The following is a 221,200-nucleotide window of genomic DNA, read 5'->3' as shown; positions in this document are numbered from 1 at the left end:
TTATCCTAAGGATCATCGAATTCCTTTACGCACATTCCTCGCGCGTGAAAATCCAGTTTTAATTCGATGTTACGCCTCGCCTAGCTATTAAGTCTATTAGCATCCGAAGAAACAATTAAGAAGCTGCCACGGCATTAAACGTAATTAGACTGGATTCTTCGCGGTAATTTCGTAACGCTTAATTGTGCTCTCGGTGAAATCGTTGCGTTGCATATTTCGGCCATAGTGCTCCTCTTTACGTGTACATAACGCGTGCGCGTCTCTTATGTACACACGTGTTCGATGCGAAGTAATATGCCAGAGAGAGAGAACATCCTCAGCAGAGATTCTTTAGATTAATGACGATTATTGCTATCGTTAATTACATAAATTCAATGGATATTACACAATTGTTATATACCACAATATTCGTAATTATTAATAGCTGAAGTTGATCCGTAGATAGCGAGAACCAACGTTGCGATTAGCGTGAAGGTGTAAATCGAGGGAAGATACTAGAATAGAATAGAAAAAGCAGAATGAAGTTGCTTATTCGAAGCGATAATGAAGATATTAAGGATAGTAGAGGAGAGTGGATAATTAAGGCAACGGCCGAAGCAATGGGCGTTCTTGCAATCGGATCGTGGAGAGTTTTTGAAATCAAGGACTTTCCGACGTGGGCACATTCTCGCAACTGGTAATTGTAGCGCGTTCGGTGAAATCCACCGCTCGACTCGTGCTCCTCACTTTCAGCAAGCTCCTTTCGATCCTGAGGTCATCCATGACGATGCGTGATCCCACCCTATATTTCCTTCCTATTCTCATCACAGCAGCTTTCTTTGCATAATTTTACCAAAACTTTTGAGTTTCTACAATTTTCATATTTTATCTTTTGTTTGTTTATCCTTGATTCTAAGTAACAAGATCGTCCGCTTTTTACTGCAGTGATTTCAGGTCAGTGACGATTATGATCCCTGCTCGACTCATTCCTGACTAACGAATCGCTCTTACACGGATAGCTTATTAATTCCCGTTGTTCCCAATTAATTCATTAATGATGCACGTGCCAACGTTGCTCAACTATACACACGCTCATTCCCTGTGTCTCTCTTTCCCGTGTTTTTATTTATGAACGCAGCAAGTACAAATTATAAGCCGATGCGTTCGAAAATGCCAGATTCCGCTTACTCGCGAGTTGTTTGCTCAACCTGACCAATGAGAACCATTAACTATTAAACGTTTCTCTTCCCTCTCATTTTTTCCAATTCGCTTCGACATTCCTCGATGAAAAATTAACTCTCCCATACGTTTAATTAAGATTAAATGTCTTACATCCAATATCAGGGATATAACGTGTACTTACCAAACTTTTGCTTCTTCATTATTTACTTTTTCCTGTTTCTTTCTTTTAATTTTTTTTTCAATATTGATGATTAGTAGACGTTCTATCCCGAAAAGTGATCAACGTTACTAATTTTTAAAAATATTATATTTCTTTATGTAGAGAGGAATGATCTTTGTAATTTCTGTGATTAAACCTACGATTAATCAGCACTAGCTGCGGTAATATTTCTCAAGTGAAAAAAATATTCTGTAATCCACTGTCTATTACAACTGTGGGAGTATAAAGAGATACGAATGTGATTATGTATATTCTCGGAAAGTTTTTGAGAAATTCCTGCGATTGCCATTTGACAAATTAACATTTTGCCTACTTTTAGCGCTGATTACTCCGATAGTAGAAATTTAGTGACGAAAGGGGCTTTTAGGATAGAGACGTGGAAAACTCTAATAATTGACTGTTGATTCTTATCGAATTCGAAAGTTTGACGCGTATCGGTAGACGAGGCTTTGGATTAGAATAAATTAGAATAAACAACTTAAAAATAAGTTTTATGATGAAGAAAAGAAGTTTTAATATCCAACGTGAGAACTTCAAGTCTTTATAAGTATTCCTCTGTAAAACTTGCCAATTTGACTTTTAAGTAAAACTTAAGAAAATCGTGTGAGAAAACTGGGCAATGGATAAAGTTGGTATCTCAACGAAATAGAAACTCGAATAATTGATTTAATGTAAAAGCTTTATTGATGTATTTACATCTTGTAGTAATTCAATAACAAAGTAGGCCAATTTTATGACTTTTACCACAGTCAAATGGCCAATCAGGAATGATTCGACGGTTAGTAGAGATGAGCTATTTATGACTTTCTGCGTTGGCCATTTAACCTTGGTCTAGAGACGTACAGGCTCGTTAAAGCGCGCGGAAAGTGAAGAGAAAAAGGAGGCGAAGGAGGAGGAAGAGGAATTGCAAAAGCTAGGGGGGTCTGGAATGATCGTTTGATCTTGAATTGCGTTCCGCTATTACGCAAATAAACGATGACGCTACAGTTGTTGACATTTCTGGCGAAAGGCTGACATCCCGAAGAAGAGTCAATTAATTTTACGAAACTCGACGATAAATTAGCAGCCTCCTTCCCCTCGTAATTCTATTCACATAAATATACAATTCTAGCACCTATCATCCGAAACGAGCGCAGCGTCCATTTTGGAGGCGATTATGCAAAGCAAAATGGCTACTTGAATCGCTACTTTATTTTCGTGTAATTTCTCGCCTCGCGTGTCTCTTACACCATTCAAAAATTCCTCTACCACTACGCGCTCGCTAGAGTTAATCGAGAACACAAATTTTTCAGTAGTAATGTTTTCAAATTTCGATATAATATTCCTATTTCCAAAAGGCGGCTGCTCACGAGTCCGACATAAGCTCATTTCGGATGTAGTTGTAGGATTTTCGGTAGAAATCAATCCCTATCGGTGTTGGATCTTTCGATTTTGGGATTGTTGGGTCGCCACTGGCGAACTCTCGAATAGCCTCGGTAAATTTCACGCTGCAAATTATCTCGGCTTGCTTTTCTTGCAATTACGCGGTTTACCTCTGCCTCGTGACTACTCTCCCCCCTCACTGCTGACGCCTTTTTATCTTCAACAGCACCGTGCTGCTGACTCTCGTCCACTTTTCCCGCGCTGGAATCCACGGGAACCTCCGGGGATTTTTCAGTCAGCCAGTTGGATGACTTTATGTAATGATCTGGTCTACTTCCGGTATAGCCGTTTCCGCTATTGCCCATAGAGAGCCCGCTGATTAGTCTCGAAAAGTTTGGATGATACAGGAATCGATAGTCTCGGTTCCCTTTCGGTCCCATTTCATAAATATCCGAAGACACCGGAACAGCCTGACTAAGCTTCACCACGGATTTGCTCAATTTTCCCAAATTTTCTTCCTTACCCTTCCCCTTCTCTATCTTCAAATCTTCGCCATTCGTTCCTTTTAAACTCGTTTCTTGGCTCGAGGATGAACTTGCATCCGGAGATTCCACATTATTCTCCACTTTCACATCTTTTTCACGAAGCTCGCTTTCTACGTTAGTCAATTTTTCTCCCGTTGCAAGGTTGGGGGGAGATCGCAGACTCGAATTCTCTTCTCCCTCCGATGATCGATGACTGACCGGAATCACTCCATCATCCCTGATCTTTGTATTAACTTCTTTCACTGCAGCTAAAACCAAGTCGTTCACTATGTTTGTCTTTCTCACGTTGTCCAAATTTTCATTATCGTTCTCGAAGGATTCTTCATGATTTTTGAAAGTTTTATCAATATTAATTTCATATGGATTAGTTTCAATCGGGACACTGAATTTTGTAATTGGAGTAGGGAATTCTTGCAAATTTTTCGTTTCCATCTGAGTTTTCTGGGCAAATTTCAGGATTTCACTTTTGATCGGTAGGTCGTCATTAAAATTGGTTCGTTCGTTTCTAGTGGTTTTCCCGTTTGTCTTTTGGTTTGTTTCTTGATTGGTTATTTCAGTAGATAATTTTTGCTTTGCTTCCAGATTATTCGGTTTCGCATTAGATTCTTTGGCATCATTTACTATTCCTAGACTTCCATTTTTGCTGTCCTCGTTTGGATTTTCTCTATGTGGAGAAATTAGATCATTTCCATCCTCTCTTATGTCCGTGATGTAATCACTCGAAGACATAGCATTTGGTAAATTATCATTACTCAACTCAGTGGCTTCTGTACTTTTATCTTCTTTAGACTCCTCATTATCATCCTTTGCTAATGGATGATTATCTGCATCTTTTTTCGTTTCATTGTTTTTCTCTTCAACTATTTTAACTCCTTTATTTTCATCATTAATTGACAACGTTTGCTCTTCCCTCTTTTCACCTGTAAGCTCATCTTTCATTTCGTTGTCTCGCTCTATGTCAGACGCAGATTTAACATTAGTCCCAATCAAACCACTAGCTCCTTCAACTTTCAATGCCGAATTTTCATCCTCTTCATCCGTAGTTTTCTCTAATCCTTGTAATCCATCGATCGGTGATGTTTCTGTAATTACGTCATGATCATTTTTCTTATTCCCTTCATGAGATGTTTTGCTCTTAGCATGATGAGAATTTTCCAGGCGGGTTACCTGATAATCTACTCCTCCTATATTAACTATAAATATTTCGGGAACAAATGTAATGGGAAAATTTTCCTTAATTTTTCCTAATGGAAGAGCTTCTTCCTCTTTTTTATTCTCAAGTATCTCACTAGAATACATCTCTTTCGGACCGTCCGTAATATTTTCATCACTAACAGAGTTCTCTAGTCTTACGGTAGAATCTTCGGGTTTGTCCGTAGAGTCTTCCAAATTTTCGGGATCAGGTTGAAGCGTGCTGGAAAATTCGTACTCGGAATCTTCATTCCTTTCTTCTCTGGATGTACTACTCTCAACTTGATCTTCGGATACTTCGGATATACTGCTGACTTCAGTCGTCGAAGCATCAGAATCGTGATTAGTAGAGTTAACTTTCATGTTTACATTCTCTGAATTAGCTGTTTCATGAAGATCTTTATCCTCGGACGATTGAGTCATTACTACTACCGAGTGAAAATCGGCAGGCTCGTGTACAGGGAGATCAGGATCAACGAAAACAATGTTTGGTTCTTGGGGAAAACTAAAAGTATTCGTGAAGTTTTCCGATGTTTTCATATTGGAATCATGGAAATTCTCTTCCTTCTGTGGTAATCTAATATTTTCCGGATTCTGCGTTGTCAAACTCACTGGACTTTGGATCTTGACATCCTCCCTCTTTTCCTCATTTCCAGGTTTAAGTACAGGAATTTCGTGTTGCTCGGGAACAGCTGGTGGTCCGAAACTTGGTTGGAATCCGCTCTCCACTTCGGTTTCAGCAGGTACCTTTGAAAATCATTCATCATTTGTCATTCGAGAAAATAGAAAAGAAAAACAATTTTTCTTTGAAAATAAATTATTACTGATCTGTTATACTTTGTAAATGCGGAAACTAATTTTGAAGAACTAACCTTGGCGGTCGAGTGGGGTCTATTCGGTTTGGGTGAATAAACGCTGAGATTCTGGGCAGGAATGCGGGGTTCCACGGTAGGCTGAGCTTCCTCGTTTCTGTTAAATCCAAAGATGGAGCTGAAGAGAGAGGATTTTGCGGATTTGTGACTTTTGAATTTCTCCACGATTGATTCGAAAAATCCTGGTGCCTCCGTAGTGGGTTTCTCGGTTTCTGGTGGAAAGAATGGTGGATTTGTTGGGATTGGTTTCGGATGGATTGGATGATGATGATGATGTGAATTGTGTGAAAATGGGGAATATTCTTCGTGATATTTGTATTGAGGTTCTGGCAGGAAATAGGCTAATCCTCCAAGGTCATCAAGGAAACTTAAATCTTTAGGTGCCAAATGGTCTTCATCGATTGGACGTGAACCTTCATCTGCGGTTTCTCCCAGATTCTGTGTTCTCTCAGCATTTTGCATTCCTTCCATCTGTGAAAAATTACCAAATTCCATATAATTAATAAACTAGACGAAGAGAAATATTAGCTAATAATAATCGATAAAGCTTCTAAATTAATCAAACGAAAAGAATGATTTAGTATTAATTAAAATATTTGATTACAAATAGGGTAAGTATTGATGAATTGAATTAGTTCATCTAATTAAAAAACATTTAAGATTAAATTAAGATTGTAATTACTGCTTCGATAAGATAAAGATGGAATTCTATTTTTAGCAGAGAATGATTTTCCTAATAACAGCTGAATAATTATTTTCGTGTAGACGATATAATGAGATGGAAACTCTCACCTGAGAATGGATGGTCGATGAGTCTGCATTTTTACTCGGAGAAAATTCAACGGGTCTGACGTTGATCCCATGGTACTTGTGGATTTTCCAGGTAGGATTTTTCTCGACCCTAGTTCTGTCCAAAACATTAGTTCCATCTCCCACAAACAAATTCGCTCCAGGTTTGATCGGAGATGTACTAGGGGCATCCGTGGATGATCTGAAGAATGGCCAGATACTTCTTGACAATCTTTTACTATTTGACGATTTTTCCACGATTACCGTTGCGCAGCAATTTTGCAGAATTCCTATTGCCAGCAACAACAGTGTTGCTTCCTGCAATATAACGAAATTATAGGAGAAACGATAAAAAAAATAAACTATCTAAGATAATGAGAGAATAGAAGCTGGAATTTTCGGTTAGCTCTTCGGCATGTGAAAATTCCATTAGGATATTCCGGCTATTAAGTTTTCAACTGAACGATTGATTTTTCGTTCGAAGCATATTAAGCGTGCTTTTAATATAATTATGGAGGGAAAGCTATCTATGCCAGCTGCAAGCAGGTACAATTGGCAAGACGAATGAAAAATCACGAGGTTTGCGAATGAGGGACGACCAATGAGTTTTTAATGTCCGCTGTAATTACTTTCTTATCCGGTTCATATTATGCGATAGCGTTGCTTTGAAATTAATAGAACCGTTTGGTTGGGTTTTTCGTATTGTTCAAGATTAAAATCAACTCGGCGTTATTTTTTTGTTGGAAAAACCGTGTGTTGGGTGCAATGCAGAGTGAATGAAGCGAGTGAAATATTATATTTTTGTAGTACTGTTAAACTGGAGAGAGTGTGATAAACCGGTTCACCGTTCCACGCTGCATATCTTTTCTTTAAATGCAATTAAGGAATTTTCTTGGCAAGCGTGAGTCGTCAATTTTCCTTACGTAACAGAAACTTAATATGCGAATCCTCGAATCTTATATCAAACAGACCCAGTTTCAACGCTGTGGAAAACTCGCGATACGAGTGGCTCATCATGAGTGATACGTGAAAACTGAAAAAAAAATTGTTCATCGAAAAAGGTAAAAATAAGCAAGGGTCAATAATTAGATTCGTGTTGTGTAAATAACGCGGATAAATATTATGTTTTTAAAGGAATCCAATTTCAACTTAACGACAATCGTAATTTACGTTTCGCTATGAAGAAAATGATGTTGAGCTTCGGCCATTGTGGCAAATCCTGTTTTCTATATGCCGCTCCTCAGAGTGATGAGCGAAGATCAAACGAAGAAAAAACTGTTGAAGATGTTAATCCAACTATGCCAACAACCTCAGTGGCAGAAACAGTCTTGATTAACAAATTTTACTTTCTAATTGATAAACGGTGGATGTTATACATGTATAATCATTTTACTACAAAGTACCAAGTAGTGATGATTATTATCAAGAGACTCGATGAGATTTTCTTCCTTTAGAAATTTCTCGTTTAAATTACCACGTTGATTCGTTAATTTATGTAATAATGGTCTTAAACAATCTTTGCTTAAATCAATTTCTTAGATTTTGTGTCGAATATTTCTTTATTGATCGATTTTTTTATTTAATATATCGAAGAGTCTAAATATATATGGATTTCTAAACTATTTTTGGCGAATGTATATAAAAATATAAATTACCACGTATTCCAGGTTGGTTCGTTAATTTACGTAGTAATGGTCTTGAGGAATCTTCATTCAGATCAATTTCCTAAATTTTGTTGTATCGATCTTGTTTGATCAATTTTTTTAATTTACCTAAGAGTCTAAATATAGATTTCTAAGCTATTTTTAGCGAACGTGTATAAAAAAAATTGTAATTGCTGTTCGATGAGAACTGCTGTATTATAGGATTTTCCAAATCAACAGCTGTTCGAGAAGAGTGATGATTAAGGGGAATGATATTGCGATTATTTTTAAGCGGTATTGCTTGAATGGCGTAATTCTAGACTGCTGAGGATCCTGTGGCTTCGGGAAGTCAATCTTCTCCATTTAACACTAGCGAGAGACTAGCGTGAAAGCCATTTGCCAATGGGGGTAATTTACGATACGGCGTGGTCGGCTAAATTTCAAAATTAGTCTCTGAATGAGAATTGGTACGGGTGTCAACCACAAAAGAAAAAATCGCAAGAATTATATATACATGTATATATATCTGCAATTATATATACGTGCCACCCGCAAAAATTAGCAAACTCATAACGAATTCCGCGAGTCTTCCATAAATTCCGACCGATGCAATAATTTCATCCTCGCCAAAAATTCGTCGCTTCTCTCGTTAAATTGACAAAAACGCCTTTTTTTAGGAAAGGAAAAAAAATCCGAATTTTTTGTTGAAATTATCGTGAAACTACGAGAAAGTAGGTTAATTGTAAAATAATTGTAATCGATAATTTGCTATTTTTTGGAGCTATTATTGAATGCGATTAGCAATAACGCGTGTTCGTTGAAACTCTTTTCGTTAGATTGCTTAATTGGAGGAATTTCGAATTTTTCAAAAATTTTGAAACTTCGTTGGGCCTAAAAAAAAAACAAATAAAATAAAAATTTAAGGATTAACCGTACCTTGCCCAGCATCTCTTTAAAAAAGTGTTATTTTTTCGTGGAAAGAAAAAACTTGCACACACGATTGATTCAAGGAGTCATGAATATTTTTCACTTTTTTGGTATTCAAAGAAACATGGAAAAAAAGCAAAGGAAAATAGTGCGTAGGTTTCGGCTTTCCCGCGTGAACTGGCAGTTTTCACTCGCTGACGCCCTTAAATAGCCTAAAATTCGGGAAAATCACTGGAAAAATTTGACCGTTAGCCGAATTCTTCCTTTAATTGCTTTTCAGTCAAAGATTGTTTCCCTTGCGGCTTTCCGAAGGGATTCCACCAAATGCTCATAGAATTTCTTGCACTTTCATCCTTGTTGTATATATATATAAGATTTTTCCTTTGTCATATTATCATATATTTTTTTAATTTTTTAAAACGTGGAGGTTAGCGGCATAAAAATCCTAAAAACATTCCAAGAATACCCAGACCTCCTGTTATGCATACATACAATGTCCTTTGGATATCGCGCATTATAGATAATTCGTAAGCTATGAAATTTTCAAGGTCAAACATCGCGAACAATGATTCAATAAGAAAACGAGATCTTGCACGGTGCGAATTCATGACCCTCTTGCACTCTCGGAAATGGGTTTGAGAGGAAAGCGGCAGTTTGAAAGTGACAAATTCAAAATGAAATTGTGGCCAAGTAGAACGAGACGTCACCGAAGAAGAATTTTTTCCTACCAATTGCAATGATCGAGATTCGCTTTAATATTATTCGTCGCTTTCGCAAGCAATCCTATTAAATCGACTATAACATTTCGCAATATTACGACTCGTATCTTCGTATTTTATTTTTTCAATTTTCCTATTTTTCCATTTCATAGTTTTTTAATGTATAATAATAATAATAACAAGTTTCAAACGCCACGAGCAAACGGACTGTGCACCTGTCGAACGTCGAAGAATCTTTTACGAGTTGACCAAAGATAAAATAAAAAGCGAATTAACTGGGAAAATTCCTCGTGAATTGCACAAGAATTTCGGGCCCGAAATTTGAAGAGAGTTTGCCCGGCTATTGGGACTTTCACCTCCTCGGACTTAAATAAAGGGGCCGCTGCCAATTTGATCGAGATAAAAAATGTCCTGCCGTATTATGACGAAAGATCATTCAAGATTCGAAAGCGAGACAATTCGCTTCTTTTCTCATTGTATCAATGATCCATGGATCTGTCGATAATCAAGATCCCTGCATTGCCAATTGTATCATCGTGTCTGCTTTACTACCCGTCGGCCATTTTGGAAATTAACTTCCATATTTCTTCGCCAGGTGTCCGCTCTCTCTTCGGTCAAAGTGCTCTATATTGTTAACTTAATACAATTTTTAAATTGAAATTTTAAAAATAGCAGTTTTAACTGATTTAATCGTTCATCGAAGAATCTGCAGAAAGAATTTTGTTATTAAAGTTTAAGAGGAAGAAAGGATATTTTTATTATGTGCCTATATATAGAGCATAATAAATATTTTGTATAACATTTATGGCTGAATTTTAAGAGGTTTCGTTTGCAAGAGAAGGATAAGAAAATATGTAATATATATAGACAAAAATTGAGTAAAAGGTAAAATCGAGCTGTTGTATTGGTTCGTTGCGAGTGTTAATCGTGTTAGAACGTGCTGGATGACCTTTGGGATGACCCGTGCTTTCACCCGGTAGCGTCTTCTAGTTTTCTTTTTTCTTTCCCCAAAGCTTTACTTCAGTTCAATAATATTTTGTCGTCTCCTTTGTCTATTTCCTTTTTCTCTATATTAGCATCTTCACATTTTCCTATCCTGGTTTCACAATATTTTCGAGGACGCGTCCTTCCAAGTGACGTAATATATACCAAAAGACCATACAAGAATTCCAAACTGCATCGAGTAATTTTCTTTCGGGCTCAACGAGATATAACGGATCTCTCCTTTCATTTTCTTCCCCTCCCACCCTTTTAAATTTCCGAATCCTCCACTGAGGTAAGGGAAAGAAAAGGTAAGGAGGAAAACCACATTTTTGCTGGGTGTCAACGAAAGAGAAAAAGAAGAGAAACTTTCAATTTCTCTAACGGGTCTCGACTTCATTTTTAACGCCCCCTCTCGTATATACAAGGTGTTTATTTCAATTAGGACAAGAGTCTTTTTATAATAATGCAAATTTTCCTCTGTAGCTGTACTATTATGTTAAGAATAGAAGTCTTATCAAAAATTTTTCATAATTTCAGTACTTTCCACTTGTATCTTTATCTCTACTATGATACTCCTGACATTTCAATATATCATCTAACTTTTTTAGCAATTAATATCATTTTTATATTTCTTAAATCATTCACATGCAGTAGTACTTGAATTTGTAAACATTCAATTATTACGTAATATCATAATATCACTTACAACTTCTATTCTTGACGCTACAGTACAGTGAACGTAAATTTTTTCTTAATATTTTTTGTAGATGTAAATCGAAAGAACGTTCTAAAAAACTTCGCGAAAAATATCAATATCCCTTATAGTTTCGCAGAGAGACAATGAATTTTAGCATCCATCTCACGTGCGATTTAAAACAAACACTGTATATAACATGCCAAATCTTCCGAATAGAATTTAAGCTAGATTTTTGGATTTCTTTGAAAGCCACGCAATTCAATTAGTCAGGAACGCGATGCATGAATCCCTTCCTCTAGATTTATTACGTGCTATTGCACAATCGACTAAGAGTCTTCTGCTCTACTCCGCGGTAATTACAAACGCTTAATGAAGCCTAAGAAAGTAAATTACTTAATATAAAGTACCGAGGAATCGAGACAATTATCGTTACCCCACGCGATACATACGTGGTCGGGAGATAATCGCGTCCTAATTATCCTTAAGTTAATTACAAATGACACCTACACAAGACCTTTTCGCAATATTTTTTTGGCTTACGCAGCGTCGCGAGAAATTATTAAGAGCCACGTGTTAATATATGTATAAATATATATTCTACCCAAACCGAGTAGACTCGTAAACTGGACAAATTCAAGTTGATCCAGTTTTTAAAATTAATAAATTCTGTTACAGTCTGGCTTCTAGATGAACGATACGAAAAAAATAATGAAACTGGCGGGAATCTTCGATTCTTCGTCACACTTCCGGTCCTGCGAGATAACGATCGATCATCTGTGATCGTCGGGCTTTCACGGTCCTTATCACGATCGAGTTTAGTCGCAGAGCGGAACGGGGGCGTTCCGGTTTTTGAAGGAGGTCGCCTGGTGACCTTTCGAAAGTGTTTTTTCCTTTTTTTCGTGTTCTCTGGTCTCCCGCCACGAGTAAAAAAAGAGACGCGCATCCCGTGAAAGTTGCCTCCTGGCTACCATGCGACGTCCCCACCTGTCTTGCGAATCATCCTTTGAACGACGGTTGTCCTTTTTGAACATCGCGAGCCCTTAAATGCTTTGACCAGATATTCAAAATTCCTTTACCTTTTAATCGCCTTCTTTTTTTGGAAAATAAATACTACTATTTTTATTCAGATTTTGTCTGTATTCATCGTGGAAAAATGGTGGATTGAATATATGATTTTTAAACTTTTAGAAACTGTATGATATTATTAGTTTGTATTTATTTATAAAAAATTGACTTTATCAGGAAAAATTCTATATAAAATCATAGACTCGTGCAGTTCATTATAGTGTAACTTATTGATTTTTAATGATTTGTAGCGTTTTTAACAATCACTTAATTTTTCGTACTAAAAAATGTATTATCATTTATGAGATCCTTTGAATTTTTCTTTAACAAGATCCAAAGTTTAAAGTATCAATTTTTCACTTGGTACAGCAATCCTCTTTATTGTATTGATATACGGTCACCTTGCAACTTTCCACTTCCGGTCAAACACTGCTTTTTTAATTACGCTTTTCTCCATTTGAAAAACTGCGAGAATTTTAAAAATATGGCGAATAATTGTTTGATTAAAATTCGATTGAGGATGAGCTGGATGTTAAAAAGAGTGTGTGCCACTTACACGAATACTTGCACGAATTTCTACCGACATTGGAGAAGCTTCGAGAAAGAGAGAAATAATGGAGAGAGAGAGAGAGAGAGAAAGAGCGAGAGAGAGAGAGAGAGAGAGAGAGATGAAATAACGACTACTCTTTTCAACTTTGATCGGTAGCTGTTTAAGAACAGTGAAAGTTACATCGTTCAGACTCCTCTCCGTTTTCATCTCTGGTCATTTTTCCAATTCCTTATTCTTTAATCGTCCAATCTCTCTTTTTATCCATTTCATCTTCACGCCCCCTCCCTTTCTCTTCCCTCACAGAAACGCTTCCTCAGAATCTCAACTGTGATCAATCTACTCGAAAAATTTCTCTCTCGAGAGTTTCTCCTGAAAAATCCTCCTAAATATCGAAGAACACCGATGAATCTTGATTAAATCGTGACATAAAAAACATTTCGAATTCGAAGACGAGACACGTGATAGGATAGAGAAACTATGATTCCTCGGGGAGAGGGACAAAGCGTGATAATTCGGGAGGGTGGAAAATGATTGAATTGAGTTTTATGTAAAAATACATAAAAAAAGCTTTATTTCGCCACCGTTTTCTTGCAAAAAATAAGTAAAAAAAGTACTCCGCTTCATAGTCGTCATCATCATCATCGTTGTAATCTCCAAGGTCATCGCGGTCTTGGCGATAATCATCATCGTCATCGTCTCGATCGTCATCACAGCGAGAAACTGGGTCTCGCACATCGCAAAATTATAATACAGTGATTGGATATGATGGGCATCGTCGATTGTTATGTTACAAGTGTGTGGGAGTTGTGTGCTTGTGTGTTGGTGATTCGGGGGAGGTTGGGCCGGGCTTGGGGTGAATTGACTAGTAGGGCCCGGAACCGCCACTGGGTGGTCCGTAATTCGAGCTGGGTCCGGTGCCTCCTCCAATTCCACCCCCGATTCCGCCGCCGCCACCTCCGATTCCGTCACCGATTCCTCCTCCAATTCCGCCACCGATTCCTCCTCCGATTCCTCCTCCGATTCCACCTCCGATTCCTCCGCCACCTCCGCCCGAAGCGTCCTTCTGCAATTAAAAAAAAACTCGCATTAATACTCGAACAGAGAAATCATAATTAGAAAAGGACAATGAATAGAGAAAACGTATAAACGTAATTATAATGATCTAAATTCTAAGGAAAAACATCGCAGAAATGCGTAAAGAAAGATATGACTAGTGAGCCGGAAGGAAATCAGTATTTCTTCGTTTGATTAAAATTAATTAAAGTTCACTGCATAGAAAACTGTTCCGTGTACTAAAACCGGAAGTAAGTAGACGAGATAAATGAGGAAAAGGATATAACTGTATAATTGCGTTTATGGATTAATATATCGGTTAAGAAATCACGATAAATCGGTAATTGGCTAATTCTGAAATAGTCAGTAATGTAATTAATGGATGTAGTAATCACACAATCGGTCCTATAGCATATTCCGTGATAAATATACACGGTTGATTCGGATCAATTACGCATAATACTGGGTCCTAACGTGATTCTAGTTTCTAACATAAATAAAAGAAAAGTGTGCAAAATAATTTAAGAATGTATATAGAAAATATTATAGCAATGTTATAATATTAGACATCTACTTTCCTGTTATATTTAATAAGCCATCGAATGCAATAAACAATCCATAAAATAACGGGCAATAAAATTTTTCGATCCGCGAGAAATCTGAATCGATCTTACCTGGGTCTTGTACTTGATGAAGTAGACTTCTGGTTTGCTAGGTTGAGTAGGAGCAATAGTGGGTAGGCTGATTTCAGGTGCGTCTTCTGGTTTCTTTACAAGGACGTAGATCAAGGTCTTCTCCTCGTCTTGCTGAGGAAGGGCAGGGATAATAGGGGCAGTTGGGGTTGGTGGAGTTGGGGCCTTGATGAAGATGATTTTGTAGTGTTTCTGGGCGGGTGCAGATGGGGCAATGGGCCTCACGGGTCTGTCTTCGGGTGCTTCCGGTGGTGGCACATGGACGTAGATGTGTTTCTGAATCAGAGATCCACCTCCGAAGCCACCTCCGAATCCTCCACCGGAGCCGCCTCCGAATCCTCCGCCGGATCCTCCTCCGAATCCTCCACCGGAAATTCCGCTGAATCCGCCTCCACCGAATCCGCCGCCGGAACCACCACCGAAGCCACCACCGAATCCGCCGCCGGAACCACCACCTCCGCCAAATCCTCCACCCGAGCCTCCCCCGAAACCTCCCCCGAGGCCTCCACCGCCTCCTGGTGCACCGTAACTTCCGCTTGGCTGCTGAGGCTGGCTGTAGGAGTAGCCAGCTTCCGGTCGCGCCATTGCCACCGCGGCCAGCGCCACGATCTGAAATTAAAAATATTTTGTATTATATTTTCTAATTCTCTCCGTGTTTTTAATATATTCCTAAACTCTACAACGTAATAAATGTGTGTATAAGAAAACGTTAATTTGTTATATTCAATGGAAATTTTAAATTTCGAGTGACAAATTTTTCTATTAAAATGGTGAAGTATGTATATAGTAGTTATGTATATAACGTCTTCTTCTTGGATATATACGTCAGTGCGTTTCAAATGCGAAACCCTATACAATGTAGCTTCCGGTAGATTCACTGATGGACTTTCCTTGAAGCTTAAAATCGAGCCACGCTTTAAACGTAACTCGATTGATCGATTGTCCTGCAGGTTTTCTCTTTTTGTAACACAAAGATCACTGAACCGGTTTCGAGATCACCAACGAGAACATTGACACCGTTCACAGTCATAATCTAACCCGAATTCTTTTTTTTTGCTTTTTCTTGTTCTCTTTCCTGCAAAAATCTCTACCTCTGTGCCTCATAATCCGTTTGTTTTTCGATATTCTCGTACAAGTCACATTTTCTCTGATTTTTGTCTTTGATACCGTGTGGAGACTCGAGTTTACGAGTCTGAAGATATGGAGAGTGTTGAGAAAAGTCTGGGGAAATGGGGAAAGCTTGGGAATGAAAATAGAGAGATTTACGGAGAGAAGAGAGGAGAGATTCTGTGGGGAATATTTGGGAGAAAGGAGAGTTGTGATCGTGGTGGAGTTTGAAGGACGTTTACTCACCATGAATGCCCTCATGTTTGCTGCTGTTCCTTGATTTGAGGACTGATGCTTCGTGGTTGTCTTGAGGCCCCCTTTTATACGGACCAGCATGGGCCCCACTCGGGGCCCCTCAGACCCATCACCTACGAGATACGACTGAGCTATTGCAAATCTTTCTCTCCCTCTTTCTCCCGGTCAGCTTTTACAACAGTGCGGGACAAACTGTCTCTTCTTCTTCTTCTTCGACACCTCTACATCCTTTGACTTCCCTGCATCAATATTATCTCTCATCTGACTCGACCTCTCGCAGCCAACAACCGATAAGGCCAAACTTCCCTCCTCCACCTTCTTTTCTTCTCTTTTTCTCCACACACAAACCTTTCTATAATATAATATCACTCCTCATTTTATCTCATTAAAATCCATGGGTTTTGCAAGACCCTTTATTTTCTAACGCCTCTATCGCTTAATAGCATTTGTATAGTATAAAAGTTTTTGTTTCTTCTGATTTACGCGAAACCGCTCGATTGCATATGAATAGGAATTTTCTCGGGACTTTCTTTTGTTTTCCACAATTTGTTTGAGCATATCGAATTAATTTTTATTAATTATGGTATAGTTTTTTTCTTATAATCAAGTAAATATTTAACTAGCAACTGTTTTATTAAGCAATTATTTGAATTAACTTTTTTGTACGGTATAAAATTGTAATTAATGAATAATTTTTTAATTATCGCAAAGAAATTCAACTAGTTAATTCCGACATTTTTCTGATAGTTGTCGTGAAGCAGTTTCGACCGCGAGTAAATACAACTTTTCGGCGGGAACTGTATAAAGAAACGTGGGGCCGGATTAAAACATTGTGCAATGAGAAGCGAAAACAGAAAGAATTGGAAGGAAGAGTGACGAGAGAGAAGCAAACAGTACTTTTTCACGTTCAACGAGAATGATTCGACGCCGGACATGCATTTCACCTGGTTCAAGAATCAGATTTCGAGAGTTCGAGTCTCGAATAATAAAATTATTTTTTCTCCACAAGAAATTCACGACACGAAGCTCGTAAACCACCGGGTATGGTCCGTTATTTGTTATAAGAGACTTTTACGAATGACGATGATTCTTTATACAAATCGATACTTCCATTTTTCAGGATCTCTCATTTGCTAAATGACACTAGCCCCCTCCCCCCTTATCCATGTTTTTTTTCTTCGAATATATAAATTCGTTTAAATTCGTCAAATAAATCATGGAAAGAGTTTCGTATAAAGTTAGAGCTACGAGAATATCGATAAAAATAAAATTTCTTCTCGAGAATAATATATGGAAACCAGAAAAAAAACTTGATTCGTTCCGTTGAAGAAAATCGTAATGCAAAATTGAGTCGAATATTGAGAAATTGCGGTGGAAAATGGTTGGATCGATTTTTTGTGGTTTTGCAACAATAAACTTTTAGCCGGATATTATTAGCAGTCTGGACGAGGCAAATATAATTTATAATCCACACAGTGCCGGTTCATCGTACAAATTGCAAGATTTCATACGCCTAAATCATATATGATTATCGTGCATTAACTAATTCCGCACGATTTTCATTTTATGCAAATTATGGTTTAGGGAAATCCACTTAACGTTTAAACAGATTCCGCAGTGGCCGTTACGTTTTCTGTGCCGAGCTTGTAGAACCTTAGGATTGGAGCGTCACGAACATCAGCCAAACACACGCGTATACTTGGAAATGAATTCATTTCGCACGAAACAATGAAATTTCACATAACTTGTATATGTCAAATTCATTAATGCCCTCCCTCCGTTCTCTTCTATTCTACACAAAATACAAAGTATAAACAAATCTATATTTTCAATGGGCTCTCTTGCACAAAAACTAGTGCTGATAACATAAGACATCCGGAGAATATCCCTGGTACATCCTGGGGATGTTCGAAAAATTTTTCCACGTTATCCAAGAATTTCCCACTCGAAGTTGTTTGAGGTTTGCAAAGTTCAAGAGGAACATCTTGGAACGAGCATGGAGCGAGTCAATTCGATAACAACCACTGGTTAACACCTGGTGAAATCTACATAAGGTTATTACCAGGATTTACATAATTTCTATATCATTGTTACCGTCTATAATTGTCATTGTTGTTGTTGAGTTTAGTAGCAGCCATTTCCCCACGCTTATTCAAATCTATATTAATGTAGATGATGTGTACATTTTAGAATCACTGATAAATCCATTACACCGATGAAAGAGAGAGAGAGATTCGTTACAGAGACCGAATAATAACATACATCTCCATACAAAACATCATTAGCATAATAATGGCCGATTTCCATGAATAATACTATCACCGGGCGTACACCGTGAAACTTGAATTAATCTGTCGCATTTTGCGAATATTTTGTTGAGGGGAGGGGAGGGGGGCATTTACGAATACAAATATTACATATTATTCCTCGTTATTATTATTATTATTCAACCTGATTTCTTGTCAAACACGAGACTTGGATGCGGTAACTTGGCAATGTTTTGTTTTTGCTAGAAGAAAGTTGGGAGGTTTAGTGTCAAGGATAGGATTGGGAAGGTATTAATTTGCATCAAGAGCACTATTACGTCGCGCCGATGGGGAAGTTACGTCAGACACGCGGTCATCAGGGCGAATTGGAGCGGCTCGGAAAGAAAAAAGCAACAAAAACACGTGACTCACTCAAGATTCCTCACATCGGAAACTTCCGAGTGCATTGAACCGTTTTTAAACTCTTCTTGAAAACCTTTCCCCTACCCTTTTCTCCTTACCGGTTTCTCAAAACTTCAGAGACTTCGATGCCTGGAGTTCACAGGTTCTCTGGATTCCCTCCACGTGATCATCCAGGGAAACGTGCGTGAATGACTATTTTGGAAAGGATCGATTTAAGTGAACAAAATTTCAGTATCTTGGTCCATTGTTAAAAAAATACTTTATCGTTTTTGTTGGATTACTCAAAATTTGGTCATTTCTTCATCGTTCCATTAAATTTTTTTATCGAAGATCTCTCGTTATGGATCCAAATAGCAACTGATTTATAGAATAAGATAAGCCGTTAATTATTAGAATTGCATAAGAAATAAAGAGAGGTACCAATAAATCACAAGAGAATGGAAAGGACAACGAAGGAAGCTCAAAAATTCATTTATCGCACTCTGGCCTTCCTATAAAAAAGATTTCTTTCCTTATTCATCCAGAATGGCAGCAAATTTACGGAAAAAATATGTCGTTACTTATTAGAATTGCACAAGAAACAAAGAGAGAAGGAGAGACTAATCAACCACAAGAGAATGGAAAAAACAACGAATGAAGCTCGAAAATCCGTTTATCGCATTCTCGCCTCGCATTTTAGACGACTGGAACGCGAGAAATGTCTATAATAACGCACCAGAAAAGTCCCCCGTGAATTCCTAACCTAACTTTTTATGTAAAAAGGCGCGATAAATGTAAATCCGCCATATTGGTGTGAAATTCTTTTCGAATCTAACCAATAAGGATCGTGCGTATTCTTCTGGGTCAACCCGCTGGAAAATGGCTACCAAGTGACGTTGCATAACGTAAAATGCAAGTATCTTTAGTCGCGATATGCCGGAAAAAGCGTGCAAACGCGAGGAGGCTACAGCTTCTTGAAAGGGACACACGTGGATGATGAGAGATAGGGGAGACTCCATTTCTATCGAGTCACCTTTCTTCCTCGCTTATATATATATACATATATATACTCTCGATACACGCGCGAAAACGTTGAAGCATGAATTAAATTTTTGATTGGAAGCAATCGCGCGCACTCGACTCGTTACGCAAAATGCAAATATCCTTAGTCGCGATATGCCGGAAAATGCGTTCAAACGCAAAGAAGGATCTAGCTTCTTGAAAGGGACGCGCGGATGGTGAGAGACAGGGGAGACTCCGTTTCTATCGAGTTACCTTTCTTCCTCGCATGTATATATATGCACATTGTATATGTATGTAACTATATCTACTCTTGATACACGTTGAAATATGAATTAAACTTTTGACTGGAAGCCATCGCACTCGACTCGTTACGTAAAATGGCTGACTTGAATTTTCTAACGAGACGATTGATATTTACAATGTACCCTCGGCTAAACGTCGAGGTTATGCTAAGGAATTGCAAAACCAGCAGAAAAGCCACGGCGTCAATGTTTGTCAAATTCAGAGGCAATTATTTATATGCCCGATGCAAAGAAACCTAAACTGTGATTTTGCAAACGTAAATGTGTAAAATGCATATAAACGTTTACCGAGAATCGTATAGGATAATAGGGAATAATTGTGGAGGAAATGGATCAGACGCCATATTGAATTTGTCGAAAAATCAAATTGAATTTTCAAAATCTCGTTTTTCACAAAGTATTATCTTGGATTTTTGGTGGAAAATCTGAATCGAGTTTAAAAATCTTGCATTTTGTTGATTTTGTATAAATAAGAATAAATATTACAATTTATTTAAAGCAACAATGTTATTTTGAATTTTTCGGAAAACCGCGGTGAGTTTTTAAAATCTCGTGTTTTATTGATTTCATGAAAAAGAACGGATATAGGAATTATTTAAAATAGAGGTATTATTGCGAGATAGATTTTATTACGTAAGAGGCATTACACGTTCACACGCATAAACGGCTGAGCGTGAAATAATGTGCGTCGCCATTAAGCTTTGAGGTTAGGTTCGCTATATGGAAATGGACGGAGGCAAATCGTAAAAGTAATATTTTCCACGTGAATCATTAAAGCGATATACGAATAAGCAACGCCTGGACGAATTTTTCTCGGTACTGACGCAATGCGAACGGAACAAAATCTCAACCGATTTCTGCCCTATTTTCCATAATTGCGATTGTTCTTTTTTGTGCATTGCGAGAACAATCCCGCGAAGACGAGCGGTTCATTATATCTTTTTTTTTACTCGATCCATTAACGCTTGATAGTAATTCGTCCAATCGTAATCGACCGATTTCTCTCATGAGTTTCAATTATAAGCCGATGTTTATAGCGAATTTCGTGCAAAGTTTTATCACCGGAACGCTGGAAATCCTCCACTTCCTGTTTGTTATTTTTTTCGGCTCGTTCTAAATTTTATCAATTTTAACGATTCATAGGTTGCTGTCTTGTATATTTGGTTTTGTTTTTTTTAATTTTTATATTTTATATTTATTATTTATTAAAATTTCTATTTTTTAATCATTATTTCAATAAAGAAGTTCTGGGAAATTTCAGACATTTTTTGCTGATGATTCGCGTCTTGTAAGAATTCTAGCTCTGCGATAAGAAAGCGACTTTAATATGGCGAGGAAAGTGATTTAGTTTATTGTCGCAATTACAGAGCAGGAATGAAGGAAGCAAATTTAAATGAATGACCACTTCTTGCTATCACGCTTACTCGTTAAGGATTCTTATATAGTATATCGTCCTTAAAATATCAAGAGAAATAAAGTATCGAGAAAAATGTTGAAATCAATTTTAAGAAACTGGAGATTGTTAAAACTGATGACAGGGTTTTTCTTGTATTGAGTAAAAAAGAGTAGAAAGAGAATGAAAAATAGATGATATTATTATTATTATTATTACTATATACACAAGTGGTGTGTTCTATATTTGTGGAGTACAATCAGATAAATCTATTATAATGACTCAGATTACCAATGAAAAATGTTGTCTATCATAAAGTGATATTTAAATAAATACTGATGGATGCATTTTATAAAGCTTTGTCACAATATATCAAATAATGAATTACGTTTTTTTTTTTGGGTCAACTTTCATACGAATTATACAAAGAAATTGAAAAGAGTTATCTTGTGCTACTTGATTCAAAATGGACTGATTTAATTTTGTTCGATTGCTCCAGAATTTTGCAAGCAGAATAAATATATTTTTATTTAGCTAAGCAAAAAAATCAGGGGGATATTTGTGATACATATATATATGGTTATTTTTTTCAATTTGTGGACATTCTCTTATGTTGCTGAAACAAGGCGCATAGTGGTTTTCTTATAAATAATTTTGCATAATCGCAAGAATTTTTCAATCGACCATTGGTATTTTTATTTATTTGTATTCATACTCGCTGGTTGATTACGAGATCGTCGTATTCTACCAGAGAAGAATCCACGTTGCCTTTCTGCCCTGCGGCAGCCTCCACCTCGTTGGGACGTCCGGGCTTCACGCGACAAATCCAACCAGAGTTTTCCCATGCATTCACCAATAACCTTACGAGGTAAAGTCATCGTAATTTTTATTCTCGTGTGTCCAAACTGCCTTTTTCTTCTTTAATTAATTGCTCTCTTCTCATCGTCCCATCAACGTCCTCGCTGCTTTGGCTCGATTTAAACACATTGAAAATTAATTACAAAATAACAGATAGTCGTTTAAGTTTAAATCAACCATTTGTTCTGGGAAATAAAACGCTGCTATATTTGCATGTAAATGTTTATAACACCTTTCACGAAAAAATCTATCGTAAAAAATATTGGAGTTTTTATAAATATTCTGTACATAAGAATTTATATAAAAAAATTAATTTCTAGTTATTTATTATTGGTAAACTACATGAAGAAAAATGTTGTAAACAAATAACCGAATTTTGCAATTTACTAAAGCACTGCTGATGCATTTTTAAAAATTGTAACAATTTTTATAAATATTCCTTTTTGCAGTAAAAGGTTTATTCAAATTTTTGAAAATTGCTTGAGTTTTTCTTTGCAAGTGTGTAAAACTGCCTACAATTTCAAAAATTTTATATCGCATTAAGAGTAAGAAAGTTAATTACACAAAATTTCAATCTTTCCTTAAGTTTTTAAACTGTCCTTAATCAGGAAATTCGGTATAGTCTTGAGTCAAGTGGTAAAAGTATCCACAGAACGTTTTGTCTTCTATAATTTTTCATGTTCAATGATTATATTTATCCAATTCGTTGATTTTCAAGCACTGCACAACGAACCCTTCATCTACGTCATTTCCTATACGATATCCTCTTCTTCATTCGTTCAAACAATCGTTCGATCCACGCGCTTTCGCGGTATGTTACACACTCCATTATGACGCACAAATCAACGGAGACACTTACGATAATCGCTAAAGCACCTTTCTCCCAACCAACTTTTCTCTCCACTTATTATTATACAGTGTACAGCTCGACACACCACGTATTTCGTCCTCTTTGATCTTCTCTCGTTATATAGCGTTGCATTATTTCTATATAATATAAACTGAGAAAAAAAATCAATTCGAATTGTCGCTAATCACACATACTCTTGATTTATATCCAAAGTCCACTAAATTCTCCCTGAACGATCCTTAAAGAAATATTGTAACGATGATTTAATAATTTATATGTGAATATAGATACAAATAAAAAATCAATCCAGCACGAAGAATTTATTATTGCATAAAAATAAATATTAATCAGGAAAGCAGGGAGAATTGGATGCAGAAGTGTCGAGGAACAAAATATTCGGTAGAGATAATTTGTGATTGAATATTAATGAGAAAAGGATGAGTCTAGAAAGGTGGAAAGACGAGAAAGTGATTGGATTTGCAGCTGTGAGCACCGAGGGCACCGTCTAATTCGCTGTTTCCACGATTCCTCCTTTCGTCTTGCGTGTGGCCATCGACCTTTCACACGAACATCGGCCAATAACGAAAGTCACCCATCGCGATCTACGAAACTCGCCTGATTTTAAACGGAGCCAGAAGTATCAGCCTTAGACCAAAACCCACTAACACAAGCACAGAAATATTATGTATCTAATATTAATCTAAAAGATGTCTAAACGAATCAAATCAAGAAATCGTTTAGTACTAAGTAAATATTTGATGGAAGCGGTAAATATTGATTAATCTAATCATAATTTATTTGAATTAAAATCATTTAAGAATAATTTAAGAAGACATTGATTAAATTAATCATAATTTATTTGAATTAAAAGCAACTAAGAGTAATTTAAGAAGACATTGATAGTTTCATGAAAATGTAGAATAAATTCAATCTTTTAATATCGAGAACAAATTTTCTTTATAATTTACTTATGAATTCTCTTCCCGAATAAGGTACACTTAAAAACGCCTTATTAATTATTTGCATAAATAATTAAAGACGAACACGAAAGTATTTAACCTACATAAATAAAAATTATGAAAATCGACATATTTGCTTCGCTAATTAATTAAGGAAGAACTGTGTTATTCGAATTGCAAAAATTAGCGAGAATCGTCACATTTGCTCCAACACGAATCGTCACGAGAGATTCTATATTACATTTGGTTAATTAATTGAACTGGAGATCTCGGTGGAGTCGCTTTATTCGTGCGAGAATGAAGTAAAATGTGATCGGAGTGATATTTTATTCGCGACCGAGGCGTTCGCAAATGTGTAGTTTCGAAATTTGAGCCAAATGGAGTTACGTCATAGTAAAATCGTTATCGAATGAGCTAAATTAAAAAAACTAAAATGTTCCTCCAATCTTTGAACCATAGACTCGTCCTTCCCAAAGAATCCTGCAATTGCTCTGATGCAAAGTCTATCCTATTCGACTCTTGGAGCAAAATTAGCTATGATGGCCATGACACGAAATTTCGAAAGTCCTCATCTGGCCTGAAAAAGAAATAATCACACCAATATATTTTTTCTTCGTCAAATTAACGAAAGACTTGATTGACGAGGCTGGAAATAGTTTCCTTTTGTATTGTACATCCTTTGGATTATTATTGAACATAAGCTTAAAAAATCATAATCGTCGTTGGCTAGTGCTAAAATTGTCCCAATGAGACAAACGATAGAAATAGCTCGAGGCTTTTTTCCTTTCTCTAATTAGAAATCCTAATCATCCTTGCGGTGGAACGATACTCACAATGACCCCTCTTTTAGTTTTTTTTAGCAATCGCTAATCCTTGCTTTTCAGTCTCAATGTGTTTGTGTTTGTGATGGCTTGTGGGTCAAGGTGAAAGCACAGTCCACAGGAGTCTTTTGCTGCTTCATTTTTCATTTAGGGTGTTTCAAAATTGGATTAAGAATTTTAAACAAAAATTTGTATTAATATATCGTTGCATCTCGAAGATTGCATTTTGAGGATCGACTCAGGTAGCTACAGGGTCAAATATTTACAAATTAGCGGAAGGTAATAGCGGAAAGGTATTTCCGTATTCAAATATTGTCAGAGGCTATTACTTAAGAGGACGGGCGTGTATAGTATGTATTTATACGAGTGACGCGTGCGTGCACGTGCTGAGAGCAAATTTTAACTGGACAGCCGAGAAGGATTGGCACACTGGCACTTGCCACGCTTCCAGTAGACAAGGAAGTCAAGAAAAATGGTCTCTCATGAATATACATTTGGTTACGTGGGCAGAACCAACGAACCAGAACAAAGAACGTCCTAAACAGCCAGCGACCTTCTGATCGATGAGCCAAAAAATCTACTGATCCATCAATATTATTTCGTAATAAAAAATAATAATGAAGCGAGTCAAGTTAAAAAAGTAAAAATTGAGGCAGGAGCGTCAGAAGGGACAAAGACTGTGCAGTAGATGAGTTTTCATGGATAAAAAATAATTTCAAACGCGTGCTCCGAATGTGAATTGAAACGTGAGAGATGAACGAAAAGGGATAAAAGTTTATCAATTGTTGCAGCTGCGAGCAAGATTTGACCCAGATTGCTCCAACGATGCCTAAAATAGACACACCTCGATTCCATCATAGCGAAACGTAATTAAGTTTTGCGAATCAAACGTAATGACTATGTAACTTTGTGGATTCTTCCAAAAAATTTTATTGAAGGAAATTTTGGTTCCAAAAGTATCGATGAAATGCGCGACCTTTTGATCGATGAGCCAAAAAACTATACTGATCCATCAATATAATTCGTAATAAGAAAATAATTAATCGTGATGCGAGATAAGCTAAACAAGCAAAATTTGAAGTATGAGGATCAGGGAGGACCAAGATGATACAATAGACGAGTTTACATGGGGAAAATTGCCAACACGCGTGGTCTGAATGTGAAGTGAATCATGAGAGATTAACGAAAAGGGACACAAGCTTATCAATTGTTGTAGCTGCAAGATTTGGTCCAGATTACCCCAATGTTCTCTAAAATAGGCACACCTCGATTCTATCATAGGGAAACCTAATTAACTTTTGTAAATCAAACTCGAAGACCTTGTAACTTTATATAAATACTTTAAAAACGTTCTGTCCACACTGAGAATACAAAAATTTCATTGAAAAGAATATTTACTTTTCGAGCAAAAAATTTCTTTGTCAATTTAAATTTATTTCCAATGTTTTGCTGCTACCAAGATAGTGCTTCGTTAATAATTGACCAGCTTGTATGCATGGTACACATACATTGTTTTCTCCCAAACTATAAATTTTAACCGCCAATTTGTGGGTTTGAATCTCTTAAACTTCTCGTACTTTTTTTATATTACGTTCGACCTGAAATAAAGGGAAAGGAAGAATTTTGAAAAGAGTGGGAGATGTTGGCACGTGTAACGAGAGTTTCGTTAATGTGGCTTTATACCACCAATTAACGTAGCCGTTAAAGGACCAAGCCAACTCGGATGAAGTTACGTCATAGGTGAATTACGAGATGCCAGATGAATCCAGGCCCTAACTGGAGCTCCACCTCGACTCTAACTTGGCGCAAACTCCAGGAAATACTCGGGATTATCCAGCAAAAAGCAATATAATGCTAAATTGCTTCCACCCTGTATGGCTTCGAAGAAAACCCTCGTTTATCATCTCATTCACGATAATCCACAATCTCCGATCGTCTCTTTACCCTAAAATATGGTCCATAACTCTATACAAATTTCACATTTCACCTTATTGCACAAAATAGTGCAAAACTGACTCTGCGATTAATGGGAATATTTCCGGTTCGTGAAAAATGCTTTTAAATGACGCGAGCTCATTTCGAGGGGAGACCGTGTAATTTTAGGTGTTGACTTTGACAGGCGACAGTGATTCATTCTTAGAAATTTGTTGAACAGCGTCGTATATTATTTTTTAAACTTTCAAAGCACGCGAAATGACGGTGTACGTTGGATTATTAAGTTTAAAGACAGTGGGGCCTTTTTATTCTTGAATTATTAGCCTATATAGATCGAATGTGTCGATAGCAGAAAAATAAAGCAATGGCGAGGATGGAATTGTTTGTGTACGTGTGTACTAATAAACGAGTCGAAGGCCGAGGCAAAGGACATTCCACGTGGCATAATGTATACAAGTTATGTGTTTTGCTTTCTCTAAGAGGTGAAAATTCTTAACTTTCTTCGGTCATAGAAACGCTTCTTCGATAATGCTCGTTTCGTTTTCAACCCGTGCGCTTACACGATTCCGCTCGATTCACTCTTAAATCGTTATTTTGTCAAAGCTTCGCCTATCAGATTCAGTACTTGTTCCAGAAGTAATTTCAGATTCAGTCATAGTAATTTTAACAATCGGACATTCATGAATAAATTCAATTAGCAAAACGAAACAAAATCGAATGCAAATAACGAAAAAACTTATTTATTATTTTTTATTTTAAAGTGAAAATATTTTTTTTTTAATAATTAAATTCGAGTTTAAAATGTAAAATTAGAAAGATATGCGAGGAAAACAACAAAATTGCAGTAAAATGAAGGGAATAGGGGAGTAAAAAATTGAAATAAAAAAAAATTACAAGAATATGAAAATGAAGTATTCGGAGCAGGATTAAAAAGGACCGAGAATATTTTCTCTAGTTTGAGATAGTCGCGCAGCCTCCTTTCTTCTTCCACACTTCCTGGAGAGCATAGAGGTTAAAGATCGAGTCTGTATTCATCGTCCCGTGAGATCAGCGGAATTGCCGAAGAAGCCTGAAGTGAGAGTCTAGGAAATCTGCTGCTCGGTGAAGTGGCCGTGTATTCTAGTTAATAAAACAGAGACGAGAATATCACCGGTCGTTTATAACCGATAGAGGACACGTATAACCCCGAAAGCCCCTTCGCAACTCAGCACCGAGAGTTTTCTTGGAACTTTTACCAATAACAACAATAACCCAGTCTTGATGTTTGTTTTTTTATTCTGTCGTTTCTATAGACCTCTCGTTAGCGATACAAACAATCACCAACCTAGTCCCCCCCCCCCCTCCCCTACCCCCACTTCAGCAATAAGCACCTTCTAGGAATAACAACAACATACTGTGTAGATCCGTTCTTTTCTTTTTTACACTTCTTACACGCTTACAAAAAAAATGTTTTGCTCTAGAGATTATAGGAATAGATAGAGAGAGAGGGAGAGAGATTATATTGACTAAAACATCCGGATTAACAATTTGATAAAATTGTATCCATACAAAGTAGTATATCAAATTGTTTTTTTGGGCTTGTTATTGTTATTTCGTAAATATAATACTGTTTTATTTACTAACATTTCGTAAATTTTTTATAGATGAATTATTTTTATATCTATTGTACATTATTGTAAAGGAATTGATTTTGTAACACTATTTTTTGCTAAGATAATATTTCTGCTGGGGTTTCTGTGTACTTGCTGACTTTTTTACAGGCAATATCTGTTTTTTTTTTTTATTATATCATTAAACGCTTGTTTGTCGCGTTTTGACGAATCTACCGGAATTAGCGAGATGTAACTGAGCTTGCGTTGGTAAAAAGAAACGAAACGTGATCGAAGCAATGATGAATATACGTAGCACTAATCGCAGAGTATAGGTTAGGATCGTAACGAGGATTAACGAGATTGAACGAGCGCTAATACAAATCACGATGCTTATTTTCGGGGTCAGTATTATATATATATATATATATATATATATACATAGCAATTTGAGAATGGACGATGCATAAAGAATCTTATATAACCAAAATGCCGTGAGTTTTGCGCGTTACAAAATTTTTGCAGCGCTGCTGAATTCCTTGTGAAACCTTCTCTCATCGCCTCGACTCTTATGAAATTTCGCCTTTAATTCTATCCCCCTGCTGACGATTCGACGTTACTTCATTTTGTGCCTCTCCGCCGATTCAATGGGCATTTCATCGCGAGAAAGCAAATCCACGGTTCTTCGCAAATCGAACAATCGAAAAGCATCTATTTTGAGATAATCGTCGGCTAGAAGGACGATCGATTTTGGAACAATGCAACTTCGTAATTGATTACAGGCCACTCATTAATCGAGATGCGAAAGGTTAAGATTTATATCTCAGGCTTCGCGTGCAAACACTTATACATCCATAAAGCTTGATAAATCATCTCTACTTGAAATTTATTCGCGTTGAATTATCTAATCTGATACAGCATTCGATGTTCTTTTTTCTTGTTTTATTGGTTTCCACCTTATTTGGTGATTTTCACTAGGTTATAAATGATTTATTATATTTTACTAGATGAAAATAATATATCACTTACATCTTCTGCGAAAGTTATTTCAATTTTAGCGAACGCGTTCAATGTTCTTTTTTCTTGTTTTATTGGATTCCATCTTATATTTGGTGATTTTCACTTGTTTTGTGCAATTGTTTATTATATTTTACAAGATAAAGATAATATATTACTTGTATTTTCTATGATGATTATTTCAATTTTAGCGAACGTTCAATGCTCTTTTTTCTTGTTTTATTTTATTCTACCTTATTTGGTGATTTTCACTTGTTTTGCAATTGTTTATTATATTTTACAAGATGAAGATAATATATTACTTGTGCTTTCTACAATAATTATTTCAATTTTATCAAGCGTTCGATGTTCTTTTTCCCGTTTTATTGGATTCTACCTTATTTGGTGATTTTCATTTGTTTTGCAATGATTTATTATATTTTACAAGATGAAAATAATATATCACATGTACATTCTGCAAGAATTATTTCAATTTATCAAGCGTTCGATGTTCGATATAATAGCAAATGATCGAAAGTTGAAAATATCGATAGAGGAAATGGATGTATAGTGTAACCGGAAGTGAGACGCGTTATGAAACGTTGGATGTTTTCGAACGGTTCGTCCGAATTGCCGAAGATGTCGCTGGTAAGATTTTCCGAATACCAATGAGAAATACCGGTTGTAATTACGCAGGTGAGATTAACATAATGCACAGGGAGACTGTGCAGACTAAGGTGAGCCAAAGTTGTTGGTGACTTATCGCGAATGCTGGCATCGGTCAGATTCACTTTCCCTGTTGCTTTTTCCACTTCCGAGTTGTCGAGTGCGCGTCCTAACCTCAAACTCTAAAAGTTACCTCTTCGCTTCTCTGATCATTTCACTCTCGCGATTAATTCAGACTTCCTTATCTCCCTTCAACTTCATTCGGTATAATACTCCATCACACTCCCATTGTTCTGATAAGCAAACATGATTTTTCTTATTTTACGCGAAAACTTCATTCCGTACTTTCCCTTTCTTCGTTTGTTGCGCAACACTGCACAATTTTAGCATCACCAATCGGACTCGGTATTAATTAGCAATGGAAATTAGTAAATTATTGTAAACAGCTGATATGTTTATCGCTAATAAGAAGATTAAACGATGGAAGTGACGATTTGTGCGAAAGAGTTGTAAGATTCGCAATGCGCGAGTAAAAACTTGCTTTTCACGCAACATTAACGTTGCTCACGCGTACTTTATTGAGAATGGGCATTCGCAGACATGTAAATCTCTATTACGTACGCAGATGTAAATCATGACAGCTACTACTGTATTCATCCCAAACGCGAATCTGCCAAATTTGCCAGATCAAGATGTGTCGCAATACGAAGCTTGCATAAACGAGCAAAGTTTTCCAAAAGCATTATCATAAACAATGTCCAGCTGCAGTCATTTAAGATAAAATTCATCCATTTTGACCTATCTTATCGTGTTTTGTAGGATTAATACAGCAAAGCTGATGATTATCAAGATTGATGCCGGTATTTTATAGAGATCATAATTTTCATCATGGCTACCGACATCAACCTTATCTAACCTATAACTCTTTTTGTACGGTCTAATTAAATCTTCTAATCTCGATCCTTCATTATAAATATTTATGGACTAGAGGAATTTGTTCAAAAGTTTTTTTTTGTAGTCCTTATATTCGTAGCTAGGGATTCGCTTGATACCTTTCACTCGCTGCTCGAGTTTATCTACGGTGATCGCAAATTGCCAGATCGAACACAAAGTTAAACGCAAATTCACGCGTCCCGATCACGGACCTCGACTATCTGATATCTTAATTAAACGGAACGCTAATAGTCGCGGGAAAACTTTCCAAGAATAAGCACCAACCATTATGGAGAACACACCGTGCAAAAAGGTTAAGCATCTCCCTTAGGAATTACACGATCAGAACGATTCTCCGCGTGTAAATACATGAATTTGTACAAATTTTCATTGAAAAACATTGCCGTATCTCGAGAACTTTGACACGTTTCCCGTTGATGCTGTAAATACCAGAATTTTTAAATATATATATTAAGGAATAATCAGCCTATTCTAGACCTCGGACACAATTAATTGATACAATTTAAGCATGCCCCAATTAGTAATCCATCTACATCTCAGCCATCCTGTGCAATGTATCCCATTGAAACTCGGCCACAATATTCTCAAAATTATGGTAATAAATAAAAACCATATATTTAAATGTTTTACGTAAGACTGGTGGCATATATTTACTCTTCCACCTTCGGCTGAGATAAAAAGCGAGCGCTCAACCCTGTGATCCGCGTTCATCCTTTCAAAAATTATTTAAGCCGAAGGTAATTTTAAGCGAACTTTAACCTGTTTATATTCGTTCGGTCATACTTTTATGTGCTCGTGCAAGCAAGTTGCATCAGCTAACTTATCGGTTTTATGGAATTTTCTTCCATAACCGACTGCATTATGGGTTCAGGTGGTTTATATCAGCCATTGTACATTTATGCCATGCACATAGAGTACCGCATGCATAATGCATCGCATTGAAGATGCAGTGCCAATCGATAAACGCGTTATTCGTTAAATCGGGAACCTTTGAGCCAAACGTGCTAAGTGAGACAGGCTCGAAAATTGAGGGAAACTGTGTGAAAATTCGAAGGGATCGAGCATCGTAGAATGTCTTTTGAACGGTTGTTTATTTAAGACGAGAGAGATTTACAAGGGGCATATAAAATTTCACAACGAGAGAGCGAGAGAGATATGAAGCAAAGATGACTATCGTTTATACGTGCAAAATGTCGAAATTATTTATGACATTGTTTCACGCGTTTATTGCATAACAGAGCTTTTCCATAAAACATACATCGAGAGCCCGGTTAGATCTTATTCTGTTTTAGTCGGGCGTTATCCGCGGGTTACGTCCAAGTTGAGCAAATGGCATAACAATGGCGGAAGTTTGGAGGGGGAAACGTTAAGATTGTAGAGCTGTAATCGTTCAGTGGGAGGATTCCCATAATTTCTCTTCCTAGGCGACGAGAAGCGTGCTGAAATGTCCCTCCCGGACAGTTGCTAAGCAAAATTACACCTAATTCCGATCTTTAAGCTCGCAAGCAGGATAAAAAGTAAGGTTAAGTTGGCTAAAATGACGCCATCTTGGTACGCGGTGCATTCCTCCAACGTATTTTCGACAATTCCATAATAGATACCGTATCTCCGTACGAATTATGGTAGCCTCTCTTTAACCAACTCCGTTTTACTTTCTAAATGGAAGAAGATGCCCACTTTCCTCCGCAAAATGTCTCTCCCGGACCATATAGCCTCTATCAAGCATCAATTATTTATATGTATATCAATTAAAATGATTTATATTTTAAAAAATCTCTTCTAACTTATTCCCACGATGATCTCGTACACATTTTGCATTTAAAGATTTATAATCTAGTTAAAATTATCCATAAACAAATTATCGTTATTTGCGAAATAAACTGAGGAACTTTGGAACAAATCTGAATAAATTTCTTTTTACGCGCGCACGAAAATATGATTTAGTTTCGGTTATTCGTTACTTCTATAAAGTACATTACATAAGTAGCAGTTTTCTAATCAAATTACAAAATGAAATTTGAATTATTGGAATGTTTTCTTAAATTTCGCGTAGTTTATAGTGCCATAAGTGCACCATATACACTTATAGGTATGATCGTGTTTTTGACTATAATAATGTCAATTTTATAGCATCACTTTATTCAAGGTCAATGGTCCATTTGTTTTTTCACATTGACCAGTATAGTTGTACGTGTATCGATGCTGTTTATCTGTGGTAATTGGTAGTAATAATAATAATTAAAACAAAAATAGTCTAGAACGTTTAAGGATCTCGCGAGTCAGTCGCTTTAATTGCTCGTGAAGCACCTAATTTCAGCAAAGACACACTTTTACCAGCTAAAGGTCGCAGAGGAAAAAGTTCCATTCGTGGTTGATCTCACGTCACGTCGCTTCACAATACAATGTTATTTCTTACTGGAAAAAAAATCCACGTTAAAATCACAATTAAAATTATTTAAGTAATTTTTTATTAACTGATTTGCACTGATAATTCTTGCAGTTTTACCTTTAAATAAACGATTAAATAATAACATTCTATTAATCTAATTGCCTGCATTAAACTAAATTAAAGAGTTTTTAGGTAGTACGGTTTATACTTATAGAAATAAATTAATTTCAATCATACATTAAAATAGCTATTGAACCACAAAAAATAGAAACATTAATAAAATGTATGTCAGAAGTTTTTTTGTTTTTTATAATTATGACAAAAAGATAAAATTAAGGAATAAATTTGTTCGATCCATAGTGTAGGGACAGTGTAACATATATAGACGAAGGGTTATTAAATCGGTAGAGCACTCGATGATGCACTTATCCTTTCAGATGCGGTGGGTGGAATATGTTCTTCCTCTTTCGTTTGAAATCTTTCTACATTTCTAATTATCTTTGACATTTACTACGAACATGAATTACTTTTCAAACTCCAATGCACCAAAGTTATACAACTTTTGCATAAAATATTTATTTTTTCTTTTTTACCTCTCTTTCTCTCTCCCTTTACTCATCCAGCAAAACTGGTCGAGTTTTGCAATGAACTAGAAATCGTTTCAATTCCAGTATAATATCAGATCCAATGCAATATCGTTTTTATGGCAATAATCCAATTGCATCGGCTACATTTTATCATCCCATTCTCGCTGCTCTCATTTTCCACTGCCTGAGAAGTCTTTTTTTAGCTTAGACATACCATCGTAATTAATGTTCATCGCTCGAGTGAAGAAACGAGATAATCAAAGATCATCAATAATGTTAAGTTTTCTCGTTACGTTTTTTTCACTTGGGACCAAACACTGAACAAATTTCCTAATCTCCGCAATTATTCACCTGAAAATTCCTAAGGAATCAGTGGTGGGATGGCGCGATATATTTCAATTCCTTTACCGAAAATATTTATTCTTTAATCAAATTATATAGTCGAGCGATTAAATAACAAGGATGAAGAAATTGTAAGGCTTTCTTGATTAGGTTAGGAATCGTCTTTTATTATGCCTGATGAATAGATTAAGCGGCTATTCGTTTGTTTAAGGTACCCAGTCGTAAAAGGCACAGTGGTATAATATCAGTAAGGAAGTTTATGAAGTAATTATTCATTCATCTAACTGGCAAGCAAACTTGTTATTAAGAAAAGCTTTATGCAACAACCTAGCATTTTGGATCCAGGTTACAGAGGAGTGAGAGATTGATCAATCTACTGGATAAGCGTATTAAAAGAATTTTCATCTATTCGAGATATCCGATTAATCTGTAAGGTCGAGATATCATTTTTCATTGACTTCTCCCATAACAAATATCTCCACAAGAAGCTAATTAATCTCCCAAAGACGTTCGTTATTCAATAATCGAGAAACCAACGTTCCTACGACGTCCTAATTCTTCTTCTGGTGCAAAGGCATTGTTTTCTTAATCGATTCGATTTAATTGCAAAAACTTAGTAATAAGAGCATTCGTCCAAGAAAAATTATCTCATCCGATAAGAATTTATCAAGCTGTACAATGCTCGAGCACACGATGAGATTTTTTCTTACGTTCCATTCACGAATTAGGAGCGAAAAAATCTGATTCGAAGATTAGATAAATGCAAAACAAAAGTTTTTATTGTTCTCGATCGTAGCTCGGGTTGCCTACCGAAAGGAAAAAAGGCAGAAGATGAAGGAACAGGAAAGCGAAGAAAATTGTGCAATGGACGAATGGGAGAGACAGGCTAACGATAAGATAATAGTTCAGTGAAACTGACTATATAGGGTGCTTGCTTCAATTTGTTTCAGATAGTTGATGTAAAAATTTGTTTCTGTAAATGTAAGAGGCATTAGATTATTACAAGAGGCCCTCAAGGATCTTTTCTTCAGTTTTTGTTTAAAAGGGTATTAAGGTAAAATGCTAATTTTACGATGTCCTATAATGTTTAACGAGCTATAGCCTATTTATTAAACGCGTATGCTGATATAGCAATTTGTTATTAGTATATCAGACAATTGTATAAATATAAATAAAAATTATTTACTTTGATTCTAACTGTAAAAATTCAAAACTTTTCAATATTGTCTACAATTGTTAAAATTCATAAGAATAAATTCATTTTCTAAATTATTTCTTATATAGTAAAATATTTTTTATATTATACTTTAACAAAATATTTACCAACAGATACCTTTACCTCAATTAAATGTTTATATTTTTAATAGTTATATACCGAGTTAAAATAAACACCCTTTATGAAGGACGTCAATGTTTGTTTTTAAGTTGGAATATTTTCTGGAACAACTGGTGCCCAATAGTCTGCTTATCCCTACAATCCACATTTAGCCTGATCGTAAAGCTGACGTAATCGGAAGAATCGAGTCTTACAAGTTGCAGATCGAGCTGATAATAAAGAAATCATGATCATCCTTCGTGTATTTCCAGTTTGTCTATCCAACCAGTTTGTTTTGCAAAGTTATATTGATCGTTGGATAGGTATTACACCCTATTAGTCACTTTTTATCTCTTCATTATTTTCTTCAAATGGAATGGTAAGAGTTTATTTAAATCGTTCATCTACTAAACATTCATTTTATTATTATTATAACTCTTTATATAATAATTATTCTTCCAAGAAATTACTATTTCTTTATCGTTATTGTAATTTTTATTCTATATTCGTTATCTCCCTTCGATCGACCTTCTTTTATTAATTAATTTATGTATTCGGTAAAGACTTTCAATTATAACTGCACACACGCAAACACAAAATTTATTTATATCTCTCGGTAAAATCTTCCACATTGATCCTCTCCTTTACTTCGTTCATACTCGTGCAACGATTGCATTTATTTTGTAATTGCAATTTTCATTAACTAATCGTGCTTCGAACTAAATCCGAGTTGTGGTAGTGGAGAAAAGTGGCCTGTTCTCTTCCTGCAAGGAAATAATTACGATGTATTTTCAGATAGAAGCGAAACGCATCATTAAATAATACTTTGCGGACGTAATGCTCGTTCACGCTCGGCATAATCAATAAATAACAACGAAATTACATATTTGCCCTTTGCCAGGCTCCATTCCATAATTCCATGCCATAGTGGCATCTAATTTTCATTCTACTAAGCACATACACACAAAATACTATAACCAATTATAATGTTTCCTTCGATCCATTTCCGTTGTAATTTTATTTTGCAATTTTTCTATCTTTTCTTCGTTTCCTTCACCGTTCATCAATATATTGATAAAAACTGATCGTTTTTGTCAACAATTTTTCAACATTGTATTCCTCTTCTTTCCTTTAAAATGGTTATACAAAAAAGACGCGCAGGTTTGGTTTACTTGCAAGAATTTTGCGGCTTTGAAATTACACTAGTATAGAAGAAGGGGGGGGGTATAAAAGTGAATGGGTTTTAATGTGGAAAGTATAAATAGTGACGCATAAAAGGGTAGTATATTGCTGCTTTTACCAACCGTCCGGACGATGGGCTTCGTCCTCCTTCGTAAAAAAAATTATCTCCCTCCCCCCCATTCCTCACTAACTCCCCTTTTCTCGAAGATCGTGTGGGCAACAGAATGTGAAAGTCGCCGGTCATCTGGTCATCCGTATTATGTATATAGTTATAGACTCTCGAGATTGGATGCGTGGATACAGTGTGAATGTCGTGGATTTTTTTTTCCACCACGCAGTGCCGTATACAGCTCGAAAAAAATATGATCAAGCTCCCAAGTCTTTTTTTGGTCACACTCAAATTGGATCACTTTTTTATAAACACTTGCATTTGTATCTCGATATTCATAATTCGAATCGTTTGCATTTATATATTTATCAATTATTTGGCTCATTCGATTCTGAACTTTCGATTCTTGGCGAAGAAAAAAATTATGTAACACTCGTAATGTGTAATTGAGTAGGTTCGTTGTTTTCGTTAATTGCAGCAAGTGTGCCATTGTTGCGAGGACAGTACTTTTTCACTCATCCTTACGAGTCGATTGAATGGCAAGTGAAACTTTTCTGTGTAAGGAAGCAAACGAAAAAAAAAGGAGAAGAATTGGGTATGATTTGCATGGAGAAAGCACGTGGCTGGTGGGTAGAAAAATGGGAGATCCGCCCCTGGCAAATCGTGTACACGCCGATACTCATTTTCTCATCGGTACTGACGGAAGACGGAAGAGATTCAAGCACCTTTCGTTTTTCGTTCTCCCCACTCCTTCCAAACACGCACACGCAAACTCACGTATAGAAATAATCGTAATCTTCTCTCATCAATTCCTTTCCCTCTCGAAACATTCGCATCAGCGTGTCCGCTTTTACACTTATCGATGACATCTATCGACGAATCCCATAAACGCCTGCAGCCATTATCGTCACCTCGGGTACATTTTCCCTCCTAAACTTTCGTGTTCCTCGCCAAACCGAAAATATCCTTTCACAACTCGGTTACCAAAAATGACAAGAGCCTAAATAGCGATGTTTAATCTCGTAAATACAACATTTAAGTTCCAAACTTCTAATTAACCTAACCTAACCTCACTTTGTTCCAAGACTAACATGGCAATCATTCCAGATCGACGAAGTAACAAGGCTTACAGATTGTTTCGATTAACTATTATTTAATTTCCATTACTTATATGTATCGGTTGAATTTCGTTTCTTGATGTAAACATTTTAACGTTCACCTTTTAATAGGTTGACTTGAAAAGTCTTGATTAAGTATGGCTCGTAATGAATTAATAAGAGCCAGGGGCGTACATACCTTACGCTGTGTATATGATATTAGTTAACTGACAATTATTGTGATTATTCGGTGTTGTTGCGCTGATAATTATAATAGACGTTATAAAACGTAACATTTATGTACCTCTCATGAGCGTATGAGTATGTACTTTAACGTTTGGTGTTCAATTTGTATGTATGTGTACTTTGCTTGAATGTACGTAAAACATTAATGTGTATCCCATGTGATCAGTCGAGACTCGCGTGACGTAGCAGAGACTGAAGACGATATCGTGGGAAGTGATTCTGGTAAGCGAACGGTGAAAGTTCAGTGCTAAACTTCATCGTGCTAGGTCGGTAGATATTTTGATTCAATCTACTTCCGTTTCCTGTTAACATCATCTTCCTGCTTTTGTTAAGTAGCGATATAGTAAACAAAATCATCTTTGATGAATCCGCCCAAATGCTACATAGGTTCACAAATTTACCAGGAATTGAAAAAAATCATAACTCAGTTCTTTTTTTTTATATAATTGTATTAATTATATTTTTAAATATTTGTTTCTCCATAAATTATTTATCCAATCGCGCTGGTGTAAGTCCCAAACGTTCTATTATATATTCTGGCATACAGTAGGTGGGGTTGATAGATTTCAAAGGGTATTCAGTGTTTAGCAAGGATAAAGCTGTCAAGCCGAATAAAGTATGGAATGGATCGGACACATCGCCAGGACGATCACTGAATCCGCCTGATTCTACGTCCTGACAAGCCAGGACGAAATTTACCTAGAAGTAAAAAAGAGTTTTTGAATTTTTTCACTCACAGGTTTAATTTAGTTCTAAAGTTCAATCTTTTAACTGCGATGGTGTGAACGTACTAGGCTCTTTTTATCAATCCAATGAAGACGCCCTAAAATCGTAAGAGCCGATAAGACCCACCAAGAATAGCAGACATCCGGTAGTTTTTCCGGTCTACCATTCAAACCTCCCGAAGGCAATTGTCTCTCGCACAGCCACCAGCCTAATCGATCAGCGTCAACCAAATGTAAATGGTCTATGGAAAGATATTCAAATTAGTATCCACCTATAAATTTTGTACTTTTATCATTTTTAAATTTACCTGTAATAGAAAGAACACCTAAACAGCAATAAGTAAGACCGGAATGACTCTCGGATCCTGGCTTAGAGCCAAATCCTCCATCAAAGTTCTTGCACTTTATTACAAAGCTCACAGCTTTGTCTACATCTATCGAGTCTAATCGACCCTGTTAACCATCAAAATCTTGAGTAAATTTATAGATTAGTACTGAAAAGCTTGATAAGGTTCGACACTTACCAATAATGATAGAGTGGCTACTGCACAAAATGAAAATCTGGCATCAACTTCTCCCCAAATGTCACCAGTAAAACTACCATCGGGTTGTTGCCTTTCTTTTACATATTTTACCACCTTCTCAATATCAATTATATCTAAGGCATCATACATACATAATATTTGGACAGCGCTTAATGTGTATAATAAGTGTGGATCATGTTGTAAACTAGCACTAATTCCACCACTATCGCTTTGGCATTGAGCAATAAATTGTAAAACTTCATCTCTGTTTGTACGTTCTAAATGTCCCATCAAATCTAATGCAGTAAGGCCCCAATACATGCCTGACATACGCATGTGTTCTGTCATACAGTATGTCTAAAAAGAATTATTAATCATCAAATTATAGTTAAGTAAATAAATTATTATAGTAATCTAATACTTACAAATTCATCCTTATCTGTAGCATAAGAAATTAAATAATCTGCATGTTTTTGCAATTGCAATTCTGGAATAGGACTTGGCAATTGAATATCGTGCATTGGCATTGACTAAAAATTTAATAACTTCTTGTTATAGGTTATATTTACGGCCGTATTCGTATTGAAGTATCTCCACCCAAAGGATATTGATAATTATTGATTACTCACCATTTTTTCTAATTTATTAAGTCCTTAATTATAAGCTTAACATATTCAAAATATTCCTCTACTCGAACCCAATATACAAAATTTATTTTTTATGCATTTCTTTAAATGTTTATATATCTTTATTTATAACCTCAAAATTGAATGTTTAGCCGTGAATCGTGATGTGATCGTGTAATCTAACTTAACCCGTGAAACCTGTGATTCAACGTCTTTTAGGGCAGGTGCAAGTGCGCACTGCGCAAAGCTCCCTTCAAAGAATTTACGAAATGTTAAAATTATAATTAAAGAAAATTCGGCAAATATCTTATTCAAGGATGTTGAGCTACAGAGTTGATTATAAAAAGTATTGTATTGAATTAATATTGACTGTATTATGTCTTTTTTTCTATTGCGAATATTTAATTTACTATGTTGTTTTGATTCAAGTAAGTAAAATCAAACTCCTAATGTTAAGAAACAAATCTCTTTGATTATAATTAAATACCATTTTAGATTTTTATATTCCAATTTCATTTAGTGTGGGTGGCCAAATATAAATCTAGAAAAAGCAGATCCTTTAGTCAGTGGTGCAGTACCTGAGGAAAAGCCAGTCCATGCAATGTTTATCGCTGATACACATTTGTTAGGTGCGAAAAAAGGCCACTGGTTTGATAAATTAAGAAGGTATAATTTTGTTTAAAAATAATATAATGAAAAATTACTGATTGAATGAATTTTTGTATTAGAGAATGGCAGATGCACAGAACCTTTCAAACAATGATGACTTTACGTAAACCTGATCTGGTATTTATATTAGGTAAGAAAATATTCCTTTATTTCTTTATAATTATTATAAATTATTTATAATGATAAATTACTTTCAGGTGATATATTTGATGAGGGTCTTTGGAGCAGTTCTGGAGAATTTGAAAACTACATAAAGAGATTTCATTCTTTGTTTTCAGTACCAGAAAATACTTATCTCTATGTGGTAGCAGGAAATCATGACATGGGATTTCATTATGGTATGCCTGGTTATTAAAGATATTTATTTTAAAAATTGTAATGATGATAATTTTATCCAGCAATCACACCATACTTAAACCAAAGGTTTATAAATAGTATGAAAACACCAAGTGTTAGAAGAATCAGCTTAAGAGGCAATCATTTTGTACTAATAAATAGCATGGCATTAGAGGGAGATGGCTGTTTCCTTTGTAGGCCGACAGAAATTGCATTGAATAAAATTGCCAGTAAGTTGATATAATATTTTCGTAAATTTATTATAAAACTTTTAAAAGAATAATTGTATTTTATTAGAACATTTGAAATGTGCAAAGAATATGTTAAGTCAAGATTGCGACAAAGCAAATACAATTACAAGATATAGCAGACCTATTATCTTACAACATTATCCAATGTATAGAAAATCAGATGAAATTTGTACAGAACAAGATGAAGCACCAGAAGATATAAAGAATGTTGAATTTCGTGAAAGATGGGAATGCTTATCGAAAGAGGCATCTGAACAAGTATTTTTAATCAAATTTTGATTCCATTAATAATATAATCAACAAATCTTAATTTACATCAGTAAATTAAAAAAGCTTTTAGATATCTTGAACCCAAGACTGATAGTTGATGGACATACTCATCATGGCTGTAGAAGGATGCATAGAAATGACATTTGGGAATTTACAGTACCATCTTTCAGTTGGAGAAATAAAAACAATCCTTCATTACTTTTGGTAAGTTTCTATTTATAATTACAATGTTTGAGAAACTTGTTTCAATCTTATTTATGGTATTAATGAAATTCTTATTTTAGGGTGTTTTTGCACCAGATAATTTTGCTGTTTCAAAATGTTACATGCCACAAGAGTCTACAGTATACAGTATTTACATAATAGGTATAATATGCATTCTCATACACTTTATTGTGAGATGTACTAGGCATAGATATTGCTTATCTATACGCCATCCTTACTCTAAAACGCTATAATAATACATAATTAATCAGTATGGTAGGTACAATCCTTAGAATAATAATGAAACTGAAGATTAACCGATTAACCATACAGCTATGTATTACACACTATTTACACCGGTTGTAGTATAAAATACTCGTCATTCTACTATCCTGTATTTTTAAACTATAATTTTCTTTGGAAAAAGAAGAAACAAATTTGATTGATTTTAATGACACAAAAATTCAAAGATATCCTTAACACTTCCTGTATGGGCAAATTCGGATAGCATTGAAGATAAGCCTAATAATAAGCTTCCCATACATAAATGTTAACTTTTTTCCTGCTACATATAATTAAATAATGTATTTGCTTTTTAAATAAACAAATTTAATCTTAATTTACAACTATAGTATCTTATGTACGGTACCTAAACACAGAATATCGTGATAAAAAGGACGCTTTTCAGTTTCTTCAAATAGTTTTGTACAACTATTACAAATTTGCTGAGAACCTCGACTGTTTCATACAACTATTATCATCAGATAACTACAGAAATTTGATCTTCCAGTTTACTATATATTTTATACATTCAACACAATCTTCAATAGGGGTCTCATACGAAAAGAAAAGTACCAATATTAATTTTACCTGGTCATATGTATCACAAAAAGCTATAAATAAATTTGTATGGCAGAGATGTAAAATCTATAATAGTTAATGAACGTGCTCGTACAATTTTTATACTCATCAACAATTAAGATGATTCATTGTAAGTTTAAGTGCTTACATAATGTCGAATGTAAAGTGTTGGAGTTTATAATGAGCTATATATATATATATATATGTTAAACTATCAAAAATAACTTGTCGCTCTTTTCTTCAGCATTAAAATTCTAAATAGGGTAAAATGCCCAATAGATGGACAATGACCAATAAATGGACAAAGGTAGTAATCATCATATAAATTTTGTTAAAATGAAAATTGTCAGTTTTTTTTATATTTTAAAAAAGTATTTTTAGAGTTTTTAATACACAATGATTACTTTTCATAAATTTAATCTGAATCTTAATATTTACTATGTCCATTTATTGGTGTTTTTGGTTATTTGACCATTTTCTTTCTTATAATCTATATCAAATTGTTTCTATTAAGATGAATTATTTTTTATTCAATTTCGTCATTTGTCTTAAAAAAAAGATATTATATTTTTTAAATATACAGCTCTGATATACAACAAAGTACTAAACTCTTCATCTATTGGGCAAGTGATTCTATATCAGAAAAAAAAACAAAATCGATAAGCCATATTTAAAAAACTTGAATGTATTAAATATTCGATTTTCCTAACATCATGGTGAAAAATACACTTAGAGACGGAGAGCTGGCTACATGTCGAGCAACATGCCTCGCTCCATATAATATTTTACATGGAAAAGGTTCGATCCACATCCAAAAAGCAAAAGCCTGATCGTCAGAAGGCGCGCAGGAAGATGTATGCGTGGGCCGGCGTTCAATTATGTAAATTTTCCGACATTTTTCGCAACTTTTGCAGCTTCTGACAACCCTTTATCTTCCACTTAGCCTTCTGACAATTTTTTCCTTGCTTTTCCACGTGTTCCTCAATATTTCTGTAAATTTTCAGTCTTGCCAATCGTCAGTTTTTTTTGTCGGAAAATTTACTTGATTGAACGCCCGCCCACGCATACATCTTCCTGTGCGCCTTCTGACGGTCGGGCTTTTGCTTTTTGGATGTCGATCGAACCTTTTCCATGTAAAATATTCCATGGACCGAGGCATGTTGCTCGACATGTAGCCAGCTCTTAGACTATTAATCCGAATCTTAGCTTGATAATACTTGTTTTTGCTAAGCAAATGTTTGCACTATTTCTCAGCAATAATGTCTAAATTTCAAATCATTCATACAGATTGTATATACAACTTTTTGTCTTCTCGCATTATACAATTAGACGAAAAATCTAAATGAAATTTGCACGTGAATTATTAAAACTTCACATTCTTATTTTCCACAGATAGAAAAAGAAAATCGCTTACACCACTTGTTAAATTTTCAATTTGACTAGTCTATTTTCACGGCCGCATAGATCTTCCTAATGAACGCATACGCAGCGAAAAATCCAATTGTACCGGTTAATAGCCAAAAAGTAAGGACCATTAATGCTGTGTAACCAAAATACATTAACGTAGGAACTAATTCTGTTATTTCTAATTTGGTTATAAAATAGAAAACTGAATAAGCTAAAACGTAAATAGCTGATCCTCCACTGACAACAAAACTCCTCCACCACCACCTGTAATCCTGTACAAAACAAGTTAAAATATCAGTTTACTCAATTTAAGGTAATTTTTCATTATTAATGAATTCACTTACTTCTCCACACAACTGGAAGTATACCATAACTATTGATATCTGTGAACAAGATATCACTAGAATGCAAAACACTAGAAATAGGAAACCAAATAAATAATAGAACTGATTCTCCCATAGAGCAGTTAGTATGAAAAATAGTTCTATGAAAACTGCTCCAAATGGCAAAATTCCAGCCATTAAAGTACTGAAATCATACAGTTTTAATGAATTTTTGCTATTATCAATATTATATTCAATAAATTTTTAAAACTTACCATAAGGCTGGATTCATGTACCAAAGCTGATCTGGTACTTGTCTTGGAATTTGATTAGTTCTAACAGGATGTGTAAAGGGTTGTTTACGATAGCCAAAGAAGTATCCAAGATATACCAATGGTAGTGAAATTCCAAACCATAGGCAAAGTAGTGCTAGCATAGTTGTGAATGGAACTGCTCCAGAACTGTGCTTTCCCCAAATAAAGAAATTTAAGAAAAAACAAGTAGTGAAAACCACCCCAGGGTAAAGCATTGCAGTCTGCAATTGCAAAATTTTTACATAAATATATCTAATGTAAATATAATTTTGATATTTGTAACTTCTGTAAATTTTACCAGCAACGCCGCTTTCTTCCATTCGCGTCCTCTCATAGTTTTATATAAGCGAGCAGAGAAATAGCCCGCTACTAATCCGGAAAATACATATAAAAATATCGCACAAGTACCAAGAGCCCCTCTACTGGCTGGTGAAAGCATTCCAAGCATAGCAAAGACTATAAAATAATTCTTATGTCATAATTTAAATTATCTAAATTTCCTTGTATAAATTATGAGGTAGTCTTACAGATTGTAATCAAGGCCATGAAGAAAATTTGTATTCCACTACCAATCACTGCTGCAAATAAACGAGAATTTATTGGCGGCCTAAAGACATCACCATGAACCAATTTCCACCCAGTCTCTTCAATTGTTTCGTCTAGACTCGCGAGGCTATCACTTTCACCTGCGTTATACCTTGCTATATCTCTCCTCAGAGTCCTGACCATTATCATTGTTAAAATACCTTGCAAGAAAATTAAATAGTCAAATATTTAAATGTTACCACTTTCAAAATGGTTATACATCTACTTACCAGAGAGGAAAAATACAACAATGAGCGAATTTATGATGGAGAACCAATGAATTTCTACATCACCCATTCCTAAATAAATGTCCCATCTACTTGCCCAACTAACATCAGATTCTTTCCATTCAACAGAATATAAGAAATACAGGCTTGTTCCCTTTGGATTTACAATTTGAGGTGAAATCTCAGATTGAATAATACAAGTTTTATCATTATTAAATGTTAATTGATTTATATCTACTGATTTGGCTTCTACTTCGAATCCTACTACTCTAAACTCATTTCTGTAAATAATAATGTAAGTTATGTAGAACAAAATAAAATTATTTATTTACAATTTTACGATACTAACTCTCCATGTTTGTGATAGCTCAGCTTTAAATTCAGATAATTGTTTATATAAACTTGATTATTTGCAATAACTCCTCCTAATTTATATCCAAGATAAACAATGAAATTATTTGAATCTTTATGTACTTTTCTTGTTGCTGCTGGTAAGTTATCTATTAACCTAAAAATTATATTATTTAAAGCAACCAATATCTATAAATTGCAATTATTTTCAAGTGCTCTTACAAGTGTACAGAATAATCATGCTGAATGCGCTCTATGACCATCTGAGCTGCTGTATCATCCCAGGTGATTGGTTCTGAAGCGGTATTACACAATAATCTACAATTTATGTCTTCTCCCATAAAGACATCATACGGGGTATTTACAATTCTAAAACAATGTTATTGAAGACATTATATAAACAGCAAGAATATATTCATTTTTCATATAGCTTAACGAAAAGAATATACCTGTCCCCGCGCAGAATCTCTCCTAAATTTTCAGACTTATAATTAAATGTTCCATATTTCGGGATGCAAAATTGAAGAGAATAATACTCGTAAGGTAATTGCGTGTGGGTACTGGTCATTTTAACAGCCTTTACGTCTATCTTTTGACCTTTCTTGAATTCAACCGGTGCCACGCCAGGCACGTAAAACCCATTCACCTCTATTAAAAGACATATCAATACAAATGGAATACTTTTTCTTCTCAACTTATCCTACAAAGAAATAATAGTTAAAGATCGACGCTCTCACACACTTGTAAACACACAATTAATTACCATTCTAAGACGTGATTATCTTGAAAGCGCGCCACGCCGAACTTAAATTATAACTTTTATTATTTGTTACGTCAAGCCTCTCGTTTTTCTAGTCTCTCTGTCCTCAAAAATGAAATTCTGTATAAACCGAAGTTAACCTCGAAACGAAAACTGACTGATCAGCCTCCAGCCCCAGCCAGACTCTTAAGCCGTAATCCCTGAGCGCCCTGAGTGAGCCCTGAGGCTGAGCTGTGGCCTCGGCCTGTGCTGACGATTTGCCCCTCCCTCGCCCTTCGCCCTTCCCCAACCAACCCATTCTCCACCCATATAACTCTTTAAACATAGAAATACGTCAAAAATTCCCTAGCTCTAGTGTAAAACTCCTAAAGAAAGCTAAGAGATGAAAAAAAAGTAGGCCTTCCAAAATCCTTTTTCTAACAATCGGATTATTTAATAAAGGACTCTTTCTGGTTTTACAGTTTAAAAAAATTTTTTTTTTTCCTGCAGTTTTTGATTTAAAATTATAATCCAATTAGCACGAAAAGAAAAGTTAGCGTGACTCCCACGACGACGAGTTCATTGGCAACAAAAAGTCGCCCGGTCACTCATACAGTTTACCTCTGAAAAATCTGAATTTTCCAAGCTATCGGTAAAAGTTAACAAGCATTTCCATAACCTAGAAAGGCACGATGAAAATTGCCTAGCTTAGTTGCTAGAAAAGCAGAAAAAAACAGAATATTTTTCATGTTGAGCCTTGTAATTGTTTAAACTTCCCGCATTTTTTTAATCCGCTTGATCGGAAAAGGAAGTAAAGCCCGAATTTTTATAAAAAAAATCTTGTTAATCTTTTGGAAAAATTTAACAGTTGCTTTTGGAAAATTTGTAGTGCAAATAATGATCGATTTTCTGATAGTCGGCATGGATTTTTTGGAGATTACAAGCAAAAGTGAAATGAGAACGAGTTGGTGTTTTGACCAGGCTTTTCCAAGCGAAAAAATATACCCTCGAAAAGGAAAATATCGTCCCACGTGGGGACTCGTTTAATTACAAGTTTACGTTATTTAGATATGCGTATATTCGGTTAATTTTCATTTTAAAACAATGGTACAGGTGAGTGGAAAGTTTTTATAATATTTTTTTCAAGCGGCGCCTTGCTGCCCATGAAAAATCAGCCGACTATTCTCTCGGGTCTATTGGGAATTTTTCATTGTTTTTTTTTCCGCTGTCATCCATTAGTAAATAGGAAAGATGGCAGCAGATTATTGCACTTTTTTACCCCGTAACACTCTCGGGGGCGGACATTTTTCTACGTGAAAATCATTTGCCCGATTTTACAATGGAAATTCCCGGGAAAAATCATCGATCTATGAATGAATTTTCACGCGCTTTTTATTGACAGCCGTGAAAAATCGTATAAATCCCTTCTAATATATGAAAAAAATTCGTACCTCTTAATCCCGCTTTGGAAAAAATGGTTTATCTTTCCAACAATACTTTTTAGACGACTTGTGATATAAGAACAATATTTTCATTAATTATTATTAAAATAAAAATTTAATAGATAAACCTCAAGCAAATCTTTTAAAAAAATTAATAAATTCTATTTGAAAAGAAGATTATTTCCTTATATTTAAAATCTAATCTGATTCCATGCTTTACTTATTAAGTATTTTTTTCAGGCAATTGATGAAATGGAACAAAGAGATCTCCCCCAGGCTTTTCGTCTGCTGGGGGAGATGAATGCCAATGTCTTGCAAGTAAATCAGCTTGTGGACAACATGCTCGTAAGAGTTAAGAATGGAGAAATCTCTACAGACAAGGGTCTCAGTTTTCTAGAGATGAAGTATCATATGTTACTTTCTTATCTTATTAATTTAACTTATGTTGTATTAAGAAAATGCTCTGGTGAGCGTATAGAGGGTGATCCATCGATAGACCGTTTGATTGAGATTAGAACGGTCCTAGAAAAAATCCGACCAATAGATCACAAACTTAAGTACCAAATAGATAAGCTTGTGAAGACTGCGGTTACTGGTACAGCCAATAGCGATGATCCTAGTAATTTTAAGGCTAATCCTGATGCTCTGATTGCCAAACTTGACAGCTTTGATGAGGATTCAGACAGTGAGCAAGAGTGTGACACAGAAGGCTTTAAGTCTGCTGCCAAATCTAGAAAATCAAATATTTACGTACCTCCAAAATTGGCAGCTATGCATTATGGTGAGAGTCATTAATCAAGTGATAAAATTTATTGAAATATACTTATGTTTTTATTATCTTTAAAAAATGTTTGAATGATTCATAATTTTTATCTTATATTTAGATGGCGATGAAACGGTAGCGGACAAAATACGTAAAGCAGGCGAAAGAGCTCGTAGACGTGCAGTATCGGGTGCAGTGTTGAGGGAGTTGAAAGAGGAGTATTTAGATGCTCCTGTAGAAGATATGCAAGATTTGAGTGAGAAGCAGGCAAGTATGGGACGTGAGAACAAACGGAAAATTGAATACGAAGAAAATTATATGATTCGCTTGCCAGTCACAAAACAAGAAAAGCATAGGCACCGTCAAATGACAACTTTGGGTACACTTGGTGATGAAATCACTACTTTTGGAGAATCGTCATCCATGAGTGTTAAGAAAAGAAAGGCTCAAAAAGGCAAAGCTAAAAAAAAAAGTAAGCTGTTTGATATCTATTGATTCATAGTAGTTCCATTTAAATTAACTATACCAACAAATATAGCTATATTTAAGAGCGAAAGTATGAACAGTTAAATGGTGTAATTTTAGTGTTAACCTATATTAATCCATAAATATTTTTCAGGTTTCAAAAAAAAGAGACATCATTAAATTCGAACCGGGGTAGTTTACGGGGCTAAGACTTTCGTACATCATTAACTTTAAGATAAAAGCGTAAAAAGAGCATACACAAATCTAAACGCAAACACTTTTCTTGAACTCTTCTTGAACTAAAAAAAATCACTAAAAAAAAGATAAAAATGCAGGCGCCACTAATACTCGTTAACTAAGTTACGCTAACTAAACTAATAAGATCTAGGAAAAAAAAATTAAAGCAACTGTCAACGGTGAAATAAAATAGCACGATGGTAATTTATTACTGTATAAGACATACTAATGGTCGTGTAATTGATACTTATAGTTAATAATGATTTTAATCTTTAACTGTTGTCTAAAAAAATCAATTTTTATCTATGGAGTTGAAGCAGTCCATTAGAGATGTGCGGGAGAAAAAAAGAGAGAGAAAGAGGGGGAGAAACGGAAAGGGGGTCTAATACTAATTATATCAAGGTACACACGAGCTTATTTAATTTAACAACGTAATGCGCGATCGTTTTAAACTGATCGACGATTGATGGGAGGTAATGGTTTTCGGCTCCAAGATCTAAAATTGTAAATTAACGCGTACAAGTTGAGAAAGTGGAGAGCTCTCTCTCTCTGCTTTATTTTGAGATATTCTCCGGCTATTGGAAAACGGGATGAAAGGCTGGTTTAGCAGGAGGTACGATATTGAATTAATTGTTACTGAAGCGTAAAAATCACAAGACATTCACAAAACATTTAGATCAACAGAAAAAGAAAAAGATTTTTTGAATGCAAGAAAAATTTTAGATGTAACAACAGATGAAATTCTAAGAATACTCATAATGCGATATCACATGTCTTAGGATTTTCTCGCTATATTAGAGTAGTGATGTAGCTGATAGTTTTACTCTTATATGTAAATTTTGTTTGTGTTTTTCCCCTGGTGAACTGTTGAGGCTATTACATCTTGACGTGAGTCGTAATTTGTGTTAAGTTTCTTATGTTTGAAATGAACATTGTAATTGTTATGTTCTCTTGTAAGCTAAAGAAATGCAAGGAAAATTACTCTTAAGTTGTTAAACTTATATTGCTCATGATATAAGGATAACTTGAAATAATATGTCAAAATTCAAAATTGTTGTCGATTATCAATTAACTTTTTGTTTATGGTGTTTGGTTTTTTAGAGAGAGGAAACGTGCGACTTCTGAGCTATTGAATAAATACTAGAGCGATAATTACTTCTGAGATAAGGTATATCTATTGCAGAGTTTCTGGGTGTCGATTATGGCCTCCAGTGTTGAAATAGATTTCAATTTTTTATGACTAATCTTTGATAAGCCCAGGATGCTTTTCTCTGACTGGGTATGGGCACGAAGATAATTTTACACAAATAGTCCTAATAGGATTTTACTACTACTACTATTGCTACTATACAATACTATTACTACTATTTATTAATATCCAATTCTTGTTCCTCCAGAAGTGATCCGCATCAACTTAAAGCATACTAATTTATTGTGTGTATGCTGACCAAGGGCTCAACCATCCATAGATATTATATTTTTTACAGAAGTGTTCATAGATTGAGCCGTCTTGGTATGATTTGACGTTGCACGCATCCTCTCTTTTGCAATCTGTGAAAATGATTAAAATGTGATAAACTATTCATGGAATAATAGTTAATGAAAGAAAGGAGAAAATAATAATAACAGAATAGCACAATTGCTGGGCATTATTTACAAGTGCTAGCAAGCCTAATGTCAGCAGCCTTGTCGTATTTGGTAATGAAGTTGAAATGTTAAATAATAGGATAGTTTTGAGACCTTATACTAGCTGCTTCTGCAAATTAGTAAAACAAGGAAAGTAGAGTCGTGAAAACTAAGAAAATAATAAAATCGTCTCAAGACTTGCCTGGTATTTACTTTTCTTATACTCCATTTATGAACAACTATTTTTTAACACCCTTATACAGGTATTAACTATGGTCCAAAATACTGTTATATTTCTTTGTTTTGTGTTGTTCATCTGGTTGTATTACATACAACTTTGCAATGCAATAAATTTCAAAAGCTCAATAATTAAACTAATTCAATCTTACCTAAAATTAAGAATCCAAATATCTGGTAAATGCTAAAATTAAATGATATATTAATTTTGTGTTTTGGATAGCTTCCAGTATGTCAATTACTGGAGTATGCAAAAAATGTAGATTTACATTTAAAATAATCTAAGTGACTATCATATGTTCTTCACTATACTCCCAAGATCAAATCAATAAAGCCATCTGATTGATTTTCAAAAGTGTTAAAACTATATATGTGAATTAGTTTTTTCATAACATTCCTAATTTTCGGGATATTGAGCGTATCTGGACCTTCTGTATTTTCTCTATATATTTTTTTAATATTTTGGACAAGTAGTTTAGAATATGGGTGTTAGAAATATTCATACGAGACACATATCCGCACACAGCATAGAAAAACAAGATAATAGGATTACATTTAATACACTACCTCAAATCAATAGAAATATGGATTTACTATAGCAAACTTGATCCAGTTATGTTTACATTATTCAGTTGCTTTTTATTTATAATAACTGCAAATACTGAAATATTGTTATGAGATTTAGCCTTGACTTGTTGATATTTTACTAAGATATATAGGATTTGTTCCTAATGAAAGCAAAGCATTTTTAACTTCTGTATACCTGATTGCTGATTAAAGGTAATTTACAATTGTACAAACCAAAGCACGATAAATGTAAACATAACTGTTACTGAAATATAACGTAGTCCTTCAAATTCAACAATGCTGCCGAATACCACTGAAGACTAACGATAACATTGCAGCAAATGACAAGCTAAGGATTATTTATTGAGATACAATGAGAAAGGGTCTGAGGTATGAGCTGTTTTGTGTGCTTATTGGTAAATTTACTATTATTTATGTATTATAATTGAAGGTACGAGAGAGTTTACCTCTGTATATTATAAACAGTTATTATGAATGAATTATTATTCTTATCATAATTCATTATAATTATCATCATGTAGAACGCTTCTTACTGACTGAATAAAATGTTTTCAATGTCACATATTTCCTACCTACATTTTGTTTTATGAGTAAATTTCTTGAGTTTTTATTCTATAAAGAAAAAATAATTTTCGAATAAAATAATTATGTAAAGCATGCTCATAATTGTTCATGATTTTCCCTTTTTAATAAATATTATTGATCAGTGGAGAATTTTTTTTTTTTTATTTTCTTAAGTATAAAAAGGAAGATAAAAATGTGCTGCATCAATAAGTTGAAATCTGTGAAAATAGAGACTTTTCAGGGAACTTCACATTCTCTAATCTCTACTAAGCTGTTTTTTATTAGTGAAAATAAATTTTTTATTCTAATTCAAATTATTTAATTTTTAATCGATTAGAAGAAATAATGAAATCATCAGTATTGAAATATATAAGTTACATATAAATGGATATTTTGGTACGGCGACAATTTGCCGAACGGTCTAGTAATTTTTGTGCTAAGAGGTTGGCAACAAACATGATATCACGAAAAATTCATAGATTGGAAACTAGAAGCTGAAGGTGCCATATTGTTTTATGTATGTATTAGTAATATGTGTAAATGAAGTGGGTTATGAGAGTGAACATAAATTTTTGGAGTAAAATGATTCATTGCAAATCACAACAATTATAGATAAACAAAAATGGATCAGATAAGTTATTTTATGTTACAGTTTATGTATCTATTATCATATAAATTGTAAGATTTAGGGCAAAATTCTTTGTTAAAATATTTATGAATTTTATAGGTACTCTGGTTGAGGATCATATAAAATAATTCTTCAGCTTAAAGGAACGATATATAAGCCTATAAAATTAAATTCTGTATTAATTTTTTAGGTGAGTAGACAGATATTATCCTTTTAGTGCTCCTTTTGAATGTATATCATTATTGCATGATAATTTGCTTTCTTCTTCATATTTTCAGATAATTGGGCATTGCAAAAAAGAATTTGATGCTTGATGAAACAATATAGTGTCCTCAATAGAAAGAACAAGAATAAAATAATTAAATATATGAAAGTATTAAGAGGTCTAGTTGAAAAATATTAGGACATTTTTAATATAAAAGTCCTAATTTTCTCATAAAAGAGTTATTTTAAATAACACATTCTGTCTAGTATGCAGCGGTGCACTCAGTACCTACAAAGAATATGGAAATTTTTTATGTCGAGATATCAATTGAATATCCTAAGTATTTATAGGTATTTTTTTGTGTATAAAGTTTATGCCTTTACAATTTTTGTGTTTAACACATACTATATTTTGCAATACTTTTATTATAATTTCTTTATCAAAATAGACATGTGTTTCCTCAATCTTCTCTGAATTATCTATGGGCCACGCAAGAGTTTTCAATTGATGAAAGGATATTACTTCATATATATGAAATTAAAGCCAGTCTACGAAAAGGTAAATAAAACAGTGTCAAAAGGTAAAGCTTACGCATGCCCCATTTCAAACCAAAAGTTATATAACATTCAAACTATATTAATAGGTATACAGATTCTGAAAAGCAACTGTGCAGTGTAATTCAACAGATTTATGGATTTGTAAGTATATATTAAAAATAACAAACCAATTTATTTATTTCATTATTTTTTATCTGTTTTTACTATTTTCAGCTCAGTGATGTGCCAGAATATGAAAGCAAAACATGAAATATAGAAAGGCGATGGGATAAAAAGAAGTAATTTATTTGCTAGAGGAATAATGAATTTTTATTATAAATGATAATGAGACATACCAAAGCAAAAACACGTTTTTGGAAGCAAATATGATTCACTGCAAATCAATGGCAACTACCTTTATAAGTGATAGTACCAAAAACATATTAGATAAGTTATTTTCTATTACTATATTAATGTGTCAATTATTAGTAAGATTGTTAAAATGTAGAACGAATGTCTTTGTTCAAAATACTCCTATATTTCACAGATTGTCTGAGGATAATTCAAAATAATTCCAGTTCTAACATGGAAGAGAGGAAATCTGACTATTAAAATGTTACTAAGGAAAATAAGGAAATAGTGGTCTGGCTACTTCCCTTTCTTTAAATTGTAATATAATTGGACAGAGAAAGAGATGACAATAGTGTTATAATGAAGCAGTAGTCGCACAAAAATACATAAATAAGATATTGAAAGATACAGTTAGAGGAATGGGTCAATAAACTAAAATGGAATTTCGATTAAAATATGGTATAATTTAGCTTTTTATTTTATACATAAACAATTTTTAATCTCTTTAGTAAATACGTTTTTGGATGCTCAATTATATTTTATTGATTATTATTAATGACTAGAAATGTTAATTCATTGCTATAATTTAAATATCTGTTTTTTAGTGAAATAAGTTCGTTTAAAATATCTGTTTCACTAACTGTATTTATTGTAATATACGGTATTGTATGATTTGCTTTTTCAATTGCTTCTGTATTAACAATATTTGTGGCATTTATATTTAATATAGCTTGTCTTACTTTATTTTCTTCAATCTCCTTCAAATATTTTATTTCATTCATTTGTTCAAATATTTGAATAATATATTTTTCTTTGGGAATTTTATTAGTATCCTCTAAAATATTTTCTAATTCTTTATAAAATTTTATAATTTCTTCGTCTCTTACTTTTGTTTTTTTGTTCGTCTCTCTGCTTTTATATGTTTTATTTTGTATAGAATCTGTGATAATTCTATTTTCTTTTAGTAATAATTTTAATTGGTCTGTAAAGTGTGAAAAAAGGAACGATATTATTTAAAGGAAATATAATCCACTGAATACATATATTCTACTTAATAGCAAGAAGGCCTGAAACTATATACATAAGTACATGCAAGAAGTCATCGAGTTATAGGCTGGAATCTACAAACAAAACTAAATTCGAATTTCAACTTAGCAACTATTTACATCGAATATCAAGTTGAACATTGTATTAGAAGTTAAAGTGAGCTAAGCCATTGAACTTAGTTAAGATATAGTATTCAGCTTCAGTACTGTTCATTGATACCACCTATAGTAAGTATAAGCATGCAAATTTCTTGTATTTTAAATATTATTAAAAATCTGAAGAAATGAATGTATACTTAGGAAGAGGGTAGGATGAGGAGATTTCCCTAAATTTTTGCTTAATTTGCTATGGTAATTTTCGCATTTGTTGTTAGTCCTATTTCTTAATTTATAGACTGAAAAATTTTCTGGTCCTATCTTCTTCAACCAAAATTTTTCAATATATTGAAAATATAAATTAAAAAAACCCCCAAACTCTCTATTAACCTCAGCTCTTAATGAATTGAAAACATTAACTATTTGGTTAGCTGGTAATAAAGCTAAATATATTAATTTTTTTAAAACAATATAATACTCTGGATAAGTTAACTTATTTTTTTGTCGATTAACTATATTTAATGCTTGCGCTTTTTTCACTAAAGCCTATAAAACATAAGAATTTAAATATAATTAAAATTACAAAATTATATAAATACATTCTAAATATATAATGACAGTGTTAATTGTGTGGTGAAGGAACCATAAAATTGAAATATTACTTAAAACATTGCGAACCTGAGCGAAATGGAAGAAACAATGTGTAGTTATTATATGTGGAAATACTGTTTTCAAGGCATTCCTGAAACCTATCTCGAAGTCAGTCATTGCCACTTTTGGCTTCAAATTTGGAAACGTGGATTTGACAAACTGAAAAATTTCTATATAATTTTCCTGTAGTTTGTTATTCATGAGTACCCAAATACATGGTAAAGCCTGTAAAATTATTAAAAATTTATATATATATATATATATATAAGAAATAATGTCATAGTGTATATATATATAAGTAAATTATGTACGAACTTTATCAGAATCATTGTCAACCTTTAGCAACACAGTTATTAACTGCATGTTTTTATCTTTTAGTTGAGGAACGCATTTAAACGTTCCATCAACGAACAAGATATCACCATTCATATTATTTATGAAATTTTTATCATAAAAAATCAGACTGTAATTATTTAATTTTTCAATAATTTTAACGCTTATTTCATAATTTTTATTATTATTCGTATACTGTAATATTTCCTTATTTTTAATTAAACTCTCTGCTAGTTCCTTCAATGTCTTATCTTTTAGTTTAATATTATGTATATTTTGTGATTGTTTCACGTATCGTTGAATCGTTCGTCGACTGGAGGGAAAACTAATAATATTTTGAATTTCTGGCTGACTGTTGAATATAAAGAAAAGGAATATTAATTATAAAACTTAACTCGACTACATAAATACCAGTTATACAAATAACATATATTATTACTTCATTATTGCTGCATTGTATATATCTTTCGGTTTTGTTCCTCTTGTTTTTGCAATTGTTAACATATTTTTATAAAATGATAATTTTTCATTTTTCTCTCTTTCTGGCTCATGATTATGTTGTTCTTTTGAACTTCTAAACTCATTATTATAATATATACCATGAGCTCTGCAACCTAGTTGTGCATATTTTATGCACCTTAGATATCTTAAGGTGAAAAATAAATTTCTATTTAATATACTTATAAACTTTGATTTTGTTGAAGAATAATAAAACTTTACCTTCTTCCATTTTTCGTCTTGGTTATGTGATATCGATATCCATTAAATAACCATAATTTTCTTTCACATATCTTTTTCTTCGAATGATCCATCTTTTTACAATTATTAAATATATTAATAAAAAATTTCAAATGAATATGTAATCAATGTATGTATGCTTTTAAAGAAGAGTAGAGGTGAAAAATAATAGTTATATACTACTTTGTGTGTGTGTGAACATTGATAATCACGGTGTACCAATTCAAATGATGCACTGGATGTAAACAAGCCGTGTATTTATTTATCTCTGTAACTATAACAAATATTAATTTTTTCCAGATAAGAGCTCTAAAATGTAATAAAAGAAGAATTTCAAAGAGGTTTACTGAATAAAATGATAACTCTTACAATTGGAAGATAAACATTACATCTGGTTTTGTTTTAAGCAGTACACCCTGTATAATAACCGCGGTTTATTTAAATTAATATCTAAATATTATTTTCCTTTTATTTTCGAAAGGTTGATTTTTCTGTCTTTTAATTTTACTTTTTTACTATATTATATGTAAATGTAAATATTATTTCATAATTATGAAATAAATTAATAATGCACATGAATATTTTCCACATTTTCAGTTGTAATAGTTTTAAATTCTTTTTTTAATTAACACCCTTTGAAAGCAAAAATTTTAATTATAAGAAAATACAATTCTATCTGATAATCAAACGTTTAATTTCTAATGTGACTTTTTTCAGAAACTTGTTTTGATACAGTTAGACAATTCATTTGCATAGCTAACTTTTTTTAAAGCAAATTATTCAATTAAATTCTAACAAATACAGTCATGAATAATATATGTATATACAGGGTGAATCACCGAAGATGCACCACAGGGAAACTTTAAAATTCATTTATTTCTGTACCTATACAAATTTTTAATTTTTGTTATAAGCCCTTTTTGATTGCAAATACAAAGGAGCTTCAAAAACATCATGTATAACAATTTAATGTCTCTTATATTATTTACGAAGATAAATGAATTTTTGTTTCATCTCTGGTGCGGCTTTGGTGATATAACCTGTACTTATATATAATATAATAGGCCAAGAGCTAATGAAAGCAAGTTCTAAAAATAAAAAAATTAATTATAGAAACTTTAATTACCTCATTCAGAAACTTCTTGCCATTTCGTAAAAAACAATAGAAGAAAAATAAATAAATAAGTTTCTAAAGTGATACAATATAAAAAATATATATTACTGTGGAAGCATATATTAGTATTCTTTTACCGTATATTTTGCTATCTCACTTAATTTGATAACCAATTGTATTTTTAACATTCTCTTTTCCTTCTACATGCAACTTTTGAAGCCACATCAGTTGCATTTATTTTATATTGTTAAGTTTGCATATACTCATACGTTCCTGTTATTCAGTTTTATTTATGAACCACTTTATCCAAAATGAATTGCAATACCTATAAATTAACATTTCAAACGAATAAACAGTATTTCTTCAAACACTTTAAATTACTAATTATTATTTATTACCCCTCAGTATTTCTCCAATATCCAGTTTCACTAAAGATAATAATTATTTTAATTTTATGTAAAGCATCAATTATTCTCCATTTTATTTCATGCCTTCTATTTCTATTCCATCTGTTGCTTTATTTTTGTAAATCGTATGTTATGATTTATTTTAAACTTCTGAAATTGCACAAATTCAACTTCTTCAGACAATCTGTGAAATATAGGAGTATTTTGAACAAAGATATTCGTTCTACATTTTAACAATCTTACTAATAATTGACACATTAATATAGTAATAGAAAATAACTTATCTAATATGTTTTTGGTACTATCACTTATAAAGGTAGTTGCCATTGATTTGCAGTGAATCATATTTGCTTCCAAAAACGTGTTTTTGCTTTGGTATGTCTCATTATCATTTATAATAAAAATTCATTATTCCTCTAGCAAATAAATTACTTCTTTTTATCCCATCGCCTTTCTATATTTCATGTTTTGCTTTCATATTCTGGCACATCACTGAGCTGAAAATAGTAAAAACAGATAAAAAATAATGAAATAAATAAATTGGTTTGTTATTTTTAATATATACTTACAAATCCATAAATCTGTTGAATTACACTGCACAGTTGCTTTTCAGAATCTGTATACCTATTAATATAGTTTGAATGTTATATAACTTTTGGTTTGAAATGGGGCATGCGTAAGCTTTACCTTTTGACACTGTTTTATTTACCTTTTCGTAGACTGGCTTTAATTTCATATATATGAAGTAATATCCTTTCATCAATTGAAAACTCTTGCGTGGCCCATAGATAATTCAGAGAAGATTGAGGAAACACATGTCTATTTTGATAAAGAAATTATAATAAAAGTATTGCAAAATATAGTATGTGTTAAACACAAAAATTGTAAAGGCATAAACTTTATACACAAAAAAATACCTATAAATACTTAGGATATTCAATTGATATCTCGACATAAAAAATTTCCATATTCTTTGTAGGTACTGAGTGCACCGCTGCATACTAGACAGAATGTGTTATTTAAAATAACTCTTTTATGAGAAAATTAGGACTTTTATATTAAAAATGTCCTAATATTTTTCAACTAGACCTCTTAATACTTTCATATATTTAATTATTTTATTCTTGTTCTTTCTATTGAGGACACTATATTGTTTCATCAAGCATCAAATTCTTTTTTGCAATGCCCAATTATCTGAAAATATGAAGAAGAAAGCAAATTATCATGCAATAATGATATACATTCAAAAGGAGCACTAAAAGGATAATATCTGTCTACTCACCTAAAAAATTAATACAGAATTTAATTTTATAGGCTTATATATCGTTCCTTTAAGCTGAAGAATTATTTTATATGATCCTCAACCAGAGTACCTATAAAATTCATAAATATTTTAACAAAGAATTTTGCCCTAAATCTTACAATTTATATGATAATAGATACATAAACTGTAACATAAAATAACTTATCTGATCCATTTTTGTTTATCTATAATTGTTGTGATTTGCAATGAATCATTTTACTCCAAAAATTTATGTTCACTCTCATAACCCACTTCATTTACACATATTACTAATACATACATAAAACAATATGGCACCTTCAGCTTCTAGTTTCCAATCTATGAATTTTTCGTGATATCATGTTTGTTGCCAACCTCTTAGCACAAAAATTACTAGACCGTTCGGCAAATTGTCGCCGTACCGATATTTTTATAAGAGAAAAAGCCATGAATATACTACATATATGTATAAAGGTAGCTTTCAGTAGAGACAAATGTCGAGGGAGCGGTGTATGTTATTGGCTATTACTCTTAGATCCTATAATTTTATCCAATAGAAGTAGAAGTTTAAAAAGACATCTGGTAACGTTACTGAGCTGCTACCTCTCCTGAATGCTACCAAAGATAAAAGCTAGGGAGTGTTTAAACTCAATGGTTGGCAGCAGTTAGATTAACGGAGATGTCAACTTCAGGGCTGAGGAAAGGGATTGTTTGCTGAAAGGGGGGAGGGGGTTTAGAATGACGGACACACCAATCACACAATTCACACCATCCTTGTGATCCTTGTGAAAGTGACGATCAGTGACGTCAGTGACGATTTTCACCGCACGATCCGCCTGTTGTTGTTCTGCTGTCGGTCCTTCAATTTAGGTAAGATAATTTTATCAAAAATAATAAAGAATTGCTATTAGATCTTTCCTTTTGTCAATTGGGTCATTATTTCTAGCAATTTTTCTCTTTCCACTCCTTAGCTAGATTTTTCTGCGGGTAGAATTTTTTTCTTCAGCTCGTGTCCCTGTTATATTCATTAATTCCTGCCCTATAAGGCTACAACACTGCTCAATTTACATTTCACGTAAATTTACTTACCATAATTTTTACCAAACGCCAAATCTTACTTTTTCATTGCTATGCTACATAAATTTGATCTTTCCCTTGTTCTCTATCTGTATATCTTTTTTTTTATCCCATTTTCCTACATTGGCCTCAACAATAAGCCAATGAGAGAAAGTCACTACAGCCAGTATCATTTCACAGTACTTATTCTTTGTTCAAAATGATTTTGTTTTATGTTAGCTGATGCTTAACATTAAAATAAAACTTCATGTCAATGTCAAAATGTGTAGAAGAAATATTATTTTCTTCAACCATTATATTCTTTTGCAAGCCATATTTTAACCTCATGTTGTAAATATGTTCGATATTAATGCGTTAAAAATGTAATAACTGCCTTTCAAATTTGTTTTAAATTGGAATATACCTGTTTTTATCTTTGCTCAATTTCAAGCTGTGCCCATTCAGATGCTTAGCAATTGAGTAAACATTTATTATTTATTTTCAGGTTATAAGCAATGGCCGCTGCACAACTAAACAGGGCACGAACAATCAAGAAACTCGAAAAACCACGACCGCTTAAACTAAATCAGCGGCATGCAACCGTTGATGGGCGGATCACGACTGGTTAGTAGAAATTATTTAAATTTTTGAAGAATTTTTATTAATATTTGATTTATGTTATTCTTTTAGTGGAGGATATAGTGTCCTTAATCGATAATGTTGCAATGTTACTAACTAATGGTATTAATGATCAAATGCTTCAAATGAATGTTATTACAATGTGCAACCATTTAAAATTATATGCACCTCAATTGGAATCTGTTTACAAAGGTAACAAATAGTATAATTTTGTTTAGTTTCAGTTAAAGTTGTAATGTCTTTTCAATTCATTAACAGATCAGCTGGACAGAGCTTTTGTAGCGATTAGGAATGGTAGTCAGAATGAAGCATTAGATCTTACGACCAGGGTTCACTTACTGGAACTGATAGAATTAAGGGCTAAGCATTGGCGTCATAATGATTCTATGGATGATTATTACTTCCAGAAATTGTCAAATCTGGATACAGTAAGTGTAACTCATGAAATAATACTCATTATTTTGCATATTAAAAAATAATACTTTTTTACAGGTGGACAATACAGCTCTTGATTTGTCAGGTGGTATGTTGACATCACCTTTGTTAAGCACTTCACCTACTACGACTCCCATACTTAGCCCAGGAGAAGTAATTAAAAACAGTGGTAAATTTGCTAAACCTACTCGTATTCCTGGAAAAAATTACTGCAAAGATGAAGTTGTCATACGCAACAGTGATTCTGGCAAAGGTATATGTCATTCTATTTATTATCTCTAAAATGCATAAGAACACTGTAAATTACACAGCAGTTGAGTAATTTCTGATCTTCTCTTTATTGTAAATGAATCAGTAGATTGATTATTCAGTAATTTATGAAAAAAACTTTTCCATACCTCAAATTTAATTACATTATCAAAAAAGTTAAAACAGTTTGCATGATAATACAGTGATGGGAATAAAGGGACGGCGGGTTCATATGATTGAAGAACTTAGCCAGACGATCATCTCTTTCCAGCGAGGTAAAAAAATCTTGAAAAAGTGTCTTGCTAGCATTGTGATAAGTGCATCATGACCACTTTTCAACCAATTATCACATCTAATGTGCTTTGTTACTTACAGAACTTTCGTAACTCATTAGGCCCTAACTTAAAAGTCAGAAAAGGTCAATAAAATCTGTATAAAAGAAATAACAAAAAGTTCCAAAGTGAGCTTTGTACTAATTTTGCATGTGCATTGTTGAAATGTTTAAGATGCGAATAACCAATAGAACTAAATAGGAATCTAATAGAATTGAAGATATTAACTGTGATGTTATCGAACATGTGAACTCACAAGAAAACAGAAATGACTGAGGGATGGTTCGAAAGATATGTATTGTACATTTTTCTTGACAGTAAACCCTGGAGCCAAAGAACGACTTGTCCAAATAACGGGTACATCCGAGGACAAGATACAGTGCGTCTCTAAATTATTATGCAGAAACTATTAGAATTTTTTATCCTATTAATAAATTATTTTTTCTTTTTAGTTACGCTAAGAGCCTGATAAAAGATACGATTCAACGAAATGCGTCACCCGTAAGACTGGATCCACCAGAAGTCGAGAAGGGGGCGATGGGAGGATCCAGCTCATCCTTGAATAGCAGTGCATCAGATGAGAGTAATCGTCTCCAGCAGCAGAACTCACGCTCAAAATCCTCGCAACTGCTTCACAGCTTTTCCACCAACGATGTCAGCATTGGGGAATACAAATACACGGTCACTGTGGGTAACCGATCCCTAAAGATCACTGGAAGTGACCTCAATCTCGTCAGAGTAAATATAAAGCTTTATAGATCAATGTAGTTTAAAGATTAACGCCAACAAATCCGTTATTAGCTTTGGTATTTGAACTAAATATCGAGAACTTTATAAATTACTGTACCTTGTTCTAGATTGCCAAGTTAGTTCTGGATAAGTACTTCTTAGGAGATTCGGATTGTTTTGGGGGTGATGTAGAGAATTTTGGTTTTAATGAAACAGAGTTTTTTGGAACATCCAATATACCAAAAACGCCCACAACACCAACTACAAGAGACTTTAGTATTGAAAAAACGAAGCTGATTGAGACTGAGGATTCTTACGTAACTCGATCATTTTTCGATAGTGAAAGTTACAAAACTAGCTCGTTTGTGCATGGTGAAACTTCTGCACAAAAAGGTGATCAATTGATGATCTTTAAAATTTGCCCAACCAATAGTAATTATTATCTATTTTCATTCTAGTTATTCGCAAAAATAATATAAATTAAAACTACTTTTTGTTATCATTTTGATTTCTAGTTTCATGCATATCATAGATATCACTCCCTGTTTTAAACTTTTTCAACTCATATTATATGCATTTTAACGATTTTGGATTCTAATGTTTCAGTTTCCTCGTTTATTTATAATATCAGTATCCTTATTTTGTATTGTTTATTTAAAAATTTTGTGATATACATTTCAGAAGTCCGAGAGCTGACATACGAGTTTTTATTGCTTTGTTCAACTGGACCTTACGCAAAACGGGCTCCAGCCGATTGGGCTCGTATACAGAAGGAATGCCCCAACATTATTCGTAAGGTAAACCACTGTGAAACCAATCCTAATCGCGTAAATTGCGAATTTATGAATGCTAATGTGGCTTTTCCTATACGATCAGCGTGAATTACATAATTTCTACTAATACCTAATAATTATACGCGTGCTTACCAACTTGCGTATTTTTTTTTTTTTTTTCAACTCTTTTTCTTGTCATACAAACAATGAAAAAGAGATAATAATTGGAACTATAATTTATTATTACATGAGTGTTTGGGCTCTATTGTTCATCTAAAAATGTGATTTTTAAGATTTTAATGAAAAGTTGACATTTCATAAGTTATCATCAAAATGTAATACCAAAGAAAAAAGTTTTTAGAATTAATTGATTGAATTGTGTGATATTAGAAATGATACAGAGTAAAATTCTGGAGTAGTAAAGTATTAAAAGCGTGTAATTTATTTGCTGTTGAACACAGCATAATGTTCGCTTGCAATAATTAAGTAACTGTTTTGAGGAAAATTATATTGTCTCGTTACTTAAATAATTTAAGGTTTCAAATGTGAAATCTATATTCTGTTGTATGAATTTGAAGAGGCTACCTTAAAAATATGATATATATCACTATTAAAATTATTTTTAATTCTAAGAAGGTTGCATGATACAAATCTAGTATTCATTTAATTACGTAAAGAGCTCTATCAAAATGATTAATTAAAGGCTAAACTAGAAGCGAATCTTTAAGTTGTATAATCTTTAAGTCAAGGTATACTTGATTGAATTTATTATTCATAAGAAACTGATTATTCAAATTTATTATTATTTCATTTATTAACAATGTTAAATTTTGATTTTTTTTATAATATATATTTATTTTGTACGAATATTACAATTTATTTACAAAGCACATGGAATCGATATTCGATCATCGAAATTCGTTTAATGTTATTGCTTTATTTTTTTGTAATATTATAAATAAAAACTAGATATAATTTGTATTTCTTTATGATTAACCTGTTTTAATATTATGTTAGTCATAACTGTAATTCAGTCTCCTTTTTACTTGCAAAATGTGGTAACACGAGTGCTAGAAATTTTACGAAGTTGTTGATTAATTTTGGTTATTCATAGAAAAATAGGATAAATGCCACAATTGTGGATTTAATTGCTTTTATCATTCAACAAAATGACTTCAATTAATTTTATTATTTACGATTCGGTTATTGAGTTATAGTTTTCTACAGTCTAAGAAATGCATGCATTATTGAAACATTGATATTGAAAATAACACTTGCTCTATCATTTAAAGCATGCTGCTTATAACAAACCAACCAGGTAAGAAAATCTGTATACCTAAGAGAAATAAGAAGATATGTATTAATGAATTAATTTTTTTCAGGTACCGATTCGCTGGTTCGAACCGGAAGCGTATAAAGCAAAGGTAGCAGCTGCTGGTCTAGTGACAATTTTGCCAGCCGAGTTGGATGAGCCAGACACAGATGTCGAAAATGATCAAATCTACAAATTGTGTTTGGGGTGAATCAAGAATCTTCTTCAAATCAAAATTATCAAGTTCAAAGTCAAAATTTCTTTCATATCTCTCAGTTACCTTAGAGTTGTTCATACATTGCGATAATTTTTAACAATGCGCTGCACGTGAATTTCTTCAAATTTTTATCGCCCGCATTTCAATTAATCATTTTTCAAATTACATAAACAAGTGTTCATGACGGTAAGTAATTCAAAGATACGAAAATCTTACACAAACACTATTTACATTTATATTAATCATTTTCTCACAGATTAATCATGAAAAGCCCATAGTTTCTTCTAATAATTCGTTATTTCAATAAATCTTAGGTACTCTAGATTTCACAAATTAGCTTTATTAGCTACTACGCTGTTAAGGACGCGATATCGCTGATACCAGTTACGTTCAACAGACTCAATAATTGTATCAATTTTAATTAATTCTAATTGTAATATAAATGTCATTTATTTAAATGGTTGAATCTGGAATCAAAAGCTTACAATCATTTAATAGCTGAATCTGTTGAACGCAACAATTGTTTACTATGAGATCACAGACATGTTATGATGCGATACTGCTATTGTTTGTATACGGTCACAGATGTATTGCGTAGTGCGAATCAGTTAGAGTAATGATGTGATGAAAATTGCGTCCCTCGTATGACTCTCAAACGATATGCTGACGAACGCCTTAATGTCTTAGTGGGGGACCATATTCTTGAGGCATCGCAATTCTGAATTCAGTTATCAGACGCCGCTCACGCGAGACACACGTTTGCAATCGAGACCGTAAACAAAACAAACAGTATCGTCGCAAATGAGACTGTTGCACACCCGTGAGAGTGTTGTGATTAACGTGTCGTCGTGACTTAAAAAGAAAATAAGTTAAAACTTTTTTAAAGCAAATGAAAATTTTTGTAACTTCTGTAATATAGTGCGGTAAAAGTGGTTTCTTATGTTATATACTGGGATTAGCCGCGTGATTTGAATCAAAACTAGAAAAAGGTAACTATCTTTTTATTTACGAATTAACAAAGTTTATTTAACCTGATTATGAAGGTTTCATTATGCGCGGTATAATTTAGAATAGTTTAGTCTATCAACTTAATTTTAAGTATTACCTTTTTGGTAATTATTCTGCTGTGGTACAATAATACAAAAAAGTCATAATTTTAATGTTTTATACTTTATACGATTACAATTACAATTAAAGTACCAAGCGCGTTACCTAAAAGCTTAGATTATTAATTAAATACATTTATTTTCTTTTCTTTTTCTGTTTATATATAAATAATTTATTTTTATTTATATTGCGAGGGTCACACGTTGGAAACTGTTTTAATATAGAAATTTAAATTTGTTTTAATTATGTTTTGAAAATTTTTGTTTATTTAAAGATTTTACTATGTAAATACGAGAAATTTATGATAGCAGTACAATAGAAAAGAACGATTTGATCTATTGATTAGGAAATAATTGAAAAATTGATTATAAAAGTACAATTTTGTATCAAAGCTTATCACTTTCAATTCTAGTTATTATACATATGCTATGGTAAAGGAGTTATGTATTAAGGGTGTTTTCTTTAACTCATTCTGATGCATACGCGTAAAAATTCATTTCGTAACTATAAAAGATATAGTTTTTTCACATCATATTTTGAAGCATCTAAATAAAACGTAGGTTCAAAACGGTTTCAAACAAAAAGTTTAAATCTTCTGTAGTTACGGAGATAAATGAATTTTGACGTCTATACTCCATAGCAGATGAAAGCAAACACCATGTATGTACAAGGTGTCCGGTTAACACGTATGCTGAATCGATAAATTCATATAGAGCGAATAATTTTTAGAATCAAATTCTTATACCATCTTTTATACACGCTTTAATTAAAAACTGATTAAAAATTAAAAATTCTTTTGAAACTTTTTATTATTGCCCGGATCTCTCAATCGATGTCTAACAAATAGATGAAAATCAACAGATAACTCCAGCAAAAGGAGTTTTCACACACACATATTAACGATTTTTTAAAACTCAATAACTTCGACTAAGGACTGGATAAAAAATGTGTGAAGAATTGCACTCTTAAAATAATTTATTTTGTATAAAATTTAGACTTAGCATAAGTTAATCAGACACTTTGTACATAAAGTCAATTTTTTACTAACTGTTATTTTTATGTTATTCTAATATTGTACTTTCCCAATGAATAATAAACCAATGCAAGTAAAGCTGAAATGTGAATTACAGCAATTGTTTAATTAGTCAATCTTTAAGGATAGGAAATTAAAAATGCAGGTGTTTTGTTGTATCCTGTACGAAACTATTTATTATTTCAGTACGTACAGAAGTGAATATTTAAACATACATATGTCTTCGTTTTGTGCAGGCCCAATTGTATTACAAAGTACACCAATTGCATTATTCATACATTTTTTTTTATTCCTTTTTTCCAGAAAAAAAAAATAATTATCGCATACATGTACAATACATTTAAATTCCATGAGCTCTGCACTCATCGCATTCTATTTAAATTTTTACTAATAAGGAATAGATCTCTTTAATTTTATATTGCAAAAAGTATCAACGTTTACATGTTCAAAACTAGATGTTTTCATTCAAGTCTGTTCTCCTTATTGCCTTGTAAAAATTAATTAAACTCCTAAACACCCAATAACCAGTTTTGCTTTAACAATCATCGATTTAGCTTTAAAGGGTATTTGTATAAATTATAATAAAAATTACTAAGAGTAATACGTCGAGTATAATAGTTCAATAAATAGCCAGTTAATGTTAGTCATTCATAATCAATTGTGTGGTCAATGACAAAAATATTTTCTAAAATTCTAAATACACTTGTACGATCGAGAAACAGGTCTGTAATAATTAACAATTCGGTCGTAGTAAGAGTTGGCAGTTTTGTCCAGAAGAAGCTCTAATCTGTACATTATTCTATTTATGGAATTATACTTCGAAAATTGAAATGAATAATTAAACAAATTGCTCAAAGCGGTTTTCCTCTACGAAGATTAATATGCGATACAAAACAAATATTGTATCGATTATTAGACGGTTTTTCATTTATATAGAAAGAGATTCGATGAATATATAAATGATCATTTCTACCTATGCATATATAAAGTGAAAGTGGTTCAGAATAGTTAAAATTCTGCGATAAATAGTATATAGCACAGTTCATTCAAGTTCCTTACGCATAAATTAAAAATTAACATAATTCTATCAGCTCAACTTCTCACAGCTAGTTCAGCGTTGATTTAGAAGACCTAATTAATTTTATTTTCTTAGCTTGTGTGTGTGTGTGGTAACCCAGAAACAGGCATTGAAATTTCAAATATGCAATTTCCTTTTTATAAAAAACTTTTTCTCTCATTGGCACTACTATTACACAGTGTGCTCCTACTTTGACAGACCCATCATTGCTCATTGAACATAATGGTGTTGTCTGTTACATAAACACAAAAAATATATAATATAAAATTTTAATACATAAGTGTCTGATTTACCTAACAAGCCATTTATATGTTAAGGTGTACGAGTGTCATTCGAGAAATTGAAAGCACGCATTGTTTTTACATTTATTATTTAAATCTAGACAGTGTCTTATAAAACATAAATCGAAAATGATTATTTTACTTAAGTAATCATTGTTACACATAGTCATAATTGATGAAATTAGTTCTAGTCAAGTTTGCTAGCTACCATTCATTTGATAGTGCGTATACCCAATAACGTGATATACAGTACAGCAGAAATACATTAATAGAATGATTGTGGATGAGTGAATTATGATACATTAATGAAAACAATTTAAAGGGACTAAGAAAGTTTCCACGTAATAAAACCAAATGCACGACCAGCCATCTTTAAACTGGTTGGTTTTCATCAATGACTTAAGAACGAAGCATGATACATTAGTGAATACAATTTTCAGAGAAAACGAAAAAAATCAAATTTTTCGCTTAAGGGCTCACTGACACGATAGAGAGGCCAGCATTCGCCATTATCCTATATACAATTCTTCGATCGAATCTCGATCAATTCAAACATGAAAGCATCAGTTTTATAATTTTTTACATTAGTTTATACCTTCCAAGTTTGTGGATCGCGCAGACTCGACGTTTTTTTTATTTAATATGAAACCAAGCTACCTAAATGATTCAATAAATCGCAAAAATATTAATACACAAATGAATTTTTCTTGCTTTTCTTTAGGGCTACCTATTTTCGATCGATGCATCCATTTCATTCCCTTTTTGTTCACATAAAAATCACGAAGCGAATGCACGCCTCTTTTTGCTCTAATAACGTTCAAAATATACAGCTCTTCTCACTAAAATTTAATGCATCACTCTGTATAAAATATGTACCCATCTCGAACAGTTCTCTTTCTCTTTCTTTTTCTCTTCCCTCTCCCCCTCTCCCTCACCCTACTTTTCTTGAAAATGTAGAAAATTATATAGTTACTCTACCTCACGATGTTAAAATAAAAATTCACTAAAATACAAATCACGGCTGTTATCTCCTTAGTTTCATTAACTCTTTGAAGGTTAAAATACATAGTCAGGTCCAGCCATGTCTATCGCCCACCTAAATTTATCCCTTTGAGTCTTATTGTAGATTTTCTCTATGGGAACATCATATTTTTTACACCTGTAAAAAAATAATGTTTTTGAACCTTAATCTGAGAGAGGAATAACCATATACTCTTAAAATATAAAAAAAACAATGATAACTTACCATGCAACAGAAATTCTAGGGTCCAAGTAGTTCAATTTGGAGGTACCTAAAGCAATTTCCTTGTTTTCTTCTCTATCCGTTGCTTGGACTTCCAGTTTTGTTAATTGCTCCTTCAATCTTTCCAATTGTTTCTTCTTCTTCTCATATTGACTATAAACAATTACATACTCATAAATATAATGAAAAAGAAAATTATGACAGGTACTATTTTCTCAAATTTAAAAACTTACACTTTCTCTTTAACAGAACCATGCTTTGCATCCCGTTTAGCATCCTTAACTTGAAGTTCAGCCTCGGAAATGGCTTCTCTTTTAGCATCAATTTTGGCCTTTAGGTTTTCCATAGATTTTGCATGAGTCTTTGGCACCGATCGCTGATGGTTACACAGAATAGCAACTGCCCTATTAGCTCTGTTGTAAGACAAAATTTTTTCCGCTACTGTGTCATCTGGATTTGTTAATTTGTCTAATTGCTGCTGCAGTGTCCAGGAAGCATTATATGTCCTGAATACCTTAGCAGTAAGACCTTCCATTAATTCGTTCAAATGTTTGTTCATTACCGCTGTGTTTAGTCGGTCAAATAAATCATCGGAAGGAGATTTATTTTCCATGAAAAGCTGAAGACTCTTGAATACCCTCTTTTCCACAGGTACCTCATTATAGTATCTGATAGAGTCCTTACCTAAGAAATCAAAAACCACTACATATTCTTTGCCATCTTTTTGCTCATGCAAACTGATATGTTCCACTCGAAGCGAACAACAGCCTACTGTGTCCGCTTGATCCTCATCCTTTTCATTACCAGCCCTAAGAGCTAACTTATCTATGAAGTACAGGGCCACAGCTCGTTGCCTGATACGCATTTCTTTGCTCTTCCAGTCTGCTCGATATTCAGCACGAATTTTATCAATAGACTTTGCTAATTTTCTTGCAGTTTCGTATTTTTGCCAATCTTTTTCACCCTTAAGTTTGCTCGAAGGATTTAGCATGACATACTTGGCTTGACCTTGAATATTTTCAGTCCAAGAAGCTAACCAAGTAACACCAGGATCATGCCTAACTTCTTTCCACTTGTGACCACTTGGAGGTTTCGGTATATTCGAGTTTTTTGAGCAATTTATCATAACATCCTCGGGCATTACTCTCTTTTTAAGCTTTCCCATTTTAGGATGCTCCCCACGCCCTCTGAACAATCCCGGTGGTTCAATCTTGAAATTACCTATCTTTTCTTTGTGTCCATCGATGGTACAGAACCCGTATTGCTTTTGGATCTCATCGTTCTGTTCTTTGATCTTCTTTTTTTCTTCCTTCGTCATATTCTTCCTCTCTTCACTTTTTTGCAAAAAATATGCATGCATTTCTTTAAAATTACATTTGTTTAAATCTGTAATTTTGGTCCTTTCGGAATCCGTCATGACTTCTCTCCAATCGTGGAAAAAATTATTGTTAAAAGCTTCCTTTGTTGTGTAGTCGTGATCTAACATTCTTGCATAAAACGTAGCAACTTCTTCTGTGTCCTGGCTCAGCTTTAACTCTTTACCATTATAATAAAATTTTACCGTTGGTGGAAGAGGCTCATAAGCAGGAGCAAATACTGGCCCTTTATGTTCTAAAAATGTCCATTTCACTCCGTCTGATTTTTTTTCCTCTTCCCACCTGAAATTTAATTTGAAAATTTGTTAATCATATAAGTAGAATTCCGCTTTATATTATTAAAGCTTTCACTATGTCGTGGGGTTGTAACAGCGATGGTTATACTGTTTGTGTCCCACGGCTATTTCCGTGGATTAAATAAGAACTATTTAATTTCAATATTGCGATCTAATAAGAGTTTTGTACTGCCACTATGACTCCCAATGGATACATCAGAAAACGCATGGAAAAACCCATCAGATCGTAACACTGTTTAATTCTTATCACTTTATTGACGTATAATGTTCCTCCTTAATAAAGAAATAAGTAAAAACTTAAACTATCAGAATTAATACTGCATAATTAATTTCGCATAGAATATATATGAAGATTGTAATTAATTACTATTTTGTTGAAAATATGATAATACTTTTTTGGTTTTATTAGGCTCGTTTTTGATTATTTCTTGCAATATTAAAGGAAGCTTAGTAAACTAGTTAATCATATCTTAGTAAAATTATTTTCAAAATAGGTTAAAAAATCTTGGAATACGTTTGGAGTCACGCAGAAGTGCGCGCAAATTCTGGATGAATTTCGAGTTGCGTACGGATCACATAGAATCTTCCATAGAATTTAAATACGGTACACATGAATATGCATAAACCGTATGCATTATATAAACGTAACATAATATCTTTACCTTAAGCACTATATGCGCGACTCGGAACAGATATACATATATAAAAATATTACCATTTCCAGACTTCCTGCTGTTCTTCTTCCTGTTTTTTCTTTCTAGGACTCGGATTTTCTCCTTTCGCAGCTTTTGAGACTTTCTTTTTTGGTTTTTGCTATGAAAAAAAATAAAAAATTAACCAGTAGAATCAATTTTAGACAAAAAAGTAATTCGAAGAAAAACTACCTCTTTTGATTCATCATACTCGTCCTCACTGTCGTCGTGTTTTCTTTTCTTTTTCTTAGCCTTTACAGTTTCCTTTTTGGCCTTTTTACGTGCAGACAATGGGACATCATCATCTTCATCAGAATCTATTTTTCTCTTTGCAGTTGTGAAGGATAGAGATCTATTATTCTATAAAATTTAAGGACAAAAATGAAGTTACGTATGAGACTATTTACAGCTTATTTAAAAAAACAAACCTCTAAGGGATAAAATATATCTAATAACATTTGTACTGGTTTTTGTAGAAATTTAAAATTGGACTAGAAATTTAAAACTTCATTCAGTATTGTATCAACTTTGTTTAAATACAATAATTTCAGGGTTAATAGAACCATGACAGAAAAAAAAAACAAATGAAGATTATAAAAGCTATCTTACCAATGGAGTGTCTTCGTCAGAATCCTCCTCCGTCTTCAGGGTAGTGTTATGCATTTCGGAAAGCCTTGTGTCATTTCCATCAGTAGAGTCCATGCTAGCTTCTTCCTCCTTCATCTCATCTTCATCCTCATATCCAGTGATACAAAGCCGTTGCTCACCACCACTATCATCTTCATCATCCATATCCATCTGCGAAATAGGTTCCTAGAATTTTACATTATTTTAGAATTGACAAGTAATTACTAAAACCAAGTTGACTCTTGTTCAACTAAATAATAAATAACCTACTTCTTTCATTTCTCTCTTCAAATTATGAATGCTATTATATTTATTAGAAAGATGCTCAGTTTTCACCTCTGCTTCCTCTTTCACTTTAACTTCTTCCTTAATTTTCTCCTTCTTATCTTTGTCCTCTTTTTGTTTTGCTACAAAAAAAAAAAAAATATCACTGTATCTGATTTTACCAAAACTTTTACATTCTAATATGAACATCTCATAATTTATATCAAATATTATATTATACATTTTTCTTTGTCATGACGATGGCGATCCTTATCCTTTTCATGTCTATGCTTGTCTTTGCTAGATGAACTGTGTCTTTCCTTTTCTGAACGGTGCTTGTCCTTGTCATTTGTATGAGAAGTGGAGTGTTTATCTTTGTCTTTTTCTGAGCTATGCTTTTTGTCTTTTTCTTTATCCTTGGAGGATACATTTTTGTCCTTGTCTTTATCCCGAGAACTGGAACTTGAGCTGTGCTTATGCCTGTCTTTTTCTCTATCTTTACTCTTTGAACTCTCCTTGTCCTTGCTAGTGCTGCTATGATGTCTGAAAGAAATTTGTATTGAAATTTGTTGATGATATTAAGAATTGGAACAAGCTGAAAATAAAAACCTAATTATCTATTCCAAATTGTTTAATAGCTGACCTCTCTTTATCTTTCGAGCTAGAATTTGAGCTGGATTTATGATGATGTTCCTTATCTTTGCCTTTATCTTTGTCTTTGCTGGATGAGCTGCTACTGCTTTTATGGTCTTTCTCTTTGGTGGACGAAGAACTACTTTTCTTGTCCTTGCTGCTACTGTCATGCCTGTCCTTATCTTTCGAGGAACTAGAGCTGTGTTTGTGTTTATCCTTGTCTCTGTGTTCACTTTTGTGACTCTTTTCTTTGTCCTTGCTTCTATCCTTTTCCTTATGCTCGGACTTATGGGATCGATCCTTTTCTCTATCTCTGTGTTCTGATTTGTGCTCCCTCTTTTTGTCAAAGCCATTGGACATCCCATTCAAGTGAGCATCTAAAAAATGGCATATTTTTATGATAAGTAATCCAGGAAAGAAACTAATTCAATTCAATCTAAAAGCAAATGTAAAATTGAATTAAGTTTTTATTAACTTTGATGCTTAAAAAACATTGAAAAAATGAACTTGTAAAAACTTTATAATATCTGACATGTAGATTTGTGATTAAACAGGAAGTTTAAAAAAAAACATTGAAAACACTATAATAACCTGTTAATCCTTGAGTAATTTTGGATGATAGAGATTTTACAAACAAGAGGAGGGAGGAGAGGCGACGTTATACGTAAGCTGAATGAATAACAGGATTATAAGAACAGTAATTAATTGTACTTAAAAAAGAAACTAGAACAATAGAGTAAAATTTAGAAATAGGAGGGGGAAATGGAAATGAAGTCTCGTTATTGGCAGGTCGATTACTCTGGATGCGATTTATAATTCATCAATGAGATCAATCGTGGCGTAGTCGGCGGGGTATTGGTCGTCGGTTTTGTATTTTGCGGAATTGACGAGGGAACCGCGGGGATGACAAAGAGGTAGGAGAGGTAAAGTTAACACGTGTAGCGTAGTTTGCCATCGCGGCACAATTTTTTACTAAAGAACGAGACGCAAAGAAAAAATTTGCAAATAAAGAAGCTTTTTGGATTGGAATCATGTAAAAGGTAAAGAGGGGGAAGCAGAGAAAGAATAAGAGAGTAACAGAGATAAAGGAAAGATTGTAATAAAGAAAGAAGCGAGAGACAGCAAAAGAGATAAAAAGACATAATAATGTTAGATATAAAAATTTTACCGGAATGGTTGCCTGCTGCACTGCTGTTCTCTTTGGCCTTGGTCTCCTGCAAATGTATAAGAGAGAGACAATGAGAAAAAAAGGTAGAATCAGAGAAAGACGCCTCGAGATGGGTCGAGAGAGCGTCCGTACGCTGGCAACTTCGTTGCCTGGCAGGACTTAGCCGCAGACGCCATTTTGGGACTTAGAAAAATTTCGCGTCCGTGCCAAGAGGAAAGCCGTCTCGTAAGGCGAGATCGCCGGAAAACGAGCACGCAGACCTTTTTCATTTTCCGAGACTCGACAGATTTTCATACTTACGTGATCGAGACTTGGCTGGGAAGGCGGTTGTTCCACTTCCATTTCCTGCCTGCTTTACGAGACTCCGATCCGATGGTTCTGGCAGTGCTCGAGTTAGCGAAGAACGTAGAGAAACAGTCGTGCGATTCCTGCTACGGCTTTAGAGTCCCCCAGCTCCTACCGGGAACGCGTCTAAGTATCAGAAATACCTTATCGCGCATGCACCGACAAGTCCCGCCCTCTTCCACTCGTACTATACCGCGAAAGAATCGCTTTCGCTTTTGGGCAGGGGTTATATTATATCTATCTAGTGTTCCCTGTTTTCTAGAAAATTTAGCTAAATCTTTTCTATCCATAGTCCAATAATGTCTAAATCTACATTGGAAAAATGATGCTTCTTAATGGAAAAATACATCCGTTTGAATGTACTGATGCTTATTTATATGTATGCAAAATTTTATGTTTAGCTCCTCCTACTTTTTAGATGGAAAAATTTATTTTGTGCTACTGTACAGGAATTTAACTCAACTTTAACACGTTGGGAATTTGGAACATGTAATTGCTTTTTGTCTTTTTCAAATAGCAGTGAATAGTAAAAGATTGAAATATTTTAATGCAGAGTACTTTTTGAAAGAATGACTATATATGTTCAAACTTTATTGACCTTTCAGATTATTAAAATTAATCTAATGGTTTTAGTCTACAGGTTTCAGTTATATTTAAGATGGTATACTTTGCTGTAGACCTACCTTTATTCGATTTTTTTAGACTCTGATTGCTCTAAGAAAATGACAGTACAAATTACTTGTTTTCTTTTATGGCACGAAAATTACAGTCGGTCATTGTATGTCAGGTAAAAAAATTGTAATACTAATTCCACTAAATAGATAGTATCCAAATTTTTTATAAGTTAAATAAATAATAGAATAATGAGAAACCAACCATGAATTATAATTATTAATTAGTTTAATATCAGGTAAGGGAAATTTTGAAATAAATAAAGAATATTTGAAAATGAATTAACTTTAAATTGAATAACATACAGGAGTATATGTTTCTTTAGCATGCTACAATATAACAGAGTCTTGATTTTTCTTTTCTAATGTACACGTTAATCATATCCATGATTAAATTTCAATAGTATTATAACATTTTTCATGCAAGCATTAAGTCAACTTATTCATATACATATATGGTACAAATTGATTGTAATTGTATAGTTTCATTGATAAAAATATTTATACAAATAAATTGTGAATTCTAGAACTACTCATGATTGATTAGTCAGTAAAACTTTGGTACTGCCAAAAGCTTTACAATGTTTAAATTAATTTCTTCCAGCCTTCCATTATTGAGCTACCACCTTTTGGAAAGCAAATACTGAGTATAGAGCTGAAAAAAAAGTTCATAATTATTATTAAATTTGATACAAAATCACTGAAAATTATTTATTTTTTATACTTACAAATGACATCCCACTCTGATTGAGAGAGAGTTCCAATTTTTCGATGACCATTAGTATTTTGCATATATTGTTCAGCGTGTCGGTAATCATTTCTTTGACCAAGCAAAGGGGATTCGTAATAAGGAGGGAATGTTTCAAAAACTTGTATCTTTCCTAACAAGTTTCTTCCCTCATCCTTTTGGTTTTTATAGAAATCTTCGAATCTGTTGAAAATCATTTACAATAGCATTAAATTTCTAGAAGGCCTTATTTATTATGTAAATCAATTACCTTTCAAATTTTACTAATTTCAAATTAAATTTTTCTGCTAATTTAACTAATGTAGGTAAGTGAACCAAGAATTCTGGACAGTCGACAACTCCTTCAAGATGAAAATTGTATTTTGCTCCAAAAAGTGGTGGCTTTTCTTTATCACATAAAAATTCAATATTATACACATCATTCCCAAATTTATTAGAGTCTGATTGTTGCCACCTAGAACTAAAGGAAAAGCAAATCTTCACAAAAGAATCATAATATTTCAATAACATTCGAAGAGAGCAAATACAATGTAAAATTAGTAGTTAAAATAGAAAGTTTTACTTACACTAGGTCGTATGCATCTAGGACTGTACCAATAAAGTAACCACCAGGTTTTAGGGTTTCACTAGCATTTTGAAGCATGCATTCTGCTTGTGGAAGAGATTCAAAACTGTAATGGAATGCAAATTGACAGCTAACAAGATCAAACTGTATGCTAGGATCCTTATATTTTGTTCTCAAACGTACCTAAAATTTTATGTATTAATAAAAGTTTTAACTATAGTGTCCAGTCCAAATTTCTACCTTTGTACAGTCAGCTGCTATAAACTCTGCTTTAAATACAGGTAAAAAGCCTCTATTATTTGAATTTCTCTTTGCTATATCCTTATATCGTTGCTCACATTGCTCTACTGAGATATCTGCTATGTCAGCACATACTAGATGTGTTATATTTCCTTTTAACCATTTATTCAAATCTCCACCTTTTCCACAGCACATATCCAAGACTAAAAAGGGTGATCCATGCGGTATATTTTGTCTTACTTTCCTTACATATTCGCCTAATGGAAAAAAATGTTAATATAATAATCAAATCACTTTTAAACGAAACAACCTTTAACACATCAACTATACCAATAAGCATGCTCTTGATCCAATTGTTGAAATTCCTCATATACACAATACGGCTTTTATTTCTTTGATCAAGCCCTTCCTCCTTTAAAGCATTATAGTGCTCTGCAACCAAGGAAGTATTGTCTTCTATTTTCTCAGTGTTTACTTCTGTCTTATTGCCAGTTGATAGGTCTGAAGGAACACTGCTGCACTGTTATAAATCACAAATGTTAAATAATATTCATTAACAAGAAACTATAAACAAAAATGTTTACCGCCTCCTCCTCTCTGAATGTTTTGTTTTTTGGTTCTGAAGTATTAATAGGCCAATCTTCTTTTTCTTCACTTGACTAAGAGAAAAGTAGTTTCTAAATTATAAATCTTACATTTTTCAGAAACAAGCTAAAGTATAATTAATAGGAGAGCTACTCACTAATTTTCTTTTTCTTGGATTGTGATTACTAGTATCCTCAACACTTTTTGAAGGATGCTCCTTTTTTTCTACCTCACCTTTCTCCTCGAAACTCTCGCTTTTCTTTTCCGGTGGTTCAGGCATTTCCAGTTTTTCCTGATATAAACAGAATATAAATAACCTCAATAAAGTAACTTTTTGTTTATCACTTTTTAAATTTAAATATGTGCAATATAAATTTTTTATAATATAGAGTCACAAAATTCTCTACAACAAATACCAGATATGACGTTCAAAAATTTTGGTTTTTATTTAAGAACATTGTTTTTGATTACCATCGTCTCTAGGCCATTTAATTTACCAACCTACATACACCAAATCAAACGCTTCTCTATACAACCACATATACAACTTCGCGTAGTACGCACGCAGTGTTTGCACTTGACTCATTCCAGGCCTTTGTGTATGTGCGTATTTTTGTTGGATGTCCTGTTGCAGCGCTCAACCAATCAGGTATTCGAGAGCCGAGGCGGCGTCATCCGCGTCATACGGCGTCATAGCTTCACACGTTGATTGGGTCTTGGTTAAGCCAATGAAAATAAATCAACTTGAAATATGACGTCAAAACTCTATACTTACATACAATGTGGGAAATTGAATTTGATTAAATCGTCTCCTTCCTGCTATAGTTTAGTATGTATCGGTATGGGAATTATCAGTACTTGTGTGTGTGATGCTAGATTGCAGACGCTCAGACCTCCCACTATGGCTCCCTTACGCTTGCTTGTCAGGTATATCAAAAAGGAGTCGTGGTGGGGGGTCCAAGCGTCTGCGATCTAGCATCACCAGCGTCCAGCATCACTGTGGGAATTTTCTTTTTAATTTCAATCGCTCGTATGAAAAGTTTGACCTTTGCTTTATTGCTCTGGCTTAAGCAATTTTTAAACAAAAGCATTAAAAGTTTCGATTTATTTATAAAATTTGTATTGGTATCTTACGAATGATAATTGGAAAAAATATAAGGTAAGAGAATAAGTGAAATTCAGTAAAGTAAATATGTTTAATATCTACCAATATTTTCTTCTAAGTTTTGCCTATCATTTTAAACTTTGTACCCATGATGTAGTATAATCATGCACATAATGCAATCTTTCGTGTACTGTGGTAAAATTAATATTTTTTGAATAATTTAACACTTTTGTAAAATTCATCTAGGCGATATTTGTCATACTGGGGATGTTTAAGAACCAAATACTTCCAATGTAATATCTCTGTGATAAATGCCAAGAAACTTATAAAATATCCAATTCCAAGTGCAACGAGGGCTCCATGAAGTTTATGCAAGTTAATCAGTGCTTTTTCTGGTGCAGACTCCTGACGAATTTCAGTAATTTTTGACCACTCCATTACATCGCTCAACCATTTTTGTACCAAACCAGCTTCTATCATTCTTCTCACCTTAAACATCAAATCATTACCAAAAATACAAAAAGAGCTTTTATATTTGAGATAAATATAAAAAATAAATACCCATATATCAACATAGGGTTTAAGAGGAGAATTTTTTTCCATTCCAATTGAAACTGGCATTGTAACAACACATTCTTCCATAATGTGCAAATTTCTCCTGGATAAATAATCAAGCTCTTCTGTATTATTTTTTTCCTGCTCCTGCTCAAGCACTTGTCTTTTCACTCTAGCATTTCTCAATAAATAAACATTTTCATAATAGCACAATGTGCCATTTGCTACTCTCTCAATAGCATCTTCTTCATTCTGAGTAATTTCAAATTTTTTACCAATCTTTTGACTATCCGAATCAGAGGAAGTTAAAAAAAAATTTTTGCTTTCTGGACTCCATCCTCCTACTGAAATTGGACTTCTTACCAGTTGTGCTAAATTGTCAATAGTAATTCTGGAATCAGATATTAATTTTTATGTAAGACATTCATTTCAAATTTGCAAAATTTCTTACTTTCCAATTGGGTTGGCCAATGCTGCAGTCATGCTAGCACGATAAGCAACAGCAACTAAAATACTGTAAATCCACCACCAGCCAATAAATATTCTGACTGCCCAAGCATTTGGCAAAGTGGGCACAGAAACTTGCAATAGCATACTATATGTGTAAAGTATACTATTTTGAGGCTCGGCAAACAAATAAAGTCCTTTCATTCTTTCTTGTTTTTCAGCACTAGATTCCATTTCAAGCTTTTTGTCATATCTAACTGTTTCTTGATTGCTTCTTACACTACAATCTTGAAAGCTTATAAAGTTTTTATAGAACAATGAAAATAAATGCATCGCGCTACCACCAATAAAGAGAGTACAGAGGAGAGCAATCCAAGTATACAATCTAATACAGAACAATAATTCAAGATAAGAACAAATGATATTAATTATTTTCATAGTTTTATTTTAAAATTAAATATTACCTGAATGGCAAAATAAGAAGCTTCCAAGAATTTTCAGTTAATGAAACTGGAGTAAGAAAAGTAAGACATTCTGTATTATAAGGAATGGACAAATCTATCAATTTCAGGTGGTAATTTGTATAATGCAAATCTCCTAAGAAGAAAACAGCATTTTTATTCACAGCTTCACCCAAGAGTCCTGTGAAAGTTTGGTTTTCCATTTTTGTACCCCATCTTTCAGTTTCTATATCAGGTGGGGAATAATAATCTGCTTTGAAATTCTTCATTTTTGATATTATTCTCATTAACTGGAAAAATAATATCAATGAAATATATTTAGAGTTTCAAGTAATTAAAAAAAGCATATTACTTCAAATTCCACTCCTAAAGCTTTTGTGTTATTGCTCAAATTGCTGTTTCTGTTACAATATTTCTTGGATTCTTCAGTAACTGCTGGTATATGAGTAAAAACAGCTACCCTTAAATTAATTTTATTATTACTAATTAGCTCGTTAATTTGATCTATGATATCATTCATTTTTTACCGAAAAGTTTTATTTTGCAGATCACCAGTCTTCTCAGGGAAATGTTGATTGTTGAATATGAATTTATTATGGTACCAAGTGTCCACATATTTAGTTACAAGAAGTTTGCCCTTATGAGGTGGGAAATGAACAGTTTCCAGATGAATAGGTTCTGTGGAGGATTTTTGGCCTGAACGATTTTTATAAGAATTATAATGCCTAATGAAGATAACATTGATGATCCTTTGCCAGATATACTTCATCTGTGGCCTTAGAAGTCGTTGATCATGGAGGAATAAAAATAATCCTCTGGTATTTATCAATCTTTCCCTGAGAATTGAAATTTCTCATATGTAGCATGAGGGATTCATAGAATTTTCATAACAAGATTGAATTTTCTTACCCTTCAACATACTCCAAGAATCTAGAGGCTTGAAGTCCATTTGCTATTAGAATAATGTATGAATTGCAGCTAGAGGATTTACTTCTTTCCAGATGCATCTGCAACCTTACCCTTGCAGGTGAAAAATCGTCATTGTCCCTTAAAACAATCTGGAAAATTTATGCTATATGAGAAAACTATAAAATTCATATTATTTTAAGAAAAATTTTGCATTTCATCGTTTGCCTCGTATTTGGGGGGAGACAGCGGTGATTCGAAGGAAATTTTTTGTAGAAATCTATGATAAAAGTTATCAGTAATGTAAACCATACATTTACTTCCTTGCGCCATTTCATCAATGATAATTCTTATCAACGTCATCAGATTATTTGCACTTTGGCATTGTTGCTCCAGATAAAGTCCACTGTTAATTGAACAACAAACAAAATATTCGTAGATTATTTTTATTTTATTTTCTTTTCATATAAGAGTTTGATTTACCAATTAAAAAGAATTTACCCTGTTTTATTAAAGGAGTCACACCGGGAAACAAGAAGAATTAAGAAGATAATAAGCATTTTAAGAAAATTTTCTTAATAGACTGAAAGTCGTTTCTGGATTATTTTTTATTCGAGTTCGAGCGGTAACAAATAACTCTTTCCTGTAATTGGATTTTGCGTATCTAACTAAATCATCAATAATTTGTTTTCCCAATTTCCTTGCATTGCTTGATGGACATTCTGAAAGTGGCAATGAATTTTTCATGAGCAATTAAAATAAGAAATTGATAAATTTGCTGAGTAAATATGTTAATGGTAAATAATTGAAATTCATTTGAGTCATGGAGGCATCTCTGTTGATAAAAGCTGAGCTTATCAATGCATAGACTCACTGTTGTCAAAAAACAAAGTTACAAGAGTAGTAGAATTTTCTCATTGATTATCAGTCAGCATTGGTCAGTGCTCAGGAGTTTCTATCGTCGGATTTTTCGGATCAGTTGGATTAATTTATATAACTGATAAAAGTAGTCATATTCCTGGTATAAATAACTCTACTTACAAAGAATTAAATATTTTCTGTATTGTCAAATAAAATTAGATTGTGAAAAATACTGTACATTCAAGTTTTGATTTTCTTTTAGACCAGTTGAGTTCTTCAGGAATATAATAAGTCATAAGGACGGTCAGGGAATACTCTGAGGAAGTCTAACATGGTTTTGTAAGTTTTAAAGAATAACAAAAATATATAAATTTTAATTAAAATTTTTGAATATAAATTTTTGATTCCCTTTGGTATAGCATCAACGAATTACAAAAGGAAACTGAGATGACATTATCCAATGTGTCAAATTTATTTATTGATCTGGCCAAAGGCCCCCTGGATGTATACAGAAAACGCGCCAGGTTTAATTGGAAATTAATGAAACTTAATTTGGAAGGGAAAGATGGCATAGAATATCTGGTAAAATTATTAAATATCTTAAAGTAAAGCAATAATATTTTCTAAATGAATTTTTTGCCTTCAGCACAAATTATGGAGTATTATAAAGAATTCATCAGTATTTGAGAGGAATACATTACATACATCTTTGGATGAAAAAAGAAGAAAAGTCAATCAACAAATTCGTGTTTTGTTGAAAGCAGGCATTCATGTAATTAGTTATATGTGTGCTTTATGATATTGTTTACTGCCAAGATTTTAACTGATTTTCATATTCCAGCCTATTCAAGACGGACCATTGTTACATCCTTTATTTTCTTATGATCCTTCAATTCCTGTAAGAATGGGAGTAAGTTATGGAATGGTACCAGGTGCTCTAATGGCTTTGGGAACTGAAAATCACTTAGCAATTCTGGAAAAAATTGAAAGTTGTGAATATATTGGATGTTTTGCGTTAACTGAAATCGCACATGGAACTAATGCCAAGGGAATGAGGACAATTGCGACCTTTGATCCAAAAACGAAAGATTTTGTTCTTCACACGCCTGACTTTCAAGCAGCAAAATGTTGGGTTGGTGGACTGGGCAAAGTTTCGACTCATGCTATATTATTTGCCAATTTGATAACATCAGATGGAGCCGATCATGGTCTACATCCTTTCGTTGTTTGTATTCGGGATCCCAAAACACATATTCCTCCATCTGGAGTAACTGTTGGTGATATGGGAGAGAAAGTTGGATTGAATGGAGTGGACAATGGCTTTATCATGTTTAACAATTATCACATTCCACGCAACAGCTTATTGAATAAAAATTCGGATGTTACTATTGACGGGAAATATGTAACAGCTTGGAAAAATCAAAGCAAACAATTTGGTGAGTATGGAACATCAAAATTTCATCATTACATTCATTTAAATTTTTAATTCATCAGATTTCTCTAAAATTTAATATTTTAATAATTCCTCAGGGTCTTCTTTGGGTGCTTTATCAGGGGGGAGAGTTGCAATAACATCTATCTGTCCATCTTATTTGGCGCTTGCTATGGTAATTGCTGTAAGATATTCTGGTGCTAGAAAACAATTTGGACCATCGACTACTGAAGAATGGCCGGTTATAGAATATCAAGCTCAGGTGATTATACCTAACAGATTTATTTGTAGCAAGAAATTGTGAATAATTTTCTTTTTTTAGCAAATACGACTTTTTCCATATTTAGCAGCCACTTATGCCATGAAGATATTTTCAACAGCATTTTACCAATCAATGAAAGAATTTACGGTAAAAATGATATTGGGAGAGGACCGAGAGGCAATTTCTGGTTATGGTGAGGAAATTCATGCATTGTCCTCAGCAGCTAAGCCAGTTTGCTCCTGGACCTGTAGAGATGGAATTCAGGCTTGCAGGGAAGCGTGCGGTGGACATGGATACCTTCAAGGTAAAGTCAACAACATTATTAACTTTTTATCAATATAATAAGTAAATCAATTACAGTATCACGTTTGGGAGATATCAGAGCGGAGCATGATGCAAATTGTACTTACGAAGGAGAGAATAATGTTCTAGTACAACAAGCAAGCAACTGGTTGTTGGGTTTGTGGACCAACAAAGTTAGATATCAAAAAATTATATCACCATTGAAATCAGCAGATTTTATTAATAATGCTGATGAAATTTTGAGTCTAAAATTCAATCATTCCAGTCTACAAGAGACCTTAAAGCCTGAAAGTAAGATAAGCAATTTTTATTCTATATTACAAATATTGTAATAGTACCTGAAATTTAAAAAAGCTAATTTTTAGATTTACTCATAATCCAAAAATGGCTGGTATGCTATTACCTGAAGAATACGCATGAACGTGTGCAGAAACTTAAAAATACTGGACTCAGTGAATTTGAGACCAGAAATGATTCCCAGATGTTTTATGCTCATACTTTATCTATTGTTTACGCGAAGGTATACTTCTTCATTGTCTATAATGGTTTTCTGAAATAAATTATTTATTGTCTTGAACAGCATGCTATAGCACAATCTTTTGTGGACAAAATAAATGATCCAGTATGGCAAAAGGAGGAACGGGACGTATTGATTAAATTGTGCTCACTTTACCAAGCGACATGTCTGGAAAATAGTCTTGGAGATTTATTTGCTGGTGGTTATGCATCGTCTAGTAGCGGAATAGATAAATTATTAAGGGAAGGAATTATCAGCCTTTGTAAGGATTTAGTCAATGAAGCTGTTTCTTTGGTGGATGTATTAGCTCCACCAGATTTTATTGTTGCTTCGCCATTAGGAATGTCCGATGGCAAGGTAAGAAAACTGATAATTTATTAACAATCTTTACTTAGATATATATTAATACTGAAAAAAAAAAACAATTTTAGATTTACGAGCATCTCGAGAAATGTTTAATGAAAAAGGAGAACTTGGAACGAGTTACCTGGTATAAAGAAATAACTTCCAAACTTTGATGAAACTAACAAATATTGTTATATATACAAAAATGTTTACTGGTTTTTGTAATTTTTACTGGTGTTTTAAATGTTATAGGATTGTACGAACAAAATAACTATATATTTTATACTGTTTAATTTGCATTTACTTAAAAAACATTGAAAAAAAATATCACATCTCGTGTCAGTCCAATGTTAAGAATCTGTTTCAAAAACTATAATTCTGTATGGCGCTTATTGACGTAAAGAGAGCTATCTTCCTCCGCAAACCACTCATTGTAAATGGTCTCTGGATTAACCATCCAGAATTTGTGAAAGGATATGGGCTCGTGGGCCGCAAGAAATGCAGTCGCGTAATCCATTGGTCGAGCCTAAAAAATTGACGTGATAAGTAGCCAAAGATATTAATATAACAAATATTGACTTATACCTGATGTAGCATCTGACAATGAATAGGTTTGATATTTATTAACGATAAGCAAATTCCAAATAAGAACATATCATCGGGAGTGTCCTTCGATGGACAGCTGCATGCTTTTTCATCCAGAATTTTTTTTACCAAAGGTGCTGATAATGCAAGTCCCGCGCCACCGGTCAAATAATCGTAGCCATTGTAATCGTCCCAGAGCTTGTAGCCATAACGTTCTCCTATAGCTACAGGAGTTTTTGGATTATAGCAAGTTAGCATTCTCAACAAACGGCTGACACTAAAAAATTAAACAGTTAAATTCCACAACTTTTTTTATTTTCTGTATTTCAGCCTACCTGAAAATTGTATCATCATCACTGAGAATTATCCAATCTATTACCTTATTTTCTAATATAATTGACACTTGTTCCAGAATATTATAAGTTTTTACGCAATGCCCCCTAGTTGTATTTGGAGCAATATAAGTGTTCCTTATGCTATTATCTATAAACAAAATTATCTAATTATTTGATCTCAGAAATTTACATCTATGATTTTACCTGTTTTGTCAGTAAAGTATCCTATGTTATGTGCATATTTTGCCCAAGTTTTTTCAACTATTTTTGTTCTACTTGAATGATATTTTGAGCAAGTTTTCACAGCAAAGAAAACATTTTTTAAAGGAACAGTATTTCCCTAAAAACATTTTACTCTCAATTTGTATTAATTAAAGGAAACTTGATTAGCTTACACAAGGATGGAAGAATTTTGGGTATGTTGCACATTTTGATTCAGAAATTATACAGATCTCAGCAACGTGTCTGAGTCTCACATTTCCATACTTGAACACAAAATTAGCAAACTCATAAGAAGCATCAATAAAAAAATCATCAGAGGGTTTTCGATCATTCAATAATGTTTCTGCCAACCTAAAATATAATAAAAATTAGCAAATAATTTTAATTTATATTTTTGTATAAACAAAAAATAATCTTATTACTTATTTAAAAGTTTTGAAGTTATCGCAAAACCAGATGCAATATTTGGGTATTTAAATTTCCTAGCATTTTCTGCAAAATGATGAATAATTGTTGGTTCCTGATCATAAAGAGCATGTCCAATCCATAAATCCTAGTGAAATATATTTTTAGTGTTGGAAGGGAAAACAAAAATAAATAAAATCCATTATAATCGAAAATATTACCTGATTGGAATTATATTTATTAAGAACATCTATTAATTTTGGCAGTCTAATAGCTGTATTTTCTAGGAAGAAAAAATACCATTTTTGGGAATAATTATTGTATAAATGAGGTAGTAAAGGTAGAATGGTCCATGCTCCTGTTATGTCAAGCTCATGAGTCAAAAGCACTGTTGGAAGATCCTAGATATGCAAATATTAAAAATCAAAGACCTTTTTAAGTATTTTATTATGAAAAAACTACCTTCTCCATATTTTCTGCCTGCTCCAAAATATACTTCTTCATCATATCTGCATGAGCAATATGATAAGGCTCCTTTTGACTTAATAAAATGAAAACTACATCTTGTGGATCTTGAAATTATAATTATAAGCCAGTTAATCCAGTTTTATAAGAAATTTCAAAAATATAAAAATTCTCACCTAGAGCAATAGTAGATCCAAATAGAAGGAAAGCGAGTACTACATTTTGTATAAAAGGCATTGTGTAAATAAACTTCTTTTGCATAGTTTAAAGTAACAAATCGATATTTTTCATTACTTTTTGTTCTAACAATTTTTCAACAACAATTCAACAATAAACTCATCATCGCGTGATTCGATCTGTTGATTGAAAAAAATAAATTTTATAGTAAATTTACAATCGAGAGATCGAAATTCAGAAATATCGATTCATATCGGTATTTTTCCATAAAAAAGTCGCGAGCGTGCATATATGTATAGGTGCGTTCCAAGTCACGCATATGCACGCAATAAATGCTTAAATTCTACATATGTACATACATATGTATATTGTATACTATTTGTATGTAACGGGTAACCTGCAGGCCGTAGAGACTAGGGTACATTGGCTGCGTTCGTTTATGTACTGCCAGTACTGAAAACCTATATTTTACGTGACATACATTGTAGAATTTTAGTACTCGCAGTTAATAAACGAACGCAGCCATTGTAGGTCAGCATGTAGATATGGCGTCCCTCGATGCATTTAGGAATTGCTCTATATGTATGTAGGGCCGCTCTCCGCTCATAATCAGTAACTGAAGATGAAAAACGCGAGTTAGCTTACATTTTGGATTAAAAAACTTCCAATAATAAAATTGTAAGTTTTTGAATAAAAAATATATGCTAACTGGCACTTTTCCGTCTTGATTTACTGATGGTGAGGGGCATTATAACGCGGTTCCTAAATGCATCGAGGGACGCCATATATGGACATGCCGGTTAGTACATATGTGGTCATTGCAGCCAAATAACACTTTAATTTTTTGGAGTTAAAGAAGAAATGAAGTCTCTTAATATATTTTTAATAAAAAATATTTCAGATTTTAAGTACTTTTTATATTAATTATTTATGTATATGAATAAACATCCATAACATTAAATATGACAGAGCAGAAGGAAGAAAGATTCAAGTTAGATTGGATGGTAATTTTATTAAAATATTTGCTTTCCTAAGAAAAATTAGTCAAATTTATTTAATTATCCTGGTTAAATCATGTAATTTCTATTTCTCTATTCATTGATAAAAGTATGCATAATTGTATAAATTTTATCTGAATTACATAACCTATATTAATTTATAATTGTATATATTACTGACTTATTTTAGATAAGGCCTTGTCATGTTTATCAAGACGAATTAAAAGAATGTAAAAGCATAAGAGGTAGATTTCACCAATTATTTATATTTGGTGAAACTTTAGACTGTAGTCAATGGGAGAATGACTACCAAAATTGCCAAATTTGGGGGAAGGAGCACAGTGAAGCAGCATACGTAAGTTGAATAATATTATAAAATTAAATTTATTGTATCTACTTTAAACAAATTACAGAAATCATTGGTTAATAGTCAGCAGAAACGTATAGATGAAAGATTTCAAGCACATTTTCGAAATAATATTTGGGAGAGAAGAGCTACACCCCCAGAGAACTGGAATCAACCTCTACCCGATTATTTAAATGAAAGAGTAAATAGTTCTAGTTTAGTTGCATATTATGATGAATTACAGCAACAGAAGACAGGGCCATCAAAAAAGGAATCTTGTACAATATTATGAACAGAGGAGGCCCTTTGTAGCAAATGTAAATAATCAATTCTTTAATCGAATAATAAATTACACCAAGGATTAACAAATATTACCTATAATACATATATAATTTAACAACCAGCATTATAATTTGCACCAATTAATAAGAATGTAAGCAATATTAATCTTAAAAAAAATAGGTGAGCTTCTGCAAATTTAAAAGTTAATTTTGCTTTTGGATATTCAAAGTATCTATAGACAGCGTGCACGAAATACAACGTTAATGAAGTGAAAATCTATCGCTGTGTATTAGTGTGTATGTATATGAAAAGCACAGTGAAAAACTTGCTAACAGGGCTGTCTATAATTGAACTTTACAGTTTTTCACTGTGCATAACATATACATACGTAAACAGTAACACATTCTACGGAACGAAAAACGAGGGACAATTGTCCAGCGTTATTTTTCATCCGATTTCAATGTTTTTGGGCTTGTTAAAGTCGTGAAGACTCGCACCTTGTTATAAACAAACCGTATTCTTTAAAAAATGAAAAAAAATTGTTTAAAAATATGCATTAATAATATTTAAACGTAAAAAAAATGGAAAAATCGGACATTTTTTGACAAGGTGCTGCAGATCTAACGATTACAAAGAGTCCAAGAACATTTAAATCGGTTGAAAAATAGAGGTGTACCAATTTTCCGCGTTTTTGAAACGGGCAAAACCTAAAAATTTTCAAGAAGAAAGTAACCCTCTCGCCCCTCTAGCGGCTCACGCTAACGTGTTTCTCCATTCTAACATCTAAGCTTGCTGCGAAAGCTTTCCTCACTTACGCTCTATTCCCTCATCTGTAGCTACACAAAAATATATATCGACAAAATTATGTTGAGAACATTTCATCTTGCCAATATATGGAAACTGCTCAAAATGCAATTATTACTTGGAAATAAAAATGTAGAAAAGATGATTTTGTAACTCCTGAAATATAAGATATACGACGAAACGTGGTAGAATGGTACAGTCGTATTTTTCAACAGAATTTAATGAGACTAATCATAATTGAAGCCACTCTTTATGTAGATTATCCGAAAAAGCTCGCATTTTCGACAAAGCTTATAGTTTTCCAGTTATGAATGATTAAAGTTGCACCGCGCAAATACACGTAATAATTGATAAATTTACAAAATAAAGTATTTTTTCTCATAAATTGTTATTAATTTAATAAATGTATTCTATTTGATTTTTTAACATTCAATATAATTGTTTAAAATTTCTGTAACGTTTTAATTTTTATTGTAAATATATAAATAATTCAAACACTGTGTCCGATAAGACTGACACAGATTATTTTAAAACTATCAAAATTGATCGTAATTAATAAGAATTAATCAAATAGTTCAATCAAAGTACTATTCAATGATTTAATACTATAGTAACAAAAGATATCAAAAAAATGCATGAAAAAACAAGAGTAAATAAAAATATCATTCAAATTGGCGTCAAATTCTAAAGAGGACCAATAACGCCATCTATGCAGTGCTGCCAATTATTTTGCTCAATCAGAATTTTAAGTTGGCTAAAGATTGCCTTCGAAGTTTCGAAGCTAGTGAGTTGGACAAGAATGAGGGTAGCCAGACTATTGCCAGAGTGAGCCAGGTCCACCCACATCCACCCGCCACCGGAACTCCAGATTCCAGACACTCCAGACGCTCCAGACCACTCCAGACTGCTCCAGACCACTCCAAACTGCTCCAAACTAGTCCAGACTCCAGTGGACTCCACTGGACTCCACACTCCACCGTCTCAACACCCTGTGCCCTGTGGCAGATCTGAACTCTGAAACTCTGAAACTCTTTCTGAATCCTTTATAGAGTGCAGTACTATTAAAGATGGCGGACTTAACAACTTTGAGTGAGGATGTATCGTGGAAAGATTTGGTATGTTTTTTTGATAATTATTATCATATTTTTCTTTTTATAACCTGTTTTTTTCTCATTACTGTTTGAATAATTCACCTTACTTACAATTGTAGGGTATAGTAGATTCATTATGTCAGGCATGTGAAGAATTAAAGTGGAAGTCACCAACAAAAATTCAACGTGAAGCTATTCCACTCACTCTACAAGGTTGTTACCCTGCTTCTATTAGTTTATACGTCATTTAACATAATTTTATTTTCAGGCAAAGATGTGATTGGTCTTGCAGAAACAGGTTCTGGAAAAACTGCAGCATTTGCACTTCCAATTTTGCAGGCTTTACTGGAAAATCCTCAAAGATACTTTTCCTTAATCTTAACTCCAACCAGAGAATTAGCATTTCAAATTGCAGAACAATTTGATGCTTTAGGTAAAATAACTGTGTAATCTTTCTGAGAAAACATCTTTCTATTATCAAAATTTTTAGGCTCAAGTATAGGAGTCAAGTGTGCAGTAATTGTAGGAGGTATGGATATGATGTCTCAAGCATTGTTGTTGGCAAAGAAACCACACATTCTTATAGCAACACCAGGTAGATTGGTGGACCATTTAGAAAATACAAAGGGTTTCAATTTACGGTCACTCAAATTTCTGGTGATGGATGAAGCAGATCGTATTTTAAATATGGATTTTGAAGTTGAAGTGGATAAAATTCTAAGAGTTATACCCAGAGAGAGAAGAACTCTTCTGTTTTCTGCTACGATGACAAAGAAAGTACAAAAACTCCAGAGAGCATCCCTGCGCAATCCTGTAAAAGTTGAAGTTTCAACAAAGTACCAAACTGTAGATAAACTCCAGCAATACTACATTTTTATTCCTGTTAAATTTAAGGTATTTATGAGTTTGATTAAGGGAAAAAATAATACATTTAAGAATAATTATTTTTATTTGTAATAATACTTAATTAAGCTATTTCTAATAAAGTGATAATATCTTTTAACAGGATGTGTATCTAGTTCACATTGTGAATGAGCTGGCTGGCAATAGTTTCATGATATTTTGTGCAACTTGTAACAATACTGTAAGAACAGCATTGCTTTTGAGAAATTTAGGATTCATGGCTGTTCCCTTGCATGGACAGATGTCTCAAAACAAAAGGCTGGCAGCTCTCACAAAGTTCAAAGCCAAACACAGGTCGATTCTTATTTCTACAGATGTGGCAAGCAGAGGTCTGGATATCCCACACGTGGATGTTGTTATAAACTTTGATATACCAACGCACAGTAAAGATTATATACATAGAGTGGGTAGAACAGCTCGAGCTGGGCGTTCTGGTCGTTCAATTACGTTTGTAACTCAATATGATGTAGAGCTGTATCAAAGGATAGAGCAGTTGATATCCAAACAGCTTCCTTTATATGAGACGGAAGAAGAGGAAGTGATGCTTTTGCAGGATAGAATTGGTGAAGCGCAAAGAATTGTAAAAATGGTAAAAAAGATGAGTTTTAACAATTTTTTCAAAAGATTTCTCATATAACTAATAGATGCAATTAAATTTTAGGAAATGAAAGATATAGAGGAGAACAAAAAGTCTGGCAAGAGGAAAAAGAAGCAAGATGATGATGATGATGATACAGAGCAATCAATGGGAGTGAGAAAGAGAATAAAAGGAAAATTTAAAGGAAAGGGTAAGAAAGGTTGACCATTGAATTCATACATAACAATCAACAATCGTTTTCAATAAATTATATAAAGTGAAGTACTATTTTTATACTTATAGGTAGATTTTATTTATAAACCAGCCCATCATTCCCCTCTTTGATATTCTTTCTATTAATCTTGCCAGTCTGTATTCTTAAGTAAAACCAGCCAGCTTACAAAATTCATCAGGTTTGTAGGAAACTGGCTATTGACACTAGGAGAGATCATTTGTATCACTTAGCAGTCCTTCTTATGTTAATTATTAAATAATAAGCTGCAGTTTATTTTAGGTGTATCACTCAAAAGACCCATGTGGGAGCTCTTTTAATCTTAAACTGTTAGGATTCGTCAATGTTAGTCGTCAAGCCAGGCAAACTATGCAAAAATCCAGCCGAGCAAATTACTGAAATAAGATTAGTGAGAGAAATACCAAGAGTAAGAACAAAATTAGTTTTCGTCCAACAAGACTTTTCTTGTTTCTTGAGCTTTCTTTTGGACTTGGACGAATTTCATTACGAGAATACGTCAGCCCTAATTTTTTAACAAGTGTATACCTATTTAGATATTAAACTACAGGTTTCTTTTCTAATCACTAATCAAATTCACAAGAATCTCAACGAACCATTTTACTTGTTTCATTTTCTTTTATCGCTAATTCTAGCTCTCCTCGCTGAAAGCTTTGAATTTTTCGCGATAGCTAAACCTACAACTTAGGCAAGCTTAGCTGGAAATTATTTATCTCCTTGCCAGTAACGATTCGTTTCTTTACAAATTATTCTATGGATAAGTTTATTCCTTTCTGCCATTTAAGAATTTTAAATAAATAATAAAATTATAAAATATTTAATGAACGAAACTTTGCAAATGATGCAATTCAAGAAATTTGAGTATGATGTAGTTGAGATCCTGGCTTGTTTCTAGATTTAAGTAAAAAAATATACGGGCAAGTTAAATAAACAAATTCGTACAATGGAATAGATCGATTAAATCGTAATTTTCTCGAACCATCGCAACTCCTTCGAGCGAGCATTAGTAATCTCATAAGAAAAAATGGTACAAAGTACGTAACATATATATATTTGTATCTCTTTTTCATTCTTCCCATCTCTCTCTCTCTCTCTCTCTCTCTCTCTCTCTCTCTCTTAATCTCTCTCCAAAAGCTGTCTCAGCATTTTCGAACTCGACTTTACAAAATAAACCTAATTAAGCTGGATGGAATGTTCTATGAATTACAGGTGTGTAAAGATGCATTTGTGTAAGTGGTTGTGTATGATTATGAGACAGAACAATGCGTAAAAATTTGAAACAGCTCAGGTTTCATTCAAAATGAGAAATAAAATATATTCCATAATATTATTATTCACTATTTCTACACATTCTGTACAGTAATTCACTTTAAGGGTTTTATACCTCAATATACTTTATACAAAAAGGCTACTTATAATCTAACATTAAGACATACCATAGCATGAGCGCCCTCCACCATACCGCAAAGAGTAGATGGGCTGCACACATGTTTGTACTGGTATTACAGAGTCAGTCGCCAGCGAGTATAACTTCTTCCTCTTGTTATCACACACCGTCTTATCGCGCACTCCGGACAACCGCGCACAGTCTCTTCATACTTTTGTCTTGCGATTCCTTCATTAAATCGACGATATACCAAAACAAACTAGATTCATCCCTTAGGATTTCTCTTCGAACCAAAACTATGTTTCTTTCCAGTTTTATCCATTCCATTCGATGAAACGAACCCTTGACCAAACACGAATCGTTTTATTAGATGATCGAAATATTCTTTTATAATAAACAAATCGTTCTATTGACTTCTGATCTTTTGTAAACTTTATCATTGATCGACAATCCATTCCATTCGATGAAATGATTCCTTTATCAATTACAAGTCATTTAATTTGATGACTGCAGCAATCGAATCTGTGCTTGGTCCATCACTGATGCTTTTTGTAATTACGTTTTTTCCATCCATTTCCTTACAAGTTTTCTTCGAGACTTTGACTTTCTTCTGAGGAAAAAATTGCATTTTCATGGCTACAGCTTCGAAATGTAATGAAGTACCTTCATTGTCCACTTTTAATATGCACAATCCTTTGTATCACCTGTATTATGTTTTTCCGTTTAGCTGTGTTTCGCTTGTCTTCTGTTTATTTCGGCTGAGAGATACGTTTCACCAATAAATAAAATTATATTTGCGAAAATATATAGAATAGTACAAAATAAAATCTATCTTTTTGCATTTGTCCTTTCTGGGCTTTGTTTCATTTTTTTTCTTTGTTTGCTTGATAATACCGATACAGAAATAGTGCATATCCAGAGACTTCAGGTTTGCTGCTACATATTTTTTCCTTCTTCGTTCGCTTGTGCTTCGTATCCCTTAGTTCAAGTCTCTGTCCTCTAAGTACTTATACTCAAAGGTAAAACCTTCCTTTTTCCTCTGTCCCCATTTCTCGTAGTCGAAGTAAATATACGTTCCCTGATAAATCGTAGAAAGTACGATTTGAAAAATCTTATGATAAAAGGAAACAAAAATATCAAATTGAAACCAAGTACTTACTTGTTCGAATTCTTCATTAATCACTTTTGGCTCCTCGTGCCTCTGGAACCACATCATATACTTGGTGTGAAACCTCCAGCTCTGTTTCTTAAGTGCCTTAGCAGCCAAGTATTGTCCCTTTGACCCCTCCATATAATAAAATATAAAGAACAGAGTCTCTGTTGATAAACGTTGGAAGAACTCCACCGTATCCGAATGAGGAAGTTGAACCTAGGAATATAACAAGTGAAAAAGTGAATCAGTATAATGTAGCATATAATCTTAAGGGATTGGAAGAATATCATAAAAAACTCGTACCTGCTGATAATAAGGCGGTGTAGGACAAAGATTCCTGGGCAAGTAAGACCGAAGTCTTTCGGAGTCCGATGGATGAGGCATATGATAATAAGCGGACTCCATCATTTGAAACTGCAGTTGGTGCTCCTTTTGAAGAGGAACAGGACCAAGGGGTGCTACACCAAGAAGCGGAGGAATATGAGCTTCCGATGTTGCGGTAGTATTGTTAAGGTTGGCCTTGGCAGCGTCGAAAATGTTCCTGTTGGGCTCGGAAGGCGGGATCTCCAGACCTGCTCGGACAATGACTTGTTGGGCAATGGATTTAAGAGACATGCCATCGGGAAGCTTAGGGATGAGACCGTTGGCAGTAGATGGTGCTGGAGAACAAGAATTTGCTGCTGGTAAGGGCGATGACCTGCTGCTTACTGAGGATGGCGGTGACGTAGCTGGTGGCACCGGAGTTATTATTTCCGTCTCGCTGCTATTGTGGTTTTGACTTTGTAGAATGTGGGTACTTTGCTGCAACCCCGTTTGGCTATTGTGCGCTGGCTGTGTCTGTTGCTGCACCTGCTGCTGTTGTTGCTGTTGCTGAGTCTGAGAAGGTAGCGACTGTATCACGTTTGATGTCGCATTTGTACTCGACGAGGATGACATCAAACCATTCTCACTCGTGTGGCCTAAAAATATTCAACATTACATCCTCTCCTACCATTGAAAATTTGAAAACAGCAGTTTCTCTATAAGATTTTCGTTAAGATTAGAAAAAATGTACGGTAACATTTGAAATGAAATTGAAGTGTTTCCTCACTGGTAGTTTTGCCAGAGGTAGAATGGATGGTTTGCGAATTACTGTGTGATGCAGCCACTGTAGCAAAATTACCAGCATTCGTGGTTGCTACATGATTACTGGTGGAACTGGGTGAGCTGTGGCTAGATGTCATGGGAATGGTCTTACTGGGTGTGCTGCTAGATAGCATGTTTGATTTTATAGTGGCAGTGCTTCCTGTGGTTGGAATGCTCACTTGTGAATTCATCAGTGGCCTTACAGCGGTCGGTTTCACAGGCTGAAATATTTTATTTAATCATAATTCAATTTACACACACACATATACCTTTAAATAAATTTTATTAATCTGCAAGTTGTTTTTGTGACGTACATCAATTACCTTGGGTTTCTTGTCATTATCGGTAGAACTATCACTTAAATGGTAGAGCAACGGTGGTGAGGGCGACGTCCCTGAATTAGTGGACGTTGGTGTACCGCCTGTTTCATTACTGTTATTACTATCTGTGGTAGCTGATGAAGGAATACCAACTCCTGACAACTCAACCTCATCCAAACCGATGATATCATCGTAAATGTACTCATTTTCTTCAAAATCTGGATCTTGAGAGGACTCAATATAATATTCAACATCGTCCTTTATCCTCTTGATCTAAAAGTTAAAAAATCATTAATAATGATCATAAGAAATCACTGCTACTTCTACCCAAACATGACAAATGTCGCGACGACACATGAAATTAATAATAAAATGAAATCTTCTTAAACAATAAACAACTGGCACTCAGGTCCCTATAAAATACTCACCGTGTTAACCTCAACAGACATATTATCCAACATGCGTAATAGTGTCTCCAATTTACGGATATGATAACGATGTTTATCGAGTTTTGCTTTGAGCTCGTCCATTCTATCCTGTTTGTCTTTATCGAGTCTTTTTTTCTTACCAGCAAGTAATGATTCTATTTCTGACTCAAATGTATCCAGCTGCACCAAAATCAATGATAAATGTATTATGAGCAAACAATATATATTTTGATAATATTAAACACCTATTTATACTGCTTAATATACCTGAATATTAAGGGCATCTATGGAGTTTGCTAACCAGTTACTGACTTCCTCCCTTTCTTTCTGTGCTGGGTCAAGCTTTTGAGCTGCTCCTAAGCCCTCCTTAGAATAAGCCTTAGTTTTTGTCTCTCTCTCAACTACTTTAAACCTCTCCATTTGCTAGAGATAATTCACTATTAAATTCATATTTGTTATCATAATATAATGATAATTCCAATCTTTGTTACCGTCTCAATTAGCTTCCTGTAGTCAAGAAGCGTACTCTTATCCTTAATCTCCCCAGAGGCAATCCAGCTTTTGATTTGATCACGTAACCTTTGAAGCTTTTTAATCTCCTTCTTAAGGTCTGCCTCATATTTCTCTTTCTGATTACTGTTTGTTGCATTATGAACCTTCTGCCAAATATCCTCAAAAGTCTCCACACCTTCTGTTACTTTTTTAAGGCACCGATCTATTTCACCTGTAAATTAGAATATATTTACATATCAATTTATTGCTTTGTAAAATAAATAGGTAGATTGCTATATTAACAATAAGCTAAATAAATAAAAACAATCATAGCAATACTTTTAATCAATCATTCTATAGATAGCAAGATAATGAATGAGTATAACAAATGTCAAAGGCAGCTAGGAAAGGTTACCGTTATTCCAACTATTCAGAAGGCATAAAATAATGTGAATATTGAGCAATAATCTAAATTGAAGGTTATGCTGACATAAGAGAAATATATCATAGGTAAAGAGCAAAGGTTTAAGTGACAATAAAAGTAGATATGCCAGAGAAATACATGAAACAGTAATGAAACCTTCATTCCCACTCAACCGACTTTCCCTGGCAACTGTCAAGCACCAAAGTCCTTGTGCAAAAGTATAACATAAAATGGCAAAATGATCAGGTTGCTCTGGGTAAGATGAATCCATCACCAGATTGGGGGGCTAACAGTGAAGGGATTAGCAAGGGCTGAGCTCAGCAGTGCAGGGCCACAACAAAATTGTCTAAATGTAAACATGCTGGAAAGCTTTATCTCCTCACCTTGCAACTTTCTCGTCGCAGCCATGGCTATGTAAACATGTGAAATAATGATTCATGCATAGTCTACACGTGATGTGAAAGTTTAGCTGGAATTTCACGGGGTGATATGTAGCTGCGCTATTATTCCCTGTATAATATGGGGGTCTCTGCCACAAGATGGCTTCCGTTTTCAAATGACAACGACCGACTGTCCTGCCGAGCGGATATCTCGGGAGGCCAACTTTTACTGGCTGCTTGCTTGAGTTGCTTGTTGGCTCGCCACACAAATAAAGATAGATAGAGAAATAGAGGGAGAGAGAGTCGGCTGGTTTCTGTAAAACTCAGTGCAACCCTATATCTCAGCTTCGCCCAAATTTTTGAGCTTTTCCTTCACGAACAGCCACGATTATTTTCCCTGCTGCATCAACAAATGATATATATGAAATTTTCGAGAGATGTGAGATAATATATTATGCATTGGCGCATTTCACACACATTTATCAGCGCGCACATACATCCTTACCAGGGTTCCTAAACCCACACGAAGTTATGTTTTACAAGTAGCGTTCAGCAATTGTCAATTTTTGTAAATTACAAAAGTTATAAATTTGTTCGTGTGTTGACTATTCATACAACTTCTCATTACAAGTATATAGAATGTGTCACACATTAACTATACAGTTTTATTAAAGATTGCGCACTGCGCAGGATGTTCAACACGAACAACATGAAATTTTAAAAAATAAAAATGTAGACAAAGAAAGGTTAAATAGCCAGCTTTAGCACGCATCTCCTGTCATACGTGCGTGGGATGAACGTTAAAACGGGAATGGAAGACGGAGATACTTTTTTTGAATTAAAAGAAAGCAGACGAGCGTTCAGAAAAAAACTAAGAATAATTCAACTTTTTCTGAAACCTGGAAAGAATAGGAGCCGTAAAATACAGAGAAAATCTTAATTGGGAGGGGTGATGGTTTGGAAATCTGATGCATCCATGAAATAACTATAATGATAAAACACAATGATAGGAAACAAAACTTGATGATATTTTGTTGTCTACAGTTATTTGAAGTTCCATAGATCGTTGTAATAAGTTAAAAACTTTTGTAAAATACGGAGCAAACACAACCTGAAAATGACAAAGGTGGCATCACTGGACTGGAATCGTGATAACTGACGCCATTTTATTTTTACTAACCTTTCCTGGGCGGTATAATCGGGTATAAACCGCGATACCTCGCGGCGCTCGCGGTTGCTCGTCTCGTCTCCTATCCATCGACGCCGACTTCCCGGGGGCTAATTTGGATTTTCACGAGATTTCTTCTAACCTATAGGTACTCATCCGAGACCTAACCTGCAAATGAGAAAGAAAGACATCGCTGGAATGACGTCACAGCATTAACCTTTCTGGGCGGGATAAACCTTGGCGCTCGGCGACTCCTCTCCTGGCAATTAACTACGAGTTCCCGAATTTCCACGGGTTTTCTTAACCATCAAATGGCAAAGGGTGGCATCACTGGGCCCGCTCTCTGAGATGACGCCATTTTACTAACCTTTTCGGATCGAATAAGCTGCGACACTCCGCGGCTCTTCTGGCCATTCACCACGAGTCTTACTGAGACTCGGATTTTCTTTGTCATCCAGGACTCTTATTAATCATAGACAGGTAACCGAGCACCCAAAAACCTAATCTTTCTTTCGACCCATCTTTCTGCTTTTCCTACAAACTTACCCGGTTCTTCAGTGTATATCTTGCAATTCACTCTTTGTAACCTTGAATTTCTTTGTTTTCTAATCCTTTTAAACTATTCCTGAATTTCTATATTGGTATCTTCCAGAGACTCAATTGCACTAATGAAATCTTTTCTTGAATCTAACAGCTCATTACCTTTAACTCATTAGAATAAGAGTTTTTATTGAATCGTGCTTCTTTTTGTTATTTGTACTGATTTAATCAGTTTTCTTATACTTATGTCTTAAGTGCAAAAGATTTCTCTGAAGGATATGCAATACCCACATACATGTGTTAAATTTATATTTATTTACTTTGTTTCTAGGTATTATTAAAAAAGTGGTTAAGTTATTATGGAAGATGAGGATGGCGAAAGTGTCTTGGAAATGTGGAATATTTTTGAGGACCAGCAGCTCAAAGGTTCTACATTAAGCAGCCCTTTAAAGTGCCCAACTGAATTATTTGGAGATCATATAGAAGAGGACTTTCAGAGTACTTTTTTTAATTCTGCATCAGCCAAAGAGATTAGTAGCATTGGAGCTAAAATTGTGTATAAGGGATTTAAAAAACGTTTATTGGCCCAGTCAAAAGATGAGGAACAATTAACAAATTCTAATGCTTTGCCAAAGAATAGTAAGGATAAAAGGATTGGTGGTAAAAGGGGAAAAATAACAGAATACGCTCAATACTTGGGGCTGCAACCTGCACCTAGATCCAAATGCACCAAGTGTCAAACAACAAATTTTGGTTTGACAAAGAAGCCACAGTGTATGTGCAATTCTGCCATGACTCCTATACAGGGATCACCTAGCACATCAGATTCCTCTACTTTAGCCAGTAATTTTAAAATTACTCGAAAAGTGTATCTTTGTGCTGCTTGTGGCACCTATTTTGAAAACTGGAATCTGTTCTTACATATGAGAGACATTCATAAACGTCACATATGCCTCTTCTGCCTGGGCATGTTTGGTCAGGCAGAGAGGCTATCTTATCATTTGGCCAAAAAACACAGTGTTCCTGAAATGGAATTTTCCTCTGTGGAAGATTTTTACAATACATTTAAAGGATCCTGTTATCTAGTGTGCTGCACCTGTGAAAAAGTCTTCTCAGAGACAGATAATTTTTACAATCATTTCTGTTCTCCATTACAAACTCAAAACAGTACCACATCTATGTGTACTTTATGCAGGCAAACAGGTTCCCATGCTAGCACTTGTAGCTTGTCAGATGAACAAGTCAAAGATTTCAGTTTAAGTATTCCAGTAGAGTCAGGCTCATTATCCAGTCCAGAAAAATCTAGCAAAACCTTGAAAAAGTTAATTAGGAACAACAGGGCAAAAAGTGTTGATGACAGTTTATTTAATTCTCATCAAAGGTTAAAAAAATCTGATAAACAAATTCTTCCAGTTGATGAGGTGATACCTACGGACATATTAGTGAATGAGGATAGTTTAGATGACAGTCCATTACAAAATTCTAGCATGGACACTGTGTCTGAGACCATCATGGAGGTGTCTAGGTATATAGATGATTCTGGAGGTGATGAAGTAGATGAGACTGAGGATAAGAATAAAGTGGAGATGTCTATTCCTATACAGGATCTACAGGTAAATGATGAAAGCTCTCCATATGACAGTGTAACACAGACTATCATGGAGGTATCTCTTTGCTCTAAAGATAAAAGGGATAAAGAGCAATTTTCGTGCGAAAACTTTCTGGAAGTTTCAGAAAATACAGAGGAGGAGCTAGAAGAGGATGATGCACCAGTCAGCGATGCTAGGTCTGATCTGCAAGAATTTGAAATGGAAGAGGCTGTACGGAGAAAGGAGAAGAATAACACTGCTAATGATACCAGGCAAAAAACTGAATCTGAAGTACCCACCAGTCCTATGAATAGTCCTATCAATAGGTCTCTCTTCAGTCCCCAGCATGAACCCCAAACTGATCTTGAGCTTGCAGAGGAACCTGAGAAGAGTGGGGAAGATAAGCAAACTGAGCCGGAATCTCAAAGCTCAGTATTCTTCAATGCTGTTCCTTCTTCGGATAGAAGTTTGGTAATAAAGATTTGCACAAATAAGAACTCCCAGTATACAATAGCAAATGCTGACATAAAAAAGGATGAAGAGGAAACTAAAGAATCAGAGGAAAACAACAATGGAGAAGAGAAAACTGAGAGTATGGATAGAGTGGATAATTCTACCAGTAATCATGAAGATGGAAGTGATTCAGATAGCCTAAAGCTAGCAGTAGTTGACAGTATTGTAGAAGAAGATGCTGCAGAGGTTTTGGAAGCAGAAGCCAATAAGGTTAAAGCTGGGGATGAAGAAGTTCAAGGTGAAATTGTCATAGATGGTGAAGCCAAAAATCTCAGCATTGTTGAACCTGTGGAAAGTAAGAAGGAAATTAAAGAAAAAACAGAATCTGATGGAATTGTTCTAGCTGGAGAGGATGTTCCCAGTTTAGATCTAAATGTAGAGGGGACCTTGGACAGTACTGAAATTGAAGATCTTTTAAAACGCTGTATAGAAGTTGCCAGTCCAATATGTGTTTACTGCAACCATGCACGGCACATAGCAGTAAATGGAAACCAGTTAAGCCTGCACATGCTGGCTGAACATAGATTTCAGCCCCAGCATCCAGCTATAATAATCCAAGTTGAACAGTTTGCCATCAGAGTTAAGAAATCCCTCCAGGAACTGCAGAATCGCTTTTTTAACCTGGACTCCTATACAAGTACTAAAGGCACATATAATGTTCCCGAATCAAGATCCTACGAATGTTTCCACTGCAGGTTCCATTCGGCAGTACACAAAGAGCTTTACCTTCACAATCGGAAAATGCATCAGAAGACCATATTAATCTGCATAATGTGCAAGTCTACATTTTACAGTTATAGCGAGCTGCTGTGCCATCTTTGTCCAGGAGTTTATTTACCCAATATCAACATAAAGTACAGATGCTGTTTGTGTCCAGCTGATGGACTTCCTTCAGCCTTTCGGCTAATGGTCCATCTTAGAAAAAGGCACCATGCCTGTGACGTTTGTTTAGAGTCTACTGGAAATCAGCAGAGGCTCTCTAATCATGTTTGGAAGCACAAGCTACATCATCTTTGTTACAGGTGTGGTATTGCCTACAGGAACAAACCGGATATTACAAAACACCTATTTTGGAAACATGGGACCGAAAGTGTCCTCTGCAAGAAGTGTTTGCAGAAAAAATGGCCACACATCTATCATTTCTGCATACCACCAACTGCCTTTGTCTGCGAGGAGTGCGGATCCAGTTTCACTAGAGCAGTGGCTCTGAAAGTTCACAAAAGGCTGCACACAGGGGACCTTCCCCATTCATGTCCAGAGTGTCCTGAAAAGTTCATCTCCAAGAGGATCCTTGCCAGACACGAATTGACCCACAAGGAGTCGCAAGTAATCGAGCTTGCGACAGTAGAAACAACGAACGCACCTCTGATCGTTGACGAAGATCCTGGCAATGAGAAGGTTGTCATTGATAACGTTGACCTTGAATCTAAAGAAACTAAAGAACAGCCCAAGAAAGTTGTGGACGTTTACGATTTGCCACCATTAAACTTGTCCTCTGAGAGCGATACAGATTCGGATAACGAGAAGGAAGAGAAGAAAGAGAATAAAGAAAACAAATCTGAAGAAAAGAGTGAGGAAGGGAAGGAGCAGATCGAAGAGAAGATATTAGAAGAAACTCCAAAAGTCGATCTTGGGACCCCAGGAAAAGCAGAATCGCCACGTGTAGAAGTAGAAAGAGAAGAGGAAGAGGAGGAGAAGAATCAGGAAGAAGCTAGAATTATCGATGGAATTTGGGAAAACTTCAAGTCCTACGCCCAAAGCGTTGATGGTGTCTGGGATAACTTCAAATCCTTCACGAACCAGAGCAACCAGGAAGTAGTAGCTGAGAGGAAAACTGACAATGACCTTGAGATCTTGAAGAATGTGATTTTGGCAGATCACGATTATTGCGTAGTATATGATAAGGAGAAGAAATTGGAGGTGGAAGAGGGTACGAAGGAACAGGATACCGGAGCGGAATTAGTAGATGGAATAAAAACTCCATTGAGTCCTCAACAGGAAACTGAAGTGAAGAAGAAGCTGAAGACACCAAAGAAGAAAAAACGAAGCAACAGTTCGTCATCCAGTTCGTCGAGCGACAGTGACTCCAGCAGCTGCTCCTGCGGGACCAATTGCAGTTGTAGCAGCTCTTCTTCAGGTAGTTCATCAAGTTCCTCTAGTAGCTCGGACTCGGATAGCTCATCCGAAAGTTCCCCGAAAAAGTTAAGAAAAGAGAAGAAAAAGGAAAAAGAGGAAAAAGTTGAAATAGAGGAGAAAAAGGAAAGTATAACAGTGGAGAATGGAGTGGTTCCTGTGACGAGCGAGGAGGTCAATGTCTGCCCCCCCACTGTTTTACGAGAATCTGACCTAGAAACTGATGAAACTGACACTGACGAAGATTTCTATGACGAGCATCCTCAACAATTGGCTAATAAACTTCTAGCTGAGAAGAGAAACCAGTTGTTGTTACTGGCAGCTGTTGCTCCTGCTTCCACCGAATCTTCGATTTCCTTGAACAATGGAATAGACGTGGAGTCGATAGCCCCATCCCCGGTGACCTTGGAGGTAGAGCAATCCGTACCAAGGAAAAAAGTTAAGACGAAGAAACGTAGGAAAATGGACAAAAAGAGAGCGCCCGTTGAATCCATCAAACTAAACATTCCTAAATCCTTTTACCAGAAGAATCTCGGTTTCTCGGCCTCTCCAACCGTCATGACCATGCAGTGCAGCAGGTCATCAACCCCGAAGTTAGTAAACGATGTGCAGGAGGCGGCGTTGGCGACACCTCAAGGCATGGGAAGTGGTTCCGAGACTGAGAATAAACGGTCGTCAAAGAGGAAGAGAGTTCCCAAGAAATTTTATGGGGATTCTAGCGAGGACGAATCGGAAAAGCCACCAGTTTTCAAGTGGAGGAAGGCAGAGCCTTCCTTTCCGCCGTTGAATGTAACCGCACCGGCGCAGGCGTCGGTTCCCAGCCTGAGGTTACCTCTTAAACCTCCGCCTTACCGACCGGAGTTGGAAAAACCACCGGTACCAGCTGCAGTGGTTTCTGCTACTGATTCGGAAGGTCCGGCGGAGTCCAGCAGTGACACCAGCGGTGATTCGGAAAACGAAACACCTGTGCAGGAAGCAAATGTTCCTTTACAGAGGAGCGATAATCTTTACTGTTACTGTCAGTGCCCCTACGACGAGGTCTCCGAGATGATCGCTTGTGATGGCAACGACTGCAAGATCGAATGGTTTCATTTCGAGTGTGTTGGTATTATGGTACCTCCCAAGGGCAAGTGGTACTGTCCGGACTGCAGAAAGAGACTTGGTATTGTCCAAAACGAGGACTTTTTGGATTGATTGTTTATCTCCTTCAATCTCCTCAATGATTTTTGAATTCAACATTACCAGTGTACCTCTCAAAAACCATACCCAGATAAGAGCTCGGCGTTATTTAAACAAGGATTTTTTATGTTTACCTTTGCCTCCTTTTTAAGGAGCTCAAATTTTATTCAAGAAGATTCACTGGATTATCTGAAATGACTAATTTGATACTCATGGCTCCTACATTTAAATGTTTGAAAACTATCAGTGGTGAGCCGATAATTATAAAGTGAAGTGAAAATGGACACTATACTTTTTTCATTACAATCTTGAAGCATAAGACTTATATTGTTATAATCAACTTAATTTGCTTTTATAACTTAATTATTAATTTATACAGATGAGGAACTTACTTCACAAGAAAACAAGATAATTTTGTTGTACACTATTATATCTAGGAAAGTTAATTCTTTGACATGAGTTGGTTTTGTTTAAAAAAAATGATTTTGTGCTTCAAGATTGTTTAGGTCCTTTGTTTATTGCCAAGTTCAGTATAATTACTTCTAGGCATCTTTTAGCATTACCTTCTTTCCTTTTTTTTGGTAACAACATATAAGTTCCATGTTAATATTTTTCTTAATGTGACATTACTTGTCTCTGTATATATTTGTAAATATGCTCTGAAGTTTGTAACAATGATAGAAGGTTTTTTCTGTACATTTGTTTGTACTTCTTTTAAATGAAACAAAAGAGTATGTATGTATTGTGTGTGTATGTGAGAAAGGTAGGGAGAGAGGAGTGTAAAAATTGTAGGAAGTTAGATAAATTAGTTAGCTTTAGACTCCTTCGAGACTGGCAAGGAAGGAGAGGGCTGAGTTTTTACCCACATGTAAGCTATTGGCACTGCTGGCAGTGTCCATATCTGCAATGCATAGCCAATTTTTTTTAGGCATTTTCCAAAATTGACCCTCCCTCTTTTTTATTTCCATTAAATTCCATAATCACACCACTAAATGTTTTCCAAACAAGAGTTTCTCATGTATTATATGGACTCTCTTAATGGCTGATACAAAAATTATTTAAAGGATGTTTCTGGACTTTGATATAAAAGGAGAATAAAATATTTGAAGGGCATTGTTTATGCATATCACAAATTTTGAATGAAATTTTGCAATAATTGCACAGTTTAAATAGTAATTTAAACATAGTAGACATAATTCTCATGATTATACATTTTCATTACTCAAGGCCTATGTTAAAATATAATATTTAAATTAAAATATTAGCTTATATTTTTTTTGTTTTCTTTTTTAATTCTTTATAAATCAAATTATAAATACTGGACATTAAAATTATACTCTAGACTTTGTAATCATTGATATTACACAATTTATTTCAATAATTGTTTAGTCATATAACAGAGAAAAGAAACGGTATAATCAATAATGAGATTTTTGTTTATTTTCAAACATTAATCACAGAATTTTCAGCATATAAGCACCAATTCGTTGTTAAAATTAATTAATATTTTCTGATTTTGTTTTGCAAATGATGTAAAAATTTCGTATTTCATTTTAACTATTTGATTATTTATTACTCCTTGTTTGGATTTATATTTTTATTATTCGTACAAACGAATGTTGCAAACTTTTGCTACCAGCCCTCGTCTACTCCGACATTTCAATTCCTAAGAAATCCACGATGAAATCTTTGTAAGATATCCTCTGTATCATAAAAACAATAATACATTACTTTCGAGAAGCCTACAAGATAATTTTCGCATACTCATTTCTTTATCCCTCAAATTAATTAATATTAGTAAAATTAGCTACCGCTGGTAAAAAGTCGAAATTTATATTATCCTCTGAATCTTCATTTTTCCCCAAAATCAGCAACTTTAAGAATTTATGTGCTTCCTCCATACTTAATGGCTCACCTTATAAAAATTTAATTCTTTATTTTAAACAATAATTATTGATAATTTTAAATTAACAAACCATAGGTTTTATCATCCTCTGGTCCTTCTAGTCCTTTCCCAAGTACAACATTTAAGAATTGGTCCCTAGTTAATATTAGATCGTCTGGTCTAGCAGATGCTGAGGAAGATAAATTTAGAAATGCTTTTTTTAATTCTTGAAAGGAAAATCCAAAGACGGGTCGATGATTGATATACAATTTCACAAAGCTTTGAAAATTTATTTCCTCCACTAGCTGTCCAGTTCGTGCATAATTCTTGTAAGACACTTCATTAACGATATTTTCAAACTACAAAAAATGTATTGAATAATTATCAGCTGATCAGTTTTTTATTATTTATTTTTTCATTTCAGTACTTCTTGATTACTAAGGTAAACTCCGATGGCTCTCATTAAATTTGGTATTTGTTTTATTGAGACCTTATCGCAAATATTTCTAATGGTCATATTATGCTCTCTTTCTAGAATTTGTCCGAAATAGAAGAAATCTCTTATCTCTTTCATCAGCCAGCCTTCCTTACCACCCTCGATTAAACTGTAATAAGGCTGTAGATTTTTTCCACCCAAATGAGCAGACACATCTACCGATCTGCAATGAAAGAATATAATTATATTATTAACGTCTAATTAATATATTTATGTGATTTATTTACCTGAAATTTATTTTCCACATTAAAACAGATTGATCATTGTATCCAAGAGTAAGCAATTCCTTCTTATTGGCTGCTATGGCAATTCTTGTGATCTTTATTCCAAGTTTAAAATGATATTACACATCTTAAACAAATAATTTTTCACTTTAAAACATAACTCAAACCTCTCTTGGATGACCGATTATTCCCAAAATTTTAAAAGGGTTTCCATCCAGGGGCAATAGTTGTAATCCTATTTCTTTTTTAGTGGCAAAGATCATATAAGCTTTTGCTGGATTCTCATGTGGCAAAATCTGCAAAAAATTAGTTTCAACAATCTTGCTGATCCCTGGTTTATATTGTCACCTGAAAATGCTGAACTGGAAAGCCAAAAGTTGGTCCCAAAAACGTACCACGAGTCATTTTGACAATGTCGTTGACAAGCTTAAATTTATACTAAAAGAAAGTATTATAAATAATTCAGAATGCAATATTAAACGTACGAGTCACGGTACGTGAGATACACGTGCGGCATGTAGAGCCGTGGAGTGGATGCACTGCATGTGGAGGAAACCGCAGTGCTCCGCTTCAAACGACGCGCCAAAAATCTCTTGACGCGGAAAAATGTGCACGCAGCGCGTAAATTCACGTGCAGTGTATCCGCACCTTACAATATTAATAAAAAAATACTTGAGAATTTGAGTGAATTAGAAAAGTTTCCACTCCAAATTGAGGATACCACCCGAAGCAAAGTGGAACGCAATCGTGTTCAATTTTTTCCGTTTGTTGAATTTTTAGTCCAGGATCAGGATAAGGGCCACTGAAATTATTTTCGTAAACCACTGCATTTTTAATCAACTCTTTCATTCATTTAATCGAACCTGTTTCTTAAGTCATATTCAATCAAATCCTTATCTTCTCCTACAGAAAATAATCTACAGGTTTCATTGGCCTCAGAAATTGGATCCCCAAATAAAATTCCTTTAATTGGTTTCCCATGAGAGTGTATTTTACCAAGGAAACTCCACATGCACTCGTCATCGCTACAATTTCTTTTAAAAACTGCTACAGTCATCTCATCATCCTAAAAATTAACAAAGAATCAAAAACACTATAAAAATAATAAAAATAAAGTTCTTACTGCATATGCCATATACTTTGATTTCTTATCAAAGTCAATGAATAAAATAGAAACTCTGGAGTGTTTATAAGGAAATTTATCTAAAGGCTCCAAAGTTATTGGATAGAGTATCCAAAGTACTCCATTTTCCATACCACAAGCCAAAATCTCTCCTAAACAGTTAATTAAACAATTACCTCATGCTAGAATAAGGTTTTACATTATTAATCGTTAAATTAATTAACCAGAAGGTGAAAATTTCAAAGCAGTGACAGCTTTCAAGCTCTCGTGGCTCTCCGGAGAAGTAACGAAATTCAGACGTTTATTTAGAGGATGATCTTCTAGGACTTGTTTATAATCTTTGAAGGCTGGAGTTGATTTGGACAATATCAATTCGTGTTTCTTCAAATTGAACAATGAAAGAAATCCGTCGTTGTTCCCTGTGACCATGAAATCACTGGAAAATTATTAAACAAAATTAATATATGTTGCATTAAAAATTATAAGCAATAATTAATTTACTTTTCTGGGTGAGCATCTAAGCTTTTAATGGGAGAACTTTTATTGCTCCAAATAAAGTGGTATTTTAGTTTTTTCATATCCATATAAGCCATCAGGCCATCAGAAGTACCTTTAAAAAATAAAAAAATAAGATACTCCATTCTTGTAATACTACCTTTTTTCACTAACTGATTATAAAATTTTTCATGATAAAGGCATTGCTCTGGGAGGTTGCATCGGCAGGAAAGAAATCGCAGTTTTCGAAGTTTTTACTATTTACATAAACTTTAAGAGCAGGTTTGGTGTTCCCCTTGACATTTTTATCAAAGCAATTGACACCAACATTATCTATATCAAAGCTAATTGTGATAATTGAGCCTAATTTGGAATGTTCACACCAGCAGAGTAGCTTTAAATCTTTGTCATAAAACGTTATTACACCACGAGTATTTCCTGTGACTATAACACTGTAAATTAAAAACAGAATTACTTTAACCCAAAAAAACATTTATTCTATTACCTCTCATAATTTGTAATAATAGTTATACTGCATTTCTGGAGTAAGATTGTTTTGATCAATTTCCTTTCAGGATTCTTTTCTATATCAGTATTATTATAATCCCAAACTAGAACGTGTCCTTAAAAGAATATAAATATTTAAGGAATAAATAAATTTACACCTAATTATTTAACTTTAATAATCAATAGCATACCACTATCTGTTGCAGTCACAGCTTTTGTGGTTTTGGCAATATAACAAGAGCTATTAAAAGTTCCAAATGATGTTTTTATAAATGGATAATAATGTAGTAATACTCCATCATTCTAAACAAAATGAACTTTTAAGTTATGCTCCTTAAGGCAAAAACAATAGATGAACAAACCCATGAAAAAAATATGACACTACTCTCGGTTGTTAATACAAATTCGTCGGCAGACTCTCCATTGAAATCAATTTTTTTGATTCTTGTTCGCGGATTTTTATTCAACTCGATCGTAGCTACAAATTGCTTTACGTTATTCAAATGATAAAGATAATGACTAAATTAATAACCATCTGGTTTGTCTCTCCCGTACGTCCACAGCCAGAAATTAACATTTTGATATTTTTCATTGCCAACGCTAACAACATATTTCCCATCAGGACTGATTTTTGCAGCTGTCACCTCATTTTTTCCATGGGGATTAAATATGGAACAAACTGGTACCCTAAAAATAATTTACAAAATTAATTAGAGAAATAAAAAACGTGACTTTTAAAAATATAAAACAAAGTTCATTTCATCAAGACCATACCTATTTTCAGTATCCCATATTACAATGACGCAATCATCTTCAAAATCAGCTGTGAGCATCCATTTCCCATCATTAGTTGCTGATAAAGTCCGAACTGCATTTTGCTACCAATAAACAAAATTAACTTATTGCTTAAAATTAAAATTAAGATAGTACGTCCGAGATAGATTCAGACCGTACTAGTTAGACATATTTAAAATTTAAAATAAACAAAATCCTACTTTGTAATTTTATTAATAATGATGAAATATCAATTAATAGATGGAACACAATGTAGAAAAATAGTTTGCACTTTTGTATTTGCATTTAATTACATTTTATTAACTATCATCTTTTACTTACATTTTTAACTTGATTTTTCTTTTAAGAAATCTTTAATTCTCTTTTGATTTTAATCTTCGATATGTCATATTGATTGTGAAAACATACCCTACAAATTCATCAAACTCAATCTTCAATTTGTCTACAGAAACAGTAATAATATCATACTTTCTCAAATCATTAAGCATCTTTTTATTAATAATAGATATCCATGCATACTAATCATTATTTTCAAAAATCGATTTGGTGAATTTGTAGGGCATGTTTTCACAATCAATATGACATATTGAAGATTAAAATCAAAAGAGAAATATAGATTTCTTAAGAGAAAAACCAAATTAAAAATATAAGTAAAAGATGATAGTTAATAAAATGGCATTAGATGCAAATATAAAAGTACAAACTTTTCCTCTATATTGTATTCCACCTATTATTTGATATTTCATCATTATAAATTAAATTATAAAGCAGAATTTTGTTTATTTCAAATTTAAAATGTCTGACTAGTACAGTCTGAATCTACCGGACATACTACCTTAATACACTATTTGGATTAACTTACATGGCCTTGGAGTGGTAGCATTTCATTTTTACTATAATTATATAGCATTACAGTATGTGAACAGACAAATGCAACGACTATTTGGTTATTTCTTGTAAGATTCAGCAGAAGTACTTGAGGGTTAAATCCAAAAGACCATTTCAAAACCTATTATCAATTGAAGTAATGAGCAGATTTTGCCACACACGCGCGCGCGTACAAACGCATACACAAATAACATAGATTATAAATTCTTACAAAAGGACAAGCTTTAGGTTCAATTTTTCTTGACTCTTTCCAGTTATCTTTCTCAAATTCGCAGGTGGAACTATCATTAGAAGTCGATGAAGCCGAAGAACTCATTTTAATAGAAATTCTCTCAATCACGAAAACGATTATAATACAGGCATAATCCTGAAGTTACTCTTACTAGATGTTATCTTGTTTTTTATTTCTGTAAACAATAAGGTTAAAAGTTGATAATAAAATTAGGGAAAAGGTAATAATAACAAATCTCTCTTATCCCAATCCTTTTATTATCTGGATAAGAAATATTTATGAAAACATAATTCTCTGCAAAAATAATGTCTATCAATGTTTACTATGCAATGCTCTAAACATAGACAAAAAATCGTTCAAAGCATCTTATCGAATTCCAGTGTAGAAAATACTGTGGTAAAATAAAGTCCTCGCTGTGTGAAAGACTTCCTTGATTTCTTTCATAAGGCTCGCACGAGAGGGCCATAACGAAATTTATATAATTCATCGCGAGTTATATTATAAGTAAAAGCGCTCTTGCGTATAATTTAAGAGTTTACTGGGGCCTTTTAGCTGCAACAGCTTTGTGGTGTTGGATCCATTCCTGAACGTTTCGTAATGAATACACGAGTGAATTCTTCGGCAGTCGTTGGATGAATACCCACTGTCGACTTTAGCAAGGGGAATGTTAAATTACACCTAAAAATATTTGATATTAATAAATTGAATAGGTTTTTTCTAATTAAAAGAAAAAGTATAACAATAAATATTTAACTTACTTCATGGCAGCAGAAAATCCTTGGATAACCTCGCCAGCGTTAGGTCCAATGAAATGCATGCCCAAAACTTTTTGATCTCCATGTCTGAGTGAAACAACTTTCACGTAACAGTGACTTACATTTTTCTGAGGCACAAAAAACTCGGTGGGTTTGTAATAAGCATGGTAAACCTCGATGCCCTCTTCTCCATAAAGTACCGCAGCTGCTTCCTCGCTAAGACCGACACATCCGTACTCTAAAGGACTGAAAACAGTCGTTGCAACGTTTCTATAGTCCATTGTATCTGTAGCATTTGCGTAAAGCCTTTTAGCCAACAATTTTCCTGCATGAATCGCCACTGGAGTCAATTCTGGACGTTCCTATACACAAAAGTGCTGCATTTTAAAACTGACGGCGGTAATTACTTCAAAATAGAATTTTAATGTTAAAAAATTTACATGTAGAATATCACCAACAGCATAAATATTTGGTACATTAGTTTGTTCGTTCATTGCTTCGATTTTGCTTGTTTCCGGATGAATCTGTAATCCGGCATTTTCAGGTTTTAATTCTTTCGTCAAAGGTTTACGACCAATTGCAAAAAGAACCGTCTTGTAAAGATCCTGATGAATTTCTCCATCCTGAAATAATATTAATATTAATATTTTATTCATCATTCTTATTAGTAATAAAAAAAATTTACTTTGTCCACCCAATCAACAAGAAGCTGGCCATCTTCTTGTTTTACAATTTGTTTAGGTTTTGCCCTATAAATAAATTTTACACCACGTTGCTGCATCTCCTCTGCAACAATGTCTGCCATTTGCTGATCAAATCCTCTCAAAATTATAGAACGTACCATGACAGTTGTATCATAGCCTAAACCATTCAAGAATCCTGCACACTCTAGTCCAATATCTACTCATCATTAAGATAAATAATATTTTGAACATGTTTATTATTTGTTTTTGAGATTTCTGTAAAAAGAAGGATACATCCAGCACCAACAATCAGAGTTTTTCCTGGTGCATGAGGTAAACTGAAAATATCATCACTGGATATACCATATTCCACTGCTCCAGGGATATCTGGATATTTGGGTCTGCCACCAACAGCTACTATGATATTATTTGCAGTTAGAACTTTCTCTTCTCCATTCTTCATGATTCCACAGACAGTATGTGCATCCATAAAATATCCCAGGGCATTAATATAATCAATTCTTCTAAAGAAATGAAAGATGTTTTATATTATAGAATTTTTTAATTTATTCCTTTAAAAAATGAATTTACTTATTCCTAAGCTCCACTCTGGTAACCCAATTAACAGATTTAACATGGTTTTGAACTGCAGTTGTCAGAGCCTCCCAGTCATTCTTTATGGTGCTTGGATCTGGTAATTGCCAACCAAAGAATGTAGCCTCCTAAAAATGGTATAGACCATGAGAATAAATTAAACAAAGCATAAACATTTGGGAAACCAAAATCTTACATGAATTGCTTCACCTAGCAAGGCTGCCTGGTGCATTAATTTCTTTGGTATGCATCCAACATTCACACAAGTACCTCCTAGGCCCCATTTAGTTCCTCGAGGGGATGGTGTAACAAAATCTAAAACAGCAACCTTAGCACCAAGCTCTACTGCTTCTTTGGCTGCTGCCAGCCCTCCAGAACCTCCACCAAGCACCAATAGATCATACATATATTTTTGATCAGCTACAAAAATAAAACATAAGCTTTTAAATTTCACTTAAAGTTGAGTAGTACAAAAATTTAAAAATTCCAAATTAAGATGACATAGTAGTTAAGAAAAAATTTCCATACATTATGAATAATTAAAAAATAATTTAAATAATATTAAGAAAAAAAAATTCAACAAACATGATAGGCATTCATTAGCATTGGCTATATACTTGTTAAAAATTCTACAGTAATCTGCAGCGGTTTGATAAAAGCACAAAAGTATGAGTGAGCTTATAACTGCTATGAACCTTGGATAAAAATCGATCATGGCTACAAATTATAGGTTATGTTAGAATGAAAAGTAACAAATCATGAAATATTATGACATTTTGAAATTGATACTTTTAAATCAAGAAAAGGAGTCAAATTAAAACTTAGTAAAGAAATTATTTAAATAAGAAAAATTGGAACAAAAATGATGTCCGGAGAGTGAATGAATATGATAGAATCAGATTGAAATTTAAATGACTCAGACCTAACCTCGATCAAATCTTATCTGTAAAAAACTGAGTTTAGGTTAGGTCATATGTTTACGTAATATGAAAAATATTAAAAGTAAAAATATTGAAAGGAAAACATTGAAATAACTATGCAATGGAAGAAACTGGAGCTTCACTTACTACAGAGGCAAGCCATGGCGGTTCTTCCAAAAAAAATTATCCCTCCCCGAGAGGGGAATTCACGAAATTTCGAATGAACAAGCCGGAATGACGCGAACCTCGCGAGAAACGCAATTGTCGCCATGTTATCAGCGGTGACGTCACCGAGGAAAGTCAAATCACCGAAAATGAGGTCGATACTTGTGACCGGAAGTAACCGTGGTCTCGGTTTAGGATTGATAAGGCACTTGACCAAACGTCCGGGAACCGCGAAAATTTTCGCAACCTGCCGTAACGCAGCCAAAGCTGAAGTAAGTGAATCTCCGGACAGTGTTTACCGTTAATCCCTGTCTGTCCATCGCCATTTTTACTTAACCTAAAACCGGTGAACTAACAAATCATTTAAAAGCTCTAATTTTATCTCTTAGTTTCTTCAATATGAACTGTTTAAACTATTTTTCCATTTTTAGGTTAGATCATTATCTATTTTCTCCTACATTTTCAGAAAGACGAATTATTTTTTTAAAACTTACGATTGAGTGGAGCCATTTTAATTTTATCGGTAAAGGAAATTGACCTTGGAGTTCTCAAGTTAAATTTAAGAGTCTTGTAATTTTGTCTACTTTAAAGCACTTATTAAACTTGTAGTTTTGAAATAGCTTGATGTCACACAGATGAAAATCCAAGAGGGACTGATTTCAGATTGTTCGGGAGTGTTTTTCTTGTTTCTTTTTAGATATTTCACTGCCATCTGTGAGAACCAATTGAAACGATGTTTTCCCCACCACTTATGTCTACCTTATTGCAATCGGGTCGACTTGGGGAATGACTCATGCAATTCCATCATTTCTATTCCTTCCCAACCGATGTTCTCAATGCTAGATCCATCAGATCTACTAATGAGTTATGCAAGAACGCAATTATCTGTAGTAATCTCTAGTGATCACGATTTGATTGGTCGATTACAATATGTTTAATTCCCACTCAAAACTTTTTTTCCATCAAAAAAACTGAGAAGAATAAGAAGAGCTTTGTAAAATATTCATATTCTTCCCTTATTTATTTATCGAATGACTTCTTTTCTTTCCTAGGAATTGCAGGAAATCGCGGAAAAATCTGGAAAAGTACACATTATCGAAATAGGTAATGATAATGATTTTTAATCAGACTATTATTCTTCTTCCATTAATTTAAAATAAAATATTATGTAGAAGAAACGATATGTACAAATACTTTTTTAAATCAATAACATTTAATAAACGATTTCAAAAAATGATTATTACGATTCCGACTGGTATCTCATCCTTGAAATTTCAAGGTCTTACCAAGTTTGTTTGTCACAGAGTCAGTATGTACCACATTGAGTTCTCCTTTCACTTGTGATTTTATAATATCCTTTTCATGTTCACTGCTATCCGGAGCAACCGAATTTTCTCCGCAAATGAAACACCAAGAGAGAGATCTCCTTTTTCTTCTTACGTTCTCCGTCACTTCTCTAATCATTCGCGGAAAAGTAGATGAGGAATCAGAATTAAAGCCATAGACTTCCTTAATGAAAGCGAGAATTGTTTGGAATGTAAAAAAACAGTCACTTCCTCAAAGAGTCTGATCCGCAACTATAAGAATTGTTGTGGTCGATATATCGACCAACCCACCCCTGACAAATAATATTTATTACACGAGGTAGAACTAGAAATTATTTTTGTACGCAACAAGTTCTTATCCACAAATTTCTTACCCAGCAAAAATGTTGGAATATTTTTTAATGTTGCATCATTCCTTATTTTAAGTACCTTATAATAAGTGCGTTAACATGATACAGTTATTGCAGTTTTGTATTTGCTAAAATATAATAATTTTTTTAGACCTTCTCGATAGCAAAAACTATAAAATTATAGTTGATAAAGTCGAACGTGAAGTTGGTGACAAAGGTCTCAATGTGCTTTTCAACAATGCTGGAGTTTCCAGTAAGTTTACTCGACTCGGAATCGTTAAAGAGTCACAGATCATTGAAGCGTTCCAGATTAATACCGTAGCTCCGATTCTTCTTACAAAAGTAAACTTTCTCTTGAAGATGAATCGAATGATCTATACTTTCTGTTTCTATCGAATTATTTTTATTTGAAGGCTTTATTGCCATTGCTGAAGAAAGCAGCCAAATACTCGCAATTAAATGGACTGAGTATAGAAAAAGCAGCTGTGATAAATATGACATCAGTACTTGGCAGTATTACTGAGAATGAAACCGGTGGATTTTATCCCTATAGGTGCAGCAAGGTATTAGAAATTCTAAAACACAAAATAATTTTCATTTAGGAAGCTCATACATAAGAAAATAATAAAGTTTTAGTAGATAGGTTTCTTAAAATTTATTTAACCTTGCAGGCTGCTCTAAATGCTGCTACCAAATCAATGAGTTTGGACTTGAAACCTGATCACATCTTGGTTACTTGCATTCATCCTGGTTGGGTAAAGACTGACTTGGGAGGAAGCAATGCACCTATGGATGTTAATAGCAGCGTAACTGCCATTTTGAATACCCTGGAATCGCTATCGGAAAAACATAATGGATGTTTCCTCCAATACGATGGGCAATTCTTACCTTGGTAGTTGGGAATATAAAAAAAGTTTATATCTTCTTTAGGAATTTTTTGTAACTGTTAAGATTAAATTTTTACAAAAAAGTTTTCATAGTTTTTGGAAATTTGTTATTTCATATTAAAAGCTTGGTTTGTACATGCCATGGTGCTATGATGACAACGAGGAATGCATTTTACACTAAACCTTCATTTGACAAATTTGTAATTGAAAACTGTACATAATTTCATTGTGAATAATTGACTTAAAATTATAATTGATATATCTCACTGGCTTGAGTAAAGTATCATAAGTCAAATAAATATACTTACATCGTAGGTATTAAAATTATAAAATTGAATTTGGCATTCATATTGTTTAATTTTACTCTTAAACAAAATCATAGATCTTTACCAATAATGACTTTCCTTCACAAATGTACAATCCATGTGTGAAATTTAAAATTTATCTTCTTTTCTTTTAAAACATATAGAGACATCTTGTTGGGTTGATTGCACATTTGAATAAAATTGCAGTTGTCAGTTACTATTGGTTTTTCTCTCCCTTCAGAGTCTGATGTTTCATATAAAAAAATAAACTCTACTGAACATAATTTTAATATCTGTGGTATCAATTTTTCAAATATATTGATTCAATATATGGAAATTCAAGTTGGATTAAACACAGAAATAGTCTTTTTTAGCAATCCCACTCCTAGGAATTGTGGATCAGTATACAGTAGAAAAATCAGATGTAATAAAAATTTTCAAGCCTAAACCTTTGTTCTATATTCCTCGATGAGAGAGATTCAATCAGTCTTTAATCTCTTTGGAGTTGGTTCGCTATTTTGAGAATTAGAATCTTCTGAGAAGCCCAAGTGAGCTGAAAAGTCTGTCAGCCCTTGAGAATCACTAACTGTTGAAAAACCTGAACATTAAACAATCCTTAATAAATATATATAATTTCTATAAAGACATCTATTATATAAAATAATTAAATTTACAAGTATTGGAATCTTCAGTGAGGCCAAAATTAGAATTAGAAGAGTCTATACCAGACTTCCTAGGCAACCCATTCTCTTTATCAGCTCCAATTTTTTTCTTTTTCTAGAAAATTATTATAAACCACTAATTAATTATTTATAAATCAAGAAACAGTAGTTTAATCTGTAAATCCATTGAAATGCTAACATACTTGATCCAAGGCAGATATTGGAACCCACTTGTAAATTTTCATTGTTGTCTCACCAATTGTAACCCATTTCTTTTCCCTGAAAAAAAAAACCAGTAGGATAGTTTATAAGTCTATGTCAAAAGGTACCGATATTTTTTCATGGTTTGTAACTCACCAATGGCGAACTTTGTCAACAACTTGCATGACTCGTTTAATGTCATCTTTAGCGCGACTTCTGGTCTCAGCTCGTACGGATCGTGACATCATTATACAATTTTAACTACTAAATTTGTTGCTAATTTCTCTTTGAAGGAAAAACTACCGAAAAATAGAAAGACCACCGGGACATTCGTGAAAAGTTAGGTTAGAATATTGATGATCAGAAATGTTGTTTGATTTCCACGAGATTTGGAATATTCGGTTAAAGGCAATGCTTTTCCAAAAACGTTACCCCTACAAAAACATTATAAACCGGAAGTAAAAAAAAATAAATCACCATTTCATTCAAAAATAAGACCGAATACGTTATTCGATTGGACCGAAAGGATTTCTACGATATTATTTGTTGAAATTCAAGTTTTATTTTTGGTCCTCTGGTAAATTCGACAAGACCATTGGTTGGATACATTTTCTTAATGTATTATTGGTCGACATGGTATCATTGCTAAAATCAAACTAGAGACGAATAAATAAATTATACTATTGCAACAATTGATTTAAATTACGTTTTTTATCGATTAAAAAAATGGAAATCAAAAAATGGATTTAATGTTATATCTGGGTTGATTTTAGGGTTCGTTAAGGTTAGGTTGTAGTTGTCTGGGGAAATGTGGTATATCCGCTGATCTCTGGCAGGGCAGCGCAGATTAGATTCAGTTCGTCGCCATTAACGCGACGATTCAGAATCAACAAGGGCCGGAGGGAAGTAAATAAAAAATTATCGTTGGCTGGATAAGGGAGGCCACCCTCTCCCTAAGCCAATATCTTCACTTTTTTAGTGATTTTGTCATTCCAATAAATCTCTAGCATCGACGGTCGGTCTACGGCTTATCGAGGCTTAAATTCCAACTTTGATTCGTTCGAAACATGGCTTATTAAAGATGAAGGGCCTGCAAGAAAACGTTTCTCCATACGGAGATTTTATCTCTAATCAAGAAAGAAAATCATACTACGATCATGGACAAAAACAAAAAATTTACCCCTTTCTCCTCAAAGGGGACCTCTACTGACTCTAAAAAGTTTCAAGGTATGACGCATTATCACATTTTCTAGAGATAACTGTCACACAACGATTTGTTTCTTCCAATTGTCTTTTCAGATGTCGCTAACAATAAACAGCTCCCAAAGAACTCTCGTAGGCGAGAATCGGTGGGTACCCTCCCCAAAAATGAACAACAAAGAAAATTTAATGCGCAGAAGTCAAAAACTTTTGGTAAGAGACCAAAACCTAAAGGACAATATTATGGCAGTGCAAAGGAGGATACCAAGGTTCGGTTTTAATCAGATTTCTGATAAGAAACACTGTTATTAATAGCAATTTCCAATATTACATCAAATTGATTTATAGGTAGTAACTCATGAGAAAGCTGAGCTTGGCTCAGTAATGGTTCCAGGAAGTAAAAAGCAGAATTTGAATCATCTGCTGAATTTTCATTATGAGTCACGTGATGCTCGAAGAACTTTTGGTACATGGAGTTATTCTAGGAATCACTATGGTAATACTCGTAACAGCAACAGATGGCTTTCACCAGTCGAAGTGCATAAATACAATAAAGAAGAGTTTTTACAAGCTAGCTGTCAATTTGTTGTAACTGCCAATGGGGATTATTCTCTTTATTTAAAAGATCCTGATATATTAGTTGATTGGAAATTGATAGAACAGATAGTAAGAACAAGATAAATTGTTAAATCATAGTACGAATATTGAATAGATTTCTAACAAAAAAATAATCTTTTATGTAGAAAGTTTATAACTCGGAAAGTCTCTATTGTCCAATCTGTTTATACCCACCAGTTGCAGCAAAAATGACTCGATGTGGCCATGTTTATTGCTGGCATTGTATTCTCCATTATTTGGCTCTTGCTGATGAGGGTAAACGCATTTGTCCTATCTGTGCCATTAACATTGATAAATCCAGCTTGAAGAGGTAAACAAATTTGTTACATACTTATTAATAATATAGTCTTCTTGATTGAGCACAATAGAAATCTTTTTCAGTGTTGTAGAAATCAAACAAACAGCTTTGAACGTTGGAGATACTGTAGTTATGCGCCTGATGCGTCGTGAGAAAGGTTCTCTGCTGATTACCCCAGTTTTAGAAGAGGAAACCCCAATACCGAAAAACTTCCTTTCGGTCACGGATAACGAAGCCCACCTGGTTTTCTCAAAACTTTTGATTGCGAATGTTCAGTATGTTCTGGATATTATTGAAAGCGAAAGAGTTCAACTGAATCTGGAGATGATTGATAATCCTGATTCGCTAGAGAATTGTTTTATCGGCGAGGCATTGACAGAGTTAACTAAACGCGAGGAGGAACTGTTAAAAATGGCAAAGAGGCTAGAAAATGAAGAGGATATAAGTAAATTAAGGAAGCAAAAAGAATTGGTAGATTTAACAAAGGGCTATGATAATAAAGGCAATAATTCTGAGCTTGTTGGACATAAAAAGTTAGGTATGGGTAGTCATGATGCTAAAAAGCATGTTGAGTTTCCAAAACAGAAAAATTTGATACAAACTGATCACGAAATTAAAATGGATGATGCTGATACAACTTTCGGTGTAGAAAGTATGGAGGAAAAAAACAAAATTATTCTTGATGTAGAAAAGGCTGAATATATTACAGAGAGTAATAGTAGCTTGGAAGGTGACAATGCTGAAGAGAAAAATTTAATTAATTTTTCTAATTTAGAGATTACCAATTTACCTTCAGAAGATTGTTTTAAAGTTCCTGAGCAAAATGAGGGAAATACTTCAAAATTTACTTACTTCTACCAAGGTATTTTTATTGATTAAATCACTGAGATTAAATAATATAATTAATTAATTTTTAGCTGAAGATGGACAACATTTATACTTGCATAGAATAAACGTGGACATGTTGAAAATGCAATACGGTAGTCTCGAAAATTCTCCACGAGTATTGATTGGAAAAATATTAGAGAAAGAAGTAACAGTTATTCATGAAACTATGAGAAATAATTTGAGATATCTTAGACATTTACCACTTGTATGCGATTTTAATTGGGCAGAAATCGAATTAAAACCTCCCACTATATCCTATGAAGTTTTGCAATCTTTCCAAGGTAAATAAACAAACAACTAGAATAAAAAGAATAAATTAAAAATATCTATAAAATACATACCAATTTTTTAGAAGAGCTAAAAAAAAGACAGCGAAAGAGAAATTCGAGTGAACGAGAAGAAAGAAAAAGAGAGAGGAAAATCACTGAAGAAGAGAACAAGAAAATGGGTATATATCCAGCTGCGAATGTAGACATAGAATCCCATCAACATTTCCCTGAGTGGCAAGTGGGATCAGTGTTTAACGAGTAAGTTTGCATTGAAAAAATGATTACAGGTATAAAATAAAATAGTGAACAGAATGATTATTTGATTAACAATAATTTAGGGATGGTAACTTTTATTCCGAGTCGAATGCAAGTTCGATTACAGAAGGCAGCCCATCGTCCTCGACACTTGAAGAATTTTCGGTTTTAGTCACGGAAAAGCAGAATTCTTCTGAGCAAGTACCATCGTTCGCTGATATGTTGCGTAACAAAGAATCACTCTACAGATCAAAAAGTGTTTGGCCATCCGTCAATAGCGTACAATCTCGCTCTTCGATACCATCTGTTGAGGAAGACGAATGCACATCTGCACCTTCCTACAGCCAAAGCTTTGCTAACGCTCTTGCTTATACTCCGAACCAAATAACAATTGCTAAAACTCGTAAGAATTTATTTAATGAAATTTAAAATATACTTTGTAAGTACATAAGTTATTTATTATTTTTAGCTGAAGAAGAAGAAAGCAATAACAGTGGTGGAAAGAAGAAAAAGAAGAAGCCTACTTTACTCTTCTCTACCGGAATGGCACGAACATCTTAATTAAAATTTAATTTTAGTGCCCTATGAAAACAATAAGATTTTTTTTAATTATAAGGGCTCGTTTAGTTTAAATCCTGCTTTTCTTTTATTAATCCACGATTTTAGACAAGCACGTATGTATCAATACTGAAAAGCTTGAATAGTGAAAGATTATCAGCAACTGTTCTACTTTACTTTATTATTTAACGTATTGCAATAAATTTTCTGTGAACAAAGAACAATTCTAATTTTATCTGAATCCAGTATCAATTTTATCCAATGAAATGTAACTTATGTTGTACGTTCTTCCATATTGAATTCAACTGCTTTTAAAATGCAATCTTCAAAAAGAATAAATAATCAACAATGATAATGTTTAAGGAAAAAGTATTATTGGGATAAATAAAATAAAAATCAAATTAATACTGCAAGACAGCCAAGTGTATTTTCACAGTGGTGTAGAAAAATCTTGAAAGTAATGAATAATTAAATCCTACAAAATAAGACTAGATCTAAATACATTTACGAACTTCCATTAATGCAGAATCCTTTGATAAGTAAATGCTTTCATACATGCATTCAAGCTAATCCCATATGTAGGATTAAGTTATTTTTTACTTTAAAGAAATTAAATTTCATAAGAGATTCAGTCCTTATTTAATCGACCTCTTCGATGGTGGGACCTGAGGCTCCACCAGGTGCACCTGGTCCGCCAGCACCAGGAGCAGCTCCACCAGCTCCACGGAACATGTCGCCAGGAACACCACCAGGCATACCACCAGCTCCTTGGTAAAGTTTAGCAACGATGGGGTTGCAAATGGATTCCAGCTCCTTCTGCTTATGCTCATACTCTTCTTTATCAGCTAGTTGATTAGCATCGAGCCACTTAATGATATCGTTGCATTTGTCCAAGACCACTTGCTTATCGCTAGCACTAATCTTGTCCTTTAATTTCTCATCTTCAACAGTGCTCTTCATGTTGAAACAATAAGACTCAAGACCATTCTTAGCAGCAATAGTTTCCTTTTGTTTTTCATCCTCGTTCCTGTATTTCTCAGCCTCGTTAACCATCCTCTCAATGTCTTCCTTGCTCAAACGACCTTTATCATTTGTGATGGTAATCTTATTCTCCTTTCCAGTAGATTTGTCTACAGCTGAAACGTTTAAGATACCATTGGCATCTATATCAAACGTGACCTCAATCTGTGGCACTCCCCTTGGTGCTGGTGGAATTCCACTAAGCTCGAATTTTCCAAGAAGATTGTTGTCCTTGGTCATTCCACGCTCACCCTCATATACCTGGATAAGTACACCAGGCTGGTTATCAGCATAGGTGGTAAAGGTCTGTGTTTGCTTGGTGGGAATGGTTGTGTTTCTCTTAATGAGTGCAGTCATAACGCCACCAGCTGTCTCAATACCCAAAGACAAAGGAGTGACGTCAAGAAGGAGAAGATCCTGCACTTCCTCAGATTTGTCACCATGTAAGATGGCTGCCTGAACAGCTGCACCATATGCAACAGCCTCATCAGGGTTGATGGACTTATTCAGTTCCTTTCCATTGAAGAAGTCTTGGAGGAGCTTCTGAATCTTGGGAATTCTGGTGGAACCTCCAACGAGTACAATGTCATGGATTTGGGCCTTATCCATCTTAGCATCTCTCAAAGACTTCTCGACAGGCTCAAGAGTTCCCCTGAAGAGATCAGCGCAGAGCTCCTCGAATCTGGCCCGGGTAATGCTTGTGTAGAAGTCGATACCCTCATAGAGGGAATCAATCTCGATACTGGCCTGAGTAGACGAGGAGAGGGTACGCTTCGCTCTTTCGCAAGCAGTCCTCAAACGACGAAGAGCCCTCTTGTTGGAAGTTAAGTCCTTCTTGTACTTTCTCTTAAACTCTTGAACGAAGTGATTAACCATTCGGTTGTCGAAGTCTTCTCCGCCCAGATGGGTGTCTCCAGCAGTAGACTTTACCTCGAAGATGCCATCTTCGATGGTGAGGATGGACACATCGAAGGTTCCACCACCCAAATCAAAGATAAGAACGTTGCGTTCACCAGTCGCCTTTTTGTCGAGGCCGTAAGCGATAGCGGCTGCTGTTGGCTCGTTGATGATACGCAGGACGTTCAATCCTGAAATGGTACCGGCGTCCTTGGTTGCCTGACGCTGCGAGTCGTTGAAGTAAGCAGGTACCGTGATCACCGCATTAGTTACTGTTTTGCCTAGGTAAGCTTCTGCGGTCTCCTTCATCTTCACCAGCACCATAGAGCTTACTTCCTCCGGGAAAAAGGTCTTCATCTCTCCTTTGTACTGAACTTGAATCTTTGGTTTGCTGCCGTCATCGACCACGGTAAATGGCCAGTGCTTCATATCAGCTTGCACTGTTGGATCTTCGAAACGACGACCAATCAGTCGCTTGGCATCTATAAAATTCCAATTAGTTAATATTCCAATTCATCTGTTTTTAGCAACTAACAAAAATATTCTTCGATCAACTTTGAATTCTAATCTACAGTGACAATTGTCTAGTTCTGAAATAATTGCTTTATCATATTACTGAAACTTAATAGCTAGTAATACGAGTCTTTCTATTCCAAAGTGTTAAATTTAGATGTGAAAGGTGAGTAATAGATTTTTTCAGTACACTATTCTGGAGACCACAATAATAGCAGAAGGTCATGATCATATTCTAGACACAAAATATAATTAAATAAAACTATATTTGGCAAAAATGAAGAAAAAAAAACAGGAACATAAGCAATAAGATTAAATTGAATATAAAACTTGTCAACTGTAAAGTTTAAAAGAGATAAATGTAAGAATTTTTAATAGCCTTGAAACTAATATATACAGTGAGTTCAGGTAAGTATACTTTATATAGATGGAATGTAGGAGGACAAACCAATTCTTACCAAAAATGGTGTTGTTGGGATTCATGGCTACTTGGTTTTTAGCAGCATCTCCAATGAGACGCTCTGTATCAGTGAAGGCTACATAGCTTGGTGTAGTTCGGTTTCCTTGGTCATTAGCAATAATTTCAACTTTTCCATGTTGGAAAACACCAACACAAGAGTAGGTTGTACCCAGATCAATACCAACTGCTGGAGCATTTGCCATTTTGCTTTTCTAAAAGAAACAATTGTATAACTTTAAGTTCACTAATCAATATACTATTTCACAATTTTTTTACAATTTGCCTATAAAAGCAGTTTATTGGAAAATAAACAGTCAGCAATAGTATAATCTCAAAGTTACAAATAAAACAAATTGAAGACTTTGAAAAATCAATCTTAAAAAAAAAATATTAATAGAATAAAACTTAGTAGTAAAATTTGGATTACCATAAAATATTAATGTCAAAAATACATTAAACAAAAGACAATTGGCCAAAACTAATAACAAATCTAAAAGAATAATAATGAATTTAGTTAGAATAGGGGCATAAAATAAACGAAGAACGTACTACAAAACGGATTAAACATGATTATGTTATCTAGCGAAACGGTTCGGTTTGGCCATTTTTATTTCGAAGCAAAAGGAAGTTGTCTGGAATCTTCTATTTTGATTAAAAAGTAAAAAAAAGGCTGAAGACAATGAATAAACAATGAGCAATAGCAACAACAGAAGATGACGTTGCCGAAAAATGTGGAAAAATTAGTACCTTTTGTTAGTTTGAGTGTAAAATTCTTGAAGGACAGCGAAGATGTTCTCGGAACTACGATTCGCAACGTGAGTGACGATCCGCGCCTAGATTCCTATCCTATATATTAATCGTCTAAAGACGCTTCTGGAACATTCTTCCCGCCTATGGAAGCCAATTGACCAATCGCAGCTTTCTCTACTCTCCATCTCCCCCATTATTGGCGCGCATCCTACAACCACTCAGTTCAAAAAACCAACTTTATAATACTCCAAAGCTTGACAAATTGTTTTAGAAATGATTCCTTCTTTCCTTCATCAATTATTTTGTCTAATCAGATTTAATCTTGTCATTTTCTAAAATCTTTTATTTTCCTTTATAATTTCAGATAAAATCTTCTCAATTGCCATTTTGATTAGTTACTGCTGGAATTAATGCCTAATGCGGAAGTCCAAAGAAAGTAGGAGAAAAATCTAGCAAAATCACTAATTAGTTAGGTCGTTTCTACTTTTAATTTTTAAACCTTTTGAATTTTCCTGTTGGCTGTAATTAAAAGAGAGTGTTTTGTAATATTCATTTCCCAAAACTAAAATCATCATTGCATATTTTTCTCATCATGTTTCTACAGGCACATTCGTTGACTCATAGTTTTCATGATGTAGCAAAATACTATAAAGTTATGTTATTCGATATTCGTCAATAATTTCAAGGAAACTCGTTTGTTTTTAATTGTTTTAACTAAATTTGTTAGCTTCATCACTTTATTATTTTTTACATATAATCGTGTAATTAATACTAATGATGAAATTAAATAAATTCCTGTTAGTAGTGCAGAGTAGTACGATATGTAAATCTTCGCATTAATAAATTTGTATCATACTACAAATTAAAAAGAAAGGAAATATTTATAAAATGGAAGTAAAACTATAAAGGAATATTATATACATATATTAAGTTTTGATTATACAAATATTTTGAATATATATAATTTAAGAGAAGGGAAGATTTATTAAAATTTTAAGAGGGGAGTGTATATATATAAATAAATAAAAGTAGTATTAATTAAACTGCAGGTCAACAGTTGCAGTGGTCTACATGCTGCAATGTCATTCTGTCTGTCGAGCCTGTCCGAGTCCACTGTCCAGCCCAGTGCCCACTGCCCACCAGAACAGCACCTAGCCACGTACATATAAAATAAATATGGCTGATGCACGTGTGTAAGATAATTTCGAACAAATAATAAGTGCTGATAACAGCTCGCTAATCGTGCGTACAGGCGAAAAAAAAAAATTCTTGTTATATTGAACATGAGTGGCTTTATTGTTTAAGTAGATTGTACTTATGAAGAAATATAAATATGAATGCGAGTCCTAACCTCACTATTGGTCTACGAATTTGAAGAAATCATGTTTATTCTTTATTGTTGACTGAACAAGGAGAAATAATTTGCATTATTGTTAAGTATGGAGATTAGGAAAATGAAATCCAGTGATTGGAGGCTCAGAAAATTATTGTATGCTGTGCTATTAAGCATACTTATACAGCAGTCCAATTGCCTTGAGGTGATTTATGCAATTAATGCAGGTGGAGAAACGCATACTGACAGTTATGGATTCAGATATGCAAGAGATCCATTAATGGGGAAGGTAGGGACTGCCTCTGACTATGGGAAACAGCTGTTAATTGGTAGAGTAAACAGTATTGATCAGATTCTTTATCAAACTGAGCGTTATCACCACAGTACTTTTGGCTATGATATTCCCATTAGCGAGGATGGAGATTATGTCATGATTTTAAAGTTCTGTGAAGTTTATTTTAACTCTCCTAATATGAAGGTACTGCTGTTATAGGCCAATGTTGAAGGTAACAAGTATTCAAGCACAATTTTTAATTTACCTTAAAATATTTCAGGTATTTGATGTTGTTTTGAATGGAGATCATACAGTTGTTACTGACCTAGATATTTATGAAAGGGTGGGCCGTGGAATTGCTCATGATGAATATATTCCATTTAAGGTACAGGATGGAAAATTAATGTATAATGATGAGGAATCTGATATTTTAGCAGGCAAAATAAGAGTAGAATTTATTAAGGTAAATAATTTTTCATTAATATAGACTAAAAATTTAAGTTATTAATTCTTTTTTTAAATTTAAACATTCTATTTTTCAGGGATATAGAGACAATCCAAAGATAAATGCAATAGCAGTCATTAAAGGGAATCTTGAGGGTAATTAAGAAAGTTTATTATCAACTGGTCATTTAATGAAAAATAATCAATAATTTCTGAAATTTTAGATATTCCACAATTGGGACCAATGCCTCAGGAACCTGAGGAATATCACAGTATGCAAGAAGAAGAAGAGGAGGATGTAACTGTAAGGAGCAGACATACTAGTGGCCCTAGGACTCCAGATCCTTATTCGATAGATGATTCATCAGTTATGCTACCTGTTTTTATAGCAATTGGAGCTTTTATTCCACTCTTGTTTTTTCTGTGCAAATTGTAGACCATTCTTCCATTATGTACTTAAAAAAGCTTTGTTGCTATATTATACTTAATTCTCTGATTAAGTAAGTTAAAATGTCAGCCAATTGTTCAAAGCTATTGGAATCTGATTATTTATTATTATTGCTAGGTGTACATTCATGCTTTGTATAATGCATTCTTCAGAACGACTGAATTTTTTAGCTGGTATTTTAATAGGTCAAGTTTTAAATTCATTGAAGAGTATTAAGACTTTTCCGATTGATTTTTAACTCTTTGACTGCGATGCACTCCAAAGAAACTATAAAAAAAATGCGAAACGACTTTGGCATAATGGATGGTTAAAGGTGTTATATATATACATACGCCTTTCGTAATTAAAGGGTTAAATGCCAAAGGTATATATATATTTAGATGCCAATAAAACTGTTATTATTGTGATTTGCATTGCTTTCTTTGTTTTTAATTGCAAATTTAAATAATTGTCAATCTTATCCTGAAATTACCAGTTTAAGGCTATATTGGAATCAAGATTTAGCCAATGCTTGAAGAAAATAAGGATCAAATTTTTTAAACCAATTGAAGTTATACATTTACAGGGTGTAAAGTTTCTATATTTGATTATATACTAGAAATTCCTTGAATATTAGCAAGCGAAAATTGTTATAAGTTCCTTTCCACCACTTTTTGTTTCTAATTGCGAATCCAGAGACCTGCACTGGTATACACTGAGTGTATCTCTATTTTTTAATTATTAATGTAAAAGCAGGGGATAGAGAGATATACTCAATGCATACAAATGCAGGTACTCGAATTTGTGATAAGATAAGATGTCTTTTGGCTTAGCGAATTTCATTATTCCAGTGCAATTAGGGTAGTTTACTGAAATCATTTCACAATTTATTACTTTCGTTTGAAGATTATAAAAACATCTGTATGTCTTGTCATAAAAATTGCTTTAAACATGAATTTCTTAATATTCACTGCAAATAACTCATACAGTAAATATCATTATTTAATTTACTGTTAGAAGAGAAAAAGAGACTGAAATATAAAAGTAAAGTTACGATATTAATTAATACCGCAAAGTGATATCACATTTTTTCATCTGTTGTCTTAACTCCATTTATTATCCTCCAATCAAAACTTTGCCCCTCTACGTGTTTGGCTTCGCTGGGCGGGTTTAAATTTCTTACCCTGTATATATAAAGCAAGTAATTCGTTTAGCATTTGTATTCGAAAGTAACTCAGCTTATTTGAAACACTGAAATTGCTCAGAGATCAAATTATTTACTTAATTTTAGTTCGATACTATTAATCAACAAGTAGCGATGTCGAAAATTCCTGGAACTTATGAATTCATGTGGAGTGAAAATTTTGAGGAATTTATGACTTATGTTGGATTAGCGGAATGTGCTGGAAAATTTTTACAAAGTAAGCCAATTGTTCAATTCAAAGAAGATAACGGTACGTGGACATTAATTGTCAATCAAGATGGGGTGATTACCACCTCAACGTTTCAACTGGGAAAGCCTTACAAAGAATACCTGCCCCATCTAACAATGGGTTTAAAGGTTTGTAAAAAAAACTTCAATAATTTAACCATAGCTATATATATATATATATATATATATATATATAGGAATAACTAATAATTTAAAAGAGTATACACTCAGCATAAGCTAATAAGTTTTGAAGAAAAGGAATCTAGTCTTTTAATACAGCCATAAAAGCAAATAATAATTATATAACAATTTTACCAGGACTAAAATTGATTTAATAAATTAAATTCTTTCCTCTGTATAATCGTTTATTGTTTTAATAATAAGTCAACACAGTATTTAAAGTTATAAATAATAAAAATGTTGAGAAAGCTGGGAGAAGTTAAATAAAATATCTCTTTTTAGCGTGTGACCACAAAATTTAGGAAATAACTTAAAAAGAGAGAATAACTTATCTAAGAAAAATACATTTTCCCGATTATAACGAATCTTTTATCTCTTTTTAATAGATTACCTGATAAGAGAAGGGAATAACTTATAAAAATGATAATTTATTTAAGGTAAATAGATTACTCGAGAGATTACGTGATACTAATCTTTCATATTTTTTCAGGCTATTTAGGGTATATATACACTTGTATCCGAACGGCCAACTGAACGTCGTCGAGAACCACACCTATATGCTGTTGTTTCGATGTGACTTGTACCGCATTGAAACAACACATGTAGGTGAGGTTTGGAACAACGCTCGATTCGCTGTTCGGTTACAAGTGTAGACGTACCGTAGCCGCAAAAATTAATCGAAAGAACGATAATTCGTCTTAGGAAAATAAGGTATTCGCGATCATATGATACTTTTGCACCTTTTCAGTGTACATCAATAAAGGAAGGAAATTAGTTAAAAAATTCTAACTTATCTAAAGAAAATATAATATCCACGATTACACGAATTTTTCCCTCCTTTTTAGTGTATAACCACAAGAGAAGGAAATAACTTCAAAATGACAACTTATCTGGAGAACAGGACTTTCTCACGACTTTACGAATTCACGGACGATGGCATGACAGCGGTTAGTGATAATCATTAATTATTAACATTTTATACTCCTGTGTCTAAAATCTTAAAAGTTCAATTTTTTAAAATACAAGTATTTGCATTTTCGCAATGAAAATTATCCTATTTTACTTAAACTTGAATTTTTTATTTAATTAAATTTTCAGAACCTGTATTCTGATGAAAACGGAGTAACTTCAAAGCGTGTCTACAGGAGAATTAACTGAATCCTTAAATTAAAACGCAAGAGAGTAGACTTCTTTTTTATGTAAAAAATTTATTTTCAATATTTTTTTTGTTCATTTTCGTCATGTATAAAATTCAATCTTTAAGAAAGCTTTTTTTCGTTGTGAACCGATGCTCGTGCGCACAATAATAAAAAAATTAAAGAAAAAACAATAAAAAATATGTTTTATTAAATATCCATGCAAGTTAATCTCGATCTCTCCCTTTCTCTCTTTCGTGAGTAGGAACAAACAAAATAAATACGTTCTTCATCGATACTGATATCTTATATAGTTCGTAGCGTAGAAAAATTAAAAAATATAAAAAACCTTATATTCTTGTTTCCCGTTTCATTCGGATTAGAGGATGGCCTTCTGGTGCGAGGATCAAGCTCTCAATGAGCTGATAAAACGATTTTGTATTGCCTATCTTAGCACCCTGAATAATATATTTTAGAAGGCTAGAAGGCATCCTATTTACACAACAAAACTCAACATCGACCAATCAGTTACGCCAAGCTCTTCGTGGACCTTTCTATATATATTTACTCGATTAAAACTCAACACCATTAATCTTGAAGTATCCATACAATATCCATATCCTGCAACATATTCCATGGACAAACGCCACTTTTCGCATTTTCCCTCGATAAATGTTGGAGCTACTGAAACATCTCTAGACGATTGCAGGTCATCAAGCTCCAACATTAATTCCATTTTACTTAGCTCTAACATTAAAATCCAAGTGCCTTCATTTTTCTACCAGTGTTTCCTTTCAATCTTGTCACTTTTTTAATCGAATCTCGTCCAAAGCTAAAACCGAAGCGACCTAAAGCAATATAGCCATGCAGCAAGGAACCTGTGGGGTTCCTTCGCTTTCGTTACACATATATTAACTTTAAATTACGTAAGTATTGTAAAAACTCCTGTCTCAGAATACATATAAACCCTAATCGCTACTAGCGGATGAATAATCGACTCCTCGCACCGTTTCCAATGTGCGGTTTAACTTCCTAGGGTAAAAGGGGAATCTGGATAGTGACCAGAAATGGTCAATCAACGAGAGAAAAGGTTCTTCAATCAGCAATTACGTTCAGCTGATTATCCGTAGGCGTCAGCACCGGTGACAAATCCTTCTTAGGTAAATCTTCCTCGACCTTGCTCTCCGTTATCAACGTATTCGTCACTTCTGCCTTAGCAGTGATACCGTTTTGGAGTACGGTCGTTTTCGTGTTCGAGACTCTCGTGACTTTAGTTGTCGCTGAACTCTTCGTGGTCGTCTTGGAGGTAGGTGGAAGCTTCTTGGAAGGCATAGAAGTGTTGGAAGTCTTGCTAACGGCAGTTAGTCGTTTGGAGGTGGTGGTGGATGTAGCTCCGGACGTTCTTGGCTTGCTCAGGGTGGACGTGGAAGTTCTTGCTTGGGAAATCTGTTTATTGGCAGTCTCCTTGATCTGTTTATCGGTCATTGGAGACTTAGCAGCAACAAGTCTGGTCTTCGCCACGACGCTTGGCGAAGTTGGTGTGGCTTTATTAAGAGAGATAGTCGATGGCTTCGTTTGTGCACCAGCTGGGGGCTTTGGTTTCGCAATCGAAGTTGTTGCTGGCTTTGAAGCAACCTTGTTCAGAGTAGTAGTTCTGGTCGTAGTTGTGGTGAGTTTGGTTGGAGGCCTGGTCGAGGCTGATTTGTTTAAAGTTTTCATCTCTCCATTACTCAGGGACTTCTTTTCCAACGTAGCGGCAGGCTTTGAAGTCGCTAGTGGAGCTTTTTTAGCAGCATTGACTGTCCTACTGCCTATCGAAGTTTTCGTAGTTGATGTTAATGGTCTGGAAGCTAGAGTTGTTCCTGTAGAAGTTCTGGCAGTTGTTCCAGTTGCTGTTGAAGGTCTACCAGACGTAGTTGCAGTTTTAACAGTAGTTTTTACTGGGGCTTTTGCTGTAGGCTTTGCTGCTGCCTGGGATGCTGTTGGTTTTGTGTCCAATTGCTTAGGACGACTTGCTGTTGTTGGTTTCTTTGTCGCTAATGTTGTGGTTTTTGTCGTGCAGCTAACAGTTTTCGTTGGGGACGATTGACTCGATTTCGGAGCAGCCTTTACAGGTGTGGAAGTTCTCAGGGAGGTTTTTGGAGCCGATTTTTTCGATTTTGCTGCAACGGAGCTTGCAGTTGCAGTAACGGCCACTGCTGCAGCTGCTACTGTAGCTAAGCTTTCTATTTTATTTTTTTCAGTTGTATCCTCGGTCACTGAAGCCTCTGGAGTAACCTCTATCTCAGCAGAAACCTCCTTTTCGACATCCACTGTAGTTTCTGCTTCCAAAAATGGATTGGTACCTAATTGGGGCTGTAATTGCTGCTCTAGTCCAGTGAATTCTTGCATGGAATCAGATAAACTCATAATGTTCTTTTGAATATCTCCTGTAATTTCTACAAAATTCTTTGTCTGAGCGTCATCTAATGGTTCTGTCAAACATGTATGCTTCTGATTTTCTTCCACAGCTTCTGAGAAACCTATTGTGCTTTTACCAACATCCTGCTCAGGACTATCTGGAACGAAATCCTTTGTAGCGAACTCTTCCACTTCGGTTTTAGTGGAAGTGACGTTATCTGTGAACATGAAATCATCATGAAAACCTCTATTGTCCACTCCTCCTGCTAATTCCATGGATGAAGCAGTGGTAGGCTGTTGTTCATCCATCATTTCAGACTGCAAAGTGTCGTCGACTGGAATATTAGGTACTGAGTCTGTTATTGGTTCTGTGACTTCTTCATCTTGGCTCTTAGACTCAGATTCCACTCCAAAATCCAAGTCTTTTTGTTCGCCAACATCCAAGTTCTTCAATGAGGACGTTTCTTCATTCTGAAACTCAGACTCCATCGATTGTTTCTCATAAAAGCTCTGCTCAGAGTCGAGATTCAATAATTCGGGATGCACAGTGGACGAAATTTCTGACGAGCCCCCGATATGGACGTTCTCCATCTTTGAAACAATATCTTCAGACTCATCGATTTGGAAGAGATTTTGCTGGGGTTCCACTGATTCTTGTGGCAAATCCAAAAGCATCTCACCATTAGATGAATCAGGTTCCATTGGTGATTGAGGAAGTTTAGTCTCCATAATTTGAATCTCTTTTTCCCTGGGTTCCTCGGTCTTTTCAAAATTGCTGCTAAACATTTCAAAATCTTTCTGTAATGGAGTGGATACATTGTCGAAAATATCCCTTTCATCCATGCTCTCGTCGAGGTTGTGAACAGCGTTAAGATCTACTGGTTTTTCAAGGGCTGCCTCGAAGTCACTAGGAGTGAAAGACATCGCCATAGGGTCTTTGGCAATATCATAATCGTCTCTGTCACAGCTGGTAAAAGAACTATCCAGCGCTGAGAAGTCGCTCCGCATATCTGTGGCAGTTACAAATCTGATATGGGATTCGTCACCAAATTCTGCTTTGGTCGACGAGAAGTCAGATTCATCCAGCAAATTTTTATTTTGTAAGCACTCGTGATTTTCCTGGTCTCCATTTGAACAGTTAGTTTCATCCATTTCACTAGGACGTTTACAAACTTCTTCATCGAACTCTCTTTGGCTTGGAATTGCAATGTCGTCCATAATGGGAGCCTGTTTCAAGGGCGAACCGGATATTGGGAAATCCTGTAAATTAACCCTTGTTCCTATCAACGAAGGTGACACCGGCACAAATTCAGCCGCATCTGGATTAAGATGGAACTCCATGTCTTCCTCCGATTCTATTCCTTCTCCTTCCGGGATTTTAAGTGCTTCTGGTTTATCCTGCTTCTCCTCTAAGCTAATCTACAAAAAATGAATTAATTAATTCATGCTATATATTCGAATTTAAAATACACAATTGTTCTAATTTTTAATTAAAATTTAGTTTTTATTAAAATAAAAGAACTTGATCTTACTTCTGTGTCTATAAGCTTAGGTAGATCCTGCGAACTTCCACATTTAGTTTCCTTTTGGAAATCCAGGATGCAATGCTCGTTACTGCCTTTTTCGTCAGCCTCGATACTCTCTTGGTTCTCTTCGTTCGTTTCGTTAGTTTCACCAGCCTCCTTTTTCTCCTCCTTTGGATCCACTCTGTAATAGTTCCACTCGTCCTCAGAATCTTCACTGTCCCCTACATTATCCGCCTCGTTAATCAGTACATTTTGATTAGGCTCTGTAAAATTTCAAGTTTTCGTTAGATCTAGCACAAAACTCTTTAGAGGAGATTTTAATTTTCTTCTTGGTTTTATAGGATACTTCGGTATCTTTTGGTTATTGAAAGAGAGGATTGATGGTTTCAGTTCAATTTTTGTGGTAATGAGTGAATGATTCCAGACACAGTTGGATAATTGGCACTCGGGCGAAGCTTTGGATTAAAATTGGAATTTTCAGGAGGAGGCGGTTAGCAGGACTTCCTCCTGCAGGAGGACCAACAGTGACTAAGAGTAACTACGCCCGTCAGGAGATGCATTATCGATCTTCTACTAGCTCCCCTAGGTTACCCCCTCTTTTTACGTCCCTGGCACCACCCACCTGTGCAACGTATAGCAACAGTCCAACCTCGTCTCCTACAGGACTCTCCAGTATCAAGAATTCCTCCGACCCCCCTTCCCTCTCCGTCTATATCTTCCTATACTCTTGATACTCCCCTCGTCTCCTACAAGATTCTCCAATACTAAAAATCCTTTCAACCTCCTTCAAATCTCCCTTTCTTTTTTTCTATCCTTGTGATATCGATTGTGCGAATGTCCTCGATAAACCACGAATAACCCCGATGAATACCTTACAACCCTCTTACTCTACCTATCCAAGATGCTCTGTATTATTTTTCTCAGTCCAAACCAATCCTTTTCCAACCGATTGTAACTTCTCGAATGTGCGTGGAAACTCTGGTCAGGCAGGAAGGATAAGAAAAAATGATGAAGCCCACGCGAAACTGTTCCATTCCATTCGCCAACACAAACTCAACATCCGTGCACTTTCATTTTCTCAATCAGCGAATTTCAAACTGAAAATCATAATGGATGAATCAATTAAAAAATTATCAACAATTTTAGGCTTTATTTTGGATGTAAAGGAATATACCGTGCTTGTTGCTAGGGAACACTCGATAGAGAGCAGTCCGAGTCTAATTTTAAACTTGGCAAAAGGATAAATTGAAGAAAGAAGAGGAGCAGGAGGAGGAAGTGAAGCACGATGGACGAACAAAGATAGGTTGAAGTTATCAAGGAATTAGATAAGGAAGGAGCGAGACACTTTCCAGTTAGGAAAGAAAGAAACCCGAGACACTTAGTTTCAGGGAACTTTCGCCACTGGCAAAACAAGAAAATCCCTTAACAAATCCCAAATGGAACGAATCGATACAAAAAAGCCTCGTAGCTCCAAGAACTATTTCTTACAGAATTTTCAATACAAAAAGTAACTTTTAAGAAGTTTCATGAACAAATAAAACTTTCTTTTGTGGACAAATTTTCAAAAATATCAGAATTTTTGCAAAATAAGTGTAATTTAAAAATTACTATAATTTACGATAGACTCGAGTAGCAAAAGGAAATTAAACTGGATCGATCCATGTGAAATCATTTGTGGAATAGGGAAAATCAAAGGATCTGAAGTGGAAAGCTCCATTACGCGCTGTTTCTTCGTCAAACACACGTTTTCTCCACTTCAACGTTTCTTCGTTAATTCTATTGGAAACGAAACGGGGCACCAGCATGAAATTCCCATGGCGGTATATGCAGAAACGTCACGCTGGTTGAAGGTCCGATAACAATGCCCTGCCAGAGAACACAATTCAACTAGATAACAGTTCACAACTGCACAATTTATATCTCTAATCGATGGGATTAGATCTTGGCCAAGTGTGCTCTACGTAGCAAGTAATTTCATCAAAGTTCTCTTCGATTCAACCCAACTCCATACAAAAAGTTTATGCAATAATTTCCTACCAGATCATGATTAATTGTTCGAATACTGTAACAACAGAAAAAGTATAAATAAAAGTAACTAAAACTAGTAAAAAAACATAAATAAATAAACAAACAAAAAAACTTACTCACAAATTTTCCAAGATTCCACATAATCAAGATTTATTTAAATTGAATAGAAGATTGATTGTTGAAGTTTAGTTTCTATAAATTTAACAGAGATAAGGTATATCAGCGTTTCTAGAAAATTATGCAACTCTCTTCCTCTCTCTCGCTTGGTCGGTTAGGACACTACAGAGTATATCTTGAACTAAAAATAGAATTTAACCTTGAAACGTGCATAAATGCGTGGGGGCAACATCTTAAAGCAGGAACCAAAGAGATTTCACGCCTCCTTAAGAGCTTCGCTTTTACTGCTCACGAATCTCTCAATAAATACACCTCTCCCTTTTGTTTATCTCGCCATATTCTCTCTCAACAATGGATACAGTCGTCTCTGCATTTTCCAGAAAAATCCCATCGTGAATAGGAAAGGATGAAGTCGTAAGACTCACACATGGATGAACGGTTTGTACGTTATATATACATATATATGAGAATTCTATGACGAATCTCAACTATGGAGAAATATAAAGCTCCACTGGCCGAGCGAAAGCCGTAATTAATCGCTGATTGCGATGCGATAAATTGCGTGCAAAATTGCAACACAATTTAAAAAAATACAAAAATATTAACTGCGTCGTGGAACAAAGTTCTGACGAGTTTTGAAAGTTACTGTGAAACTGTAACGATTTACAATGATGAACAAGAACGTTAATCGATTAATTACAATAATTTCTAATTAATTTTTAACTAACGGTGTAATTCGGCTTAGAAATGCAAAAATTGCGGATTTTACAAACAGTTACGAGTTTTATAAAAGTTACAATGAAACAGCAAACAATTTACAATGATGGATGGAGAACAATGTTAATCAGCGACTAATTGCGATAAGTTTTAATTAATTGTAGACTAGCAGCTTAATCTGATTTGGTAGCGGGACTTACTGTACTTTTTCATTGCGTAATTCAAGCGAAGAAACGCTGTTCTCATTTTTTATGGTTTTATATTTACGTCGAAATAAAGCAAATGACATAAGTTTATCGGCTACGTCAAAATTAACGTAGGTCCTTAACTGTGATTGGGTCTATTCGTGTAAAGATACAAACTATAATATTTGTTTATATAAAAAAATGAGGATAATCGTCGATATCTCTGTAATTTACGAATATGCTTCTAAATTTATATTTATAAATGTTGTAACAATTTTGTAATAATTATTGTTAAGTTCTTCCTTTGCAATTAAATGTAAGATTACAAAAAAAAAGCGCGGGGGAAAAATATTAGGCCGCTATGTTGGTTGTAATTAAGAAAATAAAAATAGAGTGTAGTATACCATGATATACTGTGTCCTAATGACTCGACAATTTGTATCAATTTGGTCAATCGATATTTTAACCCTTTGCTGCACAGATTTACGTATATACAACACTTTTTTTTTAATTTCAATTACTAGATTTAGATTTCATTTCTATACAGTTCTTATACAAGGTGTTTTGCATAAGTCGACTCAGAGCATGGATACAAAATGACGCGTATCTCTTTAACTATATGAGATATTCAGTTTTTTCATATGAACTATTTGAAAGCAAATAACAAAAGGTTTCGAAAAGGTCCTATGGAAAAATGGAATATTTCTTATAGTCAAAGAGATACGTGTCATTTTGTATCCATTGTCTGAGGCGTTTTACGTGAAACACCCTGTACAGTATTTTATCAACAGGTGATATTAGATTGTTTTATTCTACTATTTACATTAATTTTGAATTAAATGAGAAAATTCATGCGTTCTTGAAAAAATATACGTGGAAAGGGTTAAATACAGTGATTACCACACTGAGAAAAATGTTTCTTAGAATCAATTATATATTGTTTGGCTGGTTACAATTTGGTTAATTCAAAGAAGCATTTGTTAAGAAGAAATTATGAAATATTGATAGTAAGATATTTAGAAAAATTCAAGATATATTTATTTGCATCTGTTAATAATAATCAAGTAAATAATTCTTTTGTAAAAATGTCAACTCAATAAAGAAACAACTTCATGTTATTAGTCTCAGTAATCACTTCAGAGAGAAAACAACTACTCATTTCAGTCGAATACTAGTTCGCGTAACACTGTCAACAAATTCTGTTTAATATATACACTACCATACCGATGATACTCGTCGCTATTGATAGAATTTTCAACGAAACTCTCCTGACACTCTACAAAATTAAACGAACCTCGCTTCTACCACCAAATTAATCTTATCGAGTTAATTATTTGTTCCTGTAGAACTCATCGATTACGTTGCAGAAAATTGTAACGGGAGTCTCGCTAAAAGCTTTTCTAGAGGTTCGCACCTGCGTGGAGAAAGGAAAGCAAGAGAAGTTGGCAGGTGAAGTCTGATTGGAGAAAAAAAAACTAGAAGACAGAGAGCTTCGAGACGATAAAGAGGAAGCTAAACAAAACCGGAGAGAAAGAAATGGACAATGGCCAAAAAGTACTAGATGCATCGAGAAGACAGTCACTGCAGCTGAAGAGGAAAAATTGAGGGTGGGAGGGGAGAGATTCAAAAATAGAGCCGGGCGTATGAGAACTACTGAGAAAAATCTGGCTGGAAAGGAAGGAAAGTATCAGGGGAGGCAGAGGGATCTAAAATTGGAACGGGATATAGGTTAGGCGAGCTTGAAACACTTGCGGGAAATAACAATAGAGAAATGGCGAATAAAAAAACCGTACTTTATTGGAACGTCACAGAGTATTCCTAGAGCTCTGTTGAAACGGTCTTGTTGCTATGGCGAGTAGAAAAAGCCGCTGCGTAATCACACTAATAACACTGTGCTAACGTCAGAGTAGTGGAACGAGTCCCGTGGGATTGTAGGTAATAAAGCCGCGAATCCCCGGACGAACAACACGATACACCGGCCGGTACCGGGTTCCAAATTTAAATTAGCAGGCAGTTCACGCGATTCAATGTACTTCCGTGATCACCCCGAACACTTCTTGAGCCAGGCTAAGATAACTGTTGGGCTAATGACGATAATGGCCGAGCACACACGAATATCATCGGCTCTTGGCAAAACTTTTCACGAAAAAGTCGAGAAGAACGAGAAAGAAAGACGCCCGTGTAACGAATCTCCGAGACAACTCGAGTCGAGAAGAATCAACTGTCGAACTCCCCAGCCGGCGTGCGTCCCTGGTTGGTCGTCGCTCCGACCAATGGGACGACGCCTTTGAGGAATCGGCTAATCGACCGTCTCGCACTCAGTTGGCGCCAAATTCGATCGTGGTTTTCATTCTCCCATGAGGAAATGCTATCCGTGGGTGGACTAGAGAACAAATCCCATTTCCTTATTAGCTTATCCACTGTAATGATTAATTTACTGTTCATTTTATTAACTGGAAGCTGAATGTCTGCTTTTTTTCGCCAAGAAATTCGAATAAATTAAACGTTCTTTTGGAACGGGGAATAGAATTTATAACGCGATGAAATTGGGATTAATTCATGCATATCGTTTATGGACACTGATTGAGGTTAGGGAATCTATGAATACGATTGGAGAGTAGTTGGAAGAGGTTTAACGTAATTTAAGAAATATAGGGGAGGACATGTAGTAACAAATTAGTAATTAAGGATTAATTAGAAGATGGTTGCGGATGCATTAATGCGGCTGGGAGGAATAAAGAATGTAAAAGGCCGACGACAATCAGTGCAGGAAGTGCAGTGACTGGCAAAAGGTGGTGAAAGCCAAAGCGAGGCAAAAGCACGGCAGAAAGTGGGCCGGGCCAGAAAATATAAGGAACGCGTATGAGTATCGACGTCCCACGTCTCCCATTCATATTTATGGCTCGAGTGAATTTATGTCGCGTATAGAACGATTAGAGCGCCATCTTTCTCCCTCCAAAAGAAATCGAAAACTTATCAACGAAGACTCCACGACTTCCGGTTTTGGATAACCTCGGTGGTTTCCGCTACAGAAAAATACTTTTCTTCCTATCATTTTGCTTACAAATCACCAGAATTAATTATTCACAGTCGAGAATAATGATTACAAAATTATTTTATAAAATATACTAATAAAATTTATGTAAGTAGATAAATAATTTTATGATTACCAAAGAGGAAGCACTTTTCGCAAGGTCGATCCCGGTATACCCTTTAAGAAAAACGAGTACCAGGAAGGTAAATCAGATAAGTGCAGCGACCCGTCGTAAATATTTTCGTATGTGTGAGTATAAGCGTTGGGTGAGAGTAGGCATTTGTGTAGCTGAGCTTTCGTGTACTTGTCGAGGAATTACTCGTCTCTTAACGTAGCGTGTATTTCTAGAAACGAAAAGCTAGTGTTTTCTTTGGAAAGTGCAGGGAGTGTCGAGGCGAACCCTTCCATTTTCTAAAGTAAGGACGCGCTTTTTCGTCCCTTTTGAATTCATCCGGAAATAGCGTCAGCCAAAAACGTCACCCTTCGCAGAGAACCATCCTCTCTTAAACGAAGACCTCACTGAATATTCTTGGCTAAGAATAAACTTTAACTGGACAGAAAACAACAGCAATTATAACATCAGCCATTTTTGCCAATTCAGTATGTACAAAAATATTACCATCTGCCCGCTCGACCGGTTTTGCCGAACGTGCGAGGACATCAGTAAAATAAGAAAAAAAGCTTGAAATTCCAGGAACGTTTGTGTTATATCGAGTTTAGCGAATCTGCGAATTCAAGGGGCTCAACGTTGAAACTTTCGACAGTTCGATTAGATCGAAGACAGATTCGTATTACCAAACTTCCAGAACGTTCCATGGAACGTTCTATAAAATTCAAGAGGAGTTCGTGCCAAGGCCTAAAATCAAGCCATTCTCTATCTGTATACAGAGCGTGGAACCTTCGAATTTTACATACTCAACACACTCTGAGACTTCCTATCCGGAAATAACTTTTCTCCTCGTTTTTCTACTAGAACCTCTCTAAATTCACCAGCTCTTTATTTACAACATTTTCTCATAATTCTAAAATTAAATTCTCTAGATTTTTGTGCATGGTTATTGTCAAGCTTCGATAACAGGAAACTACAAATATGACGTACCATGAATATGGGGAGAAGTTTCGTTCTCGTGATCAGGTTTGGCATCATCAAAATTATTTTTTACAATTGCTGGCTGGTTCAAGTGATTCGGTTGGGCTAGGAATTCATGGCTGACGTCGTCCACAGCATCCACGTCGGTTTCAGGTCCCAAATCTTCATCTCCATCCAGATCCTCGTCGTCATCGTCAATGGCACCGCCATTTTCGTGATTTCCATTAGCCGGAAGTGGCTGCAGCCCGTTCAGCTCCGCTTCCGCTTGGTTTTCCAAACCGATGAAGCGTTCCTGCTCTTTCTTGCTGTACTCCACGTCGAAGCAGTCCATGTTTCGCTTCAGGAATACCGTGATCACGCTTATGTTGTCCTGCGAGAGTTTCTGCTGCGCCTTACGGATCAAGGCCAAGGACACGTCCGATGGATTATCTGAAAACATTTCTTATTGTAAAACCTTCTCCAGATCAACCTACTTAATTAAGTATTATATTCTATTGGAAAGCTCTTAACGTATATAATAATAATAATAATAAATCTATGTTCTATCATTTTAGAAAATTTTGTAGATTCTTTGCAACGGTTCGCTGACTTTTCTACTCGAGCTGTCTGCCGTAAAAATGACTCACTGGCGGTAAGGCTCGTGTCTACAATGACTCAATTTTTTATACAGCATTCTCAATTTCTCTGCTGATATACCGAAAGTATTCCGAGGCTATTTTCATCTCAAATTTGATTGCCACGACAGGTATAAGTATTGACTGAGCATTTTTGTTTCATGGTCATTCAAGATAGTGCCAGGGAAATGACTCATAACTGGTATGAATTCAAAGCAATTACGTAATTAAGTTCCTCGTGGACTTGGAGTCTCGAGATTTCATGGACCAATTGAAAATTTCTTCTTTGAACTTCGACAGCATATTGCATTTTTTTGCATTCTATTGTTCCTTATTCTTTGTAAATAAATCTGAAAAATTGAATATAATATTGAATTATATTTGTTGAGAAAGGGAAATTTTTTTAAATGGTTCATAGCGTCGTCCCTGGTTTCAAGTGCATTGACCTAGGTGGTACACTAAGTACAAACGCCTGCGTAGTATTCTGGTCTCTCTTTGCGTGGCTCCTCCTTTTTACCTTTCTGTCTTTTCATGTCTCACTTTAGTCCCTCTCTTTCGTGCGCTTGCACCACTGACTTTATTACGATGCAAGAGCATCCATCTATGCCCACGGTGACAATCTTGCCCCCCTTCCCCCAACTCTTAACTATTGTAACACCACCTAAACGCCTCTGTCTGGACTAACATGCCCTTTAACCTTCCCCTTTCCAAACTTTTACCACACACGTAATTCTTCCACCGATTTAGTTAATTTATCGTACCTACAATTTTTTCCCCTCTTTAAAAAATCATTCATTGTCATCCCCTCTTTTCATAATTTGCTCCTGACAAATTTTAAGCAAAATGACTATAGCGAGCGTTAAACGTCTTAAATAATTATAAAATATATAAATAATTTTCAAGGTCACCTATAGCTATATTATAGTTCCGAACCGCCAATATCACTTGTAGAGCCTGTAGGGACCACCCACTACAGGGCGCAATTAAAAATATTACACCTGGACGTTAGGGCACGCGACGAACGTTTACCCACTCAAACTTTTTGTCCTATCACTTTAATTTCATCCACCCGCATCGCTTTGGATATTACACCTATTTTATTTTAACTCTCTTTCGATAAATCTTCTATATTTATGGTATGGGGGTGTGGAAACCGTTTACAGCAATTATCACTAATTTAATATTTATCACAAACATTCATTAGTCTTCGGGAATTACGAACGGTAAATTATCGATTTTAATTGCAGTTTTTTTTCATGGAAAAGTGCATTTTTTGTAGGCTTATTTTAGCTGTGGGAGAGCTTTTTTATTCCACACTGAAACCCTTTTACAGTCAGGAGTGTTCGAGAAGCTGCCAGACACCATTCACTCTGTGGGTACATTACTCCTCTCCGGAGTTTCAATTACACGGAAATATTGTGTTACCCTCGTCAAGGTATTGGATTATAAAGTGGATTTTTTCACTCGGCTTATTTACATCAATTTACACTGGCGAATTTATCGTGTAAATTAACCAGACGGCGAATAGAGAAATTGAATTTCATAGCGTGAAACTAATTAAACGAGATTCGTGAGTGGGATGATTGGGAGAGTTTCTCAATTTTATCATTCGGAAGCTTATCTTTGTAAGGGTAAATTTCACGGGGCCTTGTAGAGTATCTAATAACGGTAGACTTTGCGTTAGCTGGAGAAAATTCCTAAATTTACCAGATGACAGAGTCCCGTGGGGTGGGTAATGGCGCGTTGACACACAAGGCACGCACATGTGTTCGCGAAATTAGTCATAGAATGGCTGAAGTGACGTCATCGAGACGGTAGTCACGCCCGAGTGGTATGAAGTCAGTAGCGAATCAATAAGTTTGGGGCTTCCTCCCTTAGTTGTAAAAAAAAAAGAATTTCTTGAAACCCTTATGTCTCTCTCTCTCTCTCTCTCTCTCAGTTTTTTCTTGAACGAATTATGCAGATGTTTCGCGAATAAATCAGATCTACTCGCGGAACGATCGTTGAACCACTGTTCATCGGCCCTGACCGCCTGCGTCCATTTCCCACTCCAACTCTTTCCATCCATTCCATTTTTTCCCCTCTACAAACCTAGAAATTTAAAATCCCACGGAACACAGCCTAACTTTAGCTTATTCTATGTATCAATCCTGCGTAGACCTCAAACCATTTTGTTTTCTCACTTCGAGAAATCCAAAACACCTAATTAATTCGTTTCTCAACCAATTGAAATTCGCTTCCCGAAGGACATCTCGCGGATTAAATTATGCAAAGTAGCAATCGTTAATCGATCTTCGATTCGCAGCATCCGTGTTTAAATTTGCTTTACCGACCGAGAAACATTCGCGGGTGATTCATAAATTTCAAACTACTAATGACACACGCTCTTATTACTTATAATAAATTAAAATACTGTGTGGCTATCTTGTAAACTCTCTACTACCAGAATATCAAAAATATAAAAAATAAACTAACTACCAGTATAGTGTCACAGACAATTGTTAAAAACTCTATGGGAGATGTGTAAAAGTTTAGAAAAAGGGAGCCAGTGGAGGAATAAAGGTGAAGTGAGAAAAAAGCTTACGCTGAGCGAGATAGAACGGTGAACAGGTGAGCTCCACAAGGTGAAGGTAGTCGCAAAGTGTTCACAGGATCATGGAAAAGAATCCAAATTTTCAGCAGAGTTCATTCGCGATTAATTCACTTTTCAGAATTGAACGATGTTAAGTTGGCGCGAAAAAGGTTTTAGGCTGAAAAAATTAGTGAATTTTCGTTTTAAACGAGTTTAGTCGACGAGGACTGGAGGAAAGCCGGGAGACTTGCGTTCGTAAAGCGGCTCGAGGAGAAGCTGCTGAGGCCGACAACTCCTGGTGGGGAGGAACGACAAGTCTATAGATCAGCGCCACAGTTGCTACGGGCGTGGCGAGCCGCTTGCAACTGCCAAAGCCGCCGGATGTCGCCACCGGCTAGCCTGACTCACGTAATTCGTACTACCCTCTCTCCCCAACCCTCTTTCCGCAAACCTAACCCTCATTGGCTTGATCCTCGACGCGTCCTTCCTCATTGGTCAACCACTTCCCCCCTCCAACATCACAATAGGAACTTCATTCAGGCAACAGCTGATTTTTAATTACGCCATTTCATCGCGCAGAAAATAATTCATTTTTTTTATCTAAAATTGTTATTATTTCTTTTTTGATTTATTTTAAGGTACACCATGCGTGTATATAAGTTAATAGTTTTTCTACGGTATTCACAACTCCTGCATTTCAAAGCTAAACGCGGGATAGCCGTAAAACTGGCGTAAAACAGTTTTTACGGCGGGGAAAGATACTTGTTGGAGAAACAATTTAGAAGAATTTCGAACTTTCCTCGGCTCCTCTCATCCACAATACGGATTGAAATTGCTACGCGATCAATTTTCACCGATCGCCCGGTGTAAATAATTGTTTCTGCATTCGAGAAACCGGACTTTCACCGTAGAAAGTTTTTTTTAACGAGCATGACGATGGCCCCTTAAGGAATCCTTGCTGCATCCAAGCAGATTTTATCGACACGTCGGAGCAATATTTTTAATGCACAATCAACGCGGCCCCCCTTACGGTTTGACCCTATGCCATGGGTTCAGGTAAGGCGGTAACCACTTTAGAAATTTATTCTTCTACCTTTCCGTAAATATAACATCGTACTTTGTGTTCTATATCCCTGGCTTATCTCATTCCAGCACTACTATTTCGTAGCTTTTCTTATAACGAATTCAGAATAAATATCCGACGAAACCTTACACGGAATTTATGTATATCCAAATCTATACTCTGTTTGTTTACAAACACAAGATACATCGAAGCAGCATTGATTTAGAGAGAACAAAAATTCTTGGATTTGTAAAACAAAACAAGTGATCTGTACGAAACAAATTCTGAGTATCCCCTTTCAGCGTATTCCCCCTCTGTTTAGCGGGTCGTCGACGATTATTGTTATTATGGGCTGCGCTTACACTTATTTACATATGTATGGCCCTTTCTGAGTCGTGTGCCATGACACGTCATCCACGGCTAGTCTCGCCAATTATTTTTACGAGTCTCCACCCACCCCCTCTCTCTTTGAGACTCCCTGCTGAATCGTCGTTGCTGATTCTAAGATTCCACACTCTTACATCCACAAAGTTACATCGACTAATCCCTTTTCCCAGTCGTGTGCCATGACACGTCATACATGGCTAGACTCGACAATTATTTTTACGAGCCTTTCCCCCTTTTCTCTTTCGCGTTAAATTGCAGTAGAATCTAAGATTTTACACTTTACATCACAAAGCAACATCGACCAATCCCAGCGAGTCATTTGGAATTAAAACCTTAACAATTGCAAAAATTCCCTGCCGCAACAATTACTTTTATGACTATTTCCCGCACTCTCGTGCATTCCCTCGTTTGCCCTTTCTTTGTTCCCTCTTCATGCTCCTCCTCTCGGTTATTAAGCTACAGGCTGTTCAATAAAAGTGCTGAGATAACGTTCGATCCTGTGCCATTCACCAAACGTAAGAAACCCACTCTGCTAATCGCTTAAGCCATCTCTATCTCTATCTTTATCTCTTTCTCTCTCTACCTCTATGTGAAAGCTAATGAACCTTCAAAAAATTGTTTTCAAATATATGCCAAGGTCTCTATAAATAAATAACTATTGATAAAAATTAAATCCTTTCAGAGACCCATACAGGTGTGGAAAGTCATAGTTGAACAATTCTCGCCTTGCGAATTGATCAGGGAGCCTCGTGGGAGGTTTTATACCAGGTCAAACTTAAGAACGTAAATGTAAGAAATCCACAATGCCAAACGGTCAAAACCTCTCTCTACCTCCGTGAAAGCTAATTAAGTCCTAAAAAAAATTGCTCCCAATTATATTCCAAGGACCCCTTAATAAATATTGATGAACAAAAATTACGTCCTTTGAGACACTCATACAGGTGCGATAAGTCTAGCCTCACCAATTTTTGCCTTGCCAATTGATCAGGGAGCAACATAAGAGGTTTTACATGAGGCCACACGTAGGAACATAAATGTACCAATTCCACAATGCCAATCGCTCCTTCCTACTCCCATGAAAGGCAATAAAACCTCAAAAAATTGCTTTTAATATTTTTCAAATGCCAAAGTTTCTATAAACAAAAAAAAATATTAAGAAGCAAGTCTTTTGGAAAATTCATGCAGGTGTGATAAATATCAGCTGACCAATTGATCAGGGAACAACGCGGGAGGTTTTATACCGGGTCAAACGTGACGTAACATCCTGGCGAAGTATCAGGAGGTGGAGGTGGAAGTGGAAGGGAATCACCGGAGCGTGCAGGCAGCACGCCGATTGCTTCTTGCTTATTCCCCCTCCATTTCTTCTCTCCTACAGGACTCTCCACCTCTCTTTTTACTCCTCTATATACTTCTTTCTATCCCCTCCCTCTCTCTCTTTCGCCAGAACAACGGCTCCACTCGCAAACCTTGCTACATCGCATTCCTCCAGCATGAATCACTAAGAACCTGACGTTGATACACCAATATGTGCAATTCGAAGTTCCCCGTTGCTCCGAGAATCCCCCGCAAAACTAATATTCAAATCTTATCCAAATTAACACCACAAAAACACTCATTAACTTTTCCATCGACTTTTCCACTTAACTTGGGGAAATCGTGAAAATCAAGTAGTAAAAATCAAGCGTGGTTTTCCTAAGTGGAAAAAAACGAAATTAGTCAGGCGTTTGCCAAAAAAAACTTTACGAGCGAATAAAGTATTTTTGCTCGAGCATTCTTAGTAGTGCCAGGCGTACATTTCGCACGGATGGATGCAAATGTGAGTGGCGGAGGCGGGTGGAGAGAAAAAAGAGCTGGATGAGGACCACACCCAACACTCATTACTCGTACGTCGCCGGGTTTGTGCTAATTATCCCTCGTTAGGGCACCGTGGAGTTTCACCAGGCGCGAGGGGATGATGCTTCGATGATTCTCGTTAATTGACCCCTTTCGACATGATTCCATTCACGCCTCGCACAAATTCACCTGGCAATTCTTTCCTTCTTGCTAATTATTTTCAATTTATCACAATCTCCATCGATTTTCCTCCAGAATTCATTTTCACCAGCAATTCTGTAACAATGATACAATTATCCAGTGAAAATTAACTGATTCGTATGTAAGGGAGAAAACAGGAAGTAACCCATGGCCAAATTACAGTTAGCCATTTCCTGGTACAAACATTTATGGCCAGCTACCGATGCCTGGATAATAAATTGTTTACTCGAGGACGTGTTGGTTTTATTAAAAAAATCCTCTCTGGTGAAACTGTAATTCAAATCCAATGGTGCAAATACAGACAAGAATAGCCAGTTTTTTTCATTGCAAATTATCAGTTTAAAGTGGTAATGGAGTTTGTTTGGTGAAAAGGAAAATTTGGTCAGTTCTAAAGGGAAGGGGGGAGTGGAATGAATAATCTAAAGGAGACGAGGGGATTGATAAGTCTTAAAATTAGTCGTGGGAGCCACGCCTGCAGGATAATCAAGGATCGGACAGGACAATGGAGTGTCCTGCAGGCTGCAAAGGATCGGGTGACGATGCACCCTCGTGCGATAATGGAGCCAATTTATTTTCGCAATTTACACGACAGCCTCCAAGATATTTGCATACTGCCAGTTTCCTTAAAGGGACAGCCCTTCTTCCTCCGCTCACTCTTCTCAATGACAAGGCTCATTCGCTGTCTCCCAAGGTATACTGTGTCTTCACAACACTTAATTATAGCTGGCTAATCATTAAAATCACTTCTTTTCGCTCGTTGATATCCAATAATCTTCGCAAATTACCTGCTATAACATAAACGCCAAATTTGCAATCCCTTGATTATAAATATATGGATATGGTGCTCCATTTATTATAAATGATACTATTTTCTTTCCACAATGACCCTTTCTCTCCATTAGCTTTGTCGAAGATTACGATGAATATTGATGCAAAATTTGCAATCTCTTGATTATAAATATATAGATTGCAGAAGATTCTGTACTTCGCATTCAAGAAAAATATAATTTTCTCTCCACTGGTCTTATCGTAGTAAGAATATCACGAGCATAACTGTAAAGTTTAGAGTCCCTTCATCACAAATATACAGATTCCTAAAGACTCTGTACTCCACTTATGAATGATATGATTTTCTCTCCAATGATCCATTATCTCCCCACTATCTTTCTCGAGGAGGAATACTAGGAATTTCATTATCTTGGTCCGGGACTCGTGGAATTCACAGGATAGCTGTGGAGTACAAAAGCTTGTAAAACGTTGATTGGAAGAGCAAAGATAGTAAAGTAGTAAAAGGTCAGCAACGAACAGATGGAAAAGCAGAAATACCAGGAAATAAACTATTGCCGGATGACCTCGGGTCAGATGGAGCAGGTTGAGATAGGCTGGCACTCGTCGAAACCGCTTTACCAGACATACAAGGTGTTCCCAACTTATTTGGTCTTCTCGTGGAAATTCGCTGCAGGAAAAAGCTCGTTTTTATTAGGGAAAGAAAAAATTAGTCCCACCAAAATTTATGAGCAAAAAAAATGAGAAGTTGCAGAAATACCTAAGGCGTTGAAAAGTATGAATTACGGCGTCTGGCGCAAATTCCTAGGGTCTGTTGGCTATTCGGCTTATGACGGTTAAGCCGGCGCGACTCGTGGCCAATTTTAGCGAGCGAATCCATCGACTTCGCGTTCCTCGCATGACTCGCCACGCGAATATCACGGAGGAAATTTCAGCCAAGCAAGGATGCTTCCAGGAAAGCTTCTTCGAGAAATAAACAAGAGGAAAGCACCATCTCTCGGTTAAATATACTCCATCTATGCGTTCTTCTTCTTTTGCCATTTTCGAAAAACAAGATTCATCCGTGGTTTCCGGCTTGGCCGTTATTCGGATGACGCGCCCTGTATAAGAAGATCCAAAAGCTTCCGGTCTATTGTTGCGAGAATGAATGGGGAGAGTCTGGAAGATACACAAATCGCAGTGGGGAGTTTGCGGGGGTGTCTGATGACTCACAAGACTCACTGTGTTTATTGCTATTACCCCAACGTGCTTCCTCAATCCAGTGGCTCTCATCCATTCGACGGAAGTTTCTTACACAAAAATCTGATCCGTTTTTCCAGACCGGAATTTTCCAACGACAAGGTCGAGTTTCCACGACCTTCGGTTGAATATTCTGATACAGAGACACTGAGAAAAAACTGAAGAAAAAGAGTCTCAATTTCGATGCCTTCATCGTGCTTGGACATTTTTCTTGGCTGTAGAATTTTTTCTACGCCCAATCAGAGCGTAAAACCACTGCATTCCTCGTTCCGCTAAATTTCAGCCCGACGTAATTTTGCTGAGCTACGTACAGGGCTAAGGAACCCCATGGGACCTTAAAAATTTCTTTATCTGTCCCGTGAAGGGATCTTCCTGGAATTTTGAAGGGGGGCCTAGATTGCAGATTGTATCAATTACACTTTGATCATTGAAATTTTTTATATTAAACGCTGTGCCCTCCAAGCGAACGCAGGATATTATGCAACATCTTCCAATGGTTCCATTTGGTTGCCAGAATAATTAGTCATCGATGAGTCGTTGATTTTTCATGCTGAGGTGATATGCTGGTAAAAAATGTCATGGAGGCATAAAATCGTTGGAGAAGAATTGTTCCCTTCTGAAATTGAAGGATATCGTAAAAAAAATTAGAAAAGGTCGAGAGGAAAATTTTTGCAGAGGGTTGAAAGTCGCGAGATGGGCTGCGCAAAACTGGCTGCGCGGAGAACGAAGTCGTCTAAATTTGGATCAAGTGACGTGAATCGACGTTGATCGAAAAATCGGTTCGGGTCTTTAGTGAATACTCTCGTGCGTTACGCTTCAGTAACCGCGGTCTTGCTTGAGCTCCCATTGGATTCCTTTGTTTAGTAGCTTATTGCGATATTTTAAAGCCGGCTGTTGCTATGCCAGTCGGCCATCTTCTATATTGAAGTTTGCGTGTCGCCACTGTCGCGCTCGACTTGCTGCACCCCCCACCATCGAAATTTCCACTTTGCAACCCCTGCTATATTTTATTTCCATATCCCAAAATCTCATAAAATCCAAACCAGACTTTGATATCCACAAAGTCCTCCCTTCGAAAGCAATTTATAAATAATTCATAAACCATTCATAAATAAGCTATAAATTATTCGCTTACAAATCGATATTTACGTGCTATGGTTTTGCTTTATTGAAAAATATTAAAAGCAAAACAAAGTGCAGCACAAATGGAAGGGTGAAGTTCATGAGCCATTTGATTAAATTTTATTTAGATTTTGTTTATACTGCAGGGTAACGAAATAAGGTTTAAGCGTACTAATTCGTTAATTGATCTCGTTGCGTGTGTGGTCGAATGAATACAGTCGTGTTACTTAATTTTCTTTCAAGACATTCAACTGCTGCTACATTTAATTCATACCTTTTCTCGTAAACCATTCGCCTAATTGGCATTCTCATAATGACTATTACATTCCAGTATTAACTGTTTTATCAAATCATTCCTGACCCCATTAATAGCATTATAATTAATTCACTAATTGGACCGAACTAAGATAAGGCATAAAATTATGTAACATCAAAATTTTCTCGCCAATCATCTCCTTCACTTTTTAGAAATTAAAATTACAGCAAGAATTTAATTGGCTCGCATGGATTAATTAAAAGTATTTTAATAGTTCGTAGAATTTGTGTTAAATAGGCAGGTACTTTTTTTACGCCGATGACGTCATCGTCACAAAAATCTAATTGAAATTTCAGAGACACGACATTATCGTATATTGACAGGAATAATGAACAACGCGTTACGTTGGTAGAATCACATAACTGCATGCTCCAAGACGAAGTTTGAATATAAATATCCACAAAATTCTATCGAGAGTGGAGGAAAAAGTAACTCGAAGAAAAAATATTGGATACAAAAATAATCTTAAGAAAAAATCTATTACGAGTGGCAACTATAACAATTGTGAGGTTTGTCACTTGACACTTTCTGTCAAGCAACAGAGATTACATCGTAAAAGCGAATTCTTGAACCGAAACTGCGGAAATGACGTCACAAGGAAGTCTTGAAAAACTCTTGACAAAACGTGAGCATCAAGGCAGCGAGGTTGAACGTTCAATTAATTTAGAAGTTTAATTCTCCACTGCTTCTCCAAATCCTCAGAACATCATTGAAATGGTCAAACTGAGTATTCCACTCACCAATTTAGAGAAAAATGTCTGCCAGATAAAATATCCTCGTGTCTCCTCTAATCACAAACTTCACAATTCACGAGAGAGTCACTGTCAAACATTTAAATAATTAAAAACAATGAATATTAAAACACAGAATGAATTGGGCTCAACCGACACTCACAAAATTTCTTTTGCCACACTGTACTATTTGCAAATGAAATATTTGAGTAACTAATAGGACACTGAAATATCTGACAAAAAGGAAAATAAAATTAAAAGAAGCTCAATGGAGTCTACTATAAAACTCGAATTACAATTGAGAAAGTCAATAATTAGGATTACCATTTAACTGTATCTTACTAATTATTTTTAAATTTAATAATTTAGCTTGGAGTTTTGTGCAAATATTTCATTATCCTTGACTGTTGATTCACTGATGGTTACTGGATGGTGATAAACGTGGAGTTTGAATATGACTGCAAGGAGGTGAGAGAAGAGACTGAGCTAGCAGAAGTTGCCTGACTAATGTCGAGCCAGCGAATGCTCGGGGAAGCCGAAGCCCGCAGTCTTTCGCCTCGAGACCACTAGCAACTCGAGCACAGCGCTAACTACTTCAATACTCCATCCTATAACCAACTTAGACTGTCTTTACTTATTTAAAAAAATGTATCCTTACCATTCTTCTATTCTAATATGAGCTAGTTTAGTAATCCCAATTTTCATTTTCAGAGAAAGTTTTCCTTAATATTACCATCTTCTTACTCCAATTTCTTTAATTTAAAAAAGTCTAATTGTATCTATAGGACATAGGAGATATAAAAAAACTTATTTACAGTAAGTTTGTTCACTGCAACATTAAATGAAAATTTTAAAACATATTAGTTTCTGCGAAATCAAATACTTTCAAAGAATAAAAAGGCTAGCTTAATAATCCTAATTTTCATTATCAGAGGATTTTCTTTAACTTCACCATCTTCTTACTCCAATTTCTTCAATTGAAAATACTATAATAGTGTCTATACTATATAGGAGGTATATGCAAATCTTTCTTATGGTAAGTTCGATTGCTACAACCTTAAATAAAAATTTGAAACATATTAATTTCTATGAAATTAAATAGTTTTAAAGAATAAAAAGTTTTCCAACTCTGTTTTACCAGAACCCGTCCCTGGAGTCAAAGAAACAGAGCATGACTGCCAGGAGAGGAACTGAGAACACTTTGTTTGGCAAATTACAGGTGGGGGAGGTGTAATAAAACTTTGACATACTCGTCGTGATTCGTACCAGAGCTTCTCGCCGAAATCTCAAAAACTCCTCAAGTTCTAACGAATTTCTAAAACTTATCAACTCATTTTGGATCTTCTTAATAAATTCTTAACTTACATATTTGTATTATTATTATAAGACGGAATTACTTTAATAAAAAATTTTTTTACTCACTTTGATTATTTTGCAAGTGGTTCCTGATGACTTCCGGAGTGTCGACTTCCGGTTTCACGAAGTCCCAGTAACCATCCGATGCCAAAACCAAAAATTCTTCAGATCCATTTAGTTCCACCTTTATGATTTCCGGTTCACCAGTCACGAAAGGTTTGTACGCAACATCTCCTGTAAAAAGTACAAACATTTTACATAAACAAATATGTCGATTTTAATATTGGATAAAACTGTATAATTGATAGCAAAACCATGTGTACAGTTTACCTCAATGAAAACTCTTTTCACGGAGAATGACTTGCGATTTCATTCTCAGACCGGAAGTAGTAGCGTTTTGGCGCCATTATTTAAATAAGCTTGGCTATTCATTAAATAGATAATTAAGTTTAATTACGAAGTGCATAGCAGAATAGCGATACGGTTATCTAGGTGCTCGCGTGTTTTTCGTGTGTAAGAAATCCGGTAAATAGTAAAAGCTAACTGTAACAGCCGCCATCGATGCAGCCAACTCCTACGGAACAGTTTTACTGGTCTTCATCGCATCTTTTTAATAACAGTGAGGAATTATTCACCCTAGTTTGTTAAAGAAGCGATTTGAATTCAAACTTGCGCAGGTCGGCGTTCATTGGTTGCGTGACGCAGCGAACTTCGGAGCGGAAAAAATGACGGGAGAGGAATCTCTTGCGAATCTTTCGATGCTGCGACGGTTTAATGAGCTGTTGATTATTCCGGACATGCGATAACAGATCCAGCCGTTAAACTTTGCATCGCTGCACATTTTTTTTTTTATTTTGTCAGCTACTGAATGGAACTAACAGGATACTAATCCGCCATTTTCCTATATCCTTTTACTTCCACAATACAGAGACCTAAATACTTTACACAATTTTTCAAATGGCACTAACATCAAAATTTATCAATACCTGTTACTTTATTCTTAATATTCATCTTTTCTAAAGCTGTTTTTAAACTCTTCCGGAAATCCGTTTAAGAAAGGCCAAGGAATACGTTCTATATTATAAAAGGGAACTATAAGATTATCGCATTCACATGTGGAATTTTACACTCCTTTTTCATGAGCTGGGCTCTTTTTAACTTTAAGCGGAGGGAGTATGAAAACTTAAATTTCTGTTCATAACCTCAATCACCATTTCTGAATGCAATTCCATTCGTATTCTTTATATGTAAAAAATATTCAAGTTAATTTTAAAGGATTTTCTTCTTATGTCGCTATAAAACTTGGGTAAGAGAATATTTAGGCGTGATGACATAATTCTCTGGGATTCCATGGTATAAAGAGGATATTATTCAGCCCAATTAACGTTCAATTAGAAAATCGCGGAAACTTTGCGTCATGCGCTTTAATTAGCTGAGCAGTGCCATCTGTAGACAATTTCCCTCAAGTAAATTTTGACAGTTGTGAGGGCACAAGCCAGCTAGGAAAATAAACGGTGAGCATCTTCACAACATCTCGATAATTCCTTCTCAATTATCTCGATTCTTTTTTCAAACTGCTTATTAAATACTTTTGGTATAGCCATAAATTTGAAAATTCAAAGTAATAATGAAAATAGAAAATTTCCTTTATTGGATACTAATTAATTGATTAGAAAACTGTTTTTTCTTCACTACTCAAACTTCATTAAAATTAAATGATAAATTGTTGATAAAAGAGATTTTTATAAGATTTTGTTTTCATAACCTATAAATATTTTTTACATTACTTACCCAAGGCCCTGGTAATAGCCAAGCTCCCATTGACCCTTGTACCCATGAAGAAACCTCCAGTTCTCAAGATCCTCTCTATCTCATCCTGAGGAAAAAAATTTAACAGTAAAAATGGCTGTCGCAGGAACACAACTGTATGGTGATATGAGTTTATTGGATTGCAAGAGCTACGAAGATTATTTAGATGCAGCTATAACGACTGAAGATGTTTGCTACTTAAGAAATTTAAAAATAGCCAGGCAAATCTCTGAGCTTGGATATCGTAGAACTGGAGAAACATTAGATAGAAATACTTTTTATCAACGTGCTAAAGCAGTGAAAGATATTGTTTACCCTATTCAAAGGCCTTATGAATTAACATCTGAATTTGTACAGTCAAATGACAAATTTTTGCAAGAGCTAGCTTTACGAGAAAATGCAAACAGATTAGGCTACATATCAACTATTATTTTTCTAAGAAATAGTTCCAAACATCAGTCAGAAGTTTCAGGATATATAGATTTTAAAGAAAGGCTGACAAAGGAGAATTTGCTTCCTATTTTTCAAGGTAAAAAGAAATTGTGGCCACAGTGTACAGATCTTGCATTTTACAATTGGAAAACAGAAAAATCTTATCTAAACAAAACTTTATATTATGAGCCTCTCATTGATCAAAAATATGGGCTTGTTTTTAAGAATCGCAATGACAGACGAATTATAATAGTAAATCCAAAATTATCACCAGGGAGAAATACAACAAGGATCAGAATTTATTCAACTTTATACAAGCATGTAATTCTCTATGATCATGTTGTTCAGAATCCTTTTTAAAAATCTTAAAAAACCTTTACTGACTTACTTCTCTGTTTGGTCTGTGAGGATTTGTTAGCTCAGAATATGAGTCTGAAGTAATTAAAGCTGCAGAAGAATCGCCTACCCAAGCAACATACAATGTTCTGTTAATTAACAAGGCACAGACTGCAGTTGTTCCTCCATTTAATTTCTACAAAAAAATAAAAAATTTGTAATACTTTTTATTAGACCAAACCAAAGAAAGTATAAGGATCTGAATATTTACTTGTGCTTTCTCTTTCTTTTCTACAAGTTTTGCATCAGTAGTTAAAAAAGCATCCTTTAAAGCACGCTCTGGATCCATTGGATAATAAATACTTTCTACCAAATACTGGTGAAGATGCGTAGCACAATACTCAGCTGCATCTTGACCCGAATGTCCATCGAATACTGCATAGTAATTCACCATCGACTCATCCTGCAAAGATTCAATGTAATTAAAATAAAAAGGACAGAGAATTTCATAAAATAATTTACCTTAATACTGAAAATAGTGTGAAGATCTTGCAAGACCACAAAACGGTCTTCCATTTTTCTTCTTTTGTTTTTGATTCCACTTGCTACTGTAATTGGGGACGGAAGAGGTGGTGGTATCAACGCTAATCTACTGTTCTCTAAATAACGAGTACAGATTTCAATCACTTTGCCAGTGACTGTTTGCATGAGTTTCAATTGTGAAAATCCTAGAAAAAAAAGAATTTATTTAAAAACACAACCTTTCACAAATATCATGGAAAATAAAAAGATAACTCACTTTTATTGCCACAATCATCTATTTGCTTGTCACAAATTGAATTTATTTCTCTTAATACCATTTGTACTATATGGGGCTCCAAACTAACTGGACAGGACCTGCAAAAATATTGAAGTTCATTAAATTAATTCGATAAATATATCCCATATTAAACAATATATTTATATTATGTTTCAGCATACACAAAAATGGCACCAATAGTTGGCAAATATCAGCATGAACGAAATGAAAATTTGAATGAATATTTTCGAGCTTTAGGTATGTTAACATTAAAATTAACAGAGATGTCTACTTATAATGAAAAAAAAGCTAAAAGGATGTATGTTTACAGGTGTCCCATATGTTGCTAGACTGATGATGGGAATGAGTCATCCAACATTGGAAATATCCAATGAAAATGATAAATGGACCATTAGAAACATTACAGCATTAAGAACAATGGAATCAACCTTCACTCTGGGTGAAGAATATAAAGAAACCATGCCTTCGGGTGTAGTTTTCACAGTAAGGAAACCTTTTGTTCATATATTATTTGGAAAATATTATTTATCAATAATTTTTTAGAGTGTGACTACCATCGATGGGAACAATTTAATTACTATTTCAACTACAGAAGATAATAAAAAAATAACTCGAAAATTCGAATTCACTGATGAAAATGTTGTTTTGGTAAGTTTTCAACAAAGAAAAATTATTTTCCATCATAGTATTAATAATATATTATTTAAATTAATTTCAGACCATGACCGACGAGAAGAGCGGGCAGGTGGCCAAACGCTTTTACAAACGCATAGAATAAATTTTTAAAATCATTTTTTGTAACCTTTTATATTTACATCTTATAATTGAATATTAAAAGTGTTCGAAATTTCGATTTATATTGTGCATAATGTGGAACGTCTTATTTTCCTACGAAATGAAGCGTATGAGGATCATAAATAAATTTGAATTTATCGTGTAAAATCGGGGTTCCCACTTTCTCTGGAGCACGATCTGTAAATATCTGCGATAAGCCATCTAAAAATAGTCTGATGAGCAATATTTGCAAACAGTCGTCAACATAATTTTTTGCATGAATCATTTAGAAATTATCATCTAAGCACAAACATCACATTTACCGCGAAGTTTCAGGGTGAAAACAACGAAAATTACGATAACAACGTTTATAGGACTTCTTCATAAACAAATTACGCAACAGGAAAATACAAAAAATCAATTTACGCGGGATATAATATTTTACAATTATAAAATATGATTTTAAGGTTTCAAGCGCATAGAATATGAGGGAGTTTATCGGTTAACACCTAAGAAAACATTAAAACATTAAAAACAAAATCTAAACAAAGAAAATATTAAATTTAATCATTAAAGCGATTAATATGTGTAGGATAAAATGGGGTTCATTGACCTTTCATGAAGAAATCTCAAAGTGATGCTGATGATTTCCCCGACTACTTCGTCCTCGGAAATATTGTAGGAGCTGACATTAATTGGCAATTGGTCATTGGGATTGACGCTTGCCACGAATTCCTTGAAGAATCGGCTATAATTGCTAAGATAATTGCCGTCGTCGCAATCAGTAGCCATTTTTACAATTATTCAAAAAACAATTTTAAGCAGAGGCTAGATAAATTGCACGTGACGCTGGTAGCACCAATAAAAGTTGCTGCGGCAATCAGAAAAAACTTGCACAATAAAATCACATTTGTCAATTCTGTCGTAAAAACCTGTAGAACCTGAATAATTATACTACACAATTTGTGTCACAAAAATCAATTATTGTTCACTAACAACTCAGTACTATAATTTATTGTTTTGGACAATTCCGCACGAAATTTTGATTCTTCAAAGAGAGGAAAATGAGGAAGAGAACTTGCTGAAAATTCAATTATAGTTCATTATAAGACAATCAAAAGGGTGAGAACTTGAAGAGCGGTAGAATGTTGCAAGCACAACAAATTCTAACGGTGAACGTGTTGAAAAAACGTAGAATTCTGTTGAGCAAGTGGAAAGGGCGGAAAGTGCCGATCGTGGGAGGAGGGATTGGAAGGAAAACAGATTGTAAACAGCGTAGAATGGAGAGGATTCAAATAAAGAGGAAGGAGTCCCGGTTGTATCACGTACTATCGGGCAGATTTTTTTCCGATAAGAGTGGGAGGAACGATAGGTTATCTTTATCTTCCCGGCTTAGTATTTGAAAAAGAGGTGATTGTGTGGCTACGATCCTCTTGATAATAGTTTTTAATTGGTTAGGTTACGTCACTCATTCATTCCGTCACTACACCAAGGAAAAAATCAGGGGATAAAAGAAATAGTTTTGAATAGGAAACTTCAACAATAATTCTCGTTGATAGACTAAAACACCGTTTCCCAGTTGCCTGTTTATCATTCACCATGGATTCAACCGAGCTTTAAATTGCTTCTCTCTCCTAACGTTGCCAACTCTGCCATTTTGAAATATGCTACAGTGCAATCAGTGTGATATGTATATTGTATAGCATATAAAAGACCGGCAGAAATGACGTCTCTGGATGCATTTAGGAACAGCGTTATTAGAGCCCCCTTCCGCCATCAGTAATTCAAGACGGAAAAGCGCGAACTAACATACATTTTTGATTAAGAGAAACTAAATTTTTGTATTCAAAGTTTTCTTAATCGAAAATGTATGTTAACTCGCGTTTTTCCGTCATGAGTAATTGGGGTCCTTTAATGCGGTTCCTAAATGCATTGAGGGACGCCATTTCTGCCGGTCATTGTAGTTGTACATTCATACATATATATATACATATGTGCTATATCTACATACAATTAAGATGGCGGTCAGCCTTTCCCCCCACCGACTTCACTCCCGCGGGCATATGCAATGCTGCTTGCTTGGTTACCACTAAAGAATTATCTGCAGATTTTCCTATTTGAAAGTAAAAGGAAAACGAAGAATGTAAAAAGAAGTGATAGAATAAGTGTATCTGAAAAATTAATATTGAACTTTCTTTTCGTTTAATAGAAGTTACGTGTCATTTTACTTCAATAATTCACACATGATTTTAAAATAACACAATTTCAGTGAGGCGACAGTAGCGCCATAGAAGAATGCTCTAGCCAAAATGGTATAGTTTCCGTCACATGAAATATACCACTTATAGGATTCACTCAACAATCGACTACAACAATAATAACCTATATGTGATAACTTCAATTTACTGTACTGTCAACAGTAGTCAGAGATGGGAGAAATATGTAGTCTTGAGGAGGCCCTATAATATTTTTCTAAAGTATAATTTAAATGGTCTAATCATGTGGTCAACAAGATACGAAATGTCTCGTGACGATTGTAGAAAATGCTTGCGTTGTCTCGGTGAGATTATAAATTTTACAAATCTAACAATCCCTTTTACTCTCAATCTTATTCAAAAGCTTTCTAATACTGCTACAAGCTTTGCTTATGTCCATCCAAGTCCCATAAGAATTAGCAGTCTATTAACAAAGTCTGTATTATTAAGAGAGGATGGAAAGGCAACCTGGAACTATTAATTTATGATATTAAGAATTGATCTTTTTATAGAACTTGATGCCTATGGTAGCATGGTATCTGTTTTACGTGCTCAAGGTCCATTTACTGATGAAAAGCAAAAATTATTGCAAGAGCTGGCTAAAGTGCTGCATATAACAAACGAGAGGCATCGAGCTGAGATCAGAAGAGCTGTTAATGATGAGAAATTAGCAGCAATAGCTGAGCAGTAAGCTATTTTTTATTTGGTATTATTTGGAGTGATTTTTTCATTTATTTTTTATTTTAATAGATTGAATGGCCCAAATACTGGAACAGATTGGGCTATAGAAGGTAGAAGGATAATACCAACTTTGCCAAAATTAAAAGCACGTACTGCTTATACCACATTGGCAAATAGTATATCCCTTACTACTGAAATAGCAAATGAAAAAAAACCTATAATTAAGGAAGTTAATGATACAAAAGGTACTTATTTTCTGCGTATCTTGTAATAAGAATGAAATTACCTACTATTTATTTTTATTAGAAAAAAAAGAAGAATGTCAAATTGAAATAAAATTATTAGATCAAGGACTCCAGAATAATTCAATTGAGAATAGTAAAGGATTTATAGAACATATGGGTAAACTACCTACACAAGAAGGGAATTCTAGAAATTCAGAAGAATGCACAAAAATTAATGAGACTGATAATAGAACCTCCAAAATTAAACTTTTGAACCGGAAGAGAAAATGTAAATCTCCACTGCTGGTTGTACCACCTAGTAAGGTAAATTAAAAGCAGGTTTTAAGTTAATCTTAAGTGATAATAAAAATATTTTTTTTAGGTTTTAGTAGTCTCATCTAATTCAACTGAAATATTAAACGATAATACATTTGATTACAAGCAATCTAAAATTCAACATTCAGAAAGCATAGATAATAACTTAGTTCAACAAAATACTATTCCTAAGTCGCATAGTATTAATGCAAGATTACAGTCTACAGGTGTTAGCTTATCACTTTATAAATCAAGTTTTCATAATTTTCGATTCTGAGAATTCTTTATTTTTCAGTCTCTTCTGAAGAAATGCAAGTATCTAATTCTTCAGATAAGATTCTAGAAAATTTAATAACCGATAAATCAGTAATAGCTGGTCTAAATAATACTGTGGAAGAAAATGGAAAATTATTTGATTCTTCAAGGGTTGAATCAAGCACTGAAATAGAAAATAACATAAATTTAACAAAATCGAAAGTTGAAATTTCTAATAATTTATTGACAGTTATAAAGCCTAAAGTTGAAACAGTCAATACCAGTACAGAAAGTTCTGTAATTCAACCGATTCTTTCTACACCTTTAGCAAAATCAATTATGCAGGGTAAATGAATAACAATAAAGTACAAATTTTTTATACTGGAATGATAATAAACAAAATTATCTCAATTTAGATAATACATCACGAGTGGAAATGAACCCTACAACAACCGTGTCAAACGGGCCAGGTCCTCTCCAAGTGATAACTACAGCTGCCATGCTGGTTAACAAGAAACTGCCAGCAGTAACCATTAATCATCAAGTTCCAGGAAAACTGGTAAAGCCCGAATTAACTTGAGCTATAAAAAAATCTTGGGTTTCAATAACTAATACAAATAATTAATTTCAGAATATTTCATTGAATTCTAATAAAACTGTCAATATATCACATCCTAATTCGAAACTAACAAGTAAGACAAATGTGATTGTAATACAAAAAGGGTCAGCTAAAGGTGTAACACTTTCGCACGCAGGCAAGGTATACAGATAAACATTAGCACTCTCGTATATTAACGGTCATTTGTGCCTAACTGATATAAAAAAAAATAATAAAAATTAACAGCAATAATTCGGTTGTAGGAAGTTTTAGGAAAAGTAATAATGGGTGGAAAGAACTTGTGCTTGACGAATCCGCAAAGTACAAATTCGCTTAATTTATTACCATGTGTAGCTTTGAGTAATGGAGACCAAGCTATGACCATTGTATCAGCAAATAATCAAAATACCGAAGGAAAGTCTAGCATAAAACCAGGAAATACGATTGTGTTCAACGTGAGGCAGGATGTTTTGAAGAAGAACGAAATCTTTTCTCAACTTCTCAAACCATCATCTACTAATATTTCTACAGAATCCAAAACTGTGATACAGAATTCAATTTTATCACCAGAAGAAATCAGCAGTGATTTAAATAAAATTGGTAAAGCTGTACCTGTGAAAACCGATGTTTCCATGGAGGAAACGAATTGCAGGTAATAATAAATTAGAATATTTAAAAAGAAAGAAATATTAGTGTATATTTATTATTAAAAAATGTATAATCCTTCAGAGAGGTCAAAGGCGATTACTCGCAATTGAGTAGTACGGTAAAACCAACAAGTTTCATGGAGAGCAAGGAGATCCTAAAAGGTATAGCAAATTCTGTAAGGGATTAAAAATATTTGCTTTTCAGTTCCTTTAAAACTTTGCAAAAACTGCAAAGTGTTACTATATTTTTCGTATGGCACTATTATTGATAGTATTATTTCAAGCTTCGTAAAATGTCAATGTTAATTATTATTGGTCCTAGCGAATATTTGGTTTAAACAATTATAAAAATCTTCGCTGTCTGACGGACAGTATAGTGTTCAAATTTGAAAAATTTGCTAATGAATTACACAATCTTCTATTCATGTCTATACCGAAAAATCAGTTTGAAATCAACGAAATATCATTAAAAAATCTCTAAATACCTGGTGAAAGACAATGATTCAGATGCTTTGCAGGAAACAGAAGCTTGAATTTTATAATAATTTTGATAATTCTTAAATAACTAAAGTCAAAAAATTTTATAGTAAAGAGGAATGTGGCTGAAGATAGAGGCAAGGTGTTTTTCGTTACACGAAAAGGTTTTGTTTTCAATGCCACAAGAACCTTTTTCTATAAAATAATAAGTATTTTGTTTATGAATTTGTTATACTTTTTGTTGTCTATTTACTTGTGCCAAATTACGATATATACATATATATATCAGCTGTTATTTTTATTAAAAGCGAGGAAAAGAAAAAAAAATATGTGCAGCCATGACATTTTTTCTATGTATATTTTTTCCATACTGAATGGAGCCCAAAGCATCTGAAAAATAATTCATTTTTTTAGCATAGACGTAATTTATGTAATAGAAACAGCTCTCGTAACTCTCAACGAATCCTAGAGATATAACGGAAGCTTGGCCAGAGGTGCTTTCTTATCATAAGAATTAGTTTTAAAGAAATTCTTTTTATAAGTTTTTACAAAGTAAAATATTTACATCTCGTAATGTGGGAGTTGTATATCCGTGTATCTGTGAATTTTATAGAATTACAGCCATCCAGTTCTATAAATTTCTCACTTGCTCATGTTTAAGCTATTGTAGGTATAAAAGTCTATGTAAAATGTAAATATTTCGATTAAGCAATACGTATCGATATTTCTCCATGGATAAAGTTAAAAAACTATTGAACAAGATCAGTTCCAACGATCGTACTTTTTAAACTTATTGTAGATTTTCTTAAAATAGGAAATATTTAAATTTCTTTTTTCCAGGAGATTTCAATTTTTTTTTGTACAAATTTAATGTATATATGTAAAAGGAAACGATTTTATAAGCGCAGAAACTGCCTGTTTGTTATTTATAGAATAAACAATAAATTTAGAATCTTATTGTACTAGTATTCCTATGAGGGGACTATTTCTGAATCGTAAGTAATATTTTCCTGCTACTTACTATGCTAGAATAGTAAAGAAAGTTTCAAAAATTTTTTGAAATCAATAAATGTTAAAGTATTGTGAAGTTATTCAGAAGTTGTAATTTCTTACTTTCATAGACAAAAGAATTTTATGCTATAAAATTATGGTATAAGCACATTGGAGGAATTAATCCTGTTAATATATATTTAATATGGACGAGGAGGTGGTCCACCACGCATCATGCCAGGTGGTGGTCCTCTCATTCCTGGTGGGCCCATTGGAGGTCCACCACGTCCCATTGGTGGCATACCTGGTGGCATTCCTAATACAAAAATGATAAACAAATAAATTACCATAACATAGAACAATTTGGTCAAAACAAAATAAGAAAATTTACCCATGATTCCTGGAGGTGGTCCCATCATGCCAGGAGGTCCACCGACTGGCATTCTTGGAGGACCACCAGGATGCATTTGTGGAGGTGCAGATACTTGACCTCTGGCACCAGGGGTCATTATTTGTTGGGATGGTCCGCCGACTCCTCTTACAGGTCCTTGTAAACCAGCAGGAACTCCAGCAACATTTGCTGGTATTCCTCTTCCAGCAGCTCTTCCCATTCCTGGTCCAGGGGCTGCACCAGGAATAGGAACTCTGGGCAGACCTTCTTCTGGAGGAGGTGGTCCTTCCACAGTCAATGAAACTATATTTTCACCTCTTAATAACACAAAACCCAGAACACGCTTCTCCTCCCTTTCTGGCTGTTTTGTGTTCTTTGGTTTAATCTTACGAAATTCTTCACAGTCTCCAAGTATAAGATTCATATGCTTATCAAAAGCTTTAAAAGTTCCTATAAAGGTTCTAGAGTCTTGCAAAATTATTCTAACTCTATAATTAATATGCTGGAGCATTTTATTATTCTTTCCAATCGTCTGAAAACATGTTTTAGAGGTTATGTTTAAAGCATTCAAATAACTCGGTGGATTGTCAAAGAAACTTTTTAATTAATTAAAAAACTTACCATCTTGACGTTTCTTTATCTAAGTTCTTTAGAAATTTTACTATCCACTTTTCAGAAAAATAATTATCTGTAAATTCTTAAATGAAAACGTTCCCAATTACCGGTATCCCAAGCGGAAGGTGATTGGATTGTGATTGGATTGGAAGCCGCCAAGCTGTACAGTGTACCAAGCTTTCATTCGCTTTCATTTCAACATATATGAAAGAAAGTGAAGTACAATATGGTGGCGCTTTTATATTTACATATGAACAATCGATAATGCTACACACCTCCTTGTCGACGCAGCAACAATTACCGACCAGAAAACTTCACCAAATAATAATATAATAATATACCGACCAATTGTTTGCAAATATTTTGTTTGTGCTTGCCATACAGCTAACAAAAAATAATAGAAAGTTTAACTTATGATATACTAAAATTGAATTGGATATAAATTAATATATTAATTAATATTATTAAATTAAAGATAACAAAAGCAGAACGAGAGGAAGAGAATAGGAAAACTAAGAAGAGTTGAGTATATAGCATTATTTTGATCTCGGATCTCTTATCTTTTATTTAGTCTGAAAAGAGACTACCGACCTAAAAATAATAAATGGAAGCGTCAATATTATTTTTACAGATCCTTCTGTTTTCAGATCGATTTAGGTAGCTTTAAGAAAATAAGACGAGGCGATAGAAAAGAATTAGGCAATTCAAATTCTTTAACAATGCAGCATTTTAGTGCAACGAATGGATAGATTCATTTTTTAAGTACACGTGTTGTCAGTTCACTGACCTGAGGAATCTTTCGGATACGCGTAAACATAGATTTGATTAATGACGTCAGATCTTCAGAGAAGGGGCCAAGATTTTCGAGAATAGAAGTTTACCTTGTAAGGTCACTGTCTCCGTGCTATGTGGTCTACTTTAAAATAATTTCTATCATTCTAAAAGAACAACCTACACTTTTCTATCCGTCATATTGTGCATCTATATGTTTGGACTCTTCATAATATTTTTTATAATGCTGCGTTTTCATTAACAAAATACGCACAACAAAATTTATGACAAAAGATATAGATAATATTATATGCACGATATACAAGAGGTAATAAATCATACCGAGTTTGAGTACGACAAAGTTAGGTTATAATTATATTGTAGAATACATTATGATTGTATCGTATTTGGCAGATAGTGTAAAAAAGAAGAAAAGCACGTTTCAAACGCGTGACTGTTCCAAACATTATTCATGTGTATACTTATGTTAGTAGTAGGAGATACTATAATTATCAATAGAAAATATAAACATCTTACTTTCCCTCGTTAACGTCAGCAGCTCTGATAAACTAAATCTAATCGTTGTTAAAAAATTTATAAACACAATTTCGCAACGTAATTATACACCCATTGCAAAAAAATCTGACTGACTGTTATTTCAAGGAATGAGTGGTCGAATTAGGTGGTTGTGTCGTTTGAGAAGCGACCGGATAAAAGCGTCTAACACGTCAAGATTTTTTCGCAATTGACGATCATTGAGTAGAGAGGGAGATACAAGAAGTTAAAGAGAGGGAAGGAGAGACAGAGAGAGTTAATGTGAAAAAAAGAGATGGGGAGTTTGCCTCTCTCTTTTGCCATTTCGGTTTCAGCGTGAACGTTTCTAAGGTCGTTGCTGACATAGCTTAAAACAAGTCGCGTTGAGATTGGTCAAGGTACGACATTGCTCTAGACCTGCTTGCTCCCCTCCAGCTTTGTCGTTCTAGCCGTCCCCACTACCACTCGGTTAGTTTCCCTCTTGCCCCTTCACCTAACCGCTTTAACCAATCCCCACCACTGAAAATAAGCGACCGCGACCCCAAATGTTCAAATAAGCTTCCCCCATCTACGTGTCTCCTCGAAAACATACCTATCAAATAATTTTTCTTGAACATTAACTGCGATATACACATATATCATTGATAAAAATATCGTTTATGCATAGGATTGTTGTTAACGTTTGTGTTGAATCACAATATTATGATCAACATCCGAGGTTCAAACAGAAATTTATAAAGCTAGGATTAGAACTTGGGAAATATTGATAAAAAGAATAAACAATATCAACATATTCCAGCTTTTATATAAAATCGATATACAATATTTGGAGAAAAATACTTGTCGGTTTTGCACATTTTTTAGGCTAATTCGACCTAACCAAAATTACGAATTACGAGTATTGATTTTCATCGTATCCAATTTAAGGTAGTGAGGCAAGCTGAGGAGATATAGGAAAAAGCCGATGACTCTGGGGAGAAAGATTTTACGATTCGGGTATTATTTCACGTTTCATAGTAGGTTAGGCCTTAGAGGTGGTCCAGGCAAACGAAATTGCCCCACCTCGTCAACCGAAAATGGGGAGAGCGTGCGTCGATGAGGTGGGGCGAGGGCTTGTGTTAGTTCGTATGAGCTCGTGTGTGTTGGTGTCCGTGTTTGTGAGCGTTAGGGGAGCCATGGATGATGTGCCGGGAAAGGTTGAAGCCGCACGCGGCGTCGTCCAATGCCCTGACGGGAGGTAGTCGACGTGGTTTCCACCTGGCACACGTGCAGCCGGCGCGCACTGGGTCATTGCTCTCCGTTCGAAAGCAATATCGTTTCCACCGGCCGACACTTGTCCGAGGTTTAGCCAGAGGTTTACCCGAAATTTGCCCTACCACTACCTTCTTCGTGAGCTGCGCCAGCTTTTTTCCTTCGATGAATATCGATAACGATGAACTTCCAGAAAAAACTTCCATTTCCTAAATTTTGCTATTAATAATTACTCGTCTCTCTCTGCAATAATAATGAATAAAGATTCTTTATTAAACTGCACTGGAAATTATATTCCCTTTTTTGATCAGTTTGTTGAAAGTAGTAATTTTTTAGACGCCATCTTGAATGGTTCCGCTATGTTCACGTTGGAAAGGTTAGTATTGCCGAACGCATCTGGGGATATTTCTGATTGGTAGATTTAAATTTAGAGCTTGTTCTAATTGTTTACGTAATAGTAACTCCTAGTAATGTTTATAGGTTAGGGCCTAGGTTTCGAAACTAAATGATGTAACTGACTAGCTTTCTCGGTTTAATATTACAACCTTGTCTCGGACGCTGGAAGAAAGAAACGCTGAGTTTTTGGGAGGTTAATGTACTTCGTACGAAAGTAGAATGCCATTAGAGGTCAACGCATCCTTGCTTGCTGCAACACCGAACGTTGGCCCCATTGGTTGGTCAATCTTTTTCTTTTCGACCGCTTTCACCGACCAAATATGCAGCTCAGAAGGTTCAAGAACAACCGAACTTGCATCGTGGCCACGGATCGTATTCCAGATCGATGACAACTTCACGTCAATTGACAAAATATTAGATCCATTGTAACTTCGAATATTATTCTTTTCTTCTTTTTAGACTGATTCTACCAAATGCTTGCAATTTTTGTTATCTTCGACTAGTTTGATTCTTTATGTTCAAAACAAACATCAGTTATACAATTAAGCTGCGACACTGAAGGTCGTGAAAAGTGTTACATTCTGAAATTGTGCACAATGAAAATCTTTTTGACGTGAAACTTCGTGGTTCAAAAAAATTTTAAATGATATATTATAAATATACATAATTGGATTAAGGATAAAAATGTGAAGGTTCTCCATCTAACACCAAAAACCCTTGCAATATATAATACGTGTCACATGAACTATTATATTATGAGCGTTTTGGGCCTTAAGTGGAAAAGGCCCTGTATGTTTTTCGTAATTTGGTCCGAAGTGCCTAACAACCGTGTGTAGAGGCAGGTCTAGATTTCACACACATAAGTATCCGTTTCTTACAACTGTGTTTAAAGGTCGGTTTCCACATATCCATTTCGTAGCCAATTTGTGTACTGACAAAAAAATTTACATGGAAATACCAAGGTACGGTGAAGTTGTAAACAACACAGTTAAAATCAATGATAAAATCTGTCGATCCATGCACAGATCGATCACAGAACGAACATATGGAAATCAACTCAAAACTTGATTATTTATTTCTTTTATACTTTTTGTTTAGTACTTTGAAAAAAAAAAATATTTTTCATAAGGATACGGTGTGACATAACCTAAAACAAGGTTAAGCCACGAGCTCTGCTATAAATTTGATATGATGCCTGGAAGTTTCGCTCGTGTACGATTGTGCGTGTATAAAGAATGCTTCTGTATTAGCAAGACACGTGCACTCACACATTCGTCCGAGACAAGTTTATTTTTCGCTTTCACCCTGTACCCTTCTATCTCTGCGTAACTTTATGCGTAGCTACTTTCTGGCCAAACAAAATACTCCCCCAAATTCAATAAAATATAATACATTATTCATATACTTAAAGCGTATTTATTTAACACACAAAACGTCTTTTATCATACAGTCGTAGTAATGCAAAAATGTTGGAAACATTACCTATTATTTTTCAATAAGCGTGGTAGCTTAGAAAAAATCAGGTTATGCTGAAAAGTGACTCAAGGTAATTCACTAATTTTTGTCTGGGCCCATCAATGGTTACGGTAAACACATATAAGCTCTAGGTTATAATCCCACACATACATACATCACATATAAGCTGAGTAACCTCGGCATATCTATAGGCGTGTGAGTTGTAAAGTGCACACGTAGATGTTGTCAGGTCACGATGTCCTCTGCACAACTCCTGCGTTTCTTTCCCTTTATCTTCCTCCGCCTCGCTGAATCTCCCCCCTCCCTTGGCTCCTCCTTTTATCTATCAGAATGCCAGCCCTGTAACCTAACCTAAACTTCCCCGAAATTCCCACAATTTTAATTTCACTTTTAGACTGCGATGCGCAGTTTCACTATTTACCAACTAATTCCCTCTCGTCTTGTCATTTTTAATAAAGAATTTTATTTATACTTACGACGCTGCATGATCGATAAGACTTATTCGGGCCAAATTTGGACTAGATAAAGACAGAGAGTGAGATAGGTAGATTTGGAAAGGTTTGGAGATAAACCAGGTGCACGTGTATGAAAAATAAAGTTAGATGAGTCAGGAGATTAGTGGTTTAAAACACTTTGGTATTGATGCGAAGGGCGTTGCGGGCGGAGTTAGAGGTTGTTACGGGCCTGGTGTATAAGCGAGGGTGGCCATCTTTGTTTCTCCTGAGTTTCCTCGTCTGACGTTCGAAGGCTCGCACGCGCGAGGCTGGGAGAAACCACGACGACTACCTCCACGTGCTGGTACAAGCACTTGGCCGGCCTAAATTGTAGGTCGCTTCTATCCTGCCAGTGATGGGGAAGCAGGGGCGGAAGGGGAGGGGGTGGCAGACGAGTACCCCCACTCCTACCCTGCCTTCTCCGCACCGAACGAACGCAGTCCTCGGCTGTGATCGATGATTTCCGTCACCGAAATCCGTGTAGTGGGGGGCCTATCTCGAGGAGAATCCCTACTCGACCCCCACCCGATCTCAGCCGAAACCACTAGCTCGGCAATTTCCGACTGCGCTCGGTCCTGACAGAGGTAAACATTGTATAGTACGATTGGCCGGTCCGAGGCGGGTCCTTCGGTTTTTCGAGTTCAACTTTTCGTCCGTTACCGCCAGGTCCACTGCTCTTCGCACTCAGGTTATGTGTATTCGATTAGACGTATCGAGGAAAACTTGTGACACAGCTCGTGTTAACTTCCAATCATTCCCTGTGACGTACTTACACACTTTTCACACAGGAATGGTGATTTTTTGTGGATTTCCAGAACAATCTACTAATAATACAAGGTCAGTATCTTTATTTATTAGTTTTTATTTAATATTTCTACAATTTTCACACCATTCTGCCTCCTCGCTTTCATCCTCCATTATATTTCGCTGAAAGATTTTTTCTACTCTGCGTTAGGATCTCGATGACCACAGAAGCAGCTGCTGGATCAACTGGTTTTTAATTCCAGTTTCTAAGCTGGTTCGCCCGATAAATTTGACAGTCGCATATTTATCTCTCCTGACCTACAAGCTTCCCTCGCCAAAATCATTAAGAACCTCTATTCCTGATTTTAGAAACAAGTCACTCGCTTTTTTACATTTTCATTTCGAGTCTCTAAATTAACATTCTTTTGCACCCGCATCTCGCTAAAAACAGTACGAAAATCTACAAATCCCTCCACAAAACTTGAAAAAGGGAAATTAGCAAAATCTAGTAAAAATAAAAAGCGATAAACCAAAATTGCTTTGGGTACTTCGTAAGGTTGGAAATTAGAGAGAAAAAAAACAAACAAACAAAAAGCCTCACGCTGATATTAAAATAATTTTATAGAATGCCAAAAATTGAACTGATCGTGTTTTGGCAATTTTCGTGGGAGCGTAGGAAGGTAAAAAAGCGGCGATAAAGTTTCGCGGGATCCGAGTTGGGGTAGGGGGCGCGCTGGCCAGGTTTCGCTTGACCGAGGATCAATAAGAATTTGGTAAATAAACGAAGAAGGAAAATTTCTTGTCTATTTTTTAAATAAAAAAGATAAGTCGATATGTACATATATCATAGCGGCACTTAATGATCTTACGCCGTAGCCGTGATGTAACTCGACGTCCTTACTGCGCGGCGAGTTGCACGAGGTCGGTGATCGCTATAAAAAAATGCGAATCGTACACGTGGAGGCAGTCGCGGTGGTTTCCGCTCCATGCGCTGCAATGTCGCCGACCCCGCCGACCGCCTCCGTCAGCCTCGAACGACGCGCGCGTGCAAGCGCCGTCTACCCCCACCTAACTTATCCTATGTTTCACTTATTTTACAGCTTCGCGTGGCTCGCATCTCTCCACGAGCGTCAACAAATTTGCAAACAAAGCTTTCGCTTCTTGCGGAAAATACGCCCCCCTCCGGTTCAAACACTTGGAAAAATCCCTTTAAACTGGCCGCCATTTTGGTATCGCATAACTAACCAAGACGTTGTTATCATTCCCAATCACAACAGAGAGGTCAATATTCAATAACAAGAGTCTCCGGAAATAGGCTGAGTTGCATAATGAATTCATCTGGTTTATTTATAGGCCACCGCGTAGAGTTAGCAAAAGAGAGCATCCAAGGATCTCGCGTGTGTGTGTGTGTGTGCATCGAGCTAATTGAACGCCGCCATAACAGGAAGACGTTCAATGAAAAATTCAAATGACTCGAGTTTTTTTTCACGAGGCTTCTGAAATAACAAACACCTTAAAACGGTATTTTGATGATTGGAAATAGCTAATACTGACTGTATTATTAAATATCGATGATTGAATTTTACGTAATTCTTCCAACGGATGATTATTCCTTCTAATCACCTCTCTTCGCTGTTTACTATTTATCTGAAACACGTCACTGATTGGCCGCGTCGCTATGCACCAATGACAAGGAATTCCAATGGTCAGCGTTAATTTCATACCTCCGTGTTAAAAAAACTCGTAGTCAGAGTCAATTATAGACACGAAGCATCCGTAAAGCAGAGAGAGAGAGAGAGATTCAGGACTACGTTATAGTCGCCATAGCGTAAATATTGATTAGAGACGGAATTTTCTCTTGCTTCTTGGGAACAATGGGACCGGAGATCTTCTAAATTCGTTGATAAGGACGTTAGAAAGTCTATGGTGTGCGCGCCTCGAAGCGTTTGTGTAAGTGAGATGCGCGCGCGAAGCTATGGTGGGCGTTTTTGGGCTGAAAAAAGGTCGGAGAGGGGTTGGAGGGTGGGATGTCACCCCGACGATTCAGCCAAGTAATCAAGGCGTATACGCACAGTCGTGTTCACGCACAGCTTCAAGCAACATCTCACATCCACATCTACCTCAAACGCTACCTCACTCACTTTTTTAAATAACACTACCTCTAAAGTTTGTACAATTTTTTCATGAAGCCCTTAATGTGCTGAGCTTTAGTACTTATAACAGTAGTTACTACAATCTATTTGTACCTGATCGCTTTACTTTTGCATAAAAAGTTTTTTAATTAGGTCAGTACATTCCAGATTGGCAGAAACCTGATAATAGGTTCAAAATGGTTTTTAAATGATAAAAATATTATTTTCTGTTACAGATACTAAAGACTACGAATCACAATGGTAGGATACTATCATACAGAAACGATGGCTAGCCAAGGAGCGATATCCGCATCATCCGGAATGACTAGTAGTCCCCAATTGGTCAAGTTAGAGACAATGAATTCGGTGAAGAGTCTGGTGTGCAGTCCAGATCTCACAGTTTTTGCAAAAAATCCAGGAGCGCAAAAATCCATGTCAGCGACAATGGAAAAGTCTCCGTATCAGTGTCTGACGTGTCAGAAGAGTTTTCACCAGAAGAGTCTTTATCAGAGTCATATAAAATCACACAGCAAGGAAGGTGAGGACCCGTACCGCTGCAACATCTGCAGCAAAACTTTTACGGTTCCGGCTCGTTTGACTCGCCACTATAGAACACACACCGGTGAAAAGCCGTTCCCGTGCGACCTCTGCGGTAAGTCCTTCTCCGTTAAAGAGAACTTGAGCGTTCATCGACGGACTCACACGAAAGAACGGCCTTATAAATGTACTGTTTGCGGGCGAGCCTTCGAACACAGCGGGAAACTCCATAGACACATGAGGATTCACACTGGGGAACGGCCACACAAGTGTACGGTATGCTCGAAGACGTTTATTCAAAGTGGACAGTTGGTTATTCACATGAGGACACACACTGGAGAAAAACCCTATGTCTGTAACACTTGTAAAAAAGGGTTCACTTGCTCTAAACAATTAAAAGTACACACTCGCACTCACACTGGAGAAAAACCGTACAAATGCGAGTTCTGTGGCAGGGCGTTTGGATATAACCACGTGCTGAAGCTCCACCAAATATCACACTTCGGGGAAAAGGTGTACAAGTGCACGCTTTGCCGTGAAACATTTGGCAACAAGAAGACCATGGAAATGCACATCAAGACTCACTCGGAAAACGCCGAGTCCTCTCCCAGAGATTCCCCGATCGAACCAGTCGTTGAGATTTCGCAGACCATGAACGGGGATCCCACTATGGGCTTCCCGGCTCCGTCAACGACGCCGGGAAGTTGTGGCAGTGACAAAGAGAATAGTAAGACTGATGAGATCTCCGAGCCAACGTTCGTGGCCCAGCGAGACTTCTATTACCTCTACCCCAGGGACCAGTATCCTCAGCCCGTGGTACCCGTAAACTCAGGACACCTCTTGGACGACAGGAGTTACCATACAAACATTGCACCCACTCCAATTGAACCACCGCACCCTATATTCTCATACGCGGAACCGGCGTATTCAAATTTTGGTATGCAAAACGAGTTAGGTAATGATTGCTCGTCGTTACTAAACTTACCTGGGAACGACGCTAGAAGGAGAGTTGAGGCTGCCTTGGAGGCAGTGGAGGAGGAAAGACAAAGGGAGTTCGGTGTAAGATCAGAAAGACAGGAGACAATGCTTACACCACCATCAAGCAACCCTGTTAGTCCAGCACCATCGCCAGACCCTTTAGACCTGGTTATTCCATTCAGAGAAATTCTCATTTTACCACATCGAAAACGTACCAAAATGATCCTAGAATCCATGGAACACGAAAGTGCCGGACTTGTTGCTTCTCAGAGACAAAGCTCAGTTATTCAATTCGCCAGAGCTTCATAGTGACGATACAATTTGTACAGTCGTTGTTCCAGGTTGGCACTCCTGGAATCAGGGGTTTTCGAGGCTGTTGATGTTTCGGCACAAGAGCGATGAAACCTGAAAAATAACGGGATTAGTAAAATATTCTAGGATATGGTAACTCACGGACCTTGAACTGTTCACTTTTGTCACCTGTTCCTGTTGTGCACCAAGGAGGCTAGTCTTATCACGATCGATGATGCCATGTGAGTCATCTCTCTCGTTCAATGAAGCTTCAAGATATCGTGGTTTCGATACGAGACTGTGTTAGTCTCTGATCTTCCTGGGTAAGGAAACAATGGCCTCGAAAGGACGCTCGTCCAGTTCACGCGTGCCTCTATCGCCAATGTTTCGAACTAAAAATGCGCTTATTCTATTGGTTCAATCTTTTTGAGGTTAGGTATTGCGTGTTTCTGGTACTCAAGAGAAGCTTTCTTCGTTTCTCCGTAACGAGATTACAGTGACGTGTACGGAGCACGAACTAAAAATCTAATTTTATTTACCATGATTTATTATCTTTCAAAAGCAATCGTGCGTATTTAATTCTTGCACGTAGGAACGCGAAGTTATCGCCGTGAGTAATTTATGCTTTCGACATTCGTTTCTAAAATAAAAAATAACAAGGAAAACGTCACTGAAATTTCGTGATTTGCAGAAAAAATCACTCACACAGTTTTGCCCCGTTTCTGTCAATACTCGAAACTTATCGTTTCGCTCCTTTTTTGAGGTTAATGTTTTTGAACATTGACGAGAGTTCGGAGGAGATTATCGTAATTCTAAGAAACGGGCTTCGATTACCAAAAAACTACACAATAGAAAATAGTTGCAAGAATGCACCAAACAATTACTGATACCACTGTGATAAGAACTCCGTATATCAGAGTATTGAGGGGGACCGAACCCACTGCCAGTATAAATGTGTACATGTATGCACGCAAGCGATCCAAATTGGTGTGAATTTCCTGAAAACGAACAAACGATTTTTCACATTGGTGAAAGGTCCTTGGCTAACCTAACCTAACCTCTCCAAAATCACCATGCGTGCATACTTATACGCGGTTTATGATTATATATGTAAAATAATTAAATATGTATCCTACGTTTGCAGTCTATGTAAGATTCTTGTGCTGCGTGGCCTACATGTAAAAAGGAAAATCGAGCCTCAAGCTGATAGTCGTACTGATAACAGATTCTTTTAGAGTACTTTTCACAAATGGCGACACTAAGACTATTTTACACAACACCAAGCAACTTGGGATTCTTTGTTATTTGTAACTCAACACCAAATAAACAAGATTCATTACGCAGTCTTAGTGCCAGCCAAGCTTTAGTTATATTTCACGCCAGTCGTGTAAAAATTTATGTGCAATTTTATCTTAAAAAGAAGCTTTAGCTCTTATTTATTATTTTTACAAATCAATTTCATTAAAATTATATTTATAAATCTCTCTCTCTCTCTCTCTCTCTCTCTCTCTCTCTCTATATATATATATATATGCATAAATTTTATTGAAAAGCATTATATATAAAACATCTGTATATTTCGTTTAATCGCGACAAAATAAAATGTTTCTTGAACAACGTTCACTACAAACAGAAACAAAGTTCTTTTCTTCCGTGTGATAGTTATTTTAGGTTAACTGTCCTATAATTGGATTAACAAAGTACGTAGGCTACGTAGCTGACCGAATAACCTGAGTATCAAAGCTTGAACGATAAATATGAAAAAAAAAAATGAGAATGAAAAGAGGAAAAAAGCATGGCTCTAATTAAATCGTATTCACTTAACCTATAATTCATTAGATTTTAAGGCTAGCATGCTATGTTGGCGTGTGGAACTGATAATATCTAAAAAAAAAGCACATTTTAATCGTTAGTAACAGTCTCGTTTTGGTTTATCATAAGAAATCGCAGCACACACACCTCATTATCCCACCAAGTCATTCTGCGGTCATCGAATCATCCAACAAACTTTTTTTAAACAAGTAGCCGTAGCTAATCGGTTCAATTTTTGGACTGCTACTTTCTTTTGTTCGGTGTTATCTACTTTTCTTTGTCATCGAATAAACCAATCAAATAAATACAACTACTCTCTCTCGTCATCAATCACAATAATTAGGCCTGTTGTATTATATATGATTACAAAACAGGTATGTCATGTACAATACAGCGAGCAAAAATCTGAAAAACTTCCAATCACAATTTGCAATTTTCAAATTTTTGCTTATTATGTTTCATATGAAACATTAATTTGTGATCGTACAACGGAACCTAGAAAAAATCTTTTTACCGACCGTGCAACTTCCGGTCAGGAATCGAATGAGAGAGAAAATGTTGTTCAAGCAAGCTCTTTATATATACAAAAAAACTACAAAGAGAAAAAACACGAATTAAAAGTAAATATTGTTCATTCCATGATTTTTCTATCGACATTCTGAACAAATTTTATCAGTCATTCATTATTAAAGCAAATTACGCAAAATCGGCAAATGCACGGCTATCGGAAGTTGAGGTTTTATAGCAAATGACGCCAACTCTGCCATTGATATAAAATAAAATAAGAGAAATTTTGTCTTGTGCGTATGTGAGCATGTGCGTAAGTGTGTATATATTATAAATATAGTATAAAAATAGTATATATATAAATACATAAATATATTTATGAATTAATATTAGAAAAAAGGGGAGTGATGTTAATTATTGTACACCCTAAGATTTATAATCCAGTTTGACCATAGTAAGCCTATTTCGTGTAACTATAATTAGAAATATTATGAAGGAGCTCGGTGAGGCTCTCCAAAACAAAAACAGATTTTCAAAAGAAAGAAGTGCATTATTGTTTTTCGTAATCGTGTGATGTTACATTTTTTATTTCCTGTGTAAATAATTTACAAGGAAATATTATATTATTCAAATGTAATAATGGTTGTCTGTTGGTATGTATTAGAGAAATATCTGACTTTATAATATTATTATAATTAATTTCACTTATAATTTAAATCTCAACAAAAGAAGAATGAAATAACATCTTCGGCTACTATAAAAAATTCTGCTGTTTTTATTTCCTAAATCCTTCGACATCCCTAACATTTTACAGTTTATAATTTTTGATAATTTATTATTGCAACAGAATTTTGTCTAGAAATAGTATATCTTCATATGATGTTCCCAAGGGACGTGACCCCTTCATCCCATCTAAGAACTCCGATGGTTTTTATCTTGACATCGATAAATCACAAGGTTTCCTAATTTTTTCCTCGATTTAATATATTCTGTATTTTACTTGTCTTTATCCATCTATTTTGACTTTTATGAAAGTATTTGTACTATTTTTTGTACAGAAAATCAATGTGGATTTTAAGAAGCGTTGTATAAATTTTCAGCCTCATAATATTTTCTGGTGTATCTTAATGTGTTACTGCGAGTGGCTTGCCGAAAATCGCTGGGGTGCAAAACACGCGAGGGCAGTACCACGCCTTAGGAAAGATATTTCAGTCCCCTTTCTTCCCTTTCGACCCTTGGCCCTTTACTGCCATTAATGGAATCCCGCAAGAGAGCAGGAGGACCACTGAGTCGATACTCGTCCCTCAATCTACTCTCTTTTTCAGCAATAAAACCATTTTCTCTTACGAAACACTCCAAAGAAATGGCCTAATTATATCCAAAATTAAAATTTTCTTCTACCCCTATATTGAAGAATTAACTACTTGCTTCATTTTCTAACCAAGAAGAGACATCTTTTGAAAATTATCCAGAAGCATAGGATAACATTGATTGTAGATTTCTAGATTAACCACGATCAATAAAGGTTTTATTTCTTGGTCGGTAATATCGCATTTTATTAAAAGAATAATTTCACTTTTTTGTCATCCAATAGTTTGCGATAAATTTAATTACACAATTTTGTTTTAAATCATTACTTAGTTTTGACCTTTGATGACATATAGTTAATATAAATTAAATGATTATTTGCTTGGCTCTATTATCAAAATTATCACGTGCTCAACGGGTGTGTTAATATCGGCAATTGTTATCAACAGTGACCAGTTCCAATCAGATACGAATTTTTCTTATATAATACAGACCCACCAGTTTTTGTAAATAAATTTTGTATCACTTTTTTATTAAAACTTATTTTGAATAAACAAAATTATATTATGTTTCTCCTGATCGTACAGTTTTACAAAAATAGTTCAAAATTTCCAACAAGTACACTTTTAAATTAAATGACTTTTTGGTTTCTTAAGAATTCATTTACATGGTTTAGTTCTTGTTATCAATTTGAAAATTGCACCCTCATTGTTTTTCTAGCTTACAATTAAAAGTACAAGTTTGAAAATGGTGATAGCGAAAACATGAAACTTAATGGAATTGCCTTACGCTATCTTTGCTTAGTTTTCTTTCTATAATCTTTAAAGCAGGCAGCTTTAGGCTAAAATGCGATTCATTAAATATCGATGGAAATGTACATAATAATCAATATCTCTTATTTCATAAACATTTTATACTAAATAAAATGAAAAAAAAAATAATTTAAATAAACTAAACTTCACTCCATTCAGTATCATCACATTTATATAAAGTTATAATAAATTCTACTATGACCTCAGAGCAATTGTACATGCATTTCATCTTATTCACAAAGAACTGGCTTATTCATAATTAATAAGCAAGTATTTTGTTATAAATTATAAAATAGCATCACAAAACTATTTGCATCATAGTCTTTGAACAGTCTAAATCTGTATGGAGACATAAGAGTGTTTCTCTTATTATAAGGTAGATGCACTTCATTTTCCATATCGCTGCTCACACCTATTATATTTTTCTAATAAACATAAAAAATCTTTAGGAGACAAGCTATTGTGATTTGGTAAAGTTGAAAACTCTGTTGTCCTTGTATGCCAAGGTAGAAGCCCATAGGTTGAGCAAACATAACCAAGTATAATGGCTAGATCTGGATCTGGCATTCCTTTGAACATTAACTTTTCACTAATAAACTGTTCATTAATTTCTTCAATTTTAAGGTGTCCCTGTTGAGCTGCCCTTGCCAAAACCTTGGTCAAATGAACTATTTCTCCTCGTCCATCTGCATAGGATAGGAATGTAATTTTAATTTTAGATTTAGTACCGTTCACTCCATTTTTGGTAGAACTTTTGGAATCATTCCAATGAACATATTCAACCAGGTCAGGCCGACTTTTGGCAAACTGATCTTTGACATAGGCCTTCTTCTTCTGGTCTAAACCACAGTGTTGATAAATGCTGATGCAAGGTATGCCAAGGGTTACACACCAACCAATTATTCGAACTATACTAAAGTAATCTTGGTCCTTGTTGTCAACTATGATAACCAAGTGTCTAGGAAGCTTCTTCATCTTTCCCATGCTACGCACCAGCATGTCTACTTCTTTTGAAACTGTCTCATGTGATAAGTGGATACATTTACGGGATATGATGAAATAACAATAATAGATGGCCAAATATAAACTATACAAGAAGTGTATTATTGTCAAGATACCACGAAATATGAGCAACATTGCTTCTGACAATCAAACCCGCTCATGTGTTTGTTATAATCTGACTTTTCATACACTGGGCCTCGCCTCCCTTTAATAAGCCGGCTACCAACCGTGTTGTCTCGTGCTGCCCACGACACCACTCTCTTTCAGCCGCTGAGCAGACAAAAACTTCCCACCAACTAAAGTTAATATTCACACTAGCGGAAACCACGGAAGCCGACTGGTCTAAAAACTTCCTTTCACCGTTATCAGTCGACGATAAATTTACCTGGTTTTAAAACCTTCCGTCTTATCAACGTAGGATAAATTATCCCTAGAATCAAATTATATATAATTATTTATTATTTGTTTCTATGTTTCCCTTCTTAAAAGCTATTGATAAACAGTTTTTCAGTAAAATATATATAATTATCTTAACAGGAAATGTTAGAATGGAAATGTTAGTAAGTGGTTTTTCTTGTATATAAGTTGCTTAATGCGATAATATTTTAGTTGCTATAAGTCGAGGCCATGGGTAAAGGATTTGAATGAATACAACTTTTAATAAATTAATGTTTCTTAAAAAGAAAAAACTATATAAAATATTAACACAAAACGAAGAAAGTTTTACGTTCAAAAAAAGGAGGGATAGTACTAAAACTCGATCTATTGGACATCTGTTTGATCATGTGATATCCGGTAGAGGAGGGCGGATTCCGGCGGACCTTGGCGTCGGCGCCACTCGACAATAGTCGACAAAGTCATTTCCGTAGGCGGCCATTTTATTTCTCTCTTCGCGGCTGTCGTTCGCACGTCTGATTATACTTTCCTCAACAGATTTGTATATTGGTTAAGTTTTTTTCTGAAAATTTATTAGATATTCACGAACCACGAAGAGAACCAATTAAAGCCATCCGGAAACAGGAAAAGGTGGAGAGTTGTGTGCTAATGCGTGGAATTTCAGAAAATTCACCAACACGCGCAATGGCGGAGGATTTGGACGTGGAGGCGATGCTGGAGGCCCCCTATAAAAAAGGGGTAAGTCAATTTTTTCTACTTTTATTTACCTCTTATGACTTTCTTCCCCAGTGTTCGCGCTTGTTCTTGATGAGATCACGCGACCTTGAAAAATTGTAAAACTTCCTGCCTTTTTCCGCTCGGAAGACAGTGACCCGCCATTTTTCTGGGGCTTCTCTTCGTTCTTCCGGATAATCACCTGCACATTCACACCTCACTCTACAAAAAAATTTTAATAATTGATACAAGAAACCTGTGTTCTCCTTAACAGGTGACCATGATTAGGATCATACACGTACACACATACACACAGGCGCGCGCGCGCGCGCGCTTACTCTTACATATCTGATTTAGCATGCCGTAATATTGACACTACAGTAGTACACTGGGATTGAATGATTTTTCTAGAAAAACTAATTTACTATAAGATTAAAAAAATATCTGTATATTTGAAGATTTAACAGCTTCTTGTTTATCTCCAATTGTACTGAAAGTTTGTTTTTGGAATGAAGTTCTTGATTCGCAGCTTAATACTAAAAATTTGCACGTATCAATGGTGTTTTTGGGAAAGAAAACCAATAACTGACTCAACGGAGACACTGTATCCTGAAAGCACACTTATACACAAAGCCAAAGTCACTGATTCCAACTATTGATCAATATCTCCATTTTCTGTACTTATAGATGGTACGTAACTTGTACCCTCGCTAGGATGTTTGGCAGCGAGTTCCTAGAATGCACTAAATGAGGTATTAAGAAAGCCATCACTACCATCATTCTCTATTTAATTATTTTCTTATACGTTTTTTTTTTTAATACATCAAAGAATTATACTAATAGGACATAGCTAGTTTTTTATGACATGGATATTTTAATATGGGTGGAAAAAGATTTTAGAAAAGTGTTTAAGATAGATTATTTCTCATACTTTCCCTTTTATAGTTTATGTTCATATACCATCCAAATTCTCAAGGAGAGCATCAAACAGTTTGAGCTATAGTGTTTTCTCTTGTTCAAGCATTTTAAGTCTGTCTATGCAGGGTTAGCCAAATAAAACGGCTCAGACCATCACATAAAATGCTTTAACTTCATAGATATAATAGATAGCAATATCTGCTATAAGACATTTTTGAAGTGTCTTTTGATTTGTGTTCAAAAAGGTCTTATAACAAAAATTGCTTACTATTATATCTATGAAATTAAAATAATTTTATGCACATGGTCTGAGCAGTATTATCTGGCTAACCCTGTATATGTATCAATATGAGTATCAAATATTTTTTTTTATAAAAGTTCACAAAAAAAAGTATTTTTATTATTCATATATAAATTACTCTCTTTATGGAATAATTTATAATAAAAAACCTTTTCTTTTTTAACTATACATTCCTTAGGCTCATTATCATTCATAAGTTAATTCCTTCTTAAATCAAACTGTCTGCGATGCTCCTATTTGTGAAATTGTTTAGCTCTTCCAGGACAATAATTAAAAAAAAAGACCAGGGGGGGGGCTTTGTAAGATAGCAGTTAGGGTTCACATCACGTCTTACATTGAAATCGTACTGTCTTTGATGAGGGCTCTCTTTTGCAGAAGAAAAAGGATGTGTGGTTGGCCATTGGTAGTTTATGACCAAGGCATGCTCAACCCAAGATTGCAATGCTTTCCTAAAACCCGATAAAGTGATTGGTAAGTTTGAGCAAGGCATATGCAAAGAGTTGCAACTCTAAGCTCAGCCCGTCTAGCTCTATCTGAATCAATATCTCCCTACCACAGCCCCTATAGACAAATCTAGCTGCAATACTGGATGTACAGCACACAAGTGCCAAGATATCATCAGGGTGCTCCAAGGGGAGTCACTGGTATTAAAAACTAGTGATAAAAAATTCATTGCTCCTTCAATATAAATCAATTGTCACTGAACTCTAATTGTACAAAATGTACAACAATTTTTGTTATAAGGTTACTAACTTTGAATGATTTGCTTTTTGTCCCCTCATCGCGCGTCCCTGCCTAATCGGCTGGCTGGCATGGCATTCAACTGTTTGCTGTTCGTAGGAGCAGGACTCCTCGTCCAAAGACAAGTCCTCCAAGGAGAATGGGTCCAGCCGTAAATCATCAGGGTGAGTAAATAATTTTTTAATTCTATAATTAATTAGCGATCATTGCGTTGATGGAAATTTTTCTTGATCATCTAAAAAGTATGCAAGAACATATTAGACAAAAATTATTGGGTGTTCATCAATTAATCTAGCTGAAATAAAACACTGCAGTTTTTAATAGCTATTTGAAGTTTTATTCTCTTTGTTATAGACCCCATACAGTTAGTGTAAATGCTGGTTATTTTGATAATTCCAAAGGTTAGACCTGTAAATGGTAAGTATATAGGAAAAAATAAATATAGTGAAGCAGGAAATTTGTTGTCACAATAAGCGATATCTTCAGCTGTACCTTACCTGGGTACCCTTTCTGCAAACGGTCCAATTAGTAGAAAACTTTTCTGATCTATAATATAATTAAACACTTAATTGAATCAAGTTGATAATTTTTAAAATTAAAAGTTGAGAAAACTTTTATTGTATTAATGGAGAAATTACCTTTTCAGGAAGAGTAAACACCGTTCCAAATCTCGTTCAAGATCTCGAGATCGCCGGGATAAGGACCGTAAGGATCGAGACAGAGACAGAGATAGGGATAGAGATCGGGAAAGGGATCGAGACAGGGACAGAGAAAGGGATAGGGAGCGGGATCGTGACCGCAAACGGAGATCCAGATCTAGGGATAGACGTGATCGTGAAAAGGATCGAGATGGCGAAAGAGACAGAAGGGATAGAGATAGAGATAGGGATAGGAGAAGGAAACGTTCCCTTACTCCTATTACCCTTCCCAGGGCTAGACCTCCTTTTGGAAAAGGCGTCAGCCCCTTGGGAATGTAAGTAATTTGATAGAAAAGATAATTAAACTGCATAACCTGACTAGACCTAGTTAAAGTTTTATCTTTAATTTGGGGGATTTTTTTATGCTAGATAAAAGAATGTTAAATTCTGGATTTTCTTATTATGGGATGATCTTGAGTTTGCTATTCAACATAATTTACGTTTTATAATCAGAAGCGTTATTGTATTGTTTCTTTTTTATTTTACAGTAGGAACGATGAGCTGACGCCAGAAGAGCGTGATGCTAGAACTGTATTCTGTATGCAGTTGAGTCAACGAATTCGTGCTCGTGATCTTGAAGAATTTTTCTCTAGTGTTGGAAAAGTTCAGGATGTCAGACTTATCACTTGTAACAAAACTAGAAGGTTCAAGGGAATAGCTTATGTAGAATTTAAAGATCCAGAAAGTGTTACACTCGTAAGTATTATTATTGATAAAAATATAATGGAATTCACTTTGAATAATGATTAATATGAAATAAACATTAGGCACTTGGACTCTCTGGACAAAAATTATTGGGAGTACCTATAGTAGTTCAACATACTCAAGCTGAAAAGAATCGTATGGGTAATTCTATGCCTAATCTTATGCCTAAGGGACAAACTGGACCCATGAGACTTTATGTGGGTTCCTTACACTTTAACATAACTGAAGACATGCTTCGTGGCATCTTTGAACCTTTTGGGAAAATCGATAACATTCAACTAATAATGGACCCAGAGACTGGACGTAGCAAAGGCTATGGTTTCTTAACAGTAAATATAATTTATTATTTGGTTGAAAAATTTGATAAAAAAATGCAAATAAACTTATGAAAAATTTTGTATATTCTAGTTCAGGAATGCAGATGATGCAAAAAAAGCTTTGGAACAATTGAATGGGTTTGAGTTAGCAGGGAGACCAATGAAAGTTGGAAATGTTACAGAACGCACTGATCTGATTCAAGGACCATCTCTACTTGATACAGATGAATTAGATAGAAGTGGAATTGACTTGGGTGCTACTGGAAGGTAGGAGAATAATATATGTAAATTTAATCAAGAAAGTTAAGATTGTATGAATTTAATTGAGATTAACCATTGTTTAGATTACAATTGATGTTTAAGTTAGCAGAAGGAACTGGATTAGAAATTCCTCCAGCAGCAGCTAATGCATTAAACATGGCACCAGTAATAACTGCCCCACAACCACCACCCCAAGCTGCACCTCCAATAGCAACGCAATGCTTCATGCTTTCTAACATGTTTGATCCACAAAAGTAAGTTCGTCGAAACCAGCTAAGTCAACGATCCACTAAGCATATTTAGTAGACCTGGTGTCATCTATTCGATAGTTTCACTAGGGGGAATACATATGCAAAATTAATTGTATTATCATCTAAAATTTGCTGCGCATTTTGTTGTGTTTGCAACAATGATAATTCTACATTTTAATTAAATTTAAATTAATTTATGACTATACTTAAATAAGGATTATGTTTAAACATAAGTTTCTAAAGATATCTAAATAAGTTAATTTCGTTGCAGCGAAACAAATCCAAATTGGGCGAAGGAGATTCGAGACGATGTTATAGAGGAGTGTAACAAGCACGGGGGAGTATTGCACGTGTATGTGGATCAAGCATCACCTCAGGGTAACGTTTATGTGAAATGTCCATCGATCGCTACAGCGGTAGCTGCTGTGAATTCTCTGCATGGCAGATGGTTTGCTGGACGAGTGATCACCGCTGCTTATGTTCCAGTCGTTAATTATCATTCGTTATTCCCTGATGCAATGGTCGTTATGCAACTTTTGACTCCTAGTGCACCACGAAGGGGAATGTGATTCTGATTACCCGGAGATTCAACGTAAAATTCGCAATCTTGCTAGTATTACACGTTTCTTCACTTCTACGAGTCATCGAGGGATTCGAAGCAATCTTTTTCTTTAACCGAAATCTTAGCAGTTTCGAGATATATTTCGTACTGTTAATAAAGAGCAGTGGATGTATTAATAATAGATTTACAAAATCGTATCTTCGTTTTGTCAGAATGGGGAAACACTATTCGCTCGTACAAGCACGACAAATTTTTCCTATCGTTTTCTAAAAGATTTCGAAGGTACGTTGATAAAAGTCTGGATTCAATTTACTCCCTTGTATAAGTACTGACGTTTAATAGATATCAATCAGGGGAGTCTAACAATTTAATTGCACTTTCACTAGTTTATTTATGCTTGTAAATGTTCCTCACATTGACGTATACCTTTCGCGAAAAATTTGAAATGTTGGGATTTGTATTTTATGGTTATTTATTGCACCAAAAGAGAAGATGTGATTTGTTTCGAACTGTATACCTTTATGTTTTACTCGTCAGATTTTTGCGGTTAGTTATAGAATCAACGAAAGGACTTGTTTTTATTTCTGTATTGATAAAATAAGTTATAATATGAAGAAACTTTTTTTCTTCTCATTGCGTTAGTACAGAAATAGTAAACAGCTTCTGAATAATGCTCCATTGGTGAAAAGAAAACCAGTTTTGTCGATTCAACGGTTAAGAGATCGTTTGTTAAATTTCTAATGTTAGAAGCATTAAAGTGTATAAGAAATTGTACGTGAGAAGGGGCCCATTCTGTATTAAATATTTTCTCCATATTTTGAGAATGTAAACTATTCACTTTTGACGAAAAAGATAAAAATTGTACTCAATTGTTAACAGTGATTAAGGATGAACTCAAACTGGCTGTGAAGCTGCCCCCTTTTTTCCTATATTCGAAAAGATTCGAATGGTTTTGAGTTCTAGGTCTGCTGCGCGAAAGGGGGAAAGTACGGGCCTCTCGTGAAACTCTTTACCCTAAACTGTATATAAGTTTTGTAAATTAAAACAACTAGCGGTAGACACAATGTTACTTTCTTGGTAACATTAAATAAGATTATGAATGTAAACTTTACATTAATTATAATTGAATTTCATGTGAAGTATATGATCTACTTTATTGCCTAATTATGTATTTTTAACACTTATACAACCTATCGCTGGCTGATTTATTTCAGTTATTGTTATTTCTCGTATTTTTTATTAAATTAAATAACGAGAATGCTGCCTGCAGGATCTAAAAGTCGATTCTTTTAACAACCAGGTGAGAAATAATTGTGTCTGTGATATTACCGAGATAAAGGATTGAGTAGATAAAGTGACGAGGAAGCTGCTGGTAATTTTAATAGGAGTTTTTATTCTTAATAGAATAAATATCAAATCTTTTTGTCTCTGTAGAGTCAGTGCTGTCCAATCCATAGTGTATACCATAGTCGCCAAATCTAAACTCTTCAAGAAATTTTATAGTGATCAAATTTACATATTATGGTAAAAAAAAATCAACTTACACTACTGATTACTTCGTTTCCAAACCAACAATAAAAGAAAATTTGTAATAATATTGTAAGTATGCATATTAGTATTGGAATGAGCTCCATACTTGGTTTCATGATAGAGATACTACGGATCAAGGAACATAAAATCAATACGCTGGTAAAAAATTGTACAAAAAGGATAGGCGCAAAAATGTGATTTAGATCTGTAGAAAATCTAAAATAATAGTGGCATTAATATGTGTACATATTTCCGTATTGGTGTATATTTTGAATTACTAACTTGCATATGTGAATATGATGGCGAATGCAAGTAATGAGACGCTTCTTTTCTTCAAATATGTAATTCTTGTCCAAATGATCATCATACTGTTTTTGTGTCACTTGGTGAAATCGAAGCTTTAAAATTTCCAGCTGGCTACAAACTTTCAATAAAAATCCGGAAAAAATTGTATCACAGCAGCCACTCATCATACCTCCATTGAAAATACAAATCGCCTGGTGAAGCCACGAAAAAGCAAGCAAGCTACGTTTGGAAAGACTGTAGGGGTACCAGCATGGTGCTACAAGGTTTCCATCTCTTACCATGAAGGCTGATTGAATTATTAGAGCAGTATCAGCAAGAAATGCCACAATTGCAAAGGAGATGATGATTTTTCTGCCATATCGAATTAATAAAACTGTTTAGCAGAAGATTTTTTGCCAGTAAATGTTTGGTGAAGAACTAGTTTGAATGATATTGCTTACAGTTTGTAACCTATATCAATTAATTGGTTTTAAGAGAAATTATGTAACTGACCTGGCAAAATTAGTAAATGGTAATTCAATTTCTTCCTCTTGTATGTTCATAGGTTTCATGGGGTATTTGAAGAATCTCTGGCTCAATTTGATTATATCTTCACGACGTATGATTATTGTGGTTGATTTGCAAGCGATCATAATGAAGGCTATTAACGTCAGGGCGACGTCGGAAAAAGCTGCTAAATCCCTTACGTAGAAAAAGAAATATAATATTTGACCCGTAGCGAAAGCATAGAATGAGATTAGCATGAAGGTGTTATACACTCCATAGAGAAATACTTTGGAACGGGACGTCCAGTTAATGGGCCTCCAAATACCCGTACACGAAAGTAGAAAGAAACCTTCCATTAAAATGTACATTTTGCAAATCGTTCCGGTTTCTATTTCACGCAGAATCACGAGAATGTTTGCGTCAAACTGTGATATGACTCTATCAAGAACCCTTTTCTGTATCGACGGCTCATCAATAAATCTTAGACAAACATTTATTATGTATATGTACCATAATAATGATACATTACGGAGTGGCAACCGACGACAGTCCATAATTATATGTCTCAACATTGTGAATGTGCCATATGGTATTTTCACATTATTGAAGGTAAATTATTTTTTCCAAGGCACCAGGTGGAAGTATTTAAATTAATTATTCTTTCATAGATAATTTGATATTCTACTCTACAATTATTTTGCAGGTCCATGTTCTATGGAATTGCTAGTAACAGAATTTACAAATTTAATAAGCTAGTCATCGAGGAACAATTGTGCTAGCTGTGGAAAAGGGGGTGAATTTTCTTACTGCTTGAAATTTTAGAAACGTTAGTTGCAATTGAAAATTGTGAAACAAGTATTACAGAATTATATTTACTTCATCAAATTAATAAAAATACTATTTAAACTGTTAAGGGCATAATAGCTAATTATAGCTAAGGGTGAATTCTACCAAGTCGGGTTAACTTAACCCATTGTTAAAATGGTATAGTTAATGTAACAGGAACTATACTACTATAACTCTGGGTTAAGCTAAATCGACTTGGTAAGGTTCACCTTAAACTTAAAGGAAGTTTCATATCGCGTGATATGTGTTAAAGTCCAAATTATTAACGGTGAAATAAGTGAACTAATCGGCTTTTAAATGGTACGATGAATTCAACATTAACTGCGCTAGAAGAAACTTTAAGGAATAAAATTCTACAGAAAAACCGCTGGAAGTCTCAATCGTCTTGCTTCTTTTGCAATTTTTATACATTTACATCTATTTTTACAATTTCTTTTGTGAAGGGTATTACTTAACTGTGACAAGACTGTCAGTAGTACAATTTTAAATTTGATTTTTTTACCGGGATTGTATAATATGTTAAACCATTTTTGTAATGTAATGCGACCTAGTTTAAATTTATTACATTTTTTCTTTCGTGCAACTCGCTAAATCGATGTTACCATTTGCGCAAAACTCAGGCATTTGCATTCCTTATTAAGTTAAATATCGAGTAAGAAACTTTTATAATCTAAAAAAAATTGTTTATATTAAAATTTTTTATATAAAAATTTATCTGTACTTTTTAATTTTTTTACCGAGACAAAGAGTCGTTACATAAAATGACAAGAAAGGAGCCGGTGATTTTTATAGGAGTTTTCATTCTTAATTGTATAAAAATCCATTTTTTTTACCGTGTAAGTTCAATTTTTTCCAATTCACAGGGACTATTGCCTTTCTCCAATTTAAGCTTTTGTAGAATTCTTGAAAGTTTGGAATATAATGGAAAACTTACAACAAAAAAATAAGTAAACTTATACTTTATGTATAACTCCATTTACAAATCAACAATAAACGAAAATTTCTGCAAATACTATAGCAAGGTATAAAGGCATTGTGAGACATGTTTCAAACTTGTTTTTGTGTATTGGATAAACCATCTACTGACGAACATATGAGCAAAATACTAAAAAAGAATTATCCTAAAAGTACTGTATAAAATATTCCATTCAGGTCTGTAGTATACTTGAAACAAAACTTTATATTAGAATACATTAATTTCATAAGTAAACCAGATATAACTAACTTGAATATAGAATTATGATGTTCTATGTAAGTAAGAAAATACTTCCGTTCTCGGACTCTTAAATGATCTTCATTTGATTCATCATTTTCAGGTACCTGCCCCATTTGGTAAAAACGAAGTTATAAAATTTCTAGTTGACTGCAAACATTTATTATAAAACCAGCAAAAATTGTATCAGAACAATCAACGATGAGACCTCCAATTATGTAACAGAAATTGATGGATCAAAGATATTGCAAGATAATGCGTGGGCTTGTAACTGTCGTAAGAATACAGACCTGACGTGGTGATGACGCTCTCTCTTATCAGGAAATAAGATTGCATTATCAAAGCAAAAGCTATAATATATATAGTTATGGTGAATCCAATAATGATTTTTCTGTAAACGAATCAATGTAAATTATCAACGTTAATATTCAATATGGAATATTTTCATCGAAATAGAAACAAGTCTCAATTAATGGTACAATATGAAATAGCATAATTATCTGATTTGGTAAAAATGTTAAATTTTAATTAAATACTTTCCTCTTCTGCATTTGCAGATTACATTGAATATTCCAAGAATCTATCATTAAGTCTGATGAGGCACTATGCTGAAAAATTAACATGGTATCAGTAACAACTGCCCCACAACAACCACTCCAAGCTGCACCGCCGATAACAACGGAATGTTTCATGCTTGCTAACTTGTTTCATTCACAAAACTAAGTTCGTTGAAACCAGTTATGTCAACGATCAACTAAGCATATTTAGTAGAGCTGGTGTCAGCTATTCGATAGTTTCACTGGGGGGAATACATATGCAAAATCAATTGTATTATCATCTAAAATTTGCTGCGCACTTTGTTGTGTTTGTAACAATGATAATTCTATATTTTAATTAAATTTAAATTAATTTATGTATATATTTAAATAAGGATTATGTTTAAACAAGTTTTTAAAGATATCTAAATAAATTAATTTCTTTGTAGCGAATCAAACCCAAGTTGGGCGTAGGAAATTGGAGACGAGGTTATAAAGGTTTTAACAAGTACGGGGGAGTATTGCACGTGTGTGAGGACCAAGCATCATCTCAGGGTAACGTTTATGTGAAATGACCATCGATCGCTACAGCGGTAGCTGCTGTGAATTCTTTGCATGACAGATGGTTCACTGGACGAGTGATCACCGCTGCTTATGTTCCAGTCGTTAATTATCATTCGTTATTCCCTGATGAAATGGTCGTTATGTAACTTTTGACTCCTAGTGTACCACGAAGGGTAGTGTGATTCTAATTACCTGGAGATCCAATGTGAAATTCGTAATCTTGCTATCATTACACGTTTCTTTACTTCTATGAGTTATCAAGGTATTCGAAGCCATTTTTTTCTTTAACCGAGATCTTAACAGTTTCGAGATATAATTTGTACTGCCAATAAGAAGAAGTGAATGTATTACTGTTAGATTTACAAAATCGTATCTTCGTTTTTTTAGAATGGGGAAGCAATATTCGCTTGTACAAGCACTACAATTTTTGCTTATCGATTACTAAAAAAATTCGAAGGTACTTCTTTGATAAAATTCTGGAATTACTTTACTCCCTTGTATAAGTACTGCTATTTAATATATATCAATCGGGGGAATCTAATAATTTAATTGCACTGTTACTAGTTTAGTTTTACTTATACATATTCGTCACAAAGACATATACATTTCATGAAAAGTTGGAAATTTTTAGACTTGTTTTTTGTGATTATTTACCGCACCAAAAAAAAGTTGTGATTTGTTTCGAACTGTATACCTTTCTTGTTATACTTGTCAGGGTTTCGAGATTAGCTATACAGTCAACAAAAGGACTGACTATTGTTTTTCTATTGATTAATAAGTTAAAAAAAGGAAAAAGTATGTTTTATTCTTATTGCATTAGTACAGACATAATAAGCACATAGTTCCTGAATAATGCTCCAATGGTGAAAAAAAATAGTTTGGTCGATTTAACGATTAAAAGATCGTTTGTTAAATTTCTAATGTTAGAGTATTAAAGTATATAAAAAATTATACGTAAGAATGGACCTATTCTTTATTTAATATTTTCTCTGCATCTTGAGAATGGAAACTAGATTGGACTAAAAAGATTAAAAGATTTACTCAATTGTGAACAGTGATTACGGATGAACTCAAACTGGTCGCGAAGCTGCCCCCCTTTTTCCCATATTCGAAAAGAATCGAATGGTTTTGAGTTCTAGATCTGCTGCGTGAACAGGGAAAAATACGGGCCTTTCGTAAAATTCTTTACCCTAAACAGTATATAAATTATATAAATTGAAATAATTAACGCTAGATACAATGTTATTTTCTTGGTAACATTAAATAAGATTATGAATGTAAACTTAACATTAATTATAATTGAATTTCAAGTGATGAATATGATCTACTTTAATGACTAACAGTTATACAGGCTATCACTGACTGATTTATTTCAGTTATTTTTATTTCTCGTATTTTTTATTAGATTAAATAACGAGAATGCTGCTTGCAGGATCTAAAAGTTAATTCTTATCAAAACCAGGTGAGAAATAATTATGTTTGTGATATTACCGAGATAAAGGATTGAGTAGATAAAGTGACGAGGAAGCTGCTGGTAATTTTAATAGGAGTTTTTATTCTTAATAGAATAAATATCAAATCTTTTTGTCTCTGTAGAGTTAGTGTTGTCCAATCCATAGTATATACTACTCTCGCCAAATCTAAACTCTTAAAATAAATTTATTGTAAACGAATTTGTGGATTACTGAGAACAAATTTTGAACTTACACTACTGATTACTTCATTCCCAAACCAACAATAAAAGAAGATTTGTAGTAATATTGTAAGTATGCTTATTAGTATTGGAACGAGTTCCATACTTGGTTTCATGATAGAGATACTACGGATCAAGGAACATAAAGCCAATACGCTGGTGAAAAATTGTACAAAAAGGATAGGAGCGAAAATGCGGTTTAGATCTGTAGAAAACCTACAATAATAGTGGCATCATTATAAGTACGAATTTTAATTTGGTATATATTTTGAATGACTAACTTGCATATGTGAATATGATGGTGAATGCAAGTGATGAGACGTTTCTTTTCTTCAAATATGTAATTCTGGTCCAAATAATCATCATACTCCTTTTGTGTTACTTGGTGAAATCGAAGCTTTAAAATTTCCAACTGGCTGCAAACTTTCAATAAAAATCCGGAAAAAATTGTGTCACAGCAGCCACTAATCATACCTCCATTGGAAATACTTATCACCTGGTGAAACCACGAAAAAGCAAGCAAGCTAGGTTTGGAAAGATTGTAGGGGTACCAGCATGGTGCTGGAAGGATTCCATCTTTTACCGTGAAGACTGATTTAACTATTAGAAGAGTATCAGCAAGAAATACCATAATTGCAAAGGAAATGATGATGTTTCTGCCATCGAATTAAAAAACTGTTTAGCAGAAGTTTTTGCCAGTAAATGTTTGGTGAAGTACTAATTAAAATGATGTTTCCTACGGGGCCATACGAAGTTAAAGCGGACAAATTTCGGTGTACAACACCAATTTTTTTTAATAAGATGTGAGATTTTGGGCATAAGTTAAAATAAAGTCTTTTATTCCTGATATAGGAGCTTTCAACGTTTTAGTTTTAACTGTTTTTAGTAAAAACACGTATATTATTTGAAAATTCATATCTTCTAGACAAATTAACACAGAAGGCTCTAGCTGCAATCAGAATGCTCAGGAAGATTCATACTTTATTATAAAAAATAAATAGTTTATTATAAATTAATAACACCCTTAAAATATAAAGTAAATATTTGAATTAACAAATATGTTATCATATTCTGAAAATTATAAAAAAAATCAGGGATGTTCCTTGGGATGTCTTCCATAGAGGAAAAAATGAAAACGTGTATACTCTCTTGGTGTTCATAGTGAAACAAACAATTTTATCATGACACGCACGGCCGGAAGCGTTGCCCGAGCGACGTAAACCCGTAAGGCACATGCGCAAATGAGCGCGGTTAACCTCTTCGCGTCGAATTCTATCAATCTGATGAGTTAGGTATAGGTTATCCGCGTAAAGTTACGCATGCGCCTACAGGTGTGCGCTGCTTATTCGAAGATTTTAGCCGTGTTCATCAGGATAAAAGGGTTTTCTCAATATGAACACCAAAAAAGTATACGCGTTTTATTTTTTTCCCCTGTAGAAGAAATCCCAAGAAACATCCCTGATATTTGTTATAATTTTTAGAGTCTAATAACATTATTGTTAATTCAAATGTTTATTTTAATTTTTCACGGCATCAAAAATGAATAACAAACTACTTCATTTTTAATTTATATAATGAAATATGAATCTGCCTGAGTATTTTGGCTACAGCCAGAGTCTTCTATGTTAATTTGTCTAGGAAATATGAATTTTCAAACATTATATGTTTTTACCAAAAACAGAAAAAGTGCAAACTTTGACAGCTCGTATATCCGGAATAAAAAAAGATTTTTCACTCTTATTTGCGCCATAAGTCTCGTATTTTCTTATGTTACAACATATTTTATTTAAAAAATAATCAGCGTTGTCATCCGAAATCTATCAATTTTGACGTGGGATGGCCTTACAGTTTGTAATCTTTACCGATCAGTCGATTTTAAGAGAAAATATGTAACTGACCTGATAAAATTAGTGAATCGTAATACAATTTTTTCTTCTTGTATGTTCATAGGTTTCATTGGGTATTTGGAGAATCTCTGACTTAGTTTGATTAAATCTTCACGACGTAAGATTATAGTGGTTCCTTTACAAACGATCAAAATGAAGGCCATTAACATCAGGATGATGTCGGAAAAAGCTGCTAGATCCCTTACGTAGAATAAAAGATACAATAATTGACCCACAGTGAAAGTGTATATCGTTATTAGCATCAAAACATTATACACTCCATAGAGAAATACTTTGGAACGGGACGTCCAGTTAATGGGCCTCCAAATACCCATACACGAAAGAAGAAAGAAACCCTCGAATAAAATGTCCATTTTGCAAATCGTTCCGGTTTCTATTTCACGCAGACTCACGAGAATGTTTGCGTCAAACTGTGACTTGACTGTATGAATAACCCTTTTCTGTATCGACGGCTCATCAATAAATCTTAGACAAACATTTATTATGTATATGTATCGTAATAATGATACATTACGGAGTGGCAACCGACGACATTCCATAATTATATGTCTCAGTATTGTAACCAATCCATATGGTATATTCCCATTATTGAAGCTCAAATGTTTTTACCAAGGCACCAGGTGGAAGTATAAAAAATAATTATTCTTTCATAGATAATTTGATATTCTACTCTACAATTATTTTGCAGGTCCATGTTCTATGGAATTGCTGGTAAAGGAATTTTAAAATTTAATAAGCTAGTCGGCGAGGAGCAACTGTGTTACCAGGGGAAAAGAGGTCGATCTTCTTACTACTTGAATTTTTTGAAACGTTAGTTGGCATAAGAACAATATGAAAGAAGGATTACAGAATTATGTTGATAGCTGCAAATTAATAAAGCTGCTAATTAAAGATTAGAGCATCATGATTAATTGTGGCTAATAAAAGTTTTGTACCGAGTGATGTGTATTAAAGTCCAAATTATTATTGGTGAAATAAGTGAAGTAACCTGCTTGTAAATGATATGATGAATTCAACATTAATTACGCTAGGAGAAACTTTAAGGAATAAAAATTCTCTACAGAAAATCCACTGGAAGTCTCAATAGTCTCGCTTCTTTTGCAATTTTTGGTACAGCTGCATCTCGTTCTACAATTTCTTTTGTGAAGGGTATTACTTAACTGTGATAAAACTGTCAGTAGTATAATTTTAAATTTGAGTTTTTTAACGGAATTGTATAATCAAACCATTTTTTGCAATGTAAAACAACGATCTAGTTTAAATTTATTACATTCTTTTATTCCTACAACTCGCTAAAGCGATGTTACCATTTTCGCAAAACTCAGGCATTTGCATTCCTCATTAAGTTAAATATCGAGTAAGAAGCTTTTAAAATCTAAAAAAATAATGTTTATATTATTCTTTTTTATATAAAAATTTATCTGTACTGTTAATTTTTTTACCGTGACGAAGGAGTCGTTAGATAAAATGACGAGAAAGGAGCTAGTGATTTTGATAGGAGTCTTCGTTCTTAATAATATAAATAACAAATCTTTTTGGCCGCGCAGACTTAACCTTTTCCAGTCCGTAGAGAATATTGCATTCCTCAGATCTAAGCTCTTGTAAAATTATTGAAAATTTTTGAATTTCATGGAGAACACACAAGAAAAGAAAAATGAGTAAACTTACGTTAAGCATCACTTCATTTCCAAACCAACAATAAAAGAATATTTCTGCAAATACTATAGCAAGGTATAAGGCCATTGGGGCAATTTCCGGACTTAGTTTTGTATTGGATAAACTCTGTACTGATGAGCATATGAGCAAGATACTGGAAAAGAATTGTCCTAAAAGTACTGGATAAAATACTCCATTCAGGTCTTTAGCATATCTAAAACAAAACTTTATATTAGAATACATCAATTTCATAAGTAAACCAGACATAACTAACTTGAATATAGAATTATGATGTTCTATGCAAGTAAGAAAATACTTCCGTTCTCGAACTCTTAAATGATCTTCATTTGATTCATCATTTTCAGGTACCTGCCCCATTTGGTAAAAACGAAGTTTTAAAATTTCTAGTTGACTGCAAGCATTTATCAGGAAACCAGCAAAAATTGTATCACAGCAGCCAGCGATGAAACCTCCAATTATGTAACATAGAAACTGATGGATCCATGATATGGCAAGAAAATGCGCCTTGGAATTGTCGTAAGGATACCAACATGGCGTCAGTAGATTACCGTCATTGAACAAAAAAAATGACTGTACTGTAAAGGTGCAAAGTAGAACAGTAATGGAACCGACAAACAGGATACAGATCTTCCTGAAACATAATTCACACGAATTAATTATAATCAAGTTTCTTACAAATATATTAAAGTATTTCATTTGTTTAATTAAAATGGTAAGAATAATTTAATTTATTTTGAATATAAGAGTTTAGATTTAACTTTTATTAAACAAATAATTTCATTCTAATATTTTAAAAAGCAATTCTACTAGCCTGGCATAATTGTTGAATTTTAATTCTATGGCTCCTTCCTCTCCATTTTCAGATTTCATTGGATACTTGAAGAGTCTTTCACTGAGCTCGATGATGTTATTACGATAAATGAAGAACGTTGTGCTCTTGAAGATATCGTTGACGACGCTTAACATCATCCAAGTAGTGTTGATTACTTCATCCATATCGTTTAAATTCTTACACACGTGAATAAATTGTCCAACACCAAGGCTATAAATAGACATTAATGAAAAAATATTGTATGCACCATATAGAATCACTCTGCGACGAGAAATCCAGCTAACTGGCCTCCATATACCAATACAAGAGAGAACGAAGAAACTTTCGGACAAAATATGCATTATGCACCAGAGATAAAAGTGAATTCATAAAATGCTGTATTCAAGAGCTTGTTCGAGACAGTACTATTCTCTGGCAATCTCACATTGTCAGTGCTGAAACTTCTGTTTCAATAGGCTATGAATAATCTACGATGGAATGTTCTTGGATTCTTTTGAATACTATATTTTCTGTGATCATGGGGGATGTTGTAATAATGCAGTACACCGTACCGGATCGTCGGAAGTACTTTTAATTATGCCTTCCAATATCGACTTTGTCCCTCGTGGTATGTTACCGTCCACGAAATCTATAGCGCTCAACGTCTCTACGCAATTAATTATTCCTTCGCTAATAGCTACGTAATCGCATCCCTGAGAATCCTTCAGGTTTATTTTCTGTGTAATTATTAGTGGAATGTCGTGGATAAAAATTAACTATTGAATATGTCAGGTGCCATTAAAATTATATTTATGCTATTTATAAAGTAGGAACTGGATACTCTGCAGAAAAAAATGATTGATTTCTTGCACTTTTCATCCGGAGATCCAGGTACCAGTGGTTGAGGGGGATCCAAGTCTAGTGGACTCAATTATTAAAAGTGTGATAAAACTAGATGGAGATCTTAAAATTAGGTTGTCTTTCTTTGGGCAAAAACTTGGGTTTTGCGATAATAGTCTTGTGGAGTAGATATTATAGTAAGTTAAATCGAATTATTAATAAGGCATAATTAATGCGTTAAACGGTGATCAATTTCCGTATTTTTTTTTGTTCCTATATTCAACATTTTCCTCTTTCGTTTCATGTCTTTGAAAGACATTAACACTTTTTTAACAAAACTGTTTACTTTTGTTGTCCATATACTAATTAATTTGATTCTTTTCTACAGTTAGACGAGTATAATTGTTTAAACGTAAATTAGGTATTCGTAGTCCTTATTAGGTTGAACATAGAATAAGAAGCTTTTAGTATCTGAAAAATAAATTTTGATTATTTATTTCTTGATATTAGTGACTTTTACTTACCGTGACGAAGGAATCGTTGGATAAAGTGACGAGAAAACTGCTAGTGATCTTAATCGGAGTTTTGGCTCTTAACAAAATAAATAACAATTCTTTTTGCCTGCCTAGAGGCAACGTTTTCCAGTCCATTGTGAATATTGCATTCATCAGATCTAAGCTCTTAAAAAAATATAGAAATTAGTGAAATTGATAGAAATTAAAACAGATGATGAGAAAGTAAACATACAGCAACCATTACTTCGTTTCCAAACCAGCAATAAAAAAAGATTTCTGTAAATATAACTGATAAGTACACAACTAACAAGACGAATTCCACATTTGATTTTGTGGCGGATATACGATAAACTGCACAACAAATGAGCATTATACCAAGGAAAAACTGGCCTAAGAGTATTGGATAAAAAATGTGGCTTATATCTTTAGTACACCTAAAAAAAAATAAAATTATTAGGAACATTTATAAGCATGGTTTGAATGTTTAAAATGGATATGTATTATTAGTCACCTAAGTATATGTTTATGATGATTTATACATATACTAAGATGCTTTTTTTCTTCCAGGTTTAAGCAATTCTCATCCATTTGACATTCTTTCTGAATTAGAGTCAAATGGTGAAAGCGAAGCTTCAAAATTTCTAGTTGGCAGCAAACTTTTATCAAAAAACCAGCAAAAATTGTATCACAGCAAGCAGCAACCACTGCTCCACTTATGCTACAGATTTCTATGTGGACCCAGGAGATTGCGAGAAATTTCGTTTGGGAATTGTCGTAAGGGTACCAACAGGGTGTTAACAACAGACCATCTCTGAACAAAAGGATTGAGCGTATCAATGCGCAACAATCTAAAATAATAATCGCAATCACGAAGAGGATTATAATCTTCCTGCAAATAAAAATAATACAAATTATCATCAAACATCAAGAAAAAGTATTGAAATATTCATTAATGTAAATAATTAGAATTAATTTTTAAAAAGAAGTTTTACGTCAGGATTTTTATAGAAGTAACTTAACTGGCCTGGCAAAATTGTCGAATTTCAATTGGATGGTCTTTTCCTGTTCGTTTTCTGGTTTCATAGGACACTTGAGGAATCGTTCACCAAGTTCAATGAGGTCATCACGACGAATTATAAATGTGGTGCACTTGAAGGCATCGTTAAAGATACTCAACATTAACCAGGTAGTGTTCAGTATCTCATCCATGTTATTTAAATTGTGAAACACGTGGATCGTTTGGCCTATACAAAGAAAATAGATGGCGAATAGTATAAATGTGTTAAATGTTCCATATAAAATCACTTTGGGACGAGAAGTCCAACTAACTGGCCTCCATATACCAACGCACGAAAGAAAGAAGAAACCTTCGGAAAGAACATGCATCGTGTAATATGCCAACTGTTAAAACGTGGTATACCAATGTCGGTTGATATTTGTATCGTTTCAAATTCTAAAAGATACCTTTGATTTTAATTTCGTTATCGATAATTTATGAACAAAAATTCTTTAGTGGTTGGTAATGTTATTGCAATACGATGTACTGCACCATACAGAAGGGTGCACTTAATTACATGTTTCTACAAAAACATTGTTTCAAATGGTACGTTGCTATCGTTGAAATCTATAACGCTAAGTGGTCATAGGCAAATTTATTATTCCTTTGTCGCCAAGTATGTAATTTTATACCCAAGAATCTTGCTACTCTTTTTCTATGCAATCACTGGTAGAATATGAAGATTTAAAAATTTTATAGGTCGATCGGCGTTAGGTCCCTATTCTCAATCTGTATACGTGAGAATTATTAATGTACGCGAGGAAATTGCGCTTATTTCTTAAAGCCAGTTTAATAGTATATTCACTAGAAAAATGTCCCTTAATCTCTAAACCGTGGTACATGTTTTTTAATGCAAAACAGAGCCAGCTTCATACATAAAACTGTTTTATTAATATATACTTTACAATAATAAAAGTAAATTTTATGTGACAAATCTAATCGATTTCATGGCTGAGTTTTTCATACATTATTTCTTGAGGCCAATCACTAACTGCTCCATTTGAGATCAACACAGAGAGAAATGTGATCACTGGGAAACACGACAGAAGGTAATCCAACGTGAAGTGTTAATTCTTCAAAACTTGGTGTTGGTACCACTTGCTGTACTGATAATTTATCCTTCTGGTAGAATATATAATCGAGACAGCCAGAAAAGTCTGGTGTGTAATTCGTGAATGGTAATTTTCCACATGCGCTATCCATTTGTAAATCGTGAAATAGTGAAACATTTTCTATTTTCTCCTCGGAATCTTTAACATTAAAATTATTACATTTATTTTAATATACAGGGTGTTTTGCGTAAGACGCCCCAGAGCATAGATACAAATTGACGCATATCTCTTTAACTATAAGAAATATTCAATTTTTTCATATAACCTTTTTGAAAGCAAATAACAAGAGGTTTCGAAAAGGTCGTATACAAAAATTGAATATCTCTTATAGTTAAAGAGATACGCGGCATTTTGTATCCATGCTCTGGGGTGCCTTACGCAAAACATCCTGTACACACACAATTATTTTATTGATAATATACTTACGTTCCCAATCTTTACAAGTTTCAGGAACATAATTTTCCGTCATTAATTGATAAATTCCGCAATCTGGTGTGCTGTTAAAGTCACCACACAATAGAATACTTACATTACTATCTGCAAACTGAAATACAAATTATTAGAACTCTAATTATCTTTGTGCTTTTCCCTGCTTTTCAATTACCTGTTTTTTAATTTTTTTTGCAATATCATCTATATACATCAGAGTAAAAAAGCCTTGTAACAGTCTTATATGATCTGCATCAGGTTTGAAATATAAATGGGTATTACCTATTACTAAAATTTGTGATGGACTTTCTTTTGATCTTAAAATAGTAGACTGAAAAAACAAACCTTTCAAGTAAACTATGACACTTGAAAAAGAATCTTTTAAATTTAAATTTTACCTGAACTATTGTATTTCTTCCTAAAAATCTTTCTTTTGTTTTTGGATTTAATATATTTGACCAAACTTTATTAAATGGCTCCAGATTAGTATTATTACAAATAACTGTTGATTCTGATGCAATTTTTTCAAATCTGTTTGAATCAAAGAATGTGGCTAATCCTTCTCTCATATTTCTCTTTGTATTATACACACCATCATAATTTAGAATGGATAAGACTGGTACTAAATCATTGTTGAAAATCTTTTCATCTACTTCCTGCAGGCATATTATATCAGCTTTGAAACCTGAAAAATTATTTAAGTAAAATAATTTATTTAGAATATAATGTTGTAAAATTAATAAAATTACCTGTAAGCTCCTTAAAAACTAATTTTATCCTGTAATCTATTTCCAAAGCATAAGGAGGACAATATGGAAATAAGACATCTCTAGTAAAATCACTGTCTGTGTATGTATCAGCCAGAATATTGTAAGAAACAATTCTAAAGCTTGAACCAGATAACTTTTCTCCTGTAAAAATATGACGATTTTCAAAGGGACATATCCCTGGTCCAGCCTCTACTGTAGACTTTGATTCAATTTCAACTTCAAGTCCAGAATCAATATCATTTTTTGGCAAACAGTTTATTTTTAGTAAATAACCAATATCTGACTTATTTGGTGTATAGAAAAATCCTTCTGCAATTTTTTCCCAATGAGAACTATGATTCAAATCTTTCCTGTACCACGAGAAAATTGATTTATTCTTATCTACATTTATAGCTTCAAGTTTTGATGGATACACAGGCAAATCAGCTAATATAGTTTTTGGCAACGCTATATTATTGATTGCTGGTACATTTTTCTTTATATAATATTCGCTGCCTTGAATAAGCAGCTTCAAATTTGTAACATCTTCAAAAATATTCTTACACAGGGCATTACCATCAAGCTTTGTACCATCTTTTAAAAGTACCACATCATCGTTGTTCAATTTATACTCAAGTTTTTCTACACCTTCTTTGTTTTTAAATCGTTTATTTTTAGTTTTACATTTCTTATCCAGTACACTAGTTAACTTTAAAGTGATCCTTTGTCGAAAATTATCCAACGTTTCAGTATTTTTTCTAGATAAATTGAATGTTTTGTCTACATTCAAATCTGGGTTAACATAACGAAATGAGAAAGTGAAATCTTCACTATTGTTCTCTGACCGTATTACAGCTTCATTCATATTATATTTTACAATAGTTTCCACTTTTTTTCTAGGATTTAGTGCAAATCCCCTTGAACTAGTAAAGATTGATTTTATAAACTTATTTCTATTTAGAAAATTATAAATAAATGCATTTGACATTATTTTTTTTTTCAATAGATTTAATTGAATACTTAGAAAAAGCATAAATATTGAATTCTTACATGACAGAAATATTTCTAGATATAAGGGATATAAGCTTTCTAGTTTTCTTTATTTTAAGCCTGCTTCTTGTATACTTTAATCAGACCAGGCGCCCGCGCACATTAATTAAGTTAGGTTAAGTAACCGAGACATTTGTATAAAAGATTGTATCCCGTGGACCGTAATAACCGTATACGCCGTACATACGCCGTATAATACCTATGTCACTTATGTGAAGAGGTGGTGTATTTTGATTTAGATTCTGTACTCAAAGATTATTGCTATAAAGCAGTAATACGTTAATTTAAATTACTAAAAAAAGATAGGTTTAAAAGTTACTTGGCAAAATGAATTCAACAAAATCAAGACTTTCCAAGACTGTATTAGAGATGAAGGTGAGAAAATAAGGATATGTTTGGTTATAAAAATTTACATTTTTTAAATTGTAACTGTTTTTAATAAAGTGATATAAATTTTTCCATAGTTTATGAAACGTACGAAAGAAAAAGTTGAAATTGAAGAGTTTCAAGAGGATGGTGAAGCATACTTTGAAAACAAACTTACAGCAAAAATGAAATCAGCAACGTAAGTGACTTTAATGAACCATCAATGCATTATTAAGATTAATTGAATTTTCTATCCTCAGAGGCAGATTTATAATTGAACCAAGTTTTGTGTTTTGTGAACAACTTATAGAAGGAAGAGTAAGTTATAATGGTATGAATCCAGAAATAGAAAAATTAATGGAATTAGAGAGGAATAAGAAAGCTGTTCCAGAGAAAAAGGAAGAGGCAGATGTTTCAGAGGAACAAATGGCAAAATTGTACAAAAGAAACCATGGAAAAAGTCGGATGATTTTTAGAAAAACCAAGTTTTACCATAATAATATTGACGAAGATGAACCTAGAAGAAAGAAATCAAAATTCTTAAAACCAATTGATTAATATTCTTTAATGTTGTTCTCATTAATTTAAAAGAATCAGTTTGTTTTAAGACTGTGTAAATAATATATAAATAATTAATTGTAAGTTAATAATAGCAATTACTTTATATATATATATATATATATATATTAGGAGAAGGTAATATTTTGTAAGAGCTTTTGCTGCTTAAAATTTGCTTGTCGAATATCAACTACAGTTTGTTCATTATTATTTATCCAATTAAGAGCTTTCTTTGTGCATTTGCCAGAATGGTCAGTTTTATTGTTTTTACCATAACAATTGTCTTTATTAAATGGCAATTTATAACTGAAAGAAAGTATTAATTATAGTTTGTTATTAATACTAATATAGTTAGACATATTTTTACCTTCTAGATATTTTTTCTGCAGGTTCATAATTGTTATGACTGATTTTGTAAAATCTACATCGAGCCAAACTCTCAAACATTAACTCATTTTCAGTTTTATTTGGAAATATTACCTCTTTCATATTTCCATCTAAAAGGAAAATCCGTGTTTTTAAAAGTAAAAGAAAACTAAATTTTTGGCAGTACTTTCTCCAGTTTTTTTTCCAAAAGTTGTTTCAATCGGATCCATTCCAACTGGAAGATAAGCGATTTGGTACCGTCCTTTCCCAATTTCTTCATTCCAGTAATTATTTCTTATTGTACTCTGTAATTCTGTTAAAATTTGTTGAAGCCTTGATTCATTGTGTGATTGTAGACATTGCCTGACCTGAAGAAATAAAATTAATCCATTGCAAAGAAAGATTAAGTAACTAAAATTTCTTTACCCTTTCAGAACTATTCATTATGTTTAAAAATTATTAGAATTAAAAATATTTTTCAAAATTAAAAATTTTAAATAAAATGCTAGATGAATGCATCGCGGAAATTTCCTATTATTTTCCTCCAATAACATTTGAATTTGATTTATCAATCGATTGTCTAAGTTGCATTTAATCTCCCTCAGATGGCACCAGCTGTATGAGAAATTTAAAATTTATGGAACAAATCAATATATCAGTTAAATTACAACAATTATTCACGTTTTGGTTAATAAAATTAAGATATAAAAATTCTACAGACACAAACAAAAATTTCTTTCAATTTAATGTATTATTAGCTCTCATAAATGTATATAAATTAAACTTATTAACCAATCTCTAAATTTATTTTGACTAAGGATGTAGCCGATCTAGGGGATGATTTTAGTGTTGCACCGGAAGTACCGGAACTGTCCGGAACGCGAAAAAAATCATCCGTTACGAAATTATTCGGATAAGAGATATTTTCGGATAAAAATATAGCAAAGTGATTATAAAGTAGAATAAATAGTTGGAAACAACTGAAATTGAGAATTTTTCAAGAAGTTTTCGTATAGTAAGTAAAGAGTACATTAACTCAATCATTATTACCATTATTCTTTTGAAAACGAATGAATTCGAACAAGCTAAAGTTGTGTCCGTTTAATTTTTGTATAGTTACTGGAAAAAATTGATAGTAGACGAGAATTTCCAAGCAGTATTAGATAAAATGTAACAAAACACCGGTGCCGGTTTTGTAACGAAATCGTAGGAAGGTTATACGTAATGTAACGAAACACTCGAGGGATATCGGATGAAGTTGTTCGGTTAATTTTTCTTCATAAAATCGTCTAAAGATAGATCTGCATCGTTTAGATCAGTTTAAATGGTGCAAGCATCTAATAGTTCCAGTATTGATTGCCCATACCAGTTTTCGTTGTTTAATCCATGATTATAACATACACGATTCATGATGCAATAATATCACTTGTTTCGTATTTTGTTTTCCAGTAAAATATCGGTCAGGAATTATGCTGGTCACCTTGCTAGAAACAACGTTTCTTCCGGTAAGTATAAGTATCCCACGCAAAATTGCACAAATATTGCAAATTACGGAAAAAGAAATTACACAATTTCTATTTTTCTTACAAAATTAAAATCCTCATGCTTGAATTTTTATAAATATAAAATATGAGTATATATTTCAAAACCAAACAAAAGATCAGAATTCTTTCCAATACCCAATTTTATCTTAATAAAAATACAATTTATGAAAACTAATAATTTTTCGAATTTCTATAAGACAGAACAGTAAATATCATTTTTTTCAACTGTAGGTAAATGTTTTAAGAAATTTATTCTTTTGGCAAAGCTTGAAATTTAATAGAATATTTAATTTTTGTTTTACTAAATGGATAAATTTGATCAATAAGAGTAAAAAAACTGCCCTTAATTGTACTACAGGTACAAAAGAATTTTCCCTATGTTAGTATAATATCTTTTCCTGTAAACCAATTTGATCTAAAGTCGACATTAATACAGCGCGTATTTGTTTCAGCTACCCCCTGCACTCTCGGTATAATTCTCGGTATTGGCTGGCACCACTGTAAACAGTACAAAAAACCAAATAGAATTAAGAAACGAATTATGGTATTTTTCGTTTTAATCACTAGCACATATACAGATTAATTTGTACTGTTTGGAATAATGAAATTTTACCTTAGTCGTGATTTTATAAATCTGTACTGCTTTTTCTGTTAACAGATGAATCGTCAGATTTTCACTTTCACCAATTTTCGGTCCAGGGTGGCCCTATATTATGTGTGTATGAATTTTATCAGTGCACCGAGCCGATCTTACCGTATTTTGTGAAAATTATGCGAGCTGCAGATAAGTTCATGCAGCACCAAATATTTTCTTCCTTTTTGGACTTTTATAAATATTAAACGAAAAGCAGCAGCCTCTCTCCTGTTGACCAAAGCAAAACATGACGGCGCAAGTTGAAAGCTGTGGGCTACGTTTTCCAGTGTTTTTATCGCTTATCCCCTTTTTTTAATGGCTTTATAAGCGTGGCCTTTTTCTTTTTACGATCCTCATGAACAAGTCGCCCGTGGCAACTCGCAAGACGCACGCCATAAATCCCAACAGGTTCATTTTATGACACGCAATCAAGTTTTTCATTTTGGTATTCCACTTTTTAATCGCTTTTCAACGTTACCATGAAATTCTCATTTTTTCCACTTCGATCTCTCATCTTTTTAAACGTAAGTCCAAAAAAAAACTATTATTTATTTACTATTTCAATTTCGTGTACTTAAAAATATTAGTCTACTACAGACTAAAGTAATTTTGTACAAGGCTTGATGAAATCTTACCTTTTCCACTTTTCTTTTTTTATTTTCCAAAAAAAAAAAAAAAAAAAATGACCCCGGAAATCTTTCACTCTGATAGTACACAATGTTTACAGGTCATCCTCACCATATCCACTAGGCGTATAGATATCGTCGGAGCGTTAAAATGATGCCCTGATGATGTTCGTGCTATTGGGTCAATTATTTCCTTATGTACAAATAAGCAATCGTTCATGAAGAATGATAAGTTAAATTTATTTCTTTGTATTTCCTACAATTTGCAATAATTATTAATGATTACTAGAAGACTAATTTTGTTAACGAGTTTTTTCAGGTGTTCCTGATTAAATTGAATATCGAGTAAGAAGTTTTTATTATCTGAAAATTTAATTTTCGTCAAGAGCTTCTTTAAAAAAACGCATTGCTGTGGTTTTACCGAGATGAAGGATTCGTTAGACAGAGTGACGAGGAAACTGCTGGTAATTTTAATTGGAATTCTCGTCCTTAATATGATAAATAACAAATCTTTTTGACCTCTTGTAGTTAACGTTGCCCAGTCCATTGAAAATATTGCATTCGATAAATCTAAACTCTTGGGAAGACTTTGAAAATAATGATTCTTACGGAGAAACACAAAAATTATACTTACGCTAAGAATAACTTCGTTCCCGAACCAACAATAAAAGAAAACTTGTGCGAATATTACAGCCAAGTACATAGCATTTGGGATTAGTTCCATACTAGGTGGCGTGACTGATAAACTATAGATCAAAACGCAGATGAGCATTATATCGATAAAAAATTGTCCAAAAAGAATAGGAGAAAAAATCTGGTTCAAATCTCTCGCGTACCTACGAAATGATTATAGTCTCTGTAAGATGAAAATATTTATACTTAATTCTGTAAAAACGTTGCACGAATAACTAACTTGAATATATGAATATGATGATTTATACAAGAAACGAGATGCCTTCTTTCTCGGATTTTTCTGTGATTTTCGTCCAAATTTTTATATTGTCTAATAGTTGTCGATTCGTAGAATCGGAGCTTTAACATTTCCAATTGGCTACAAATTTTCATTAATAATCCAGCAAAAATTGTGTCACAACAGGCAGTGGTGAACCCTCCAGTTATGTAACTGAATGCTTGGTGGAACCAAGAAATTGCGAGGAACTTTGGCTTGGAATTGTCGTAAGGATACCAGCACGGCGTAATAAGGATGCCATCTCTTATCAGGAAAGCAGATTGCAGTATCAGAGCAATAGCTACAATAAATATCGATATGGCGAATGCAATGATGATCTTTCTACAAAAGGATCAATGTATAAATTATCAACGTAAATATTAAATATGGAATATCTTCATCGAGATAAAAACAAGTTTTAATTATTGGTTCAATATGAAATAGCATGATTAACTGACCTGGTAAAGATGTTAAATTTTAATTCAATACTTTCTTCTTCTGCGTTCATAGGTCTCATTGGATGCTCCAAGAATCTCTCACTAAGTCTGATGATGCTGCTACGCCGAAAAAATAACATTGTACCTTTGAAGACAGTATTAACGATACTCAGCATTATCACAGTAGTCTTAGCTACTTCTTCAAAATTTTGTATGTTCATAATCAAATGAATCAATTGGCCTGTAGAGAGACTGTAAAGTGACATCAGTACAAAGACGTTGTATACACCATAAAGAATCACTCTTGGACGAGATGTCCAGCTAATGGGCCTCCACATACCAACGCTGGATAACATAAAGAAGCCTTCGGGAAAAATGTGCATCGTACAATGAAACTAAATTGAAATTTTAGAAATGTGATGTTTGGGGGCTTGCGCTAAACTGAGGCACTTGATTTTCGCCTGGCTCTTTTCACAAATTCTACTTAGATTCCTTTTTCAATTAGAATTTTAGAAATGGAGGGTTTAAGAGTCTAAATTATCAGGTATTTAATTTTCCCTGGCTCTTTTTACGGATTTTACTGTAATCTCTTTTCCAATTTTTATCTTAGAAATGAAATAATTGAAAGCCTATGTTAAATCAAGGCGCTTGATTTTGGGTTGCCTTTCTTTACAAATATTGCTTTTAATCCCCTTTTCAATTTGAATTTCAGAAATGCAATGTTTGGGAGTTTATGTTAAACTGAGTCACTCGATTTTTGCCTGACCCTCTTCACGAGTCTTGCTGTAAACCCCCTTTCAACTGTTCATCAATAATTTCCTTGTGGTGGGAACATTTCTGACTCCAACTACTTTTTTCTATAATCAAGACAAGGTCTTAATAATGTACTGTAGTATGTCGTTCCTTCAAGATTGCTTAATTATACGCATCGGTATTCTCTATGGTATGTTCCTCTTATTGAATTTATTGATTTTTACAATAACACCATATGCTAGTACGCGAAATTAATTATCCCTTTCCCAGCTATACTGTATTTTATACTCTAGAGCAACCAGCAAGTGATTTTTTATTAAAAACGCTTATGGAAGGGTGAAAAAGGATTGAATGTTAAATGTATCGTTTGAATGTGGAGTAGACTTTTTCTTACACGTGAGCTGCGGGATGCTGAGTATTTAAAATGCTTAGACGTGACTTTTGGGGTATAATCACTGATATGTTGTTGTTTATGCCACTATGTCAAGAATTGAAGTTGTAAGTAATATTTTTTATATTTCGAGATAATTGAAAATTTACAAATTAAAATACATGTCCATGAATAGTTTAAAAACATTTTTAATGTGCTATTAATTACTGAAATAAGCCGGGTGCGCTATCGGAATTTCCAGAGTATATAGAGTAAGGACGAAGATGTATATTCAAGAAACTGGAAATATAAAAAATTGCACATACGATTTCTATTCTTAACAAAGTAGTAAGTCAATTTTGAATAAGTGTGTTAGGTAAAGGGATATTTGGCTGAGTTATTGCATGAATAATAACTGAGTAACACTAATATTTTTTCTTTAACAGTAATACCTGAATATATTTATTTTTCACCTACAATTCGTTAACTCATGCACTAAATAAATATCTCTTTACAAATAACTCAATCACTCCTCTCTCTAATTAAATTAAATATCGAGTACGAAGCCTTTAGAATCTGAAATTAATTTTGTCTTAATATCAATTTCTCAAAAAAAAAAGTAGGTAGTTTTTAAATTACCGTAATGAAAGAATCATTTGATAAAGTGACGAGGAAACTGCTAGTAATTTTAATAGGAGTTTTTGTTCTTAACAGGATAATTATTAAATCTTTCTGTCCACGCAAAGTTAACGCGGTCCAGTCCATTTCAAAAATCGCGTTAGTCAAATCTGAACTCTTGAAGCAAGATGCAAAATAATTATTACTTTAGTGAAAATTGCAAGATGTTATATTTACCTTAAGAATAACTTCGTTTCCAAACCAGCAATAAAAAAAAACTTCTGCAAATACTGCAACCAAGTACATAATTAACGGGATAAAATTCATATCTGGTTTTGTAATAGATATATGATGGACTACGGAACAAATGAGCAATATACCAAAGAAAAACTGTCCAAAAAGAATGGGAGAAAAAATTTGATTCAGATCTCTAGTATATCTAAAGAAACAAAATCTTTCAATTTTAATACACACACCACAAAATTATATTTTAAATTTATTTATAGTAACTTGCTTAAGAATGTGTTTATGATGCTCTATGCAACTAATGAGACTCTTCCTCTCTTCATCGTATAACTGTTTTTCATTCAGTAAACAATTCTGTGAAATATCTATCACTCGATGAAACCGAACTTTTAATATTTCTAATTGACTGCATATTTTCAACAGTAAGCCAGCAAAAATCGTATCACAGCATGCATCCATGGGCGCTCCATTTACGTAAATGATTATTTGATGAATCCAAGAAATAGCAAGAAATTTTGGCTTCGACATATCATAAGGATACCAGCATGGTGATAAAAGAACTCCAGTTCTTAGGCTTTGCACTATCATAGCTGAAGCAATAATAATGATCGAAACTGCGAATGCAATGATCATCTTCCTTTTATCGAACAAAAGCGTATAAGTATTATCAAAAACTTCTTATAAAATTGTTGATCTATAAAAATATTAATTAACCTGGCAAAATTATCGAATTCCAATTGGATAGCTCCTTCTTTCTGGTTCAGTGGTTTCAAAGGATGCTTTAGGAACCTCCGGCTTAGTTTGATTATATCCTCACGTCGACGACTGAAGACAGTCCCCTTGACGACGAGGTTCAAGGCAGACATCATCATAAGCGTGGTATCGGTGAAATCGTCAAAATTTCTCACATAGTAAAGCAAATGAATAAATTGGCCTACAGCTAGACCATAAATCAATAGTAACATAGAAACGGTGTACGCATTATAGAGAACCACCTTGGAGGAAGATTCCCATGTAACAGGTCTCCAAATACCAACGCACGACAGGACGAAGAAGCCTTCGGTGAGAATATGCATCATGCATCGATCCAAATTTTTAAGATGGAAATGAGCTTGTGCAGACGTATGGCATACTGTCTGTGATAGAAGGTGTCTTTACAGCCCTAGTTCAATTGGTCATCAATAATACTTAAGAAAAGGTTTAATTGACTTGTTTCGATCGCTGTCTTTTTTACAAGGAATGATACGTAACCATGAAAATTTTGCAATAATGCAAAACAGAATTACCCTCTAACGAGATTGTTTAATTAAAAATGTATCAGTACCGATGTTTCCTATGGTACCTTCTAATTATAGTCTTAAGCGTTCCCTGGAGAATTCCATAAGAGGGCTAACTGATGGAACGTGCAATCGATAATCACTAAAGTGATTAATTATTTATGTGGCTGTACGTATCAATCCTCAAGCGTGTGCGAGGAAATTATGTTGATAATTACTGGTAGGGTGTCTTAGAAAAGATTTAAAGTTTAAGTAGACTACATGGGGCGCATGAGTGGTTCCGGCGTTTTATATGACAGAGTATAGTGGGATGATCGATGGAATAGGGTTGCTTGATTTCATTCTTACTTGAATTTCTTAGTTTGGTGGTAAACAGTCGATAGGTGTGATGTATGACTGTTGGCTGCCTGTATTTAAGAGAAATTTCATGTAAGGATAATTATTAACAAAAAATGTGTTTTTAAAGTTTGCATGGTGAAGGAGTTTCATCAGTTTATTTGTAATCTCTTGATTGTGGTTAAAGGTTAATACAAAAGTGGTGACATTATTTGTTTATAAGAGTAGATAGATGCTTAAGATTTTTGTTATTTAAATCTATAGTCTAAGGAAGGAAGAAAACTATGGTGTAATTGTAACGAGTAATATTGACACGTACGACGAATTATTTATCGATAGTCTACTTTCCTTTATGCTAATCAGCCAAGGACTCCCCTAAAGATAAAATCTCCAAATGTTTAATAATTAGATTTTTCTTTTGTAGTTCGATGCGATCAAAGTTTTTGTTGGAAACTGTAATTGAAACAAGTTTAATTACATTACATTTTTTTTTTACTTTTGTTGTTGGCTCTATACTCTATCGTATAACTACCATAAATTTTTGTTCATATTTCGCAATTCTTGCAAATGTTTAAAAACAGGAATTGTTTGGAGTCCAAATTTGTGTTTAGGTAAGATTAGAAAATTGTCTGGAAACGGAACGCATAGTCAGTTTAGTTAACCATTGAGTTTTTGAATCATTACTAAAATCAGTTTGTCTGGACTTTCTACAAACTTTGAGCAAGATTATAAGTCGCTGGGGATAAATCTGTACCCAGTAAAACGTGTCGAGCAAATAGAAACTGTCAGTGGATTGAGTGAATTGATTGGCAATTATCAGACGTTAAAGGCTTGGCGTTAATTAAGTAAATTAAGTTGAAAGAAATTAATCTGTAGACTAGTTTTTTTATTTCATTCGCTTAATAGCGCGATATTGGTATTATAGAATGTGCTGACGTGTACGTACCTTAATTTTTAAATCTTTTTTTTATCATTCTCCTTCTAAAAAACAAATTATTATTTGAAATTTTAAAAATTTAACAATTGCTAGTAAAGTTTTCCTTTTAGAATAGTGTAGGCACTGTAAACGAACATGAAAAGATTATACAGTATGACAAATTTTCAGTTTATTATGATATTTCCGTTGCCTATAATTTTCTAGTTCAGTATCATACTTTTTAAATAAATCAGACATTCGTACGTCTCATTAAATTAAATACTGAGTAAGAAGCCTTTATAATCTGAAATTTGTCTTTACGTAAATAGCAATAATATTTTTAAAAAAATAAACAGAGTTCTTACATTGACGAATGAGTCGTTAGATAAATTAACGAGGAAACTGCTGGTAAATTTAATTGGAGTTTTTGTCCTTAATAGAACAATTAATAAATCTTTTTGGCCACGCAGAGTTAGTTTTCCCCAGTCCATTGAATATATTGCACTCGAGAAATCTAAACTCTTGATAAAATATTAAAAATTGTTTGATTACTGAGAATATAAAAAGTTATACTTACACTTAATATCACTTCGTTTCCAAACCAACAATAAAAGAAGACCTGAGCGAATACTATCGACAGGTATAACAAATTTGAGAGGAATATAACGCTCTGTTGTTCAACCGATAACTGATAGATTATAGAACAGATGAGTAAAATATGGATAAAAAAATGTCCAAAAAGTATTGGAGAAAAAATTTTATTCAATTCTCTTGCATATCTAAAAAATTAACCAAGTCAAATCTTCTATATATAAGATAAACCATTATATATAATTAAATAATTAATCACTAACTTGAATATATGAATATGATGCTTTACACAAATGATAAGCTGCTGTCTTTCCTGGATCGTTAACTGGTCCTCGCTCAATTGATTATTATTTTGTTGAATTCGCGTCAGTTGGTGAAAGCGAAGCTTTAAAATTTCGAGTTGGTTGCAAATGTTTAATAGAAGACCAGGAAAAATAATATCGCAAGAAGCATTCATTAAACCTCCGTTGAAATAAACAATCGAGTGGTGCATCCAAGTTAGAGCAAGATATTTTGGCTGAGAAATATCGTAAGGGTACCAGCATGGAGCCAGAAGAATACCATCTTTTAACAAGACAGTTGTTTGCGCTATCATAGCAAGGATAAGACAAAATACCCAGATTGTGAAAATAATACTTAACTTTCTGCAGAGGAACCAATAAAATTGATTAAAATTTAATTAGATAAATATTATATTAAGAAAATTATCAGACCTAGTAAAACTGTAAAATTTCAACTGTATCTCTTTTTCCTGTGTATTTTCAGGCTTCATTGGACTCCGAAGGAATCGATCAATAAGTTTAATTATATCGGTATGCCGAAGAATCCACACTGTACCTTTGAAGGCAACAAGTATGATGGCTAACAACATTTCCTGAATAGTGATGGCTACTTCTTTGAAATCGTTTTTATTCAGAACCAAATGAATAAATTGGACTGCACAAAAGCTCCAAAGTACCATCAATATGAAGAAACTGTAAGCACTATAGAGGATCACTTTAGGACGAGAAGTCCAGCTAACAGGCCTCCACATACCAGCAATCGACAGGACAAAAAAATTTAGTGGAAAAATATGCATTCTGCAGTTGAATTAAATAGCTATTTTAGGTACACTATTCGCCAAAGCTAATGCAGAACTAAGGAAGCTCGCTACAATTTAATAGTATCAGAGATTCGTACTGAAATCCCCACTTCAACGAATCATGAATAATTTCATAGTAAGGAACGCTTTTTTAATATTATACTCTGTATTTTGCGTTGTTAAGAGAAGTTTTAAAAATGCAAGGGGGAATAAGGGACCAGCGAAATTCCATAATTATACGCCTAGCTACATTGCATCGGAAAGAATAATTCTGCCACTGAAATCTATTGATTTTTGCTATAGCTCAGTGAGGAAATACGTAATTAGTTATCCCCTTGCCAGTAGCTTCGCATACTAGTCTCCTCAATTATCTTACAGGTTTATTTTCTATGTATTTCATTGCAAAGTGGCTTGATATCAATAACAATAGGAGAGGACTAATCAACGTTGATGCTATTCGTGCTCGATAGTTAAGGAATAAAATTGTTAAGGAGAAATATTTGTCATAAACCAGCCGGGTTGGCTTTTGAATTTGGTTTTCGGTGTTTTAAAAATGTACAAGCTGAAGGTTGTAAGATGAAAAGAAGATTATTAAGCATCGTAGTATTAGAAGTCATCCAAACTGTTAAAAATTAAAAGTAAGTTTATGTTTAGCAAATAAAACTGAACTTATTCTTGTGATTTTTGCCGGTTGTATTTAGAAATTCTATAGATAAATGAATTATAAACGTGAAATTTGTACAATTAATATGTCAGGAATAGTTTAAATTTGGTTATCTTGAATTAATTTTACAAGAGTATAATACCTACCAAGCGAGAGAATTCGTCATGGTGATCTTGTCATAGTCAATTGAAACTTTAGTTGTTTCTCCAATTTTACTCGTTCATCATTTCCTCAATTACCTTTTATCCATTTTATATCAGAACCATTCAGTTACTTTTGTCTTTTAGAACGAATTGCATTTTGGAATTTAAATTTATTTAATTTGTGTTTTTCTACAATTTACTACAACGATGTGAGAAGATAATTATTAACGCATTAAAATTAAGTATTCGTATGTCTCATTAAATTAAATATGGAGTAAGAAGCCTTTATAATCTGAAATGTAATTTTTTATAGTAACTATGTTAAAAAAAATCAGGTTCTTCTTACTGTGACGAATGAGTCGTTTGATAGAGTCACGAGAAAACTGCTGGTGAATTTAATTGGAGTTCTCGTTCTTAATAGAATAATTAATAAATCTTTCTGTCCACGTAAAGTTAGCTTTCTCCAGTCCATTGAGTATATTGCACTTGAGAAATCTGAACTCTACGTAAAATATTAAAATTAGAGTGATTATCGATAATTGAAAAACTTATACACTTACGCTAATTATCACTTCGTTTCCAAACCAGCAATATAAGAAGACTTGTGTGGATACTATCGACAAATACAAGAAATTTGAAGCTACTGACACATCTTCCTGGCCAATCGATAAATGATAGATTATGGAGCAAAGTAGTAGAATATGAACAAAAGCGTGTCCAAAGAGTATCGGAGAAAAGATCTCATTTAATTCTTTTGCGTATCTAAAAAAATGAATTAAATTTTCTGTGTATAAGATAACATCTTTATATATAATTAACCTTAAATTCCACTTTTATATCTCTTGTTGAAATGCTGTAAAATGCTGGATATACCTATCATTTTTTGATAATACAAGATAGAAATCTTATCTTTATCAATGTCGATTCTGCATTCGAATGTAAAATCGACAAAGATTTCATCTTGTTCTATCGAAAACAGAGAAATTCTATCCAGCATTTTACAGCATTTTAACAAGGATTTGCATAACAGATAATTTTATTAGTTGTATTTTATCATTTTTCATCAGAACTTGGTCATTTTCTTAAAAAACTTTTATTTTATGTTAGATTTTTTTTAAGTAGTCATTTTAATCGTTAAAATATACCCTACCAATTCGCCATCTCGGCTTTATAAATTTATTTATAGGTAAAAATGAAATATTAATTTTTCTCGTTTAATTGTCATTTTTGAATGAAAAAAATCCACTTTTTAGATATATTAATCAATTTGTTTAAAAAAAAGACAGATAGTAAATTGATAGAGTATATCTTATCGATTAAAAAAACTTCCAAAAAATATTACTAAACAATAAATAAAGATTTCTTAATCAAGAAAAAGTTCAAAAATTAACATAAAAAATATAAGTAATAAAATGGCCTCAGATGTAAATATAAAAGTGAAATATTTTCTTTCGTATTGTGATTCCACCATTATTCCATATTTCAACATTATTTATAGAATCATAAAGCAAGATTTTGTTTATTTTAAAATTAAAACATTCCTAATTAGTTTAGTAGATATCTTACTTTACTATAATCTTAATGAGTTAAATTAATAATCACTAACTTGAATATATGAATATGATGCTTTACACAAATAATAATTTGCTTTTTTTCCTGGATCTTTATCTGGTCCTCGTTCAACTGTTCATTTTCTTGAATTTTTTCGTGACTTGGTCGAAACGCATCTTTAAAATTTCAAGCTGGTAACAGATTTTTAACAAAAATGATGGGAAAATAACATCACCAGCTCCATTAATTAAACCACCGTTGAAATAAACAACCGTGTGTTGTACCCAAGTTATTGCAAAATATTTAGTCTGCATGAGAGATATTGTATGGGTACCAACAGACAGCCAGAAGTTTACCTTCATTTAACAATAAGGTCGTTTGCACTATTCTCTCAAGAATAAGGGATAATACAGGGATAATGAATACAATGCTTAAAAACCTGCAAGAAAAAATAAATTAAATGGAATAAAATTTAAAGAAATAAAAAATTATACTACCAAATTATAACTGACCTGGTTATTTTGTAAAATTTTAATTGAACAGTTTCTTCTTGTGAATTTTCAGGTTTCATAGGACTCAGAAAAAATCGTTCGCTAAGTCTAATTATTTCACCATGACGAAGGACCCACACTGTACCCTTAAAAGCAAGGAGTCCAATGGACAACAGCGATACGTGAATTGTTTTGGCTACTTCTTCGAAATCGTTCAAATTCTGAATGATATGAATAAATTGGGCCAAACAGAAGCTCCAAATTGTAGTCAATACAAAGAAACTGTAAGTGCCACAGAGGACCACTTTAGGACCTGATGTCCAGCTAGCAGGCCTCCACACACCAATGGCTGACATGACAAAAAAGCTTAGAGGAAACATATGCATCTTGCAGTTGAATTAAATATGCTATTTGAGGTACACTATATGCCAAAGCTAACGAAGAACTAAGGAAGTTCACTAGAATTTAATAACATCAGAGATTCTTACTGAAATCCCCACTTCAAGCAATCATTAATAATTTCATAGGAAGGAAAACTTTGTTAATTTTATACTCAGTATTTTGCGTCATTAAGAGAAGGTTTAAAAATGCAAAGGGGAATAAGGGACCAGCAAAATTCCATAATTATATGTCTTAACTACATTATATCATAAAGAATAATTCTGCCACTGAGATCTATTGATTTTTGCTATAGTTCCCTGAGGCAACACGTAATTAGTTATCCCCTTCCCACTATCTTCATGTTCTGGCTCCTTTAATTATCTTAAAGGTTTATTCTCTATTTACAGAATATGTTATTCCCTATTGTGTGTAGAAAGGAGGGATAAAATAAAACAATTGAGTGGACCAATCTAGGCTGAAGCTATTCCCGTTCTGACTGTGGAGTGAAAAGAATGTGTTAATTTACTTGGAATAAACGAATATTCTTAAATGTTTATTACGACTTATCGTGGGTTTGAAAATGTTTAAATTGGAAGCTTACATTGCATGAAGTAAAGGTGATTGGTAATTCTAATATTAGAAGTGATTCAAGATATTAAAAATCAAAAGTGAGTATGTTTAAGAAATTAAGCTAGATTTTAGCTATAATTGTAGGGATT

General features: G+C 34.3%; 40 protein-coding genes across 76 annotated transcripts; 16 read left to right on the top strand and 24 right to left on the bottom strand.

Annotated features, from left to right (window-relative positions):
• Positions 1-2,781: 2,781 nt before the first annotated feature.
• On the bottom strand, positions 2,782-8,731 carry LOC136780129 (synaptonemal complex protein 1-like). Its single transcript, XM_066738248.1, has 4 exons — positions 8,720-8,731; positions 6,144-6,458; positions 5,352-5,822; positions 2,782-5,226 (listed from the first exon to the last, which is right to left on the bottom strand). The coding sequence occupies exons 1-4, from the start codon at positions 8,729-8,731 to the stop codon at positions 2,782-2,784; spliced, it is 3,243 nt and encodes a 1,080-aa protein (XP_066594345.1).
• A 4,582-nt stretch (positions 8,732-13,313) lies between these two features.
• On the bottom strand, positions 13,314-16,239 carry TwdlT (TweedleT). Its single transcript, XM_066738447.1, has 3 exons — positions 15,824-16,239; positions 14,453-15,079; positions 13,314-13,788 (listed from the first exon to the last, which is right to left on the bottom strand). Exons 1-3 carry the CDS (start codon positions 15,911-15,913, stop codon positions 13,588-13,590), a joined length of 918 nt encoding a protein of 305 aa, XP_066594544.1. The 5' UTR covers positions 15,914-16,239; the 3' UTR covers positions 13,314-13,587.
• A 19,643-nt stretch (positions 16,240-35,882) lies between these two features.
• Positions 35,883-40,113, bottom strand: betaggt-II (geranylgeranyl transferase type-2 subunit beta). 6 transcript variants are annotated; one of them, XR_010823730.1, is made up of 7 exons: positions 39,972-40,113; positions 39,768-39,872; positions 39,343-39,699; positions 39,127-39,271; positions 38,885-39,060; positions 36,285-38,792; positions 35,883-36,223 (listed from the first exon to the last, which is right to left on the bottom strand). XR_010823730.1 is itself a non-coding variant. In XM_066738441.1 (6 exons), the coding sequence occupies exons 1-6, from the start codon at positions 39,972-39,974 to the stop codon at positions 38,580-38,582; spliced, it is 999 nt and encodes a 332-aa protein (XP_066594538.1). In that variant the 5' UTR covers positions 39,975-40,113; the 3' UTR covers positions 35,883-38,579. The 6 variants fall into 6 exon arrangements, 1 of the variants encoding a protein (XP_066594538.1); XR_010823731.1 differs by having other exon boundaries at positions 36,760-38,792; XR_010823732.1 differs by having other exon boundaries at positions 36,764-38,792.
• Positions 40,114-40,262: 149 nt separating this feature from the next.
• PGAP5 (Per1-like protein PGAP5) lies at positions 40,263-43,085 on the top strand. Of its 2 annotated transcripts, none has more exons than XM_066738439.1 (8): positions 40,263-40,396; positions 40,489-40,634; positions 40,697-40,767; positions 40,835-40,975; positions 41,036-41,203; positions 41,271-41,482; positions 41,558-41,698; positions 41,779-43,085. In XM_066738439.1, the coding sequence occupies exons 1-8, from the start codon at positions 40,286-40,288 to the stop codon at positions 41,950-41,952; spliced, it is 1,164 nt and encodes a 387-aa protein (XP_066594536.1). In that variant the 5' UTR covers positions 40,263-40,285; the 3' UTR covers positions 41,953-43,085. The 2 variants fall into 2 exon arrangements, with proteins under 2 accessions (XP_066594536.1, XP_066594537.1); XM_066738440.1 differs by having other exon boundaries at positions 40,266-40,396; positions 40,464-40,634.
• Positions 43,086-43,226: 141 nt separating this feature from the next.
• Positions 43,227-46,739, bottom strand: TM9SF4 (transmembrane 9 superfamily protein member 4). The gene is made up of 10 exons (XM_066738411.1): positions 46,530-46,739; positions 46,216-46,466; positions 45,989-46,135; positions 45,765-45,923; positions 45,419-45,696; positions 45,131-45,349; positions 44,902-45,059; positions 44,565-44,824; positions 44,311-44,494; positions 43,227-44,238 (listed from the first exon to the last, which is right to left on the bottom strand). Exons 1-10 carry the CDS (start codon positions 46,530-46,532, stop codon positions 43,999-44,001), a joined length of 1,899 nt encoding a protein of 632 aa, XP_066594508.1. The 5' UTR covers positions 46,533-46,739; the 3' UTR covers positions 43,227-43,998.
• A 730-nt stretch (positions 46,740-47,469) lies between these two features.
• Positions 47,470-52,472, top strand: LOC136780216 (neuroguidin). 3 transcript variants are annotated; one of them, XR_010823734.1, is made up of 5 exons: positions 47,470-47,618; positions 48,188-48,728; positions 48,832-49,182; positions 49,330-50,025; positions 50,514-52,472. XR_010823734.1 is itself a non-coding variant. In XM_066738446.1 (4 exons), the coding sequence occupies exons 1-4, from the start codon at positions 47,610-47,612 to the stop codon at positions 49,353-49,355; spliced, it is 927 nt and encodes a 308-aa protein (XP_066594543.1). In that variant the 5' UTR covers positions 47,470-47,609; the 3' UTR covers positions 49,356-52,470. The 3 variants fall into 3 exon arrangements, 1 of the variants encoding a protein (XP_066594543.1); XR_010823735.1 differs by having other exon boundaries at positions 49,330-50,691; positions 50,810-52,472; XM_066738446.1 differs by having other exon boundaries at positions 49,330-52,470.
• A 1,819-nt stretch (positions 52,473-54,291) lies between these two features.
• On the bottom strand, positions 54,292-58,712 carry LOC136780215 (uncharacterized). Of its 3 annotated transcripts, XM_066738444.1 has the most exons (7): positions 58,524-58,712; positions 58,138-58,450; positions 56,994-57,285; positions 56,713-56,919; positions 56,256-56,625; positions 55,968-56,165; positions 54,292-55,129 (listed from the first exon to the last, which is right to left on the bottom strand). In XM_066738444.1, exons 3-7 carry the CDS (start codon positions 57,083-57,085, stop codon positions 55,121-55,123), a joined length of 876 nt encoding a protein of 291 aa, XP_066594541.1. In that variant the 5' UTR covers positions 57,086-57,285; positions 58,138-58,450; positions 58,524-58,712; the 3' UTR covers positions 54,292-55,120. The 3 variants fall into 3 exon arrangements, with proteins under 3 accessions (XP_066594541.1, XP_066594539.1, XP_066594540.1); XM_066738442.1 differs by having other exon boundaries at positions 54,292-56,165; XM_066738443.1 differs by having other exon boundaries at positions 54,292-56,165; positions 58,138-58,712.
• A 1,834-nt stretch (positions 58,713-60,546) lies between these two features.
• On the top strand, positions 60,547-65,550 carry mxt (Eukaryotic translation initiation factor mextil). Of its 3 annotated transcripts, XM_066738428.1 has the most exons (12): positions 60,547-60,684; positions 61,376-61,494; positions 61,561-61,701; positions 61,768-61,937; positions 62,002-62,197; positions 62,397-62,468; positions 62,844-62,904; positions 62,978-63,263; positions 63,383-63,647; positions 63,936-64,051; positions 65,320-65,345; positions 65,410-65,546. In XM_066738428.1, the coding sequence occupies exons 2-12, from the start codon at positions 61,386-61,388 to the stop codon at positions 65,453-65,455; spliced, it is 1,488 nt and encodes a 495-aa protein (XP_066594525.1). In that variant the 5' UTR covers positions 60,547-60,684; positions 61,376-61,385; the 3' UTR covers positions 65,456-65,546. The 3 variants fall into 3 exon arrangements, with proteins under 3 accessions (XP_066594525.1, XP_066594524.1, XP_066594526.1); XM_066738427.1 differs by lacking the exon at positions 65,320-65,345 and having other exon boundaries at positions 65,410-65,550; XM_066738429.1 differs by lacking the exons at positions 62,397-62,468; positions 65,320-65,345 and having other exon boundaries at positions 65,410-65,550.
• Positions 65,551-66,411: 861 nt separating this feature from the next.
• On the top strand, positions 66,412-85,995 carry LOC136780199 (peroxisomal acyl-coenzyme A oxidase 3-like). Of its 5 annotated transcripts, none has more exons than XM_066738405.1 (11): positions 66,412-66,545; positions 83,106-83,182; positions 83,263-83,425; positions 83,490-83,615; positions 83,685-84,279; positions 84,374-84,537; positions 84,598-84,841; positions 84,898-85,131; positions 85,206-85,360; positions 85,421-85,714; positions 85,789-85,995. In XM_066738405.1, exons 2-11 carry the CDS (start codon positions 83,175-83,177, stop codon positions 85,873-85,875), a joined length of 2,070 nt encoding a protein of 689 aa, XP_066594502.1. In that variant the 5' UTR covers positions 66,412-66,545; positions 83,106-83,174; the 3' UTR covers positions 85,876-85,995. The 5 variants fall into 5 exon arrangements, with proteins under 5 accessions (XP_066594502.1, XP_066594499.1, XP_066594503.1 ...); XM_066738402.1 differs by lacking the exon at positions 66,412-66,545 and adding an exon at positions 79,526-79,667; XM_066738406.1 differs by lacking the exon at positions 66,412-66,545 and adding an exon at positions 81,784-81,894.
• Positions 67,845-76,064, bottom strand: LOC136780194 (DNA topoisomerase I, mitochondrial-like). Its single transcript, XM_066738390.1, has 11 exons — positions 75,655-76,064; positions 75,355-75,400; positions 74,197-74,563; positions 73,795-74,096; positions 73,560-73,696; positions 73,272-73,475; positions 72,855-73,022; positions 72,686-72,783; positions 70,532-71,956; positions 70,302-70,451; positions 67,845-70,214 (listed from the first exon to the last, which is right to left on the bottom strand). The coding sequence occupies exons 1-11, from the start codon at positions 75,694-75,696 to the stop codon at positions 70,112-70,114; spliced, it is 3,042 nt and encodes a 1,013-aa protein (XP_066594487.1). The 5' UTR covers positions 75,697-76,064; the 3' UTR covers positions 67,845-70,111.
• On the bottom strand, positions 76,668-79,420 carry LOC136780212 (mRNA cap guanine-N7 methyltransferase-like). 4 transcript variants are annotated; one of them, XM_066738435.1, is made up of 10 exons: positions 79,284-79,420; positions 79,073-79,204; positions 78,666-78,800; positions 78,508-78,582; positions 78,254-78,443; positions 77,924-78,180; positions 77,685-77,866; positions 77,369-77,578; positions 77,099-77,301; positions 76,668-77,025 (listed from the first exon to the last, which is right to left on the bottom strand). In XM_066738435.1, exons 3-10 carry the CDS (start codon positions 78,786-78,788, stop codon positions 76,982-76,984), a joined length of 1,284 nt encoding a protein of 427 aa, XP_066594532.1. In that variant the 5' UTR covers positions 78,789-78,800; positions 79,073-79,204; positions 79,284-79,420; the 3' UTR covers positions 76,668-76,981. The 4 variants fall into 4 exon arrangements, with proteins under 4 accessions (XP_066594532.1, XP_066594531.1, XP_066594533.1 ...); XM_066738434.1 differs by lacking the exons at positions 79,073-79,204; positions 79,284-79,420 and adding an exon at positions 78,980-79,060; XM_066738436.1 differs by lacking the exons at positions 79,073-79,204; positions 79,284-79,420 and adding an exon at positions 79,010-79,055.
• On the bottom strand, positions 79,683-82,619 carry LOC136780197 (ionotropic receptor 21a-like). 3 transcript variants are annotated; one of them, XM_066738394.1, is made up of 9 exons: positions 82,484-82,619; positions 82,211-82,388; positions 81,986-82,134; positions 81,604-81,912; positions 81,429-81,537; positions 81,080-81,366; positions 80,620-81,000; positions 80,175-80,559; positions 79,683-80,102 (listed from the first exon to the last, which is right to left on the bottom strand). In XM_066738394.1, exons 1-9 carry the CDS (start codon positions 82,540-82,542, stop codon positions 79,815-79,817), a joined length of 2,145 nt encoding a protein of 714 aa, XP_066594491.1. In that variant the 5' UTR covers positions 82,543-82,619; the 3' UTR covers positions 79,683-79,814. The 3 variants fall into 3 exon arrangements, with proteins under 3 accessions (XP_066594491.1, XP_066594490.1, XP_066594492.1); XM_066738393.1 differs by having other exon boundaries at positions 79,683-80,559; XM_066738395.1 differs by having other exon boundaries at positions 79,683-80,559; positions 82,297-82,388.
• Positions 85,919-88,189, bottom strand: LOC136780210 (beta-1,3-glucosyltransferase-like). The gene is made up of 9 exons (XM_066738432.1): positions 87,891-88,189; positions 87,712-87,821; positions 87,471-87,650; positions 87,267-87,397; positions 87,018-87,195; positions 86,827-86,962; positions 86,623-86,770; positions 86,288-86,564; positions 85,919-86,228 (listed from the first exon to the last, which is right to left on the bottom strand). The coding sequence occupies exons 1-9, from the start codon at positions 87,973-87,975 to the stop codon at positions 86,073-86,075; spliced, it is 1,401 nt and encodes a 466-aa protein (XP_066594529.1). The 5' UTR covers positions 87,976-88,189; the 3' UTR covers positions 85,919-86,072.
• A 298-nt stretch (positions 88,190-88,487) lies between these two features.
• Positions 88,488-89,606, top strand: LOC136780226 (synaptic plasticity regulator PANTS). Of its 2 annotated transcripts, XM_066738457.1 has the most exons (4): positions 88,488-88,690; positions 88,793-88,895; positions 89,080-89,244; positions 89,303-89,606. In XM_066738457.1, exons 2-4 carry the CDS (start codon positions 88,854-88,856, stop codon positions 89,525-89,527), a joined length of 432 nt encoding a protein of 143 aa, XP_066594554.1. In that variant the 5' UTR covers positions 88,488-88,690; positions 88,793-88,853; the 3' UTR covers positions 89,528-89,606. The 2 variants fall into 2 exon arrangements, with proteins under 2 accessions (XP_066594554.1, XP_066594555.1); XM_066738458.1 differs by lacking the exon at positions 88,793-88,895.
• A 1,525-nt stretch (positions 89,607-91,131) lies between these two features.
• Positions 91,132-94,255, top strand: pths (porthos). 2 transcript variants are annotated; one of them, XR_010823728.1, is made up of 8 exons: positions 91,132-91,436; positions 91,532-91,625; positions 91,681-91,845; positions 91,903-92,306; positions 92,419-92,904; positions 92,977-93,103; positions 93,196-93,305; positions 93,407-94,255. XR_010823728.1 is itself a non-coding variant. In XM_066738433.1 (7 exons), the coding sequence occupies exons 1-7, from the start codon at positions 91,389-91,391 to the stop codon at positions 93,210-93,212; spliced, it is 1,341 nt and encodes a 446-aa protein (XP_066594530.1). In that variant the 5' UTR covers positions 91,132-91,388; the 3' UTR covers positions 93,213-94,255. The 2 variants fall into 2 exon arrangements, 1 of the variants encoding a protein (XP_066594530.1); XM_066738433.1 differs by having other exon boundaries at positions 93,196-94,255.
• A 176-nt stretch (positions 94,256-94,431) lies between these two features.
• LOC136780198 (CCR4-NOT transcription complex subunit 3-like) lies at positions 94,432-99,979 on the bottom strand. 5 transcript variants are annotated; one of them, XM_066738398.1, is made up of 10 exons: positions 99,963-99,979; positions 98,855-99,251; positions 98,047-98,279; positions 97,823-97,978; positions 97,556-97,735; positions 97,122-97,400; positions 96,773-97,028; positions 95,986-96,641; positions 95,689-95,898; positions 94,432-95,607 (listed from the first exon to the last, which is right to left on the bottom strand). In XM_066738398.1, the coding sequence occupies exons 2-10, from the start codon at positions 98,877-98,879 to the stop codon at positions 95,509-95,511; spliced, it is 2,094 nt and encodes a 697-aa protein (XP_066594495.1). In that variant the 5' UTR covers positions 98,880-99,251; positions 99,963-99,979; the 3' UTR covers positions 94,432-95,508. The 5 variants fall into 5 exon arrangements, with proteins under 5 accessions (XP_066594495.1, XP_066594496.1, XP_066594498.1 ...); XM_066738399.1 differs by lacking the exon at positions 99,963-99,979 and adding an exon at positions 99,329-99,348; XM_066738401.1 differs by lacking the exon at positions 99,963-99,979 and having other exon boundaries at positions 95,986-96,254; positions 96,324-96,641; positions 98,855-99,335.
• On the top strand, positions 99,598-105,988 carry LOC136780192 (uncharacterized). The gene is made up of 2 exons (XM_066738387.1): positions 99,598-100,499; positions 100,891-105,988. The coding sequence occupies exon 2, from the start codon at positions 100,919-100,921 to the stop codon at positions 105,986-105,988; it is 5,070 nt and encodes a 1,689-aa protein (XP_066594484.1). The 5' UTR covers positions 99,598-100,499; positions 100,891-100,918.
• A 1,554-nt stretch (positions 105,989-107,542) lies between these two features.
• Positions 107,543-112,501, bottom strand: LOC136780195 (cilia- and flagella-associated protein 251-like). Its single transcript, XM_066738391.1, has 19 exons — positions 112,361-112,501; positions 111,478-111,581; positions 111,236-111,390; positions 111,066-111,181; positions 110,895-111,006; positions 110,702-110,819; positions 110,371-110,648; positions 110,203-110,311; positions 109,926-110,137; positions 109,702-109,853; positions 109,442-109,644; positions 109,251-109,380; positions 108,927-109,016; positions 108,746-108,874; positions 108,582-108,673; positions 108,286-108,517; positions 107,950-108,217; positions 107,785-107,888; positions 107,543-107,676 (listed from the first exon to the last, which is right to left on the bottom strand). Exons 1-19 carry the CDS (start codon positions 112,406-112,408, stop codon positions 107,620-107,622), a joined length of 2,709 nt encoding a protein of 902 aa, XP_066594488.1. The 5' UTR covers positions 112,409-112,501; the 3' UTR covers positions 107,543-107,619.
• Positions 112,502-112,856: 355 nt separating this feature from the next.
• On the bottom strand, positions 112,857-117,683 carry Trxr1 (Thioredoxin reductase 1). 5 transcript variants are annotated; one of them, XM_066738422.1, is made up of 9 exons: positions 117,435-117,683; positions 117,022-117,353; positions 114,847-115,070; positions 114,648-114,778; positions 114,351-114,577; positions 114,059-114,273; positions 113,814-113,996; positions 113,377-113,735; positions 112,857-113,296 (listed from the first exon to the last, which is right to left on the bottom strand). In XM_066738422.1, the coding sequence occupies exons 2-9, from the start codon at positions 117,197-117,199 to the stop codon at positions 113,167-113,169; spliced, it is 1,647 nt and encodes a 548-aa protein (XP_066594519.1). In that variant the 5' UTR covers positions 117,200-117,353; positions 117,435-117,683; the 3' UTR covers positions 112,857-113,166. The 5 variants fall into 5 exon arrangements, with proteins under 5 accessions (XP_066594519.1, XP_066594518.1, XP_066594522.1 ...); XM_066738421.1 differs by having other exon boundaries at positions 114,351-114,580; positions 117,435-117,680; XM_066738425.1 differs by lacking the exons at positions 117,022-117,353; positions 117,435-117,683 and adding an exon at positions 116,230-116,812 and having other exon boundaries at positions 114,351-114,580.
• On the top strand, positions 115,724-118,309 carry sni (SDR family oxidoreductase sniffer). Its single transcript, XM_066738449.1, has 5 exons — positions 115,724-116,007; positions 116,788-116,839; positions 117,562-117,752; positions 117,824-117,973; positions 118,082-118,309. Exons 1-5 carry the CDS (start codon positions 115,840-115,842, stop codon positions 118,304-118,306), a joined length of 786 nt encoding a protein of 261 aa, XP_066594546.1. The 5' UTR covers positions 115,724-115,839; the 3' UTR covers positions 118,307-118,309.
• A 22-nt stretch (positions 118,310-118,331) lies between these two features.
• BCL7-like (chromatin remodeling complex subunit BCL7B-like protein) lies at positions 118,332-119,974 on the bottom strand. The gene is made up of 4 exons (XM_066738459.1): positions 119,622-119,974; positions 119,468-119,543; positions 119,277-119,379; positions 118,332-119,200 (listed from the first exon to the last, which is right to left on the bottom strand). Exons 1-4 carry the CDS (start codon positions 119,711-119,713, stop codon positions 119,082-119,084), a joined length of 390 nt encoding a protein of 129 aa, XP_066594556.1. The 5' UTR covers positions 119,714-119,974; the 3' UTR covers positions 118,332-119,081.
• Positions 119,975-120,311: 337 nt separating this feature from the next.
• Positions 120,312-123,775, top strand: LOC136780196 (E3 ubiquitin-protein ligase RNF10). The gene is made up of 9 exons (XM_066738392.1): positions 120,312-120,692; positions 120,765-120,934; positions 121,014-121,331; positions 121,409-121,593; positions 121,665-122,443; positions 122,499-122,750; positions 122,822-122,996; positions 123,077-123,396; positions 123,463-123,775. Exons 1-9 carry the CDS (start codon positions 120,623-120,625, stop codon positions 123,552-123,554), a joined length of 2,361 nt encoding a protein of 786 aa, XP_066594489.1. The 5' UTR covers positions 120,312-120,622; the 3' UTR covers positions 123,555-123,775.
• Positions 123,776-123,952: 177 nt separating this feature from the next.
• On the bottom strand, positions 123,953-127,328 carry LOC136780201 (heat shock 70 kDa protein cognate 4). The gene is made up of 3 exons (XM_066738410.1): positions 127,189-127,328; positions 126,440-126,653; positions 123,953-125,950 (listed from the first exon to the last, which is right to left on the bottom strand). The coding sequence occupies exons 2-3, from the start codon at positions 126,642-126,644 to the stop codon at positions 124,191-124,193; spliced, it is 1,965 nt and encodes a 654-aa protein (XP_066594507.1). The 5' UTR covers positions 126,645-126,653; positions 127,189-127,328; the 3' UTR covers positions 123,953-124,190.
• A 313-nt stretch (positions 127,329-127,641) lies between these two features.
• On the top strand, positions 127,642-130,097 carry LOC136780218 (malectin-A). Of its 2 annotated transcripts, none has more exons than XR_010823736.1 (5): positions 127,642-129,002; positions 129,079-129,261; positions 129,341-129,398; positions 129,467-129,742; positions 129,808-130,097. XR_010823736.1 is itself a non-coding variant. In XM_066738448.1 (5 exons), the coding sequence occupies exons 2-5, from the start codon at positions 128,631-128,633 to the stop codon at positions 129,676-129,678; spliced, it is 825 nt and encodes a 274-aa protein (XP_066594545.1). In that variant the 5' UTR covers positions 127,643-127,659; positions 128,241-128,630; the 3' UTR covers positions 129,679-130,097. The 2 variants fall into 2 exon arrangements, 1 of the variants encoding a protein (XP_066594545.1); XM_066738448.1 differs by having other exon boundaries at positions 127,643-127,659; positions 128,241-129,002; positions 129,467-130,097.
• A 1,646-nt stretch (positions 130,098-131,743) lies between these two features.
• LOC136780193 (uncharacterized) lies at positions 131,744-161,559 on the bottom strand. Its single transcript, XM_066738389.1, has 10 exons — positions 160,519-161,559; positions 159,111-159,208; positions 158,834-159,039; positions 158,583-158,774; positions 158,364-158,507; positions 157,526-157,610; positions 155,801-155,968; positions 143,524-143,943; positions 136,350-136,606; positions 131,744-136,236 (listed from the first exon to the last, which is right to left on the bottom strand). Exons 1-10 carry the CDS (start codon positions 160,695-160,697, stop codon positions 133,513-133,515), a joined length of 4,473 nt encoding a protein of 1,490 aa, XP_066594486.1. The 5' UTR covers positions 160,698-161,559; the 3' UTR covers positions 131,744-133,512.
• Positions 156,270-159,988, top strand: LOC136780225 (fatty acid-binding protein-like). 2 transcript variants are annotated; one of them, XM_066738454.1, is made up of 5 exons: positions 156,270-156,353; positions 159,288-159,368; positions 159,442-159,614; positions 159,675-159,779; positions 159,850-159,988. In XM_066738454.1, the coding sequence occupies exons 1-5, from the start codon at positions 156,296-156,298 to the stop codon at positions 159,907-159,909; spliced, it is 477 nt and encodes a 158-aa protein (XP_066594551.1). In that variant the 5' UTR covers positions 156,270-156,295; the 3' UTR covers positions 159,910-159,988. The 2 variants fall into 2 exon arrangements, with proteins under 2 accessions (XP_066594551.1, XP_066594552.1); XM_066738455.1 differs by lacking the exon at positions 156,270-156,353 and adding an exon at positions 156,966-157,248.
• Positions 157,637-158,482, top strand: LOC136780221 (cilia- and flagella-associated protein 299-like). Its single transcript, XM_066738451.1, has one exon. The coding sequence runs from the start codon at positions 157,637-157,639 to the stop codon at positions 158,333-158,335; it is 699 nt and encodes a 232-aa protein (XP_066594548.1). The 3' UTR covers positions 158,336-158,482.
• A 154-nt stretch (positions 161,560-161,713) lies between the features above and the next one.
• Positions 161,714-165,095, top strand: LOC136780200 (BRCA2-interacting transcriptional repressor EMSY). 2 transcript variants are annotated; one of them, XM_066738409.1, is made up of 10 exons: positions 161,714-162,465; positions 162,673-162,847; positions 162,911-163,086; positions 163,148-163,389; positions 163,448-163,607; positions 163,688-163,981; positions 164,052-164,194; positions 164,267-164,395; positions 164,497-164,885; positions 164,963-165,095. In XM_066738409.1, the coding sequence occupies exons 1-10, from the start codon at positions 162,234-162,236 to the stop codon at positions 165,066-165,068; spliced, it is 2,046 nt and encodes a 681-aa protein (XP_066594506.1). In that variant the 5' UTR covers positions 161,714-162,233; the 3' UTR covers positions 165,069-165,095. The 2 variants fall into 2 exon arrangements, with proteins under 2 accessions (XP_066594506.1, XP_066594505.1); XM_066738408.1 differs by having other exon boundaries at positions 161,715-162,465; positions 163,676-163,981.
• A 56-nt stretch (positions 165,096-165,151) lies between these two features.
• Positions 165,152-168,809, bottom strand: SmB (small ribonucleoprotein particle protein SmB). The gene is made up of 4 exons (XM_066738452.1): positions 168,662-168,809; positions 167,360-167,737; positions 166,739-167,270; positions 165,152-166,663 (listed from the first exon to the last, which is right to left on the bottom strand). Exons 2-4 carry the CDS (start codon positions 167,360-167,362, stop codon positions 166,548-166,550), a joined length of 651 nt encoding a protein of 216 aa, XP_066594549.1. The 5' UTR covers positions 167,363-167,737; positions 168,662-168,809; the 3' UTR covers positions 165,152-166,547.
• A 4,073-nt stretch (positions 168,810-172,882) lies between these two features.
• Positions 172,883-179,079, top strand: LOC136780207 (Krueppel homolog 1-like). The gene is made up of 2 exons (XM_066738426.1): positions 172,883-173,112; positions 175,388-179,079. Exon 2 carries the CDS (start codon positions 175,410-175,412, stop codon positions 176,973-176,975), a length of 1,566 nt encoding a protein of 521 aa, XP_066594523.1. The 5' UTR covers positions 172,883-173,112; positions 175,388-175,409; the 3' UTR covers positions 176,976-179,079.
• On the bottom strand, positions 177,007-182,772 carry Tango14 (transport and golgi organization 14). Its single transcript, XM_066738450.1, has 2 exons — positions 178,917-182,772; positions 177,007-178,841 (listed from the first exon to the last, which is right to left on the bottom strand). Exon 1 carries the CDS (start codon positions 182,531-182,533, stop codon positions 181,784-181,786), a length of 750 nt encoding a protein of 249 aa, XP_066594547.1. The 5' UTR covers positions 182,534-182,772; the 3' UTR covers positions 177,007-178,841; positions 178,917-181,783.
• A 481-nt stretch (positions 182,773-183,253) lies between these two features.
• Caper (RNA-binding protein 39-like protein Caper) lies at positions 183,254-189,401 on the top strand. Its single transcript, XM_066737928.1, has 8 exons — positions 183,254-183,532; positions 185,568-185,632; positions 186,115-186,441; positions 186,655-186,862; positions 186,934-187,200; positions 187,280-187,455; positions 187,533-187,703; positions 187,972-189,401. Exons 1-8 carry the CDS (start codon positions 183,443-183,445, stop codon positions 188,267-188,269), a joined length of 1,602 nt encoding a protein of 533 aa, XP_066594025.1. The 5' UTR covers positions 183,254-183,442; the 3' UTR covers positions 188,270-189,401.
• Positions 189,402-189,403: 2 nt separating this feature from the next.
• On the bottom strand, positions 189,404-191,155 carry LOC136779955 (odorant receptor 67c-like). Of its 2 annotated transcripts, XM_066737930.1 has the most exons (5): positions 190,591-191,155; positions 190,075-190,449; positions 189,807-190,008; positions 189,592-189,747; positions 189,404-189,535 (listed from the first exon to the last, which is right to left on the bottom strand). In XM_066737930.1, exons 1-5 carry the CDS (start codon positions 191,136-191,138, stop codon positions 189,473-189,475), a joined length of 1,344 nt encoding a protein of 447 aa, XP_066594027.1. In that variant the 5' UTR covers positions 191,139-191,155; the 3' UTR covers positions 189,404-189,472. The 2 variants fall into 2 exon arrangements, with proteins under 2 accessions (XP_066594027.1, XP_066594026.1); XM_066737929.1 differs by having other exon boundaries at positions 189,457-189,747.
• Positions 191,156-191,304: 149 nt separating this feature from the next.
• Positions 191,305-200,213, bottom strand: LOC136780128 (uncharacterized). Its single transcript, XM_066738247.1, has 11 exons — positions 199,832-200,213; positions 199,274-199,711; positions 199,012-199,213; positions 198,786-198,941; positions 198,677-198,718; positions 198,370-198,503; positions 197,335-197,937; positions 195,718-196,092; positions 195,451-195,652; positions 195,235-195,390; positions 191,305-192,100 (listed from the first exon to the last, which is right to left on the bottom strand). The coding sequence occupies exons 1-11, from the start codon at positions 200,191-200,193 to the stop codon at positions 192,047-192,049; spliced, it is 2,724 nt and encodes a 907-aa protein (XP_066594344.1). The 5' UTR covers positions 200,194-200,213; the 3' UTR covers positions 191,305-192,046.
• Positions 200,214-201,011: 798 nt separating this feature from the next.
• Positions 201,012-202,104, bottom strand: LOC136779956 (odorant receptor 10-like). The gene is made up of 4 exons (XM_066737931.1): positions 201,698-202,104; positions 201,419-201,620; positions 201,196-201,351; positions 201,012-201,142 (listed from the first exon to the last, which is right to left on the bottom strand). Exons 1-4 carry the CDS (start codon positions 202,102-202,104, stop codon positions 201,089-201,091), a joined length of 819 nt encoding a protein of 272 aa, XP_066594028.1. The 3' UTR covers positions 201,012-201,088.
• A 518-nt stretch (positions 202,105-202,622) lies between these two features.
• On the bottom strand, positions 202,623-205,722 carry LOC136779953 (2',5'-phosphodiesterase 12-like). Of its 2 annotated transcripts, XM_066737926.1 has the most exons (6): positions 205,584-205,663; positions 204,534-205,456; positions 204,183-204,469; positions 203,960-204,115; positions 203,782-203,899; positions 202,623-203,493 (listed from the first exon to the last, which is right to left on the bottom strand). In XM_066737926.1, the coding sequence occupies exons 2-6, from the start codon at positions 205,396-205,398 to the stop codon at positions 203,231-203,233; spliced, it is 1,689 nt and encodes a 562-aa protein (XP_066594023.1). In that variant the 5' UTR covers positions 205,399-205,456; positions 205,584-205,663; the 3' UTR covers positions 202,623-203,230. The 2 variants fall into 2 exon arrangements, with proteins under 2 accessions (XP_066594023.1, XP_066594022.1); XM_066737925.1 differs by having other exon boundaries at positions 204,534-205,722.
• Positions 205,723-205,764: 42 nt separating this feature from the next.
• Positions 205,765-207,274, top strand: Mpp6 (M-phase phosphoprotein 6). Its single transcript, XM_066737932.1, has 3 exons — positions 205,765-205,958; positions 206,048-206,148; positions 206,210-207,274. The coding sequence occupies exons 1-3, from the start codon at positions 205,911-205,913 to the stop codon at positions 206,505-206,507; spliced, it is 447 nt and encodes a 148-aa protein (XP_066594029.1). The 5' UTR covers positions 205,765-205,910; the 3' UTR covers positions 206,508-207,274.
• A 2,873-nt stretch (positions 207,275-210,147) lies between these two features.
• LOC136780127 (odorant receptor Or1-like) lies at positions 210,148-211,649 on the bottom strand. Its single transcript, XM_066738245.1, has 4 exons — positions 211,085-211,649; positions 210,591-210,968; positions 210,312-210,513; positions 210,148-210,264 (listed from the first exon to the last, which is right to left on the bottom strand). The coding sequence occupies exons 1-4, from the start codon at positions 211,444-211,446 to the stop codon at positions 210,148-210,150; spliced, it is 1,059 nt and encodes a 352-aa protein (XP_066594342.1). The 5' UTR covers positions 211,447-211,649.
• Positions 211,650-212,693: 1,044 nt separating this feature from the next.
• On the bottom strand, positions 212,694-217,381 carry LOC136780126 (uncharacterized). The gene is made up of 10 exons (XM_066738244.1): positions 216,884-217,381; positions 216,434-216,814; positions 216,157-216,358; positions 215,945-216,100; positions 215,836-215,883; positions 213,765-214,186; positions 213,319-213,687; positions 213,042-213,243; positions 212,826-212,981; positions 212,694-212,762 (listed from the first exon to the last, which is right to left on the bottom strand). Exons 1-10 carry the CDS (start codon positions 217,246-217,248, stop codon positions 212,709-212,711), a joined length of 2,355 nt encoding a protein of 784 aa, XP_066594341.1. The 5' UTR covers positions 217,249-217,381; the 3' UTR covers positions 212,694-212,708.
• A 915-nt stretch (positions 217,382-218,296) lies between these two features.
• LOC136780125 (odorant receptor 10-like) lies at positions 218,297-220,495 on the bottom strand. The gene is made up of 6 exons (XM_066738243.1): positions 220,122-220,495; positions 219,966-220,048; positions 219,665-219,785; positions 218,619-218,820; positions 218,405-218,560; positions 218,297-218,350 (listed from the first exon to the last, which is right to left on the bottom strand). Exons 1-6 carry the CDS (start codon positions 220,484-220,486, stop codon positions 218,297-218,299), a joined length of 981 nt encoding a protein of 326 aa, XP_066594340.1. The 5' UTR covers positions 220,487-220,495.
• Positions 220,496-221,200: the final 705 nt, after the last annotated feature.

This window comes from Prorops nasuta, unplaced genomic scaffold (assembly GCF_024137725.1).
Source record: "Prorops nasuta isolate Cenicafe-Biocafe unplaced genomic scaffold, Cenicafe_Pnas_1.2 PNAS00018, whole genome shotgun sequence".
Lineage (NCBI taxonomy): Eukaryota > Metazoa > Arthropoda > Insecta > Hymenoptera > Bethylidae > Prorops > Prorops nasuta.
This window is presented reverse-complemented; position numbering and strand designations above follow the sequence as displayed.

What these genes read in the sequence shown, in the direction of transcription:
- LOC136780210 (XM_066738432.1), bottom strand. Translation starts at nt 87,975, where the DNA reads ATGCAAAAGAAGTTTATTTACACAATGCCTTTTATACAAAATGTAGTA. An exon ending in AGGCAGAAAATATGGAGAAG is followed by an intron (nt 87,651 to 87,711) that starts GTAGTTTTTTCA and finishes TTGCATATCTAG; the next exon opens with GATCTTCCAACAGTGCTTTT. An exon ending in ACTTCAAAACTTTTAAATAA is followed by an intron (nt 87,196 to 87,266) that starts GTAATAAGATTA and finishes ATTATATTTTAG; the next exon opens with GTTGGCAGAAACATTATTGA.
- LOC136780216 (XM_066738446.1), top strand. An exon ending in ATTGGCAGCTATGCATTATG is followed by an intron (nt 48,729 to 48,831) that starts GTGAGAGTCATT and finishes TCTTATATTTAG; the next exon opens with ATGGCGATGAAACGGTAGCG. An exon ending in AGGCAAAGCTAAAAAAAAAA is followed by an intron (nt 49,183 to 49,329) that starts GTAAGCTGTTTG and finishes AATATTTTTCAG; the next exon opens with GTTTCAAAAAAAAGAGACAT.
- pths (XM_066738433.1), top strand. Translation starts at nt 91,389, where the DNA reads ATGGCGGACTTAACAACTTTGAGTGAGGATGTATCGTGGAAAGATTTG. An exon ending in ATGTATCGTGGAAAGATTTG is followed by an intron (nt 91,437 to 91,531) that starts GTATGTTTTTTT and finishes TTACAATTGTAG; the next exon opens with GGTATAGTAGATTCATTATG. An exon ending in AGAACAATTTGATGCTTTAG is followed by an intron (nt 91,846 to 91,902) that starts GTAAAATAACTG and finishes CAAAATTTTTAG; the next exon opens with GCTCAAGTATAGGAGTCAAG.
- sni (XM_066738449.1), top strand. Translation starts at nt 115,840, where the DNA reads ATGTTATCAGCGGTGACGTCACCGAGGAAAGTCAAATCACCGAAAATG. An exon ending in GTAACGCAGCCAAAGCTGAA is followed by an intron (nt 116,008 to 116,787) that starts GTAAGTGAATCT and finishes TTTCTTTCCTAG; the next exon opens with GAATTGCAGGAAATCGCGGA. An exon ending in AGTACACATTATCGAAATAG is followed by an intron (nt 116,840 to 117,561) that starts GTAATGATAATG and finishes TAATTTTTTTAG; the next exon opens with ACCTTCTCGATAGCAAAAAC.
- LOC136780129 (XM_066738248.1), bottom strand. An exon ending in CATCGACCATCCATTCTCAG is followed by an intron (nt 5,823 to 6,143) that starts GTGAGAGTTTCC and finishes AATTTTTCACAG; the next exon opens with ATGGAAGGAATGCAAAATGC. An exon ending in GACCCCACTCGACCGCCAAG is followed by an intron (nt 5,227 to 5,351) that starts GTTAGTTCTTCA and finishes TGATTTTCAAAG; the next exon opens with GTACCTGCTGAAACCGAAGT.
- LOC136780192 (XM_066738387.1), top strand. Translation starts at nt 100,919, where the DNA reads ATGGAAGATGAGGATGGCGAAAGTGTCTTGGAAATGTGGAATATTTTT.
- PGAP5 (XM_066738439.1), top strand. Translation starts at nt 40,286, where the DNA reads ATGTTGAGCTACAGAGTTGATTATAAAAAGTATTGTATTGAATTAATA. An exon ending in CGAAAGAGGCATCTGAACAA is followed by an intron (nt 41,483 to 41,557) that starts GTATTTTTAATC and finishes AAATTAAAAAAG; the next exon opens with CTTTTAGATATCTTGAACCC. An exon ending in ACAATCCTTCATTACTTTTG is followed by an intron (nt 41,699 to 41,778) that starts GTAAGTTTCTAT and finishes TTCTTATTTTAG; the next exon opens with GGTGTTTTTGCACCAGATAA.
- LOC136780197 (XM_066738393.1), bottom strand. Translation starts at nt 82,542, where the DNA reads ATGCTTATTATCTTCTTAATTCTTCTTGTTTCCCGGTGTGACTCCTTT. An exon ending in GACTCCTTTAATAAAACAGG is followed by an intron (nt 82,389 to 82,483) that starts GTAAATTCTTTT and finishes TTCAATTAACAG; the next exon opens with TGGACTTTATCTGGAGCAAC. An exon ending in TGTCTCCCCCCAAATACGAG is followed by an intron (nt 82,135 to 82,210) that starts GCAAACGATGAA and finishes TAAATTTTCCAG; the next exon opens with ATTGTTTTAAGGGACAATGA.
- TwdlT (XM_066738447.1), bottom strand. Translation starts at nt 15,913, where the DNA reads ATGCTGGTCCGTATAAAAGGGGGCCTCAAGACAACCACGAAGCATCAG. An exon ending in CAAACATGAGGGCATTCATG is followed by an intron (nt 15,080 to 15,823) that starts GTGAGTAAACGT and finishes TTTTAATTTCAG; the next exon opens with ATCGTGGCGCTGGCCGCGGT. An exon ending in TCATCAAGTACAAGACCCAG is followed by an intron (nt 13,789 to 14,452) that starts GTAAGATCGATT and finishes TTTTAATTGCAG; the next exon opens with AAGGACGCTTCGGGCGGAGG.
- LOC136779955 (XM_066737929.1), bottom strand. Translation starts at nt 191,138, where the DNA reads ATGGACTGTCGTCGGTTGCCACTCCGTAATGTATCATTATTATGGTAC. An exon ending in CCATTTACTAATTTTGCCAG is followed by an intron (nt 190,450 to 190,590) that starts GTCAGTTACATA and finishes TCGATATGGCAG; the next exon opens with AAAAATCATCATCTCCTTTG. An exon ending in GAAACGAAGTAATCAGTAGT is followed by an intron (nt 189,748 to 189,806) that starts GTAAGTTGATTT and finishes AATTTCTTGAAG; the next exon opens with AGTTTAGATTTGGCGACTAT.
- betaggt-II (XM_066738441.1), bottom strand. An exon ending in AGGTGTTCTTTCTATTACAG is followed by an intron (nt 39,061 to 39,126) that starts GTAAATTTAAAA and finishes ATCTTTCCATAG; the next exon opens with ACCATTTACATTTGGTTGAC. An exon ending in GGATTGATAAAAAGAGCCTA is followed by an intron (nt 38,793 to 38,884) that starts GTACGTTCACAC and finishes TTTTACTTCTAG; the next exon opens with GTAAATTTCGTCCTGGCTTG.
- TM9SF4 (XM_066738411.1), bottom strand. An exon ending in AGCTATCACAAACATGGAGA is followed by an intron (nt 45,697 to 45,764) that starts GTTAGTATCGTA and finishes TATTATTTACAG; the next exon opens with AAATGAGTTTAGAGTAGTAG. An exon ending in ACTTCCAGTTGTGTGGAGAA is followed by an intron (nt 44,239 to 44,310) that starts GTAAGTGAATTC and finishes TGTTTTGTACAG; the next exon opens with GATTACAGGTGGTGGTGGAG.
- LOC136780225 (XM_066738454.1), top strand. Translation starts at nt 156,296, where the DNA reads ATGCAGCCAACTCCTACGGAACAGTTTTACTGGTCTTCATCGCATCTT. An exon ending in ATCGCATCTTTTTAATAACA is followed by an intron (nt 156,354 to 159,287) that starts GTGAGGAATTAT and finishes ATTATGTTTCAG; the next exon opens with CATACACAAAAATGGCACCA. An exon ending in CTTCGGGTGTAGTTTTCACA is followed by an intron (nt 159,615 to 159,674) that starts GTAAGGAAACCT and finishes ATAATTTTTTAG; the next exon opens with AGTGTGACTACCATCGATGG.
- BCL7-like (XM_066738459.1), bottom strand. Translation starts at nt 119,713, where the DNA reads ATGATGTCACGATCCGTACGAGCTGAGACCAGAAGTCGCGCTAAAGAT. An exon ending in GTTGACAAAGTTCGCCATTG is followed by an intron (nt 119,544 to 119,621) that starts GTGAGTTACAAA and finishes TTTTTTTTTCAG; the next exon opens with GGAAAAGAAATGGGTTACAA. An exon ending in CAATATCTGCCTTGGATCAA is followed by an intron (nt 119,380 to 119,467) that starts GTATGTTAGCAT and finishes ATAATTTTCTAG; the next exon opens with AAAAAGAAAAAAATTGGAGC.
- LOC136780226 (XM_066738457.1), top strand. Translation starts at nt 88,854, where the DNA reads ATGACAGAGCAGAAGGAAGAAAGATTCAAGTTAGATTGGATG. An exon ending in GATTCAAGTTAGATTGGATG is followed by an intron (nt 88,896 to 89,079) that starts GTAATTTTATTA and finishes GACTTATTTTAG; the next exon opens with ATAAGGCCTTGTCATGTTTA. An exon ending in AGCACAGTGAAGCAGCATAC is followed by an intron (nt 89,245 to 89,302) that starts GTAAGTTGAATA and finishes AACAAATTACAG; the next exon opens with AAATCATTGGTTAATAGTCA.
- LOC136779953 (XM_066737925.1), bottom strand. Translation starts at nt 205,566, where the DNA reads ATGCTTTTTCTAAGTATTCAATTAAATCTATTGAAAAAAAAAATAATG. An exon ending in GAAGAAATACAATAGTTCAG is followed by an intron (nt 204,116 to 204,182) that starts GTAAAATTTAAA and finishes TTGTTTTTTCAG; the next exon opens with TCTACTATTTTAAGATCAAA. An exon ending in CAAAAAAAATTAAAAAACAG is followed by an intron (nt 203,900 to 203,959) that starts GTAATTGAAAAG and finishes TTTGTATTTCAG; the next exon opens with TTTGCAGATAGTAATGTAAG.
- LOC136780212 (XM_066738434.1), bottom strand. An exon ending in CATTCAGAGAGGAGGAGGCG is followed by an intron (nt 78,444 to 78,507) that starts GTAAACATTTTT and finishes GATTTATAACAG; the next exon opens with TGCAGCAGTGTTCCTTCAGA. An exon ending in AAATTAGTAAAATTTGAAAG is followed by an intron (nt 77,302 to 77,368) that starts GTAATTGATTTA and finishes GATTTTCAACAG; the next exon opens with ATTCGAAGATTTCTATAAAA.
- Trxr1 (XM_066738421.1), bottom strand. Translation starts at nt 117,199, where the DNA reads ATGATTAGAGAAGTGACGGAGAACGTAAGAAGAAAAAGGAGATCTCTC. An exon ending in TCTGATTGTTGGTGCTGGAT is followed by an intron (nt 114,274 to 114,350) that starts GTATCCTTCTTT and finishes AATGATGAGTAG; the next exon opens with ATATTGGACTAGAGTGTGCA. An exon ending in TTGTTGATTGGGTGGACAAA is followed by an intron (nt 113,997 to 114,058) that starts GTAAATTTTTTT and finishes ATATTATTTCAG; the next exon opens with GATGGAGAAATTCATCAGGA.
- LOC136780193 (XM_066738389.1), bottom strand. Translation starts at nt 160,697, where the DNA reads ATGGCTACTGATTGCGACGACGGCAATTATCTTAGCAATTATAGCCGA. An exon ending in ACACTATTTTCAGTATTAAG is followed by an intron (nt 158,775 to 158,833) that starts GTAAATTATTTT and finishes GAATCTTTGCAG; the next exon opens with GATGAGTCGATGGTGAATTA. An exon ending in CCACTTGCAAAATAATCAAA is followed by an intron (nt 143,944 to 155,800) that starts GTGAGTAAAAAA and finishes AAATGTTTTCAG; the next exon opens with ATAATCCATCGGACGTGTCC.
- mxt (XM_066738427.1), top strand. Translation starts at nt 61,386, where the DNA reads ATGGCCGCTGCACAACTAAACAGGGCACGAACAATCAAGAAACTCGAA. An exon ending in TGATGGGCGGATCACGACTG is followed by an intron (nt 61,495 to 61,560) that starts GTTAGTAGAAAT and finishes TTATTCTTTTAG; the next exon opens with TGGAGGATATAGTGTCCTTA. An exon ending in ATTGGAATCTGTTTACAAAG is followed by an intron (nt 61,702 to 61,767) that starts GTAACAAATAGT and finishes ATTCATTAACAG; the next exon opens with ATCAGCTGGACAGAGCTTTT.
- LOC136779956 (XM_066737931.1), bottom strand. Translation starts at nt 202,104, where the DNA reads ATGATAATTTGTATTATTTTTATTTGCAGGAAGATTATAATCCTCTTC. An exon ending in CATCATAAACATATACTTAG is followed by an intron (nt 201,621 to 201,697) that starts GTGACTAATAAT and finishes ATTTTTTTTTAG; the next exon opens with GTGTACTAAAGATATAAGCC. An exon ending in CCAACGATTCCTTCGTCACG is followed by an intron (nt 201,143 to 201,195) that starts GTAAGTAAAAGT and finishes TTTATTTTTCAG; the next exon opens with ATACTAAAAGCTTCTTATTC.
- LOC136780200 (XM_066738408.1), top strand. Translation starts at nt 162,234, where the DNA reads ATGAAATATACCACTTATAGGATTCACTCAACAATCGACTACAACAAT. An exon ending in GGAAGTTAATGATACAAAAG is followed by an intron (nt 163,087 to 163,147) that starts GTACTTATTTTC and finishes TATTTTTATTAG; the next exon opens with AAAAAAAAGAAGAATGTCAA. An exon ending in ATGGAGGAAACGAATTGCAG is followed by an intron (nt 164,886 to 164,962) that starts GTAATAATAAAT and finishes ATAATCCTTCAG; the next exon opens with AGAGGTCAAAGGCGATTACT.
- LOC136780207 (XM_066738426.1), top strand. Translation starts at nt 175,410, where the DNA reads ATGGTAGGATACTATCATACAGAAACGATGGCTAGCCAAGGAGCGATA.
- LOC136780196 (XM_066738392.1), top strand. Translation starts at nt 120,623, where the DNA reads ATGGACAAAAACAAAAAATTTACCCCTTTCTCCTCAAAGGGGACCTCT. An exon ending in GGAAATTGATAGAACAGATA is followed by an intron (nt 121,332 to 121,408) that starts GTAAGAACAAGA and finishes TCTTTTATGTAG; the next exon opens with AAAGTTTATAACTCGGAAAG. An exon ending in GATAAATCCAGCTTGAAGAG is followed by an intron (nt 121,594 to 121,664) that starts GTAAACAAATTT and finishes AATCTTTTTCAG; the next exon opens with TGTTGTAGAAATCAAACAAA.
- LOC136780215 (XM_066738443.1), bottom strand. Translation starts at nt 57,085, where the DNA reads ATGGATCATTCGAAGAAAAAGATATGTGAAAGAAAATTATGGTTATTT. An exon ending in AAGACGAAAAATGGAAGAAG is followed by an intron (nt 56,920 to 56,993) that starts GTAAAGTTTTAT and finishes TTTCACCTTAAG; the next exon opens with ATATCTAAGGTGCATAAAAT. An exon ending in TACAATGCAGCAATAATGAA is followed by an intron (nt 56,626 to 56,712) that starts GTAATAATATAT and finishes TATATTCAACAG; the next exon opens with TCAGCCAGAAATTCAAAATA.
- Tango14 (XM_066738450.1), bottom strand. Translation starts at nt 182,533, where the DNA reads ATGTTGCTCATATTTCGTGGTATCTTGACAATAATACACTTCTTGTAT.
- LOC136780127 (XM_066738245.1), bottom strand. Translation starts at nt 211,446, where the DNA reads ATGCACATTTTTCCCGAAGGCTTCTTTATGTTATCCAGCGTTGGTATG. An exon ending in CATCATATTCATATATTCAA is followed by an intron (nt 210,514 to 210,590) that starts GTTAGTTATTCG and finishes ATCATTTCGTAG; the next exon opens with GTACGCGAGAGATTTGAACC. An exon ending in GGAACGAAGTTATTCTTAGC is followed by an intron (nt 210,265 to 210,311) that starts GTAAGTATAATT and finishes TTATTTTCAAAG; the next exon opens with TCTTCCCAAGAGTTTAGATT.
- LOC136780195 (XM_066738391.1), bottom strand. Translation starts at nt 112,408, where the DNA reads ATGCTATATAATTATAGTAAAAATGAAATGCTACCACTCCAAGGCCAT. An exon ending in CGGGAGAGACAAACCAGATG is followed by an intron (nt 111,182 to 111,235) that starts GTTATTAATTTA and finishes AGCAATTTGTAG; the next exon opens with CTACGATCGAGTTGAATAAA. An exon ending in TTTGAAATTTTCACCTTCTG is followed by an intron (nt 109,854 to 109,925) that starts GTTAATTAATTT and finishes TTAACTGTTTAG; the next exon opens with GAGAGATTTTGGCTTGTGGT.
- LOC136780218 (XM_066738448.1), top strand. Translation starts at nt 128,631, where the DNA reads ATGGAGATTAGGAAAATGAAATCCAGTGATTGGAGGCTCAGAAAATTA. An exon ending in TTAACTCTCCTAATATGAAG is followed by an intron (nt 129,003 to 129,078) that starts GTACTGCTGTTA and finishes AAAATATTTCAG; the next exon opens with GTATTTGATGTTGTTTTGAA. An exon ending in TAAGAGTAGAATTTATTAAG is followed by an intron (nt 129,262 to 129,340) that starts GTAAATAATTTT and finishes TCTATTTTTCAG; the next exon opens with GGATATAGAGACAATCCAAA.
- LOC136780221 (XM_066738451.1), top strand. Translation starts at nt 157,637, where the DNA reads ATGGCTGTCGCAGGAACACAACTGTATGGTGATATGAGTTTATTGGAT.
- Caper (XM_066737928.1), top strand. Translation starts at nt 183,443, where the DNA reads ATGCGTGGAATTTCAGAAAATTCACCAACACGCGCAATGGCGGAGGAT. An exon ending in AGGCCCCCTATAAAAAAGGG is followed by an intron (nt 183,533 to 185,567) that starts GTAAGTCAATTT and finishes TGCTGTTCGTAG; the next exon opens with GAGCAGGACTCCTCGTCCAA. An exon ending in GGCGTCAGCCCCTTGGGAAT is followed by an intron (nt 186,442 to 186,654) that starts GTAAGTAATTTG and finishes TTTATTTTACAG; the next exon opens with TAGGAACGATGAGCTGACGC.
- LOC136780126 (XM_066738244.1), bottom strand. Translation starts at nt 217,248, where the DNA reads ATGCATATTTTTCCACTAAATTTTTTTGTCCTGTCGATTGCTGGTATG. An exon ending in ATTTAATGAGACGTACGAAT is followed by an intron (nt 214,187 to 215,835) that starts GTCTGATTTATT and finishes CTTCTATCACAG; the next exon opens with ACAGTATGCCATACGTCTGC. An exon ending in CATCATAAACACATTCTTAA is followed by an intron (nt 213,244 to 213,318) that starts GCAAGTTACTAT and finishes TTGTTTCTTTAG; the next exon opens with ATATACTAGAGATCTGAATC.
- LOC136780201 (XM_066738410.1), bottom strand. Translation starts at nt 126,644, where the DNA reads ATGGCAAATGCTCCAGCAGTTGGTATTGATCTGGGTACAACCTACTCT. An exon ending in TCCCAACAACACCATTTTTG is followed by an intron (nt 125,951 to 126,439) that starts GTAAGAATTGGT and finishes GGAATTTTATAG; the next exon opens with ATGCCAAGCGACTGATTGGT.
- Mpp6 (XM_066737932.1), top strand. Translation starts at nt 205,911, where the DNA reads ATGAATTCAACAAAATCAAGACTTTCCAAGACTGTATTAGAGATGAAG. An exon ending in AGACTGTATTAGAGATGAAG is followed by an intron (nt 205,959 to 206,047) that starts GTGAGAAAATAA and finishes ATTTTTCCATAG; the next exon opens with TTTATGAAACGTACGAAAGA. An exon ending in GCAAAAATGAAATCAGCAAC is followed by an intron (nt 206,149 to 206,209) that starts GTAAGTGACTTT and finishes TTCTATCCTCAG; the next exon opens with AGGCAGATTTATAATTGAAC.
- LOC136780199 (XM_066738405.1), top strand. An exon ending in TTATAGAATATCAAGCTCAG is followed by an intron (nt 84,538 to 84,597) that starts GTGATTATACCT and finishes TTCTTTTTTTAG; the next exon opens with CAAATACGACTTTTTCCATA. An exon ending in TGGACATGGATACCTTCAAG is followed by an intron (nt 84,842 to 84,897) that starts GTAAAGTCAACA and finishes AATCAATTACAG; the next exon opens with TATCACGTTTGGGAGATATC.
- LOC136780194 (XM_066738390.1), bottom strand. Translation starts at nt 75,696, where the DNA reads ATGGAAGTGGAACAACCGCCTTCCCAGCCAAGTCTCGATCAC. An exon ending in TGCAGCAGGCAACCATTCCG is followed by an intron (nt 74,564 to 75,354) that starts GTAAAATTTTTA and finishes GCCATTTTTTAG; the next exon opens with ATGCTCACTTGAATGGGATG. An exon ending in TGAAGAGAGAAATGAAAGAA is followed by an intron (nt 73,476 to 73,559) that starts GTAGGTTATTTA and finishes GTAAAATTCTAG; the next exon opens with GAACCTATTTCGCAGATGGA.
- LOC136780128 (XM_066738247.1), bottom strand. Translation starts at nt 200,193, where the DNA reads ATGCATATTTTGTCCGAAAGTTTCTTCGTTCTCTCTTGTATTGGTATA. An exon ending in GAAATGAAGTGATGCTTAAC is followed by an intron (nt 198,942 to 199,011) that starts GTAAGTTTACTC and finishes TAATTTTACAAG; the next exon opens with AGCTTAGATCTGAGGAATGC. An exon ending in TATTTAACTTAATGAGGAAT is followed by an intron (nt 198,504 to 198,676) that starts GCAAATGCCTGA and finishes GTTTTATCACAG; the next exon opens with TTAAGTAATACCCTTCACAA.
- LOC136780198 (XM_066738398.1), bottom strand. Translation starts at nt 98,879, where the DNA reads ATGGCTGCGACGAGAAAGTTGCAAG. An exon ending in TACCTCTGGCAAAACTACCA is followed by an intron (nt 96,642 to 96,772) that starts GTGAGGAAACAC and finishes GAATATTTTTAG; the next exon opens with GCCACACGAGTGAGAATGGT. An exon ending in CACCGCCTTATTATCAGCAG is followed by an intron (nt 95,899 to 95,985) that starts GTACGAGTTTTT and finishes TTATATTCCTAG; the next exon opens with GTTCAACTTCCTCATTCGGA.
- LOC136780125 (XM_066738243.1), bottom strand. Translation starts at nt 220,486, where the DNA reads ATGCATATGTTTCCTCTAAGCTTTTTTGTCATGTCAGCCATTGGTGTG. An exon ending in GAAACGAAGTGATAATTAGC is followed by an intron (nt 218,561 to 218,618) that starts GTAAGTGTATAA and finishes TATTTTACGTAG; the next exon opens with AGTTCAGATTTCTCAAGTGC. An exon ending in CAAACGACTCATTCGTCACA is followed by an intron (nt 218,351 to 218,404) that starts GTAAGAAGAACC and finishes ATTACATTTCAG; the next exon opens with ATTATAAAGGCTTCTTACTC.
- SmB (XM_066738452.1), bottom strand. An exon ending in ACCACCTCCAGGAATCATGG is followed by an intron (nt 166,664 to 166,738) that starts GTAAATTTTCTT and finishes TTTTTGTATTAG; the next exon opens with GAATGCCACCAGGTATGCCA.